Source organism: Malaclemys terrapin, chromosome 3 (assembly GCF_027887155.1).
Source record: "Malaclemys terrapin pileata isolate rMalTer1 chromosome 3, rMalTer1.hap1, whole genome shotgun sequence".
Taxonomy (NCBI): Eukaryota; Metazoa; Chordata; order Testudines; family Emydidae; genus Malaclemys; species Malaclemys terrapin.
This window is the reverse complement of record NC_071507.1, coordinates 39,091,219-39,379,576: the sequence shown is the minus strand read 5'-3', so window position 1 is coordinate 39,379,576 and position 288,358 is coordinate 39,091,219. Positions and strand designations below refer to the sequence as shown.

The window sequence follows — 288,358 nt, the reverse complement described above, 5'->3', positions numbered from 1 at the left end:
ATTCTGGAGCCTTCCCAATCATAAAAGAAATGTCGTATTACACAAATTAAAAACTAAATGGATGGCAATCTAAAGAACTGAACTCCCATGGACTTCCCACATAGGTGATGTTACACCATACTTAGCCAGCTGGTGACTTCCCCAGCTATAACAGTCCTTCCCACCCTTTGCTCTAACAATCGGAACTTTCATCTTTCTCCCTCCAGCACTTCCTTTTTAAAAATTTACCTTAAAATTCAGATGGTTATCCTTCATCAGGAGTGAGCCATCCCCAACCCACCTCCCTACACTTACTAGACCCCCTCCAGTGCCTCCTCATTGCAAGTAATCTGTTCCTTTCCTACTTAGATTTTACACTGTCACTACTATTATCTACTATATAAAAACAAAATTGTGTTGTATGCATTGAGGTCATAGTAAGTTGCAAGCCATTTCAATAAGTTCTGTGCTACAGTGATCCTTCATCATCCATCCTGAATTCTTCATCCCATGCCTATCTACCAATATGTATCTTTATTGGTTAATAAAAAATAAAGCTTTCACAGTAGATCGCTTTTAAAAAAATCACTTGCATTTTAAACCACTGCCACCCCTTGTGCACTGTATAGGGTTTTGATTAGGCTAGTAAGACATCCATGCTTACTATGAGTTACTGTGTAGCTGTTAAAGTTTTAAAGACACATCATGCACTCAGGTTTTCTTTTTTATTGCACGAATAGGAACATACATCAAAATATTTTCAAGTAATAAAGGACATTCAAACCTGACTTTCCCCTAGAATGACACTTAATCCAAGGTCATGGATCAGAAAAGTGGTGACAAAGTTACTCAATACTGACAAGCAAGCTTAATTTGCCTTAGCCTCTCTCCCCACTATTTTTTGTTTGTTTGTTTGGTTTTCTGTTATTGGAGTTAGTCAAGAATGTATCAAAGAACAAGGTCAGTGGTATTTTCACAGAGGAAAGAAAAACTAGGACTGGGAATTTAAGTGAGGCAGGGGATGAAACTGGGACAGGATGAGGGAAGGATGTGAGACTGATCTAATCAGGTGCACAGTGTGAAATGGAATAGCTGGGCAAAGACTGGATCAAGGAGCTGATAGAGGGAGATTGGAACTATGAACCAGTGAGAATGTTGACGTGCAGAAACGGTGCTGTGCAAAAATATATATATTTAATTACATATTCACATAGTATCATGAATATGTACAAGGGGAGTGAATTAAGGGTTCTCAACATCCAAACTGAATATAGTCTGATGTGGGCTGATTAGATCTTTCATACTGCAGCAATATCCAAAACACCTTCCAATACCCATAATTAAAAAGCAATAAAAACCATAATGTACTTAAAACAAAAGCCATTGAATTATGTCCACTTTTCAGCGTTACTCTCCATTTTCAACATTTTGCTATACAGTCAAAGAAAGTCTTTACAGCAGAGCTGCTGAAGCTTCCACTCTAGGACTTAGCCAAGGTGTTGGAGATGGTCAGTACATGGAGCTTTAGGATGAACTTTTGTCTCACTTGCCCACAGCCTCATGCTGTTTGCATTTTGTTATGCAAATAACAATGCAGATAAGAGTTTAGAATATTTCTTTAATACACCACACCACACAACACAACACAGAGAGAAACTCGCTCAAAGTGAATTAGATTGAGGGGGAAGGGAAGAAGATACATCACTCATAGTTTATGCTTGAAAAACAAATTAAGTTAAAGTGTTACAGAATGTGTTTTTAAAAAGAGGCATTTATGAATTCACTAACCCTTAACACCTATCATATAAACAATTGCTTACGCTGTAGAAAGAGAGCTTTGTTCCAGAGGCTGAGCATAAACTATTAACTGAGATTACATTTACATTCTGACAAGGCTAATGCATGTGCATTTTTAGACAGGATCTTTCCTAATTGCTGTTTGTTCATTTATCGTGCCAATGTCAATCAACAGCAAAAATTCTGAATACATTTGTCACAAATACAGGAATATCAAAATTAGTCTATACTAGGAAATGTTTACTGGTATAGAAAGGTCTCAAAAAAATGAACTTATTCCGCCCCCAACCTTGACATTGTTATACTGAAAAAAGTTTCTAGCGTAGACCTGGCCTAAAACTATGTGAAAGTAGTCCCACTATTGATCTCAAAGGTCACTCCATTTCCCTCCATTAACAATCTAAATGGAAAGTGGCCACAGAGCCCACATGTCCATTGTAACTGAAGGTACATGAGTGGCAGAAAGTCAGAAGTGTCTACAACTGACTGAGAACCAAAAGCAACATCTTTGCTATGATCTTTATGCTACTGGCACGATGAGCTGAGAAAAGGAAACCAGTTTTGCCCAACCATTCCTTAAGGCAGATTTCATTGTATGTACGACATTAAGGGCTTGTCTACACTGGCACTTTACAGCGCTGAAACTTTCTCACTCAGGGGTGTAAAAAAAAAAAAAATACACCCCTGAGCGCAGCAAGTTTCAGTGCTGTAAAGCACTAGTGTAAACAGCACACCAGCGCTTATGTCTCTCGTGGAGGTGGGGTTTTTTTTAAGAGCGCTGGGAGAGCGCTGGGAGAGCTCTCTCCCAGCACTCTGCCGTGACTACACAAGCCACGTTAAAGCGCTGCAGCAGTAGCGCGTTAGCGTTGCCAGTGTAGACTAGCCCTAAGTGTATTGTGTTAAAGCACTGTTCATGTTGCATATATCAGGGGTTCTCAACCTTTTTCCTTCTGAGCTCCCCCCCCCAAACTATAAAAACTCCAGGACATAGCAGGAAGGTGGGGGGTCTTGGAGCTCTGGACTCGAGCCGGGCCCTCAGGCAAAGGCATAGTTTTACTTCTATTTTGGTGGGCAGGGCCCAGAGGGGCTCAGGCCAACTCCACATGTCAGGCCCGGGGAGGGAGCGCCACCTCCACCCCCGACTCACCTCAGCAGATCACCCAGCCGACCACCCTGCCAATCTGAATTGTGGGGGAGGAAGGGTGCAACCAAAAATTATAGCTCAAATGGGGTAGGGGCAGGCTCAGTTCAAAAAGTTTGAGAACCGTTCAGGGTGCAGGCAGGCGGTAGGCCAGAGTGGTGTGCAAGCATGGGAACAGGGTGCAGGAACAGGAAGAGCTGGAAGCAGTGTGCCAGAAGGGCCCCCACCTGCGGCTGCTGCTCCCTGAGGGTTCTGCCAGCCCCAGAGCAGGATCCTCCCACCCAGGCAGCTCTTACAGGCTCCTGAGCAGTCAAAGAGGGCTGGGAGTGAGGAGCAGCTGCAATCACAGACATCAGCTGGCATTAGCCAGACAGCAGCTGCCGCTCCTCCCTGCCCCCCCTCCCCCCCCCCCCCATGCAGGGACACCAGGGCTTGGGGTTCTGGGTTTCAGCCCTGCAGCTTCAGGCTTTAGCCCCACTGAGGGTGCCAGGACTCAGGGCTCCAGCTGCAGGCCCCCTTAAATGGCTTGAGAACCGCTAGCATACCTGACTATGTTTCAGTAACATTAAAGTCCCAACATAATCTGACAAAGACCAAACAATTTTCAAATGCTAAAGATAAGTGAATTGTGATCAAACATTACAGTACTATTAGTGGAAGTATTTTTCAGTACATTCTAACTGGAATCCCACTGCCTCAAAAGTACTGAGGACATTGTGATGTTTTACAATGGAGCAGGCAGAACTGAGGCTCAGTCCAATATGCACCACAATCTAATTTTAAGGCTACCATCCTTGAGACACCCTTATAACTTGTACAACCAAGTTACCATAATACTAGTACCCTCCACTCTCCCTTCCCCATACAAGATTCCCTGCACCTTGATGATCCCTACCTACTGTGATAACTCCATGAGTTGACTATCTAGAGCAGGATGCTCTAACAAACGAAGGGAGGCTCCAGCACACAACCAGCCCAGAATCAGGAAAGTGCCAAAGTTGTCTTAATGGCACCTTTGTTCCCAATCTTCCATAGTTCTACACACTTACGCCATACCTGAGGATTGGGTCCTTTATAATCCAAGCTAAATACAGAAGCCTGTACTTCTTCACCAATACAATGCTATATTTGCAACAAACATATTATTGAAGGGAGACAACATTCATAAGACATCTTTTTATCCAAGTGTTCTACATAAAAAACATGGGAGCACTGAGCATATAAAATCCCATTTTTCAACTATATCCTCTGAAAAAACAGCTCTTGGTGATCTGAGTTGATTTTACACATCAAAAGGCTTCATATGATTTTTATGGGATTTTTAACACCCCAAAGAAAACCCAGCATATTCAGGAGAAAAGTTTCTCCCCCACCTGGGTATTTATTCCCTTCTCTCCCCCCCAAAAGAGATGTTAAACCCCAAATCTAGATTCTTTCCATGCAATAGTATCTGAAATTGTACAGGTTTGCAGAGACCCTTCTATTGATTGAAATACACAGGAATTTGTCTAGGTTAGAATTATAAAAGGGTTCAATTTTAAGAATTCTGTTCTAAAAATAAGATTACAGCAGGACATTAGTCTTGTATAGGGATATCTGCTGAATGTATGACTACCCTTAATACATACCTAAATGAACATTAGGGTCGGGTAACAGAGGAAATTCTATCTTTAACTCACATGTGTGTGTTTTTTGCCTCTGCCTTTGTATGAAGTAATAAATATTTAAGTTAAAAAATGTAGAATGGGAGTATTTACCAGCCCAACCAGTTGCACCAGAAATAAAATTCAGAAAGAGAGGTGCTCAGACTATAGTTTGGAGTAGGAAGTCAATTCTACAAGGAAAAATGTATTCAACTAAGAATGCTCAGGCTTGGCTTTAAATCATCTTCCCATTAGAAGGCTGTTAGACCTGGGAGATACTCAAATTTGGTTAGAGACTAGATCCATCATAAAGATGCCTGAGACACTCCTAGGGGCTGAGAGTGCAGTAGGAGCTGCTAGGGCAGGATCTACCTATTTCCTACTTTCATTTTCAAGTAGATGGACATTTCCCACTTTTTGGACTTGCCTATTAGGATGCAGGAGAGAGAGAGATCTTATTTGCAGGGCTTTAAAAATTAACCCTGCAACCACTTCCCCAGAACTGAATACACAATGCTCCACACCACACCCTCTCCCAAGCAACATCTGTTGTGAATGGTTTCTTAGTAGTCAAGTACCACTCATGGCTTGGGCCTGAAGAGCATACTAACTTGGTTGAACTTAGATACACCAATTAATGCCACACCAACCTCTCCTCCCTTCCACCACATACAAGGTGGCACACTTACATGGCCCTGTGTGGGTCCTCTCTTGCTCTCTCAATAGGGGATGAGCATGGGGACAAATACACTATGCCTGCAACAATGGAAGCAACACTGGGAGGAGCGGGGGGTGGATGTCTGCAGAATAAGGTCTGGTCTATACCAGAATCACACCCCTAACCAACAGAGCTATGCTGACAAAAGCCCTAGTGTAGACTTTAAGAGTTCTTTTGCTAGTGTAGTTTGTTTCGTATGGGAAACTAGTATAAACTACATCAGCAAAAGAACTTGTTTGATACAGTTATACTGGCAAGCTCTTCTTAGTGTAGAACTGGCTTTCTAGTGTAGAAAATCTCTTCTGGTGGAAGATTGATCACTGCAAAGTGGATAAAAAGATTTTTTTTTAAATCCATTTTTATTTAAATTAAATTTATTTAAAATTTAATTTTAAACAGCCTATGTTAAGGCCTAAAGCTATTGTAATCTACTAACAATTCAAATTAAATGCAAAAAATATTAAGCAGTACGTTTGCTCCCAAGGTCTAAATAGAGTCAAACTACTGAACTGGTGGAAGTCATTGGCTAATAACCTGGAACCAGGGTTTGTTGAAATGCTAAACCAATTTTTGACGGTAGTAAAGAATATTTTCTTCACTTCAGCTTAATCAACTAGTTCAGTTCAATGACTAGTTCATTCAGAGTTCTGAAAGCAATTGGGAATTGAAAAAAGCATGAAAGCGTGTTTAAGCACGAAAGTTTTTCCTTCTTCCATTCTATGAAGAAAAGCTAGGTGTGAGGGGATGATATCTACTAGTTCTAAAATCTTGAAGCACACATGATTAAATAGCATCAGTTCAATTCACTCACTAGAGATACCTTCTTTGTTTGAAAAATCAGTTTTAAAAGCAAAAGAAAATTTTTTTCCTTCTTGTATATCCAGAATATTTAAGGTAGTTTTATTTAATTGTTTAAAATTCTGTTTTGTGCATTGAATTTGAATTTCCATCCAAATACAGCTTGACACAAATTGCAAATAAAAAAAATATCAATCATCCAGTAAACTGGTAAACTATATAATTACTTAAACAAATGCATACAGATACAGTGCATCCTCCTTGTTAGCAAGAAGCACCAAGTTTAGCGTAAAGGCTACATATAGCAGGAAATCAAACATTTCCTGCTAATTGTTACCAACCAGTGAGACACTCTCGCTCTCTCTCTTTAGGAATATAAAGAAAGTACAAGTGCAAAACAATTAAAATTGATTATTTAAAATCAATGCTTCCTGCCTGCTGATTAAAATAGTGATTTTAATAAAACTTTGATTTAAATCAATTCACCATGCATCAATTTATGCTCAGCTCATAATAAAGAAAAAACTTTTCAATAACTATAAGCACAAGACGTATTGTTAAAAAAAAAAAAAACCACACACGCAGTTTTGCGGAAGTTGAGAACATTCACAGGAAATATTCATGCTTACCCAGGATGAGCAAGTTTTTCAAGCCCTGTTTATTTGTGATATGTTTGACTGTATATGCAAATCTGAATACAGTATCCACCAATACAGTGTAAATTAAGGGAAAGGGTAACATTTAACAAAAAAGTGACACTTCACGTGACATTAGCATATGGATTAGTCTTCCAAAATTGAGGGAACAAGGAATAGATGGATTAATGTACCAGGTTTTCAACCTAGACCTTTGATCTTATTGGATCCCAACCAAGTGAATGCTTACCATTCACTTGGCTGGGATACCAATTCAACCTTTGCTTTTATCTGAAAACATATCAGAGCTCTTCACTGTTAATAAAAAGCTTTGGAAGCTTGAAGCTGACAAATTATGGCATTGGGTTTGAAGAAGAGAGGCTAGTGAATATGCATACTTCGTTTAACTAAGGCTTTGTCTGCAGTTGGAAGTAGCATTATTTCAGTATTCAGAGTAGCAGCCGTGTTAGTCTGTATCCGCAAAAAGAACAGGAGTACTTGTGGCACCTTAGAGACTAACAAATTTATTAGAGCATAAGCTTTCGTGGACTACAGCCCACTAGTCAGTTGTCATAGAATATCAGAAGGTCATCTAGTCCAACCCCCTGCTCAAAGCAGGCCTAACCCCAAGGAAATCATCCCAGCCATGGCTTTCAACACTCCTTATCTGATTGTACAGACAAGGAAGGCCCAGGGCTCCCACTGAACTGTTATTAGCCACAGGTTTTCTAGGCTACATTTATGGACAAACTGTGGTAGGCACCAGTTTGGCTAACAGACGGTTGCAAGTTAGTTGCTGAAGCAGTGTTGTCCAATACAAACAAGGTCTGAAACTCTCCCTCGCTTGAGGGACAAACCAGCCCCATTTTACAGGAGGAGAATAAACGGAGCAGCAGGAGGGATGAGGTGACTTGCCCAAGGTCACACCGCAGGTCAGTGGCAGCGCCAGGAACCGGACCCGTAGAGAGCACCCTGAGGGCATCACCTCCCGCCACGCACGGAGGCACAAAGCCCGTCAGGCCAGGCCCCGAGGGAAGGACTCGCACTCTGTCCCCCTAGACATGGGCTCGGGCGCCACGTTAAGAGCCGCCTGCAGCAAAACAGCTCCGGGGCTGACCCGACAGGCGTGAAGGGGGCCGCGGCAGGGACTCGGGCCGCGCAGGAAGGTCACCCCCCGCCCCGCCCGCGGGCGCGAGGCAACCGACCCACAGCCACCCAGAGACCTCCCCGCCCGTCGCCTGAAGGTCACCGCGCCCCGCGTAACGGCCCGCAGCCCGTCTGCCGCGCCGCGCCGAGCGGATTCCCCCGCCCCAAGCCCCGCGGGGGCGGCACAGGGAGGACACTGAAGGACAACGACTCTGTGGCGCCGGCCACGCGCTCACCTGGGGGGCGTAGGCGGCGGACGCCACAGCCCCGACCAGCTTCTGGCTGAAGCCGCTGAATTTATAATACATGGCGCCGGCCTCTCCGCACACGCCGCGCGGCTTCCCCGCAGGCCCCTGGCCGGCCGCGACACGCGCCAAGGAAGGACCCTCCCCTCCCCGCTGCTTCCTCAGCCGGTAGGGCCCCGGCGCAGGAAGGCAGTTTTGTGGAGGGCTACGCCGAGTGCCGGGAGAACAAAGTCGGAAACCAGCCAAAAGCGCTGCCTACGAAACTTGAGTGATAACGGGGGGTCCTTCGTGGATTGCGGGAGCGTGAACTGCCCCCGGGTTCTGTAGCGAGCACTAAGTAGACGACAGTTTCCAATCAGGCAGCAGCTGGGCAGCCTAATACGCCTGCGCACTTGGACTCCGGACGCGGGATTTAGGCCCTCGCCGCTCAAGAGCCATCCAATCAGCTGCCGAGAGCTGTTGACACCCTGCCTCCTGCATAACAACTGTTGCTAGCTGGGGACGCTTTCTGTGCCACGTGTGTGCAGCCTGCAAGGGCAGAGAAGCTGTGGGCCGGGTGGGCCGGGCACGATCGCTGGGCAGGGCTCATGGGGCGGCTGCAGCTGAGTGGGGGCCCGGGCGGGGCGGCAGGGCAAAGTGCCAAGGGAGGGGCGTCCGGTGGGGTGAAAGGAGCTAACTGAGCGGGGAGGCGCCGTTCCCTGAACCCCAGCGGAGGAGGGGGCAGGCGAGGGGAATCTTCCACTAGGGCTGAGCGTCCCAGATTCTTCAGAGCTTCTCAGCAGGTTTCACCTGTGGAACCAGGGCTGGATTAACCTTTTGTTGGCCCGGTGCCAAACTTGTTTGTGGTCCCCCTTGCACCATGTACACTGCTCACTTTATATTATCATTTTTATTACAAATGTTTGTACTGTAAAAATGATAAAAGAAACAGTATTTTTCAAAAAGAACAGGAGTACTTGTGGCACCTTAGAGACTAACAAATTTATCCACGAAAGCTTATGCTCTAATAAATTTGTTAGTCTCTAAGGTGCCACAAGTACTCCTGTTCTTTTTTAGGATACAGACTAACACGGCTGCTACTCTGAAACCAGTATTTATCAAGTCACCTTATACAATACTGTAGTGCAATCTCTTTATCGTGAAAGTACAACTTATAAATGTAGATCTTTTTTTTGTTACATAACTGTGCTCAAAAACAAAACAATGCAAAACTTTAGAGCCTACAAGTCTACTCAGTCCTACTTCTTGTTCAGCCAATCAATAAGACAAACCAGTTTGTTTACATTTATGGAAGATAATTCCACCCACTTCTTATTTACATTGTCACCAGAAAGTGAGAACAGGTGTTCACATGAAACTTTTTTAGCCGACATTGCAAGGTATTTACGTGCCAGATTTGCTAAACATTTGTATGCCCCTTCATGATTTGGCCACCATACCAGAAGACATGCTTCCATGCTGATGATGCTTATTACAAAAAAATGTGTTAAATTTGTGACTGAACTCCTTGGGGGAAAACTGTATGTCTCTGGCTCTATTTTACCTGCATTCTGCCATATATTTCATGTTATAGTAGTCTTGGATGATGACTCAGCACATGTTCATTTTCAGAACACTTTCGCTGCAGATTTGAGAAAAGCCAAAGAAGGTACCAAGGTGAGACTTCTAAAGATAGTTACAGCACTCGACCCGAGGTTTAAGAATCTGAAGTGCCTTCCAAAATCTGAGCGGGACGAGATGTGGAGCATGCTTTCAGAAGTCTTAAAAGAGCAACACTCTGATGCAGAAACTACAGAACCCGAAACACCAAAAAAGAAAATCAACCTTCTACTGGTTGTATCTGACTCAGATGATGAAATGAACATGCGTCGGTCCGCACTGTTTTGGATTGTTATCAAGCAGAACTCATCATCAGCAAGAACGCATGTCCTCTGGAATGGTGGTTGAAGCGTGAAGGGACATATGAATCTTTAACGCATTTGGCACATAAATATCTTGCAACGCCAGCTACAACAGTGCCATGAGAACACCTGTTCTTACTTTCAGGTGACATGAACAAGAAGTAGGCAGCATTATCTCCTGCAAATGTAAACAAACTTGTTTGAGCAATTGGCTGAACAAAAAATAGGACTGAGTGGACTTGTTGGCTCTAAAGTTTCACATTGTTTTGTTTTTAATGCAGTTATTTTTTGTACATAATACTACATTTTTAAGTTCAACTTTCATGATAAAGAAATTGCACTAAAGTACTTGTATTAGGTGAATTGAAAAATACTATTTCTTTTGTTTTTTACAGTGCAAATATTTGTAATAAAAAATAAATATAAAGTGAGCACTGTACACTTTGTATTCTGTGTTATAATTGAAATCAATATCTTTGAAAATGTAGAAAACATCCAAAAATATTTAAATAAATGGTATTCTATTATTGTTTAACAGTGCGATTAATCATAATAAATTTTTTAATCATGCTATTAATCACAATTTTTTTAATCCCTTGACAGCCCTACTTTCTTGAGATGACAAGATGAGCATGATGAGATTTCTCTCTTTTGAGTGAATTTAATCCTCCTGAAAGCTGTGATAGCCTTCAAAAATGAAGTCCTCTGTATATTCACAGAGTGGGTACAGCGTAGTTAACAGCTGTACAAGCTTCCCCATACTATCCAAGAGCATGCCTCAGCCCTGATATAGAGGCCTTCTAAGGTTGACAGGGTAATTCAGCCTCCAGATCCATTCAGGGGCTGATCCAAAGTCCATTGAAGTCAATGGGAGTCTTTCCACTAACATGAATGGGCTTTAGATCAGGCACTCCGGTCCACAATCTCAAAGGTACTCAGAGGTGCCCAACTTCCATTGATTTCAATGGCTGTGAAGCACCTAAATACCTTTTGAGGGTCAAATGTGCCTGTGCTTTTGTTGACCTGCACACTTGCATAGTGGAGACTAAACTAACCCCCCTTAACTCTTATCATACAGTTAAAGATCACTGATAACTTACTGACCTGGATCAGATTCACTATGATTTTCTACAGGTGAAAGGCTCTCTATTTGATTATCAGTCTTGGGAGCCATCCAGTCACCCAATTTATGGTTTTCTGAAAGTTCTTTATGCAGACATGTTTGTTATAAAAATCCATAAAACATCTGATCACCATGTGTTGCCTAGCAATCATATGAAAAAACTTGTCTAACTCAAACAGAGAGAAATAATTCTATAGGAGATGCATTAGGAGACAAAGTGTGACCCATTTGTCAGAAGAGATGCAAATGATATGATTCCTCTATGCACCCATCTGTTGATCTCTATGGAATAACTAAAGTTATTTCATTGTGTTTGTGGCTCCATAATTTTGGGTATGATGGCAGGAATGGTGCAGGTTCATGGCACCTACAGGAATTTACTCTGCAATATAACACTGATTCTGTTAGCATAGAAAGCCCCTCTGCACACTGAACTCACCTTCCCCTTGGCAGGAGGATTTTGAGCTATATGCAGACATGGATCTATCTATGAGACCACAACTCCTGCCCATGCATGCTGTCAGGTGGCTGGGGGAGTGGTCCCCAGAGAGTAACTTCTCACCCCACGGTAGAATAAGCATGTGGTAACTCTACAAGTTGCAATGTTTTGACTTTGCATTAGGTAAAGTGACCAAAGTTGATGTGTAATCTGAACAACTAGGGAACTGTGTTTTCTAAATATTATAGAGATGGCTGTGAAATTGTAGTTTTCAAAGCTGTAGCATGAAATGAAACTGGATCTTGTGTCAGATGTGACTTTTTCTTACAATAGAGAGGAGATGATCATTGGCAACTTTAGTTATTTCAAAGAAAATTTAGGAAGAAATTATTTACAAATGTGTTGTTTTGATCACTCATTTGTATTTGTTAGTGACAAATTAGGAGGTGAGAAGAAATTTAAAATGTAGAATGGAAGTGAAGAAATAAAGCATATGGTCTTAAAGTGAAATTTTGCCCAAAGCCACAAATTATAGTTCAAATTTATCTAGTCTAGAAATATGTGGCCAAATCCTGCTCCTATTGAAGTCAGTAGAAGTAAATTACAAAGTACTTTGGGACTTGCATCATGTTTATTTATCTTAGAGTTTACGATAGCATCCATCACTACAGTATCTAAGTACTTGCCAGATGAATTAAGTTCGCATGGCAAGCTCTTACACCTTCCCTTACTAAGAATGCTTTGTCTGCTCTCTCACATTTCATCCTAGGCTTTGTGAACTGCATTGTCCCAGAGGAGAAGAGCAGTGTAGGCAGGTCATGGATGGAGATATGGTCACTGGAGAGACTTGATGGATTTGTAGATCAGGACCAAGTCCTTGAACTGACAATAGTATTAGAGTGGGAACCAAGGGAAAGATCAGAGCACAGGGATAACAACCTATGCCACTGTAGAGGCTGAGAAAAACACTTTCTGCTCAAGTTGAGACCATGCTTTGCATCCACCAGTAATGTTTGAGAGTAAATTGGGACATTTCCGAAATGAAAACTAGTCTTATGTCCTTCCTCTGTTCTGTTCAAGATTTTAGCCTCAAATAAATTGAAAAAATTGGGATTGTTTACCTTGGAAAGGAGACAAATAAGAGGCAACATGATAAAAGTATATAACATAATGAATGATAGAAGAGAGATCAGAATCTTCTGTTCTCCATCAGTTACAAAAAGAACAAGGGGACACTGAAATTGAAAGTGGCAAGTTCAAACCCGATAAAAGGCAATATTTTTTTCATAGAATTTGTAATTAGGCTATGGAACTCAATATCACAGGAATTCATTGAGGCCACAAATGTAGTAAGTTTCAATGCCGGATTGGATGTTTATATGTGGATAACAAGAATATCTACAGTTAGAGTAGTTAATGCAAACAGAACGTTTTAGAAAGGACAACAATCTCAGACCTCAAACCAGTCTTTTTTAGGGATAGGACAAGACATTCATGGGGACAGATTATCCCACATCTGCCTGCTATTTGGTACTGGCCCTTGTAGGAGACAGTATGCTAGACTAGATGGACCATAAGCCTGATCTAATATGGTCATTCCTCTGTTCCTGTATTTGCATTCATTTTGGTGTGATATAGAAAGAGCATTAGGATCATACTTTTTAAGATGAATCATCTTTTTCACTCATCCACATATGGCTACCCCTTCAGGTTGTGTCACATGTTTTTATAGTGCTGTGTCTGTTTTGATTTTTTAAAGGTAAAATAAAACAATTTTTAAAAGATCTTTTTTCTCTGTTGAACAAATTGCTTAATGAACCAAACCTTAACATGCCGAGCATTATTTCAGCACAGATGTCTGTAAGCCAAACCTTGTGAATCTGCCCATGCGGCTCTGTTCTTGAATCGCAGAGAACAAGTGAGTGGGTGGATTTAGAACATGAAATTGCTGTGTGCACTCATGTTTTGTTTATGCAGCAATCATTTCTAAAAGGTTTAAACTGGAACTTTTTAAATGTTTGCCTTTGTGTGTGTGTGTGTGTGTGTGTGCGTGTGCGTGTGCGGGGGGAGGAGCGGGGAGAGAGAGAGAGATGAACCATTCACACACATAATATCAACCAAACCAGAAGGTATTCTTTAAGGATATATTCTATAAATGTTAAACTGCAACATTAAAACATTCTACCAACACATTTATAGATTTAGTCAGAAGAAACAATTTAGCTCTGTGTACAGAACAGTCAGCCAAAGGACTAGCTGTTTTTAAAAAGTCCCCCTGAATTTACTAATGCTTTACTGCTATTATATGGAGAGCACAGGCACAGGTGATGAAGTGAGAAAAACGTTCTTCAGTCTGTGATTGTCAATGAGCAGGTTTCTGTTCAACAGACTTAGCACCATTAAAAGTGATGAAAAACCAGATACTGTCTTCAATCTTGAACTAGTTCAAAACACACAATTGATACAATTCTCATATTACTGGATTATATAAATTCAGCCAAAATGTATATTCTGTGTCTGATCCTGCCCCCAAAGTTTTTAGGTGGAGATTTTGGGGGAGCAGGATGGAGGTGGGTGGAGGAATAGCCATTTGTGTTCCTTTATATCCATTGAATGCATTCAGAATTATTTTTCTTTTGCTTATTGTCTGTATCCTGGACATTTTTCTTTTAACTCAGGTTCCTATGGTGCTGGGGCAGAATGACAGGTTTCAGGTGTTTTTAAATGTATTGCAGTGAATTTTGTTTGGGGGAATTGGTATTTTATAATCTATATTTAATATGTCATTCACATTTTTGGAATGAACCTGAAAAAGTAAATTAAAGAGCTAAGGATTTGATCATTTCATTATTCCCTGTTCTACTACTGGAATAATGTTTCTGGTACAATAAAGAATATGTTTTTAAAAGGTTATTTCTCTGTAATTATATTAATTGCTTAACAGAAAAGTTAAAATCTGTGAATATGTAGGTTACAATTAGCAATAAAATGTCACTTACTATTAAAGTTCCAGGTACCAACAGCACTACAGGAGCTTATAATAAATGGTGCATTTACTATTTTGGGGCTTCTGTAACTGCTTTGTGTTCTCTACATATTACTAAACTACAAAGTAGAGGTGGATTTTCATTTAATTTTATTTTCCCAACAATTAAACGTTGGTGTAAAGACTTGAATTGATTACCACACAGTTCAGTATATGTTACCTTTAAGAATTTCAACAGAAAACTAACATAATCCTGAAATCATTGAACACAATTTCATTTTAAAATATGATTGTCTCTCAAATGGCCACTTTGGAACTAGGGTACCAGAAAGCTTAATCTTGCTGCCTTTGAAGTCAATGGGAGTTGTGTCCTTGCCTTTAATGGGAGCAGAACTGGACCCAAAGTTTCTACACATTTCTGCACATTTGCACTGTGAAGTTTTGCCCCTCACATCCTTAAGGGGAAGCCAGGGATGAAAATACCATGCTCCTCATAGTATTTTCCCTATGTCATTCCATTGGTAATGTTGGATGAAGGACAACTATCCGGAACAAGAAGTGTTTATGAAATAAACATTGCAGCATTGTGCTTGTGTAGAGAACAGGGGACATTCAACTGATGAGTCTGTTTTCTTGCCCAGGCTGAGTGAAGCACAAATAATAAATAAGCAGCATAAACCATGAAAAGTAAATTATATAAGATTTAATCATCTAAGAAGTTATTTGAAATGGGAGGAAATTTGATTTTTAAATGTAAGGAGCAAAAATTGTATCCTCCTGGGAAGGCTTAAAGGGCTAACTAAAGCCACTTCTACACTACAGGGACTATAGCACTGGATTTATGCTGCCACAACCCCATAGTGCCGATGCAGCCTACAATCAGTAACAGAAAGAGTTTTTCTATTGTTGTAGGAACACCACATCCCTTAGCAATGGTAGCTAGGTCAACAGAAGCATTCTTCCATCTACCTAACTGCATCTACATTGGGAGTTGGGTCAGGATAGCTACTGGGGTGTGGATTTTTTGCTATGTTGACCTGAATTTTAAGTGTAGATCAGACCTAATTTTTCCTCCATGTGGGAGGTAGTAGACCTGAATTGATTCTCAGAATCTACAATCAGGAAGGGAGCTATAATTCCACACATGGTTGATTATGCCGCTGTTTTGGCCCACTTCTGGGATTTTGGTTGTGGGTGGGTCCTGTGCTGTACAACATATTCATAAGCGATCTGGAAAAAGGAGTATGCAGTGAGGTGGCAAAGTTTGCAGACCATACAAAATTACTCAGGATAGTTAAGTCCAAAACAAACTATGAAGAGTTACAAAAGTATCTCAAAAAACTGGGTGACAAAATGGCACATAAAATTCAATGCTGATAAGTGCAAAGTAATGTACACTGGAAAACATAATCCCTATGATACATACAAAATGATGGGGGTCTAAATTAGCTGTTACCACTCAAAAAAGAGATCTTGGAGTCATTGTTCTTTGAACACATCTGCTAAATGTGCAGTGGCAGTCAAAGAAGCTCAGAGAATGTTAGGAACCATTAGGAAAGGATAGATAATAAGACAGAAAATATCATAATGCCTCTGTATAAATCCATGGTACACCCACACCTTGAATACTGCATGCAGTTCTGGTTGCTGCACATCAACAAAGCTATATCAGCATTGGAAAAGGTATAGAGAAGGGCAAAAAAATTATTAGGAGTGTAGCACAGCTTCCATATGAGGAGAGATTAAAAAGACTGGGACTGTTCATCTTAGAAAAGAGATGACTAAGGGGAGATATGACAGAGGTTTATAAAATCATGAATGGTGTGGAGAAAGTGAATAAGGAAGTGTTATTTTTCTCTTCATATAACACAATAACCAGAGGTCACCCAATGAAATTAATAGGCAGCAGGTTTAAAACAAACACAAAGAAGTACTTCACACAATGTAGAGTCAACCTGTGGAACCTGTTGAAGACCAAAATTATTACTGGATTCAAAAAAAGAATTGGGTAAGTTTATGGAGGATAGATCCATCAGTGGCTATTACTCAAGATGGTCAGGGATGCAACCAGGTGTTCCTAAACCTCTCACTGCCAGAAGCGGGGACAGGACAACAGGGAATGGATCATTCGGTAATTGCCCTATTCATTCTCTCTGAAGCATCTGGCACTGGCCACTGTCAGAAGACAGGATAGATGGACCATTGGCTCTTCTTACGTTCTTAGAACACAGTGGAATTCAGAACACTGGCAGAGCTCTCATCAGGGTGAAGGCTATCATAGTATTTGCAGACAATATATCTTTGCTTCTAACCAGTGTTACTAGCCTATTGCTTTCATAAGGATCAAATTCACCCAGTTTAGCCAACAACAAACTTGAGGTTGGTTTCTATTTTGCTGAATTGAAAGAAAACAGGTCATATCTGAAGTCAGTAATGAAATTTCCACATTACGATAACAAACTGTCCTGCTATTCCACAAATGTTTCTCATAGCAAATTATATCTGCTATATGAATCATTTTGTATAACAGAAGTAACACTGACTTCCTGAGGAAACTACAATCCATCGGTGATCTTCCAGAAAACACCATCCTGGCCACTATGGACGTAGAAGCCCTCTACACCAATATTCCACACAAAGATGGACTACAAGCTATCAGGAACAGTATCCCTGATAATGTCACAGCTAACCTGGTGGCTGAACTTTGTGATTTTGTCCTCACCCACAACTATTTCACATTTGGGGACAATATATACCTTCAAGTCAGCGGCACTGCTATGGGTACCCGCATGGCCCCACAATATGCCAACATTTTTATGGCTGACTTAGAACAACGCTTCCTTAGCTCTCGTCCCCTAACGCCCCTACTCTACTTGCGCTACATTGATGACATCTTCATCATCTGGACCCATGGAAAAGAAGCCCTTGAGGAATTTCACCATGATTTCAATAATTTCCATCCCACCATCAACCTCAGCCTAGATCAATCCACACAAGCGGTCCATTTCCTGGACACTACTGTGCTAATAAGCGATGGTCACATCAATACCACCCTATACCGGAAACCTACTGACCGCTACACTTACCTACATGCCTCCAGCTTCCATCCAGGACACACCACACGATCCATTGTCTACAGCCAAGCTCTAAGATATAACCGCATTTGCTCCAATCCCTCGGATAGAGACAAGCACCTACAAGATCTCTATCAAGCATTCTTAAAACTACAATACCCACCTGCTGAAGTGAAAAAACAGATTGACAGAGCCAGACGAGTACCCAGAAGTCACCTCCTACAAGACAGGCCCAACAAAGAAAATAACAGAACACCACTAGCTGTCACCTTCAGCCCCCAACTAAAACCTCTCCAGCGCATCATCAGAGATCTACAACCTATCCTGAAAGATGATCCTTTACTCTCACAGATCTTGGGAGACAGACCTGTCCTCGCTTACAGACAACCCCCCAACCTAAAGCAAATACTCACCAGCAACCACACATCACTGAACAAAACCACTAACCCAGGAACCTATCCTTGTAACAAACCCCGATGCCAACTCTGTCCACATATCTATTCAAGTGACATCATCATAGGACCTAATCACATCAGCCATACCATCAGGGGCTCGTTCACCTGCACATCTACCAATGTGATCTATGCCATCATGTGCCAGCAATGCCCCTCTGCCATGTACATTGGCCAAACCGGACAGTCTCTACGCAAAAGAATTAATGGACACAAATCTGACATCAGGAATCAAAATACTCAAAAACCAGTGGGAGAACACTTTAACCTGTCTGGTCATTCAGTGACAGACCTGCGGGTGGCTATATTACAACAGAAAAACTTCAAAAACAGACTCCAAAGAGAGACTACAGAGCTAGAATTGATATGCAAACTAGACACAATCAACTCCGGTTTGAATAAGGACTGGGAATGGCTGAGCCATTACAAACGTTGACTATCTCCCCTTGTAAGTACTCTCACACTTCTTATCACACTGTCTGTACTCGGCTAGCTTGATTATCACTTCAAAAGTTTTTTTTTTTTTTTTTTTCTCTTAATTAATTGGCCTCTCAGAGTTGGTAAGACAACTCCCACCTGTTTATGCTCTCTGTATGTGTGTATATATATCTCCTCATTATATGTTCCATTCTATATGCATCCGAAGAAGTGGGCTGTAGTCCACGAAAGCTTATGCTCTAATAAATTTGTTAGTCTCTAAGGTGCCACAAGTACTCCTGTTCTTCTTATTACTATAATAAACTATTGGCATGAGATCAGTGTCTCCAGCTTCGAAAATAAATGCATAACTTTGCCTTCAAATTTATTCTTGATAAGGGTATTCCTCTAACACCAGGAGACAATTACCTTGAGATAACTCCCTTTGTAACTGACTTTATCTGCTAATTATCTTCTCTGCAGTGTGGCTTAGCCTCAATGACATCCCATACAGGATGTAATTATACTAGTTTATCCTGTTTACAGATGGGAAAACTCAGATGGTTTGGGTTGGATGAAGTTTTTGGAATTTCTTGCAAGATTCTGGATGCCTCACATCACTGAATGGAAAATAAATATCATTTATAGTGTGGCAAGAAAACTTTAATTCAAACAAGAACGGTCTCAGGCATCCAGGTTTTTGACGATTTGCTCATGCTTGGACTGGTTATCTTCACTTCATGGCTTTAGCTCTCTTATTGTGTCCTTGACCATCCTGTACTCCTCTGCCACCATCAAGTGCTTTCTCTGTTGCAACATGCCTGTGGCCTGTCTGCGCTACAAATAGTGCCCCTTATAGTGCAGCAGAGAGTATTCAGATGTCATGAATATAAAAGGATTCTTTTATTCTGGCTAGTGGGCATAGACAGACCCTGTAGTTCTCCTTGGTTCTCTATTGCCAGGACTTACTATTACAGACTGAGCTGCCTAGTGCTAATACATAGGTTCTCCCCAGAATTAAAAGTCACAGGATGGATTGCTGACTACACCACAGTATAGATGGGACATAACTGTGTTTTAATCATGTCCCTGAATCATGCAATAGTCTTGTCCAAGGCTCTAGAGGAGCAGAATTAAGAAGGATCTTGTGGGAAAATGAACTATGGGCCCATTGGTAGGGTTAAGGATTCAGTTGATTGGTGGTCATCCAACAGGATGACAGAATGGCTTACAGAGAAGTTACAGACCCCTTCAGGCAGGTCTGGCCACAAAGGGGTCAGAATCCTCCTCACTCACCTGAAAAAGGAATTCCCAAGGGCCCCTTTCTATCTCATGGGACCCACCTCTATGTCTGGGCTGGACTGGCGAGACAGTATCTTGGTGTGACAAACGTGAGACCTTGGAAGTGTGGAAACTTCAAAAGACTATTATATTGAGATGTGCCAGAGGCTATGGGCAAAGGGAATAGTCATAAAAACTTTGTATCTATAAATGTGATAGGTATATTTGTGAGCTAGGGATTGTATTCTAGCTCTATGGGAGAAGTTTACCGAGCTTCCCCCAGGAAATAAAATCAGTGGGGGATAATTATTCCAAATCCTGGGATAGGTAAACAGCTCCGGAGCAGTATCATCCCCCTGGGGGAGTTGCCTATACTATTCAGACCAAGGTCAAGAGGCCCAGAAGACAATGAAAGGGCTTTTGGCGTAAAGGGCCACCCTGAACTGACCGAGGGGCCCTCATTTGATCTTCAAACTGACATGAAACTGTAATCAAGAGGGCAACACCCAGCTGGAAGGGTTTGAAGGCCTGGAACCTACCTTCATGTGGAAGAAGGGTGACACCTGGTTAGCTTAGCATGAGTGTAGATTCTTTATTGGTTTATGTTTTCTCTATGATGCTTTTTCCCTAAATAAATGCACTGTGCTTTGTGAAAGCTGGCTGGTCACTGGTATACACTGTCAGAGCCCCTGGGAGAGAGCAGAACTGCAGGCATTGCACTAAGATCAGATCTGCTGGGATAAATACACTGACTTGTAAGGGGACTGCAACCCTAAATTTCTGATCTGGAGGGAGAGGAACACAGGTTCCTACCCATAGAGAGGAGGGACTATGGAGGGAGCAGAGGGGCAGTTAACCCTGGAACTGTGATGATATCCCCATTAGAAGAGAAAGAAGTTAATGTCTTCACCCTAGTGGGTAACAATGAGGGGGGGAACTGAGTCACATATATTCTTTCATAAAAAATAATTAAAAGTTTCTCAGTTCTCCGCACAGAGTTCTGTCTGCTGGCACTGGGCCTCAAGAATAGTAGAGCTCTCAGAACTTTTTGTTGTGCTTGAATGCTCTAGTAACACCACTAAGGTCATATTCTGGGCCTGAGGGACCTGGGGGAATGTGAGAAGGGAGCACGGGCACACTGATTATTTTGTTGTTTGCTTTATCAAATATTGATCTTTCCTCTATCCCCAACAGTGTTCCCCCTTAGTGTCTTGCAGTAGGTATTGTTATAATACAGATTATATCCTGACTGGCTCTTTAGCTCTTTTAGAGCACTGGGAATATTGGTCACTGACATTGGTCTAGAAGGCAGAGTGACACCCTCTGTATACACATCCTCAGGGGAGCTAGAGGCACTGCTCTGACACCATGAATTCTTTACACCAGATCCAGTTAACACCAGAGGACACTATAAACTAGGTCAGCAGCACCTCAACCCATAACCCTATGCCCCTTACATACATTGGCTAAGCGCCACTAGTCGAATAAGCATTATATTAGGATTCCGGAAGTTTAGTTATTTAAATTCATTTATTTCCTTCTCTTCTTTCTCCAGGTTGTTAAATTATAAAATCATGTATCTAGTGCTTCAGGCAGAAATGCATTAGGAATAAGATCCACAATCAACTGTTTCAAAGATGCTTGAGTCCCATATATAGATGGAACCACGGGAACCATATTCCCAATGCTATTAGAGAGCCATAGTTTAAGACCTTGTATATATTAAGTGTTCCCTAATAGTTGACATTGTTTCATGCATAAACAAAGTAGACTTATTCAAAATTACTCCTTGGATTTACCACTACTGTCTACCTTTTGGTGGGAGTACAACCCTAAAGGAGTTCATAACTGTGGACATAAACCAGAATTCATTAAATGCAATCTGCATGTTTGATGGAGAAGGAAAAAAAAACAAGATTTAACAGCGAGCGTGTGGCTTTTTCGTTTTTTTTTTAACTTCTGGTGAATAAATGAATTTTGTAACAATGGACTAATCTTGTTCCTCTCAACTCTGATTCTCTCAGAGTGAACAGTTTTCTTTTCTGTCAGTCGAAGACAGCAAATTCTTGGTTAAGTACTATAGGTTTATTTCCAAATCTTCAACACAATTCTTGGTGATTCGGCTGAGCTTCTCTTCTGTTCTGTTTTTCAGGGCAGCAGGAGTAGCACCCTAAGTAAACATAACCTATGTTCTGCATGAAAAGAATGGCAATACTTTGAGTATGGCAACAGGGGGCACATGGGTAAAGCAGTGGCATAGCCAGGTTCTAAGAGCAGGGGGAGTGAACACATAAAAAAAGGCGCCATCCATTGCGAAGCAGCGAAGGAAAAAAAAGAAAAACCCAAGTCTTGCCACCGAAGACTGAAGAACCCACTGCCGAATTACCCAACGCTGAATTGCCGCCGAAGACCCGAAGCGGCTGAAAAAACCTGCCACCGAAGTGAGTGCCTGAGTGCCGCTGAAGACCTGGACATGCTGGGAAGCACCCCTGAGTGAGTGCTCAGGGGAGTGGCAGTTCCCCCTGCTCCCCCCAGCTACGCTACTGGGGTAAAGGGACCTTTCACCCTGCCAGCGTTGGTTCATGACTTCTAAACATAAAGCTAGAGAGGCTGAGGCCTTGTGATCACTACTAATGTCACTGCGTTGCAACATGATTCTGACTAGTCGAGTTAGCGATTGTGTCATTAGTGACAGGTCATGTTCAGCATTGTGCCAGCTGGTCAAGGTTAAACCCTAGGGCAGGGATTTGCAACCATTTCTATACTGTGGTTCCATGTTACAACACAGAGTTTCTGAACCCTCCTCCCAACTAGCTGTAAAGAGAGGGAGGGAAGTAACATCCCCTTTGAGCCTGTCCCACAGGCCTTACTGAGCCAAAACTCCCATTTGCTTCAATGGGAATTTTTCCTCAGTAAGAACTACATCATCAGACCCTTAGTGTGCATGCAAAGAGCCTGATTCTGCACCGCCTTGCACTTTTACGTAGTCTGTGCACAAAGAATGGTGACTGGTGTAAAATGTTACCAAATCAAAATAGTAGCATTTTACAGCCATTGATACAGGGTCCAAAGTGCGATATTTATGCAGTCTACTGATCAGGAAAGGAACTGAAAAAACTTGAAGCAGTAGTACTAATCCCCCCAAAATTGTGAGAATGGCTTCGAAATCATGAGATTTTAAAAAAGAATATATGTTGAGTTCTTCTTATTTGCCAGCTGGTGTTTGAGCCTTTAAGGTTCCTGGTTTCCAGCTTTTTTTCACAATCATGAGTGTTAGAAACTTATTTTTTAAAGCTTCATTGTCACCAGGTGTCTAGACCCCATTCTATTACGGCCACGAAGGGGTTAACAGGTAGGCAAGATAGTTCCTCATCTGGAGCTAATTGCTGGGTCAGCAACAGCTGGGAGATAGGAAGGCTGCAGATCAAAGGAAAGGGTGGCTACTTGAGAGACGACCAAAATGGAATCTTAAGCAGTATAGTGGTGGGAACTATCTCAGTAAGTTGGACTTCCAGAGAGGGAGAATCAGAGAATGTGAGTCCGGAAAAGGCCTACAAGGAGATGAGTTAGTAAACAGAGAGGGATGTGAGGAGCTGGTCCCAGTGACTTAATGCTGGGTCCCTGGGCTGAAACCCAGAGGAGTGGGTCAGCCGGGGCTCCTCTACCATCCCCAGCAAAGGGACTAGTAAAATGTCTTGGAGCAAAAGTGTCAAGACACAGCATGGGACTGAGATTGTTGACCCTTTGTTAGGGTCACAGGACTCCTAGTCTATCAGACTCCCGACCTGGCTGGAGTCATAAGAGGACTCTGCCTTGCATAGGGCCAACCAGTTGTTGGGGGTGGGAGGATAAACTGAAGCAGAGTTACTGTGATGCTACCCATAGTCATGACAGGGCGTTGGCTGGTAAAGGCACCTCTGGGCACTCATCTTACCTGTGGACTCCAAGAGTTGGGACATTATGAAAATCACCAAATATAGTGAGGTATGTGATGATATCATGAGTGCTGGCAACACAAGATTAGGGTGGTGGGTAGCTACAAGGAAATAAGTGAGGAGGATGTTGGGTTGTAGCAACACGGGCCAATGTAATGTGCCATATGCTTGCCATTGGAGAGTCTGACATCACGGCTGGTGGGATAGGGGAGAGAGGTTGAAATAACCCTTTGCACAGTGTCAGAGAGAAGGGAGGAGAGAACCAAGGCGCAAAACAGGAAAACTGGGAGAAAGATACAGAATGGAGAGGTTGGAGACACAGACCCTGAGCCAGTATTGTGATGTCCACAACTACTACACTGGCACACAGCCCCTCTGATATCAGTGGTACTCTGTGCAGCCACAGCAGTCTGTTGGTGTGGATCACAATGCAGGATTGGGGCCATACAGAAAAGGGGGCAGAAAGGGGAAGGAAGACAAATGGAAAGAGAAGGAAGTGGAATTGAGAGAGCAGCAAAGGGAAAGGAGAAGGAGTAAAACACTAGACAGGGAAAGGGAGCAAAGGCAGAGAAAGGGAGATGGACTGAAAGGCACAGTAAAGTCTCATTGTATTTGTCACCAGGCAACTGCCTACATTTCATTTTCATGACTTTCTAGTAGTCACGCTCACAAAGTCTCTTGTCACTGTCTTAGTGCCTGTCACAAATGTGACTACTCAAGACTTGACTTTGTATTTAATTAGCATTTAATTTTTAAAGCCTTTTTTTCTCCTTTTCCCATGATAAATCTTCCATCTGCTCTCTCAAGGGTACTCTTTCAGTTCAGGTGTCAGATAAGTCACCAAGTGGGGGTCGGAGTGAAGCTTAATGCAATGGTTCTCCACATGGGTCCTAACCTAGGTAGCATAGACCTACACCACCTGAATTAAAGAATTATGTAGGCTATTAAATGGTAGCAGTAGTAGGATGTTAACTTGTAGTAGACCAGCCATCAAGGGTGGAGGTGCATTACCCATACTTTGCCAGATAAAATTAGTTGACTGTATTAAGCATTTAAGAATCAACTGAAAAGAAATCAGGTAGCCAATTCCTATTCAGTTATGTAACTTAATCTATCCCTTTGATGTGCTTACAAACCAAATTCTACCTTCAGATATTTGTGCAGAACTGCCCTAAAGTCAGTGGGAGCCAAGAGCAAAATATAGCCAACTGTTCCCTTCTTCTTAGACTCCTAAAAAATCTGATTGAACAAAGACTAAAACCAAGAAGAATTGGTTTTTGAGGAGCAATCCCGAGTCTTAGAACTAATTAAGCTGATTATTACTTATTTGTGATTGTGATAGGCAATGAGAGAGGAAAAATTAATCATTTGTGCTTCGCTGATGATATTGACCTGATTGGATCATTGCAAGAAGAGGGGCAAAAATTGCTAAATGGGAAGCAGAGTGGAAGTGGAGTGGTTAGGTCTAAGTATATCATATGAATCTACAAAGACAATGGTCTGAAAAGGCAAAGATATTCCTACCCAAATCTGAGGAGGCACTAGAGTACATTGAGCACTTGAAATATCTGAGTAGCATGACTCAAGGGACTCTAAACATCACTTAGGCATCTTCCACAGAATTGGACTAGTAACTGCTGCTCTAGTGCCATTTGGAGAAGCAAAGGTATTACAACGAAGTGTAAAGTGACACTGCTGCAGTCTCGTCCTCAGCATCTTTCTATATGCATGTAAGATACGGATGCTAAGGAAACAGATCATTAAAAGCTTTCTGCCTTCCAATTGAAATGTTACAAGCGATTGCTGCCCAGTGTTTGTGTGCAAGATATAGCTAATGAAGAAGCAAGCGTCTGAATTTACAGTATAACTGGAGTGATTCCTAATATCATCAAGACAATCAGATGAAGAAAACTTGAGCTTATGGAGTGAACGAGTGAAGGAAGATTGCCAAAGCAAGTTTCATGGGGACTGGTGCCAGGGGCAGAGAGTATGTAGCTGATGGGACGGGACATGGTACAGCGTGCTTCTCAATGCTGTGTGAAGACTACAAAATGTGGAGGAAGATTGTTGGTCAGTGACTCTCTGGTGTTTTCTCTTCATTATGTGACTCTATGGTGCTTGGCATTTTGAGAATAAATAAAAATAATATACAGCGATCAGAAACATTGCAAATTAATAATCAAAAGGATAGTTTAGGTAATTTGGGGACTGAGTCTGATATTGCATTTTCTGATTTATCACATTTTAATCGATCTGTTTAGTATCTGACTAGGATTACTGTGACATGAAGCATTATGTACATACTTTTTGAGACCTAAACAGCCTAGGGTTTTTTAGGCATATTAAGCACCCATAACTCCAGTTTAATGGGAGCTGTAGGTGTTCAGTGCCTCTAAAAAAGCTGGCACACTAAAGGTGTTCAAGCTTAATTCTCATTTCTTTCCTTCTTCTCCAGATACCTTGGAAGCTTTTAATGAGCCATTTACAAGATACACTGATATAACTATTTAGAAGTAGGGCTATCAAAAATTAATCACACATTTAAAAATATTGCAATTAATTGCACTGTTAAACAATAATGGAATACCATTTATTTAAATATTTTTGGATGTTTTCTACATTTTCAAATATATTGATTTCAATTACAACACATAATACAAAGTGTACAGTGCTCACTTTATATTTATTTTTGTTACAAATTTTGCACTGTAAAAAACAAAAGAAAGTATATTTCAATTCACCTAATACAAGTATTGTAGTGTAATCTCCTTATAATGAAAGTTGAACTTACAAATGTAGAATTATGTACAAAAAATAACTGCATTCAAAAATAAAACAAGGAAAAACTTTAGAACCTACAAGTCCACTCAGTCCTACTTCAGCCAATCGCTCAGACAAACAAGTTTGGTTACAGTTTGCAGGAGATAATGCTGCCCATGTCTTGTTTACAATGTCACCTGAAAGTGAGAACAGGCGTTCGCATGGCACTGTTGTAACCGGCATCGCAAGATATTTACGTGCAAGATGCACTAAAGATTTGTATGTCCCTTCATGCTTCAAGTACCATTCCAGAGGACATGCGTCCATGCTGATGACGGGTTCTGCTCGGTAACGATCCAAAGCTGAATGGACCGTCGCATGTTCATTTTCATCATCTGAGTCAGAGGCCCCCAGAAGAAGGTTGGTTTTCTTTTTTGGTGGTTTGGGTTGCTCTTTTAAGACATCTGAAAGCATTCTCCACATCTCGTCCCTCTCAGATTTTGGAAGGCACTTCAGACTCTTAAACCTTGGGTCTAGTGCTGTATCTATCCTTAGAAATCTCACATTGGTACCTTCTTTGCATTTTGTCAAATCTGCTGTGAAAGTGTTCTTAAAATGAACATGTGCTGGATCATCATCCGAGACTGCTATAACATGAAATATATGACAGAATGCGGGTAAAACAGAACAGGGGACATACAATTCTCCCTCAAGGAGTTCAGTCACAAATTTAATTAACACATTATTTTTTAACAAGTGTCATCAGCATGGAAGCATGTCCTCTGGAATGGTGGCAGAAGCATGAAGGGGCATATGAATGTTTAGCATATTGGCACATAAATATCTTGCAATGCCGGCTACAAAAGTGCCATGTGAGCGCCTGTTCTCACTTTTAGGTGACATTATAAATAAGAAGCAGTCAGCAGTATCTTCCGTAAATGTAAACAAACTTGTCTTAGCAATTGGCTGAACAAGAAGTAGGACTGAGTGGACTAGTACGCTCTAAAGTTTTACATTGTTTTGTATTGAATACAATTATGTAACCAAAAAAATCTACATTTGTAAGTTACACTTTCACGATAAAGAGACTGCATTACAGTACTTGTAAGAGGTGAATTGAAAAATAATTTTTCTTTTGTTTATCATTTTCAGTACAAATATAAAGTGAGCACTGTACACTTTGTATTCTGTGCTGTAATAGAAATCAATATATTTGAAAATGTAGAAAAACATCCCAAAATATTTAATAAATTTCAGTTGTTATTCTATTAACAGTGTGATTAATTGTGATTTTTTTAATCGAAGTACATTTTTTTGAGTTAATCGCATGAGTTAACTGTGATTAATCAACAGCCCTACTTAGAAGTCTTTTTGTTGTTTATTCACTGAACTGATAAATAAAATGGCAAAATATTATTTTCTAATCTATGTGTTGTTAATTTTTGTCACAATCCAATTGCTCTGACACCAAAAAATCAAAATTGATCTGATTTGAAGTCCAAATCATGAATTTTTAATTTCTTTTTAAAAAGAAACCTGAAGAACATTAGGTGTGATTATTTTTAGTTGAGATGGCTTCAGTGAAAGCATTGCCACAGTGTGTCTTGCATCCTTTTACCTTTCTCTCATAGTAACTATTGTAATAATATCAATCATCTCCACAGTAAATGTTGTACTAGATAATGTTTCAGTTGATTTGAAATTTCGGAACAAAGTCAGAGCTAAGTATAGGGTATTTTTTTAAGTGAAATACATTTCAATTAATTCAGTGGGGTTAAATCTGGCTTCCATCTGTTTTATAATTAATAATTAATGGAGATATCCCATCTCCTAGAACTGGAAGGGACCTTGAAAGGTCATCGAGTCCAGTCCCCTGCCTTCACTAGCAGGACCAAGTACTGATTTTGCCCCAGATTCCCAAGTGGCCCCCTCAAGGATTGAACTCACAACCCTGGGTTTAGCAGGCCAATGCTCAAACCACTGTGCTATCCCTCCCCCCCACCTGGGTTATGAGTTCATCAGAACCAGTCCAAGGGCTTACATATTTCCATTACATGGTGCTTTACTTATTATTCTGATTACTCTGTTCCCTGTTGCTGTAAAATATATCTAGCTCTTACTGTGAAAAGTGACTCTGTAAAAACAGCACCGTGGGGTTCATTATTTATTGTGTCTCAGTGACTTCCTGATCAAATGTAAGCACAATGGCTCATCTTAACTTCCAGACCTGAAACGCAGCCTGGGTTCTGAAACTCAAATTGTTCTGTCTGGGTCATGCCTTGTCTCTATTAATAAAAGATTATACAGGCCAAATTCTGTACACCAGTACACCCTCCTCCCCCGACCATTGTCTTCACTGAAGTTACCCAGGGGTATCTGAGGACAGAAATGGATCCTTTAAAATTATGTCAATGCTGAGCTAGATTAGAATTCAGCTCATTCTCTCACAACTTTACTGGCTCTGCAGTTCTAATGGGAGTTAAAAAGTTAAGGCCATGTCTACACTAGCGAGTTTACAGCAGCACAGTTGTACTGATGCATCTGCGCCACTGTAAGATCGCTTGTGTAGCTGCTCTAAGCCGATGGGAGAGAGCTCTCCTGTCGACCTAATAAAATCAGAGCAGCGGTAGCTTCTCCTGCCGATTTGGCACTGTACACACGGACGCTTCTGTCGGTATAACTTATGTCACTCAGGGGGGTGTTTTTTCACACCCCGGAGCAACATAAGTTATCCCAACAAAAGTGGTAGAATAGACATGGCCTAAGAAACACTTTTATTTTTTTGGGTCAGTACACCAAACAGATATGAATACCCACAGGGAATAGAACTGTTGCATAAGAAATGTATCAATTTTGCAAAGTCACTTTTCAAAACAATGCCATACCTTAAAATAAAAGAGAATAATGTAAGACTTCTATTTAAAAAGTCTGACAATTTTATTTTAGTGTTCTATCTTAAGCCTCGCACAGTGAAATACGCTAGTGAATCCAGTAGATTTATTTGGAGATCACATGCACGTAATACTGTATACAGGTGGTTAAGGAAGCAAAAATTTATTAACTCGTCAAATGTTATACAGAATTTTTTTACACATATGCAAACAATATAAAATCAATGTTCTATAAAAATTATTAATTACTGAATTTGCAAAGAACAAAGGATTCTAAAAAGCTGCAATCAACATTGTCACTTTAATCATTTGATCAAAGTTTATATTTAATCTCTGGCCCTTAAAATTTAGATTCAGAGCAGATGAACAATTTTACTGAACATACATATCAATTGCACAATATATTCTTCTTGAAGTTTAACCCGTGATACCATCCACAAAGGAGATTCTTTATTCCAAATTTTATTTCATAAACCATACATTATATTAGGTAGTTTTCAAGGCTTAATTATATGAACAGCAATTTATTGTCTCCTCCATGCCTGCTGGGGCAGATCCTCAGCTGGTGTAAACTGCCATAGCTTCAATAGGGCTCTCATTACTCTCTTTACTCCATTAACGTAAAGAGGAGCTATTTTTAAGCAGCAGGAAGAGAACAGAACCAGTAAAATGTAGACAAACATCATCCATTTCTAAATGTGAAAATTAATTTAAAAACAACGTATCTTTTGTTTCTTTGAGCCAGATTCCCTTTCAAGTCATGAAAACAATCTCTCTCTCTCTAAACCAACATGATCAATCTATTTCATTATGCGCAACCTTGGGCTATGATCCTACAGCTGCCTCCTTTAGAACGGACCCTGTGCCTAGATGGATGAAACTGCAGCATCTGGGCCTTTGTATACAGACAATACAAATTTCAAATGGCCAGAGCTTGATTGATAAGCTTACCATAGACCTCTTATGTGGGAAGAAATTATTGGTATAGTGTGAATGTTCAGGGCTTTATGCCTTCTCCTGGGCTGAAGTTCAGATCTGTTAAGGTGTTTGTGATTAAGATAACTGAAGTGGAAGAGGCTTCTGGTTTTGGAGCCACAAAGCCATCAGCTCTATCCCTGAAACGGCAGGATTCAGCTGAAGTCTGTGATACCGCCACAGATTGTTTACACAATGAAAATTCCCACTCACCACTCCTCCCTTACATAAATGTTAGTCAGGCCATGAATCTCATAAGAGGATTTTCATATTCACTAGGCTCTCTACAATGTTCATGAGGCTCAAAACATGCCCCTCTGACACAAGGATATTTTTTAACCTCAAAATTAATAATCAAGCCCTAGACAACCTGCACCCATCTAGACAAAGTTGTTGAAAACAGTCAACCATTGTGGGGTCTGGTCTCACCTGGGAGAGGGCACCATCTGATTTTTAGGATAAATGGCCAAAGATTACATTCCTCCTCTTGTGTGTGTCTTTAGAGGCATCAAGTATCCCAGCTGAAGCAACCCGATATCCAAAGAGATAGTAACTAATATTCCATAACTGGAGATTTTGGGGTGGGGTCTCTTTGTGCAGTACAGTAAGAGAAAAATAGACTCTGGGCCCAATTTGCTAAGCACCCTCCACTCCTACTGATTTCAGTGGGAACACAATAGGAACACAATTTTATTCTGGTGTGAAGGTTGGGGAAGTGGTTGAGAGTTAGCCAACTATCCTCTCTTAGTTTTTGAAATGCTGTATTAGGTGGAGAGAACACTACACCATAATGCTTGTATAAAACTGAAAAGAAAGCTCAGGTGCATTTTAATGGAGTAACTTAACCAGTTTAAAGAAATGCTTATCTTTATACGCATGTATAATTCAATATTTATAGAATATTTATTTATAGAAAGTTTCACTAGGAAAATCAATCTATAGAAAATAAGACAATAAGCATCACTATAAATCAGAATACCCTATCCCTTCACTATAAGGCTCTCTGTTTTAAGGCTACCTCTGATATAAGGCTACTTCAACTTGGTTTCTAAAAAGAGTAAAGGAAACCTCTTGTCAATACATTAATAACCATGCTACACTAAAATAAAGAAAAGAGTAAATATCTCTCCGTAGCTAGCTTATATTTAGGGCAAGTTTTTATGGACTAGACTCTTACTTCATATCCACTTAGCTATTCAAAATTATTCTACTGTAATGCAAATTTAAAATACATGAGGCATTTTTGTTCACGTTCTGCAATAAAAAATTGATCTAGAGCAATCTAAATGTTTGTATTTAAGATGATCTCCACTTTTCATAAACATACATTCCTTTACATAAGTATCTTAAGTAGGTGATTATATTCTTTGTATTCTATATGAATCTACATTTGGAAACCCTTTTTAAAATAGCACATTTTCTGTACTCTTATGTCAAACATATTCTAGACACTAGTTTGTCTTTGGAATGTCTAGTATTCAATTGCCTGTACAATACAAATCAGTACTTGAAAGTCATTGTGTGCATTAATTTATAACTGACTTCGCTTTTTTGCACATGAAGCTAAAAAACTGACCTTATATATACTGTAGTGATAAAAATACAAGTTAATTTTTTTCTGGAATTAAGTGCTACAACTTACTGTAAGTATATTTCATATTTGTATATGTTTAAAACTATGAGATGTACCCACTTGGCTCAAATTGTATATGGTATTTTGCATCCCAAATAGAGGGCATTAATCTGTTTAAATATAATCTGTGGACTGAAGGCACAGTAGACTTGAAAAAGTTACATGGAAACCAATTTCACCCAAGAGTTTCTAAATGTGTAGCGCTAGCTTTTTCAACACTAGTAGAAGAAGAAAATAATAGAAATTCAGTATTACACGGCTGGAAAATTTTCATTTTGTCAAAGCCAATTTTTTTGTAGAGAATTTTTTTTTCAAAAAAAAATGTTAATTTTTTATCAAAACATTAACTTTGGCTGAAATGTTTCAGTCTTCAATGGCTGGAAAATGAAACTCAAATTTCAGTTTCTTTTATAAAAAACTAACTTTAATTCTTGTGGGGAATTTTTTCTCTAATCAGCTCTATTATATATGCTAAGGCCCAGAATCTCAGCTGGTGTCAACTGGTATAGATCCTCTGAAGTTACTGGAAGCTGGCCAGCTTAAACCAGCTGAGAATCTCTCCCCAAAAGTGATTTCTCCCCCTTCCCTAGGAATATTCACCTCTCTGCAAGATACAGAGATTTCAAAGGTGTGGATGTGGCACTACACAATAATATATCCTCAAGAAACTATTGCAGAAAAAAGGAAAAGGAACTAAGCAAACTAGTTTTGGGAAATGCAAACTCATGGCTATTGCAATCGAGCAACTTTTCTTTCAGGTTACTTTACAACTTCTGGTAGTGAAACAATTTCCTTTCTCTCCTTGACTGGCTTTATCAGTACATATCCCTTTCCCCTAAAACCAACAGCATGCCATTTAACATGATCCATAACTTTTCTTAGGTCTTGAGCAGCAAAAATGGCAGTATATTTCTTTTTCAGCATATGGCCTTCAAGTACTAGCTATATACCCCACCTAATATTTTTAGTCTGAGTGATCAGTACCAAAGACTTCTGTTGCTAGGTCCCAGTCACTCTATTTCTAAAGCAGACAAATGTACACAAAACATCCAAAGGTGCTTCTACAATACAAACACAGTAAACATTTTACAATGACTTTCAGGCAAGCACACCAAATTCAAATAAACTGGTGATTCTGGTTAATAAAAATGTTTCCTGTTAATGGTGGGTGGCAAACAGTACTGGTTTAGCTGTGTCTAAATTTGTTTGAATGTTTAACAGCACATGGCAGCTTTTCAAAGTCATATTTAATAGTGCTACTAAGCAGTACTACACAAGAAATGTAGTGTATGAAACATGAGAACTTAACTTCATTCATCTTAATTCCATATTTGCAGGGGAGAATATATTACTTTGTGCCAAGCACAGGTTCCATCCAGCTAAAATGCTACTTTTCAGTATCATCTGGGCTGTTGTACAGTTGTTAAAATTTAAATTAACTATATCAATTCATAATAGATCCTTCAATAAGAATCATCATAGAATTTTGGAGATGGAAAAAGACCCACCTGGACATCTGTCCCAGCCCCGACATTGCAGGATTGTTCTCCTGTTTTCTAGTGCTTTGTCTAGAAAGTTTTTGAACCTCTCAAGTGACAGACTCATATCATGTTCCTTGGAATACAATTTCACTATGAGGTGATTATGGTTAATAAAATGGGGTGGTGGGAAATCAAGGCTTATAGGTAAATGTCTTCATGTTGATAGAGTTTAGCTGAGCACCTGAGTCAAATTTGGATATCTGCCTCCCACTGAGCTAGCAGTTGATATATTGATCGTATTATCGACAACTGAATTTTACTCTGATCTTTATAAAGTATGACATTAGTTGCTACTATAAATCTTACGCCCAGAGAAATGACAGTTGTGGTTAAGCATATGCCACAACATAGAGGGAGACAAACACTCCTCTTGGTTCCTCCAATAAAAATCTGGACTAACTCCATTGACCTCACTGTCGCTTTCACTGAGATCAGAATTGGGCTGTGAGACTCTCTCTGCCTTGTGTATTTATATTTTTTTTCCTCTTCCTTCAGTTGTAAGATCAGATTATTCCACCTGCTGCATGACTTGGAGGAATTAAAAGTAGCAGCAATTCTGCTCCAATGCCCTCAACTCTTCTGGAGCAGGCTTCATGTCAACAAGGTCTCTACGCCTCCAAGGGACCTTTAGATTTTAAATATTTGAATGACATCTGTTATATTTTCCTTGGAAGGCTCTGGGATATCAGTATGAGGAGTGGTGAGTACCTGCAACTCCCACTGAGTTGCAGGTCTTCATCTCTCTTGGTACCAAGCCCATGATTTGTGTGTGTAGTTGTCTGGATAGGTAGAGAGAAGTCCAGTCCCCATGATGTCTTGAGAACTTTCCAGTCCCATTGTTGTTCTAGAAGCTACCATTTTTTTCCTCTCAGATCTCAACATGCCCACCCACACTCCCTACCATGGGGTCCAAAGCAGGTAGTCATCCTTCAGGTGAGAATGGTGACTGACATCCTTCAGGGCTGATGACAATGCTGTTCCTTAGATCATCCAGCAAGATGGGTGTACACAGGGAGCAACCATCACCTCTTCCACCAAAGCTTAGCAAGTACTATTACAAAAAGCAGGAGCACTCATTAATTTAAGAATTCAGCAGAGAGGCTTCTGCTGTACCTAGCAGATCGGAACTTGACCTCATGATAACATTGCACAAAGCTATGATAGATGAAAGTAATAGGCAATGCTAATAAAACAATCCCACTAACCACACAAATTCCACCAAGAATCCTTCCAGGTACAGTGATGGGGCACATGTCACCATAACCAACCGTGGTCATCGAGATTATTACCCACCAACAGGCAGCAGGGATGCTGGAAAAATCCTTATTCTTTGTTCCCAAGTCCAGCCCATTTTCAAGGAGTTGTGAAAGTGCACTAAAAATTGCCATAGCAACACAAATAAAGACAAGAAGCATCACCATCTCTCTGTAACAACGCTTCAGAGTCAGACCAAGTGTTTGAAGACCAATGAAGTGACGGGCAAGTTTAATCACCCAAAAAATCCTCATCATTCTAAGAACCCTCAGAGTGACTCCAGCCCTTTGGAGCTGAGAATTTTCCCCTGTGAAAACTGTCATTAGCACAGAGATGTAGTAAGGAGTGATTGCCAGCAAATCAATGATGTTCAGGGGCCTCTTGACAAACTCACACTTGTTTTTGGAGATGATGAACCTCACAATGCACTCTGCAGTGAACCAGCCTATGCAGATAGCTTCAATGATCCTGTCAAAAGAAACAAAGTGGAGCATTTTAATTCTATATGAGCATTTTAATTAAGGTTTGTCTGTGGACATTACTAAATTGATATTAATTCAGAGCCTTAGTGGAGGGTTTGCCAAATGGTGAGCCACACTATCTTATTCTGAGCTTTTTTGTGTAAATATAATACCAAGCTACAGTGAGTACAACTCAGAACTGATTACTGATAAGGATTTGATTATATCTGCAATTCATTTAGTGAATGCTTTGTTGGAATTACAAATTGTTAACATTACCAATACGTGAGGATATTTCTGCAAAGTCAGGAACACTACAGGATAACGTCTAAAATAATGTAGACAGCTATTCATATCTAAAACTAAAACTCTAGGTCCCTATCCAGCTTAAGATCGCCATACTTCGCAAGCTATCAAACCTACCAAAAGCTATGGAGTGGCAGCTCATTAGCAGAACAACCTATTAAGGAGAAAGACATGTCTGCTGGCCTGGGCCACAAAAATTAAACCTCACAGTGAGCACTGAGAAGTTGAAATTTCTACTTTTAGGGAAAATAGCTCATGCAAGTTTGCTCTCAACCTCCTGTTTTACAAGTGGGGTCACCTCAATCTGCACTAGCTGAAATTTCTAAAGGGTTTAAAAATGTACAGTGCATTGCAATAATCTAATTTCACAGTAACCGAGTCAATGGTGAGGACCACATCTGAAAGAAAAGGGCACAACCTTCTTATCAAGTACAAACGGCCCAGATGCAGGGAAGTATCCCTGTCCAGAAAGGGTGCTTACGCATGGGCTTAACTTTAAGCATATGTTTAAGTCCCAATGAAGTCAGCGAGACTTAAGAACATGCTTAAATGCTTTACTGAATTGGGGCCAGCAGAAGGCACAAATAGCAACTGCTGTTTCTGGGTAGCCAGTAGCTGTTGGGGATCCAGTATGATATCCTGCAGGTGGAAACATGCCCTCTTATTAAATTAATCATGAGCATATCTTGTTAATTAAGAGGACTAATATAATATCTGCTATTTTCTCTCATGGCTTTCCCCATCTCGCAAGCACTTTCATCTATTGCCTTCAGAAACTCAAAACCCAATAAGACCAGTGCAGTCTCAGTACCATAAGAGGTCTAAAACCCAACTGATGGGAGTCAAAAAGACTTGAAAATTCTAGATTTACTGGAGTTGTTTCACCACCACTGGAGATCCAGAATGGAGCAATATTTGGAGAGATTGTCCATGCCAAACGATGGCTTATTAAGCAACTATTACTTTAAGAAAAGATAGTGCTTTATGGAAGCACTGGAAATCAGCTCTAACAATTGTGCCAACACCTCTGCATTGGCTTTAACCAGACAGGAAGAACAAACTGTAACTCAAAGATAACAGTCTGTATGTGCCCAAAAAATTTCAGAGCCCTAGCAAGCATTATAGGCTGAAATGCAACCACAGAAGATTTTGCCTGTTTTGCTAGAGAACCAGTTCTGTTGAGAGGCATAGCATGGAATCTAGCCCACATGCTGATGTTTCTCTTAACCACTACACTGGCAATTGAACAACAAAATTTTTGTCTTTCAGAGGTGTTAAACCGCCCCCTTCGCCCCCCAAAAGACAAAAGTTTTGCCACGACAAGTGACAGTATGAACAGCGCATTGTTGGCAGGAGCGCTCTCCTGCCAACAGAGCTAACCCCGCTCCTCGGGGGTGGACATTTTTTGTCGGCAGGAGAGCCGACAAACAGCGGCAACATTGCATGACTTTTAGCAGCACGGCTGTGGCCACACAGCCATGTCATTAAAAGCTGAGTAGTGTAGACAAAGTCTAAGACAGTGGTCTGTTAGAAAGATAATATTCTTCTTCAGAGCCTTCTGAAACTCATCCGTTCCATTAGCCACTGTGGATTGGTTTTCAATGCAGGTCCTTCTTCCCAACAAAAGAGAGACACCCCAGCCTCAAAAATGGAGGGGGTAGTAATGCTCAGGCAATAGCAAGGGAATAATTTCTGCCTTATAAACTAAATGCTACCATTAACAAGAGGTAAGTACCCATTCAGTCAGAGGCAGCCACTGAATCTGCATAGATAGCCAGGGAGGCCCATGAAGCATCTATGAGTTAGGGGCCTTTCTCTCAGATAAGGTCTATACGAATACATTGACTTAATTTATCTTAGAAAAGTTGAATGTCAGGGTCGTCCTTAGGCATATGCAGCTGCATAGGGCACCATGAAATTTGAGGCACCAAATTGCCCCAAATTTCATGGTACCCTAGGCAGCTGTGTGCTGCATACGCGGCAGCACCAGCCCCATCCCTCGGCCGCCCCCCATGTGGGCTGCACCCACTGCAAGGCGCAGGACCGTCCCTAGGGGAATGTGGGGCCCTGGACAACTCCCTCCGCCCTGCCTCTTACCCTTCCCCCCGCTCCGCCCCCGGCCCACCCCCATTCTACCTCTTCCCCCCGTGACCCTGCACTCACCGGCAGTGGCGGGAAGCAGAGCAACCCAGCGCCAGCCCGCTCTACTCCGCCAGCTCCCAGCTGCGGCACTCTGCTTTCCTCTGCTGGTGAGGTTGGGGAAAGGACGCCCCCCACACTCACCTACCGTGGGAAGCAGAGCAACTTGGCCCAAGTCCGCTCCGCATCCCTTCTCTTCCCTTGCCTCGGCCACAGCCATGTCGCTGTGGGGGAAGAGGGGGTTGGGGAAAGGTCCGTCGTCCCCCCCCGCCCCCCGCACTCACCAGTGGTGGGAAGCGGAGCACTGCAGCTGGGAGCTGGCAGAGTGGAGTGGGCTGGGGCCGGGCTGCTCCACTTCTGCCACTGCCGGTGAGTGCAGGGGAGGATCCCTTCCCCCAAGCCTCCTCCTCCCGAGCGACATGGCTGGGGACAGAGCGAGGGAAGCAAAGCAGGCTGCTCCGAGCCCGCCACTAATCCCCCTGGCCACTCTGGGCCCCCAAAAGTTCCCCCACCCACAGTTCCTGCCTCTCAGACCCTGGGGCGGGGGGGAGGTCTGGGGCCCCACACAGCTCCCCCATGGGGGGGCTGCTTAGGGCACCTAAATGGATAGGGACGGCCCTGTTTAATGTGTAGACCCACATAAATCAAAATGTTTTCTCTTAAGAATTATAGTCCAGTAAAGTAAAAGGACTTGTTGTCTAAATGATCTGAAGCTTCTGGTAATGTTAGTGTTTATTTAATAGTGACTGATTGCCTTAAACATAAGTTATAAGGATACCTTTTAGATATATCTACAAAATCTCCACTTTTAAAAACCTAGGTTTATAGCATCTGGCAGTTCAGTTCAGACCTCAGTGTTCTCTCAAAACAAAACACACAGAAATGCACAGATTATATGCAGCCATAAAGATATTATTGAACTTAGTTAATAGATTATGTATTTTCCTTTCCTGATTTAAAAAGTAGTATTTGTCGCTCATGATCTAATACCATGGAAAAAATAATCTATTATTTTGCTAGAAGAGAGCTGGCAAAGGAACACGGACTCCTTCAAAAATATTATATCATTTTATATCTCTCCCATGCTCCACACTAAAATGAAAAACTGTGTTTCTGGAATTTTCTGTGACCATTTCCTCTCTCCCTGAATAGCAAATGCAAACAAATACAAATCATCCTAATGCAGACTCTGACAGAGTCTGCACTTGCTTACAGGTTGTAAGCTGGCTGGGATCTTAATAAATAATAATAATAATAATACATTCCTAGCTGTGGATATAGAATTTATGTACATTATTAAGTGTGCCCAAAAATATTCTACATTTAAGGGGACTTCATTCCATTCCAATCCATTTTCTAGGATTTATTTTCCAGGATTTATGTTGTGGCTCTGACCCTTGGCAGTCAACATTTACGTGAAAGAGCATTTTTTTTTTTGGTACATCCAAAAAAGTTCCACTTGATAGCTCCTCCTGAGGCCATGCGCATGTTATGTTGATTCTTTCTTGTATAGAAGCTAGGCAGAGTCTCGCTGGGTCAATACTTGGATGTGGAACATCTAGGGAACGGTAGGTTCTAGTCTTGGTGGAATCTTCCCTGTGAGTTGGTATTGATCCAGTGACCCCATGTAGCTTTCGGGCAGGGTGGATAAAAATTGATGATTTTTTGGGGAAAAAAAGATTTTTTTCTAATTTAAATCAGATTTTTGTTATTTAAATTATAGTAAGTTTTTCTTTTTAAAAATAAACGTATTTAAAATGAAATCTGATTTTAATACAAACTATGGGAGGCCTAAACTCACTATAATCTCTCAAAAATTTAAATAAAAAATAAATATGCTGAGTCCATGAGCCTCTATCGAAACCTTTACATTACAGGCTGCTTTTCTATATAAAGAAAGAATCAGGGGAAAGAAATCTAACTTTTCAGGTCAAGCTTTATAAATAATTAAGGGCCTCAGTGTGTGGGAGACCCAGGGACTGTGCGCAAGAGTCTGGCACAAGAGACTGGCAGTCATCACAGGATTTGGCATATAGCTTCTTAATCCAGGAGACACCCTCATGTATCTCATCAAGATCATCCACTAAACCAGCCTAGATGGTCACATACTCTTATTTTATAGCTTCTCCCTATCTGAGCTCTGATTGGCTCATTTCTTAATGCAAAGAGTCACACCACTGAACTGGTGGAAGTCACTAGCTAAGCACCTGGAACCAGAGTTTGCTGAAGTGCTAAACCAGCTATTGACAGCAGTAGTCTCGTCTGCAGGAACAGAAGGAATATATTTTTCATTTGGACTAATTCATGGGAAATCAATTGGGAGTTGTAAAAGCAGGAAACATATCTTTCTCTTCCAGTCCAGGAATAATGAATGAGATGAGGTCTTTTCCACAGTGTAACTGCCTGAACAGGAATTTGGCCTGAAATGGCACCCCTGCAGAATGTACCAAGGGTTCTTTCATGACTACAATGTGGAAAAGAACTCTCTGCCTCCCATTTTCCATAACTTCCCATTCTTGTTCTGACAGCACCTATTGGGAACATGTCCCCTGCAGAATTTACCTCCTAGCTCTCTAAATGTTACACTACTAGGACGTGAATGACTGCCCTGTGTGTCGCACTTAGATGGGGAGTGTCAGGTTCTCTCTCCACTCTGAACTCTGGGATACAGATGTGGGGACCTGCATGAAAGACCCACTAAATTTATATTCCACCAGCTTAGGTTAAAACTTCCCCAAAGCACAAATTAATTTCCTTGTCCTTGAATGGTATTGCTGCCACCACCAAGTGATTTAAACAAACATTCAGGGAGGGGCCACTTGGGGTCCTATCCCCCCCCAAATATCCCCCCAAGCCCTTTCACCCCCTTTCCTGGGGAGGCTTGACAATAATATACCAACCAATTGCCTTTAATAAAAGTACAGACCAAACCCTTTATGTTTAAGACACTAAAATCAATCAGGTTCTTAAAAGAAGAACTTTATTATAAAGAAAAAAGTAAAAGAAGCACCTCTGTAAAATCGGGATGGAATGTAATTTTACAGGGTAATAAAAAGATTTAAAACACAGAGGATTCCCCTCTGGACTCAACTTCAAAGTTACAAAAACAGGAATAAACCTCCCTCTTAGCATAGGGAAAATTCACAAGCTAAAACAAAAGATAATCTAACGCATTTCCTTGCTATTATTTACAATTTCTGTAGTTTTAGATGTATCATTTCAGTAGGAGCAGGGTTACCTGCTTGATCTCTCTCTTTGCCCAAGAGGGAACAAAACAAAGAGCACAAACAAAACCTTCCCCCCCGCCCCCACATTCGAAAGTATTCTCTTTCCCCGTTGGTCCTTCTGGTCAGGTGCCAACTAGGTTAATTGAACTGATTAACCCCTTACAGGTAAGTGATTCTGTACCTCTCGCCAGGAGGGATTTGATATTACTGCATACATAAAGGTTGTTACCCTTCCCATATTTATGACAGGGAGATAGACTGGCTTTTGACTTTACCTAAAGGCAGCATCTTAATTCTTATTCTTCAACTTCACTGCCATTGTGTCAGCCAGTTGGGTTGACCCCATGGCTGCCATAAGTCATTACAGGATGCAACTTAGGCTCCATTGAGCCTTTCAATGTAAATTTATATGATCCCATTTGCTCTGCATGATGATCCTGTTTGGTGAAGTCCTAGGATAAGGTCAATTATAGTTGGCCAAGGAATGGTGAAGTAGTAGGGCTGTCGAGCGATTAAAAACATTAATTGTGATTAATCATGTGATTAAAATAATTAATCACGATTAATCGCACTGTTAAACAATAATAGAATGCCATTTATTTAAATATTTTTGGATGTTTTCCACATTTTCAAATCTATTGATTTCAATTACAACACAGAATACAAAGTGTACAGTGCTCACTTTATAATAATTTTATTATAAATATTTGCACTATAAAAATAAAAGAAATAGTATTATTAATACACTTAATACAAGTATTAAAGTGCAATCTCTTTATCATGAAAGTTGAACTTACAAATGTAGAATTATGCACAAAAAAATAACTGCATTCAAAAATAAAACAATGTCATACAAGTTCACTTAGTCCCACTTCTTGTTCAGCCAATCGCTCAGACAATAATGTTTGTTTACATGTGCAGGAGACAATGTTGCCTGCTTCTTGTTTACAATGTCACCTGAAAGTGAGAACAGGTGTTCGCATAGCATTGCTGTAGCCGGCGTTGCAAGATATTTATGTGCCAGATGTGCTAAAGATTAATATGTCCCTTCATGCTTCAACCACCATTCCAGAGGACATGTGGCCATGCTGATGACAGCTTCTGCTCAATAACGATCCAAAGCAGTGCAGACTGACTCATGTTCATTTTCATCATCTGAGTCAGATGCCACCAGCAGAAGGCTGATTTTCTTTTTTCGTGGTTTGGATTCTGTTGTTTCTGCATCGTAGTGTTGCTCTTTTAAGACTTCTGAAAGCATGCTTCACACCTCATCCCTCTCAGATTTTGGAAGGCACTTCAGATTCTTAAACCTTGAGTCGAGTGGTGTAGCTCTCTTTAGAAATCTCACATTGGTATCTTCTTTGCATTTTGTCAAATCTGCAGTGAAAGTGTTCTTAAAACGAACAACATGCTGGGTCATCATCCGAGACTGCTATAACATGAAATATATGGCAGAATGCAGGTAAAACACAGATCAGGAGACTCACAATTCTCTCCCAAGGAGTTCAGTCACAAATCTAATTAACACATTTTTTTTAACAAGCATCATCAGCGTGGAAGCATGTCCTACGGAATGGTGGCCAAAGCATGAAGGGGCATACAAATGTTTGGCATATCTGGCATGTAAATATCTTACAGTGCTGGCTACAAAAGTGCCATATGAATGCCTGTTCTCACTTTCAGGTAACATTGTAAATAAGAAGCAAGCAGCATTATCTCCCATAAATGTAAATAAACTTGTTTGTCTTAGCGATTGGCTGAACAAGAAGTAGGACTGAGCGGACTTGTAGACTCTAAAGTTTTACATTGTTTTGTTTTTGAGTGCAGCTATGTAACAAAAAAAATCTACATGTGTAAATTGCACTTTCACGATAAAGAGATTGCACTATAGTACTTGTATGAAAAAATACAATATCTTTTGTTTATCATTTTTACAGTGCAAATATTTGTAATAAAAATAATATAAAGTGAGCACTGTACAGTGTGTATTCTGTGTTATAATTGAAATCAGTATATTTGAAAAATTAGAAAAACTTCCAAAAATATGTAATACATTTCAATTGGTATTCTATTGTTTAACAGTGCGATTAAAACTGTGATCAATCGTGATCAATTTTTTTAATCGTGATTTTTTTTTAGTTAATTGTGTGAGTTAACTGTGATTAATCGACAGCCCTATGAAGTAGATATTACATATCCAGAAGCTAGGAGTGCTACTTCTCTGAATACAATGAGAAACTCCAAGATTGTGAAAGCCGGCTGGCTTGTGGAGCTCACTTGGAGCACAAGCGACAGAAACAGCTTTTTAGCTGCATAGGGAATCAGTGGTACTCCATCTTGAAAAACAGATTTTTTTATTACAGAATTGAACTGCAGAGCTATTGCTCCATACTGTGCTGGTTGTTTCACCTGATCTTATATTATAAGCATGGTGAAGTAAAATCAGGATATCATATTTTCTAGCTTTGACACTACCTCCAATCAATATGATAGCTTCAATCCAGGGCTCTGGAGCGGAGCCCGGAGCTGGGGCACGGAGCAGCTCCAGAGCAGTGGAGCTGCAGGTTTTTGCCTGGAGGTGGAGCGGAGCCGGAGCACAGCTCCAAAGCCCTGCTTCAATCATTCCATCTTACCTGCCCCTTCCCGCCTCCCGCCCCCATACATCCACACATTTCCTGGCTATTGAGAAGAAGAAGACTCCGTTCTTCTCTTTGTCCCTCTTCCCTTCCCCCATTTCCTGGTTATTGATAGGAAGGACGGGGTTCTTCTCTATGACCATTCTCTCCTCTCCTTCATAGATTAATTCCAATAGCTTTGTTCCATCCTGTCCCATCCTATCCCACATGTCTCACTGGGGACAGGTAGTTGGTGCTCCTGAAACCAGGAAGAATGCGATGATCAGACCTACCGCCTGTATGAGGACTCAGCAGAGCTACATATTAGCTCTGCAGCCTCAGATTGAGTAACTCTGCCTTAAATGATTCATTGTTTGTTACTTGTTATTTGTATCATTAATAGATAAATAGCATCAGTTAAGAAAACTGAGATTTAGCAACTAGCCTTTAATACGGCCTAATTATCTTTGACATTTAATATGAGATTAAAACCAACTAAGATGCATTCACTTGGAAGAATAAGGACACAGCATGTTCTTTATTCACTTTTCTTAAAATACTCTGGGATATTTTCTTATGCCAAATACCCTGCTTCTTTTTTAATGGAGGGGGAGACAGGGTGGAAGAGGATAAATAAAGCATATACATTTTAAAACTGTCTCACTATATGTTCACCTGATAGACTATATGTTATAGTCCATTGTTTAAATCACATGTAAGTTTTAAAAGTTTGAATACATATTTACAACACAGACTTTATGTTGATATCATTAGGCAAACCAGCATCTACTCCGTATGTTTCCAATCAAGATTTTTAGCAGGCTTTTCCCCTTCTTCATTTCAGTTTTAAAACAACCTACCATTAAAAATTGAGAAAATATTTTTTAAACAAACATAATGCTCCCTCAAAAATTCACAAAATCTGAGAAATTCAGAGAAAATGCTGAACCCTAATTTTTATTCAGTGGCTAGATATTCCAGCACAGATGGTATGTAAAATCTTCTATTGTGTCAACGACCCCTGCTTGTACCTAAACACAATGAAAATTTAGTTCTCATCAAAAACGCTAAATCTCTAGGTATTTATCAGTTTTCAAATAAGACCCTCAGCATTATTTTTAATGTGGTTCTTTGTCTGTGAAATGAAAATCAGTCCTCCGTAGCTCTTTTTCTAAACCAATCACTTCATTTAATTTTCTGTTCTGACTGATAATTCCCTAGCAGAATAACCTATTTTACATATAGACTGGCTTAGACTGCTTTGGAAATGCCTTTTTTAAAGTCACTAACAAGACTAGTAAAGTAATCATATTCTGAATTGTCACAAAGCATCCTTCAGTTGTGCATTCTTCTTCTTTTTTAAACTGGTAATTCTCTTTTTTTTATAACATTCTCCAAGAAATTAGCTGAAATCTCAAAAAAATAATTCACTGGAGTGGCTTTATCATCTATTAAACTTCCGAATAAAACATACACAGTCAACAGGACACATGAAGAAAACAGATGACAAGACAATATGTGATTAAAGTCCGTCAACATCCATTTGTGCCTAAATTGTTCCTAAAATCTTATTTCCACATAAAAGCAGCATTAAACTAGAAAAATGTCAGAGCATTGGTTCCAATGGTCAAGTCTTTGCTCAGGCAAACTCCAAGTGACTTCCACACATAATGTCTTCCGAGTTAATGGGAGTATTGCCTGAGCAAGTATTGTAGAATCAGGGCCAGAATCTGTAAAGTCGTTGGGAATTCTCGACTTACTGTGTTCTCAAAGCTTTCCTATCAACATCTTTCAATTCTGCATTTTGTCAGTGATAGTATATCTGAACGGGCTAGACTGTGTCATACATGATCACAGCCCCACACTAGGAGTGGTAACAATGGGTGCTGTCCTGAAGAAAGGCAAAATGCGTTCTTGAGCTCCCAGGGGTTCAGTTATTGTGCCTAAAGAAAGTACAGAGTGCACTTGCTCTGCAGTTGTCTTCTGACCTCTGCTGCTGGGGACGGGGAAACTCTAGCTCTTCACCATCCCTCCCTACCCACTTTGTAGAAGTTTACAGCACCTAGTCCTGAGCAGATCTTGCCAATGCCCATTGTGGCCAGCCCATGTGAGGAAGTAAGGGGACATGTCAGATCCTGGCACCCTCTCCTCTGGTGCACCCACACACAGGGCTAGCTACATTCTGTCCCTGTCTGAATGTACCTTTGTATGAATGTCTCATGGGACAAGTCAGTTATAACAGAGGCATTCATGTCCCTATATTTAAATTGATGTATGTAGTTCCATTACGCAGTCACAGCCCTCTATATATAAAGCAGTTTAGAATTTAGCTATAAAATGATGTTTGGGGCTAAAACATGACAAACTGGATCTTAGCCTGTCAAGGAGTTCTTCTTCTTTTTTATTAAATGTTGGAAACAAATGTGTTTGGTGTTCTGAAGTTCTGGGAGGGTAGGAGACTAAACACTAGTGGTTTCAAATGTATTTTCTGGGTTCCTGAGATTCAAACACAGCTTAAGTTTTTTAACTGAAATTTTGCAGAGATCTATTTTATAATGTGAACAAATGCCCTCTGGTAATTGATGATAGGTGGTGTTTAGAAAAGAAGCTATTTTTGTTTTACTGTGCTTAGGAAAGCAGAAGATATACATACTTACTAACTGGGGGTTTCATTCTACATATTCAACCATGATTTCAGTATGCGGAAAAGGTTGGGGGGGGGCATCTCTTCCTGGGGAAATAGTTCTGAGAATGAGCATGCACAACAGCTTACTGGCACAATAGGTTGTAATGGCTCTGTGATAGGGTACATTCCAAACAGGACTGGAAGAGGCAGGATTAAGGAGAGACAGAAAGCGCAATTAGTCCATTTTATGGCACTTGGAGGGGAGACAGGTAATTAAGAATTAGACCTAGCTGGAGAACCAGACTAAGTGATTCATACAGAGGAGGGACTGCAGGACACTAGGAAGAGGAGTCATATGTTAGAAGGTGTGAGTTTCTGCTCTGTGGGAAAAAGCTTATGCTGTGGGACTGTCCCTGAATGGAGAGGACAGCCGGGGAAAAGGAGACTCCTGAAGCTAGCCTGGGAGAAGAGAGACTCCGGGGAAGATACCCCAAGGATCAGTGGTTTAAGAGACACTGGTCCTCCAGAGAGAAAGCCCTAGAAGGAAAGGAGTGAGAAGAGATGTACAGAGTCTGGGAGAGGGGGAAGAGACTGTGGAGAACTGAGTCTGGGACACATGGAGAGTTTTCATTCCTTCAAGATGGGATACTGTTACCTTAGGAGGGGTCAGACTCTTAGTGTGACCTTAGTGGAGGGACAAGTCACTGCACAGACCACTGAAGCCTGGAGGAGAAGGGTAAGGCAGAGGGGCTGCAATGCTGAGTCTTGCTCCAGGATGGTGAGTCTATGACAGGCTCCAAATGACCTGCAATGGAAAGGCTTAGGAAGTCCCAAAAAGATTTTGCACAGCTCTCATTTCAGTGTCATACACAGGATCAGTTTATAGATGGGTCCACAAATCAAAAACTTTCAAGACCCTAACTACCCATCTGCTGTGTGACACAGGGGAACAAAGAGGAGGACTTTAAATCACCAAAAGCATCAGAAGGGGAGACTGGGGCTGCTGCTGTCTGCTCCCCAGTAGCCTGTGGAAGTCCTGGAACAATTCTTCTCCCTTGAAGAGTGGGACCTACCAGGTAGGAGGAGAGCAAGGTCACAAAATACATTGCTGTGCGAAATGTTTTCAGTAATAACTTCTGCTATGTACTTCTCAGGGCCGGCTCCAGGCATCAGCGGAGGAAGCACGTGCCTGGGGCGGCACAAGCTAAGGGGCGGCATTCCGTCCATTCTTGGGGCGGCACAGTCCGGGTGGCTTTTTTTTTTTTTTTGCTTGGGGCGGCAAAAATGGTAGAGCCGGCCCTGGTACTTCTACTCCCTCTTTCCTAGGAATAGCCCCATGGAGGGAAGCCTCTCTGCAAACCAGAAGCCCCATTCCTTGCAAATCTCTGGGATTGGCAGGATTTGGAATTCTCATACTCCATGCCTCTCCTTAAGAGAGGACCATTATGTGACTTTCCCTGAGTTTCCTAGGCCCTCTATCTCCCTCCCAGAAGTGAGAAGCTATGATATGGCTTTAACTTAAGGGAACCTGACTCCAAGGGATTGATAGAATACAGAGCTTTTTACTACTGGGTCACATATTGACCCAAATGATCATGACCAAAACTCATCTGATGGCTGTTCAGAGGACCACGTGAAAGGTTTGTTGATCTCAGTCCTTTTTCTTGTGAACGGGTGCTCACATCCGAACATGTACACAAAACTGGTGTCAGTTGGCACTAGTAGACATCACTCTTACTAACAGTCTCCATAAAGACAGAGGACTGAATAGGCTGTGGACTGAACTACTCTATCATTCTTAGTGGTATTGCCTAGAGAAGGGGGTCAAGGCTCATTGGTAGGGCTGTTTGAGGGAAGCTTGCCCGGCTTCTGTCCATACTTTACTTGCTCTGTAGATAACAATTCACTTGCCAGGATGACCAGTCTGGTGCTGTTTACGAGAAATAAATTATTTTTTTTAAATTGAAAAATAGCCTGGGAAAAATTGTAATGAAGCTTTGTGGTTTCCAATGAAAACAGAGTGCATCTCTTTGTTGTACTGTAGAATTACTTTATGCAGGCCAAATGTAACCATCATAACTTATTCTACTAATGTGTGAGAGTGGGTCTCTCTCTTACAATATTGATTCTAACCTGATGGTTTTATAAAAAGTTTATAGATGCCTAAATCAGGATGGGCACATTTTAAAATGAAACATTATAAATGTATAAGGAATGTGCAGGTAAAGAATTGGGAGGGGAATAGCAAGGTTCTGACACAAATGAGTGGGCACTAAAGTTAATTTCAATTATTGTATGTGTTAATTTATTTTTAAAAAGCAGTAAATTCTCTGGTAGTTAGCTATCTTGTTCATCTTCTTTTTAAGAGAGAGCCCCCAGAATGTAATGAAATATCCAAGGAGATAAACTACCTCCCACTCCCTGATTAATCTAGATATCCTAAATACTAGGGGCCTGATCCAAACCCAGTGAAAGTCCATGGGAGTCTTTCCACTTACTTCAGTTGGCCTTTCAATTAGATCTTAGGAGTGTTGCGCAAGATGATGCACTTAATAACATATTGGTGTAGAGACTGAAGTAATTAAGCATATAATTTATAAATATAATCATATGAACCTTAATTTACCTGTTGGTGGGTTGTCAGTAGTTGCCTAGGGGAAGACACTAATGGAAATGCTCTGAGAAAGACACAAACTGCAGCAAACAGGCTCTCTCCCAGACAAGAGATGGAGCTAACTGGGCTGAAAGGAATTTACTAAACTTCTAAGAAAAGATTAGGTGTACGTAAGGGGAACTATATATATAGATCTCTATTGTTTTTACCCTTTGCTCTGTGTGCTATGTACCTTTTGGATGGATGAATAATGATTCGTTTAGAAGTTTGTTTAATCAGTTTGCTGGTCACAGGTCCCCAGAGGAAAAGGGCTTATATAGGCCCCAAAACGCAGTTGGGGCTGTAGTTAATACTTGTAAAACAGGGGATTGCCACCCAAAGATCCAGTCCAACAGAGATGGGATCATAGGAAGAAAAGCTTGTCATCTGAGGAGTGCGCTTAATACACTGGAAAGAATCTAAAACACAGCTTGTCCTAAAACTGTGTCAATGGGTTTACTCCTGCGGACCTTCCTCAGCTAACTGAAATGGGAACTTTTTTCTGCAAAAGGACTGCAAGACTCATCCCTAAAAGTCCAGTAGAATTTCAGGAAATCCTAAAAGCTAATGAAAAGGTAATTTATAATAGATATTAAAAATAATTAAGCCTTTTTTAAACTTTACTGATGGAATTTAAAGTCTGAGGCAATTGATTTGCTGTGAAATCCTGGAGGAAAAAAAAGTTGTGCTAAATGCCAGTCATATGATAGACCTTAACTTTCACATGCCAATCTTGAGGACTTTTGCAGCCATCTGATCTTTTGCATTATGAAAATGGGGGGTGAGGGAGGGATGTTGCGCTCCCCTTCAGTACCCGGCCTGGACAATGATCCAACCAGTGGACCACATTCTGTGATGAATCTTGGTCATGTGCCACTTGAGGCACGTTGTGCATACACTAAGAAGATGAAAAGATTCTTATTTCTGAATTATTTAAATAACATCTCAATTTATTGTTGAAATATAATCACCAGCTCAGTGCTGTGAGAAAAATATAATATTGCTATTTCTTTGTCCCTCATACCAAATAAATTAATAGGAGTTTTTGTTCCACTGTGTTTTTTGTTCTTTGTTTTTTCTTTTTAAGAGGAGGAAGATCACTGATAAAAGGACGATAGTTTTTATTAACGAACAAACTCAAGACTAAAAACACAGCAGATACCTACATTTCAAAAAATACTGGATTTCATGGGAAAACTTTAGTGCTGAGCTCTTTTGAAAATCTGGCTCTAAATGTAAATAACGTTAAATTGTAACTATACCAGTGAAAGCAAGGAAATTCAAATGTAAGCAAGCAGGAAGGCAGTAAACCCAGATAACAGCTGTGCTGGGGCCTGATCCTGGAAATACATAAGTAATAAATACTGATGTGTTTGCAGGATTGGGCTCTGAGGGTGAGCTTCTCAACTGGTGCCAACTGTCACAAGCTTACTGAAGTCAACGTGCCTATGACGATTTACACTAGCTGCAATTCTGCCTTAAACTCACATTCTTCCAGCGCCTGAGTTTTTTAGTACTGAAGTGCATAATTATGATAGCCACTCTATGTAAGAACTATGCCACCTCAGCTAGTGTCCTATAAGTACGGTGGCAACCAGAGGAAGAACATGCACCCATTTGCAATGTGTTCAGTGTTAAACTATTACATCTGTGTAGCAATAATATATGAATAAAGGTATATCTCAAGTGAACCAAGTTACATCATTGGCTAGATAGTAAAGATTCCTGCAAGAGCAGCATAGGGATTGTTGAAGCACAACCCTGATTCCCTATCCTGTAGGCCAGTTCTTTGCAATTCCATGCACCAGCACAAATAGTTCTCAACCTACCACTGATACTGTTTTTTTCCAGTTATTTACAGACCACTCTTCAATATTTTTTCCCTTCTCTTCCCCAGGTACTGGCCACATTGTATGTTATTAGTATCTAGGGCCCACTCCTGCAAATACTTATACATGTGAGATGGTTACACTGGTGAGTAATGTTATATAATGCATTTTTGTGGAAGGGATACTAAGTTTTGTTTAGAAGTTAAGTATAAAGCCTGCAATGCTTAGCTGTAAATAAAAACTCATTTAGGTAAGTGCAACAACTTTACAGTTGACCTGCACACCATCAAGAATTATTGTGAATAAAGTCAATTGTGCCTAGGTGTGTCAGCACATATTTTTCTATCCGTTAGGTATCTACGTAAATGTTTGTTATATAAAAATCATAACTACTCTTTGGAGATATCTGAAATAATTTGGGACAATTTAAAGGCAAGGTTTTAAACCGCAGGAAACTTTCACATATATCAAGCTTAAATATAGATCTTTTCATTTTTACCCATGGTATTTGTATCTAACTAGGAGCCAACAGCTCAGTGCATCTCCACCCCCATTTGATCCTGCAGTGAGTTTTTGGCCCAGTTACAGTGAACTTGGAGCTGCACGCATATATCTAAGTCAATGGAAACCATGAACATACTTCCAAGGAATGAATTTGACTATTAGTGCAGAATATATCACATACCAATTAATTCTATGGCAACAGACTGATTTCATAATGACAAGATGACTTCACTATAGAGAAAAGCAGGATAGGCTGAACTGTGGAGGATGAAAACTTCTGCTGACACACAAATCAGCAAAGAGGAACAGAAAAAAATATATATATTTTTTGTATACGTCAACCTCCCTCAGATGAGTAATTCTTACCTAGGAGAGAGAGCCCATTAAAATCTGTGGGTTTCAGTCCTTTCTCCCACTGGTTTAAATCAGGAATAACTGACATCCATGGAGTTACAGCAGTTTAACACTGGTGTGAGATCAGAATCAAGCCCAATAAGGATTGCTCATATTTATAAGACTTGCAGGATTGAGCCCTAAAGCCACAATACCAATTCTGTATGTCTTTGTTTCACAACCTTAATGTTTTTAAGTATGTTTTGGCTAAGATCAAATGTAATGTATGGCATCAATTTAAACATCTGTTGGGACACTATATAATACACTTGTAAGGGGACAGAATCATTTCTCTAACAGATCTTCTCCATCTCTAACTTCTATGAGTCTATGTATAGAATCTGGTCCTGCCAGGATGCAGACCTGTAAAGTTACTCACATACTTAAGAACTTGCAGAAGCGGGGCATTTGTGTACAGTATATATTGGAGGACTGGCCCCTTGTAAGTATATTTATGGAATATATATTGCATTTAATTTTTTTAAACATTCAAAAATGGGCAAAATAAATCTATTTCTTAAAATTTAGGGTTTTAGTTTGCCTTTCTCCATTTAGGAGGACCAATCCTACACCCTTTCCTCACTTGAGTAATCCTTATTCATAAGAGTCCCACAGACTTAAAAAGGATTACTCCTATGGGTTATGATTATTGGTGGGCAAAAGGGTTGCAGGATCCACTCGAGACTAATACAACTATAAAGAGCATGGGCTATACTCTGATCTCAGCTGCTCTGGTATGGAGTTGTTCCATTTTTATTTCAGTGTAACTGAGATTAGAATCTGTCCCCCTCTTTCTAGGCTAAGAATAGCTACAAGGCTCCCCTGTGTTCCTTAGGAGGTTTCCACTATAATAAATGAAATTCAGAGCCGTCTAATTTACAGATGAGGGAATTGTCAATTACAGTGTCAGCTCATGGGTAGGGGGTCTTTTATTCGGGAGTTAGCATAGTGCCTAGTACAAGGAGGTTCGGATCCAAACCCTACCAGGGCAGGCGTTTCCCTCCCCGGGGAGTTTCAGGGCTGGTTCTTGTGTTGGGCTGTCAGTCCTGGGAGCTGAGGGTGGAGTATCCCGGTGCTACTGCTAACTAAGTGCTCAATAATTGATAGTCATTAACTGTCAGGATGAGCGGCAGGACACACTGGACTGGACACACCGGACTGGACAGTGGGAAAATAAGTGACTCGTCCTACCCGGAGGGCTCCCTCACTGAGTCTGCTGTGTACCTGCTCTGCTCCTCCACGCTGCGGTTCTCCGCCGCCCGCCACTCGGGCAGGGTGCTGGCGCACAGCACCACCATGGACACGATGACGAAGAGGATGGACACCGTGGCCAGGATCTGGGCGGCCACGGACGAGGTGGGCTCCTCGAAAGTCCGCCTCATCCTCTCCAGCCACTTCCTGCCCTCGGCTGCAGGCGGGGGCTCGGCCGGGGGCCGCGTGTCCTCGCCGCCGTCGCCGGCGGGGGGCTCGTCGCCCGAGTAGAAGGTGTAGGTGTCGGACATGCGGTCGTCCAGGCGGCGCTGGCAGCAGTAGTCCAGGTGCGAGCACTCGAGCCCCCAGTAGATCATCTCGTTGTAGAAGGAGAGCTCGCACATGTGCGGCGCGAAGCGCAGGTGGCCGTGCCGCACGTACAGCAGGATGAAGCCGAAGGCCTCCGAGTGGCGGTCGAAGAAGAACTCGTTGCGCTCCTGGTCGTAGTCGTCGCACACCTCCAGCACGTCCTGCTCCGAGAGGCAGCCGTGCAGCCGGCTCACCCGCCGCAGCGGGAAGTCCTTCAGCACCTCGCGGGAGAAGGAGTAGCGGGTGCCCCCCACGTTCAACACCACCGAGCGGCCCCGGCCAAAGTTCATGGCTTGCGCGGGGCGGAGGGGGGAGCGCAAGAGGCGGCGGCTGGCCTCGGCTCGGGGCCCCCGGCTGATGCCCCCCTCGGGCGGGGAGAGGAGGGTCCCCGCGCCCCTCCTGCGGTTCGACTCCCTGGGGCTGGGCGCGGCGAGAGGGCGTGCGCCCCCTCGGAGCCGGCGGCTGCCCGCGCCCCGGGGCGGAGGGAGAGTCAGGCAAGCCCCGGAGCTGGGCGCTGCCGCTTCAGTGGGGCGCGGAGGAAGAGCCCGGGAGCCCGCTGGGCGCGGCTCCGGGCGTCGGGGCTCCCTGTGCCCGGGTGCTGCTGCGGGCGGCCCGCGGAGGCGGCATGGTGCCGCCGCGGGGCCAGGGAGGAAGGGGAAAGCCCCGTCAAGTTGGAGAGCCCCGCTCCGCTGCCTCCTCCGCTCTCCCCGCTGCCGCCCGCTGTCTGCTCGGAGGCGAGCTGGAGACAGAGCGGCTCCTCGGAGCCAGGGAAGAGGCGGCGGGGAGGGGACACGCCTCCTCCTGCCTCCCTGGCACAGCGAGGGAGTGGAGCTGCCTCCCACCTTGACTCTGCCTCCGTCCCCAGCCGCCAGGGGGTGGCGGCCGCTCGGGGGGACTTCACCCAGCGGCCGCTTTCCTTCTCCTTCCCTTTCCCGCCCTCGGGCGCAGCCCCTCCCCGCTCGGCTCCCCCGGAATGAGGCCTCCCAGGGAATCACTGGTCATTTATTCTCCAGCCCCCCGGGATTCCCCCTGGCGCTTGCCTGCGAAATGGTTGCACTTCACTTGGCTAAAAGCTCCATTTCACGGGCGCATTAATATTTCACAAGAGCAGAACTTGCACTCGGCCCTAATAGCTTTAATACCATTTTCGCCTTCTTCCTCCGGCAGCGGAGCAGGGTGGAAAACAGAAGTGGGTGGATTTAGGGGGAGCCCGCGACTTTTGCAAAGGTGATGACTTGGGCTCCGTCAGACTCTGCACAGCAGCCTGCGGAGAGAGGGAGGTTGTAAACTCGGACCAAGAACACGTTTGTTTTCTGGCAGCTTTCTGCGTACAAAGACTTGGGAGAAGTTGCCTGCAAAGAGCTCTCTGTATTCAACAAAGTGACTAAAAATCCTTGGAGCAGAAACGTTTGATCACCACATTACCCACTGCTTGTTTAACACAGCTGGGAACCAGCGCTGTTTGTTTGCATCGTATCTTTACATTCATATTAGAGGTGATGTGCCTCGCTGGGGTGGGAATTGGGTGGGCAGAGCGCGCTCACACCTACACAGGTTTAAGGATTTGGGGTGGGGGGGGGATAACAATAGTTTGGATTCATTATTTCTGAATTCTGACGCGTTTGTTCTTTTTAAGGTGCCCGATGCACGTCATGGTTAGGAGCTTACATTCCTTCCCCATCCTTATCTTCTGTCTGTCCTCTTGCAGACCCACATGCATAATTTAGAAAACAGTGCAAACGCCTCAATTCTTTCTGGCCGTTTTATTTATAGCCACTTCGGAATAGTATTTATGCGCTGATTTTATTTATCTTCATTTTTCTTCCTTGTTTTTTGTTATACCAGTATAGAATATTTGTTTTTACTAAGACATGTCTTACTTAATTGCCCAGCCTTCAGTATGAGTTTGTCCATTTGAACATAATTTTAACATATTGTTACAGCACAATGATGATGATGAGCCTGTCCGAGTTTCTTGGTTTGGGATTTAGTACGGGGATCGTTATTTTTCCTCTCCCTTGATTTTTTCTAAGTGATGCACATATTCATCAGCATCTAAGCAGCTTGGAATAAGCTCATCCAAGGTATAACTCTGTCCATCTCGTTCAGTTTACACCAGGTATTACCGAATTTGGCTCCTTCTGTCCAAGAGGAAGGGCAAGTTTCTCTCTTCCGAACTGATGCCAAACCTGGGCAGGATCCAGTACTTCTAAAGGGAACAGCAGGAACAAAATACACAATTGGTTTACTATTGCATCTTTCCACTGCTGCTGATATATGTATTGGGTTTTATGGGATACTTTGTTTTGTTACTATCAGTTTACCTTGACAGCTGATGTTTGTAGAACACCTATAAAGATTAAAAAAAGAAGATGTGAATAGACCTACAGTAACAAAAGATTTCAAAGACAATGAGAACATGAAATAAATGCTATTGATTTTAATCAGTTTCTATCATCTTTCTACAATATGATAGGTGACAGATTAGATCAAATTTCCACATTACTACTGGGAAGAATTCTGTAATATCTTGTATTTAGTTGTGACACTGATTAAGTTTCCCAAACCTGAAGAAGAGCTCCGTGTAAGCTCAGAAGCTTGTCTCTCACCAACAGAAGTTGTACCAATAAAAGGGCTGGTCTACACGGGGTGGGGGAATCGATCCAAGATACGCAACTTCAGCTACGCGAATAGCGTAGCTGAAGTCGAAGTATCTTGGATTGAATTACCTGGGGTCCACACAGCGCGGGATCGACGGCCGCGGCTCCCCCTGTCGACTGCGCTACCACCGCTCACTCTGGTGGAGTTCTGGAGTTGACGGTGAGCACATTCGGGGATCGATATATCACGTCTTAATGAGACGCAATATATCGATCCCGGATAAATCGATTGCTACCTGCCGATACGGCAGGTAGTGAAGACGTACCCAAAGATATTACCTCACCCACCTTGTCTCTGTAAGGTAAGTCACTTTTATGCTTGATTGCATTTTGTCCACTAGAGGTCATAGTAAGAGCCAATTTTCTTTGTTAATTTGCAGAGTGAAAAAAAAAAGTAGTCAAGCATACAAATCAATGGATTGTCCCACAATAAATTCATTTTCTAGATTTCTTTGGGATAACAAACTCTAGTTTCTATTTTCATGTAGCTGGAAAGGTTTTTACTATCAAGTGCTGACTTTAGTTAAAGCTTCCTTGCTTGCAGTTTATTTGATAAGTAATAATCACTGTACTAACCTTCTTCACCTTTTCTTTAAGGTACATGCCTCTGTATTTCACACTTTCAGGAGCAACTGCTCAAGGTCTGGTTAAAAAATAGTTTCAAGAGCTGCAAATGATAGTAGTTAGCATATTCATGTTGATAATGATTTACCCAATAATTCCTAACTTTGTAATTTTAAATGCTGTTTCAATACATTGTTTAACTCCTTTAGCATTTTATCTGCTAATTCATAGAGCAGTATATAAATAATACGACTTTAAGACATGAGTACAGAGGAATGGCTAGGAATGTGAAGTCTAGAGACTATATCATGGAAAACATGGCTTTAGAATATGTTTTACAAACAAGATGTATTGCAGGAGCAGAAGGATGATTAGAGATTGGGAATACAAGAATCAAACTTCACTTTCCTCAGTGGATCACTTGATGACATGAGATGATATTTTAAAATCAATTAGTTATTTTTAATATGACACGTAATACAGAATTCTCCATAAGGACAATATTGCTGAACATTAGAAAGCAAACTAATCTGAAAACTGCAATTTCTTTAATCTGCAAAAGGGCCCAAAATGTGTTTTTCACTTTCTAGAAATTAATTTAAATTATTTAGTTCTTTTCAACAGAATGTACATTTGATTCTGCTAGCCAATATCATCAACAAATGTACAGTTGTAAATTAAGTAGCTGTCTTAACTGGAGCAGCAGGTAATGCAATCATTCAACTCTGTAACCAAATAGATAGAAGCTGTAACTGTCCAGTAAGTGATCTGATTTTTGGAAATTTGGAGCCAGATAAATCTGTAGTAACTTCATTGATTTCATTGTAGTAAATCCAGAGTAGTTTGACTGATTTCAGTGGAGTTACTCTGGATTTACAACAGATTAGAATCTGGTGCTGGGAGTCCAAACTTTTCCTCACTGAAGTTAATGGCAAAACTTCCAGTGATGTCAGTGAGAGCAGCCCCTTAGATTGTATCTCATGAGTGACAACTTCAGGAGATTTGAAAAGAAGGAGATTAGAACTTGGAAGATACATGAAATTCGTTAGTTTCAGGAAAGTCAGCAGAGAGTCTGAGAACTGTGAGGCTGTAAGTGAGATATCCAGCAAAATAAAAGAAGCAAGCGATTTAATAAAAAAAAAGCAAAGTTCAACACAGAACTGTGCATTGTGTAGTTAGCTGTGCTAGTTTGAAGGACTGTACTAATTCAAGTAAACAAGCAAGCCACTGCAGACAATGTAAGTGGGTCAGCATAGAAATTGGTAAATGGTACCAATCTTTTTCATCACAGATACAATATGGGTTTAAAATAAATCTTCAGTGCTACTGACCAAGGAGATTGGTCTAAAAAACATAATGAAAAGAGACTGCTTCAGTCAGACAGTTGAGTTTCTCGCTTATTCAGAAAATCATATTTAGCTCTGGACGTATTCAACGTGATGTTAAATCATGGAATGACCTTAATTTCCTGAGGTTACGTACTTGTAGCATTCACTGCCCAGGACCTTTGAATAGGCATTTTGTAAGGTGGTTTTCTTTATAACATAGCACCTCTTTTCACAGTTCTCGTTGTACCAATACATCATAAAGGTATTTCATATATTTGAAATCTTTTCTACAACTTCCAAAATCATGTTGGCTTTGTCCTGGGGCCACTGTTCTGTTTTGACTGTAATGCTATGTTTGTTCAATAAAAGGATTCCCAATTCATTTATGTGATCATATGGATCTAGTTACAGTGGTTGCCAATAATTATACATAATTTTGTGGTGGATTCTGCACCTGTTGAAGTCAATGGGTGTATCACTGTTGATATAAAGGAGTGTGGGATTAGCCTAACATGAGGTGACTTCTGCCAATACTATTTATTTGTATTTCTGCAGGACTAGGAGCCGTAACATGGATTGGATCCCATTGTGCTACCACTGTATAAACACAGAACACAAAGACAGTCCCTGCCCCAGAGAGCTTGCAATAAGTAAGATGACAGGTTGGAAAAGAACCCAGTTCCTTACTTTTTGGTATTAAGGTTATTACATATATTGCTTGGCCATGTTCATCTCAATTATGCCAAGAAGCAGTAAATGAAGAATAGATTGACTGCTTCAAGAGATTCAGCTTGCCCTGGTCAGCCACTAATGGACTAAAATATCCTTCTTCCTCTGTCACCTAGTTGTCCCCAAAATACTGCTGGTGGATTTTGCAATGTATTACCAGGGCTGCTCAGAACTGTTAAACTATACCAAATGAGCACACAAAATGGAGTGCCAGAATTGCCATTGTGGCCACTACAGCTGTTGCCTCATCTGCCATTGTGCATGCAGGAGAAAATGCCAATGAACAAATCAACAGCTTAAGCTTCCTATAATTTCCCTTGTTCCTAGTTGTAATAAAATGCAGTCAAACTGCTGAGAACAGTGTGACTTTTCCAACAACCTCGCCATCAGGCTGGAAACAAAATCCAACCAGGATTCAGCAGACAGGACACCAGAATTTCACATCTCCCTGCTCTTGCTGATAAAGAAGTCCTTCCCGGAAACAGTGACTGAGGAACAGATCCTCAGTGGAGAGTTGCCAAATTACAGCAGATTAGGATCTGGCTCTAAATGTACAGTAAATGGTTTAATTTGCCTAGCCAACTAATAGTTGTGTCTTTCAATTGCAGCAGTCAGAACACGACAGGTGTGATGGGGCATACAGACCACGAAGGGGTTAATGAGAGCCTGTTGGCCCAATCAGGCCCACCCTGTTACACCTGTGTTAGGTGTCAAGTGTGGAAGGAGGAGTTAAACAAGGAAGAACTCAGCTTACTAGTAGTTAACTGAGAGAGGACTTCTTGAGCTAGTCCTGCAAAGGAAGGACTGGCTGGGGTCAGAGTTCCTTGGAGCAGGTTGGCCTGGTATGGGACCTTTTGTTCCCCATAACTAATGTTTCCCTTTTTGGGGACATGTAGAAGAGTCAGTCTGGGAAGAGATGGTGAGATAGGCCCAGCTGCAGATAATGGTAGGAAGAAGCTCAGGGATACAGAAGAGTCTGCACAAACATATTATATCTGCTCCATTCAGTTCCTGGGCTGGAACCCAGGGTAGAGGTTGAGCCAAGGTCCACCTATTGGCTTTCCCAAGGTAGTGGGGTGAAGACCCCAGAGCTGGAAAGCTTCCAAAGCCTGAAGTTGGGTTAAAGCTCTGGCATGATGCTGCCAGACTATTGGTCTGTTGACTTGGTTTTCCCCGGAAGAGGCAGGACTAAAAGTAACCTGGTTGGAGGGTTGAGTCATAGGAAGAGGCGGACCATCGCAAGGACAGACTGGCTGTGAGCAGGGGGAGCTAAAGGAAAAGAGGGGTGTGTGCCTGTGGTGAGTGGACTTGCACAGTAGGTCACTAATTTCAAGCTCCAAATCAAATTTATCTCTGACCCATATAAGCCAGATGTTGTCTCCTTGCTTGTCCGTGCAAATTGTTGACATCTTCAATGTTGACGCTGAGGTTAAAGGAAACTCAGTGGATGGGATATAGAAAAGGAAATTTCAAGGTCCCTACTCCAATTTTAGGCTCAGTCAACCTTAAAACCGCCGGAGCTCAGGGAGTGTGAAAAATCTACACCCCTGAGTGCTGTGGCTGTGCAAACCTAACCCCCAGTGCAGATGCAGCTAGGTGGATGGAATAATGCTTCTGTTGACCTGCTACCATTGCTTGGCATTCCTACAGTGCTGGAAAAAACCCTTCTGTTGCTGTAGTTTTCATCTGTGCTACCGGGTTACAATGGCATATCTACAGCACCATAGATATGCCACTGTAGCACCCATAGCGAAGACGTGGCCTCCGTTAGGGTTGCTGTTGCACGTTAACAAATCCAGTATTTGCATCCGAAGAAGTGGGCTGTAGTCCACGAAAGCTTATGCTCTAATAAATTTGTTAGTCTCTAAGGTGCCACAAGTACTCCTGTTCTTCTTTTTGCGGATACAGACTAACACGGCTGTTACTCTGAAACTTGTCATTATGCAAGGCACTGCATTTAGCCGTATGGAATGGAAATCCATCAACCTCATGAAAAAACTCGTACAGTATGCATCCGAAGAAGTGGGCTGTAGTCCACGAAAGCTTATGCTCTAATAAATTTGTTAGTCTCTAAGGTGCCACAAGTACTCCTGTTCTTCTTTTAACAAATCCAGTATTACTTCTAGTGGTAAAAGGTTGGGAGCTACAGTAATAGCACAGAAGGTCTGCTTTCAAAAGGGCTTTTTCTTAGTGGAAAGTGTCTCTGCTTTTGTATATTCCACTATTATACAAGCTAATAGTGCTGTTTTTTAAATACTACAGATCTCAAGCTCACCTTACTGACCTAACATTACTCTTCATAAAGTTATCAGAGGATCAGTACATTTTTTTTCCCCATTAGATTGTGTATATGACTTTTTTTTTTTTTTTTTTTTAAGCAATTTCATCTTGAGACACTGGTGCTGCTGGGTAGACTTCAACAAAACGGAGAAGAGTCATCTTATACTTTCAGTGCCCTGTCTTCTTGTTAACATCCATATCTTTAATTAATTAAAGTACATCCATGGCTTTCTTTGCCCTTTTGTCTAACATTTTCTGATAGTTAAACTGGTTTCTTTTTAGGGTGACCAGATGTCCCGATTTTATAGGGACAGACCCGATTTTTGGGTGTTTTTCTTATATAGGCTCCTATTATCCCCCACCCCCTGTCCTGATTTTTCACCCTTGCTGTCTGGTCACCCTATTTCTTTTCCAAAAGGAAAAAATAATCCGAGATCTTTAGAGTTAAGAACTGGGAGGAAGCTCATTAGGTCTGTTTAACAAGTGCCTGTTTTGATGGATGAAACAGTAGAACAATTAGAACAAATGGCAGTGTAAACTTTCAACAGAAAGGGGAAAAAAGTCTTAACCAGTTTTTCACATACAGGCTCCCTGAAGAATATCTATTCTGGGCAGAATTGGCAGCTGCAAAGTGGCCTGAGTAATATATTTTGATGAGCCCACAAATGAGTAATATTTCCTTCCAGACAGACTTCCTTCTTAACACTTTAGTTCCAGCCCTTACCCCAGCTCTTCCTTCAAGTCCCAACACCAGCCCCCTCCTTTATTTCTTTTTTCCTCTCAGAGAGATGTTGTAGTGAGGACTCTCTCTCCATTTCAGCTCACACAATTCTATTGCAATTCTCCTTGATTTTCCAGTGTATATGATGAGCAATATTCTGTCTATCTTGGGTACTTTCATGGTCCCCATTACTGTTTGTTTGAATGCCTCTCAACCTCACTGTGAAGTAGGGCAGTGCTATTATCCCCATCCTACAGAAGGAGAACTGAGGCAATGAGATACTAAGTGATTTGCCTAAGGGCACACAGGACTAGAGCTTGCTGACGTGGGGAATAGGAGCGGGTGTTTCTGTTTACAAGACATTTTTGTCATGAGTATTTCCAAATTTGCTTTCATTCTGATTTGGAACAAAAGCAAATTTACTGAAACGACTCAGTGAATTGGAGAGCCCCAAAAATTTCATTTTTGGAAACACTGAAATATGGTGTTCCTGAAACAAAATATGTGAAATTGACGTTCTTGTCCCTTTTATGGCTGCTATTCACTGAAGCAGTTTGGTTTGTGGAGCAATCACTTTAGCTGTATGTTTCTGCCAAAATGCTCAGCAGTGAAGTAATAGAAAGTACTGACATTTTAATCATTGGCTTTAGGTTTCAGGGTTAACCCCACAGTGAGATGAATGAGGCTATTCACACCTCTCAGAACCACTGTTTCATGCTGTCTGCAAACACAGGATGACATCACTGCTTTATTAACATTATTTTATATTATAAATATACAAAGTTATTTATATATAGCTCCTTTCTTTACAATGGATATGCTATATCTCCCTTTTACAGAGGGGAAACCGAGGCACAGATGAAGTGGCTTTCAGAAGGTCACACTCAATTGACACTCTGTTCATATTTTCAAGGTTATTTTCACCAACATAAGAGCTAAAACCATTTTTTTTAAATGAAAGCTTAGATTCTGCAGTACAAATCTGCAGCAAGAAGTAGATTTCCAATTTACTTTGGGCACAATATTTGGTCTTTTATACCTAGAGTGATAAAATGTGAAAAAACGCCCCCCTGAGCGATGCAAGTTTCAGCGCTGTAAAATGGCAGTGTAGACAGTGCACCAGCACTGGGAGCTGTGCTCTCAACTCTGGTAGCTACTCCCCTCGTGGGGGTGTTTTTTTTACAGCACTGGGAACTACACAGCAGCGCTTAGACGTTGGCAGTGAAGACATACCCTTAGTGTATGTAATCTAAGAGTGGAATTTAAGACATCACTCAAGACTGTCAACATAACCGCTAGTAGTTTTACATAAGTGAATGACATAATTTGATGACTGTATCAAGAAGGATCAGAAGAAGTGAAGAAATCAATGCCATGTTCTTACCAAATTGTTACTATAATAATCATGGAAATAAAATACAGCTCTATATTCAAGTAAAGGAATAATGACAATTGGTTATTATATTCAGCTCAAAATTCACAATCTCAATACATAGGATGTCTGGAATCTGGTAATTGATTTTTGAGAGTTAATTTTCATCTGATAAGGATGATTGTGTGCCTGGTAGGATTGTCCCCCCACTCCTCTCTATAGATCTCTGGTAGTAAAATCTTGTGTTATAAAACAAGTATGTATCAGTATTATTCACCTTTGCAATAAATTGCCTTTAATTCCCAATTCATAACTCAAGCAGTCAAATGTGATTTCCATTATGCTGCCAAGTACTGAAAAAGGTTCATTCTGAACAATCTTTTGTGTGTCGGTAAGCAGTGCCTGTAATAGATGGTTTCTGGATTAACACCATGCAGGTGACCTGAATGGTAAAGATGCAGAGCCAGATTCACTCTGCCCAGCACAGAGAGCTGCAATTTGCACCTCTTTGCATCAGTGAGATCCCAAGCACTCAAGGGGAATTTACACTGGTAGGAGCTGCTGCTTGGGTGGGGGAGTGGGGGGCAGCTGTAGTTTCAGTCAGGGACTTTATAGGGGATCTGATGGAGAAGGCTTCCAAACAGATGCACTGATCCAATGCAGCCCCTGGCCTTCTGTGCTCCCCAGCTGATACCCAGAGTGGATGGTGTCTCTAAGCCCCCTCCTCCCAGCACAATGTTGTCTGTGGTAATTTTGTATGGCCAAGACCTCCCTATCTGGCATACTTTCTGCTTTGGGGTTCCATCCCTCCATTTATGTTGGTGGAAACTTACATAAGCCAGGGCGAATCTGTTTAACAAACAATGATCTTGCTGGGGCTAAGGGTCTGTGATCTTAATGGCGGATGGTTCTCAGTAGGCCCTGTTTTTGCAGCCTGTAGACAGGTCTGCAGAGTTGAAACCTCTCTATAGTTCTCTGCAGCAGACTGTCAATCAAATAGGCTGAACCTCTTTCCCACCAACCATTTGCCAAGTCAAGGAGACTCTGTGCATGCTTGGTACCTCCCCAGTTTCATTCCCAGATATCCAAGTGGTACAGAATCTCAGATTCTGCCCATGGGTGAGCAGCGGAGTTGGCACTTTAGGACTATCACTGGGAAGAGTTCTCACCATCGGGAAACATATCGCTTCTGTGACTTGACACCCTGACCCAGCAAAACTGCACAGGTCTAGTCAGGATCTTTGCTAAGAATGGAGCAGGATTTAGTTGTCTCTATTCTCAGTGGCCCTATAGAATACCAGTGGCATTGCTCTCTACTGCTCTCCTTTTCTTTCAAGTGCAACAATTTCACAGGCTTGATAAGATATGTAATATTGACAAACTTATCAAATTTGTGCGTGCATAAACAGGTTTCACAGTATTTTACTGCTTAACTCCTTGCACCAAGTTTCCAGTAGTTTAAGACATGGGTCTGAGAACTAGGATTCCCAGGTGAACAGCATTCAAAAGTGGACAAGGAGAAGAGTATGTAGAGTCATAGCTCCACCTTCTACCCCCGCTGGCAGATGATACTGACCAGCTATGGGGGCGGGAGTATGCTGCACCCCTTAAAGAGGTATAGCAGTATGCATTCTTCCCATTGCACTGGGGAGTTCTGGTTGGCATTTTGGCTCTCACCAATGCCTCCTATGACCCTCTTGGGGTTGAGCAGTTCTGCACTGGTCCCATTCCGGCTATGTACCTTAAAGGCACAATCGAGCCCCATAGCCTGAATTTATAATCACTGGACCAAATTCTGCTCAGTGCAAATCCAGAATAATTTAAACCAATAGAATTACTCTGGATTTACACCAGTATAACAGAGCAGAATATGGCATAGCATACTGCATAATGAGATTTTCCCAAATAGGTGTTAATTGCATGATAGTCTACCATATCAATGCTCATAGTAATTAAATATTGCTTTAGCATGCAGCTAGTTAATTCAGTAATTAATCTCCACTGCAGAAATTGTAGCTATATAGGCTATGGTAGGTGATGTACATATACTATAAGTTAGGATGATCATTTTAGGTGACAAATCTGAGGAACTGTCGCAGATTGAGGTGTCAGAGGAGGTTTTGGAACAAATTGATAAACTAAACAGTAATAAGTCACCAGGACTAGATGGTATTCACCCAAGAGTTCTGAAGGAATTCAAATGTGAAATTGCAGAACTACTAAGTGTAGTTTGTAACCTATCTTTTAAATCAGCTTCTGTATCAAATGAGTGGAGGATAGCTAATGTGACGTCAATTTTTAAAAAGGGCTCCAGAGCTGATCCTGGCAATTACAGGCTGGTAAGCCTGACTTCAGTACCGGGCAAACTGGTTGAAACTGTAGTAAAGAACAATATTGTCAGACACATAATTTGCTGGGGAAGAGTCAACATGTCCCTTTTGTAAAAGGAAATCATGCCTCACCAATCTACTAGAATTCTTTGAGGTGGTCAACAAGCATGTGGACAACATATTCACAAATGATCTGGAAAAAGGGGTAAACAGTGAAGTGGCAAAATTTGCAGATGATACAAAACTACTCAAAATAGTTAAGCAGACTGTGAAGAGCTACAAAATGATCTCACAAAACTGGGTGACTGGGCAAGAAAGTGGCAGATGTAATTCAATGTTGATAAATGCAAAGTACTGCACATTGGAAAACATAATCCCAACTATACATATAAAATGATGGGGTCTAAATTAGCTGTTACCACTCAAGAAAGTGTGGTCATTGTGAATAGTTATAGAAATACAGAACTGGAAGGGACCTTGAGAGGTCATCTAGTCCAGTCCCCTGCATTCATGGCAAGACTATGTTATCTAGACTATTCCTGACAGGTGTTTGTCTAACCTTCTCTTAAAAATCTCCAGTGATGGAGATTCCAAAACCTCCCTAGACAATTTATTCCAGTGCTTAACCACCTGGACAGTTAGGGGTTTTTCCCTAATGTCCAACCTAAACCTTCCTTGCTGCAATATAAGCCCATTGCTTCTTGTCCTATCCTCAGAGGTTAAGAAGAACAATTTTTGTCCCTCCTCCTTGTAACAACCTTTTACTTACTAGAAAACTGTTATCATGTCCCTCTCAGTCTTCTCTTCTCCAAACTAAACAAACATTTTTCAATCTTCCCTCATCATTCATATTTTTAATCTTTTTTTTTTTTTTTTTGGCTCTTCTCTGGACTTTCTCCAATTTGTCCACATCTTTCCTGAAATGTGGCACACAGAACTGGACACCATGCTCCAGTTGAGGTCTAATTAGTGTGGAGTAGAATGGAAGAATTACTTCTCATGTCTTACTTATAACACTCCCGCTAATACATCCCAGAATGATGTTTGCTTTTTTTTGCAACAGTGTCACACTGTTGACTCATATTTAGCTTATGGTCCACTATGACCCAGGGGCAGGGCAGAGGTAAACCCCTGGAATGCCTTGCTAAAATGCTGGCTAAGCTCTGCTTTCTGGTAGGGAAGCCAGGTGCGGGGCCTAGGCAGGCAGCAGAGAGCCCAGCTTTCCTCAGGGCTTTTATAGCCCTCCTCCTTCTCATCCCAACTGTCTCTACTTAATGCAACTCATAGCAGTAAGCCAGCCCTTGTTATTTATTCCTACAGGATATTGGGCTAGATGGACCTTTGGTCTGATCCAATATGGCTGTTCTTATGTTCTTAATCCTTCTGAAATGCCTCCGTCCCCACAAACATCCAGATACAGATATTTTGAATAACAGAAGCAACATTATAAACTAGTTGCTTTGCAAAAACTTTGAGATATTAGACTGTTTTTGAGTTATGCAGCCAAAAAAGACAAAACAAAACAAAAAACCACCACACTTTATACATTCACACAACTAGAAAAATAATTTATATCAAAAAAGAAAATAATTGCTCTTGGGTTCTTGAAACCTCCTAGGACAAATTTCAGCCCAGCATGAATGTTTACTGCCAAGTTATAAAATTTTGTAATAGAGGCTGATAATGGAAATAGTGATGGAGAAGTCTTTAGAGTTATGAATGGTGACACAATGGGACCTCTGTGCCCAGAAGTTCTGCACACAAAAGGCTGGCAGGATTGGAATCTATAAAATAGTATAACATTTTCTTTTTTCCTCATTCAAAACAGCAGCCTCTAGCACAAAGCTAATACTTGGATGTAATATTCCATTTGATAAAGAACATGAAGAATTGTAGTTTTCCGTCTGTCCCCCTTGCTGGTGAAACAATTTTGAATGGAATATAAGTAGTCTTCCTAATTAGCCAGTATTCAAAGATTAGCTATTTTCAATGAACACTGATGTTGCTGAACCACGCAATATTACCTTCAGAAACAGAAACCCATTGAAAATTAATTCAGTAGCAAATAATATTGGAGATATCCCATCTCCTAGAACTGGAAGGGACCTTGAAAGGTCATCAAGTCCAGCCCCCTGCCTTCACTAGCAGGACCAAGTACTGATTTTGCCCCACATCCCTAAGTGGCCCCCTCAAGGATTGAACTCACAACCCTGGGTTTAGCAGGCCAATGCTCAAACCACTGAGCTATCCCTCCCCCCTATATTTCTTCCAATCCTTAGAATACTTTTTATCCTCTGAATTTCGAGGTTGAAGAAGAACCTGGTCAATGGGGCAATTTCTCTCAAAAGAGAAGCTGAAATCATGACTAAATATTGTTAATTTTCACTTATACCTTTAAAGTGACTGTGACGTTGTGCAGTCTATATGGTTTTATAAAAACTTGATAAGTCAATATAATGTAACTGAGATAGTTTTAGAGAAAATACGGTAATAAGTGAATGTAAGTAACTGGGATATGCCTCATGCAAAAGGTCTCTTGTAAGGTATCATTACAAAGCTTATAATCTACTGAGTGTGATCATCTGATTTGTATAAATGTACCACTCTTGTATCTAAAACTAGAAATATAAAATGTAATTCTGAGGGCCTATTGTAATTGTGTAAAGTGTGGACCATTAATGATGGTTTGGAATCTTGATGACTCCCATTGTCTGCAGATGGCTGTATTTACCTGTGAGTCTTTCTGTATATGTGTGTGCTGGCAAGTGAGTAATGAAGTCTTGCAGTGACATGTGATCATGTCACCTGAACTGGAATCCATCTTTAACCTAGTGCTTTTCCAGTGAGGGGGGGGGGGTGGAAACCCAGAGAGACAAAGAGTTCCCGCCTTATGCAAAAGATATATAAAGGGGGGGAAGAGAACAGAGGGGGAGAAGCCATCATGAAGAATCCCCTAGCTATCACCTGAGCTGCAACAAGAGCTGCACCAGGGGAAAGAATTGTGCCCAGGCCTGGAAGGTGTCCAGTCTGAGAAAAACTTACTGAAGCATCTCTGAGGGTGAGATTATCTGTATTCAGTTTGATTAGGCATAGATTTGCGCATTTTATTTTATTTTGCTTGTGACTTACTTTGTTCTGTCTGTTACTACTTTGAACCACTTAAATCCTACTGTCTGTATTTAATAAAATCGCTTTCTATTTAGTAATTCACTCAGAGTATGTATTAATACCTGGGGGAGCAAACAACTGTGCATATCTCTCTATCAGTGTTATAGAGGGCGAACAATTTATGAGTTTGCCCTGCATAAACTTTATGCAGGGTAAAACGGATTTATCTGGGTTTAGACCCCATTGGGAGTTGGGCATCTGAGTGCTAAAGACAAGCACACTACTGCGAGCTGTTTTCAGGTAAACTTGCAGCTTTGGGACAGGAGATTCAGACCCTGGATCTGTGTCTGGAGCCAAACGGGAGTGTCTGGCTCAGCAAGACAGGGTGCTGGAGTCCTGAGCTGGCAGGGAAAACAGAAGCAGGGGTAGTCTTTGCACATCGGGTGGCAGCTCCCAAGGGGGTTTCTGTGATCCAACCCGTCACAGTGACATGTATGGCTGGGGAGGGAATACAAGAGTCAAAGCTCTATAAAAATGGCTGGTCACTTGTGAGTCATGGTGTCATTAAGCTGCCCAGGACAATAATTTACAGCAAGAGCCAAGACAAAATCCAGATGCTGCTACTTGAGCTAAAGGAGAATCTCTTTTAGTAATTAGAAATACAGAGTCTATGGCACCCAGCTGAGCAGTTCTGATTTCATCAAGTGGAGGACAACAGCATATATAAAACTGCCAACTCATTACAATATGATCAGTTCAGCTCTTATTATGTTTTCTAAACAGAAAAGTTGGCTATTGAGACCATCTTTGACTTACTTCCAGAACAGAATGTTTTTGGATAGGAACAGTCCAACACCCCTACTACCCTAACATGTAGGGCATTACTACTGAAAGCTTCATCAAAATGTCAACTTCTGACATTTTTCAACCAGCTCTGCTATTGAGTGTCTGTTAACATTTTTATAACGCTCATAACTTAATATTTCTGCCATTTCTCATGGAATTTGATGGTACTAGTCTCATCTGTAAGCAGAAAAGGATTTGGCCCTGAATTTGTGTATATGGGGCCCAATTCTGCAAGGTGCAAAGAGCCTTCTACTTCACACTATGTACAATTCCCTTGACTTCAGCTGACTTTCAATGGCATTCAGCACCTGGCAGAATTGGGCCCTAAATGACTGTGCTGGCTAGATAAGCACTACTGTTTGTTCACACACCCAGCCAGCCCTCAAAGAGCTATGGCCCCTCATTAGGAAAGGTGATGTGGCTCTGGAAGAAATTCTGAGAAAGGGTCATGGGTGTCTTTGTCTTCCTCACGCAGAGCATAAAATAATCAGCAACAAAAACAGGTGAACTATATTTCTGCTCTCTCTGAGCGATCATCTGCCAAGTTAAATGCAGTTCTTAAAATGAACTGGATGCCAGTTCATTTCCAGGTGAAATTCAAGCTACTAATTATAATCTATATAGCCCTGAATGGTTAAAGATCCAGTTTTCTCTAAGAGCTGGTCTATGCTTGGTTTTTGTACCACTCTAACTATTCCAGTTTCTAAACAGATAAAGCAGTAGAAGCTACTGGCATAGATGCAGTTTTACCAGTATAATTTATGCCAGTATAGCTTATTCCTGTATACTTATAAGCAATAAAAAAAAACCTGTGTAGACAAGCCTGAAGACAGTTTCCTTCTCCAGACCTTACACCTGGTTTTGCAGGAACATTCAAGCTATATGCGCAAAATCAGAACGTACGAACTAGCCACAAGGTGTTTTTAGGGGTACACTGCTGATCCACTGGATCAGGAAATCCACCTGATCCCAAAGACAATGGTGTAGAAGGCAACTCTTTGTTCAGATTCTTTAGTAACAGTAAGCATGGGAATTTCCCATAGCAATTCTCCTAGCTGATATTCCTTGTTTCAGGGTAGTTGACTTGATAGCCTTGGGGGAGGCAAGCATGCCTGCTAGCCTAAATTATATAAAGGGAATATAAATACCACTGTGAAACTTCTCAGAGCTTCCAGGGCTGTGAGTTATTACTTTCTTACCACCAGCCTCCAGCATGAGGAAGTCTTGCCTGTACTTGCTGGGTGTTAGCTCTTTAACATAATCAGTCTGTCAGAGACTTGAGCACTCTCCTCTGGGCTATACCAGCTCTATCTTTGCATTTCAGATATTTGCTCCCCAGCCTCTGAGTCTCTTCAAAATGTCTTCCTGATTATTCAATGTACATGGAAATCTTTAGATCCTCTGTTCCCAAAGCAACAGGTCCAGTGTGCTACAGTTTACCAGTTTTATCTTAGGCCACCGCTCCTGTGTTACGAACAATACTTGAGTTCAATTCAACAACAGAAGGAACCTTATTGAAGAAAACCTAGAGACTGAAACAAAAAATGATGTGAGATGGAAACAAATGGTTACATATAAACAAAATCATAACACGCATTCTCGAGCCTAAACTTAACTAACAAATTATCTTCCTGTCTAATGAAGTTTAGCTCACCCCAGGTTCTTCTCAGCATTTTCAGCCAGCCTGGCTGCGATCCCTTTTTCATGAAGTAAACCCATTGTCAGTTTACTTCCTAGGCAAAGGATGCCAGGGTGTCTAGAACTGACCCTTAGTGTGCACCTCAAAATAGGGTGTCTTCCCCGCCCCAGGTGTTTACCTCTTCCTGTTAATTTCCTTCTGAAATCTCTGCCAGTTCTTCATTAGCATTTGTCTTAAAATGGTAATAAACACATACTACACAACGGTCTACCATGGAGATAAGTGTCTCCGACCCTAGCTGGAGAAGCTGTCTCAAGAGAACATCATTTGCAGTAGATATACATAACTCCTCACATTTTCTGTACTTATATCTTACAATGTTTATGATGATCACTGTGATGTAGGCTTTTGGCAGAGATTTTACATGATGTGTTTTGGTGAACACGTGGGATCCTATACCTCTGTGTGCATCTTTGACCTCTGCGAGATGGCATCAAGAGGTCCTTGGGTTACAGCCACAGTGATGGGTGCCTTTGTAAATATGTTTAATATCATGGGACTAGGAATTTTGTTTACTATATTTGTACAGTGTGTAGCACAATTGGGCTCTGGTCCTTTTGACCTCTAGGTACTACTGCTATATAAATAGTAAATAATAGGAGCAACTCATATCACATGAAAAACCATAAAGAAATTACTCTCTTGATCTCCTGATAGATGACAATATTCTAGAGTATATTTGGGATACTTTGATAATCTTCAGAGGGGTAACCGTGTTAGTCTGGATGTGTAAAAGCAGCAAAGAGTCCTGTGGCACCTTATAGACTAACAGACGTATTGAGCATGAGCTTTCGTGGGTGAATACCCACTTCGTCGGTCTGAGGAAGTGGGTATTCACCCACAAAAGCTCACGCTCCAATACGTCTGTTAGTCTATAAGGTGCCGCGGGACTCTTCGCTGCTTTGATAATCTTAACGCTCAGTTTCCTTGCCTTTGTGGATGATTATCATTGTTGCGCCTTTGGCCCAAGAATTTAGGAAGATAAATTGACTATCAGAGTCAACTATATTCTTTGATGCAATTCTGTTTACAGAATGTACACAAAGTCCTCTTTCCCTGAACATAGTAGAAAGGAACAGTAGGCAGTTTCCTTGCTCATTCTCTAAGTCTGTACTTCCAGTCAGTTCTGTGTCTCAAGGAGTTCTGCGTCCTCACATTGTCATGACTGATTCTCTGCTGGCTTTCCTCTTGGTTTATGTTTCTGTCTCTAACACACATATAGTTTGTGAAACAATCCTCTAGTCCTTGCATTTGTAACTGCGGAACCCTCGGTCAATATGATTTCACTTCTGATCAGATCTTGTCATGTGTCCCATTGCCTTGGGGGATGGCTTCTATTGTCTCTACCTATCTTACTACATGAAGGGGCTTAATTGCTCCTTCCATTTAGTCAGAAAGAAGGGTGCTTACTACGGTGATTGGTTTTAACCAAGTCTGTGGTTGTCTACAGACAAAGACCTGGCTGATGTCAGACATTGACTGCTTCCAGCATGGCATCCCTATTTTCTCTTTGTGCATTCTCTTTTCCCCTCCATCCCTTTTGCACACTGACTTCTACAGCCAATCATCCAGCCAGAAAGTCTTTTAGCCCTTCAGAGTGGTAACTGCTTACACTAGTGATAAATTTGAACCTGAAATTCACCAAACCATTTCAGGACCAAGTTCTCTTACAGCAACAGAATAATGTGCTATTCTCAAATCACCAAACTGGCCTATAAAACAACTAGCTACATAATAAATAACTTTCATTAGGATTTTAATTTCTAAAACCTGGCTTAGAACCAAAGTGCACTCAGTGGAAACAGAAAGCAATGCTTGTAGGCAACAGGTGAAGAGCTGTATGCTCCCATTTAGTGATATAACAAGGTACTGGGATACTGGATATACATTTGATCAACGAATTACATTTCAATGTTCCCTTCCTGCAATCATTCAATCTGCAGAAAAAAAATGAAATGAACAGATGCTGAGTCCTTGAGTTAAATTAATTCTGTTCAATGAATGTACTGTACTTAAATATGTGTCATTAAGCACCTTTAACAGCTTTTTAGCAGATGTTGAGTAGGAAAATAGATCAGTTGGAGGGAAAAACAAGACAAAAGTAAAATCAATGTGGAGTGTTTGGATCCATATACAGTATAATTATATTTAAGCAAAAATGGCTTCATTTATCACTGCTGCAGGTGTGTCTCTGCACCATGACTGTGAGTCTCCCTGATTCTCAGTCTTGCATCAGAGATAACAAAAAAGAGGGTACAGAAATCTAATCCTGCTCCCCTTGAAGTCAATAGCAAAACCCCCATTGACTTCACTGGAAGCAGTATCTGGCCCTACATCTTCTATCCACCAGCAAATGAAAATGGCTGCAAGTCTGCACCCTAAAACCTCAGGCTGTACTGTTCTGGGCTGAAACTCTTATAGGAAGGGGATTGAAAATATCTTGGCAGGTGTAATGAAAGTTCTAGAGGACCAGACTGATAAAAGAAACATACAGATATTGTAATCCTTACAGCATAATCCTTAAACCTGAAGAGCTCTGTATAAAATCAAAAGCTTGTCTTTCTCTCTAACAGAAGTTGGTCCAATAAAAGATATTACCTCACGCACTTTGTCTCTATAATATCTTGGGAACGACACGGCTACAACAACACTACATATAGCGTAATCCTTACTCACACGAGGATTACTTATGTGAGTAAGGATTATTCATATGAAGAAAAAGCAGCTTTCTTGCACACTGAAAATTGAAAGTTAGGTAAATAACAAACAGTTTTTTCCCCTAATCTAAGGCAGGTGAATGAATGCCCATAGACTGTGGTTTTCATTAATGAAACTAATCAATGAAAGACAACATATGTGAGTGCAAGGAGTATAGTTCAATGCTAACAACCAGTCTGTGGGGCCAAATCCTGCTTGCCTTACACAAATATTCCCACTAACTTCAATGCAAGCACCTGCGTGAGTAAGGTGAACAAGATTTGGCCTCTGGTCAAAGGAGTGACCTGTACAGAAGATAGTTGGCAATATCCTATATAGATCACTGTTCAGTGATAATTACCAATTTTCTATATTTACAGAAACTGTCAATTCATAAAGATTGGCCTGCGTTGTTATCGACATAAGCACCAGTTTTCTATAAAATAAGAGACATATGGTGCCATTTTTACAGCATTCAACTTAAATGTGAAAATCTAAATATGGGCTAGTAATAATTCAATCATCACTGAACCACTGTTTCCATATTTTTAATGAAAATACCTATATTATATTTAGCCATGAGTCTTTTGAGATAGCTGACCCACAGATCGTAAAAAATATACATTATTGTTGATTGTCAACAAAAGATGCATTTCTTCTGTGGGAGTTTATTTACTGATTTCTAAAGAGGCCAGGCTATTTGTTACTGTCTTCTGAACCATGGTCATAAATAGGTAGGGCCCTACCAAATTCACGGCTATGAAAAACTCAACATGGACCGTGAAATCTGGTCTCCCCCCCGTGAAATCTGGTCTTTTGTATGCTTTTACCCTATACTATACAGATTTCACAGAGGAGACTAGCGTTTCTCAAACTGGGGAACCTGACCCAAAAGGGAGTTGCAGGTAGACAAAAGATTATTTTAGGGGGGTCACGGTATTGCCACCCTTACTTCTGCACTGCCTTCAGAGCTGGGCTGCCGAAGAGCAGCGGTTGTTGGCCGGGCGCCCAGCGCTGAAGGCAGTATAGAAGTAAGAGTGTCAATACCATACCATGCCACCCTTACTTCTATTCTGCTGCCTTCAGAACTGGGCAGCCCGATAGTGGTGGTGGCTGTCTGAGTGCTCAGCTCTGCAGGCAACAGCACAGAAGTAAGGGTGGCAATACCATGCCATGCCATCCTTACTTGTGCACTACTGCTGTAGGCAACTCTGCCTTCAGAGCTGGGGTCCCGGCCAGCAGCTGCCGCTGCTCTCCAGCTGCCCAGCTCTGAAGGTAGCACCACTGCCAGTGGCATTGCAGACGTAAGGGTTTCAGTACTGTAACCCCCCTTACAATAACCTTCCGACCCTCTGCCCCACAACTCCTTTTTGGGTCAAGACCCCTACAATTACAACACCCTGAAATTTCAGATTTAAATAGCTGAAATCATGAAATTTATGATTTTTAAAATCCTATGACTGTGAAATTGACCAAAATGGACTGTGAATTTGATAGGGCACTATAAATAGGTAAAGGATGCACAGATAGGTGTGGGATTTTCCTAGTCCAGGGTTTGTTTTTGTCTATGGCTCTGTTCTCTCACTTTCACTCCTAGCAGGTTCAGTAATACAGAGCAATTGCAAATTATAGGTACTGGATTCAAATCCACATGCGTATCTACTATTACAGAAAACTACAATATGAGTTATACAACACTGCCACTCCCGTGAGTAGAGGAGATGAGGATCCATCCAGTCCTTGGTTGAGGATGCGGAAAGTGGGAATGCTGTCTCCATGCTGCTCTCTCCCTCCCATCATCCAAACCTATAGAACAGGTTCCATAGGGCTTGGGACCAATCTACTGAAGGGGTTAAGCCAGAGGCGTCAGACCCTCTCTCGCATCAACTCACCTCTGTGTAGCTCCGTCAAATAAGTCAAACTTCTGTACCAGCATTCACTTACCTGTTTTCCCCAACACCCTCCTTCTGCCCAGGAAAGTCAATCTATGTTGCTGTGTCTAAGGAGGTCATGGTACCTGGAAAATAAGAGATCTTGAACACACAACATTTCCTGTTTAATCAGGGGAGCACCAATCAATTTAGGGGACCTTCTGTCTGGCTTTCCTGATTCATTAGTCTAGAATCACCTCACTTTGAAATCCACTCCTTTCATGCCAGAGCAAAGGGAAATTATGTCACTTTATTGTGTTAGACTTTGAATTCTTGTGGGTGGACAACTGTTTATCCCTTTATTCGCTTCTCAATAGATTAAACCTAGAGAAAACAAAAGATCTATCACTTCACGTTAAGTGGCTCATCTTAACTCTTTACTCAACCCTATGCTCCCCCATATTGATTAACATGATGTTAAATACAACTTTGCAGTCAGTGTAGAAAGGGTCAAACTGTGTTTTAATATTGTCATCTGGGATAGTTATCAAAATAAATCTTATTTGTGACTAGAGTTCATTGAACAATTTCAGATTTTTCAAAGAAAGATACAATTCTCACTAAACTATATATACAAAAGTTAATTTTTTTAATTAGCTAAATTTGCAAAAATTAGATGTATTTTTGGGAAAAAATCTTCATGAAACATGGTTTGTTTTTTTTCAACCGATTCTACTCATGACTAACTGATACAATGTTAAACACAATGGCTCTTAGATGGTGACCACTAAGTCTTGTTTTACATCATGTTGGCTAACATGACTCCTCAAGGTCATGTTCCAATACTACTTTATTTTCTAGGGCAAGCAAGCCCTAAGTGGCACAGAAAATCTTCAACCTTTTCTTCAACTTTAAAATTCAGGTTTCCAATCTCACAAGAAGTAACTCCGTATTGGGGGGGAGGGATAGCTCAGTGGTTTGCGCATTAGCCTGCTAAAACCACGTTTATGAGTTCAATCCTTGAGGGTGCCATTTGGGGATTTAGTTGTTCCTGCTTTGAGCAAGAGGTTGGACTAGATGACCTCCTGAGGTCCCTTCCAACCCTGAGAGTCTATGATTAAAGTGACAGAAACCTCTCCTTCCTAAAAGCTCATATCCCTAGTGATAGTTGGGTCTACAAATTTACTCTAATTGTGATCTTAACAGTAAAAAGTATGTGAAAGTTCATAGGTACTGACTTTTATTTTTCCCCAGGGGTGCTCCATCTCCCAGTCCACTCTGAGGCCCTGCCCTCACTCCACTTCCTCCCCAAGGCCTTGCCCTTTCCCCACCTCTTCCTGCCCCTTCCCAAGACCCCACCCTTGCTCCACCTCTTCCCACCCCTGCTTCACCCTCTTCCTGAGGCCCCCCACTCACTGCTTTCTAGCCTCCCCCAAGCCCCTCCCCCAGCAATCAGCAGTGCCTGGTGGATGCTGAGCACCCAATTTTTTTTTCCATAGGTGCTCCAGCTCCAAAGCACCCAGGGAGTAGGCGCCTATGAAAGTTCATAAGATATCACTTAACCTATAATAACAAATGTTGATGGGAAAAGGTATGAAAGGGAGGCAGAAAGACTAAATTAGACCAAAAAGGTCTAATGATATATACTCAAGGACTGTGTTAAAATCAAGTTTGTTAAACAAGAAAAGCGTGGAACCAAAAATTAGTGAACTAAAATTGGTATGTTGGAAACTAGGCCTAATTGATGATGGACAAAATAATGAGGGGATAGGCTTTTTTGTCCACCATTCCCTTTGTGAGTCCTTCAAGAAAGAGACTTTGAGGAGAGAGCATGCCTACTAGACAAGCTTCACCATCATGGCTGCAATCCACACCATCTCCTGGGACCCCGGACCGTCTTCATCCTTGTCCTGAGAAATGTCCTCACCAGATCAGGCCAGAGAGGGGGACCCAGATGACATTGCCACCTCTACCAGCTCCAGCTGAATCCCAAACACCACCTGGGATGAAAGAGGATCGAACTTTAGCAGCTGCAGCAAAAAACGATGCAGCCCATCTCAACTAACTTCTTCTTTTCTCCAAAAGGAAAGTTATTACCCTCTAAGAGACTTTCAGCCAGAGGGATTTTTCCTTTTAAAAACTCTCTCCAGCTAAAGGGAAAGATAAGAAGGGATGTTATTAAAATTAAAGCCTTAATACTTTACATTTCAAATGCTTTAAGTGTTTTCCTTTATCTTTAATAAAATGTTTAAATGATTTTTAATGATGTTTGCCATGGTATTATATGCGCTGAGGTCTCTATACGAAACACTGGACTTTGTCCAACATTAAACAATGTTAAACAATGACTGGGTTATAGTAACACCTTTGGCCTATTCATTCCATCTAAATTAATACAACACAATTTCTCTGTTGCAATCACTCAAGTGGGCACTGTGGCAGAAGTAAGCTCCCGACAGACCAGGACACACCAACTCAAAGTGGTACCAGACCTTGCTAGAACAATTGGTGGAGGCTCGTGCTGCCTCTCCTCTTTCACTGCCGCAACAATGAGTTCTCCTGGCAGGATCTGATTCTGCAAACAGCTGAGTACCTCTTGGAATGTATCCTTGTTCCTTACCAGTGAATTCCTACTCATGTAAAACTCTCACTGGAGTCAATGGATGTTTTAAGGAACCTTGACTGTGCACAGTGCTAAGCACATCTCAGTCAAGGTGCCAAACACCTCCCAGGAGGTGGTCAGCACCTTGCAGGGTTTGGGGCTCAAAGCTTCCATTCTCTTTAATAAGAATGGCATGAATGTAAGAAATTGCAAGGCCTTCAATATTATAAATTCACTCACATGGAGGACTTTTTTTTTTTTTTGTAGTTAAAAACTGCCCCAAATTATGTGGGATATGGCTAAGTTAACCATTTTTGAACATACACCTGAGAATATTTATAAACAAGACATCTAAAAAGCATTTTTAAGCCAGTGAATTGTGAGTCTGATCCTGCAATCCCTTACTCAAGTGCATAAATAAATGGGATCACTCATGTAAATATGGGCAAGGGTTTGCAGGTTCAAGACCTTATTGCTGATGAAAGGTGCTAGAGTGAGATTCCCTGGGGACTGAAGCTCTGTATTTAAAACAGAATGGAACACAGAGTGACAGCTGAAGTGAAAGTTCCCCTCTTTTCTCATGATAAAATACCTGACCACTTGTAAGGATGAAAGGATAGTTCAAGCCTTTTGAAACCTTAATCTCCCTTCTGAGATGGCAAAAAGGGTGGTGGTGGCAGTGGTTGTCTGTAATATGAATACTTTTCGGAACTGGCCTGAGCTCACCAAACTCATTTTATACAGGCCACTGAATGGCCAATGATTGGGAACTATATTTGGCCATTGCTAACCTGGGTTGGGCTTTAAGGCCGATACCTAGGGATAAAAGGCTCTATAGCACGTTATCAATCCCCTAAAACATCCAATCCCCCATGTGAAAAGAGATTTTTGAAAACTTTCTATTGAGAAATTCTAAAAGTGAGACTTTTTCCTTGGTAGAATATTATGCCTTTGTCAGCTACATTTCACTACTGCATTTAAAAAAAAAAAAAAAAAAAAAAAAAAAAGACCGAGTATTATGCTGCCCTGGTTAGCTTAACAGACACTTATTCCCTTTATACAATTTACTTCTGACATCACTGCTTTATTTACAGTGAAAGAGGCAACCAGGTGAGGCCTGAATGAGACAACAAACACATAGTGAATTTGCTCTTCTTGCAGAGATGGCTTCTTTTCTAGCCATTGTAAACAATACAATGAAAACTGCTTGTATGTCATCAATAAAATACACAGCTCTCTTTAAATGAAAAGAGTGGCAGAGTGGTTGATGCTGTGGTACGATTATTTTCACAAAATGTAGAATATATGGTATGACACTTTAGGGTTCATACCACACCAGTAAGGGGTTGTGTCACCACCTGCCCTGCAACTCTGGGTGCCTATGTTATGCCACTGTGGCTCACAGCCCTGACACCAACAGCCAGACTACAAGCATACAGGTCACACCCTGACTTCCACCGCTCAGTTGTTTTATGCAGGATGACTCCAACACCTCCCTAGTTATTAAGTTTATTGTTCCTTTAAAGAGACAATACACTGCAGCTCATTAGTTTAACAAGCGTTTAACAAACACTCTTATTTCAATAACAGCACTGAATTGGTTTATAGTTAGGGCCCTACCAAATTCACGGTCCATTTTGGTCAACTTCACAGTCATAGGATTTTTAAAATAGTAAATTTCATGATTTCAGCTATTTAAATCTGAAATTTCAGGGTGTTGTAATTGTAGGGGTCCTGACACAAAAAGGAGTTGTGGGGAGGGGGAGTCGCAAGGTTATTGTAGGGGGTGTATGTGGTACTGCTATCCTTAATGCTACAGGTGGTGGTGGCGCTGCCTTCAGAGCTGGACAACTGGAGAGCAGTGGCTGCTGGCTGGGAGCCCAGCTCTGAAGGCAGAGCTGCCACCGGCAGCAGCACAGAAGTAAGGATGGCATGGTATGGTATTGCTACCCTTACTTGTGTGCTGCTGCCTGCAGAGCTGGGCCCTCAGTCAGCAGCCGGCACTCTCTGGCTGCCCAACTATGAAGGTAGCACAGAAGTAAGGGTGGCAATACCATGATCTCCCCCAAAATAATCTTGCAACACCTGCCCCGCAACTTCCTTTTAGGTCAGGAGCTTCAATTTGAGAAATGCTAGTCTCCCCCGTAAAATCGGTATAGTATAGGGTAAAAGCACACAAAAGACCAGATTTCACGGGTGTAACGCCACACCCCATATTCTTCATAGAAATGCTGTTATGATATGAATATATGGCATAACAAAAATGTTTTATGCAAGATGGATCATGTAAGGTATCATTGGAAAGATTATGTTTTACTGAATATGATTATCCTATTTTTATAAGTGTATCATTTCTGTATCTGAAGTTAGGAATATTGACTATGTAACAATTACAACTGCAGTTACACCGAGGAAATGCCCATAAGACAGTATGCAATTAGCCTGGATGAGCCATTAGCAAAGATGGTGGGTCTTTGAAGATGTTGATCTCATACTCCTGGAATTCCTTCCTGTGGACATTACAAATAAACCTTGTCTCATGATTGCTTTAACACTGCACAGTCATGTGATGATGTCATCTGGTACGGAGTACCACTTTGGACACTCCTGGTATTTTTCCACTGGAAACAAAGGCTTCCTGCCTTATGTAAATTCTACTTAAAGCTGGGAAATGAGTCAAGCAGCGCTCTTTTCCACTGCCTCCCTGCCCAAGAAGGAAGACAGCTGAAAACACCTGAAGAAACAAAGAAACTAAGCTGGGGAAAAGCAAGGGCTGAGTCCAGGCTGAGATAGGGGTCTAGCCTGTGAAGAGAAATAACTGGAACTCTGCACTGCAGAAACTCTGCACCCTGCCTAAAACAACATTTAGGGTGAGAAATTACTATTTGTAACCTGTTTTTTTAGTGTATTAAGCTTAGTTTGCGTGTTTTGTTTTGTTTTATTTGCTCAGTAATCTGCTTTGTTCTGTTTGCTATCCCTTATAATCACTTAAAATTTACCTTTTGTAGTTAAGAAACTTATTTTTTGTTTATTCCAAAACTCAGTTTGTGCAATTCATATGGGGGAGAGGGGAAGCTGTGCATATCTCCCTCCACATTGAGGAAGGGGGCAATTTTTATGAGCTTGCACTATACAGATCTCTCTATACAGCAAAAGACTATATTATTTTGGGTTTACATGTGAGTGCTGGGTAAATCCCCAAGCTGAATCCTCCCACACAGAGCTGATTTTAGTCTGTATCTGCAGCTGGGTGTGGCCTTACCTGTGTGTGTGCTGCTGGAATGGTTGGGCTCAGTGGGACTCCAGTATATCAGGTGGCATCCTGGACGGGGGTGTCCAACCCATCACAACTGGGGGAGACCAGATTTCATGATGCATTCTTCCTGGCTGTGAATTTGGTAGGGCCCTATTTATAGTAAAAGTAAAACAAGTTTACTTAAAAGGGATAGAATTAAGTGATAGCAAGTATAAAGAATTAATATAGAAAGTGTCACAAGCAAACAAAAGTAAAAAATATGCTCCTAAGATTAAAAATTATTTTCAGCAAGTCACAATCTTTGCCTATGCATGTTTCTTAACTAAACTCAGTTCCCAGAGACTTCAACACCCCCTTTATTGAAGGATCCCATGTTCTGTAATTTCAAGTGCTCTCTAGGCCCTTGAATCCCTTAAGTGATGGTTACCAAAATGGCTTTCTGTTTCTGCTTATATCTCCCAAAGATCACCGACTCCGTTACAAGAGGCAGGAAGGCTTCCTGCTGTTCTTCTCTTCTGGTTGACTTCCCATCCTTCTACTGATTTGTATGTAAATGGGGCTCCCATTGTTTCAATTCCATAATGCTCAATTTACATTGGAGACAGATAGATAGCTGCCTTCCCTCCTGTCTGGGAGAAAACCTGTTTCTCCCTATGATGGGTCACAGACTTCAAAGCATAATATCAGTGAGTATCCATATTTCCTCACATAATGTTAATGCACACATTTAACAATAATATTAATCACCAGTGTGTCACAGGCTTTCAGAAAAGACCTTACTTGATACCCTTTTATAATACAGTAATATGATATACAATCAGTTGATTTAATTGCTTTTCATTTAAGGTTCAGACCCCCTTGTCTTTATAGACCCACAAACCTCTGAAATGTAGTCTCAGATGAAGTTATTTTTCTCCTGCTGGGATGTAGATGCCATGCTGTCCTCGCCTCTGATTGTTAGCTTGATAATTTTATCTTATATGTAAATGTACCTTCACTGTCTCTGCATGATGACAAGGCTGGTCAGACAAGCAAATACACATGTAATTTATGTACTTCAATATTATGTACTGAATATGTCTGCTACCCCTATTCCTTTATATAAGGCAGACCGTGCTTATGCATTGCTTGCCAAACACATTTTAAGAACATAATTCTAGCACATATTTATAACTTTTTGTACAGTTTGTACATACACCATGCAAAAATATTAATGACCAGTGAGTTATTAGTTCTCCAATGATATATTATGTGCCACCTTTTGGGTATATATCATGACAGTCATGTGTTAGGGGTAATGAGTATTTCAGGCCTGACAAGAGTTGCTGACACAGAACAGTTAACTACCCATGGGCCTCTGGGTCACAGATGGGCAGAGCCATGTATCTTCTGTTTCCTTTCTCCTTCAATGCCAGTGATAAAATATTCCCTGCTCTTTTCCATTTTAGTTATGGTAACTGGTTTAACCTGTTTTTGAATATGTCTTTATAGCTTTTACATGGGTTTACACTCTCCACTCAGTGCTCAGATTTTGTAACTGCTTGGTTTTTATTTTTTTTCACCAAAGCCTGTCTTTTTTTCAGACAAGTGAAATAAGTTTATAATTAATAGCTGAATAAAATTCATTATAGGATTAAGGCAGAGCATTTGCATGAGCCTTAATCACAGAAAATGGAAAAATACAGAAGGAAAACCAAGTTATATAAAGGATCTGGATTGCATTGTTATATTTTAGTTCAGAACCCAATGGAACATTCCCAGAGCTCATTTAAGTTTTGTGCTAGTGGATCTCATGGAAAAAGAGAACTGTATCACTGGATTTGCAGCCACTTCATACAGCTGAAATGTGTATGGAAACTCCTGCCTCTTAAAACACACACACAGGCTGTAAAACTGAGTATGTCTGCTACCCCTATTATGCCTCAGCTGTCTGGGGAGTTCCTTGAAGGTAGGATTTGCAACTCCCTTACACCTTGTTTAATCATTTACACATGTGTAAAGTGATGCTACAAAATCAGTATGGTATTTACCATTCATTTAGGACAGGTGTAAGTGACTACAGGTGTGAAGAAATAGAGAACCAGGTTCTGACTTCTGAGACTTAATATTGAAGTACATAAACTTTATTCATCACGCATGCTCTGTATGCTTTGTCACCCAGGAATTCCTGAAGTCTGGCCCTGACTAAAACCTGGGATGGGTTCTCTGGGCTAACCTCAGGACATTACACCTCCCATGTGCTTGAAGGAAAAAAAGTATATTCTTCAGCACATATAAATGTAAATCTTCAGTTCACCTTTCCTGCCCATGGAAGGAAAGCCCAGAGACCGACTCCTGAAAGACAATGTAAGAATGAAAGAGTGTGGGGAAGCAAGGGTGGGTGAGGTAATATTTCTTATTGCACCAACTTCAGTTGGTGAGAGAGACAAGTTTTGGAGCTTTTACATGTGTAAAACTCATCTAGTGTTGCAGTGCAAATTTGGACTGAGGAAAGGAGCTCAAAGGCACTTTTAAAGAGTGGTATTGACTGCATGGAACAAGCCTAATCAACCCTCTGAATTAATTGTTTCCTTGCTTGCAAACTTGCATTTTCTTGAACCTTTCATTTTATTGAATCTTTTGTATCATTCACTACTGGAAGTGTTAAGCAGTAGGATTCTTTTTTGAATTCCAGGTGAGGTGCCACTGTAGCATCAGACAGTTCAGAGAAACGTATGCTGAAGTATAGCTTCTGCTCTTGGAATACAGTTTCTGGGGGCATCCCTGGTCATCTTCCTGTGGGCAAGATAGATGAGGAATTCAGATTTCCCTTTCAAAATGTGGGGTTATTTTTTAAATGGCGGAGGGATGATAGGTGGCTCTTTAGATTTCATGCACTCATTTAATGTGTTGCAGCAGCAGTAACACGGAGTTGCTCTTGTTTTCCATTGGAATCAGTAACTCAGGAAATGAAAAGTGCACTGTTCAACAACATATGAGAAATCTTAACCTAATAGTCACAGGCTCATTTAATAAAAAATGATGTCGGCATGCGATTAGCTTAAATATGCACTGAAGACAAGAAAAACTCATATTTATTATGGCTAGTGATTCCTCTTTCCTAGCCCCCCCAGCAGCTTGAATTCTACGCTACATTTCCCTTTAGATCAGGGAAGAAATGAGATGCCAGCTTGAAAATGCTCAAGATACACAAACAGAAATTCTGGGATATGAAATGAATGGTATGTAAGAAAAAAACAGAAGTCTTTCTTTTAAAAGGCAACAGGCCAAACTAGAACCCAGCTGTTAAAATGGTTGTTTTTCATGTAATAAATTTCAAATAAGGGAGAAGTATATTTTTGTTACATAAATATCGATGTTGTGGAAACACTTCTGAATCAATTTGATTTGTAAACAATTCTTCAGCATTTATTGATTCTGAGATAAGCTGCTAGAAGTCTTTGTCTTTATATTAGCTTTTCTAGGCTATATTGTAGACTTTTCTGAATGCTTTTCACCAATGAGCGGGGTTACCAAAAACAGCACAAGAAGTTTCATATGCCACTAAATTTTGATTAATATGTTTAAGAGAAGCAAAGGAGATTATCGGTATAACAGAAGGACAGATTGTGTCCTGAATAGTGTCCTACAGCTAAACAAACAAGCAAACACACAAACCTAACATCAGGGAAAAACAAATGAGAAAAACTAACATGTTCCAGTGAATAAATAGGTAAGCAACTTCTTTTTGATGATTATAGCTACCCAATGGGAGAATTTATGTTTGATAATCACAATGGTCATTACAGTCACTCTCTCTGTATACCAAACAAGAGGTACAGTATGGAACTGAGACCCCAAACAAGAGATGTGAAAAAAACCCAGCATAGAATGCATTATTAGATAACATGAATTTAATTACTTTAAGTAGAAACTATGATCCAGTGGGACAAAGAACCAGGAAACTCTAATTAAGTCCTGACTCTGCTGCTGCCTGAGTTTGACCAAATCACGTAGACAAAAGTATGACCGGTTGTCTGTAAATGAGTATAGCAATAACTGGCATAATAGTTATAAAAATGGGTGTAACAAAGACAGTATTTGAAATGTTTGCAAAGTTGTTGGGGAATCATATGAAAGCTGCAAAGTATAATTGCTTTAGGATAAACATAATTATTGATTAGATCAGTTTTGTGATTCAATATTTTGATGGAAATAAAGTGAGAGGACACCAACTTTCATTGGAAAGTACTATAATTGTATCTAAATCAAGGGACAGTTGAAGTGTAACAATAACTATCTCAAAGGAAATGCTGGATTTAAACGCTTCAGAGAGGTGGCATACATACTGTTTGTGTACACAAATGCACATAGGGTGACCAGATGTCCCGATTTTATAGGGACAGTTCTGATATTTGGGACTTCTTTTTATATGGGCTCCTCTTACCCCCCCACCCCCATCCTGATTTTTCACATTTGCTATCTGGTCACCCTAAATGCGCATATGGTACAGATGCACAAACTCAGACACATCTAGGCATACAAGCTCACAGATACCCATGCATGAACACACACAAAAGAATATACACTCAGTCACATACACTGACCCATGTTGATGCACAGGTTCACCCCCCAAGCACAACTGTCACGCACAGACACATATTCCAATGCATCTGTGTACAGGTGCACATTGTCCAATGCACAAGCACACACACCCTCACTGCTGTCACACTTCTACACTCACCTGTGCTGCTCTGCGACTCACTTATATACAGAAACACACTCACATGGACTCCCATCCACCCACAGGCTCTCCTCTATACTTATGCCCACCCCCCCCTCCCCCATCCAGGGGCAGATTCCTACACAGAAACACACCCATAGTCATAGCCTCTTGCTCTGCCATTGCATATGCTAATACACTTACCCTCAGCATACAATGCACTTCCTGCCCCCAGCCCCAGCACACCCATGTACCAATGCCCCCCTGCCCCCGCCAATGCCCCCCAAGCAAACGGACTCCGTCCTCGCTTGTCCTTTTGGGGCCAGAACCACGAGGGAAACTTTTAACCCCTCCTCCCCCGATGCGCAGCGGGACACGGCGCTGGTGCAGCGTCCGCCCGGGCAGGGCTATCCGTGCGCTGGCGCCGCTCGCGTCCCCACACGGGCAACCCAGGAGGGCTCCGGGCCCGGCGGCTCTTTAACCCTTGCCCTGCCGCGCCCCGCGCCGGGCAGCTCCGGGGAGGGCCGCGGCGGCGGCGGCGGGGCCCGAGGCGGGGAGGGGGGGCAGAGCGAGCCGCTCCCTCCCGGCCCGGCCCAGGCGGCAGGAGGAGCAGGGCGCGGAGCGCAGACATGGCGGCCAACATGTACCGAGTGGGAGGTATGTGGGGTCCGGGGAGCGCCGGCCCTGCCGCCCGGGCTCTGCCCCCCGGGCCGGGCGTGCGCTGTGCGCAGCGTGCTGGGGAGGAGGGAGCCTGGCGCACACCCCAGCCCCCCCACGCCCAGCCCAGGGAGCAAGCGCCCCACGCCCCCGGGGGGCCCCCAGCGGGGCCTGGGGAGGGGAAGGAGCCCTCCCCGGAGACGAAGGAGCCCAGCCCTCTGCCTGTGCAGGGGGAATGGGCTCAGCCCCCCAGAACAGGACAGGGGCGGCAGCACCCTCGCGAGGGAAGGTGGGGAGCATCCTCTGCCCCCCCCGGGGGGGGGGAGAGGAGCCGCAGGCCCCTTCATTGGGGGAGGGAAAAGGGCAGGGCAGTGCCCCCAAAGGTCAATGGGAGCGGGCTCAGTAGGCTGCCTAAGAGGCGATCACATGTTGTCTGCAACCAGCCACCACCAGGGGATGCAACAGAGGCAGCATCTCCCAGAAGAAATGGGGAGATGGTCTCCCAGGAGGACAGGGAAGGAGGCCACTTCTCCCGCCCCAGGATGTGCTAAAGTTATCCAGTAGCAGCCCCCCGCCAGGAAGGAGGAAAGGGCCAGGCTCAAACCAACATTGCTCAGGCGTGATGGGAGTGGGCAACCTGTGTCCATCCAGAGGTTTCTGCAGCACAGAAACGTCTCACCTTGTTTATTATTGCCTAGTGTCTTTGGCTACCTGTAAGGAAAAGTTTCCATATACCCTCTCCCCATTCCTCCCCCCAAGTTAAGTAATAAGTCAAGTTAGGTTGCTGTTATCTTGCCACCCATCAGCTTGGCTCCTGTGGGAACCACTGTGTTAGGTGCAGGGTGCATTGGAACAGGAGAGATAGAGGCCAGTTAAAGACTAAAGGAGGCCGTGGAAAAACACAAGCAATAACAATTTTCCACTCCCCCACAATAAAATGCCCTGTGCAGTGTTTACAATTATATGATTGGTGCCAAAGGAAAAGCTGAAGTTAGCTTTTCCATACCATCTCACTGTTCAATAGCATTTCTCTCCCAATCACTCCCCAAACCAGCATCCTACAATGCGTATCAGGGATGAGACAAAGGACAAAGACTGGACAGGGCCCATGAGTGTCCTGGTTTTGTCAGATCACATGCTAACGAGGTCTGAATTAAAGATCGTAAAAGTGATGAAGGTGAAATCAATTCCATCCTGTCTGTCCCTCCCAAGAGGTCAACCGCACAAATACAGCATGGGAAATGATTGCTTAGGAAGGACTATGGCAGAAAAGGATCTGGGAGTTATAGTGGATAACAAACTAAATATGAGTCAACAATGTGGTACAGTTGCAAAAAAAGTTGTTATGGGATGTGTTAGCAGGAGTGTTATAGGAGAAGTAATTTTTCCTCTCTACTGAGCACCGATAAGCAGGGTGATCATATTTTCTCAAAGGAAAAATGGGACACCCCCGGGCCAGCCCGAGGCATAGTGCACACCCTATGTGTGCAGAGGGGAGCCCTCCGAGCCCTGCCTGTGTCTCGCCCATGCAGGGCTGTACTGAGTGTGGGGCTGGCCCAAGCCCCAGCGCAGCCTGCTCACAAGCACCCTTCTCCCCACACATGGGATTGTTCCTCTGAGCCCCGCTGCCCACCCATGCGTGGAGCCGCCTGAGGCCTCCCCCTGAACACGGGGCAGGATGGCTGGCCCGAGCCGATCTCCTTAGCCCTCACTCCAGCACAGGGCTGCAGTTACCACTGGCCCACACTTCCCCCACATGTTCCTTCATACCCCGTTAGGGGTCCTACCCCACTTTTTTGACAAAACTGCATTTTTCCCGTTTGCTTGCTAACAGATGATCAAGAGCAAATGGGACAAATGTTAAAACAGTCGGGACGGCTGGGACAGGGCCTAAAAAAGGGACTGCCCCTGCCAAAATGGGATGTATGGTCACCCTTCTGATAAGACGTCAACTGGAATACTGTTTCCAGTTCTGAGCACCACACTTTGTGAAAGATGTGGACGAATTGCAGAAAGACCAGAGGAGAGCAACAAAAATGATTAAAGGTCTAGAAAACATGAGCTATCAGGAAAGATTGAAAAAAATTGATGTTTTTTAGTCTGAAGAAGAGAAGACTGGGGGCGGCATGTGTAAAAAGTTGTTATAAAGAGGATGATGATGCATTTTTCTCGTTATGCACTGAGGACAGGACAAGAAGTAATGGGCTTAAATTACAGCAAAGGAGATTTAGAAATTGCGGGAGCTTGTGGAATCTTAATCATTTGAGGTTTTTAAGAACAGGGTTAGTCAAACATCTGTCAGGGATGGGCTAGATAATATTTAGTCCTGCCTCAGTGCAGATAATTGGCCGGGATGACCTATTGAGATCTCTTCCAATCTTACATTTCTGTGATTCTGTGATGTAGTTATAGCAACAAGCCCTCTTTCTCCAAGAGGGAATTTAGGTTGTGAGCCTGTGCACCCTTATTCATGTGAGTTATCCTTACAAGAAAAGTCCTAGTGAAGTCTGGGCAAGGATTTGCATAGTCTGGCCCCTGGTGCTTAGATTTTGGATTCTCACCCTTAGGGGAACATGAAAACATTTCAGGAAGTAGCAACCACCCTCTCATTATAACTAAATGAGAAGGGGTCCCGGAATGTTTTTCTGCTGTAACAGGGCATCACAGTATGAGAAAGGTTGAGAACCACTAGCTTAGACCTGCTAAACCATCCCCTCTCCCACTACATGTAACACACAATGATTACATATATATTTTTGATGAATTAACCGTACATTCCTTTTCTAACTCCCATCCCCCTTCTCATTTTTCCCCCTTTTATTGAAGCTAGTATTGGAGATGTAAGATTATTGGGCAGGTTAACCTCTGTATGTTCACTATTTTTCCATGCGTTAATTCTACCATGTTTCCATAGTGGTAAATTCATACATTAGTGCAGGATGTAAATAAGATTCATTCAGATATAAATGCAAAGTATTATTTGAATTTTGTGGAGCATCTTCTGTGAGACTCTCCAAGAAAAATAGGTTTTGAGAGACTGGATTGAGGGAAACATGTTATTTTTGTTCATCATTATGGGTGATCTATAAACTTTTGGCCATGTGAAGCTGAAGAGTCTTCCTTGTCCCTTTTGAAAATATTTTTGTAGTTATGAAACTAGCTGTCATATTCAAGTACAGAAGAATCTCACTAATGAACATTAGTGACTGGGAGATTTATTGCCAATTACTGTGTTTTGCAAATTATTTACTGAACTGGGATGTCAGCAAAAGCAAGTATGATGCATCACAAAAGTACTTTGTTCATTTATCTGGACTACTGTACTTATTAATACTTCCAAATTGGCTAGTCAATGTACAGTAGCATATTTTCTAAAAATAGCAATGTCTCAGTAATACCAAACCGCACTATACAGTACACCGAGGGTAAATTGTTTGCTAAGAGGTTGTGGGAGACTGCCAGTTTTTAAAGCGGATTTATAAAGTACGTGGATTAGTGAAGTGCATTGTAGGCTTTGATCCTACAAAGATTTATGCACATACTTAACTTTACAATCATTGGGAATGTTCATAGTGTGTAAAGTTAAACACATGTATTTTTGCAGAATCAGGGCCTTAATGAGGTTCTGTTTAGTTAATCCCAAGAGTTATGAGATTATTGATTCAAAACTCAACAAATATTCAAAATGTTGAAATAATCGAAATATACATCTGGCATTGAATATGATTGAAGCACCTGCTTTTTACAAACCTCTAGAGTTAGGGGAATTATGCATTGACAAAAACAATATTCTACAAATACTGCTTTTGAAATAATTAAATATCTCTCTGCCTTTTGTTACAGATTACGTTTATTTTGAAAACTCCTCGAGCAATCCATATCTGATCAGGCGAATAGAAGAACTTAACAAGGTACATGAATATGTAAAAATCCTATACACTACTTTATAAAACCTGATGTAACTCCCAGACTAGTGCAAATGTGTAGTTCTTAAAACCCAAACAGTATTTTCCCAGCTCTTGAATGATTTCCATAAACATGCTGTGTTGTTTTGGAGATTTGTGTGTACTTTATACTGAAATATTACTATGTGATCTCTTATAATTTTGCACTATGTGGAAAAACAGCCAGTACATCGTGATAAGGATGATTCTACTTTTTAAAAATCCAAAACCAAACCTTCCACAAGGCTATGGGCCTGTATGCTCAGGAGATTGGTAGTGGCATGAATTATTTCACCTTTCTGATGATCTAGCCCAGGATGGTAATTACCATAATTTCTCACCATTTAATGTTCAGTGGCATATGAGAAATGACTTGGGATTCTCAGACAGTTCCCAATCGATAGATGTCCAGATAATAAAAACTGCAACGCCACTGAAGTTGTTTGCACCCTTTGTTGGCAGTCTTTGAATAAGCACCAGAGATTTGAATGGCCATGGAGACTCAACTCTCTACTTTCATCCTTAGGGAAAGTTTTCCCATGGCAGGATTGAGGCTGTTTGAGGTGGCAGTATGGGGAAGCATGAAGGCCCTGTCGTGAAGTCTCATGTTACGGAGACTATATTATTTTTATAAAACATTTGGCAGTTTATTTACTAGTGTGCTATAAAGAACTATTAGCAACACTTATAAGTAAATTTCTCATATCAAAATAAATGACGAAACTAAAGTATATTTTGTAGTGTCAAAATATAAATTAAAAAAAAATGTTTTTTAAAACCTATTTGTAATTCACAACATTTGGTAATCGGCAAGGGGTCTTCCTGTTGTTCTTTCCTCTGTATTAATTTTTAGAGCGATCTGAGACCACTGCCACTCAGCTAATACTTTCACCTCACACATTTTATAATCAGTTTGGACTTCTATTGGAATACAGTAGGTTTTCTTTGCTGTAAATGAAGTGATTCCAATAATGTTCTAAAAGTAATGTTTATTACCTTTAAACTGGATTGCCATAATGTAATCTTGTTGGTGGGATGTAGGGCACAGTCATTTATTGATTTTTAAAACAGAGTGGTTTCTAGGATTTAGTCCAGATTCCTAATGGGGAAGTATGTATCTTTCAGGTGTTAAGGGCATCAAATTAAGAAGAAAGAAAACTGAAAAAACATGTTTTTATTTTGTTTATTAGTCATTATACCTACATATCTTTTAAAAAAACAACAAGTAAAACATGGCGAAACTCTCAACTGTCGCATGAATCTATTTTAAAGAGAGTATGTAAACGGTTGGAACACTGCTAATTTTTAATATACATAGTGAACTATTGCACTGGATTTTGACTCTTATTCCCATAGCATGAAAACATGGGGTGTGAACTATGGGCTCATGATTTTGAATAGTTGAAGTTGTTCATGGGCGATGGAAGTCACACAAAAAATTACTGGCATGTCTTTTACAAGATTATTACTACATATGAGCATTTTTCACCGTGAATGAGGCTGCTGCCTATAGGGGCCCTTCTTTGTTCACTGCAGAAATTGTAAATGAAACAGGAGGATGAGACAGTGAATAGTGTATAAGGAATAAGACAGAAGGATGCAGGAGGAGAGAGATGTTAAAAATTCTTTAAGTGTTAGCAGAATATTGCCAGCCAGAGCTAAGCCCCAGTAGTAAGAATCCTGCAAGATAATATCCTCAAAGGAGAATTGTAAGGTAAGTAATTTTTCCATCTAGTTAACTGAAGTAAGCGAATTTGTCAAATAAACTTTAATGGGTTATATTGAACATAGTTTAAATGAAATTGACATAGTAATTTGAAATGCACATTTGCTTACAAAAAAGGAATTAAAAAGAAATGTTAAATAAGCTTTTAATATATATAGGTTTTCTAAAGAATTCTTACCTTAAAATGAAATTGTCATTAGTCCTAGTTACAAAATAATACTATAAGTAATTTTTTGCAGTCAGTATAAATGCTTAGATGAAGTGAGCTGTAGTTAGTATGGGCTTGCTCCTGGAAACCCTTACTTATGTGAGTACTCACCTGGATAGTTCTAAATCACACAAGCAGTCATGATGTAGTCAATGTGATTAAATCCTGGAGGATTGGGTACATATGATTCTAACAATTCAGTAGAGTGAGGACAGACCCTGACTTGACTAATTTATTTTATTTTCTAGACTGCTAATGGCAATGTGGAAGCAAAAGTTGTGTGCTTTTACAGACGACGAGACATTTCCAACAGCCTTATAATGCTTGCAGATAAACATGCTAGTAAGTTGATTGTATGTTGTTTTTGATTTTTAACATTAATTGCACATATTCAGCAGTTATAAATTGCAGTTACTATGTTGGCCATAGGCATGTTTGTTTTCCTTTTAGGTGTCAACTAACATAATTTGTGCGATACAGCGATCCTGCAGGCTGCTCCATCTAGGCAGACCCCATAACCTATACAGAGCAACTTACAGGATCAAGAGCTTTGCAGGATGCCTCATTTGTTAGTTAACTGGTCATGATGCAGGAAGTCAAAATAGAAACATTTGCTAGCTATACCTGATCAAACATCTGCATGATGTATTCACTCTTATGCATTTGAATGGTTGTATTCTTCATGAGTTTTAATTTACTAAGGAAAATAATCTTAAACTGATTTAAAATTTTCTTTCAAACAATATTTTTATTTTTTGGTCCAGAAAATATATTCGTATTTTCTTTTTACATCAAAAATAAAGATTAAGAGTCAGATTTATCCCAGGTATAAGTCCATTGAAGCTAAGAAACTTTCATAAGAGATTAATTGGATCCATTGGCTCTTGTGCCATGGCCAAATTATTTTTGTGGGTAAGGCACAAACATAATTGTAGAGCTGGCATACTACTTAGTGGCATGTTGGCTGGAGTAAATGTGTTGCAGATGACTGTGAAAATTGTGCATGGACATGAAATATTTCCTCATCTGTCGAATGGCATTTACTTATGCAACTGGGATAAGTGTAGGTCTCTAGCTAGTAAAATATTAATAAGTGTTCATCTTACTGTGCTTTCAGAAGAACAAAATAATTGTGGTAGAAATGAGAGGTGCTTTTTGAATGGACACCTGCTGTTCCTTGTAGCTGCTATTCATTCGTCTCTCAATATCATTCCTTGCCCTAATTTCTTGCAACAAAAGTGTAATTTTTAAGAAAGAGAAAAATCATAATGAAAGAGTTTCAGATGGGGGACTGTCTGAGAAATTGGTTGTTTGTAAAACATTACATTACTCTTGTAAATACACTATGAGTGGAATTTTCAAAATTGCCTAAGTGAATTAGAAAGATGAGCAGGATTTGGCTCTTGGGTTTTTCTGCTATAGCTAAGTTGAGGTGCTATGTTAATCATAAACCTTGATTTTCAGGCTTGGATATGACATTTGAAATTGCATTGTATTGCAAAATGCAGTATATCACTTTTTAGAGCAAGCACAAATAGCTTAAATTTGTAATTTTACATATTTCTAATTGTATCCCAGTAAAACAATTCAAGCTCTTTACAACACTATTCCCTGAATATCGAAATGTTTCAAAAATGTCAAGACAAAACCTTTATGGTTTTCAAAATTTTTTGCAACTTTGGAAATTTTATATTTCAACCTTTCTTCCAGACTTGGGAAAAAAAATGAAAGGGGACAGGGGACAGAAATTCTGATTTTCACTCATTGGTACTCTTCGGTTTCTCCACTCTTTTTTGCTGGTAGAATCCTGTAAACATAAGATCTGGTTGAAATTTTTCAGGTGAATTGTTTTTTTCTCTACGGATAGATCTTTCTATTTTTTTTTTTTTTTTTAAGCGTGTGTAGGATGTAAATAACTGACTAAAAAGTTTTTTCGGTTTTGTGATTTTTTTTTTTTTTTAACTTTTTATCAATGATTTTTATGGGAATTGCTAACATTTTTCTATTGGAAAAACCCCCACAGTTTTCGATTAAACAGAAAGTTCCAGTAACTTTTGATCAAAACTAAACATTTAAAATTTTGAAAAAATGGATTCATTTTGAACACCACAAAATGGAAACAATTTCAAAATTTTTGTGAAATTAAAAAACAAACAAAAAACCCCAGGTCTAAGACACTTTGGAGAACAGAATTTTTATTTTTTTAAAAACAATAATCCTTTAAAGAAAATTTCAGGACACACATACTATTTAAAAAGTGCTTTATTACATAACTGACATTTTTGCAATTAAAAAAAAAATAAATTTAAAACTATCCCCTTAAGTCTGAAACACTTGAAAATGGTCTGAAGGGAGGGAATTGAATTTCCTGTCTTTTTCCTTGTATTTCTGTTGGAAGTGAATTAATATGGCATTTTTATTTGTCCACCAGTATCATGGATGATGTCAGTTTAGCTTTGTGAATAGTTTTATTAGCTAACTACAGCGTAGGGTTACCATATGTCTGGATTTTCCCGGACATGTCTGGCTTTTTGGGCCTCAAATCCCTGTCCGGGAGGAAATCCCAAAAAGCCAGATATGTCCGGGAAAATAGGGAGGCCGGAGCCAGGGGTGCTCGGCCGGCGGTGCGGGGTCAGGGGCCGGCGGGACTGGCGGTGCGGGGCCGGCGGTGCGGGGCCGGGGGCTGGCGGTGCTCGGTGGTGCGGGGCCGGCGGTGCTGGGCCGGGGGCCGGCGGTGCTCGGCTGGGGGCCAGTGCCCCAGGGCCCGAGCCGGGTGGGAGATGCCAGGGCCAGAGCCTCTTGGCCTGAGCCGGCTGCCGGAGGAAGCCACTGGGCCGTGCCGCCCCTTGCCCCAGCTTACTTGCTGCCTCCCTGTTTCAGGCTTCCCGCAAACATTTGATTCGCGGGAAGCAGGGGAGGGGAAGGAGCAGGGGGCGGAGCGTTCAGGGGAGGGGGCAGAGTTGGGGCGGGGACTTTGGGAAAGGGGCGGGGAAGGGGCGGAGTTGGGGCGGGGCCGGGCCCGTGGAGTGTCCTCCTTTTTTAAAATTAAAATATGGTAACCCTACTACAGCGGCAGAGCTAGAGGGGAAAGCTATCAATGCTAATACTGTTTTTTTTCCCTTAATTTCTGGTATTTAAAAAAAAAAAACACATAGAATCCAATATGACATTCTCCGTTCTGCCAGAATATACAGTAGCAGCTTAAGGTGTTGTTTACATTTAATTTGCAGCAAACTGGGGTGTAAATCTACCCCATAGTAGCCTGCCGTGCATTAATTGTCCATGTGGACCCTGTGTTTCAAAGTGGAGTAGATCAACGCATATGAAGGAGTTGTTAGTGCATGTCAGCGGGGTCCATGGGAAAGTTAATGTGCAGCAGTGCTGGGTAGAGTCACACCCCAGTTTGCTGCAAACTAAATGCTTGAGTAGACAATCCTTAAGAGTGTGTCACTTTTGAGTCTGAACTGCTTTACAAAGTACCTTGTAAAGTTGTATTGTCAAAGTTGACTTGTTAAGAATTTAATTGTGTCCTAATCTCTCAGCAATTTAGAGAGTTGCAACACAGATAAAATCCATGCTGGGCAGCCTTCCAACAATGAACTTTTTGTGTGCTTCTGCAAAAACACCAAGCATTCTTATCACACTATTCTGTCTTTCTATTGGAGTGTTAGTGTTGTGAGCAGGCAGGGTATAGAGAGCAAGATTATTCTAAATGTCAATTGTTCAGAGAGTATGATCCACATATATTTCAATACTCCATTGCAAGAAAGGTACAAACGTTGTCCATGTGCAGTGGCTGTTTGGCACTGTAATAATAAAAAAGACATGTAACATAACAAAGTGTCTAGGTTAAGACCAAAGTCTAAAAAAAATTGGCGTCTAAATTTATGGTTCCTGAGACCATATGTAAGCCCCTAAGTAAAATGGCCTGATTTTTCAAAAATGGTAAGCATCCAGCTTCTCTTAATGAGTACAGTAATCAGTGAAATTATCTTGGGTTTTATAAATTTCACTGTGCCCAGTTCAGTCCTTTTCAGCTTTCAGCTGAGTTAAGGCAGGGTCCAGTGAAGAACATGGAGAGAGAGGAAATAAAACAAGCAAGGAGACAGAAAACAGAAGTGGATGGGCAACAAACAAAGAAGAAGGGGAGTGGCCGAAATACACACAGAGCTCAATAGAGAGGGAGAAGCAGACAAAATGGAGGATAAATGACAAAGGGAGGGAAAAGCATGTCCCCCATATTAGCAGTTTGGTGTTGTGGGTTGAAATAAATTGCTACTCACCATTATTTAGGAGGAAACAGGTGCTTAACATTTAACTGACCTGTAGGAGCAACCACGAATGATATGAAAGTTCTGGGCTGAAGCCCTAATACCAAGGGATAGGAATACACTGGGTTTATACCAGGATTATGCTCTTGGGTGCAAAGGAGAGGGCTCATTTTTGAAGCCTAGTAAGATGATCTGAATAGGTTTAGTGGGTGTCTGATCAAACTCTGCCATTCTCTACAGTCCCTTACCTTTTACCTTCTTTCTTTCCCAATGAGCTGCTGTTGCAGTACTTTAACTCTGCATGCTCTGCTGTTGTAACGCCTCAAACAGCTCTTGACTTGTTGACCAGCTAGTAAGGATATTAAAAAGTTCCACAATCAGAGACCATTTCCTTCCACTTTATTGAGTTTGACATCAACCTGATGTGGTCAATCTCTGACTGAATGTCCAAAATTGTTCTGAAAGTCTTTTTTTTTTTAATGTGGTGATGGGCCAAATACTACATTTAGTTTTTGTTGTTAACACTTTAGTTTTGAAGATTTCACCCTGTTTTTTATTAATATCTGTGTTTATTGAATTTTGATATTTGGCGTTTGATTAAGCCTTACATTGGTGCTCTAGGATTTAGGTACCCAGCCTCTTTGAAAATTAAACTTGGGCTTAATAGTTTTGGTAACTGGAGAGATCAGCAGTGGGACAGAAAAGGGTTTATAAAAGACAAAAGCTTTAGTCTATCTTAGCTTTCTTTGTCTTTTAGTGCCATGTACATTTTTTTTGAGTTGGCCTGTTATCTTTATTTCTCCAAGTTTTACCTGCTTTTTACAATTTTTTTCAAGTGATGCACTATAACAGACTTCAATTTTTAACAGCTCTTGATCATTCAAGTTTCATGTGCTACTATAGTGGATGATGATTTAAAACATTATTCTGATTCTCTCCTGCAATGTTGAGAAGAGGGAATTGTGGGAACAAAAAGCCGAAATTACTGTCTATTGTTTAGAGTTGGGAGTTTGGGTTTTCTACTCAGCTCTGATGCTGACTGATGCTGTGATCATAGGCAAGTCATGTATTCTCTCTTTGCCTAGGTTTCTCCATCTCTAGAATGATAACAATACTTACTAACCTTAAATGGGTGTTGTGGAGAATAGTTATCATTTGTTAAGTGCTTTGAGATTTTTTAATGAAAGGTGTATATACTAGAAGTGAGATGCTAGGGTTATTAATTTATATGGCAGTATCCAGAATGCTCTAACAGCTCTGCTTTTGAATTCTGGGAGTAAACCAAAAGCTATGTGGTAGCTGGTATACTAGTATGCTTCTCATTCACTTTACAGTGCACTTTTACCACTTTTAGCATCTCTTACCTTTATTTAAGGCTGTTTTTGAGAAATACTGAGGTTATTTTGAATATTGTCATTGTACATTAGATACATGATGGTTGCCAAATGTTTCAGGTACATCTTACAGAAATGCAGCTGCTAATAGTTAACTATTTAAAAGGTACAGGATACTGGAGCAGCAGTAGCTGGTGGCATAGAAACTCACCAGCAAAGGTTAACTGGATAAATGATGTTTATTTTTTAAAAAAATATTTAATTATAAGACAAATTGTGTGTTGATACTCCCTGTAGCTACACAAGGCTGAAGATGGATTCTTTTCATACTTCTCACCAAACTATTGAGTAGCTCATTACTACTACTAAAGTTTCTTAACATCCATTTATTGAGGGAAAAGTGAGACTATTTTCTACTGCATCTCAAAACTTCGAAGAACGTGATTTGGAAAGTTGAGTGTATAATTTTCCAAAAGTATATGAAAGAAAAATGAATCCGAGACAGAGGCAGGTTTATATCTTCAGACTGTGTTTAAAAAACATAAAACAAAAAAACAAAAACAACCTTCCCAACAACTCCTGCCTCTTAAACCCCCACTCCCCCCAAACTGCAGAACACATAGCATACAGGACTTTAACCTAGCACCCTTAAATATCTAAATCTTTTCTTTGTTTCCAGTTCAATATTTTAATCCCCCTCTGGCACAATTTGACTCAGCATAATTCAAAATATGAACAATCCACAAAAGGAAATAGATTTTTTTTATTCTGTTCCTCTGGCCAGATAATACAGCCAAAAATTTGATCGGGGGTCCTCTTAGAGATATTTGTGATCTTAAAATAATTTCTTAGAGATATTTGTGAGCCTAAAACAGTATGGTGTCAGAAGGGGTCATAATATCTTGTCTTTGTCTCTAATTAATATCCTAATGACCTTTTATTAGAAAAGTCATAATTTTTAGTTGAGGGACTCTTTACTGCTTCATTTAAAGCATGTAACAATATCTTTGAACCAGCTGTTTTTTATGAAGCCTAAAAGTTGATTCCTTTGTCCAATTAGCCCCCCTGAGGATACCTTCTATTATTGTTTCAATAGCTAATAGTTTAGTTACAGAGGCCCTTGTGAGTGATTGAAAACATAAAAGGGAAATATCTATTCTTGCATGACCTATAATCCATTTTAGACATTTTGTTCTTCTTAGATATCAAACCAGAAGGTAGGAATGAACAAAATAATTCAGAAGTTGATTTTTTTTATACCTGGAGAATACTTGTATTGTTGCATCCTCAATGCAAATCTGCAGGGGTTTATCAAGGATAATGTATGACAGTTAATGCCATTTTATTCATAGCAGAAGTAGAAAATGACACACTATAATCTAGAAAATGATGTTTGGAGACATTCAACACTTTCAGTTCAGATGTTTTTTCATAGGAAATAAAGCCTAGTAGGGTTGCCAATTAAGCAGACTGTTCTTTGAGCAAAAGATTATAATCTCCTTTCAAAAACCAAAACCTTTCAAATCTTATTCAGATTCTAATGGACAAAAAATCCCAACAACATAGGAGTAGGATAATGCAACCAATTCACCCCTTTGATAGCGACATCAGAGTGTCTTATCCAATTAATTTATTGGTCATCAGAGTGTCTTCCATCAACGTGCAGTAGCTGTTTCAACTTCACTAATAAAGCATGAGCTCCTCCTTTCCTAGAATCAAGAAAACATAAACCCATTGATTGTTATCCTATGACAATGTACCATTCCTCTGGGAGTAAGGGTGGCAAGATGGTGGGTGGGTCAGAAAATCCTACAGTTCCACACTAGGATGGCAAGGGTTGTAAGTTCATTCCTTGAGGGGGCAAAAATCTGTCTGGGAATTGGTCCTGCTTTGAGCAGGGGGTTGGACTAGATGAGCTCCTGATATTCTGTGATTCTATGAGAAGGGACAGGAAGCAGCTGGAGCTTGTTAACCTTCTGGGAGCATTTATAAGGAAAAGGAAGTCAGAGGTTGCTGGGAGTGGGTGAGCAGTCCTGTGTGTCCGGACCCTGGCAGAGGTTTGCTTCTGACCAAGGAGATGCCACCAACCTGATTTCAAGTCTACTATATGTTTAATGCTGTTTGCTTGCAGTTTGACTTTATTTTTTATTATTATTGTTTTGCTCTGAGGATAAAAGAGCAAAGGGCTGTTAGTGCCCTGACCTCTTTTGTTTGGGAAAAGGGAAGATTTCCAAAGGACTTGGGCTGCAGGAAAACTAGCAGAGAATTTACTGTCTTATACTTTGGCTTTGAAAAGGCAGTAGAAGGAAGTCTTGGGAAGCCAGGAATGTTTGGGAGAATTAAATGCAATGGCTGCCTGGACTGAGACTGGGGGTATGACTACACTACGGGATGAATCCGAATTTATATAATTCGAATTTTGGAAACAGATTGTATAAAGTCGAATGTATGCGGCCACACTAAGCACATTAATTCGGCGGTGTGCGTCCATGTACCGGGGCTAGCGTCCATTTCCGGAGCGTTGCACTGTGGGTAGCTATCCCATAGTTCCCGCAGTCTCCTCCACCCATTGGAATTCTGGGTTGAGATCCCAATGCCTGATGGGGCCAAAAACATTGTCGCGGGTGGTTCTGGGTACATCCTCCCCCCTCTCTAGGGAAGCAACGGCAGACAACCGTTTCACGCCTTTTTCCTGGGTGAACAGTGCAGACGGCATACCACGGCAAGCATGGAGCCCACTCAGCTCAAGACAGATGTAAGATGTAAACATCTCGCGCGTTATCGTGCAGTTTATGCTGAACCAGAACCTGCAAAACCAGGCGGCGAGGAGTAGGCTATGGCAGTGCGGCGCCGAGAGTGATGAGGACATGGACATGGAATTCTATCAAACTGCGGGCCCCGGTGCTTTGGAGATCATGCTGTTAATGGGGCAGGTTATAGCCGTGGAACGCCGATTCTGGGCCCGGGAAACAAGCACAGACTGGTGGGACGGCATAGTGTTGCAGGTGTGGGACGATTCCCAGTGGCTGCGAAACTTTCGCATGCGTAAGGGCACTTTCATGGAACTTTGTGACTTGCTTTCCCCTGCCCCGAAGAGCCAGAATACCAGGATGAGAGCAGCCCTCACAGTTGAGAAGCGAGTGGCGATAGCCCTGTGGAAGCTTGCAACGCCGGACAGCTACCGGTCAGTCGGGAATCAATTTGGAGTGGGCATATCTACTGTGGGGGCTGCTGTGATGCAAGTAGCCAAAGCAATCACTGAGCTGCTGCTACGAAAGGTAGTGACTCTGGGAAATGTGCAGGTCATAGTGGATGGCTTTGCTGCAGTGGGAGTCCCTAACTGTGGTGGGGCGATAGATGGAACCCATATCCCTATCTTGGCACCAGAGCACCAGGGTACCCAGTACATAAACCGCAAGGGGTACTTTTCAATGGTGCTGCAAGCACTTGTGGATCACCAGGGACGTTTCACCAACATCAACGTGGGCTGGCCGGGAAGGGTTCATGACGCTCGCGTCTTCAGGAACACTGCTCTGTTTAAACGGCTGCAGCAAGGGACTTACTTCCCGGACCAGAAAATAACCGTTGGGGATGTTGAAATGCCTATAGTTATCCTTGGGGACCCAGCCTACCCCTTAATGCCATGGCTCATGAAGCCATACACAGGCAGCCTGGACAGGAGTCAGGAGCTGTTCAACTACAGGCTGAGCAAGTGCAGAATGGTGGTAGAATGTGCATTTGGCCGTTTAAAAGGTCGCTGGCGCTCGTTACTGTCTCGGTCAGACCTCAGCCAAACCAATATTCCCATTGTTATTGCTGCTTGCTGTGTGCTCCACAATCTCTGTGAGAGTAAGGGGGAGACCTTTATGGTGGGGTGGGAGGCTGAGACAAATCGCCTGGCTGCTGATTATGCGCAGCCAGACACCAGGGCGATTAGAAGATCACACCAGGAAGCGCTGCGCATCGGAGAAGCTTTGAAAACCAGTTTCATGACTGGCCAGGCTACGGTGTGAAAGTTGTGTTTGTTGAAAACCCGCCCCCTTAATTGACTCATTCCCTGTAAGCAAACCACCCTCCCCTCTTAAATCATAGCTTGCTTTTAAAGGAAATAAAGTCACTATTGTTTAAAAGTCATGTATTCTTTATTAATTGATTATAAACATAGGGAGAGAACTGACAAGGTAACCCGGATGAGGTTTGGGAGGAGGATAGGAGGGAAGTAAAAGGCCACTGAAAAAATTCAATATAATGACAGCCTTTTGGTTGGGCTGTCCACTGGGGTGGAGTGGGAGGGTGCACGGAGCCTCCCTCCCCGCGTTCTTACATGTCTGGGTGAGGAGGCTATGGAACATGGTTAGCGGGGAGGGAGGTTATACAGCGGCTGCAGCGGCACTCTGTTATCCTGCTGCCGTTCCTGAAGCTCCACCAGACGCCGGAGGGTGTCCGTTTGATCACGCAGCAGCCCCAGCGTTGCAGCCTGCCACCTCTCATCTCGAGCGTCCCTCATGACCTCACGTTCGCTGGCATCTTGCCTGTACTTAGATACTGTGTCCTTCCGCTCATTCAAATGAGCTCTTTCATTGCGGGTGCATTCCATTATTTCCGAGAACATCTTGTCTCGAGTCCTCTTTCTCCGCCGCCTTATCTGAGAGGCTTGAAAAATTTGCAGCTGCTGGAGGGATGGAAAAAAGGAGAGAAGTTTTTAAAAAGATACATTTTACAGAACAATGCTTATATTCTTTCACAGTGAAAAACACTATTCACATTATATAGCACATGTGATTTCAGTACAAGGTCGCATTTTCCATCTTAATATTGAGTGCCTGTGGCTTTGGTGTTAGAGATCACAGACGCAGGTCTGGGCAACAGAATTCGGCTTGCATGTGGCCATGGTAAGCCATTGTCTTTCGGCTTCTGTGCCCTCCTTTCCCACATACCAAGCAAAGCCTGTTGACTGCTGTGGTTTTCTTGTTAACCTTCAGCAGCAGAAAACAAACTAACCCTCCCCCCGAATCCAATTCTCTGGGATGATTGCTTTATCCTTCCCCCCACCGCGTGGCTGGTATCAGGGAAGATCCCTGCAGAACCAAACTAACCCCCCTCCCCCTCCCACCATGAATTATCTGGGATGATCGCTGTACCCCTCCCCCCACCGCGTGGCTGGTATCAGGGAAGGTCCCTGCTAGCCAAAGGCGAAAAGCTCAGCGCCAATTCTCCCCCCTCCCACCCTCCCCGCTCGCTTGGCTAACTGCAGGGAAGGATTTCTTTTCAGCCACAGACAAACAGCCCAGTAGGAACGGCCACCTCTGTCTCCTTAATTAAATTCCCATATTTCAACCAGGTTACCATGAGCAATATCACTCTCCTGAGGATGACACAGCGAGATAAAGAACAGATGTTGCTTGAATGCCAGCAAACACTGGGACCATACGCTGGCAGGCTTTGTCATGCAATGATACCAGATTACTTGTTACTAGCATGGCATAGTCAAGTGTCCTACCATGGAGGACGGAATAAGGCTGCACTGCCCAGAATCCTTCTGCAAAGGCTTTTGGAGTACCTCCAGGAGAGCTTCATGGAGATGTCCCTGGAGGATTTCCGCTCCATCCCCAGACATGTTAACAGACTTTTCCAGTAGCTGTACTGGCCGCGAATGCATCCCAAGTCCTCAGGGCAAATTAATCATTAAAAAACGCTTGCTTTTAAACCATGTTTTATATTTTAAAGGGTAAACTCACCTGAGGTCCCTTCCATGGGGTCATGGTCTTGGGTACTGGCTTGGGAGGATACTTCAGTCAGGCTGAGAAAAAGATCCTGGCTGTTGGGGAGAACAGAGTGCTGTGTGCTCTCCGCAAGCTCGTCGTCGTCCTCCTCCTCCTCCTCCTCTTCCCCGTCCACAGAATCCTCAGGTGTGGCTGATGAGATTACCCCGCCTCGGAATCCACGGTCAGAGGTGGGGTAGTAGTGGCGGCCCCCCCCAGAATTGCATGCAGCTCAGCGTAGAAGCGGCATGTCTGCGGCTCTGACCCGGAGCAACCGTTTGGCTCCTTGGTTTTCTGATAGGCTTGTCTGAGCTCCTTGACTTTCACGCGGCACTGCTCTGAGTCCCTATTTGTGGCCTCTCTCCATCATGCCCTTGGAGATTTTTTCAAAAGTTTTGGCATTTCGTCTTTTTGAACGAAGTTCTGCTAGCACTGAATCCTCTCCCCATATAGTGATCAGATCCAGTACCTCCCGTACGGTCCATGCTGGTGCTCTTTTTCGATTATCGGCCTGCATGGTTATCTGTGCTGATGAGCTCTCTGTGGTCACCTATGCTCTCCTGTGCTGGGCAAACAGGAAATGAAATTCAAATGTTTGCGGGGCTTTTCCTGTCTACCTGGCCAGTGCATCCGAGTTCAGATTGCTGTCCAGAGCGGTCACAATGGTGCACTGTGGGATAGCTCCCGGAGGCCAATACCATCAAATTGTGGCCACACTAACCCTAATTCGAAATGAGAATATTGATTTTGGGCGCTACTCCAGTTGTCAGGGAGGAGTACAGAAATCGATTTTAAGAGCCCTTTATTTTGAAATAAATGGCTTCGTTGTGTGGACGGGTGCAGGGTTAATTCGATTTAACGCTGCTAAATTCGAATTAAACTCATAGTGTAGACCAGGCCTGGGATTCCAGGAAGTAGGGATGATTGGGAAACCCTGTCTCTCCTCATGCTCTTCCATGTACAAATCCCATATGGGATCCATCAGCAGTATATGGGATTTGTACAACATCCATATGGAAAACCTCATCATCACTAGCAACATTATTTATCCAAAGCTGCTTTATATGTTTTCCTGGTTTCATGTATCCTGGAGTCTCTGATGTGGATGACTGCTCCTACAGGAGACCAGTTACCCTGAAATTAGCCATGGTGAAAATTGGAAAGATCCTAAGATGTCCCAGAAGATTCTCTGACCAGGGGCAAAGAAAGGGTTCTATGCCAATTCCAAATTGGTGTTGGTAGCTCTGATGAGGTTTAGTGCTGTATTACTTGAGCAATGACTCTTTATGGTCAGTAGGGAAAAGTATGGTGTTTTTTTTTTTTCTGGAGCTGAGGAACACAGCTGTACTTTGCTTTCTTTTAGAGAATAGCTTCAGCTATCATTTGCGGGAGAGGGAAGCAAAACATCTCATTTCCCAAACCTTCTGGAAAAGAGAGCCTTGTCCAAAATCCTGTCTTTGTGTGATGAAGCAGGATTTTTTTGTAATAATTTTATGAATCCTGTTTGTGCCTCAGTGTCCCCTGTGTACTGCATTGTTACCCAGTGGGTGGAAGGGGACTGCTTTTAGAGAAGACCTGGACACATAGGTGTGGGGGTTGCCTAGCTGTATCTGGGCCTTAGTCTCAGTCGAGTATCTGAGAAGACAATGGGAAATCCATTCACCAGGACGTTGACACCTAGCAACCAATGATAAGGGATATGGACTTCTCTGCCTCTCCTTAGGAAAGCTGAACAATAATCCCAACTCAAGATCAAAGGACTGAAGTTGAGGGATAGGAGCTGGCTGCTGGAAGGTGTCAGTGCTGTCACCGGGAGTCTAACCAAGGAGGTCAGATTGGAAGAGACCGACAGTGCTTGAACCAAAAGGTTCACTACAGCTTGGCTGGGCTTTGGGCTAAACCAGAGTGGACTATGCTTTAACCTTCAGTTCCCTATACTACCCTAAGGACTTCCTATGCTGTGTTCCAGTTAATGAATAAACCCTAGTATTTTGACAATGCTGAGTGAGTTTCACTGCAATTGCTGGGTGAGGTGCATTTATTCCTGAAAAGTGTACAAATCTTCATCAGGAGTCTGGCTCAATTGGATTCGCTGAATAGAGTCCACGGTGTGAAGCAGGAGTGCAGAAGGCCCCGAGGTCCATGTAATGAGGCCATGTGGCTTACCCTGGAGGAAGAGTGAGACCCCTAGGGGGTCTGGCACCATGAAGGGGTTCCTTCTAGAGACTGCTCCAAAGCTGAGTCTCTAGCAGCCCTTGATTGTGTGGGTCTGTGACATCTTGTAGCAAAGGGGAAGCTTATGCCAAGGCTCTAAGGGTGCCTTGGGGGAATCATAGAAATAGCGTGTTTTGCTCAATTTGTTTTTATTCAGGAATGATGTACTGCTGTATTTCCTCTGGGAGTAGAGCAATAAAGAAACAGTAATAAGGAGCTTCTGCTCTTGACATAATATGAGAGTCTTCCTTTTGTGAATGACATTGTATAATTACTAATTCACTGTAGTGTGTGTGTGGCTGTGTCGTTAACCAGATTACTGTCAGCTCTAAGTACTTTCTGGAATTATTACCTGCCATGGACATACAGTAAATTTATTTGGTGGAGAATTTCTTATTGATATGTTATCATGATTGTTAATGTTCTTCTTTTAAATGGAATAAATGGGTTCTAATCTACAGGTCATATCTTCTAAGGGACCTCAGCTCTATTTCCAAATTTGCATGCATAAAATTGTGTACCTGGACTTTTGTGGACTAACTTTTAGGTGCCTAGGATTTCACACATGCAAAAATAGTGGCTGTATTCAATGCATTTGTACAATTTTGTTTGTATACCTACATCTGAATGTTTGCATGTGAAGAATCCTAGGTGCCCTGTATTGAACACACACAAAAGTAGACGTGTGGTTTCAGGCACACAGATTTGGAGATTGCTTCTTTACTATACCAAAAATCTTATAATATTTAAACAGAGTACCACAAAAATGGATACTTATTAAATTTCTCTTTTAAAAAACAACCAACTTGGTTGGTTTCCTGACTGTCAGGCTGACTGTATCCAACTGGATGTGTTAAGCAGAGGTTGCAGAAAATTAATTTCTTTAGTTCACTTTTGTGAGATCAATGATCTTAGAACTTAGTAGAGAGTTTACTAAAGTTCAGCTGCTTCCTTTAATAACTTAAATTCCCAGTAAAGCAAACGGGTCAAATTGGGAAACTAAAATGTGGTAGTACTCTTCTGATCTCTGCCCATGAGAGTCATCAGAGTGAGATGCCATTCACAGTAGATTGTGCAGATGTATAAAATATTGTTGTGCAGGTTTCTGAGCTTTGGCTTGATGGGGTTTGAATATGTCCATGGGCTCTGGTAGGCTTCGTGGGCTTGGCTCCTTCTTGATTAGGGAAAATAAGTGGGGGCATCTTCCAAATTGCTCAAAATCAGACACCACTTGCAGTAAATTGTGCAGATCTGTGGTCCTCCCTCTCCTTTCTTACACGATCACTGAAATAGTATAAAGGTCAGCATTGTTAACTATCATCACTGAGATGAATGTGGTAGTTCACAGCTGTAAGCAATTTTCCAGGCTCTCTGCAGACTCCCAAAGGGTATGTATGCATAGCAAAAGCTGTGCATAGGCTAGCCTACTCGAGCTATCTTGAATCCAGATAGTGCTGGAAACAGTAGCAGTGAAGACTACGCAATGCAAGCTTCAGAGTGGGCTAGCCAGCAGTGTGTGTACCCAGGGTCCACGCTGGGATTTGGGTTCGTTGAACCTGTCTCTACATTAATCCTGAGTCTCTAATACATCCTGAGTCTCATTTTTGAGGTTTACTTCAACCATAACAGGTGGAGACTGAGTTACAGCTGAATTTCTGGAGAACAAAATAGTAGTTTCAGAGAGGTGCCGCTGCACAGCAGCTGAGTCCGAACCCTGCTGGCAATTGATTCTGCATGTGGGATCCCTGCCCCATTCAGAGCCATTTGCCAGACTGCCGCCTAAATCATTATATCGTAGACGTACGGATGTGTGCTTTTACTGTCTATACTTGAGATTAAGCATTTATTAAGAAATGGCAAAACCAAACTGAGACTTCATCTATTGTGACATACTCCATTATTGGTGATTTGTATTTTCTACTGTTAGGGCTTGTCTGCATGAAAGATTTTTGTACCAGTGTAGCAACACTGAGGTAGTAGTTACACCCAATGCAGCCTCCTAACATAGTTGTGATTGTGACGGGGCCCCCAGGGTGCAACCCGGACTGTGGGACCGCTGAGCCCTCTGTCCCACCAACCTGGGGTATCCCTCTCACTCTGTGATGCCATGTCTAGCCACGAACCTCTGGCAGGTACTGTAATTACACAGACATCCACAGGCAGGGACACACCCCACTGAGTTACATAAATTCTTTCCCCAGCTGCTCATGAATCAACAATAGGCTCCAGCCAATTCCCACCCCCCAGTTCCCCAGGCTTGCACCCCAGAACTGTACTGTTTTGCACTGGTCAGAAGCCTGGATAGAAGATAGATTTTAAGTGATTATAAGTAGCAGACATGGAAATCAGAATTAGTTACTTTAGAAACAAAAATAAATTTGCAGTCTGAGTTCTACAAACTAAACAGGATTTGAATCAAGCAACGTCTCAGCCTGACAAATGGTATGAACAAGTCACAGATCCTCAATACACTGGCTGGAATTCTTTCCAGGCCTGGACCACCCTCTCCCAGTTCAAAGTCTTTGTCCTCCAGAGTCCAGACTGATTCCGGTGTTGAGTTGTGGGAGAAGTGAGGCCAAGTGATGTCACTTCCTCTCTTTTATAGTTTCTTCCAGCTTGCTTGAAAGACCTTTTGCTGTGATGTGGGGGTCTGCCCCATTCGTCAAATAGTCTCCATTATCTACATGTTCTCTCAGAGAAGTCTCCATTGTATATAGTTCCTGGGATAGTGGGTTCTTTTCTTGATGGGTGTTGATGAGCCATTAACCGCTGTCTGGCTATTCCATTGTTGTATCTGAAAGGCTGTATCTGGTTGTGGGTGTGTGACAGGGTCCCTGGGGGCAACTTGGATTGTGGGACTACTGAGCCTTCTGTCCGAGCAACCTGGGGTATCCCGCTCTCTCTCCATGATGCCGTGTCAAGTCACAAACCTTGGGCTGGTTCTGTACTTCCACAGACATCCACAGGCAGGGACACACCCAACTGAGTTGCATGAATGCCTTCTTAGCCACTCATGAACTAACAATAACGAGGTTTCAGCCAGTTCCCCCCAGCTCTCCAGCCTTGCACCCCAGAACTGTTCCGTCTTGCCCTGGTCAGAAGCCTGACCAGTGTAAGTTTATTACCCAGTCTGTTCTTCCCTCAGTATGGAGAGGACACATACATGCCTTTGTAAACAGAGCTGAGATTTCCAAAACACTTCACGCAAAATACAAAACAGAATTATTAACTACAGAAAGATAGAGTTTAAGTGATTATAAGTGGTAGGCACAAAAGGTCAGAGATAGTTACCAAAGAAAATAAAAGGTAAGCGGACAGTCTAAATCTTAAACCTTATTACACAAGGCAGTATTTGGATCAAGCAGTTCTTCTCATCCCACTGGATGCTCATCCCACTGGATGTGTATAGTTCTTAATACACAGGCTTCCCCGTTAGACCAGTCTCCTCAATTCAAGTCTTTATCTTCCCAGTGTTCTTGTTGCTTCCAGCGTAGGTGGGGGAAGAAAAAGACCAAGTGATGATGTCACTTCGCCTCTTCTATAGTTTCTTCCATCTTGCTGGAAAGACCTATGCTTGTGACATGGGGATCTGCCCGCGTTGGTCAAGCAGCCTCCATTGTCTACATGCTCTCTGTGAGAAGTCTTCTGTTATGGTGTTTGGGAGTATGGATTCCATTTAATGGGCCATCAGCGTGTCTGGCTACTCCATTGTGTACCTGAAAGGCTGGTTGTGGGTGTTCCCAACCTCACAACATATTTCAGTAATACACACATAGCAAAACTTCATAACGTCACATACACCTCTACCCCGATATAACACGACCCGATATAATATGAATTCAGATATAATGTGGTAAAGCAGTGCTCCGGGGGGGCAGGGCTGTGCACTCCGGTGGATCAAAGCAAGTTCGATATAATGTGGTTTCACCTATAACGCGGTAAGATTTTTTGGCTCCTGAGGACAGCGTTATATCGAGGTAGAGGTGTACAATGATAGCACGTACAATCCAACAGGATATTAATGTACAACAGATCAAGACTTATAAACTGATACCTCACAAGCCATACTTTGTACAAAACATATCATAATTATATGATGGTGAATATGGGGGTTTCAGGGTGCTGCTTTGAGGTACAGTGTCAGAGTGATACACTGGTGTAAAGGGTGGCTTTCGTTGTTTGAACAAGTGAAAAGAACAGGAGTACTTGTGGCACCTTAGAGACTAACAAATTTATTAGAGCATAAGCTTTTGTGGGCTACAGCCCACTTCTTCGGATGCATATAGAGTGGAACATATATTGAGGATATATATATATATATATATATATACACACACACACACACAGAGAGCATGAACAGGTGGGAGTTGTCTTACCAACTCTGAGAGGCCAATTAAGTAAGAGAAAAAAACCTTTGAAGTGATAATCAAGCTAGCCCAGTACAGAGAGTTTGATGATAAGTGTGAGAATACTTACAAGGGGAGATAGATTCAACGTTTGTGATGGCTCAGCCATTCCCAGTCCTTTTTCAATGAACAAGTGAAGAAATTCCTAATGTTGACGGGAGGCTCTTTGTTGCAAAATACTATGCTAGAATAAGAATTGTGATGTAAGAACAGCTGTAGATTTATTTTGTATACAATAACTTTGAAATGATGGTTAGATCAATATGCCTTTGCAACTGTTCATTCTTTCTTTCTTTCTTTCTTTCTTTCATTCAACAGCAGGTATCTGTAAAGTCACTATTCAACACTTATACAGTATTTATTTCACTACAATGGTACAGATGTTTTAATATGCTGATTATAAATTAATTTGGAACTGAATGCTGCTGACTTTGAAGTCTTTACTTAATTGCTGTAACATAAATATATAAAGCTCTTAATGCAAGTAGAGAAGGACTGAGAGAGAATCTCTCTTGAAAGTCTGTAATGGACTATTAATGGTTATCTAATGATTGGATGTAGGCTGTTAACCAAAACTTTATTACTTCTGATCTGACATGTTCACTTCTGGTGTTATTTATTATAAGTACAATTTACAGTAAAACTTTATTATAATCTCATTCATCATTGCATGAAAAGTGACGTTGTATCATTTTGAAATTACTATAATGTATTTCAGAATAATAGCTTCTGTTGATGCATTCCTGTCAGATCCCTCATATTGAATGCCAGAATTACATGCATGATTCTCTATGAATAAAGAAAAATCAAAGATCAGAAAGGAAATGGTATAACGTGGCTGTTTTCTTTTGTATGATGTCTCCATCAGCATTCTAAGCAAGTAAAACCTCTATTCATTCAACTGAATAAAGGGTGAGGACTTGTATATGAGAATATATTAATAAATGGCATTTATAAACAAGGGTCATAGGCAGTAACAAAATTTTATTGTATTTTCATGGATTTCATGGATTAACTTCCAACATATATTTAAAAAAAAAAACCCCGAAAACAAAACTGCCCGCCCCCAAATAGGATACACCTTACTGGATTTGTCCAGGCTTCGTATTTAAAGGGAAGCAGTCATTTTGAAATCTAGTTAGATAAATGAATTCAGAAAGTTTAAGTAGTTTCAATTACTACATCTGCTTCTTAATATTACTGCCAAGATTTGTAATTCTGAAATAATATTTTTACCTTTCAAAATATACTTTCCTCTCCCCTGTTGCAAGTGAATTAAAGCTAATTTTTAAGAGGATCTAAACATGAAGTGTTCAGTGGCATGGGAATTTCTCCTCGAAGAATGGAAAGTAGAGTAGTCAGGTAAATTTTACAAAGTGACATTTTTTAATGATAAAAGTCCACAGAGGATTAGACTGCATGTGCTCTGGGAGTTTGCCATTTATGAGACTGCTTCTGAAATTTTATTGCTTTTAATTTGGTATGCTTTCATGAAAAAATAGCCTCTTTCTTAATACTGTATTTTAGAAAAGCTCATACAAAAGAAATATGTATGTTACTAGAAAATATTATGTGCAAAACAAAATCATAAGAGTAGCATCAGACTTCTAAAATACTAATTGATTTCTTTTCCACAGTGTTTCACATTTTGATTTAAAAAGCAAACCTACAGTAGATCAGTGTAGAAGTATAAAAGTCATATTAGGATAGCTATTATAATGAAAATGTGATGTTTTGTATTGACAGCTGAATTAATAGTTTAAAAGGTTTTAATGATTTTTGGACTCTGTTCTTTTGGGTGTGCACATACACATATATAACTCTCACTAATGCTAATAGGATTGATGTACATGCATCAAGGAAAGAATACACTCCAGAGATGAATCCTGTAAACACATCTCAAGAATGGGAAAACTTCTCTTTTAAATCCCACACAGCCACAATAGTAGCATGAAAAATGTCCCTGAAAATACTTGGAAGATATGAAAGCAAACCATATTGACTGGATTTTTTGGCTTGAACTGCAGTTGTACAAATACTCTTTAATGTAGACAGAAAATTGATTGATGGGTGACTACTCAGGCCTCCTGTGTGAAATAAAATAATTATAGAGTCGTCATATGCACATTCATATACCACATAATTTAATGGAGAATTAATATGATAGTCTACCTTCTTCTGGATGAAGAGACATAGTAGCTACTTTGCTTTCCTTATCAGTGGAATGGGTTAAAAACTTCAGCAGTTTCAGGATTTATGTAAAGAACCCTTATCAGTTTTCTGATGAGGTTTCTCATATCCAAGGCACCTGTGGCATTTCTTGTCCCAAATTTCCTGTCTATGCATGGTTTCTGTTTCTTAGAGTAGACTTTTGTGATTATGATTTAGGACTCTAAAGAGGAAAGTTTTGTGGTGTTAATTCCAAACATTGCTCAGTTGCTTCATGATTTTATCAAAAAACATGTGAAGCAAGGGTTGCCAACTTTCTCACTGCAGAAAACCAAACATCCCTGCCCCACCCCCTTCCCCGCCCTTCCTCGAGGCCCAACCCCCCGCACCACCATTTCTATGAGACCCCGCCCCACTCACTCGATCCTCCCTCCCTCTGTCGCTTGCTGTTCCCTTGCTCATTTTTCAGGGCTGGGGCAGGGATTGGGTTATGGGAGGGGATGAGGGTTCCGGCTGAGAGTGCGAGCTCTGGTGTGGGTCCGGGGATGAGGGTTTTCGGGTGCATGAAGGGGTTTTGGGCTTGTTCGTGGGGCCCAGGAGTTCAGAGTGTGGGAGTTGGCTACACGCTGGGGCAGGGGGTTGGGGTGTTGAATGGGGTGAGGGCTCTGGATGGGGGTACGAGCTCTGGGGTGGGGCCAAAGTGAGGGGGTGGGGTGCAGGAGAGGCTCTAGGTGGGACAGAGGGGTTTGGAATTTGGGAGAGGACTCTGAGCTGAGGCAGGGGGTTTGGGATGTGGGCGCCAGGCAGCGCTGACCTCATGCAGCTCCCGTGAAGCAGCACCATGTCCCTTCAGCTCCTAGGCGGATTGCAGCCAGGGGGCTCAGTGTGCTGCCCCCACCCACAGGCGCTGCCCCCACAGCTCCCATTGGCTGTGTTTCCCGGCCAATGGGAACTGTGGAGCATGGGCAGGGGCAGTGTGTGAAGCCTCCCTGACTGCCCATCCTCCTAGGAGCCGGACCTGCCAGCCACTTCCTGGGAGCCATGTGGAGCTAGGTAGGGAGCCAGCCAGGACCTGCTGCTCCGCTAACCTGTCTTTTAACGGCCTGGTCACCAATGCTGACCGGAGCCTCCAGGGTCCCTTTTCGATTGAGTGTTTCGGTCGAAAACCAGACACCTGACAACCCTATATTAATCTAAGTCTGCGGCTTAGTGAACTCGTTTCCCTCTCCCCTTTCCGGTTTTCAGTTTATAAAATAAAAGCTTCTTTAGAATGTTGATAACAAGTATAACATCATTTGGATTATGTGGTCGCCATTTTCGAAACATAGATATGGTGCTTTGCTGAGACTTACCTGAGTTTGTTCAAGAAACAAACAACCCCCAGAAAGCTTCAGCCAGGCTTTGCATTTATATGTGCTCAACAGACACATCTCCCCATCTCCTTCGACACCACCCCAAGGAAATAGCCTCTACTTGAAGTGACTGGAGCTTTGTTGACATTAGAGACGATAAATCACTCATATTCAGGAAGTAAAATAATGGATCATATGCCATTCTGAGGGAAAAAATGTTTGTACAACATGTCCTTTTCTCTTTCTGCCAACAGATTTTGAAAGGCTGTTTCCTTGCTTATTGATATGAGTGGTTGGAAAATCAACTTAGGTTTGCCTAAATTTCTCTGTTGTAATCATTAGCACAGTGAATGGAAATGCCAATGTAGAATCTGTTAGTAGACTATGGAATCATACTGAAAAATTGAATTTTAGGTGCTCTCAGTTCTTAAGTATGCAGAGTTTTAAATTTTTACATGTAAATTATTCAAGAGTTTGGAACTATGAATCCTGTCCCTAAACTATACAGAGATTAAAAAAAAAAGTATTATTTTCTCTGCCCTAGAATGGCCTTTTATAGATAGATGCCTATCACAATAGGAAAGACTATTCTTTAACAAGCTTTTATGTCTAGGTAGAGCTGTGTGGAAAATATTTGTTATCACATGCTTGTTTTTTGCTGGTTCCACTTTCTGGTATTTTCCAGGGTGTTTTTTGTTTTGTTTATTATTTTTTGCAGTACAAAAAGTAGTTTTCACTCTAGAAATAGCATTTCCTGACTACCAATAGTGGAAAAATATGCAAGGCCTCAGTTCAAAAAGAAAGCTGGGGAAGAGCAATGTGATACCTCCCGAAGAAGTTTTTATGTGTGTGTATTTTCTTTGGGTAAAAAATCTCTTGTAGTTAAATCTCTGGCAGGATAAACATTATTTTCAGAATTTTATCATTTTTTCTGGGGTTTACCCAACAAATGGTGTCCTGGTCCAGGACTATAGTAATACAAATAGTAATTTAAGGTCCGATCCTGCAAATGCTTGTGCAATTTTTGCATATGGTTAGTCCGCTTCATACATGTAAAGCACATGTGTATATATATTTGCAGGATCTGGGCCTCATTAAGTATCAAATGAAATATAGCTGGATACTAATAGAGCAGCTATGTTATCTATTGATTAGAAGGCGGAGCTGGAAGGCCACAGATTCCCACTGAAATATCTACATATTACCCTGTGAGCTCTAAACCAATCCTCTGATTAAAGACTGGACGCCTGAAAGTATGGATTACAGATAATAAAATCTCACACAGAACCCTACTCTCATCCATCTTCCAACCAGAGGTGGGATACACCACTTTGCCCTGTTCACCTTTTCTAAATTGGTCAGAGACACAGAAGTCCAGATACAAGCTGCAGAGCAACTTTTTCTGTATCTTCCTGGAACATACTAGTTACAGACCCACTCACAACTATAAAATGGAAGCCTCTGGTATCTGGTGTGGCAAGAGGTTGGGTGCGAGTTATATCACTCTACAACAATATACTGTATTGCTGTATTTTGAATAATCAACAAAGCGCTTAATTTATTTTGTGTGGCAGCTAGCAGTATTCTCATATCAGAAAGGAGAGGATAAATGGGCATAATTTTTTATTGTTTTTGGGACCATAACTGTGAAATCCAAACAATCTAACATAAAGATTTTTTTTTTTTTAGGGCTGTCAAGAGATTAAAAAAATTAATCGCAATTAATCATGTGATTAATCACGCTTTTAAACAATAATTGAATACCAGTTATTTAAATATTTTTGGATGTTTTCTATATTTTCAAATATATTGATTTCAATTACAACACTGAATACAAAGTGTTTATATTTATTTTTGATTGCAAATATTTGCACTGTAAAAACCAAAAGAAATAGTATTTTTCAATTCACCTAATACAAGTACTGTAGTGCAGTCTCTTTATCATGAAAGTTGAACTTACAAATGTAGATTTATGTACAAAAAACAACTGCATTCAAAAATAAAACGATGTAAAACTTTAGCGCCTTCGAGTCTACTCAGTCCTACTTCTTGTTCAGCCAATCTCTCAGACAAACAAATTTGTTTACATTTGAGGAGATAATGCTGCCCACTTCTTCTTTACAATGTAACCTGAAAGTGAGAACAGGCATTTGCATGGCACTGTTATAGCCAGCGTTGCAAGATATTTATGTGCCACATATGCCAAACATTCATATGTCCCTTCATGCTTCAATCACCATTCCAGAAGACATGTGTCCATGCTGATGATGGGTTCTGCTCGATAACAATCCAGAGCTGAGCAGACAGACGCATGTTCCTTTTCATCATCTGAGTCAGATGCCACCAGCAGAAGGTTGGTTTTCTTTTTTGGTGTTTCGGATTCTGTAGTTTCTGCATCTGAGTGTTGCTCTTTTAAGACTTCTGAAAGCATGCTCCACATCTTGTCCCTCTCAGATTTTGGAAGTCACTTCAGATTCTTAAACCTTGGGTTGAGTGATGTAGCTATCTTTAGAAATCTCCCATTGGTACCTTTTTTGCGTTTTGTCAAATCTGTAGTGAAAGTGTTCTTTAAACGAACAACATGTGCTGGGTCATCATCTGAGACTACTATAACATGAAATATATGGCAGAATGAGGGTAAAACAGAGCAGAAGATATACAATTCTCCCTCAGGGAATTGAGTCACAATTTAACTAACATGTTAATTTTTTAACGAGCATCATCAGCATGAAAGCATGTCCTCTGGAATGGTGGTTGAAGCATGAAGGGACATATGAATGTTTGACATACATGGCACATAAACACCTTGCAATGCCGGCTACAAAAGTGCCATGTGAATGCCTGTTCTCACATTCTGGTGGCATTGTAAATAAGAAGCGGGCAGCATTATCTCCCGTAAATGTAAACAAACTTGTTTGTTTTAGTGATTGGCTGAACAAGAAGTAGGCCTGAGTGGACTGTAGGCACTAAAGTCTTACATTGTTTTGTTTTTGAATGCAGATATGTAACATAAAAAACCCCTCTACATTTGTAAGTTGTACTTTCACGATAAAGAAATTTCACTACATGTGCTGGGTGAGGTGAATTGAAAAATATTTTTGTTTATAATTTTTATAGTGCAAATATTTGTAATAAAAAATAAATATAATGTGAGCATTGTCCACTTTGTACTCTGTGTTTTAATTGAAATCAATATATTTGAAAATGTAGAATAGCATCCAAAATATTTAATAAATTTCCATTGGTATTTTATTGTTTAACAGTGCGATTAAAACTGCGATTAATTGCAATTAATTTTTTTGAGTTAATCGCGATTAATCGACAGCCCTATTTTTTTAAAAAAACGATGTTCTAATTTCCTGATTAACAATCATCTGTTTTATCATTAAATCTGAGTTCCTGACTTTTAAGCTTTTTTAATAACTACAGTACACTATTTGACTAGTGTTGTTTTAAATTAAAATGTATGGTACCTACAACCTGCTCCAAATATGCTACGCACTTTATAGACGTATAACAAGACATTTCCCTTCCAGAGAGTTTACAATCTGAATAGATAACACACAAACACAAGGGGAGGAGAGGAAATAGAAAGAGATCTCTGATCAAAAGTTGCAACACATCAGTTCAGCTCCTTGTTCCCCACCTTTGACCCACTAATGTGTGCTCAACATCGTTTCCACATTTCCATGAGACCTTTATTTACTCAATCAACAGACTTTGTAATGCCATAAAAATAGTTTCCAATGGTGAAGAATCTAATATATGTACCACTGTGTCTGTAACTAGTTTACAGGAATACTCAGAATATATTATTTTTCCTTTAGAGGAAATAAATGTATCATGGTAATTTTTTCCCCCAGAAGTAGTATTCATTTTTATTTGAAACCCCTCCTCCCTTTTCTTCCCTCTCCCTTCCTCCCCCCCAGTTTCTAAACTGGGATAATTTTTTACCAAATATTTTTGCTACAGTGTTATGATAAACATGAGATAAAGTCAATTATAATTGATATTGTAACTGTAACTTTAACACCATTTAGTAGCACAAAGCACTTGCAGATAATTTAAAAAAAAAATCCGTATATTACTTGTGAATCAGTATGGATTACTGGTTTTTAATGGTTATTAAAGGTAACTGTTACTGAAGTTTCTGAAGCTTATTTAAAAACAATGAGTCTTTAAAGTCAGAAAAGCTAAGGCCTGGTCTACACTAGGCGTTTATGTCGAAGTTAGCGCCGTTACATCGAATTAACCCTGCACCCGTCCACACCGCGAAGGTATTTAGTTCGACATAGAGGTCTCTTTAATTCGACTTCTGTACTCCTCCCCGACGAGGGGAGTAGCGCTAAATTCGACATGGCCATGTCGAATTAGGCTAGGTGTGGATGGAAATCGACGCTAATAGCTCCGGGAGCTATCCCACAGTGCACCACTCTGTTGACGCTCTGGACAGCAGTACGAGCTCGGATGCTCTGAACTGCCACACAGGAAAAGCCCCGGGAAAATTTGAATTTGAATTCCTTTTCCTGTCTGGCCAGTTTGAATCTCATTTCCTGTCTGGACATCGTGGCGAGCTCAGCAGCACTGGCAACGATGCAGAGCTCTCCAGCAGTGATGGCCGTGCAATCTCAGAATAGAAAGAGGGCCCCAGCATGGACTGATCGGGAAGTCTTGGATCTCATCGCTGTGTGGGGCGATGAGTCCGTGCTTTCCGAGCTGCGATCCAAAAGACGGAATGCAAAGATCTACGAGAAGATCTCTAAAGACATGGCAGAGAGAGGATACAGCCGGGATGTAACGCAGTGCCGCGTGAAAATCAAGGAGCTGAGACAAGGCTACCAGAAGACCAAAGAGGCAAACGGACGCTCCGGATCCCATCCCCAGACATCCCGTTTCTACGAGGCACTGCATTCCATCCTCGGTGCGGCCGCCACCACTACCCCACCAGTGACCGTGGACTCTGAGGATGGGATAGTGTCCACGGCTGGATCCTCGGACATGTTAGCGGACGGGGAAGATGAGGAAGGAGATGAGGAGGACGAGGCAGTCGACAGCGCTCACAACGCTGATTTCCCCGACAGCCAGGATCTCTTCATCACCCTTACAGAGATCCCCTACCAACCGTCCCCAGCCGTTACCCCGGACACAGAATCTGGGGAAGGATCAGCCAGTAAGTGTTGTAAAAATCTAAACATTTATTTGTAACAGAACAGGAATATTAACAATTTAAAAAATGGGTTTCTCATGATTAGTTTGATTAGCTTAACGGTTCAGTCATGGGCAGTGCAACTATTGAAAAAAAATCTAGCAATGTCCGGTTTTGCATGATTGTCCTGCCCAAGCCGCTCTACTGGTTAGTCACTGCTACAGCAGCTACAGTAAAATGCGGTCTATATGTCCGGGGATGGAGCCGAAATCCTCCTGTGACATCTCGAGGAAGCTCTCCTGGAGGTAATTGGAAATCCGCTGCATTAGGTTCTTGGGGAGAGCGGCCTTATTGGGTCCTCCGTAGTAGGACACGTTGCCACGCCACGAGACTATCAAGTACTCTGGAATCATTGCTCTGCACAGCATGGCGGCATACGGCCCTGGTCTTTGGAGGCTTTCCCGGAGCATTCGCTCTTTCTCGCTGTCAGAGATCCTCATGAGGGTGATGTCGCTCATGATGACCTGCTTTGAATGAGGTAGGGGAATGTTAGTGTTGGGACTGCTTTGCCGTTCCTTTACAGAACTGTAACCGCTGGTTTGCAGCCACGCGGTGGAGGCGGGAGAGGGGCAGCCGAAAGGGATCGTTCCCGGGGACAGCCGCGAGGGTGTGGGACAGGAGCAGACTTCCTGCTTGCCGAATTGCTGGCAGCAGGGACCGACATTGATTTCAATGTGAAATGAGGCCATTGCTAATATTAAAGTTTTAAGCTGCCACAAGTCTACGGCTTACCATGTCTGCCTGCAACAGAAATTCCGTTCTCCTGAGAGGCTTCTCAAATGTGCTGTAGAAGACCCCAGGCACTGAATGCGAAGGCCGAGAATTCGACCTTGTGCTGAGTGCGCATGTGATAGGTGCTGTGCATGGTCTTGTTCACAGAGAAAGACTATGTTCTTTGTTCACAACTACATTTATCTTTCTGAGGAATTCACTCCCTTTTTCCCATTCCCACAGCCCCATCTGCGACTGTCTCACAACCTAGCCTGTCATCACACTCCCAGAGGCTAGCGCGGATTAGGCATAAGAAGAAGAGGACACGGGAGGACATGTTCTCGGAGCTTATAGCCTGCTCCAGAGCCCAGGCAGCACAGCAGACCCAGTGGCGGGAGAACTTGACCCGAATGCACCAAGCCAACATGGATCGGGAGGAGAGGTGGCGTCAGGAAGACCAGCAGGCGACTCAAACCCTGCTTGGACTAATGAGGGAGCAAACGGACACGCTCCGGCGCCTTGTGGATGTTCTGCAGGAACGGAGGCAGGAGGACAGAGCCCCGCTGCAGTCCATCTCTAACCGCCCTCCCCCGCCACCAAGTCCCATACTCCCCTCACCCAAAGTGCACAGAAGGAGAGGCGGCAGAGTCCCTGCTAACTCTCACTCCACCCCTGCAGAGAGCTCGAGCAGCAGAAGGCTCTCATTCCCCAAAATTTGACAAGTTCTTTCCTTCCCGCCTGACACAAGCCCCCGTCCAAGTTTCACTTTCCCAGTTCCATGTTTGGTTGATAATAAAAAATACGTTTCTGTTAACTACTGTTTCCATCATGTTCTTTTGCAGGAGGGGGGGATAGGGGGTTGGTAATTCGACAGGACAGTCACCTTTGGCAGGGTATATAGTCGGGGGCAGGCACAGCAGCAGGGCACATACATAGTGCAGTGATGCAGTGACTAGTTACCCTGGTTAGTCTGGGAGGTTGTTTTCATGTTATGTGGTGGGGGGTGGGTTGCTCTGTGACTTTGTGGCAGGGGAGGGCAGTTACAGATCTTAAGCGGCGGTCCTTAGGCAGGATCACAGAGCCACACAGCAGGGGATCTGTAACTGTCCTCCCCCTGCCACAAAGTCACATAGACCCCCCCATACACACAGTCCCTATCAGGAGGGGTGACAGGCTCCGTTGAAACAACCATCCCACCGCAGCGGAGCCTGTCAATCCTTGAGTTTAGAAGCTGCATTCGCGCCACTACAGTACACCCGCTCCGCACCACAGTCTGCGTCCCAGTTTTAAAAAATTCCCGCGAATACAGTATTAAAGAAAACGGTGTGCTTTAACAAAGTAGAACTATTTTTATTTTGAAACGTGTGTTGGAAGTGGGGTGAAGGGGGTATGTAACTGGATAGGATAGTCAACATTAACTGGGTAAAGAAACGGGGGCAGGTTTAGCTTCTCAATACACAAACTTTAAAGTCACAGGTTACCCTGCTCACTCAGGAACTTTGCTTTCAAAGCCTTCCGGATGCACAGCGCTTCCCGCTGGTCTCTTCTAATCGCCCGGCTGTCTGGCTGTGAGTAATCAGCAGCCAGGCTATTTTCCTCAACCTCCCACCCCGCCATAAAGGTCTCCCCCTTGCTCTCACAGAGATTGTGGAGCACACAGCAAGCTGCAATAACAATGGGGATATTGGTTTCGCTGAGATCACAGCGAGTCAGTAAGCTTCTCCATCTCCCCTTGAGACGTCCAAAAGCACACTCCACCACCATTCTGCACTTGCTCAGCCGGTAGTTGAAGAGTTCTTTTTCAGTGTCCAGGGCGCCAGTATAGGGCTTCATGAGCCAGGGCATTAGCGGGTAGGCTGGGTCCCCGAGGATGACTATAGGCATCTCCACATCCCCAAGAGTTATTTTGTGGTCCGGGAAGTAAATACCTTGCTGCAGCCGTCTAAACAGACCAGAGTTCCTGAAAACACGAGCGTCATGAACCTTGCCCGGCCATCCCACGTAGATGTTGGTAAAACGTCCCCTGTGGTCCACCAGTGCTTGCAGCACCATGGAAAAGTATCCCTTTCTGTTAATGTACTGGCTGGCCTGGTGTTCCGGTGCCAGGATAGGGATGTGAGTTCCATCTATGGCCCCACCGCAGTTTGGGAATCCCATCGCAGCGAAGCCATCTATGATCGCCTCCACGTTTCCCAGGGTCACTACCTTTGGCAGCAGTACATCAACGATTGCCTTGGCTACTTGCATCACAACAACCCCCACGGTAGATTTGCCCACCCCAAACTGGTTCGCGACTGACCGGTAGCTGTCTGGCGTTGCAAGCTTCCACAGGGCTATGGCCACTCGCTTCTGGACAGTCAGGGCTGCTCGCATCCGGGTGTCATTGCGCTTCAGGGCAGGGGACAGCAACTCACAAAGTTCCAGGAAAGTTCCCTTCCGCATGCGAAAGTTTCGCAGCCACTGGGATTCATCCCAGACCTGCAGCACTATGCGGTCCCACCACTCAGTGCTTGTTTCCCGTGCCCAGAATCGCCGTTCCACGGCATCAACATGACCCATTGCCACCGTGATGTTCTCGGCGCTGGGTCCCCTGCTTTCTGAGAGGTCTGTGCTACTCTCAGACTTCAGGCCATCACCGCGTTGACGTAGCCTCCTCGCCTGACTTTTCTGCATCTGCCTCAGGGAAAGGTGTATGATAAGTTGCGAGGCGTTGAGAGCGGCCACAACTGCAGTGATGGTTGCAGCAGGCTCCATGCTTGCAGTGCTGTGGCGTCCGCGCTGTCACTGACTAGAAAAGTGCGCGAACTGATTTCCCGCCGGCGCTTTCAGGGAGGGAGGGCGGGAGTGATGGACGGATGACGACAGTTACCCAAAAGCACCCTGGACACCTTTTTTTTACCCAGAAGGCATTTGCGGCTCCACCCAGAATTCCAATGGGCAGCGGGGACTCCGGGAACTGTGGGATAGCTGACCACAGTGCACCACTTCCAATGTCGACGCTTTCCCCGTTAGTGTGGACTCACAAAGTCGAATTACTGTCCTTAGTGTGGACACACACGTTCGACTTTGCAATATCGATTCCAAAAATTCGATTTAAGTAAAATCGAACTACTCTCGTAGTGTAGACAAGGCCTAAGATATGAGGGAGTAAATCCTCATTTAAACAAAAATAACTGTAATGTTGTAAGAACTCTGGTGAAAATTTGTGAAAGGCATATTTAAGTCTGTAATATCTAAAACAGTTCTATAGTACAAATGAATTTTACTTTAGATTTTCAGTGCTACCTGATAGTACACCCCTACCCCGATATAACGCTGTCCTCAGGAGCCAAAAAATCTTACCGTGTTACAGGTGAAACTGCGTTATATCCAAATTCGTGTTATATCGGGTCGCGTTATATCGGAGTAGAGGTGTAGTATGTATGTATGTAACCCACACAATGATGTGTTGTGTTAGAACATTTTTAGTCAGTCTGAACAAACTATATGATACATGTGACCTAAACTGGCATAAGCAGAGAGGGCTAGGTTGTGGAGCCCTTACTCATGTGAGTAAATGCTCACCAATGTGAGTTTTCTCAATGATTTTGAATAATCTATCCCAGAGTTGGTTAAGCAACTTAATTATACTGCAAAGGGTTAAATATTACAACCATTTCAGTTCAATACAGCACCTGGCAACAATCTTCATATACTCTAGGCAAATTGACCAGCTGTCCACTTGAGAGAGCTTTTTATCTGCAGCGTGGACAATATTGCTCATATATTTATATTTAAAATTTCCTTCTTTGTATTTGTTTTGACCGTAAACAAAGCAATACAGTGTAGTTATTTATCTTTAGCAACCTAGCTGCAAACGCAAACTTGTTGTCATTGGTGCTGCCATTGCTAAACTGAAAAGAAACCCATGCACAGTTGTCTTTTCTTTGATCTTTTCAGTTAACTCGTTATTACTTAGTCATAGTATTTTCATATTCTTTTAGCTGTAGGTTCTGTGTCATGTTGGTCACACACAAAGCACGTTGTTTTTAAGTATTAAGGCATAGTTTAGAATAAAGAAGTATATGAGAAAGGAGAGGATTTAGTAACAATTATTGAATGTAAAGTTTATTCCTTTGGGCTGGTCTAAACATGAAGTTGCCCATGTTTAACTCAGCCGATTTAAACTGATGCAACTTTGTGTGTAGATGCTGTTTTATTGGTTTAAACCTTGCTTTCTAAAACGGATACAAGCCTGATGCAAGGCATACTGTGATAAGCCATATTTAAACCAATATGTATCCACTAAGGGATTTATACTGGTTTAACAAAATTGATTTTTAAACTATTTTAAGTTAAATGGGTGCAATTTCTGTATAAAGACTAGCCCTCAGTCTGTTCCTTTATTAATGCTAAAAGTAAGTAGCTTTTTAAGCATAAAAAGGGAACGAGAACGGCTCAAAACATAGAATACAGAATAATATAAGTAACAGACTATAATTACTGCATAGTGCTTTCCAACTTGTTAACAAAGGCCACCATATTCTGACAGTATGAGTTGCAGTTGGAACAGCAGGGAGCCCTCATCAGCCTTCTCCTTCAGTGCAAACTGTTGTTGAAGGGGGTGAACCTTCTGAGAAAGCCAGGTACAACCTACAATACAAAATTATAGTTTAACTTTAAAGCTAAATTGAAAACTGAATTACTCAAATGCACAACCTTTACTCCAGCCTCACACTTCTTCATGGACAAATAACTCTATAGACTTGATCAGTATACACACACCTATAGTTGGATTTATATTTGTGTAGTTGAGGTTTTACATTTGAATGTGATTTAGAGGAATTGGGTTGTGTGCTTTTGTAGTTAATTATATGTTTCAAGTGCAAGGGAGTTGTGGGAAAGAGGAGTCTGGACATGTCTACACACACAAGTTATACTGGTTTATCTTAAATTAGTGTAGTAAAACTGGTGCAATTTTTTGTGTGCAGACTCATTGAATTTAAAACTGCTTCTGTCAGTTTATTTTGTGCCTGCAAATTCACCAGTGGAAGATAAACAGATATAAGTCAGAGTTAAAACTGATATAAGAGTCAGGTTTCAGAGTGGTAGCTGTGTTAGTCTTTGCTGATATAAGAGTGTCCACATGCAAACGTGTACTGGTTTAAATTTGTATAAAATCACACTTTTAATCCTGTACAACTAATCCAGGTCAAAGAAAGCAATAATATGGGTAATATGATGTTATGGCATGTAAATAAAGATTCTCTTAACTGATGAGAAATAAACTAAATCAACCTCAACTCTAAGTTAGGCAAGTTTTTTGTGTGGGAATATACAGTATGCTAAGGCATTGAAATTAACCCTATATATACTGTACCTTATAAATGCTGCATGCTATATTTATGCAATATGGCCAAGTTGTGGTTGTTGTGGGATTCACAACTATGAATGTCCTTACTTCTGTGCATGTAAAACCTCAAGAAAAACATTGTAGTACCATTTCTTTTGCATTTATAACTACTAGTTGGTCATGATTTTGTTGATTGATTGTGTTGCCTTTGTTTTGCTACATATATTTTATCATTTTGACCCATGATTCAATAAAGCTTTTACTGAAATAATTACTTGCTCGCGTCTACATTTTCCTAATATATAGTCTTTTTTTTTTTTTGGGGGGGGGGGGGGGGGGCTGGCAAGATGGGTATAATGGTACTGGACTTTGTAAGAGCTTTTAGTCCCTGCATAAATTCCTTAAATTATGCATTCAGACTGGCTGGTAAACTTAAACAGAGAATTAAAATTTCTCTGCTGTTTTTCAGACTGTGGATGAAATAAAAATACCCAAAGAATGCCAAGAGCTAGGACTTGTAAACAGAAGGATCTCTAAATAAATAAATAAACAAATAGAAAGGTTGACATTTTTATATTTGAAGAGGAAAAGACTGATGTTTTGAACTTCATTGTATATTTTGCTGTTAGGATTTGTTAGCTGAAACAAATATAGCTTCTAACAGTGATTCACCTTCACTGTAGTTGTCAAACCCATTGTGTGTTTGAAAGGTTAACCTTTAACATTTTTTCCCATTGTTGTTTTTCATCTTTAATTCCTAACTTCATAAAGACGACGCATAATAAAGATTTGTATCTGAAGCAGCCCAAGTTAGGAGTTAGTATTATGATGAGCCCTTAATTGCCATGTAAGAAATTTAACAGTGTGTAACAGACACGAACACTTTTATAACATCATTTGAATAGTGCAGTGTCTCCTGTACAATAGGTAGACTTTTGCTTTTTCTCCCTCTTGACTGACACATTTTTATCTTTACAATCCTTCGTTCCCTTTCCTATTTAATTCTTTTCAGTAGCGTAGAAATCTCTACAAGTGTAAACTTTTAAGCTGACTTGATCTCTGGTACATTGTCTGAACAGTAAGATTCTACACAAGTTAAATGAAGGAAGTAATTACCATAGTAGTAGTAGTACCGTGTCATCAGCTCTACCTGCTGCTATCAAGGTACCCCATGTGCGCTCAGTGGCAGCTTGGCTCTGTTATATTAGCTAGACCCCGTGAAAGGGTTGTAGTCTTAACATTGGCATATGAGGCATTGTGTGTGTTAGAGTGCCAGTGTCAGAACTGAGACACCTGCAGGTTCAGGTTCTTTGGGAGAAATTTGCTTTTAATTGCTTAATTTTTGTCATTTGTAAGTAGGGGTGGGTGATTTACCTCTGTAACCTCACCAAAAAGGGTCTCTGTGGGGGGGGGGGGGGGTGGCTATAGGGAGTGATCTGTTTTCTCTCACTTCCCTGCATATGCAGCCCATCCAATAGAGCAGACAGGTGGGTAGGTGGGGGGACTGGGATTCAACGGAGCTAGAGTCACTTCAGGGAGTATTCTCCCCTGACATTATGAGAAGAGCCATTAGGGAGCCAGAAGGGGATGAGGAGCAGATGTAGTAGGATAGTAATCTTGAATTTGGAGAGGGTCATGATTCTACAGTGAAAGAACACGCAGGTTTAAGTGTTTAGCATTAGTACTACATGGGTTGTTTGTAAAATATCTGTGCTCCTTAGAAGAATAGATAAGATGGCCTCAGTATTTCCTTTAATTAACTATAGTGAACACCTGGGGAACCCTGCCAATACAGAGGCAGTGTTGATGAGTATTCCCAGGCAAGTTTTATAGCAGTAATTTAGGATTAGAGCGCTGCTTTGTACTATTTTTAATCCCACAACCATCCTGCAATACCTACTCCCACTCCCCCCAGTGGGATTTACCATGTGTCAAGCTGGTTCCAAAGTATTTTAGATTTGTATCGGTTCAAAATATGGAGCAAACTGACAAAATTCTTCATAAAGGCCTCTGCTTTTAAAGATTAAAAGATTAAAAACTTTTATAAGATGTGTGCCCTTTTAGTTAGTGTTATATCAGTACTTATTATTGTTTTAATAAAACTAATTATTTTGATATTTAAAATTATGCCCTTTTTTCTTCTGTTCTATTAGAGCAGGGGTCGGCAACCTTTGGCATGTGGCCCATCAGGGTAATCCACTGGCGGGCTGCGAGACATTTTGTTTAAGTTGACAGTCCACAGGCACGGCCCCCCGCAGCTCCCAGTGGCTGCGGTTCGCTGTTCCTGGACAATGGGAGCTGTGGGAAGCGGCGGCCAGCACGTCCTGCAGCTCCCATTGGCCGGGAACGGCGAACCGTGGCCACTGGGAGCTGCGGGGGGCTGTGCCTGCGGATGGTCAACATCAGAAAAATGTCTCGCGGCCCGCCAGCGGATTACCCTGAATGGGCCGTGTGCTGAAGATTGCCAACCCCTGTATTAGAGGGCTACTGTCAACTTTTAAAACACAGTGTCACCTGAAAATAGTGTTAGATTATTATAGCTGAATTCAATTAGGGGTTTTAAATTTTTTCTCTGTGCAGTTTGTTTACATTGTGCATTTGACCGTACTTTGTTTATAGGCAGTTTTGCTATTTTGTTGACTGCATGCTCCTCCCCAGGCCCTGCTATGGTTTTACCAGTAGCAGCAGAGCTGAAGCTGAACAGTAGCGACAGTGGGCAGCAGTGTGCACAAAGAGGAAAAGAAGGGGAAGGGAGGTGAAAGAGGAGTGATAGTGTTGCTCTTGTGGCCATCTGAACAACTCCTCAGGACAAATAAAGGAACAGAAAACATCTTTTTTAAAGGAATTAAATAACACATATAACAGTCGCTCTCAAACTTTTTTACTGGTGACCCCTTTCACACATCAAGCCTCTGAGTGCGACCCACCCCCCCGTATATTAAAAACCCTTTTTAATATATTTAACACTATTATAAATGCTGGAGGCAAAATGGGGTTTGGGGTGGAGGTTGACAGCTCGCGACCCCCCCATGTAATAACCTCGTGACCCCCCTGAGGGGTCCCAACCCCCAGTTTGAGAACCCCTGACATACAATATTTAAAAGCTTTCATCCCTAGTTATTAGAATGCATAAAATGCAACCTGTTTTACAACAATTGATGAAGAACTTTCTTTAGACTATCCAGGCAGGTTGCCTAGAGGGTTTTAAAAAAAAGTGAATGTCCACAACTGTATTACATAGCAAAGCTAATTTCATCCTGTCTTCTATCCTTGTGCAGAAGAAGTTGAAGAAGAGTCTGAAACTACGAATGAGGCCGATTTGACTGATAAACAGAAACATCAGTTGAAACACAGAGAGCTCTTTCTTTCTCGCCAGTATGAGTCTCTTCCTGCAACACATATCAGGTAAGAAACTTTAAGAAAGCTTATTTTTTTGGTGGTTGCAATGGGTTGCCCACTCTACTCCACCCAGCGCAGCCGCAGCCAGTTTGGAGCTCTAGACTTATATGGCCGGGATTACAACCCTGAGCTGTTTGTGAGAGGACACAGACATTTCAAAAGAAATTTACTCCAACCTGTTTGTTACTAAACCTAAAAGACACAGTAGGTGGATTTGGCTAAATGTTGCAAGAGCATTTTTGCCATCATATCCTTGGAGATCTTTTATATTTAAACAACCTTAAAACTTGTAACTTGGGGTTTTAATTTGGCATGTTATCATGCTTCTACCCGTACCTCCGTTCATTTTTAAATTGCTCTGACACTACTGCTGAGTAAAGCAGAAAAGAGTTGTAGTTGATTTCATACTGGAAAATGCTATGAGCATAGGTGCCCCCCCGCTGATGAAGGGAGCTCTTTGTGTTTGTTGGGAGAGAGGATCTAAAAACTAGAAGGGATGCAGTGATAAAGAGACAACGAGCAAAGGCAAATGGAAGAGAAGGGTACAACTGTAGGCTGGTAATGCAAGGGAATTTTAGCTCTCACAGTACATCCAGCCCAGTCCATCGCTTGAGAAGTCATCAGTAGCTGGAAGCTCGTCCTCACTGGTCAAAGAAAGTACTTTCCATTGCTTAAGAGAGGGTGTTTGTGGCCTAGTGGATAGGACAGAGGACTGGCAGTTGAGTAGAACAAAAATCTTTCCCAGCTCTGTCACAGACTCACTGTACGATTTGATTAAGTCACTTAACCTCTGTACCTCAGTTTCTACATCTATGCGTTGTTTACACAGGAAGTTACACAGCACAGCAAGCTAGTAAAAGTACCTTTGTGCATTATAGCTTCATACACTGTAAAGTGGACTAAGATAAACCACCAATGGCACTTTTAGTGCACGGTAAGCGTGTCCACACATGGAGTTACTGTGGAGTAGGTAGTGCGCTGTAAATTCACACCTAACTTGCTGCACCACAACTCCCCCTGTAGACAAGCCCTATAAAATGGAGGTGATAATGCTTACTCAACTTTTCATCTAACTTTGAAATCTGTACATTAAAGTCACTCTTAAGTATTATTTATTACAAGAGACCTCCTGCTCTAGTAGAACAATGACCTTTGTTCACCTGCTGCAGTGCAAAGATTGCTATAACATGAGGCGTAAGTAGAGTAGAACCTCACTAGCACACACTTCACTAGTCACCCCGTAAAAATACTACAGTATGCTGTAGCAATTACACAATATAGCACACACGTGCATAAAATGGTGAGTGCACTCTCATCTTACCAAACCTTAATTACTTTTAGCAGATACCTTCCTGAACAATTGCGTGTGCTGTAATGAATTTTCAAAATGAAACTACATTTGTCCAAATAAATGGACATAGTATTGCATTATCCTTGCTTTGAATTGTGCTTGTTAATTTACACAGTTCAAATTCCCAAGAGGGAAAAAAATTGGTGGGGAAGTAGAAGACCCCTCTTCTTTGTCTCCCTCCCACCCCAGTAGCACTCAAACGAAGAGCCAGAGTCTCAGGTAGTAAAAATTGTCCTAGCTCCATTGAATGGAGCTATGCTGATTTAAACCACAAGAGGTTCTGGCCCTTCAAATGGGAGAGACATGTAGTACTGATGGGAGAGGAGAAATGATGCAATGAAATAAAGGTGGTAAATTCAGACAGAAGTTGGCAGGAGAAAGAAGATGAGACCTACCCCCTTTGGAAGAAGAAAGAGGAGAAAGTTAGAAGTGAGTAACTTAATTTTATTGGTGGATTTGCCTTTCTGAGTTGCTTTAGGTTCCCAGTCCTAATGCAGAGCTTGAAAATTTCCCAACACCTTCTCCCATGATGAAAACTGTCTGTGTTACTTTTCTTCCTTTAAATTACGAGCATAGCATTTCACAATGTTGAGCATGTACTATCTTTAATTGATTTACATTGGAAAAACAACTTTCTAGTTAAAAACTTTTAAATAATGTAAATGACTCCACTTCTCTTGCTTTTGTTACACCCTTTTACCCTGCTTAGCTTCATTCTGTTTTGTTCCTTCATGGTGTAACATTTTTATTCTTAAATCACTGAAATGTGCTTTCTGCCTTAACTCTATTTTAACATTTTTTTTTTGTTTTGGAATATAAATTATGTTTAATTTTCTTGAAATGTAAATTTGGGGAATGCTCTTGGAAGATTACAGACTTCGGGCCTGATTCTCATTTGCACTAAGCCCCCTTTATGCCCTGGTGGTAGCCTTAAAGTGGGTGTAACTTGAAGACTTTTGTCAGTTTGAAGTTAATGGAGTTACAGCAGTATAAAACTATTGTAAGTGAAAGGAGGCATGCAGAGTTCAAAACTTGGATTTTTTATTATCTCTATATTTGTCTGATTACAGATTAATTCAGACCATTTTTCTAAAGCAAAATAAAATAAATGATAACTGATCCCCCCCCATTTTAATTTTTTTTTAAAGTTAGAACGGTTCAGTCATATAGACATGACAGACCCAAAGAGCCATGTTTTACAAAGGGCTAGCCGTTTAGTTGGGGCATGTCTCCACTGCAGTTAGACATCCAAGGCTGGCCCATGCCAGCTGGCCCAGGATAAGGGGCTATTTAATTGTGGTGTAGACGTTTGGGCTCAGGCTGCAGCCTGAAATCTGGGATCCTCCCACTTCTCAGTCCTAGAGCCCAGGTTCCAGCGTGAGCTCAAATGTCTATATTGTAGGTAAACATGCATGGGCCAGCCACAAGTGTCTAATTGCAGTGGCTGGCCCAGTTACATACCATTAGTTACATTAAAGAAGACATACTGAGGGCTAACTTGGCCCTCCTTTTCTCACTGCAGTTCTAAACTCTAGTTTGATTTTGGTATTTATATAAATCCAAGAATGTTGAAGGGGAGGGGTAAATCATGCCTAACTGCATGTTGGTTAATTTGACCAGATAACCATAACAAGTTATTTATTTGTCAAGCACTAGGCACACGGTATAAAAATAATGTCTAAATTTCTAACCCTTTTCTAACAGGGCTGTTTTTAAGATACCAACTTTATGCCGTATGATTATGTCTTTTAGGAATGTGAAATGTTTTGGCTCAAATTAATTTTTCTGTAAACAGAATCAATTCTCTTTTCAGTTTAAAACTATTATATGTCTGAGAGTTTAATATGGTAAACTATAGCTATTATATTACATTAGGTTTCTTTATTAACTTATAGGAAGCTTAATACCACAGCATCTGTGGTTTTCTTTACCATAATTTGGTCTGGTCAACCATGACATTTAAATTGGTCTTTCTGCTGGAATTGCTACCTAAGCACACATACTAGAAAATAATGTGTGTGTGTGCATTGACTTCAGTAAAATATGATGGCTACAATGTTTATTGAATAAACGGAGTGTATTCTTCTGTTTTGTTCCTTCATGTGGTGTTTCTAACTTTCATTTCTTTATTTTATGTGATGTTCCTATACTTAAGTGTAACTTGTATGAAAAGGTTCAAATGGTTGACTATGTTTGCAGGTTAATTAACTATTTCGTATGATGCACAGGATTTACTTGCCTCTTGCTTGAAAATTTTTTTTTTATTATTTTTTTTTATGGTCCCAAGAGTTAAGAGGAAATTGGGGAAGCCTGTATATGCTTAGGCTGTCTCAGGGGATTGAATTAATCTCTGAAACCATTTATAATTGCTCTCCAAACCTAAGTACTTAAAAATATTCCTTCACAACTATTTGAAGGAACATTGTTATTGCTATTAACTTATTCAGCAGTATGTATAATACCTTTTTCATGGTCTTTGTTTGATTTGTACCTGCTAATAAATGTTCTGTTTCAGTTATAATTTCTTGCTGAAATGTTTGTTTGGCTTTTGTGTACCTCGTCTCCTCAGAAGTCCCAGTTAAAATAAGGTTAGCATCTCTCAGGCTGCCCGGTACAACAAAAACAAAAAAATATCTTATAAGATGTAATGCAGCAAGAGTGGTGTGGAGCCAAACAGGCTGCATATGGTTTGGGAATAGAAAAATGTTTTAAAACCAATGGGTGTTTGTGAGAACAAGATTTCAAACAAGCAGGCTTGCTGATCTAAATTTAATTAATGTTAAATATCTTTTATTGGAAAATGTTAGTTAATTGACTGATAAATACAATTGTGTGTTTTTGTGTGGAGAAATCAATTTGGACAGAAGGGTAATAATGATAATTCTCTTAATCACAGCTACATGAGACACAATTACCATGACAGTATTAGAAAGAAATCTGACCAGTTATTTACTGATCAATATTCTTCTAAGTCAATTCAGTGGTAGTTTTTATCTTTCTCCCACCCAGGCCCAAAACCAGTTGCTGTTTCTTGCTATGATCCACAAGGCAGAATTTCATAGATTTTTAAGGCCACAAGGGACCATTTTGATTATGTTGTCCCATCTGTTACCTAACAGGCCACAGAATTTCATGCAGCAGTTCTTGGATCAGTCCCAGCAACTTGTGATTGATTGAGAGTCAGATCTTTTAGTGAGATATCCAGTCTTGATTTAAAGACTCTGAGGAATGGTGAACCACATCCTTTGATAACCTGTTCCAGTGCAGTCTCTTGTCACAGCAATAAACTAATTTTTTTTTCTGGATTTTGGGGATCTTAGTAAGGGAATGCTTGGGTATTCCTGTCCCCAGCTCACATTGTGCGCTGGCCTGGGGGAGAGAGATTGTTTGAAGATGCTGCAGAATTGGCTGAGCACTGTGTTAGAGCTCTGAAATCAACATAGCTGCCAAGTATTATGCAGCTCCACGTGTAACCTTTTATGCAAATTATTTAATGAACAAGTCTGCATATTTGCCAATAATTAACATATAACTAAATTTCATCTTACATTTTTTTCATTGCATTAGTGCTGGTTAAAGGCATTAGAAAATTAATTATTAATGTAATTGCAGTTCTGTCCCATTTTGCACGTGCATTATGATAAAGTCTCTAATTATGTGATCACATACAATTTTTCTCATTTATGTGATCTACAGAATTTGAACCCAGGCTCTTCAAACTCACAGCACAGACCTCTTACGCTTGAACTGAAGAATCAGTTGATAGCAGAAGACTGTGTTCTATATGGACCAGCCCTTTAGACAGGGTGCATACTTTGTCAGAAGGGTGAAACAACTATTTGTGAGACAGCAATGAAACCTTGAGTACCAGGATTCTTGGTTTCTATTCCTGATGGTGGTAGTTAGAGAAAAGGTTACAGATAGGATTTTTAAGCACATAGATATTCTACCTTCATTCTGAAAGATAATGTTGATGAGATGTAATTCTGTCATATTAGAGGCTCTGTCATATTATTCAGCTCTGTCTGAAGTGATATTGTGCAACCTCTCAGGTATCTTATTTGTGACTAGGTAGGCGTATGAGCCCTTGATCAATAGAGCTTTGAGCTTCACAGAAATATCAGCAGCACTCAGGGAAAGAAAGCAGACAAGAACTCTTAGTTCCCAACTTGGTGTGCCATCACCAGACCAAAGGGTATTTTGAGGAGGAGAATCTCTCCACCCTTTCTCCTCTTCCCCCCCCCCCCTTCCCCCCAATGTATGTGAGTTTTATCCAAGATTCAGGCAGTCATGGCAGTGTTGCCAAATGGGTGAATGTCACATTAGGTCCATGACACTTGGCAAGTCTGTGTCAGGCAACTACCTTCAGAGCAATTGGGAGCAGGGCATGATGTAAAAGGAGGAATCGCAGAGGGATGATGCATGATAAGAGCAGTGGTAGGTGTTTGAGGAGGGAGTAACCTAATTGTTCCTGTAAGATACTAGTGGCTGTAAATTGTACTGATCTTTGTTTGTCTTGCTCACTGGGGTATGCACAAGTAGTACTCTTTAAATGAGTATAGGTGCTAGTGTATCCCCATTGGAGGCACTAGGTGAGGGTTGAGGCTCTTTGGCTGAGAAGTGCAGAGATGAATGAGGAAGCTAGCGCTGCTACTTACTTTCCTGTCGACAAAGAACTTCATGTGCCAAGGCTGGCAATCTTTTATGGAAGTGTACTTCACTTATAAGTGCTTTGTTTTTTAAGAGTTGATTAAGAAGATGAGGGAAGTTTAATATGTTTACAAAATATTTGTAAACTTTAACCTAGTGCGACATGGGGAAAAAATTGCAAAGAATCTAACCGCTGAGATAGTTCAGTTCTTATTTTTTATTCAAAGTTTTTGCGCAAAAACCAAGTACACTGAATTCGTTATAGTTTAGTTCTGAAATTATGTTTACACTTAAAGTTTTCATTTTCAGCCTCTAATGTTTTCTTATCCTCTGTCTCAACTCTGTTCAGCCCTGCAGTTCAGGCAGAGTTCCCCAAATTCCTCAGGAATTGTACTTATAAGCACATTGTGCCTTGTTTTATTAGACTTTTTGTCTCCTGGGCAGACAATAACATTGGTTAGTGCCACTCGAGGCTTGTCAGACAATGCACTGTCTATAGCTATGTACATACAAACACATGTAGGGGTTATAAATTACAGAGAGGTACATGCTAAATTTTAGATATCCTAAATTAATTTGTCACATGTTTGATTATGTCATGTTTTCTGTGCAGTATCCATCTCCTCAGGAGTTACACCAGCATTCAGACCCTGAGAGTTGTTTCCATCAACTTGCAGAGAAACGTTCTTCCTAAATGTGGAATTTCCTCCCCCCATTTAAAAACTTTGGCCTGAGACCCAGGACAGGCAAGACAGAGGGTATACTGCAGATAGCAAAAATGTGGTTTTAAAGTCACAACATCTTGTGATCTACAGTATAATCTTGTGATTGCCAATCTTGGCACTCACATTTAGCCCTCGAAGGGTTCAGTGTAGAGGTTAAAGCTGTGACATTTTTAGGTATAGAAAAGTTATTTTAGGTCACTTTTAGAAGTCTTTGAACCATGATTTTGGGCTGTTCCAGGGGACCGGATGGTTCCTGGTACAATGTCAACAGCTCTCAGGGGCTCTCTAAGTTACATCAGCCTGTCCCTAGCCTACGGTTGTCTTCTTCAGTACCTGTTTGTGCTGCTCCAACCCCTTTACCTGATGTAAAAGGGCTGGAGCGAGGGTGAGAATCTTATGTATTGTAACGGAGGTACCTGACTCAATTTCCAGGCAGAGGGATATGAAAAATAGTCTTTAAAAAAATCTCTGACATTTAAAATATTTTTTCTTCAACACATGCGTCATAACTATAAAGGGAAGGGTAACAGCTCTCCTGTGTACAGTACTATAAAATCCCTCCTGGCCAGAGACTCCAAAATCCTTTTACCTGTAAAGGGTGAAGAAGCTCAGGTAACCTGGCTGACATCTGACCCAAATGACCAATAAGGGGACAAGATACTTTCAAATCTTGGCGGGGGGGGGGGGGGGGGGGGGAAAGGCTTTTGTTTGTGCTCTTTGTTTGGGAAGTTGTTCGCTCTTGGGACTGAGAGGGACCAAACATCAATCCAGGTTCTCCAAATCTTTCTGAACAAGTCTCTCATATTTCAGACTTGTATGTAAACAGCCAGGCAAGGCGTGTTAGTTTATCTTTGTTTTCTCAACTTGTAAATGTACCTTTTGCTAGAGTGTTTATCTCTGTTTGCTGTACTTTGAACCTAAGGCTAGAGGGGGGGTCCTCTGAGCACTTTAAGTTTGATTACCCTGTAAAGTTATTTTTCCATCCTGATTTTACAGAGGATTTTTACCTTTTTCTTTAATTAAAAGCCTTCTTTTTAAGAACCTGATTGATTTTTCCTTGTTTTTAGATCCAAGGGGGTTGGATCTTGATCCACCAGGAGTTGGTGGGAGGAAGGAGGGGGATCGTTAATTTTTCCTTGTTTTAAGATCCAAGGGGTTTGGATCTGTATTCACCGGGGAATTGGTGGAGAGTCTCTCAAGGCTACCCAGGGAAGGGAATTATTTTTGGGAGTGGTGACAGCGGACCAGATCTAAGCTGGTAATTAAGCTTAGAAGTTTTCATGCAGGCCTCCGCATTTGTACCCTAAAGTTCAAAGTGGGGAAGCAGCCTTGACAACATGTGACACGTACACAAAACATGAAGGTTTGATGTGGTATCAAGTTTTTATTGGCACTTACATGGGATGATGTGCATTACTTATAAGTGGCTTAGCCATCCGAAGATCAAACTGATAAATCCTTTATACCACACCCCTCATGTATTTGAGATATATATGTGTGTGTATTTATATTGCTTGCTGAATGGTAGCAATTTCAGGGTTTGGAATGGGTCACTTGCGGGGCTATATACAAATAATTCAACTTGTAGAAACTCTAGCCAATCACACCACTGTATCCAGCTCCCAAAAAGAGTTTCCTTCTGTAAACCTGGGTATGTCTATCCTTAGCTCTCTGTTCACTGTTCCTCAGTCCTGCCTGTTCGCTGAACCTCACCTGGTAAACTTACAGCAAACAGCTAAGATCCAGTTTACATTACAAACTGGAACTATACTATAACCAGTACAGGAGACAATGGTGTTAATACATGGTTGCACAAGCCTATATGGTGGTTTGAAATTAGAACATGTGACTTCTGATCTTCTAATTTAGTGAGCACTTCACTAGACCCTTTTGTCTGCTAGTGTATCTAAATTATTATTTAGAGTGACAGATGAAGTTAGAGGTGCTGAACTGAATTGTTGGGACAAAGAAAGCAGTGGTTTGCATATGCAAGCAAAGTAAACTATTATTGAGTAATGCAAGGTCTTTTTTATCTGTAGCTTTTAAAGGTAACTTGCAGGACTAAGGTCCTTCCACCCGGGGAATATTTTACCTTCATCTAAACTGTGTATGGTGCCCCTCCTTGCTACACTGATGGGAGTCATGTAAATGCTAACAACATATAAAATGAATGGTATGGGCCAAATTCTGCCCTGGGATAGCTTGCACAACTCGCTTTGAGTACACAATGGCCACAGTAAAGAATTTGGTCTTTACTGTATCCTTCTGTAACATGGAGATTTTTTGGTATCATGCCCTTCTTGACTATTTTCTAATCTGAAACCAGACCAGTTCTACATAAGACTGAGCCTTTGATTTTTCAAAGTGAAGGCTGGAGAGAGCGAGAGAAGCTGGAAAATCCATATCTTCTTGTATACATATTCTCAGATACTTGCACTTACTAGTTCATTTGGACATACATAATTTGATTCCCTGTGCATTCTATTTTTAAAATTCTTTTGATCAAAAATAAATTAATTAGATAGTCCCCAGTTTACTCATCTTATTTTGGTCCCAGACATAGCTCACACTTACACAATTTTGCACCCGGGCTTTGATATGCATGTCTAGACAGTGATTGTTGAGTTTCTGTGGATACACAAATCCCAATAGTATTCAGCCATCAAGTGTGAGAGACTTATTCTGCAATATTTCAGGCAGCAGAATAAACTACTGTTGTTTTAATTACTATCCAGCCAAATATAAACCAATTACAGTGCAAATCATCGCACCATCACTTTTGAGTGTCAGTTGAAATTTAAAAATTTAGCGTTCACTAATGATTCTGTTATATTAGCTAAGAAAAATCATAATATTTGCAACACAGTGGCAGTTGGGAACAGTTGGCAACTGTTTTGGGTATTGTATGTATTTTTTTTCTCTTTGCTTTTACATTTTAATTGAATAATGGTTTGTGCTCCAAATGCAAATATGCCTTCTATCTGTAGCTCCCCATTATTTGTAATATGGCCTCTGGCATGTGTCTCCAACAATAAGCGGTAGCCCAAGCCCCTTAAACTGGGTTTGAAATAATGATGCATAAGCATGTTTGCCATTGGTTTCCCTGTAATTATTGATCCAGCATCATGTGACCTATGGGTGCTCTGCAGACACCACTGTCTTCACAGATTGGGAATCACTTTTGCAGTTGGCTGATAAATGAAGGGCTGTTTGAAAGGGATAAGGACTAGTTCAAAGTGCATTATTGCCAAAGAGCTTAAGTGAGTCAAACTCCTCAGAAGTGATGTCAAATCCCATCCAGTCCTCTGCCAGACATGGTTAAGAACATAAGAACAGCCGTACTGGGTCAGACCAAAGGTCCATCCAGCCCAGTATCCTGTCTACCGACAGTGGCCAATGCCAGGTGCCCCAGAGGGAGAGAACCTAACAGGTAATGATCAAGTGATCTCTCTCCTGCAGTCCATCACTACTCTCTGACAAACAGAGCCACTCCCATATGGATACTGCTGAGGAAAAACTTCCGGAACTGGTGCATGTGGCAAGCACACACACCTAATGTGGAATCGACATGAGCAAGCACTCGAAGAAGAACTCCTGCTTCTGTCAGCATACGTGTGTGGGTGTGGGTGTATGCCAACATAGGATCTCTAGTATAGACATAGCCTAAGTGTGGTCACACTAATCATTCTATTCCTGGTATTTTCTGATCCCAAAGGGCAAGGGTGGTCTGCGTCTCATCCTGGACCTGTGAGACCTCAACAGATACCTAACGAAACTAAAGTTTCGCATGGCCTCCTTGGCCTCCATTATCCCCTCCCTGGATCTGGGAGACTGGTATGCTGCCCTCGACCTGAAAGACGCATACTTTCACGTAGCGACCTTCCCAGCACACAGACGCTTGCTCCATTTTACGGTTGGTTCGTCCCACTACCAGATTGCGGACCTTCCATTTGGCCTGGCACCAAGGGTGTTTACCAAGTGCATGGCAGTAGTCGTGACCTACCTCCGGCGTCGAGGTATCCAGATTTACCTGTACCTTGACGACTGGCTGGTCAAAGACAACTCCAAGGCTCAGGTGCAACGCGATGTCACTATGCTACAAGCTACGTGCTGCTTCTTGGGACTACTGGTCAACCACAAAAAGTCCATGTTAGTGCCAGTTCAAAGGATAGAGTTTATCGGGGCCGTGCCATTAGACAGGTTTCAGGCCCTGATATACCGCATCGCGGAAGTCTCCGCATTTCTCCTGACAATGGCCAGGGTGTGCCTGCGCCTGCTAGGCCACATAGCAGCTTGCACATACGTGGTCCACCATGCCAGGCTTCGTATGCGGTCCCTGCAGCAATGGCTGGCGTCAACCTGTTCCCAATCCAGGGACCACCTGGAAAAGATTGTAACCATTCCTCCGGTGGTTCTCATCTCGCTGCACTGGTGGACTGATCCCGAGAAGATCCTGGAAGGAGTCCTGTTTGATAGTGTCACTTCATCTGTCAAGCTAGTGTCGGACACTTCGGACTTTGGTTGGGGGGCACACCTCTGACATCTCCGGATCCAGGGGATGTGGACCCCAGAGGAGACAACGGTACACATAAATGCCAAGGAGCTCAGAGTGGTCTGGCTGTCCTGCGCGGTCCTCCTGCCGCACCTGTCGGGCAAAGTGGTGAGAGTCCTGGCGGATAATACGGCCTCTACATCAACGGGCAAGGAAGAGCATGCTCGTCAGCTATCTGCCAAAAGACTCTCCGTCTCTGGGACTTCTGCATCGGCCACAGCATCCATCTGGAAGCTGGTCACCTCCCCGGCATCAGGAATGCCCCAGAAGATCACCTTAGCAGGAACTTCTCCTCTCACCACGAGTGGTTGCTCCGCCTGGAGATGACCTGCATGATCTTCCAGAGATGGGGAGCTCCCCAAGTAGATCTGTTTGCCACCAGGCAAAACAGAAAGTGCCATGGGTTTTTCTCCTGGTAGGGTCTGAGCAAGGGCTTCCTCTCTGATGCCTTCCTCCTGTCGTGGGCCAAGGGTCTAATGTACGCGTTCCCTCCGATCCCTCTGGTCAGCCGGGTCTTAGTAAAGATCAAGAGGGACAAGGCACAGGTTATCGTGATTGCCCCTGCATGACCTCGCCAGCACTGGTTCGGCACGCTCATGAACATGGCAGTGGCCCTTCCCTGGCCCCTTCCTTACTGTCTGGACCTGCTGTCACAGGATCACGGTCGGCTCCTACACCCCAACCTCGAGTCTCTACACCTCTTGGCGTGGATGCTCTGTGGTTGAACCTATAGGAATGTACCTGCTCGGAGGACGTTCAGCAGGTCCTCCTGGGAAGTAGGAAGCCATCCACAATACTAACTTACCTGGCCAAGTGGATGAGGTTTTCCCACTGGGTGTCGGAGTGCGGCATTTCTCCCTCGCGTTCTTCAGTGCAGTCCATCTTGGACTGCTTACTGCAGCTTGTGAACTAGGGTCTGGCGCATTCTTCCATCAGAGTTCACCTTGCAGCCATCTCCACGTCCCACCAGCCGATCCAAGGTCAGACATACTTTTCTCATGATATGACTGTCGGGTTCCTGAGGGGCCTCGAGGGGCTTTACCCACAGGTACGGGCCTCTGTCCCATAGTAGGACCTTAACCTGGTCCTCTCCAGGCTCACCGGCCCGCCTTTCAAGCCACTGGGCTCCTGCTCCCTTTCCTACTTGTCCTGGGAGGTCGCTTTCCTGGTGGCGGTGACGTCGGTGAGACGAGTCTCAGAGATAAAGGCCTTGACTTCAGAACTGCCTTACACAGTGTTTTATAGGGACACGGTCCTGCTGCGGCTCCACCCAGCCTTCCTGCCAAAACTGGTATCTTCCTTCCACATGAGCCAGGATGTATTCCTGCCAGTGTTCTGTCCCAAGCCGCACAAGACTGCTGAGGAGAGGCATCTGCACACGCTGGACGTCCGGAAGGCCTTGGCTTTTTACTTGGAGCGTACCAAGGCTTTCCGTAAATCGATCCAGCTCTTCATCTCTATGGTGGATAGGATGAAGGGCCTTCCGGTTTCTTTGCAGAGGATTTCCAACTGGATAACCCCTTGCATAAAGACCTGTTACGAGCTAGCAAAGGTCCCACCGCTGCCAATCATCAGGGCCCATTCGACTGGAGCGCAGGCATCTTTGGTGGCTTTCCTGGCACACACCCCGATCCCGGACATCTGTCGAGCCGCGACATGGTCCTCGGTCCACACGTTCACATCTCATTATGCCGTCACTCAGCAGGCCAGAGACGACGCTGGGTTTGGCAGAGCTGTATTGCAATCTGCGTAGCCGTGAACTCCTATCCACTTCCACAGGAACTGCTGGAAATCACCTAATGTGGAATGGACATGAGCAAGCACTCGAAGAAGAAAAGACAGTTACCTGTTCCATAACCGGTATTCTTTGAGATGTGTTGCTCATGTCCATTCCACGACCCGCCCTCCTTCCCCACTGTCAGAATTTCCGGCAGGAAGGGACTGGGGGGGGGGGGGAAGCCGGTGGCGCCCCTTATACCATGCCATGCGAGAACCACTCCAAAGGCGCCAGAGCTGCTCCCCTACGGATACTGCTGAGGGAAAAACTTGTGGCACCGGTGCATGTGGCGAGCACACACACCTAATGTGGAATGGACATGACCAGTTACGGAATAGGTAACTCTCTTTTCTGCTGGTATAGGAACACGACCTCCCTGAATGACATTAGCTATGTGCACAGAAGCCACCGTCTGTTGACATAGCAGCCCCTACACTGGGGTTTTTGTTGGCATACTTATATTGCTGTGGGGAAGGGAATAGCATTTTTCCCCCTTGACTGACACAGCTATATCAGTATAAATTTTAAGTGTAGACGGGGCACAAAATGCAGACATGCTGGATTAGTGCCCCAACTCCTCACCTCTCATCCTTTTGTTGGCAGTTGAAATAACAGTATCAAACAGAAAGCTCAAACTAAGTTTCGTCATCAAACAGGGCCCTTCCTAAGGTTTCTTCCCATTACCTTTCAATCCTAGAACCTGGTTCCTTCAGCCTAGAGACCCACTGCAATCTCCCTTATGTCCAGAGTGGGGTTGTCTTGCTAAATCAGCAACAATCAGTCATCATTCCCATGCACGGTCCCAATACGTACTGACAAGGTGGGTGGATAGGAAACTCTGCCACCTTGTTACAATTGAATTTAGCTAAATCATTGCATAACAATGTGGAGGATCTTGAATTCGGTGAACACAACAGCATTTGAGTTCCCATCTATGATTTATCTGGATAGGACGTTTTACTGGTTGTTGAAATCTGTGTTCTCATTCATGCATAGGATTTATAATGTGTATCCAACTGACAGATACATTACAAGTTTAATTGATTTGATGGGAATGCAGTTTTTATTGGACCAAAAGGGGCAATGAACTCTGAAAATCTTTAAATTCATATTGTTCTTATCCAGAATATATCCAAATTGTGTTAGGAAGCTCATGTGGAAGGGTATAGCACCCAGGACTGCCTTTTCAATTCTTATGATTTGATTGATATTGTTTTGTTTCTTTTGTAATTTCTTGCTGTAATTTTTGTTTATGTACCTGCTGTTTCGTGAGATCCTCGTTAAAAGAAGATTCACATCCCATGGGCTGTTTTACTTATCAACTTAAAAAAAAAAAATAGTTTGTAAGGAGTAATAAAACAGGATTTGACTGGAGCCTTCTAGGAAGACATGGTTTTAAAAGTAAAGGGCTCTGAAACAAGAAGGGATTTTAAAAGAAAAGGGTTGTTAATGTGGATTTCATTTAAATCAAGCATTTTTTATTTTAAAAAGCTATGGTCTCATGGATGTATTGGTTTTTGTGGAATGTTTGACAAAAGTACATTATTGATTGTTGTAAGAAACAAGTTAAGAGATGGTTACCAAGATAATGGCAAATTAAATTTCTACTCATGTAGTGATTAATTTCCTACTAAATCAGTAAAACATTTTTGAATAGAATGTTTTATCAGGATGAAACATGGTGGTAGAACATTTTCACCGAATATTTGTAAACTGTACATTTTACTATATTTTGATTAGTTATCAACCTGTCTTACTTGGTTAAAATAGTTCCCACTTACTATCAGAATAGTGGTTGTACCACCATCAGTAATACTAAACACGGCTTCCAAAAAGTCTCTGGATCCTATCAGTGTAATAAAACATTTGACCATTTAAATGATCCAACTGGTATGTCCATGTTTAATTTATTTTTAAAAGCAATTTGGGCAGAATTTTCAGTGGCTCATAGGAAACAGGGGACAATATTTGATCTACAGAAGCACTCCAAATGTTTATACCCTTAGAGTGGTTGTGTTTCTCTCTGTTCTTCTTTTGGTCTTCAAAGGCTTTACAGATGCATAGTTTCTGCCATTTGGGGGTATACTTAGGTTATGATTTTGCCTTGATGGTAGCTTTTGTTGGATGTGCTTTTAGGTGAATTAAGGAACTTTATACCCATGACCAGTGTGAATATTAACTGGTTCTTAATGCTCATTTCTGTTCTTAAGAGAGAACTTCGTTTTCATGAAAATTAAATTGTAAATCGACGTAAAAGTTAACTTCATCACCAGTATTGAGAGCGGGCCTGAAGGTTTCATTTGCACATCTTTTGAGAGACTAGAGAGTCTTCCTTCTCTTTTTTTCATATAACAAGATTTGCCTGATTCTTCTGGTGTTAAAAACAAATCTGACAACGTCCTATGTTGATTAAATAGGTAAAAGCCTTCCAAGGCTGAAATTTTTCTTAAAATTAAGTTTTCTTAAAACAGAGGGGCCATCTCATGCTATTTGTTTTAATCAGATCCTCCCACTGAAATCAGTCAAACTGATGAAGTTGTATAGTCAAGGATTACAGCTAGATTATGGTAGAAGGGAGACAGCCTCACATCTGAATACTGGTCAGACAATACTGCTTTTGTTAGCAATTAAACTTTGCCCACAGCTTCTCACTGTATTTGGAATGTTCTTCATAAATTTGAGCATTCAAGTTGTCTAACTTGTTCTTTAAATGTAAAATGCTTCTGATTATAAATAATTATTTCCATTTTGATTTTATTTGTCATTTGAAACTTCTGTACTTGACAAATTAGTTGTAACAGAGGAAACTAACATGCATAATAGATTTGAGATTTGGATCAAATTAAAGTTATATTGGAAGTATTGGAGAGAAATGTGAAAATACAATTAGGTTAAATGAGTCTCTTGCCTTATCTTCGTTTCTTCATTTAATTCCAGTTCTGTTTTTTTAAAGTTTTATTTTGAAGTTAAAATGAATTGATACCATTATCTGGGATTTGAATTGCTCTGTCTTCCCTATTACCAAGCAACAGATGCTATACAGTTCCCTTTGGAACTTGATGCATTGAAGTCAGTAGGATGGACTCAGCATCTTGCAGCAATAGGTTAAGTAGACTTGATAATAGAGACTGGTGCTGCACACTTTAAAATCAATGGGAGAAGGATAAGACCTATGGAGACTAGAAACTTCATTTTGGAGTCTGAGGTCATGTATGTGCTTGAAGTTTTGAAAGCAATTTGTAGCAGTTACATCAGCTTGTGTTTGTTATAGAATGACTGGTGATGGCGGCAGAGAGAGAAACCACACACCCCTGTATGGTTTGATAGACCGCAATGCAAACTTAATTGGAAAAATCAGTAATTAGGTTTTGGTGCCCTTTGAAATCATTGCAGTTACTAAATGTTAGCGTAAATGTAACCATAACAGCATAATAGAGAATTTAATTAAATCATCCAGTCTCAGTGGTTGCCCCATTCTTTTCTCCTACAGACTTGCAGCTGGGTTGTGAGGTTTTTTTCTCAGCCTTGTGGCAGAATGCACCATCCTAATGGTCTTGTATTAAAGGGGAAAAGAAAGTATGTTCTATATCAACTAGTCTTCGAACTGCTGAAATGGGGGGACAGGCATAGGTCACAAATTTCAGAAGCGAGTTAAGGAATCAGAAAAGTAAAAAAAAATCCCATGTATTTGTTTGTTTGTAGTTTTGTTCATTGGTCTCAAAGGTTCAGCGAGTTCACATAAGAATCCAAGCTTCAGGATGCTTAACTGAACAGAGTCTCCAAATATTTTTGAGCTGCTTCTGGTGCTATAAAAAAATTAGATTTAAAGAATATTGTAGGTGTGAGAGAAAGGATGTATATCTTGTGGGAGGTGGTGAGGTGAGCTAATAAGTGTTTGGCTCTGAAGAAGGTTTACTTTGTGCTTCCTACTCAAGGCTGCACTGGAGTAGTCTCTCTGCCAGGTTCTGTGTTGTGAATCTTTCCCTGTGCCCTGCTCTGTTACATTTTTTTATTTAATTATATTATTGTAGGCTCCATCCACAGCCTTAAGCCAATGCAATTAGCTCTTCCCTTTTAGCCCTCAAGGAGTTCCTTTTTTGGGGAAGCAATGTTTTGGTTCCTTACTGGGCATATGGCATGGCACCTCCGTTTCCGTGCGTTATTCATGCCGCTAGAGCATATTTTAAAAAGCCTCATGTTCTGACGTATCCATTGTGGACCATGTTCTAATAAAAAAACCTAAATCTTAGGAAGAATTAGGGAGGTACTATCATTTCGGTCCTTACTAATATTTTTATCATGGCATGTGAAGAAAATTTTCTGTTTGCTTAGATTTTTAGATGTAATTCTTGTTTAAACTAGGAGATAAAGTTTCATGTAGACTGGTCTTTCAGGGTGGAATAGGTGTGTAAGTGTGTGTTGGAAAAGCAGTTTCCTGGTAACCCCTGCACAAATCTAACAATCATATAATGTTCCTCCAACTAAAACTTCACTATGGTGGCATAGGCGCTGACTCCGTGGGTGCTTCGTGGCTGGAGCACCCAGGGGGAAAAATTGGTGGGTGCAAAGCACCCAACAGCAGCTCCCTGCCCTGCCCCCTGCTTTAACTCCACCTCCGACTCCTTTCCTGAGCACGCCGCTGCGTCCTGTTTCTCCCCCTCCCTCCCAGCGCTTGCGCCATGAAACAGCTGTTTCGCATGGCAAGCCTGAGAGGTAGAGGAGGAGGCGAGGGAACACAGTGCGCCGGGGGGAGGAGGTGGGGCTGGGGTGGGGATTTGGGGAGGGGTCCAGTAGGGGCATGGAGGGGTGGAGTTAGGGTGGGGACTTTGGGGCAGGGGTGGAGTTGGGGCGGGGCCAGAGACCTGAGCACCCACCGGCTCAGAAAAAAGTTGGCGCCTGTGTATGGATGGGTGCTTCTGGGTGAGCACTATCCTAAAGGCACCTATTAGCTGACCCATATAACATATTTTACTTCATAAAGCTGAGTAGGTATTAATTGGTGTGAAATATTGTATTGCAAAAAGGTGAGGAAGCATGAAGAGAGTAACTCAGAACTAATTTTAGAAAGCTCTTCCTGGTTTAGCCTGATTTATGTAGCATCACAGTAAACATTTTCTTTTGTAGTACCTAGAGATACAGATGTAGTAGTAGCAGCAACAGGTGGAAGTTCCAGTAGTATTCTGTTGTTAACGGCACATCACTGGCATTTTGCTAAGGACCCTAGTATGTGTATTTACATTCTGTTAGCTTCCCTTTGCTGTGTAGGAAAATTGAAGTTACCAAAGCATATATCAAACACTTGAATATATTATTTAAAAAACCCTGAATTTATTTTCTGTTGGTGTGTTTTCTGCAGTTATTCTGGAATTGAGCAGGGATTCAGTAACTAAAATACAAATTCGATTTATGATAAGAGAGGAAGCCCTCTGAAAAATCTTGGAATTTGATAACTCATCATAAAATGAAGTTCAAACAAACATACTTTGAATTGGCTTTAAGCAAATCCTGTGAAAACATGAATCTTTCAAAGTGCTTCACAAAATTGGTGGAGTTACAGTATGAATTTTGACCTACCTTTGTTAATTTTCCTTAACTGTTAACCCACCTTTCCATTTTTGCATATAAAGTAATTAGTCTGTCATGTGTTTGCATTTCAGTTGAATTTATGTTTATTTCGTTGTATTTACTGTTCACTTTGGGGTTTGTTTTTCTGTCATTGCTCTTCTATGATTCGACTAAAGCTTTGATCCCACATCTTGTAGACTATTGCTTATATACACTTTTGAGTGCTTAGATCAGCATAAACTGTTCAGTTTGTTCCTTTTATACTCATTTTTGTTTAAAAATGTGTCAATATACATTTTTATTATATTTTCAAACTAAAAACGGAAACCTTAACTGTCTAATGTATTTTCTTGAAAATTGTGTACCTTTTATATATATATATCTTAAAAAAATTATTAGCTTTAAAAAAAATTTACCAGTTCTTTTTTGTTTGTATAGGGGAAAATGCAGTGTTGCACTTCTGAATGAGACCGAATCTGTGTTGTCATATCTTGATAAAGAGGTAACACACATCACATTTACTTAGACTCCATAGATTTCAATATTTATTTTTTGATATTTATAGTAGGATTTTAGTAAATGCATACAATTAAAAAAATTCAGTATTGAATGTCTTGTTAGAGATTGGTGAAAATACCTCTTGGCTTTATAAATATTATGGATTAAAGTCATTTAATACATTGTATCTTCTCTCTTTTTATTATTATAGTCAACTAAATAGTTATTGTCACCTGGACATAAAAATTAAAATATACACTTCCTTCAGATATGTTAGGTGCTTTTTTAAAAAGTAGCTTTAAAAATATTTTATAAAACGTTGAACATAAAAATGCCTTTTTTAATGGTTTTAGTTATTTTAATATTGGGCAAACACATTTTTGGTTTGAAATCAGTATGAGTTCATTTTCATAGTTGTGTACCAGCACCATTAATGGTTTGTAAGCATGGCTCTAAAAATAGTGCTTAGCTGTTACTCCAGTCAGCAGAAGTAAAGGGCACACCGGTGCTTTTTTGTGTAGGTCTTATTCAAAATTTAATGGTGTTTTGGGCTTAGTTGTAATTTGTGAAAATCTTTGAGATTAAGGAGGGAAAAAGTAAAATTCAGAAAATAGATTGCATCAGACATACCAAATTTGGAGGATAAGTAGCTGATCATTGTACCTTTAACATTGCACATACACTCTTATGAAATGTCTTCCAAACAATTTTATTCATTATAAGAGACTCTGTGCAAGCCATTTAAACAGGGAGACAATATTAATTTTACTTAAATCTGTATTCACTAAAATGGAGATAAATATATTTTGTAGGCTTTCTATTTGCCTGTCTTACGCCCTAAAAGGGAGCTCGGAAGGTCAGTACAAGTGAATATGATATTGAAAGAGTAGAGTTTCTTTTTTGTATTTGTAATTTTTAAATGAAAGAAGTTGGTAGGTTTAAAGTAAAATGAAACAGTTAAATGAATTAATATTATTGCAAATATCTTTTCCTTTTTAGGATACTTTTTTTTATTCGCTGGTATATGATCCATCACTGAAAACACTTTTAGCAGACAAAGGAGAAATCAGAGTGGGACCTAGATATCAAGCAGATGTACCAGACATGCTTGCTGAAGGTAAATATTTTTTGGCCTTTGAATGTTAAAGTAAAAAAAATCAACATATCACATTATTATTTCTATTGACTTGCAAAGGTAAGATAGGCACCTTCCAAAACAGAAATATCTTGGTTCCCTATTGTGAGGAACAGAAAAACTACATTCGATATAATGGGGCACCAAAAGAGGGTTCATTGGGTAACCAATGAATGGACTTTATGACCCGGTGAGGTTTTGTGCGTCATAATAGAATTAAGAAGATTTTTTTTTTTTAATTGACCGTTTGTTTGGTTCAGTTGGCTAGTTTCAGGTAGGCCTCACAGGAAAATGTGTCTTAAGGACACACATTATAGACCCTATAAAGCAGCAACAATACAAAAGAAAAATGTGTGCTCTCCTACAAAGGCTTTGCATGCTGAACACATGACCTCCCCTTGTTAATTATCAACTTACATCAAGATTAAGGTGTTTTTACTATTTCCTTTCTGTTTTGTAGCAGGGTTGAAATAAAAATTTCTTCCCCCTAGAACATCTTGAAAATCATAGGCCCTCCTACCTTGTTCATGTAGTTGGAATTTTTAAGATTTCTCTTAATCTTTTGTTACACATAAACTTTATTTTTTGTTTTTATATGACTTTTACATATGGTATATATTTAAAGCAGATTTGTACTGTGACGGGTGTGAACTGTTTGCCATCTATTTTTAGTGCACATATATTGGCTTTGGAAAATTTCTGAACAGTCTTTGTTACCGAGTTTTATGTTCTGATTAGAGTGGTAATAAAGGAAGCAGTTTTCTTGAGGAATGGCTAAGATATAAGTATTATTTCCTCACAATCTTGGGTGGTGTTTATTTCTTAATAAGGGAAGCACTTTTATGAAATTCATACCAGTAGCACAAAGTCAATGGGAGTTCCGAGTGCACATGAAATACAGGACTGCACCCTTAATGGAATGTTAAAGTGCTCTTTTATTCCTGTCAAGTGTGCTGCTTGTTTTGTTTGTTTTAAAAACTAGTATGGTTCAAAGTTTGTCTAATGAACTGTATAATGGAAGAATGATTTTTTTCAGTAAGAGAGGTAGACTGATTTCTTATAGATGCAATGTGGCAGATGACTGCATTATTATTCTGATTATGTTATTTATTAGCTACTTGACAAGGTAAGGTAGTCACGGAAAAACGTATTCAGTGTTGCTTGTGAAGAATATAGGCTTGCTACAAACATGACTGGAATACGATACAATGTACCTGATTCTAGGGAACCAAATAATTTGTTTATTATATAAAGATTCATATGATGAAAGAGAATGTTTACTAAGGATGTAAATAGAGAGTGACTGTGACATTTTTGGGTACAGGGTGAATCACTACCACTTCTTACAGCATGAGAGAACCTTATTTATGCTCACGGGGGGGAAACTTTCCCAAAACTACTGGCTGCTGGCAATATCAGTGCCCCATTCCAGGTTTCACAAGCCCAGTTCTTTCCCTCTGCAGGCTAGTAGTTTGCACAGCCCAGCCCTTAGGCTTCCTAAATGAGTCTTTGGGGTAGAGCAGAGATTACCTGTGGCAAAATCAGTGGAGATAGTTAGCCCCAGAGTTATGCTCTGGCCCTGGGGCATAGGCCTCTCCAACCTGTCTGGACACTCTACTTTCTTATACTTGAGCCCCTTGACTGCTGGGCACTTGCAGTGCAAGCAGATTTGCTGCCTCTGGAATTAGTGTGCTCAGTTCACTAGCTTCACCTCAGCTCAACACTCTTCTTAGCCCACAGCACTTAGGGCTTGTCTACACATACAGCGCTGCAGTGGTGCAGTTGCAGTGCTTAGTGACTGAAGATGCTGTCTACTCCAACAAGAGAGCTACTCCCGTCAGTGTAGGTAGTCCACCTCATCAAGAGGCAGTAGCTGTGTCGATAGGAGAAGCCCTCCTGTTGACATAGAACTGTCTACACTAGGAGTTTGGTTGGTATAAGTGCATCACTCATGGGTGTGGATTTATGTGATGTAGTTGTACCAACATAAATCTGTAGTGTAGACCAAGTGTCTGTGTAGTAAAACCAAACAGAAGTCTGTTTGACAAAGCTTAAGATAAAAATCCAAATAGAAGCGCCTATAAGGACTGGAAACATATGGTTACAGATCAAAGGAGAATATAAAATGCAATCTAGAGCCCATACTTATTAACAAATTCCTTTTCTGTCTAATAAGGTATTACTTGCACAATGGTCAGTCAATACCGCACTTGTCCAGTTGACAACTTCATGGTTTGACTTTACAACTGTAAAAGAGTTCTTTTAACATAGGTTTTTGTATGGCACTGATATCTGGGGCCCTACCAAATTCACGGCCATGAAAAACACATCACGGACTGTGAAATGTGGTCTCCCCCCATGAAATCTGGTCTTGTGTGCTTTTTACAGATTTCACAGGGGAAACCAGCGTTTCTCAAATTGGGAGTCCCGACCCAAAAGGGAGTTGCACGGGGGTCGCAGTATTGCCACCTTTACTTCTGTGCTGCCTTCAGAGCTGGGTGGTTGGAAAACAGTGGCTGTTGGCTGGGCACCCAGCTCTGAAGGCAGCGCTGCCATCAGCAGCCATGCAGAAGTAAGGGTGGCAATACCATACCCTGCCACCCTTACTTCTGTGCTGCTGCCTTCAGAGCTCGACATCTGAAGAGTGGCAGCTGCTGACTGAGAGCCCAGCTCTGCAGGCAGCAGCGCAGAATTAAGGGTGACAATACCATACCAGGCCATCCTTACTTCTGCGTTGCTGCTGGCGGCGGCTCTGTCTTCAGAGCTGGGCTCCCAGCCAGCAGTCACTGCTCTCCAGCTACCCAACTCTGAAGGCAGCGCCACCACAACCAGCAGCGCAGAAGTACGGATAGCCGTACTGCAACCTCCCCCTACAATGACCTTGTGACTCCCCCACAATCTCCTTGTGGGTCAGGACCCTATAATTACAACACTTTGAAATTTCAGATTTAAATTGCCAAAATAATTAAATTTACTATTTTAAAAATCCTATGACTGTGAAATTGACCAAAATGGACCGTGAATTTGGTAGGGCCCTACTTATATCTATTGTTGCGAATTGAAATTAAAAAAAAAAAAAGAAGAGTGTTGACGTGCCATTGTCAGAATTTAAAATATGTATTTGCACCCATTAATTTTAAAAAAAGCTTAGAGACTTTATGGTTAGGGGAGTACATAGAATGTATGTACAAGGAAGTATTGAAGCAAGGGGGGAAAATGTGCTATAATGGTCACCTAGTAGTGACCATTAAAGTTTCTTTGTGACTTTGGTTATAAATATATTTTCATGTATACATAACTTTCTAAACAGTTCCTCTTTTGGGTTAAAAATATTTATTCTTAGTCTCATCTCAAGGGAATTTCCCCTCCCCCCCAATTTTGAGCAAACTCTGTTCACCAACTATACAGCTGTATTAGGTGGACAAATATAATTTTGAACAGTAAAATAACAAACTAAATCTTCAAGAGCCTTTGTTCACATTAATTTGATACGTGGGGTTTCAAAATTCAAAATTTCTAGGTGGCTAGTCCTCACTAAGAACTTATTATTGCTAATTTCAAAAGATCACTAGATCAGAGATGGATTGTTTACAGTATACTCATTTTAAATCTTTTGTAATATGCATTTTCTCTAGAATTTTTGCTGACATTAGGAGCCAGGATATTGTCTGCTGGACAATAGGTATGTTCCAGTTGAAGTCTGTTGGAGTTTTGCCATTGAGATTAGTAGGAGTTGGATTGGATCCTAAAATAGTATAGTAGATAATATCTATTTAGTAGATTAAAGCCTATGTAGTAACTTTTCTTCCTACAGAAGCTTTCTTTAGAGCTGAAGGTTTTTCTAAAATTAAATTCCTTAACATTAAAAAAGCTTCTGTGGTGCTTATAAGCTCTATGGGTCAAACTCTGGCTCCACTGCAATTCCCATTGAGTTCCTTGGAGCCAGGATTTCACTGTGTGTTACAAGCCTTGCTCTTGCAGAGCTTGTTAATCCCAGAAGAGTAGTGGATGATGAGATCTTCAGGCTGTCATGTAGACAAGAATTAGTCCATCAATATTCCTGGAGGACAAGGGGGCCAAATATATCAGCCTGATTCTTTGTGCCAACCTCCAAGTGGCATAAGAACACATCTCAGTTGTCAGACTGCCTCTGCATGTGACCTGGCACCATTTTCTGAATTATAGCAAAATTGATCCCTATGGAGTAGGAGCTAGAGGACTGGATTGGGATTCAGGAAATCTGGGTTTTATTCCTAGTTGTGCCACGGGCCTACTGGGTGATATTGAACAAGTCATTTCACCGCCCTGTGCCTCAGTTTCCTCATCTGTATAATGGGGATAATGCTACTGACTTCCTTTTGTAAGGCTCTTTGGAATCTACTGATGAAAAATGCTATGTATGAGCTAGGGTTATTTTAACAACTAGGATTCTCATTCACAGAATGGAATCTAAAAAAAAGCGGGTTAAATAGAGTTTATGGAATAAAATAGTAAGTCTTGTAAAGATAGGATCTTGTGAAAACTTGTGAGTCTTGAAATAGAGATTTAGGCCTACATTTTCAAACGTGTCTAATTTTTGAGTGCCTAATTTATGACACTTTAAAAGAGCCTGATTTTTCAGAAAGTCCTGAGCACCCACCCTTTAAAAATCAAGTCTCTTTAAAGTGTCAAGTTGGACACCCAAAAATTGAAGCATCAAAAAAAAGTGGTCACTTTTGAAAAATGTAGGCCTTAGATAATCTAATCATACTATGCAATAAGTTCAGAATGTTAGTAACTTCATACAGATCCAGTATGCAGGGGGCAGTTCAGAATAAAAGTAGAGGAAAAAGATCTTCTTCAGAAGTTGCCAGTAGACAGAACTTTTAAGAAATCCTCCCATACCTTATATTAAGAAAAGAAAAATATTAGTGACATGCACCATCAGTTTGTTTTGAATGGTTACTGTCATAAAAATCTGAACGAAAGCACTGAAAGCATGCTAATTCAGATTAGCTTTCAGAAGGCTGGTCACAAAGTGGATGTTAAATGGAAAAGTTCTTTGAATTGTGAAATATCTAAGCATATTCTGTAAGATCCAAATTATTTTGCTATAAACATAATGATGGCTTCTATTAGGTTTGTAAACTGAAAATTCTGATTTTTATTATACCAAATGAAGATTTACATTGTGTCTGCCTCCAGTGTTTTACATTTTTCAGTGGCCTATTCAGGCACAAAAAATGAGTTGGTGCCTGTCTCTGTACTATGGATATTGATTTTGTTTCCCTTGAAATTAACTTTTTTTCTTCCCCAGATAATATAAATCAGCAAAATCCAGAAACACTTTAAATAGCACACAAACCAAAGATCTGATTGTACTTCCTAGACTTTCTTTTACAGTTAAATGAGATTCACTTGTATTTCATTTTAATTTTTGTGGTGAAAAACATAGTTTGCTTTTAAAAAATAAAAAAGGTTTAATAAAACCTAAAAAAACCCACATAAAATGAGGCTATTGTAGATTTGGCTGGTGTTTGTCTTCTAAAGCAGTATGGTAAATTATTTTTAGATAGTGGTCCTTGTGTTAATAATTTATTTAATAGTTATGAACACATAAGAACATATAGCCATTCGGTAGGAAAACAACTTGTACTGTCTTAGCACAGCTTCCAGAAGTACTGAGCTTGCTGCTTATGTAGAGCTGCAGGCCCTTGTCAGGTTGTGTGTCATCTACAGCTGGATGTTATTTCTCTTCTCTGATGAGTAAGGCTAAGATTATGTCACGGAGGTCGTGGAAGTGATGGAATCCATGACTTCCAGTGACCTCCGTGACATTGGGGGGCACGCAGCTGACCAGCTGCTGCTGGCATTGGGGGACCCCGCCGGAACCCAGTTGCCACAAGCAACAAGGGCCCCCCCTGCAGCTCCCAGGGACCCTGGAGCTGCTCAGTGGGCGGGGGGAGGACCTGCAGCTGCTGCTGCTGGCAGACCCCCTCCTGCAGCTGCTCAGCCCTGGCGAGCAGCCGTCCTCCCCCTCCTGCAGCTCCCAGCCTACGGCAGCAGAGAGACCCTGGAGCTGCTCAGTGTTGGCAGGGGGGCCCCCACAGCTCCCCTGCCACCGTGGGTGGTGGGGGGACCCCCCGCAGCTCCCAGCCCTTCAGGGCAGCAGGGGGATTCCTCCCAGCCACTGGGTAATGGATTCCCTGCAGCTCCCAGCTACTGGGGGGGGGGGGGGGGGGGGGGCAGAGGGCAGGGTGCTGGACCCCATTTTGTCATGGATGTTTTCAGTAAAAGTCAGGGACAGGTCACGGCTTCTGTGATTTTCTGTTTATTGCCCGTGACTTGTCCCTGACTTTTACTAAAAATATCCATGACAAAAACGTAGTCTTACTGATGAGTAATAGGCATTCCTTGTCTGGAGATACCCATCCGCTTCAGTGCATCCACTGCAAAAACCAAGGTATGTGTACATGTTGTCAGGAAATAAAACCCCAACTTGTTTCCAGATTCCAAACGGTTACTATTATAAAAAGTATAACGTTTATTTTTATAATTGTGAAAAGAAAATAAACTTCCCCTGTGCCCTGTAAGGGTAAGTTTACACGGCAGCTGGAGGTGTCGTTTCCCACTTGGCTACACATACACATGCTAGTTCTGATCAAGCTAGTGTGCTAAAAATAGTAGTGTGGCCCAGCGAATTGGTCTAGCAACCCAAATATGTACCTCAGACTAACCCCTGACTAGCCGGAGCTGGTGCTCATACTGCTGCAGCCACACTGCTATTTTTATTGGGCTAGCTTGGTCAGAACTAGTGCATGTACATCTGCCTAAGCAGAGAATTACATTCCCAGCTGCAGTGTAGACATACACATAGTTTCACATTAAGGACCAGATCCTGAGTTGAGAAACGCAGGAGTTCTGGTCCTGTGACTGTTGGATTCTTACTGTAGGATTGAGGCAGAGGTCGACTGAGAAATCACTGCTCCTTTAGTATTTATTATTCATATATCCCCAAGTGCTTTCCTCTAATAAAACTTCAATAAAATGCTTAATGTTAGAAAGAGTCTTAACTGGTGAATGATTTCCCCTGGGTTCCCAGCTAGACAAGAATTACAGTAGTCTTGTTGGTAGAGCGAAAACATCACCTAGTTGACTTTTGACATCGGCACACAGAAGAATAGGTTTGACTCTGCTAATAACATTTTTTTGTGGGGAATTACTGGGAAAATTTGGTAATGTTCCACTGCAACTCCTTCTAACTCACTGTTCTCCAAACTTTTCACGGTCGCACCTCCTCCTTCCCCCCTGAGCTAGGACCAGGAGCAGGGCTGTGGTTCCTGGGGGAAGTGGAGGGGCACGGACAGGGGGCTGGGGCTGCAGCTGGGGGCGGGGCTGGGGCTGGGAGCAGAGCCGGGACAGGGGGCGGGGCTGAGGCAGAGGCCAGGAGCGGAAGCTGTGGTCGGGCCATGATTGATGGCCAAGGCTGGGGGTGAGGCTGGAGCAGAGCCAGGGGTGGGGCTGGAGTGGTGCTGGGAGTGGAACAGGGCTGGGTAGCGCTCCGTCGCTGTCCCCCATAGGGGCTGTCCAGGGCCCTGCTCCACCCCCCCAACTGTTCCTCCACACCCCCCTAGGGGGGTGCGCTCCACAGTTTGGGGACCATTGTTCTAACTACATGTCTGGATTCTTTTTCTGGTATCAAGTATCAGAGGGGTAGCTGTCTGGATCTGTAAAAAACGACAGAGTCCTGTGGCACCTTATAGACTAAAAGATGTATTGGAGCATAAGCTTTCTTGGGTGGAGATTATGTGGAGAAAATGATGGGAGCTAGTGGGACAAGAGTAGGTCTGGAAACCATTGGGGCACGGGGAAGGATGTGGGAGACAGATCTGACAAGCAACTGGATAAGGTGACTGGGGACAAGGAGCCGGGGGTGGGTAGGAAAGCGGGTTGGGCAAAGAGACTAGGGTGGAGAAGCTGGAAGTGTGTTGGGGAGAGTTCGAAGTGGACAGGACAGAAAGAGTCAAACTTGGGGAATGGACAGAAGAGTCTGGGCACAGCTGAGCAGACTCAACTGCAGAGGCTGGAATGGAAACCATCGTTTCTGAGGCCTTGGCTACGCTGGCAATTCACAGCGCTGCACTTGCTGCGCTCAGAGGTGTGAAAAAACACCCCCCCTGAGCGCAGCGAGTGCAGCGCTGTAAAGCGCCAGTGTAATCAGCGCCTGCAGCGCTGCACGCTCGCTCGCAGCGCTGCAAGCTACTCCCCTCAGAGAAGTAGAGTACTTGCAGCGCTGTGAGAGAGCTCTCGCAGCGCTGGCGGCGCGACTACACTCGCTGCCGCCGCAGCGCTGTGAATCTGCGAGTATAGCCAAGGCCACAGTCTCACCGTTCCTCTGCTGTCAGCACATACTTGTGAAGGGCAGTGGCAAAGGGTGTCATTCCCCTCTGGTGCTGGTCGAAACAAAGGATGATAACCTATTGCTGCTATCAGCTACTTTTTATCTCAAGTGGGATAGGTTTGTGCGATGGATCCACCCTTGCTGATTATCCTTGTGGGCGTCAATAGGATGCCACGTGGTGGAATTTCTGATTTTTCAGTCTGCTTTTAAAAAAAAAAAAAAAAAAAAGCGAAGGAATTATACACAAAAAACTATGTTAAAAAACATTATTATTAACGTTGCAATGTCAAGCACTGAAATGTTAGAAAATGCCAAAATTAAGGTTGCTTGTGCATGTGCAGTATAATGCAGTCTTTCATTACATGATCCCATACTTTTTTTTTTTTACACAATACCCCTGCCTCATTCAGTGCACAAGATGGACCTGCTCTGGGGATAAATCTGGTTTCTGTACAGGACCCCTGCTTCATTTGTTGCAGAAATTGGAAGCTGTCTAGTGAATGAGGCGGGGGACTGCACGAAGAAAAGGGAAGGTCTCATGGTGAAAACAATTAAATGCTGCCCTGGAGAACTGGATTCTATTCCTGCCTGCCACAGAGTTCCTATGCAATGCTAGTTAAGCAACTAGTCAAACTTTTCACGGGTTGTTGCTAATTATGTATTCCTCGTTTTCTGGGTGCTTGACTTGAGAGCCTGGGGTCTGATTTGCAGATGTTCAGAGTACTCATAGCTGCAACTGAAGCTGGGAACTGTTCTTTGATAATATAAAATGCGATATAAGGTTAAATACAGTGAAAAATCAGGTTCTAGATGTCTTGAATTGGAGGTCCAGAGTTAGTGGATACTTTTGACCGTAACCTCACTGTGCCTGAGTTGCCAGTCTGTAAAATGGTGATAATATGGGTCCCTCATCTAAGAGGAGTGTTGTTAAAATATATGTATTAATACGTATGAAGCACTCACGTCTATAAGTGATGAGCGCCATAAAAAAGCTCATGAGGAAATAATGCTGTATTCAGAGCAAAGTTTGAATAGTGTGCCGTAAATAAAGCTTGGGCCACTCATTGGACAAGGGGAAACAAAACAATGAATAGCTGCTCATTAAGCAAGCACTGTCCATTCTGTAGACTAAATGAGGCCGGAGCCTTATAGAATAAATACATAGTCTGTGGAAAAAATATGTAGTCATGTAATTAAAGACTGTATCGTAAAGGAGACACACAAGAAGGCTGAATTAAGACTGAACAGGCAATCTTAATTATTGCATTTCCTTGATTTTTTCCAACAATAGCATTCTTTTAATTTTTTTGTGTTTGTGTGCAATATAAATTTAGCTTAAGTCGGTTCCTTACTGAATTAAGCTAAACTAATATAAACCAGGTTTAAGTCCAATTAAAAGTGTCTACACTGATTTTTGCACTGGTTTAGCTAAATCAATTTGAAATAACACCTTTAGTTTAACAAGTGTTATTTTGGATCTTGACTACTCCTCAATTAAGCCTTTCTTTCAACAGCATCTTACAATTTAGGCTATGAACTAAGCCTGCTTTGGAGTGAAGCTACTATCCATTTTGTCAGAAGGGGATGTTGCAGTATCAGTGTGAAGCAGACCTTCCCTTTCCCCCAGAGCTGACTGTCACATTCAGTGCTCCCAACTCACTGTGGTCTGGGACCGAGAGACTGACCTTTTAAACTCTAAGCCAGGGATCAGCAACCTTTCGGATGTGATGTGCCGAGTCTTCATTTATTCACTCTAATTTAAGGTTTCGCGTGCCAGTAATACATTTTAACATTTTTAGAAGGTCTCTTTCTATAAGTCTCCATATATAACTAAACTATTGTTGTATGAACAGAGGTTCTCAACTGCGGGATGGGATGGGGGAGGGTGTGCCTGACTTTCTGGGAGGATGTGGTGAGCCATCTGATAGTTTGGTGGTTAGGGTGGGAGGAGGTAAGTGCCAGGCTGCAGCACCACTTGTTCAGGTTTGGCCCAGCTGCCCTTCCATCATGACACGGAGGTAGGGTGACCAGATGTCCCGATTTTATAGGGACAGTCCCGATTTTTGAGTCTTTTTCTTATATAGGCTCCACTCCCGTTCCGATTTTTCACAATTGCTGTCTGGTCACCCTACACGGAGGTGGCAGAGCGAGTGAGTGGCATTCTTTTCTGGTGTGTAGGGTTGCAGTGCCACTCTTTCCCCCTCCCCCCCCCCCACTGGTCCCTGTGCAAGTGTACTGAGTGCATATTGGTTAATCCAAGCCTGCCTGTTAGGAGCACCATTGCTAAGTTAATTTGAAAAGTACCCCAGTTAGACAGACAGCTGCAGGAGTTATGTTATCCAGTATTTAAAGGTTAGGGTTTCATTCTCCTTTCAAATCAGTTTTATACCAATGTATTTTCATTGATTTCAGTGTAGTTACTCCTAATTTAATTTTGGTCCTTTGTTTTACTGTATGTTTAAACATTTGTAAAGTGTTAAAAGAAATACAGAAAAATACAAAATCATTAGTGGTGGAGCTGAAGATAGATAATATAGTTAATATGTGCTGTTATAGTTAGGCTTGTAAGGATTAGATTTTTATAGGTAAATGTCTATTTTCCCAGGCATGCATAAACTGAAAATATATTTCCATTGATAATTCACAGAGAGGCAAAGTAAGAAAAATGGTGCTTGAGAACTTATTAGATCTGATTTCAGGATATTTATTTTGTATACTTTGACATGTGATGTTGACAATGTGTTTTAACATTGTCCAATAAAGGGTTAACTTTTTGAATATCAGTGTCTGCTGTCATTAAATAATTGTCTGATCCCACAAAATAATTACACAACTGTGAAAATAAAAAAGTTTAAAAATAAACACCAATATTATCTATCAAAATTATAAAAAATAAAAATTGATTTCTGCCAAGCTTAGTTATAGTGAAACATATACATACAGGTTAGAATTAAAATCAATAAAAAATATTGCTCCCTTTAACTCTACCCATTGCATAAATTGGAGTCAATAATCATGCCAACTTGTTGTGTTCTGACATTGGCAGTGTATGAGTATTGAGCCTGTTAACAGAATAAGTAATCTGTAGAGAATAAAAATCAATAGGTATGTTTTGTTAACCTACCAACAAATATGTTCTATTTGTCTGAATTCAGCTTGATGAAATAGTAGGTGTCCAAGATTGCACCTTGAACCAGCAAAAATAAATATTCAAGAGTATACTGTGCATTAGATGGTTGACTTAGGTGTGTTGTACTGTTTGCAAAGCACTTTGAGATCCTTGGTGAAAGAAACAACATAGGACAAAGTAATAATAATGAATTCTCAACTTTGCCTTCCTGTTTTGACCTCCCACCCCCTTTTTAGATATTTTTAATTTTTCATTAAGGTAACTTAAGCACATTTGTAAGTTTATGTAAGTGAATAGTTCCACTGACTTAATGGTACCATTCATGTGCTTAAATTTACAAACGTGCTTAAGTACATCTCTGAATTGGAGCCTGTAATTCTTAGACCAACTGATAACTTCCTGACTACCAGCCAAATGCCTAAATATGAAGGGGCATGCAGGTGTCCTTGGTACTAAAACTTTTAATCAGTTAAATCACAAGATTTGAGAGTTTATGGCAATAGTATTGTCTAATGACCCAAATAAATTTTCAGCAACAAGTATTTCATCAAGATCTTTTTAATACATTTAGGTAAAATCAGTGGGAGTTTTACAATTGACATCAAGGGAGCCAAGATTTCACACTTTATTTAGCTGCTAAAGGAGCTTTTTACCATGAGCTCGCCTGTTCCTATGGATGATGTTCATAGACCCAACTACTTAAACAAAGGAAATGGTTAAAATTTATTGCTTCTCTTTCTGCCAGCTGGCCACAGTGTAAGACTAACAGCCTTCATTGATTCATTGGCATAGAAGGCTGTAGATCATTGTGGTTGGAAAGATCTGTTCATTAATAATGGCTAGAGTCCTGTCTGAGATTAATTTACAGGAATGAACACACTCAGGGCTTAGACAGTCTTCTGTGCTTGATTATGATTGTATGGTCAAATTGTTACATACTTATTCTACAAAGTAATGTACTGCAGTGAACATTCACTAACTGGCTTTCAAACCACATCTCAGAGGTTAATTATCTTTTATATATTTTTCTACTCCAATAACTGCATAGATGGGCTCATTGTAAGTTCAGTTTTCAGTTTGCTTGTTTGTTTCTTTTTGACAGTTTTCTGATGTTTAATTTTCTTTTTAAGTTACTGCATAGCTGTGGAAAAACAGATTACCAGATGTGAACGAGATATACCTTTACACCTGAATAATTCAAAATCTGCTTCATTTTACAGAAAAAATTGTCATGTTGATTTATGCATTTAATTAACTTTATTTAAGGGAGTAGTCCCATTGGCTTCATAGACCCATAGTCAATGAGACTGTTCACATCTGAAAAGTTAAGCATGTGCTTAAGCCTTTGCAGGATCAGGGCCTTAGTTTAATTTTTTTTTTTTAAAGAGAAAACATTTCCATAGCTTGTGGTATTAAACTTTCAAAAATGGCTATATAATACACTGAGTAACTGCTTTCTGTAGGGAAGGTTGATAGGCATCTTTTCATGACACTTTCCCGGAAATGCCCTACCACCTCATGCTTTTTCATTTCAAGTATTATGTTAAATCTATTACAGTTTCTCTATATTCAGATTATAATTGTAAAAATCTTAAGAAGCCCAGTAGAGAACAAAGAAATAAATACAAAGTTGAACTTGAATTTAGGCAAACCTGTTTATTAAAAACAGTAGTTCTCAAACTTTTGTACTGGTGACCCCTTTCACAGAGGAAGCGTCTGAGTGCAACCCCCCCTCCCCTTATACATTAAAAACACTTTTTATATATTTAACACCATTATAAATGCTGGAGGCAAAGGGGAGTTTGGGGTGAAGACTGACAGCTCTTGACCTCCCATGTAATAACCTTGTGACCCCCTGAGGGGTCCCAACCCCTGTTTGAGAACCCCTGATTAAAAATGTACTACTTACTGTGATTTGCCTTAAGAGTGACTAGTTTAGATAAGTATCTAAATACAAAAGCACCAGAAAAACATTTTAATACCAAGTCTAGAAATGAGAAAATTTTCACTTGGGATAGTGTTACTTTAAAACCACTATACAGTACAAAAATACAAACTCAATGGGGGCAGTGGGAACCCACAGTGCAAGTAACTAGTTAGGGATCTTGTGGTGAAGATAAGGTGTGGAGAGTGCTATCTCCAGAGTGTTGTGCTCCTATTTTCCCTGCATTGTGGAAGCTCCTTCTTGGATGCACAACAGTGATCAGACTCTGCAGGGTTGGGAGTCAGAAGGGGTTGCGCTCTGATGTTCTGCTCTCATCTGGCATTGGCCCCTCTGAATATAGGTTATTACTACTTGAGGCAGCATGATGGAGGCATTGGTCAAGACCACATGGTTACAGTTCAGACCATTCTAAGCCCTATTGGCAGATTCAAACTCTATCTCTTAGGTGGAGTAACTATTTCAACTAGAGCATGAAAATAATTTTTTTCTAGGAATTTGGAAAGTGATGATTAAAGCTGAGTATTTGCTACTTATATATATATATATTAAAAAAACACTACCTATTTTAAATTCTCTCCCATTGCTTTACTCGCAGTTGGTGCGTTTTCAGAATTCCAAGATTCACATACTAATATAGCTAATTAGGATGTTGGGAATGGGGCAGTTTTAATCCCTAAGTGATTTTTTGAGGAAAGGATTATTGGGAATCTTAACCTTTATGGACTAGAGCCGTAGAATATAGACAGTGATCAGACTAGACAGGTTTCAGCAGCAGTATAAAGATATCTGACTCGCTGTAAGCAAGTGCTGTACTTGTGTCAATTGACAGCTTTTACCGACTGGTTGGCTTAATTCATATGCATTCCATTCATATATGCACCTTAATTTAGGGTTTATGTAACTGAAAAACTCATTTATATACTAACTGAATAACTGTTATTTACACTCTTACACCTGGAAGAGACCCATCCTTATGTATCTTTATTATGTTAGTTAAGGATAGGGATTATTCTGCAATTAAGTGATAAACATACTACATTCCCCTTCTTCTGCCCTTCCCCCTCCTTAGGCGTTATTTGCACATAACACAATTTTATTTTTTTGTAGAGTCAGATGTAAAACCTTTGAATTCTGGGCAATTTCTGGTTTATATTTTCGGTAGTTTGATCACAAAAGCAAATAAAGTGGAAAGCCACATCCTGCCTCCAGATTCTTTATAATGAAAAAAGTTCTAAGCTCCAGCCATTAAAGCCTACAAAGGATCACCATATTAGTGTGGTTTATGCAGAGCACTGTTTGAATACCTTAAGTACCAGTAGAATGACATGCAAATTTAATCTGAAAGGTTCATTTGCTCCAACCTCAGTGGGGCTTTCCTTGTCATTGGGTACTAGTTTAAGAGACATTCCATGCGCTACTTTCAATATTGTGTAGTGGATGCACATGAACACACACACATGTACACTCTTACTTAGTTATTTTAGAAAAATAGTTGTATAATATTTAATAATCACCGCTGCCTTGTATAGTTATTTTTGTATAAAGAGAGAGAAAATAGGCATATTACCTGTTTTAAAGTAAGACTGGAAGTTGTATTATTAAATGAATTATTCATCAGACCATAGCAGAAAGGTGAGACTTTATTCTAGATAGTGCAGTTTAGTACCTGGGATCTTTTTTTATCTTCATTGCTAGCCAGACGACTGAGAGAGTTGAAAGAGTGATGCTGCTTTATATTTTCGGTAAAATAAATAACTAAAAACAAGGCTTGCATACAATCAGTCCAACAACAAATATGACAGTAAGATTCGTAAATTGGGAACAGATATACAGTAGTTAACTACCTGTTTTCCAGGGTGTTGTGTGGCAGATTAAAACTATATTCAAGAAAGAAATTTAGGATTAGTTGAAAGCAGTATGCTGCTTGACACTTGTGATATCTCTGATCGGAGGGAAGTATCTGTTAACAAATTAACAATGAAATCAGAGTCTGTATTTCACTTTGACCTTTTTTTTTTTTGCACTCACAATAATAGTATTAGAGTACTTTATCCTCACAATTCTCCTGTGACTAAAAGTTATATACTTCATGCTATTTTTAATCAGGCATATAATCGGTTGAAGTGTCAAAAAAGAGAGCAGAGTTGGTGATTTTTCTGCTAAGAATTGTAAGCCAATATCTTCTGGATGTATTTTCTATATTTTCCTCATATTCGTAATCATTTAGTTTCTAGCTTCCTAAAAGGATAACTCTTCAAACATTACTCGTATAAATATGTCGTCATAAAATGGGACAACTGTAACTCAGTTCAGCAAAATCATGTAGATTGAAATTTAAGTTTGCTTTGTTTTAGTTGGTCTTTTCTGCATATCTGTACTTTGAGGGTCTCTTGCCCCTCTTAAGCCCCAATCCTGTGGGCAGTGCTCAGTACCTCGCATGAGGTACATAGCATCACACAGGATCCAGTGCATTAGCAGGAATAGAATTCTGTTGCGATACTCAGTTGTACCAGTCTAAGGTGAGGTCTAGAGAGTTGATGTTGAGTAACTGCATTATTTCATTTCCTTTAATTTATCTTACTGGAATCCAGGCTTCAACTGCATTTGATCTTCATTCCTTTCTTTTTGTACTCTTCTATTTGAAAATTGGTATTGTGGTGGCAGTTATTTTTTCATCTGTTTGTCTAAAGTTACTAACAGAAAAACAGATCTTAACTTCTCATGTAAAAAAATAATTTGTGCATAATAAAGAAAAACACTAGAAATAAGGCACTGAATCATTGGTAATGGGAAAATAATTCAGGCACCAGTCATATTTATAACCATATATTAATATAATCCAGCAAACTAGTTTTCAGGATGAGCCTGACACAATATAGTCCTGAGTGCAGAATCTTTAGTACCTTAGTACACTGCCCTTGTGAGGGAAGATCAGAACTTAGAACAAATGCCTCCTAAAATATAAAGTCTAGAATTCCGTTTATGTCCAGGAATCTCCAGTTTTAGGCTATGTCTATACTACGCAGCTTTTAGCGACAGGGCTGTGTCACTACAGCCCTGTCACTAAAAGGCGCGCAGTGTAGTTGCTGTTTGTTGGCTCTCCTGCCAACAAAAAACTTCCTCCCCCGACAGGCGGTGTCAGCGTTGTTGGCAGGAGACCACTCCCAGTGACAAAGAGCTGTTAACACCAGCGCTTGTCCTCTGCAAAACTTTTGTCTTTCGGGTGGGGGTGTGTGTTTTTTTAGCACCTCTGAAAGACAAAAGTTTTGTCATTCAGTTGACAATGTAGACATAGGCTTAATAATGTAAGTGTATACCATCAAGCTTTGATCAGGTAATCCTGTTCAACCTGTGTATCTTCCAGTTAAAACAAATTAAAATTTCTCTGAAGTAAAAGCTGTTAACAAATATATGTGTTCAATTTTACCCTTGATAGGATACCCTGCCAAATTTAAAGACACGCAATACAGTGTAGGGCTAGTAACCCTTAATCAGATTCTACCACAGAGGAACCTGGCTCCACTGAAGTCAATGAGAGTTTCGCCATTGACTCGAATGGACCCAGAACTTAATACCCAGTGTTATATTTTTATTGGGTTATTCTACTGTTTTCAGATTATTCAAAGTTTAAAAGTAAAAGCATATACTTCAGTTACGTTATGTTTATGGTATGTTGGGTGAATGCATCCATTTTTTTGTCCAAGAAACCCTCTCTTTGCTGTTGATTGGAGGCTAATTCAAGGACCTTTTAAAAAATTCATATCTATCTAAAAATGGCATGATTCTTCTCATAATGTAAGTTCATCAAGAGTAAAACCACAGTTCATCCTTCCTCTTTCCATACTGAGTTTGTCTCCTGATTACTATGCAGTATGTTCCACCTCCGTACAAGGGGAAACCTTCCACATTTAACTCCAAATTCTCCTGGCAGCCATTTTCTCAAAAAACCTGTGGTGTACTTTCATCCTCTTTCCTCCAGTAAGTAAATTGTGTAGCCTTTGTCTTGACTTTTCAGTAGTTCTTAACATCTGCAACAATACTAATCTGTGATTTCACAGGATTTGTGTGTTGCTCTAATTTGTCCATTTATTTAGCTATCCATTTTCCTCTCTGAGGAATCTACTACACAGCTCTCTCACTCTGCTAGACTCTTGCAGTGCCAAAGGGCTGGTAGTACTTTAAAATCAAGTTTAGCAGGATAGTTAAGTGTTTAATTGGTTCTGTTATCTCTTTTCCAGCTTGCATGCCTTTGTCGTAGGCTTATGATGAATTGCAAAGAAAAAAAAGTGAGGTTGCACTTATGAGCTCTGCTCTCTTATGATGCCCCAGAATGCATATTTTCCACAGCATTTGCACACCAGAATGTATAAAACAAAATAATTAAAGAGATCAAGACATTTGGAAACCATGCCATATATGGAAAACATGAAAGTTGCCAGAGCCCTGTGGGTCATCTCCATGGTCCAGCAGAGGTTTTTTTTGTTGCATTGATATAGAATGAGTAATTCTGGGTCGTAACGGCGTTAAGTTGGTCTGGACCATTTTGAAGGATCTACAAAGTTTTCTATTATTTGTTATGTGCTGGAGGCCTCTCCTCTTCCAGTTAGTTCAGTGAATGGAATTTTTATTTCTAACTTTGCCTACCTTCACGTATGTTCAATTTTCATTTCCCCCTTTTCTGATATAAATGTTTGGCTTAACATACTACCTTCTTATCAGAAAATCAGGAATGGAAATAAGTTCATATGTGCAGTTTGGCAGAGGTTAACATTGCTATTGAAAAACTTACCTTTCTACATTTCCTGAATTTAATCTTTGTATTAGCATGTTTTTTACATTGTGTACGTTTGTACATGTGTCTCATTTCTCATTTCCTATTTGTGACTATTACAATCACAGATAGCATGAAGCTGAGAAATATTGCGATTACATACCTTTGCCAACATACAAAGCAGCATTTTGTAGTTACAGATGTAGAGTTTTGTTCCCTTTCATTGAAGTGAGAGGCATATGTATTACAAAGTTGGATTTTTGGGATGTGGAATGTCTGGTATGGAAACCCAGAGTGTGACATGATTTTCACTTCATGGAGAGTCATACCACATATCAGTATATGTTATATCTTTTTCTCACATTTCCATACAGTTGCCATGTCTAGTTGGCAGCCGGTTTCAAGCGGAGTCGATCCTGGGGCCGGTTTTGTTTAATATCTTTATTAATGATCTGGAGGATGGTGTGGACTGCACTCTCAGCAACTTTGCAGATGACACTAAACTGGGAGGCATGGTAGATACACTGGAGGGTAGGGATCGGATACAGAGGGACCTAGACAAATTAGAGGATTGGGCCAAAAAAAACCCAGATGAGGTTCAACAAGGACAAGTGCAGAGTCCTGCACTTAGGATGGAAGAATCCTATGCACTGCTACACACTAAGGACCGAATGGCTAGGTAGCAGTTCTGCAGAAAAGGACCTGGGGTCACAGTGGACGAGAAGCTGCATATGAGTCAACAGTGTGCCCTTGTTGCCAAGAAGGCTAACGGCATTTTGGGCTGTATAAGTAGGGGCATTGCCAGCAGATAGAGGAACGTGATCGTTCCCCTTTATTCGACATTGGTGAGGCCTCATGTGGAGTACTGTGTCCGGTTTTGGGCCCCACACTACAAGAAGGATGTGGAAAAATTGGAAAGAGTCCAGCAGAGGGCAACAAAAATGATTAGGGGTCTGGCGCACATGACTTATGAGGAGAGGCTGAGGGAACTGGGATTGTTTAGTCTGCAGAAGAGAAGAATTAGGGGGGATTTGATAGCTGCTTTCAACTACCTGAAGGGGGGTTCCAAAGAGGATGGAGCTCGGCTGTTCTCAGTAGTGGCAGATGACAGAACAAGGAGCAATGGTCTCAAGTTGCAGTGGGGGAGGTCTAGGTTGGATATTAAGAAACACTATTTCACTAGGAGGGTGGTGAAGCACTGGAATGCATTACCTAGGGAGGTGGTGGAATCTCCTTCCTTGGAGGTTTTTAAGGCCCGGCTTGACAAAGCCCTGGCTGGGATGATTTAGTTGGGAATTGGTCCTGCTTTGAGCAGGGGGTTGGACTAGATGACCTCCTGAGGTCCCTTCCAACCCTGATATTCTATGATTCTATTATTTTCCAGGATGTGGTGTTCAGTTAAACACAATGAAAGATATTTTTAAAAATATGTTAACAGTTTGTAATGATGTACTCTTCGATTACTTACGTATAATGTTTCCCAGTATATATCTGTCAGAAATAGAAAAGTTTGACTGTTTAGACAAGCGTATAACCATTCATAAGTTTACAGACACAAAATCCCACCAGAGAATGTTAGAAATCCACAATATGTCTGTCAGTGCTGGATTTTACATTTGAATGTGAATTAGATTTCTTAAAATGTGTAAAATCACATGAGGTAGACCACTCTCTATTGACTGTTTATCAGAGGAGGCCCATTTACCTTTTTTGTTCTCAGTACATGAAATATATCGTGCTTGTAAAATGTGCTCCTGATATGTTAGATTCAGACAGTAGGATGCAAATAACTGGTGTATTTGGTAAGATTAATACCATGCTACCATTTTCATTCTAATTGAGAACGGACATATTAGCAAAGCATGTCCTGCATAATATGCTTTTTGGAAGGGCAGTAGAATTCCAAGAACAATAGTTTTGTTTACAGCCTGGTTCTAGCCTTTGAAAAACACAGGTTATTTCACCTTTTGATGATGCTATGCATGTTAACATTTGCAATCAGATGCCTTGTAAATCTTGGTGATTTTTGGTTTTGATTCAGATTTATAGATTCAAATCTTCTTGTGAGAGTTTTGTGTTCTCTATCTTTTTGCACAGTTTTGTAAAGGACTGTGGTGGGTTAAAGACTAGTTCTGTTTTACCCAAACAGATGCCCACAGAGCTCTTGTTGAAGTCAAGGCAAATGGAATGGGCATATTTGAGGACATTAATGTATTCTTGAAGTATAACATAAAAGTGAACCATAAGTAATAGGGGCCCTACTGATTAAAATGGCTTGGCACATGTGTTCACTGGGGGGAGAAGATGTTTCCAAGCAGGGAAGCACCAAAGGATCCAGCCCATACACGTTAAAGCACACCACAGGGAGTCTGGTTGGATGGGTGTGTTCTGGGGGAGAGAGGAGAGTTTATCCATGGCATGTGGCCAGGGATTCCAAGTAGTTCCACACACCATGGATAACCTCCCCAACCCCAAAGAATGCAGATCACCCATACAATTGGGCTGCCTGTGGTGGGCCTCACCGTTGCGCAGTGGAGTACCCTGGTTCTGCTGCATTTTGGGACTTTTGAACCCATGAATGAGGTGGGATGGGCAAGGTTTAGGCTTAACTCTGTATTCTCCATAGCAGTATGCTTACCCATTGCTTCTCTACTTTGCTGTACAAATAACACATTGAGCTTGTCCTTGCACCCATTGTGAAAAATGTCTGAAAGCGCAGGCATTGTTTCAGCCTCATGCAGAGCTGTCATGTTCTGGGTTGCAGTCCAGACCAGTGAGGGGTTGTCATCACCTGCTTTATAACTCTGGGTGCCTCAAATGTTCTGCTGCTATGGCTCAGACCCTGGGTGTCAACAGCCAGTAGATTAGCATGGAGTATCCTGAGTGTTTGCGTTCTGTGCCACCCTGGTTCTGCACTCTTGCCCCAGCAGCCTGCCTACAACGCAATAGCCCCACTCTAGTCACTATCACCCAGTTATCGTATGCAGGGGTGACCCCAACACACTCTCAGTCCTCAAGTTCTCCAGATCTGTCAACCCTGAAGTGTCTAGGCCTCTTGTGGAACATTCAGAGAAATAATAAGGTTTGTTTGCTCTTCTAAAGAGACAAAATACACAGTTTATCACTTTAACACAAATCAGCACTGGCATGGTTTAGATTTAAAGTAAGACAAGTTTATTAACAAGAGAAGATAGGATTTTAAGTGAGTTCAAGTGAAAAGGATAGAGTTAGAAATGATTACAAGCAAATAAAAATTAAAAATGCTTTCTAGAAGAGACTAAAACTTAACAAAACTACAGTCTTGATACAAGAGAAGAATTTTTTCACAGTAGCCATATTAAAATAGTGCTTGTAGCTATGCTTGACTCAAATGAGTTTAATTGGGAAATTAATATGACTTTTTGTGTGCCATCAACTTATTTATTAAATTGCAAGAACTATAACTGGTTAACAGAGAATAAGAGTCATTGTTTTAATAGTATGAACAAAGTGGTTGCTCTGAGTAAAAAGTGGGGCCAGAAATAATTTAATAAAGATTTTCCAAAATCATGTCAATGGGCTGAGAGTAGTCTGCAGAGTTTTCTATTTTGAGGCATATTCAAAATAGAAAAATAACATAAGAGCATTTAATTGCTGAATTTGTTTGAGTGTAACATTAATTTTTGCTGTGGTTGGGAAGCAATTTTAAAAAATACAATGGACAGTGGAACCATTTTATCAAGTTTTATTAAGCTCCTTTATTCTATACTTTGTGTTGATACTTTCTCTAAGCTAGTTAAAATGCTAATTTTAGGCTAGATCTTTCTTTGTGATATTGCAATATTAAATTTTAAATGATAACTGCTGATTAATTAACTCTTATTATATTTAAAGTACAGTATATTATTTAAGCATGGTTTAAGAAGTGCACAAAGAGCAACCTTGTAAATACATGTTTTATCCCATTTACCTTTTTGACAGGAGAATTAGATGACAGAGAGCAGGCAAAGCTGGAAGTAAAAGTATGGGATCCAGATAGCCCCCTTACTGATCGTCAGATTGACCAGTTTTTAGTTGTAGCACGGTAAGCTTGAAATCCTCTAATCCCAGAAAAATACTTTTTTCTCCTATAAACCCTGTAGACCATTGACTGCTTATTCCCCTATCTGTTGTTCCACAACTTGTTTAACGTTCTATGTTTATCTTGCAGTTAGGTAAGAGAAAACCATTAGAATGGAACATGATGCATATCTATTTTAAAGTAAATTATATAGGAAAGGAATATATTTCTGAATTGCTTCCAGACTTCATACTTTTGCAGATCTTGGCAGAGTTCGATGTTCTTAAAATTCTTAAAATTTTAATGTTGATATTCTTTTCCAACTCCACTTTCTTAAAATTCTTAAAACTTTAATGTTGATATTCTTTTCCAACTCCACTTTCTCCTCAGAATAAATGAAGCAGGATTTCAGCACTACCTTTTTAGTCTGGTACTGTAATATTTGAAATTGCTGAATGTAACAAAGATTAAGATTATAATTCAAGCAAATGTAAACAAATGGCATGTAATCCAACTGTCACATACACTGCAATTATTTTCAGTGAATAGCAGAAGATTTTGAAGTATACCACAATAATTCATTACTATGTCCTAGTCTTCATTAGGTAAAAACTCTGGTTGGGTAGTATCATAAACTAGCATACTCTTAGGATATGTCTATACTGCAGCTGGGAGCGTGCCTCTCAGGCTGAGTACAGAGGCTGTATTTGAATTACAGTGCTAAAAATAGCACTCTGAATGTTATGGCAGGGGCAGCAGCACAGGATAGCCGTCAGAGTACAAACTCACCTGATCTCCTGGGTTCATACTGAGGTGGCCAGCCTGAGTTGCCACGTCCACACTGCTATTTTTAGCATGTTAGTTCAAGAAGAGCTAGCGCATGTCTTTCTGCTTGGTCTAGGAGGCTCTCTCCCAGGTGCAGTGTAGACATATCCTCGGAGGCCTGTGACAGAGCCCTGCTGAAGTTCAGATATGCCCTTTTTCAAACATTTTTAGATAGATTTCTGAAACTTCTACTCTTTCAAAAACAGTGACGTTTTCCATTGAAAGAGTAAAACCATTACTCTCATACAGTCTCTTTTCCCTGTTCTATAATAAATGCTTACAGTAAACCTTATTGCTCCACCTACTACAAACTAAGGAAGCAGAGGACTACTTGTCAATGATAGTGTAAAGGCACCAGCCTGCCTTCTTCCCTCTCAGTAATTTTGCTTCTCTATTCTGAAAGCAGAGTGCAGCCCTATATCTTTTTAGTCTAAGAACCTTAATTTCTCTTCTTCCCAGCTCTTGTTCTTTCTTATCTTCTTTCTGGACAACATGTGTCTGGAGAAAGAAAATCAGAGGGAGAGGAAGGCAGAGAGGAGCTCTGCTTTCAATTCCATAGCCTGTGCCATGTAGGGAAATGGGCTTGTGGGTCACACCTCCCTCTGATCTCAGATGCTAGCTCATCTAAGATCAGTCCTCCTCTGATCAGTAAATGTATAGTGTTCCTTTGACACATCTCTCCTCCATGTATTGCTTCTTGCTTGCACAGCAGCATATTGCTCTTGCCAGCAAGTAGATCCACTAGCAAGCTGGAGAGATGGAAGTTTGAAGCTGAATCCCTTCAGAAGATCATGCTGCCTTATCTCCGCTGAGCAGACCCCCTTGGGGAAGCCGAAGAGATGCAAGGCGGAGTCTGAGCAACTTCAGAAGGGCATGCTACTGTACTTCCCTGCACCTCGTGCACTTCTTGGGAGATTACAGAGTTGCTGGGTCAGAACTTGACCCCATTCACTTAGGAGTTGGTAAGTCCCTGTGTGGGAGGTTTCCATTGTGGTGGGGGTGTCTTTTGGGGATGCCAGTTTTTCTCATCTATTTAAGGTCTTTTAGGCTGCTATCTCCATTGGTCTCCCAATGGGAAATGGATTCCCCCTGACTATTAGGGAAGTCTTCTCTGCTTTAGCATTTAGACATTTGATCTTTGTCTGATCCGAAGAGATTTTCTTCTGTTTTACTTTAGAAGATCATCTTTCCAGTCAAAAGAGACTAGATGTGCGAGTGCCAATTAATAGCAGTGAGTCAGCTTGAGTATTTCCCCACAGGAGAAGATTGCTGTCTCACTGACAATTTCCTCTGTTAGCAGAGCTCATCTTAGGGGAGCACATTAGTTCCCTAGAGAGATACCTTTCTCTGTCCTATAGTGCACACAGTAATAAGCAGTAGAAGATTTTCCTTTACTTTACCATAAGCTGGAGTCAGTTTCAATTACATTACATTACGTTTTCAGATGCTGGAGCTTTTAATCTCCGCTGTCTCTAATAGGCTAGCCCAGAGGTTCTCAACTTGGGGGGTCATGGATACCTTGCATTTCCTATACTCTTAAATGGTACAGAGGTCCTGACTAAATCCAGCAAAATGGGAGTGGGGGTTCCAGTATGGACAAAGGTTGAGAACCACAGGGCTGACTTATATGATCAGATCTATTCACTTTCACTTTGTGGTAGTTCAGTTTAGATTTCATCCCTTGCATATTAAGAGTTCTAGTTTTTTTTTTTTTTTTTTTTTAACACATTTGCCTTTTTGGTACATTCCACTTTTGTAAATATATTTTGGGGTGCAGTAAAACTGCAAGTCACCAGGGACCCCCAGGACTTATGAGTCTTTCTCCCTTCATCCAGCAAGGATTGGTCAATCTTTCAAGAGAGCCATTCTGTCAGCCGTGTGATCGGTCCAGCCATTTGTAGTCTCCTCTTTCTCATCTCCAACTAAAAGAGGGTTTTGAAGATTAGTTAAGGTACTCTTTATGCAGCATCGGTATTTTAGTGGCTCTCTGCCTCAACTCTATTCTCCAGTTCCTGTTAAATGAAAATTTCATACTTACCATTGCTTAGTTCTGTTTCCCATAAGGCAAATTCACCTCATCTGTGTTTTCTTATTATTTGTTACATCCATTTAAAAGTTAGAATGGGGAAAGAGTGGAAAATTACGTACCAGTATTCTATTTATTTTAGTTCTCTTCTTTCCTTCTGCGTCGTTTCCACCTACTTTCTGCATTTTGTTCTTAGACACTTCTACCTCAGACAAAAAACAAAACTAAATAAGAGAAAATGGAATTTTTCACCTTCTAAAAGGAGATATAATGCCAACTGTATGGATTTGTCTTACGATGAGAGATTAAGTGTTGCTTCATCAACTATGAACGTTCCATTTATCATCTTCAAAAAAGAAATCCATATATTCAGTAAAATATAATGAAGTACAATATTTAAAATGTGCGGTTAAGTAGTGGTGGTAATTGCTACTATTGAACATAGCCAGAGCTCTGTTCTTGCAGGGTAATTAAATATACATACTTCTATACTGTGTGTGGGTTTTCTGCTGAATATAGTCAATAGGAATACACGTGACTCCCAATGTTGTTGTTTAGAAAATTGCCTGTTCAGTACAATTAATACTGGTATAGTTTTGGATTCTATTCAGATAGGGAAAATCAGAGGAATTGACGAGGAAATTAAACTATTGGCAGAGATGCGGGGTAAAATTGTATAACTGTGGTGGGTTCTCTAGGGGGGGAAGATTGTGAGGACCAATCCAGTGTCCCCCAAAACAAGAAGGTGTTTGTCATAAGGATGAGTAAGAGTACCTAGTGACAGCCACATGGTTTGGAAATAAGAGAAATGGGTTCACTGCAAGTTCTATAATCTATCAGTAATTCTGTTTCTTCTGCCCACCCACTGTATCTGACATTAACGCTGTTCTGTCTTTGTAGATTTTACAGCGCTGGATATCATCTTGGCTAAAAAATGACTAATTTGCATATGTAGACTGAATTTACACCCTCTTTGTGCACCTCCCCTACAGAATTTGACCCATTGCCTAAATTTAATTCCTTCCTTCCTTCCTTCACTGTAACGTCTAGTGCAGAGATTCTTTCCTCCTTTTCATTGAAATTAGAGAAGAGGGTGGGGCCATAATAGTGTTTTAAGTGATGTCTTATGAATTTAAGCCATTTCCATTTTTCAGATATTTTCCCCTCTTTAAATGAAAGTGATTCAGATTTACCATATGTCCCCTATTCATTTTCCTAGCAAAACTGCTGAGACTGCAACGTGATATGTATCAGATATTCCATATAATACTTCGCTTTTCTTTGTTCCAAAGACCCCAGCCCATTCCTCTTCCCGGCGAAGAATAACAGTGGACAACTTTCCTTCTGTTCAGCAGTCATTTCCCGAGCACTTTAAACTTTTGGAGGTTGAAAAAAGTGTCAGGAAGTGGGTGTAATGAAGCACAGCTCTGTACCTACAGTTAGTTGCTTTAGAAATGACAAGAAAAATTAATCTTCTGGAAAAGCAGCATTTTATTATCAATATACTCTGTATGTCACATTCTGCTCTATCCAATAGTTGAAAGACTCTGGGGCCTTTGTCCAACTTTAATTATCATTGTGCTGGTAGCATATGTCTGCATTAAAAAGTATTCTAAGACTTAAATAAATTGAAACTCCCTGGAATTAAGGAAAGGAGCATGGATCTTAACTGGCTGCTTATAGACTGGTTGTATAGGCAAAGATAAAAGATGCCCTTCTATAGGTTCATTTGTGACTCTTGGGAAATGGGGTATTGACATAATAAGGCAAACAAAAGAACAAACACTTCCTTAATGACTGGGCACTGTCTAAGAAGCTAAGGTGGGTTGAACCCCATAACTATGCTTAGATCCTTTGGCCCAAAGGCTGGGCCTGGGGTATGTTTCATACATGTATAAATGTATTTTGAGAACTACTGTGAGCTCTCAGACAACCTTGTATAGGCCTGAAAGATGACATGTTTTAACTGGGCTTGGCGGAATTCGATTTTTATTTTTGTATAATTGCTACAGATAAATCAGTGTTTCTTTTTAAGCTTTTTTTTTAATCCATTTAAATTTTCACCATTATGCAAAAGTATCCGCTTTTAAGCATTTTTTCTCCAATTTTTATCAATGTAAATTTTCACAGTTCCAGGAAATTATGCGCGGGTCAGACAATAATTAAATAATGACATTAGAGGTTGAAATTCAGAGAGTTAAAGCTTTATAACCGTTAAAACACAAATTGTCAACATCACATGTCAAAATATACATAATAAATATCCTTAAATCAAACTCTAATACGTTCTCAGGCAGCATTTTTCTTACTTTGCCTATCTGTAAATCCTGATTATCAATGGAAATATTTTATCATCTGTTTGTGTACAGTGAAATCAACATTTACCAATAAAAATATATAATCCTTCCAAGCCTAGTTTTAATTAAACCTATCAGGATGATTGTAGAAGAAAGCAGTTAATCTTTACCTCAAGACTCTGAAGAGAGGAGGGGGAAGGATTGAGCGCTCTGAGAAATATAAACTCGGAACAGAGCAGGTCATGAACTCCATCTCACCTGGACTGATGAGACTAAAATTCCTGAGGCAAAACGGGGACCAATTATACTGATCTGAGATCCAGAACTTGCTATATAAAATTCTGGGCCCATGCCAAAACACCAGTGCTGTCTGAGGGGCTAGTGACCATTTTAGGATTTTAATACCTTGCAAACCACCTGGGTTAAAAATGATTGTTGTACACCCATAGTAAATCCAGCTAATGTTGGTAACACATGAACTATTGTACCTTAAAATTGCATCATTCTGTTATCACCTTGCTTTTTATTTTTTAACCTCATTCTCCTCAAATCTGACCTAGTTTTTATTTGAGAACTGGTAAAGCAAGGACCAGGGTTAGCGAGTGCTGTACACAAATTGAAAACTTGGAGACCCTAGAGTTAATTTCTGATTCTTGTGTGAATGTTAGCTTCTAAATATTATGCTGTAGTAGAAGTGACTGGAGGGAGGGAAAGAAAACTGTATTTGGAATAACTACAATTGCCCAGGGGCCCAATTAAATTAAATTTTGATTTTTTTTTCTCCGTTTACTTTATTTTTTTCTTGTCATCCACTATTTTTTCCTCTTGGCTTAATTGTATAGTGGCGCCTCTCGAACATGAAAGACGACATCTATTCATGACATCATCAGCCCCATGAGACTCACGTGGCCACTCAGCTTTGTGGTGTGAGGAACCTAAACCACTATAACTTTTTTTTTTTTTTTAACTTGGAAATCACACTTCTCCCTGAATTGTTTTCATCTACAATTGTTTTCCAAGTAGCAGCTACAATTACTATAACAAAAATATTTGAGAAATGATTTTGCATTTGACAGCACTTTTGTAATCAATTTCATTGTTTCCTCTTAATAGTGAGTCTCTCCTTTTATTTTGTTGGCCATTCACACAGCAACAGGGAAGAGGAAGCCACGTTAAAAATAGGAAAACCTGATTATAAAATCCCAAATTGGTAGGGGAACTCTGGGAGAGAAAATTGACAAAATATGACATGAATTTCCCCTTCCCTTCCTACAGCTCTTTCTTCCTTCTCCCCTGTCACAGATATAGAAAAAAACCCATGGTTCCTCCAACTACTACTTCATCATCCTTTTTCCTTTCACATCTAAGCTCATTGAACTTTTTGTTTACAATAGCTGTCTGAAGTTTCTCTCTTCCAATTCCATCCTCAAGCCTCACCAATTTGGGTTCCACCCTTCGCACTGAACTGAAACCTCTCTTGCCAAAGTCTCTAATGACCTCTTCCTAGCCAAAGCTCAGAATCAGTACTCCATCCTGATCGTCCTTAACCTGTCAGCTGCCTTGAACACCATCAACCTTTCTCTTCTTGAAATCTTGTCCTCCCTTGACTTCCATAACTCTGTCCTCTCCTTGTTCTCCTACCTCTCAAATGGTTCCTTCAGCTTGTCCTTTGGAAGATCCTCCTGATGCCCCTCCCCCTTCAACTTTCTGTGGGGTTTCCTTTATTCGCATCTCTTCTCCGTCTTCACCTAATCTCTGGATAATTTCATCCACAAACACAAATTAAACTTTATCCTACCTCCTTCTGTTCAAACTAAAATCTTAGCCTGTCTCTCTGACATCCTCTCGCAGATATCTAGCTGTCAGCTCAAGATCAACATGGCTAAAACAGACCTCTTAATCTCCTCCTCACCCTCAAGCCTTCTCCCCATCTCTGTTTTCTGTCACCGTAGACAACACCACCATTCTGCCTGTCATTCAGGCTCATAATCTGGGTTTCATCTTTGACTCAGACCTCTATACATCCTTATCGCCAAGATATGTCTAAATCTTACTGAAGTTGTATGCACTGTAGTTGTAGCCGGGTCAGTTCCAGGATATTAGAGAGCCAAGATGGGTGAGGTAATATCTTTTATTGGACCACGTCTGTTGGTGAGAGAGACAAGCTTCCAAGCCACACAGAGCTTTTGTAAGCTTTTGAAAGAGTTCTGTGTGGCTTGGAAGCTTGTCTCCATCACCAACAGAAGTTGGTCCAATAAAAGATATTACCTCACTCACCTTGTCACTCTTATATCCTGGGATTGACACACTCTACAACTTCACTGCATGCAACAATGGAAGATACTGAATTTAGCTGTCTGAAATGGAAACTCCGCAATGAGAAAAAAGAAACAAAAACTTAACAGTGACGACTACTTCCTGAGCAAATGCAAGAAACAATACATCATCCTTAGGGGTCTCACCGTCTATAATGGACTTCAGAGAAACGGAGGAACCACTTACTGCACCTCACATACCTCGGAAAGGACTACCTCAAACAGGAAATCACCACCTGCTCCCCACACACTGGAAGAAAAAAACCCAGGAAAGTTACCTGGAAGTGATGAAAGAAATCTAAAACAACTATCAAAAAAACCTGACAACAGCCATCCAACACCAAAAACAAAAAGTGGAACCAATTACAGCTACTCCACAGAACACCACCTCCAGGAGAAACCATGGCACCGGTACCCCCCACATGGCACCCAAACATCATCAATTTATCAACACTACCCCGCACTGGGGATGAATTATCTGTACTCTCTAAGGCAGTGTTTTTCAAAGTACGGTTCGTGACCTAGTACTGGGTCGCAGAATGTCAGGCACTGGGTCGCCTTGCTGATTCAAATTATAGTGATCTTTGCCGCACAGCAGCTCTAAAGGGCCACGCAGCAGGGACCTCGAGAGAAGTAGGGGGTGGGCTGGAACTGGAGAGGGGAGCAAGTTGGGGCTTGCAGGGCTGCTGTGGGCCTCTTCCCCGGCCTCGGAGCTCGCTGCTGCCAGTGGGGAGAGAGGGACCCTTCCCCTGGAGCTCCATGCTGCTTGCTGGCAGGGAGAGATAGGGGCCCCTCCCCTGGAGCTAGCTGCTGCCGACGGGAGAGGGCTGGGTGGAGTCCTCTGGCCCCAGCTCTGGGGCAGCCTGCTTGCACCCCAAACTCCTCATCCCTGGCCCCGCCCCAGAGCCTGCACCCCCTGCCAGAGCCCTCACCTCCCCGCATTCCAACCCTCTGCCGCAGCCCTGAGCCCCCTCCTGCATCCTGAACTCCTCATCCCCAGATCCACCCTAGAGCCCTCACCCCCAGACAGAGCCCTCACCCCCACATCCCGCCCTCTGCCCTACCCTGGGCCACTTCCCACACTCCGAAGCCCTCAGCCCCGCCGCATTAATTTTGTTATGTGCACCAATATAGAGGTGATTTGTCACACATCACCTCTATATTGGTCCACATAACAAGATTCATTCCACACATGAGTGGGAAAAATTAGAGGGAACACTGATTATAACATCATTAGAATAACATTACAATTATACATGCATAACATCATGTTTCTGGTATTTGCATAGAGTTGCATCTTACACCTACTGTGTTTTACGCACTACTCACGTGGACAATACAGTTTGAGTATAATCCCCTACTTCGCTTTTCCGATCCGCCCCCTGCTGTGTGGAGACTCAGATTTTTGCATGATTTTTGATAAACCCCCCAAAAGTTGGAAAATATGGATAATTTTGTAATAAGAAAAAGAAGTTTGGAAACACAACCATCAAATCCATCAACATCTGCAAGGGGAAGTGTAAGTACGTCATGCAGAACAGAAAATTCTAGCAGTAAAAATGAACAGGCTGCTTCCACCTCATCTGAACAGCCAACTAAAAAGAAAAAATCATGGCCGAAGCAGTACAGTGCTAAAGCAAACCAAGAATTAAAGCCCCACTATGTTGTTTGCACCGAAGTGCTTGCAAACAAGAGTCTAAAGCCATCAAAGTTGAGGAGAAATTTAGAAACAAAACATACGGGACTCATGGATAAACCATTGGACTATTTTCAAAGGAAGCAATGGGAACTTAACTTATCAGGTCAGGTTCTCAGCTGGTCAACCACCTTGAACGATAAAGCACAACTGGCATTGTATTTGGTTGCATATTGTGTGGCAAAAGCGAAAATGGCCTATACAGTTGCTGAAAAAGTTATTCTTCCAGCATCTGTGGATATGGTGTGGACACTTTTGATGAGAAGTCTGCTGAAAAATGGAAAAGTATTCCTCTCAGTGATAACACAGTGTCTCGGTGAATACATGATATTGCAGAGAAGTTGGAAGCTCAACTTGTAGCGCTGTTACAGTCAGTCGGGGATTTTGCTATACAACTTGACAAAAGTACTGATATTTCGGATTGCGCAACGCTGTTAATTTATGTGACGTACGTATGGCAAGATGATTTTAAGGAGGATTTGCTGTGTTGTCTGACCCTACCAACAAATACAATGAGGGCACAGATATTTGACTGCATAGGTGGAAAATACAAACTGAAATGGGGTAACTGCAAAGGAATAACTAGTGACGGTGCAGCAAATATGACCGGAAAGAACAGTGGAGTTGTGAAAAAAATCTGTGAGGCAGCTGGCAATGACATTGTTTGGAATCATTGTTTCATTCACTGCGAAGCTTTGGCATCCAGGGGTATTCCTCCTGATCTTATGACAGTACTGAAAAAAGCAGTCAAAATCGTAAACTTCATTAAAGGGGGCTCACTTAACAGCAGGCTTTTAGAAGCGCTATGCTCAGACATGGGAGAACACATGCATTTATGTTTTCACACTGAAGCAAGGTGGCTGTCGCGGGGCAGAGTGCTTACCTTGGTGTATGAACTCAGGAACAAGATTCATGTTTTTGTGGTGGTGAAAGAGTCTAACTTTGTTTGACAATGACAGTTGGTTAATAAAGTCATACCTTGCTGCCATTTTCTCGATTTTTAAATTAACTAAACTTGATGTTACAAAGAAGATGCAATGATTTTTTTCAACATTGTGAAGAGATACAAATAATTCAAAAGTCATTGGCACTGTGGCAAGCATGTCTGAAAAGTAATTGGCCCAGCTACTACATGTTCCCAACACTGTTACAACACATTGAGGAAAATAACACCAGTGAGGAAAAAGTGAATGAAATGAAAACTATCATACAGTTACATCTTGCTGCTCTGTCTGTCTGTTTTAGTCGCTATTTCCCAATAAACAAGTTTGAATATTTGAATGAAAAACTCTGGGTGAAAGATCCTTTTGCTTTCAAAAACCCTGAGGCAACAATGGAGCTAAATCTGGGGCCTAGCAAGAGAATGAACTGCTGCATCTCACCTGTGATAATTCTCTGAGAACACGGCACAAGTCAATACACTTGTCATCATTATGGATCAGTGTTCCAAAGAATATCCACTGCTAAGTAAAGTATGTGTGCTCTTGTTGCTGCCTTTCACAACAACCTACATGTGTGAAGTGGGATTTTCAGCTATGACAAGATTAAAAAACAAAGAAAGAAACCGAATGAACAGTGGACCTGATATGCAGGTAGCCCTTTCATCCTGTGATCCTGATCCTCTAGTCAAAAGATATAATTATGTTGGGTCACGGGCATCAACAATTTTCTTCAACTGGGTCATGAGAAAAGAAGTTTGAAAACCACTGCTCTAAGCGACTGAACTCCTGATACCATACTAAAGTTGAGAAACAGAAGAATTTTTCCACCATCTACACCTCAAAGAATTCTTTCACAACAATGACACCATCACTCACAATTACCACATCCCTACAGACAATCATAAGAAAAAAGAATCCTCTGACTGGATACCATGGAGCTACTTGTCTTCACTTTCATGGCCTTTCATGGTGTGCATATTCCCACCCTACATCTCTCTCATTCACTATCAAAATGTCAACTCCTGCCTCTCATTCGCCAACAATACCTGCCTCCATCACCCCTTTGATAGATTTTCAAACAAGATTGGAAGCTCTCTGAGGCAGGGGACCATCTTTTTGTCCTTTGTTTGCACAGTGCCTAGCACAGTGGGGTCCTGGTCCATGATGAGGGCTGCTAGGCACGACATTAATCCAAATAATAAATGTATTTGAAACTAACTTATTTTTTTAAAACTGTCTAATTTCAAGTTGACTGTTTTACTTTTAGTTTTGTGAAATGATTGGGAAGTAATGCATAGTTAATATTAAATAATGAATAATTAATTAGTAAATTATTTGATGACACTTACATTATAAAGTCCAATATTTCATGATCTGCCACACTAGAAATATTTTGGCAGACTAGTTCTTCTAAGAACTAGTCCTGGATCAGTAATCAGAAAGAAAACTTCAATCCCTGCAGTGCTGTGAATAACCCCTCTCTAGCAATGGATATTTTTAAGTTTTGCTGAGTTTTCACTATCTTTATCAAACAAAATACAATCTTTTGAATAGCAGAAACATGCCTAAATCCTAGACTGTGACACCATCGTATCTTAAACTGTTTCTTGTCCTGCTGCTGCAATCTCTTTTTAAGTGTCCTAGAGAATGCCTTCTCCGTTCAAAATACATCAAATAAACAAAGCAAGAAAAAACTATTTAAAGTATTCCTGATCCTTTGGTCCAGCACAGAAAGCTCTCACACTTATTTAGCAAAGTATGGTATTTGTATGAAGAATTACCCCCCGCACTCCTCCCTTTTTGGGGGGAGGGAGGGTGCGGCTATTATATGCTATCCAATCAGGGGTAGTTACCCTATTTTTTAATCTAAAATCACAGTACACTTGAATTACTCTGAGCAGCTAATCTGCTTTATTGGTTTATCATTAATATGGTTTCGCATATATTGTTTTTCTTTCACGGTTTCTTTATTGTTTTGATATTTTGCATTGGGCATATTGCTGTTAAATGCTACATTTATAGTTCCCTTGAAGTTATCTCTGAGACAAGACACTGTTGGGGCGGGGTGGGTGGGAAGCATGTTAATTAGGGATGTACTTGTTCTGACTTCACTGGCAGAACAGTGAGGAGAGCATTTGAAACCCAAGCCTAGAGCACGGGGAAGCCATTATAACACTGCAAGCCAATGCAGGGATATGGTATTATCACAGTGCATCATTTGTTTTCCCATAGGTATTCAGGCTATTTAATGGGTGTGTTCCGAATGAAGACAGTACCTGACTTACTCTGCCTACCACTGAAATACTGCTATCTTTGGGTTCATGTTAGTTGTTTGAGTGCACAGCAACATTACAAAATAATTTAGAATAGAAAATGAAGAAGAATGTGCATACAGTTGAAACTACAAGGGAAAATTAGGTGGAGTGTGAACACCACAGTTGGAATTTGTCGTGGATACTTGGGCTGTCCCCATTACTTTAAAGAAGTACTTTAAAGACCTGGAAGATCGTTTCTGCAGTGCCCCATAACACCTTGCTGTCGCATTAATTCAGTACTGATGAAAAGGAAGAGTGCTACATACTTAATGAGCAACACTGCTTCTACACTCCCTGGGTATTTACTGTAGCCCTAGTATTCAAGCAAAAACATACATTTTCTTCTTGTTTTACGTCTGTGACTCCACGGTTAATGCATATGTAGGCTGGGGTGAATTTCAAAATGAATTTCAGCAGCATTCAACACTGCTACCAATTTTGTATCTTATTTTTTATTTCTCTTGCAGCAAGGTAAAGAGATTTTGAGTCATGTTGGTTGGTGGCATTATAGAATTAATTTCAAATGTTTATGGTGTTAAATGCACTTTTTGGTCATATTGTAGAAAAGTACAAGCAAACTCATAAAAGTGAACATTTATGAATTTTATGTTCACCATCTCTGCATTTTTTTAAATGGAAAATATAAAAATTAAATGACACCACTGAATTGTCAGGAGTCATTAGCTAAGCACCTGGAACTGGAGTTTGTTAAAGTGCTAAACCAGTTTTTGACAGCAGTAGCCTCTTCTGCAAGCACAGAAAGAATATTGTTTTGAAGCTGAAAGATTGATTGGGAGTTGTCTTCCAGTCTAATAATTAAAAATGAGGAGGAAGGCGTTGATCAGTTTTAAAAATCTGAAGGACAACCTAAGTAACTTAGAAAAGACTCAGGTGAGTAAGAACTTTAGTTCCAATCACTTTCATATAGGCATATTTGAAAATGTTCCCAGGCTGACCTGAAATGCTCCACCAGCACTGTGCTCTTCACAGCACCATTCTCCATTTCCAGTGCTGCGGAAGAAGCATAAGAATAATAGCACTGAAAGAGGATGCTCTTCAGCGCCGAACAGGGACAAGCGGGGAATGACCAGCATAGTGAGACCTGTGCGGGAACACTCATCCTCCCCAGAGCCACTGTTGGCTCCGGTGACTCTGCCTAGAGTACCAAGTCCAGTCCGAGACCTGCCTCCAACTCCTGGGAGTGGCCGTGGGACCACATGCCAGCGGACCCCTTCAACCTCGGAGGCTTTCCAGGTAACAAAGGACCTGACCTCCCTCTTGATCCTGCCGATCCCTCACGGCCCACTGCCAGCAAGGTGACCAGGGATCGAAGGGAACAAGGGGTGGGGAGCTCCACAGCAGTACCGTCCAGGGGCAAGCTGCCATGGTCCCGATATAACGATCTCTGGCCTGTCGCTGGTCCCTTGTTCCCCAAGCAAGTTCTGTGCAGCCATGGTCTTCGAGGGAAGAATCCTCTTTGGAGTCCAAAGGAGAATCATTAGCTTCACCTAAGACCTACTGGTACACAGCCTATACACCAGACTTCGGTATCGGCCCCCTGGCCAACACATGGCCACCGGGCCACTGGCCAATGCAGTGATGGTATTGAAACCCATGGGGGTTTGCCCTGGTACTGGGTCTCCCTTCTCACAGCTCATACTTGATGCTGTCTGAGAGGCGAACCACTGTTTTATCCCATCCAGCACCAGACTGTGACTCCAGTACTGACCCTGGTGCCAATGTCTAAGAAATGGCCCCAATGGACATGGTGCAGGTGGAGGAAGAGGAGGCAGCCCTTGTCATCCACGGACGAGGCAGTCGCAGGCCCTAGGGTATGTCTACACTACAGGATTAATCCGAATGTACAGAATTCGAATTTTGGAAACAGATTGTATAAAGTCGAATGTATGCGGCCACACTAAGCACATTAATTCGGCGGTGTGCGTCCATGTACCGGGGCTAGCGTCGATTTCCGGAGCATTGCACTGTGGGTAGTTATCCCATAGCTATCCCATAGTTCCTGCAGTCTCCCCCCGCCCATTGGAATTCTGGGTTGAGATCCCAGTGCCTGATGGGGCAAAAAACAATGTCGCAGGTGGTTCTGGGTACAGCTTCACCCCTCCCTCCATGAAAGCAACGGCAGAAAACCGTTGCACGCCTTTTTTCCTGGGTGAACACAGCAGATGCCATACCACGGCAAGCATGGAGCCCGCTCATTTCAAGACAGCAGTCATGAACATTGTAAACACCTCGCGCATTATCATGCAGTTTATGCTAAACGAGGACCAGAAAAACGAGGCAAGGAGGAGGCGGCGACGGTAGCGTGGTGACGAGAATGATGAGGACATGGACACGGACACAGAATTCTCTCAAACCACGGGTCCTGGCACTTTGGAGATCATGTTGTTGATGGGGCAGGTTCTATCCGTGGAACGCTGATTCTGGGCTCGGGAAACAAGCACAGACTGGTGGGACCGCATAGTATTGCAGGTGTAGGACGATTCCCAGTGGCTGCGAAACTTTTGCATGCATAAGGGCACTTTCATGGAACTTTGTAACTTGCTTTCCCCTGCCCTGAAGTGCCAGAATACCAGGATGAGAGCAGCCCTCACAGTTGAGAAGCGAGTGGCGATAGCCCTGTGGAAGCTTGCAACGCCAGACAGCTACCGGTCAGTCGGGAATCAATTTGGAGTGGGCAAATCTACTGTGGGGGCTGCTGCCATGCAAGTAGCCAAAGCAATCATTGAGCTGCTGCTACGAAAGGTAGTGACTCTGGGAAATGTGCAGGCCATAGTGGATGGCTTTGCTGCAATGGGATTCCCTAACTGTGGTGGGACGATAGATGGAACCCATATCCCTATCTTGGCACCGGAGCACCAGGGTACCCAGTACATAAACCGCAAGGGGTACTTTTCAATGGTGTTGCAAGCACTTGTGGATCACAAGGGACATGTCACCAACATCAATGTGGGCTGGCCGGGAAGGGTTCATGACGCTCGCGTCTTCAGGAACACTAATCTGTTTAAACGGCTGCAGCAAGGGATTTACTTCCCGGACCAGAAAATAACCGTTGGGGATGTTGAAATGCCTATAGTTATCCTTGGGGACCCAGCCTACCCCTTAATGCCATGGCTCATGAAGCCATGGACAGGAGTCAGGAGCTGGTCAACTACAGGTTGAGCAAGTGCAGAATGGTGGTGGAATGTGCATTTGGCCATTTAAAATTTCGCTGGCGCACTTTACTGACTCACTCAGACCTCAGCCAAACCAATATTCCCATTGTTATTGCTGCTTGCTGTGTGCTCCACAATCTCTGTGAGAGTAAGGGGGAGACCTTTATGGCGGGGTGGGAGGCTGAGGCAAATCGCCTGGCTGCTGATTACGCGCAGCCAGACACCAGGGCGATTAGAAGAGCACACCAGGAAGCGCGGCGCATCAGAGAAGCTTTGAAAACCAGTTTCATGACTGGCCAGGCTATGGTGTGAAAGTTTTGTTTGTTTCTCCTTGATGAAAACCCGCCCCCTTTATTGACTCATTCTCTGTAGGCAACCCACCCTCCCCCTTCGATCACAGCTTGCTTTCAAAGTAAATAAAGTCACTATCGTTTAAAAATCATGTATTCTTTATTAATTGATTATAAAAAGAGGGAGAGAACTGACAAGGTAGCCTGGGTGGGATTTGGGAGGAGGATCGGAGGGAAGGAAAAGGCCACTAAAAAAAGGTTAAAATAATGACAGCCTTTTGCTTCGGCTGTCCACTGGGGTGGAATGGGAGGGTGCACGGAGCCTCCCCCCTCCCCCCCCCCACGTTCTTACACGTCTGGGTGAGGAGGCTGTGGAACATGGTGAAAGGAGAGGGGGGTTATACAGGGGCTGTAGCGCCAGTCTGTGATCCTGCTGCCGTTCCTGAAGCTCCACCAGACGCTGGAGCATGTCTGTTTGCTCACGCAGCAGCCCCAGCATTGCATCCTGCCTCCTCTGATCTTCCTGCCGCTACCTCTCATCTCGAGCGTCTCTCGTCTCCTCACGTTGGTCCCTTCTGTCCTTACATTGGTCCCTCCTGTCCTCACGTTCACTGGCATCTTTCCTATACTGTGAAACCATGTCCTTCCAGTCATTCAGATGAGCTCTTTCATTGTGGGTGGATTCCATGATTTCCACGAACATCTCATCTCGCCTCCTCTTTTTCCGACGCCTTATCTGAGATAGCCTTCGAAATGGAGGAGGGAGGCTTGAAAAATTTGCAGCTGCTGGAGGGAGGTAAAAAAGGAGAGATTTTTTTTAAAAGATTATAGAACAATGCTTATACTCTTTCATGGTGAACAACACTATTCACATTACATAGCACATGTGATTTCTGTGCAAGGTCGCATTTTGCCTTTTAATATTGAGTGCCTGTGGCTTTGCTGCTAGAGATCACAGACGCAGGTCCGGGCAACAGAATTCGGCTTGCATGCGGCCATGGTAAGCCATTGTCTTTTGGCTTCTGCGTCCTTCTTTCCCACATACCAAGCAAAGCCCGTTGAGTGCTGCGGTTTTCCTGTTAACCTTCAGCAGCAGAAAACAAACTAACCCCCTCCCCCTTCCAATTCTCTGGGATGATCGCTTTATCCCTCCCCCCACCGCGTGGCTGGTATCAGAGAAGATCCCTGCTAGCCACACGTGAAAAGCTCAGCGCCAACCCCCCCGCGCACTTGGCTTACTACAGGGAAGGATTTCTTTTCAGCCACAGGCAAACAGCCCAGTAGGAAGGGCCACCTCTGTCCCCTTAACTAAATTCCCGTATTTCAACCAATGAGCGATATCACTCTCCTGAGGATTACACAGCGAGATAAAGAACAGATGTTGCTTGAATTCCAACAAACACCGGGACCATACGCTGCCAGGCTTTGTCAAGCAATGATACCAGATTACTTGCTACTAGCATGGCGTGGTCAAGTGTGCTACCATGGAGGACGGAATAAGGCTGCACTGCCCAGAAACCTTCTGCAAAGGCTTTTGGAATACCTTCAGGAGAGCTCCATGGAGATGTCCCTGGAGGATTTCCGCTCCATCCCCAGACACGTTAACAGACATTTCCAGTAGCTGTACTGGCCGCGAATGCATCCCAAGTCCTCAGGGCAAATTAATCATTAAAAAACGCTTGCTTTTAAACCGTGTTTTATATTTTAAAAGGTAAACTCACCTGAGGTCCCTTCCATGGGGTCATGGTCTTGGGTACTGGCTTGGGAGGATACTTCAGTCAGGCTGAGAAAAAGATCCTGGCTGTTGGGGAGAACAGAGTGCTGTGTGCTCTCCGCAAGCTCGTCGTCCTCCTCCTCCTCTTCCCCGTCCGCAGAATCCTCAGGTGTGGCTGATTAGATTACCCCCGCCTCGGAATCCACGGTCAGAGGTGGGGTAGTGGCGGCGGTCCCCCCTAGAATTGCATGCAGCTCAGTGTAGAAGCGGCATGTCTGCGGCTCTGACCCGGAGCGACCATTTGCCTCCTTTGTTTTCTGATAGGCTTGTCTGAGCTCCTTGACTTTCACGCGGCACTGCTCTGAGTCCCTATTGTGGCCTCTCTCCATCATGCCCTTGGAGATTTTTTCAAAAGTTTTGGCATTTCGTCTTTTTGAACGAAGTTCTGCTAGCACTGAATCCTCTCCCCATATAGCGATCCGATCCAGTGCCTCCCGTACGGTCCATGCTGGTGCTCTTTTTCGATTATCGGCCTGCATGGTTACTGATGAGCTCTCTGTGGTCACCTGTGCTCTCCTGTGCTGGGCAAACAGGAAATGAAATTCAAATGTTCGCGGGGCTTTTCCTGTCTTCCTGGCCAGTGCATCCGAGTTCAGATTGCTGTCCAGACCAGTCACAATGGTGCACTGTGGTATAGCTCCCGGAGGCCAATACCATCAAATTGCGGCCACACTAACCCTAATTCGAAATGACAATATCGATTTTGGCGCTACTCCGCTCGTTGGGGAGGAGTACATAAATCGATTTTAAGAGCCCTTTATTTCGAAATAAATGGCTTCATTGTGTGAACAGGTGAAGGGTTAATTCGATTTAATGCTGCTAAATTCGAATTAAACTCATAGTGTAGACCAGGCCCTAGTAATCTACTCCCACCAGATGATTCATGGCCCACCAAGAACTCCTGAAAAGGGTTGCCGCAAACTTGGGACTGGAAGTCAAGGAACTCATGGAGTCTTCACACAACTTAATTGACATTCTGGCTGCAGTGACTTCCTCCAGAGTGGTCCTGCCCATTAACAAGGCGGTAATGGGACCTGTCAGGGTACTATGGCAGATTCCTTCTTCTCTGCGCACCCCTCCCCAACCTCAAAAAGGACTGAGAAGAAGTATTATGTCCCAGCCAGTGGGTTTAAGTACTTTTACTCACACCACCCCCTTCGGAGTCCCTGGTAGCATTGGTAGCGAATGAGTGGGACAGAAGGGGCAGTTGAGTGCTACCCCTAAAAATAAAGAGGCCAAGAGACTGGACCTGTTCAGATGCAAGGCTTATTCAGTGAGCAGCCTCCAGTTGCATATCTCCAATCAGCAGGCTGTATTGTGGAGGTACAATTTTAACCTGTGGGACTCATTGTCCAAATTTAAGAATTCCCTGCTACAGGAGCCAAGGCAGGAGTTCACAGCCATTCTAGAGGAGGTCAGGCAATGGCCAGAACATCCCTCCAGGCGGCTCTGGACGCAGCTGGCTCAGCAGCCAGGACTATGATATCAGCGATCACCATGAGGTGCTGTTTGTGGTGCCATTCATCGGGCCTCCTGTACAAAGTGCAGCAGTTCATCTAGGACCTCTCCTTTGAGGGTACCTCGCTGTTCTCTGGGGGGGGGGGGGTTAGGGTGGGAGAGGAGGTCTACAGCCCATCCTGGACCTGCATTGCCTCAACAAATATCTCAAGAAACTGAGGGTCTGCATAGTCTCCCTGGCCTCCCTAATTCTGTGTTCCCAGGAGACTGGTACGCCCCCTCTGTTTAAAGGATATGTATTTCCACATCTCCATCTTCCACGGTCACAGGAGCTTTCTCTGGTTTGTAGTGGGGCAACTACTTGCCTCCTTTTGGCCTGTTGGAATCCCCATGGGTCTTCCCGAAGTGTATGACAGTGGTAGCTGCCTCCCTCAGATATCGAGGCGTGCAAGTCTACCCATACCTTGATGACTGGTTGATCAAAGGTTGCTCACTGGCTCAGGTCCAGCACAGCATTGATACAGTAAGGGCCACCTTTGAAGCACTGGGTCTGGTAATGAGCGAGAATAAATCAACTCTGGTCCAGGTTCAGAGAATAGAGTTTATAGATGCAGTGCTCGACTTGACCCAGGCCAAGGCCTACTTATTGGAGGCCAGATTCCAACCCATGTCTGACCTGGTCACAACCCACCCACTAACGACTGCTCGGTTCTGCCTCAAAGTGTTGGGTCACATGGTGGAATGTACCAATGTGTTGCAGTATGCACAAGTACTCCTCAGACCCCTACAGATGTGGCTGGCATCAGTCTACTCCCCAAGCAGACACCACTTCGACTCGATACTCATTATTCCGCCTCTGGTCCTCGCTTCGCTGACCTGGTGGATAGACCCAGGATCCATAATGAACGGGTACCTTTTGCTGCCCCTCATCCATCAGTAACCTTAGTCTCGGATGCATCAGACCTGGGGTGGGGAGCCCACCTCAACAGTATCAGAACTCAGGGCCTCTTGTCCCAGGTAGAACTCTCCGTGCATATAAATGTCAGGGACCTTAGGGCGATACTCTTTGCTTGCCAGGTATTCCTTCCCCACATCTTAGGCAAAATGGTGCAGGTCTTGAGGGACAGCACTGCATCAGTGTTTTACATTAAGAAGCAGGGATGGGCTCGATCTTCAGCCTTGTACCAGGAGGTTCCCTTCGTTTGACCCTTTGACCGCACTCCTGTCCCTGTTATTTTAGTTGTTCCCTGGAATCAATTGGCTTCCAGGTCCTGTGGATCCTCCCCTTAGGCTGATGGGAGGTCCTTTAGCAGTGGGCGGGCTTCTGCCCGCCCACTTCCTGGATCCCAGTAGGCTGTGGGACTTCTGCAAGAAACATGTTATTCACCTTGAGGTGCCACATGTCCCGAGGGCCCAAGATGCACTGGTGGATCGCATCAGCAGATCCTTTTCCTCTCACCATGAGTGGTTTCTTCACCTGGTGGTTGTCAGTGTCATCTTCCAGAAGTGGGGGCCTCCCCAGGTTGGACCTCTTCACCACTAGACAGAAAGACAGAACAGGAAATGCCATCAGTTCTGTTTGCAGCATGGGCACAACATGGACTCCCTCTCCGATGCCTTCCTGCTCTCATGGACAGACCGCCTAGTATACACCTTCCCACCAATCCCCTTGGTTCACAAGGTCCTCCCAAAAATCAAACAGGACAAGGCAGAGGTTATCCTGATAGCTCCTGCGTGACCATGCCAGCATTGGCTTGGTATGCTTCTGGACCTCTAAGGGCAGCTCCACTCGTGCTCCCACTCCACTTGGAATTGATTTCATAAGACTACGGACAGTTGCTTCACCCAAATCTCACCTCCTTGCACTTGACGACATTGAGAGGGAAGGGATTCCTGTGTGGCTGAACCCTGAAGAGTAGGCGTGCTTGGAACAGGTTTGAAAATTCTTATTTGGTAGCAGAAAGCCTTCCACCAGGGCTACCGTCTTGGTAATGTGGAAACATTTCACTTCTTGGGCCTCCGAACGGAATCTCTCTCCATCCAGATCTTCTCTGCACTTTATCTTGGACTGTCCGCTCTACCTAATGTATCAAGGTCTAGCTTTCTTATCTGTTAAGGTGCACTTGGCAGCCATCTCTGCCTTCCACTCTTCAGACATCTGCAGAGCTGCAACATGGTCATCGGTTCATACCTTCACGTCCTACTATGCTATCACCTAATAGGCCCGTGACAGTGCCTGTTTCGGGAGAGCGGTATTGTACCTCTGGAGGTACTGCTTGTGAATCATGTTAGGAGTGCTAGTGCCAATGTAGGATTCAGGCCTGTATTTTCGCCTGAGATAGTATTCTGAGATTTGCTTAACCTGTTTGATTTTTTTTTTTGATACACCTACGTTCTTACTAATATGTGTGAACAAAAGGGTCCTTACTAATATGTGTAAACAAAAGACAAAGACATTGTGTATGTTGCTTCTGCCTAGCCAGATGGGTTTGTTAGTATAATGGGAACAGATAAGAGCAGTTAAAGTGTTACTGGGCATGGTGGGAGTATAATATATGAGCACTCACTTGAAGACTGCCTCAACTCCTATCTCAAGACAAGGTCAAGCAACCAGTCGGGAGGAGAAAGTGGGGTGGTGGTGGTTGGGAGGAAGGTAAAACACTAAAAGGCCAGAGAAATGCCTGCCCCTAACCGTAGCACAACCTCACTCCTTACCCCTCCCCTGGGGTTCAAAAGAGGTGGGACAAAGACCCAAGGCTCACGACCCCACAAAATGGAACATGATTGTAAGTTTTAAGGGGTGGGACTGTGGTTGTTCATTTCAGGTATAATTATGCTTGCTGAGGAGGAGGGGACGAGACACTGGGAAACAAGGTTCTTCAGCATCAGAGTCATGGTATATATCAGGGGTCTCAAACACGCGGCCCCGCGGAGCTCTTCCCTGTGGCCCTGCTCCCCAATGTTTGGGGCCAGGTCTCTCCCCCGGCCCCACATGCCGCCCCCATGCACCTCCCCCGAGCATCCCCCGGCCTCACTTGCTGCCTCCTCACTGCCCCGGAGCCTGCAGCTCATGCTGACTCAGCTCCGCTCTGCCGGCTTCCGGCATCACCTGCTGCCACAGGGTCCTAGTGCCCCCCTCCACTATGGCCAGGGCAGGCTGCCCTAGTTCTGAGCCCCTCCAATGCCCCGAGCCCCTCCAATGCCCCAAACCCCTCATCCTCAGCCCCACAGCCCTCACCCCTGCACCCTCTCCTATCCCAAAACTCCATCCCAAAGCCTGCAGCCCCTGCCCCAGCCTGGAGCCTGCACCCAGCACTCAAACTCCATCCCAGAGTCTGCACCCCAGACTCCCTTCCCCACCCAAACTCCCTCCCAGAGCCTTAGGCAGGTGGGGGCGGAGTTTGGGGGAGGGCAGGTTCTGGACACCACCAAAATTTCTACAAACCTGCCACCCCTGGAAGAGGCAGAGCAGGAGTGGAGTGGTGGTGCAGCCCAGTGCAGGGGAGGCTTTACTGAGTGTATATATTTTATTAAAACCGCTTGGAAATGATTTCGTCGAAAAAAAGAACACTCATGGAAGAAAAGAGAGTTTTTCAAGACAAATGGGAGAATTTATATTTTTTCACAGAGGTAAAAGATAAAATTCAATGCCTTATTTGTCAGCAAACGATTGCTATTCCCAAGGAGTATAACTTGCGTCTGCACTACAACACGATGCACCATGAAAAATATGATGCATTCACTAGAAAAATCCGAGAGGAAAAAGTTCAGCAACTTAAAGCAGCATTTGCCAAGCAAAGAAATTTCTTTTCGGGGATTAACAAGTCTAGCGAAGATTCAGTAAGAGCAAGTTTTGTGATAAGCGAAATGATAGCTAAATCATCACGACCTTTTACAGAAGGCTTATTCATAAAAGAATGTCTTATGAAGGCCAGTGAAATTTTATGTCCTGATAGGAAGAAAGTTTTTGAAGGCATAAGCTTGTCTGCCAATACAGTTGCCTGCAGGATAACGGATTTAGCTGATAATGTGCAAAAACAATTGATTCAAATGGCAAAAGACTTTGAAGCATTTTCAATTGTTCTTGATGAGAGTACAGATGTATCAGATACCGCACAGTGTGTAGTGTTCATTAGAGGTGTGGATTGCAATTTGATTATAACTGAAGAATTGCTAGACTTAATGCCACTGAAGGGTACCACAATGGGATGTGACATATTTCAAGGACTGGAAGAGTGCATTGGAAAAGCTGCGCTGCCATGGAACAAACTCGTATCTTTGGCTACGGATGGTGCGCCATCAGTGTGCTCTGGAAACGGTGTGGTTGGATTATTGAAGACCAAACTGAACAGCCTCAATATACCAGGAATTAGCTTCACCAGTATACGTTGTATTTTGCACCAAGAAGCCCTGTGCAGTAAAAGTCTACAAATGAAGGAAGTTATGGATGTAGTTGTTAAAACTGTTAATTTTATACGTGCATGAGGGCTGAATCACAGACAGTTCACTTCTTTTCTAGGAAGTATGGACAGCGAATATGGGGAACTTCTGTATCACACTCAAGTTAGATGGCTGAGTCATGGGAAATGTTTTGAAGTGTTTTTTTGCACTTAGAGAGGAGATTGATTCCTTCATGAAAATGAAAAACAAGGAGGTTCCACAGCTTGATGATTCCACTTTTATCTGCAACCTTGCTTTTCTAACAGATGTAACTGATCACCTGAATGCACTGAACTTGAAACTTCAGGATAGAAAACAGGTGATAACACAGATGTATGACAGTGTTAAGTCATTCAAAGTCAAGCTTACTTTGTGGGGGAAATAGCTGACTGCTGGCAAATTGGTTCATTTCTTGACTCTGAATTCCTTAGGAAAAGTTGAACCCAAATCCTTGAAAGAATATACAGAGATCATTTCTAACTTACACAAACAGTTTGATGTGTGGTTTAAAGATTTCAAGGCACTTGAACCACATTTTCAACTTTTTTCCTCACCGTTTGCTGTTGAAATTGACTATGTTGCAGAGGAAATGCAGATGGAGTTAGCGGAGCTTCAGTGTGACACCATTTTGAAGCAGAAGTATACAGATGTTGGAATTCCGGAATTCTACAGGTTTCTTTCACAAGAAAGATTTCCCATGTTATTCTCTGCTTCCGCAAAGATAATGGCAATGTTTGGAAGTACATATATATGTAAACAGTTTTTCTCTTCCATGAAGATTAACAAATCTGTGTTAAGGTCAAGGCTCACTGATTAACATTTGAAAGCAACACTGAGATGGGTTTCGTCTCAGGATATCAAACCTAATATTGATGCTCTGGTTGATGCAAAACGCTGCCAGCTAAGTGGCCAAAAATGAAACGACTGTCAAAATTAGCACTGACTTTTCACATTACAGTTAAAGAAGTTAATAAAAAAGTTAATAAATTGACTTTTAATAGCATACTATATTTTAATACTATACTACTATATTACTCTTCTTTTTTCTTCTGCCTACCTCCAGGCGCTTCCCACTGCCAAGCTGCCAAACAGCTGTTGGTGGCACTTAGCACTTTCCAGGAGGGAGGGGGGAGGAGCGGGGAGCCATGCGCTCAGGGGAGGAGGTGGAGAAGAGACGGGGCAGGGGTGGGGCCTCATGGAAGGGGTGGAGTAGGGGCGGGGCCGGGGCAGCGAGGGGGGGGTGTCAGTGATGCGGCTCTCGGGCCAATGCACTAGTCCTCATGTGGCTCTCGTGGTCATTTGAGTTTGAGACCCCTGGTATACATACTTGCTGGAAACTAACCCAATAAACATCGTATTGCCTGCACTTCGGACTTCTGGTCTTCTGCTTTCTATCTGTGTGACAAGAACCAGGGGAGAGGGTGAATGGACATGAGCAGGCACCCGAATAAGAAAAAACAGTTACTATTATTATTGTAACTATTATTCTTCAAGATTTGTTGCTCAAGATTCCATGACCCACCTAACTTCTGTTGGTGAGAGAGACATGTTTTACAGCTACATGGATCTCTTCCTCAGGTCTGTGAAAGGTACTCGGAGTGTCACAGCTAAATACAAGGTGGAACAGATAGTTTAGTTTAAGTAGTTAGCAGATATTGTAAGGGACCATTCAAGGTGAAGTGATACTCTATACCTGACGTATCAGTTCTCATCCTCAAAGGAAGCCTGCTCAACACTTTCAAAAGATGAGCCTAAGAGCTAGAGATGTAAAATGTTAACCAGTAAGCATAGTCTTAACGGTGAACCCGCCTTAACCTTTAACCCCCAGGCCAGCCGGCCCCAGCAGCCCCGTGCCGGCTGACTGGCCAACCCCAGCAGCTCAGTGCCAGCCGGCCAGCCTGCCAACCCCAGTGGCCCCACGCTGGCCAGAGCAGCGCCGGCCGGAGCGGCCCCAGCCCCAGCCATGCTGGCCAGCCAGCCCTTTAATTGGTTAACTGTTTAAATGAAATATTTTTAATTGTTTAAATGGTTAACTTTTTTAATGGTATTTACATCCCTACTAGGAGCTTAAATTCATAACTTTGATCGACACTAAAAATCATGGTCGTAATAAAAACCCTGGATTTATGGCTTATTACAACAGTCTAACACACTAATCCCCCTTTTTGTCCTATGACTACAGGGGTGTTAACAGGCTACTTCACCTTGAATGGTTTTACAGGGAAAATAATAAACCATAAGGCTTATCTAAATCTTTTTAAAGCCTTATCTCTAGCAACATACCAAACAGCTTGAAAAAAAAAACAACAACACATTTTTTCAAAGTTAAAATTCATAATGCCTAATAAAAGCTTAATTTTAAACAGGAAATCTTCCCCTAGTATGTTTGATTATACTAATCAATGAAAAACCATTTCAGAGGTCTAGCAGTAACAGTAAAAATGTAATTGATAAATACTCCCACAACAAACTAGCATACCAGATATATTTTGAACATAAATATTTTGCAATTCATAAGTAAGTGATCTACCCAAAACCCAAATTTCTGGCAATAATCTAAATTATCATTTCCTAGCATAGTAAGATGTGGTCGGCAGTCCATAAGGATGGTGCAAAAATAAGTTTACTAACCAGTTGAACACGATTGTTCAGATATGTCCACATCATCATCTTGAAAGGCATTGCTTTCTGAAGAGCATTTTTCATAATGTTTCATTCTGACAACCAAGTCCTGTATCTCTTTGCTGTACTGTTTACATTTGCCATGTGTTCCTTTTTCATTGAGGATTATAGGAATATTCCCAAATAGGGTCTTATTTACAGCCTGCAGCCAAGGCAGGTTTTTTTGTCCAGTTCCCAGATGTTGAAGTCAACACTAGAGGCTGCACTCTGAAGAATGTTGCCCCTTCTTCCCACAGCGTCCTGCTTTCACACCAATGTTGCTTGTTTCCAGTTGCACACTCTGCTCGTTCTCCTTTATTATTTAATTCCCCACTCCTACCTCCAGGAAAACAAAAGAACTAGAAGTCTTGGACGGTTAGTTGTGTAACCCACATGCTTTTTGCACTACAGTGCTTTATTTGTTTAGAGATAGAGAAGGAGGCAGTTGAGAAATTAATGGATTTCTCTTTGTATTTTTGTCTGTGTACACGTGCAAGGAGAAGATCAGGGTCATTTACTTGAAGTGCCCAGACCCATCCAAAACAAGGGCAGGTAGTTACTGGGAAAATCAATGTTTTTCCATGAGCTGGAGAGTAAAAGTTTCCATAATGGCTGGAGTCATAAATATTCATAATTTGAGAACTGAGCCAATCAGAGCCTAGATAGGGAGAAGCTATGAAATTAGGAGTATGAGATGATCTAGGTGGGCTGAGTTCATGTCCTGATGAGATACATGATGTTGTCTCCTGGATCAGAGACTGGGTCCCAGTACCTGTGATGACATTGCCAATCTCTTGCACTAAGTTGAGCAGCCCCTAAGTCCCCTACATGTTAGATGCTAGATGTTTCCCCCTGATTCTTTCTTTATATAGAGAAGTAGCTTTTAATGCCAAGTTTTTGATAGAGGCTTGTGAATTTAGTATATTTATTTGTTGTTTAAATGTTTTAAGAGATTATATTAACGGTAAGCTTTCCCATATTTTGCATTAAATTCAGATTTCATTTTAAATAGGTTTATTTTTAAAAAGGAAAACTTCTTATAAATAACAACATTAAAAAATATAATTTAAATAATTGTTTTTTATCCACCCTGCCCAAAAGACTTGTGTAGAACTTTTTCACACTTACTGAAATGGAAAATCCTGGTATAACCTGAACAGTGGTAGATGTGAGTGTCGCAGTCCATTCGTTACCATCTTCTTTCCTGCCCATGGCCCCTCCAACCCTACTAGGGCATGGAGGGCTGATGATGAGAGCAGAGCTGTTAGCTGAGTGGCAGTGACATGTTAGAAGAAGCCTTCCTTTCTACGCTCTCAGGTGACCCTGTCATGCCCTCCTTTTCACCACATCTTCCTCAAAAACAAGGGGAATTTAGTGCTCAGCACCGTTAATGGAGAATAAGAGCTCATACTCTGTCGGAGCGTCAAATGTATTGTACTTAAATCTGTAAAAACAGAAAATACAGAGTTAAAGTACACGCCAGCCCTGGCCTGCAACCTTAACCCTGCCCTCTTTCATTGATGCCCCCATACCCTGTTGTATTGTGATATAACCAGTCCTTGACCCTTGTGCTAAGGATTTCTTCTGGAATATCACATGCACTTACCTTTACCCTGTCGTGCACTGTCAGGCATGCTTAAATTCTGTCCATGTGAACAATGCTGAAAGCTTCCATTAGTCAGGCTAAGAGGGGCATTCAGCTTATTATCTAAAATCTTGGGTGAAAAATATAGATTTTAGGTGGCTGCAAGCTGATGGCCCCTTGTTGCCTATCTAATGGAAGCATTAAGCACATATTACTAAAGTGGATGAAATGTTAATTTCCTTTTGCATCTTACCTGTGAGATGACTGTAAAACCATCTGAGTAGCACTGTGACATTTCATCCTGTGATATTTGCTTACTTGTCTAGCACTGTTTAGAGTTTGATTAAAAAAAAAAAAGTAATTAAAAAAATCCAAGCTAACCAGGGCCCGTGAGTTGACAGTAATGAGGAAATCAGCACATTGGAACAGTTGTGGATTTTGTCTGATTGCCCTTAAATAAGATTATCTTTAGTTCTCATACTATTAAAATGGTGAATTGTTTTTGTACTTAGTACACTATTGTTTGAAACAGAAATCTACTTAGAAACTTGTTTGAAACAGAAATCATGACTTTGCTGTCTTTCATTATTAAAGGTCGGAAAAATGTTTAAAATTGTAATCTCAGTGCTACAGAATGTCTTTTATTTTGCAAGTGATTAATTTATGTGCTGATAAATCATCTTTTAATAAAATAATAAATAAATGTGTTAATTTAATTTATCCATCTTTTTTCTTTTTTCTCCCCCAGTGCGGTTGGTACATTTGCTCGAGCTTTGGACTGTAGTAGTTCTGTCAGGCAACCTAGTTTACACATGAGTGCAGCTGCTGCTTCCCGAGACATCACACTGGTAAGAGGTTTGCTAAAAATGCTATAATTGTACTGTTTTGCAGATGGTAGGAATTCAGCAAACCATAGTGCTTCAGGTCTGCTTTCCAGCAGATAAGTGGTCACAAGATATCTGATATAGTAAGGAGTAAACTCATGCAGATACTGTACATAATTAAGACCCTGCTGTTCCTCACACTGAAGTTAGTAGTACAGTGCCAACTGGCTTCAGTGGGAGCAGGATCAGACCCTAAAAGTACATTCTTACCACATTTGTTATTTGTAGATTTTAAACTATCCAGTTACTTTTTAAAATCATATCAATGTTTGTGTCTGATAAATATGAATGAGAATCGGTAAAATTCAAGCTGTGTGTTTTTATCACCTTGTACAAACCAAAAGCAGTGAGAGAGAAAAAACAGCTTTAGGCTAATTAGCTCACCAAAACCCTTGTGACATAAAGAGAGATTGCTTTTTTTACCACATTGCCTCTTGCTTTCAGAAAAATAATTGAGGTGAGTGTTTCACTTGATACTATTATTACATTTTTGTTTAAAAAGGTTAAGATTGAATGTGTGTTTCAATAGAGTCTGTGTAGCCCCCAAAACATTATATTTCCAAAATATCGACTCCCTTAAAAAATAAAAATTATGGCTGTGAACAGCTACGGCATGCTTTAGGCACTCATTATTATCCCATCTCATTTAGAGCCCTACCCAGCATGCTTTTTGCCAGTTCCTACTCCTTCTCTATGACCCTCAGTGCCTTTTGTCCCCAGACTCCATAATCCATCATTCTCTAGCACCATGCCAGTATGCACCCCTTTCCTGCTGTCTCCAGAGCCTCACACGTTTTGAGACAGTGGAACACAGCTCCAAGCTACCTCTCCAGGTGTCCTCATTTCCCCAAATATTATAAGAAATGGGCATGGAAGTGATGGATCAATTTAAATGCTCTAATTGGGAGAACTTTGGAAAAGGAAATCTATTTAGCTATATGGATGTTTGTTTATATATATGTAGGTAGGTAGTTAGATATACTCATCACATACATGCACACATATTATAAAAGTACCTTTAAATTATTCCTGTTGACTACGGTAAGGAGAGAAGCTTTCAGAGATGATACATTGTGAAGGTGGAGCCATCAGCTGTAAGTCTTGCTGTTCTATACCATTTCCCTTTACATGTTTTTTCTTCCTATTTTGCTAGTAAAGTAAGACTTTTTAACCTACACAGCACAGAGGTGTGTTGTGAGGATTAATTCGTTAATGCTTGTATAATGCTTTGCAGATGAAAAGCACTGTATATGTACTAAGCAATACTAATAGTATGTTTGACTATTTTGACAGCCAGTTCTTTTCTATCTTCTTGTCTAGATAAAAGACAAAACAGCTACTTTTTAAAGGGATGTTTAATAAATTGGCTTTGATAACATGATCATTTCAATGGAGGGACATTACAAATACATATTTTCATTAATACAACATGGCTCAATTCAACACGTATTGCAAATTTATTGATTTCAGCCATGTTGTATTAATGGAAATATTTTAACGCCACAAAGTTGTTTTTGTATTTGTTTTTTAGTTCTCATCTCTAATGTTCCCAATGAGTAACTCCCACCAGCATAGATCACCTACTTGCTCAACTGGAATACGTGATTGTTCTTAAAGCACTTTCCCTTGCATTTTCTTTCAAATTTGGTTGTCACTTCATATTTTCTCAATCTCTGTTTGTGATCTGACTGTTTTTCTCATACATTTTCTTATTTCATATTAACTGTGACTTATCGACTTCACCCGATTTCTCTCCTTTGCGCTCCCTGAAGCTCCCTGAAATTCAGTCCTCCCACCTCTTGGGTAGTGAATTGCATTGGACCAGTGCAGTCATGGAGGTCAAGGGATTGGCTTTGCCCCATAGTATATCATCGTAAAATCCAACAGTATGTTATTAAATATATAGTCTGGTAAATGTGAGAACTTGAACTGCAGAGTGGATAACGTACACTCGAAAACATGCAAAAGAAGACTCACAGTTATGAAATCTGTCAAGTAATAGTAATTTCATTTACACTGTACTAGAAGCTAATTGAACTTTATAAAAATAATACACTACTGATCATATTGTCCTTTCTTGTATACCTTATACTTATGTGGTATTCTAATAGACATCAAAACCAAACACAAATGAAATTTGGAAGCATTTTATTCCACAGGTAAACATTTTACTTAGGAAATTCCACATATTAACAATTCTATAAGAGTCTATATCTTAAATATAATACTCAAAAAACTTACTGTATAGACACAGCTACTACTACAATGCTACATGCCCCTGTATGTGCATACTGCTTGAGGGGATCGGGAACAGTAGCATAAATAACAATATAATGAAAGTGTACTGAGACAGCAATTCTAGTTATTTGGCTAAAATAAGATAACATTTATATCCCAAAGTCACTAATGGGGGGTTCATTATTGTAAATACTTGATTTAGATCAACTGTATTGGTTGTAATTTGAAAAATGTTTCACCATACTCAGTTCTCAGATATTATGATCAATTAAAAAGGAAATTATCTGAGTCTAGACTACTGTAACATAGTAAAGGAAATTGTAGTGTTCTAAGATATTATTTAATATCTTGAGTAATACTTATGCTGTAAATAACTCTTAAAGATACTGTCTTATCTTTTTGTTTCACACTTTCTGAAGTTACTTCAGTGACATATTCCATTCACTTTACATTATTTACACTATATTTTCCTATGGAATAATTTACTAGTTTGGTGTTTGTACTCATTTTATTAATTTTTTATCTTTAACATTTTATTGGATTGAGAATTTTCTGTAAGTCCCACAGAATGTAGATCTTTCTTACTATACAGTTCAGTGGTTAATGCTGTAAATTGTTCCCTACAATAATTCTGTTTATAGTTTAAAAGTACATATTGCAATCATGCCACTAAATGGATAGATTTAGTGTTCAAGTGGTGGTATGAAAGTTTGTGCCTTAGGAATGATCCATTAACTTCCATTACACATAATATAAGATGTGTCTTATAATAAGACACCAGAGGAGCTACGATATTATTTGTTCGTTTTCACTGTCTGCTCTCTTAGCATTTTTAAATCCTTCTCCTTTTCTCCTTGTCAGTGCACATGCTTTTTTCCCTCCTAAATTAGGAAAAGACACATTCCTCCTCATAATATCATTTCTGTCACATTCCATTGTTAATTGGTGAACATGTTTTGAGCAGCACTTAAAGTTGATACATTCATTAGCAAAGGTTGTGGTGTATTTCATTATCACTTGGAAGTGATGTGATGTGAGTATATAATCCTTTGTACATTGCACTGAATGTGTTCTTAATAGCAGTTAGTCACTGCACCTCAAGTTTAATTAACGGTGATATAGCAGTGCCTTAAGCTCCCATGTGTTTGCTGTATTCCTAATTGGTTGTGTTGCTAGGCAGTGATTTAAAGAAGATTTCTGTAAACAAGAGCAAGGGTTATAATTTTGGGTGGATTGTGAGTGATTGGACAAGGTGCCGAGGTCCTACCAGATTATGGGCAAGTCAGGGTTATCTTCACACTTCCCCATCTAAACGCACAGGGGTTAGTAAAGAGGCAAGGTTGGAAACTGCAGATTGATTAGACTCCACTTCTAGAAGACAGGAAATTATATGGTTAACAGCTAGGATGCTGGAAGGGGAGGATGCCTTAGAGCCAGGGGGATTACACACCCTGTCACTGCAGGCTTGAGATGTGTGGCTGAGAGAGAGACCAGTTAATTTTGTTTTTTCGGTTGTAAATATTGCAATCTGAGGAGTAAAAGCTTTGAGGAAGAAGATGGGAAACCCAAAAGGCTTTTTTGTTGTTTTTTTTCCCCCTGCCTGATAACTCTTGTACAGTGCTTAGCTAGATGGAGATAGGCATTTTAGTGAAACCTAAGCTAGGTAGACAGAATTGCTCTGCTGGCTTCTGATGGTGGAATTATCTCCAAAGCATCTGTGTTACTTTAGTAAATCAGAAGACAAAATATATTCTAAGATGTTTCTTGAAAGTAACAAAGAATAAAGAGAGTTACTGCCCTTGAATTTTACATGTGAAGTGTCTCATTTTGTGAGCTGGGGGCTGGAGCATATCGGGCCCTAAGACTTTTAAGATACTATTAAATTACAGCTGGAAGATACTATCACCATCTTCCTGGAGAGAGGTGTTCCCCCTCTGCCCCCCAGACCTGAGGTTCCTATCTGGGGGAGGTCCCAAATTCTTCTTTCCATCTGATTGGCCTTCATCTATGGTGAATCCCAGCATGGGTGTTTCTCCCTCTGGTCCCCAGACTGCTCAGATCCTTGGAGAAAGCAGACGAAAACAGATGTGATCTTTCCCTCTTTTGGTGGTCTTAGGCCTACTGCAGCCTTTTCAGGCTGCTTCTGCCCTTGCTAACCCCACCCACCTACCATAATATAGGAGTCTACTTGAGCAGGGGGTGGGGCTATAGGAAAAAAAGCAAAGGCATTACTCGTGGAGCTTGCCTCAGCATCCAGTAATTGCTTCAGAGCAGCTGAGTGAAGAATGCAGTTATTTCTTCAGTTGCTTCAAAGTACCTTTGTAACCGATATATAAATACAACAAACAAATCAGTGGTTAGGTAGCTAAATATGACCAAACCTTTTCCTGAAAATTAACATTAAAAGAACAAGATCAAGACTACCATTTGCTCACTCAGTTGTCACTCATCAGTGAGATGGATTCTGATTGAGCAGCTGCTTGGCAGAAGTGCAATCTGTGCTTTCCACGAGTGTTGAAATTTAAATCTGAACAGGTAGATCAGCCTTCCACAGCATTACATATGCTGTTAGTTTCAATCTTTCAGGTTGCTTGTTTTATTCTTTGTCAGGATGAATAAGTAATAAGGCAGTAGTTTAACTCCAAAATTCTTTGCTTTGACTGATCGGATTACTATGTGTCTTAAGATAGCACAATACTAATTTTATCCATTACAGTGACTTCTCAAGGCAATTTGTAGTCAGGGCGAATGTAAGTTCAGCGCTAAATAATAAAGTACGCTGTAGAAGAAAGTGAATCAAAGGAACGCATTGCTTTTTGCAGGTTAAATTAATCAAGCAGTTCCTGCCACCAGTAGTACTTGAAGAGGCCTCTTCCCAAAGCATACTGAAAGTCCGGGAAAGAACTCTACTGTTCATAAGAAGTAGCAAAGTATTTGTGGTATTTATATTGCAGTAGCACTTGGAAGCCTCAGCTGAGAATGGTGTCCCATTGTAGTAAGTGCTGTACAAACATACTTATAGGAGGGTAAACTGAGACCCAAAGAGGTCAAATTACTCACACAAGGTCAGATAGCAGGCCAGTGGCACAGCTGGGAATAGAACCTAAGCCGTCTGTGTCCCAGTTCAGTGCCCTACCCACTAGATCACATTGCTGCCTAAAGATGTCATCCTTCAGTTGTAAGCTAAGAATTATACCAGTTCTAATACAGAGTTGTCTAGAAAGAAGCATTTGTGAGGGGAAGATGGTCAGGGCAATTGATAAGCATACATCTCGCTTTCAGCTAAGAACCTTTACAAAAAAATTAAAAATGTTTTGAAAAAATGTGAATCTTGTTTGATGTAGATAAATAACTGAAAATAGTTTAAATAGTCAATGATCTCTATTGTTTTCAGAATTGTTGCCGATTTAAAATCCAACCAATTCATTCCAGCCTGTTATGGAAACTTCCAAGGAGATAAGCTTTGAGGTTACATAGAAGAAGATGAAAAAGATATTCATTTCAACCTCCCTCCTTCATAGCAGTGAGGTCCAAGCAATGACTTTTGCATTAACAAATTCGCATTAGTATGTAAGCACACCAGTCTGTTCTGCTTCAAACACTCAAGCTCTCACTGGTGCATTCCCTGAGATGACTACCAGTTTAAGTGCTGAGGTCCATGATGGCTGCAGTGTGGTCCTTAGACACTACTACAGAACTAATGCTGCTCTGCTGTGTTTATATTTAGCAGTCTTTTCTCTTGAAAGAGGAAATATTCTTCACTTTTATTTTAATAAATCTGGCCCCTTCATTCCTTCTTTAGGTTCTGCCTGGCAAGCTTGCCCTAAGAAATAGCAGCTGTGGTTTTCAGAGTGAGTCTTTACTCCTTCAGCACCTGTACTGCTGCCTCCACAGCAATGGGTTTAAGGTCCTGGAGATCATGTATATATGGGACTCTGAGTCAGAAAGACTATTGATTGCACATGTTCTGTGAAGAGGATCTGTGGCGCATTTGTTATTTCTTTACTCATCTTCCCCATCACTTATTAGTGATGTCATGATACAACAATTTTTTGAGACCATCTGAGTGAAGATTGCAGTTATCTATTCAGTTGCCTCCGTATTCTTCTTTTTACTAACAAAAGCCCTCACAATGTTTAGTGCAACCCTGCATAATTTTTCATTAACAGTGTCAGATACCAGAGACAAAATCTTCTCCTACACTTCACTATGATGGTGATAATGAAAAAAACTAATGATAATTTCCTCACCTGTCCAAAAAAAGTGAGACTGTTGGGCAAGGAGAAGTTTGCATCTCTGGTTTAGCATTATATATAATCTTTGGTCACTGAAAACAAAAGTGTCAGATCCTCAGTGGAACTGTTGAAGAATGTGTGCTAATTTATAGGCAATTTATTAAATACTGTAGCTTTTAACAAATATTATAGCATTTCCTTGCCCATATCAAGTACAGTGCAGATATTCTTCTGTCAGACAACACTTAACAGGGTAAACTCTAAATTTATTATAAGTTAAGGCATGTTTCCCAGCATATAGAATATAATACTTTTATTAGTTGTGATCCTGGTTGACAATGCTTTAATTCACCAATTTAATTATTTTTCTTTCTTTCTTTCTTAGTTCCATGCAATGGATACATTACATAAGCACAACTATGATCTGAGCAGTGCCATTAGTGTTCTGGTACCACTTGGAGGACCAGTTCTATGCAGAGATGAAATGGAAGAATGGTCAGCTTCGGAAGCTAGTTTATTTGAAGAGGCTTTGGAAAAATATGGTAAAGACTTCAATGACATACGACAAGACTTTGTAAGTACAGAACTAATGCACTTTTATCTTCCCATGTTTAAATGTGTTTTGGCCGTGAAAGCTGTAATTGTTTTCCATTGATCTGGAAGCTTAAGAAGGAGGTGCTTTTGTACTGCCAAATGGATAAATATGTTGTCAGGATAAAAAAATAGTATTTTCTTGTTTAGTGACCTATCTTGGAAAGCTAAATTCTAATGTATTTTGACTGGGATTTTCTCAGGCTCCTGTAAGAAAGTTGGGTGCACAGATTCCACTGAAATTCAGTGGCAGTCCTAAATCCCCTAAGTGCGTTGAAAATCCCAGTCTTTCCTTCCATGTTTAGCAGTGAGGGAAATCCTTATTCAGCTTTTAAAAATGCTCCATATTAAGCTATTATGTTACATTAGGCATTTGGTACTTGTGAAGGTGAAGGAAACACTCATCACTCCCAACTCTGCTATGTTTGCTTCTGAAGTATTGCAGTTTTGGACAGCAAAGCTTTCATTTGCTGTGTCCTAATGCAGTGTAATGGGGTGGAGTTGATACCAGTCACTGACTGCCTGAGTGATTGATAATTTGCTTGCAACTCTTTCCTTTTTTGGGCGGGGGGGGATAGACCCTCATCTACCACAGGTTAGTCATGTTGGATTGTGGCTGCGAAAAGGTTAAGATACACGCAAAACAAAGGAATTTAGTAGGGCTGTTGACTAATCGCAGTTAACTCATGCGATTAACTAAAAAAAAATTAATCGCAATTAAAAAACTTAATTGCAATTAATCACAGTTTTAATCACACTGTAAAACAATAGAATACCAATTGAATTTTATTAAATATTTTGGATGTTTTTCTACATTTTCATATATATTGTATTCTGTGTTGTAATTCAAATCAAAGAGTATATTATTTTTATTACACATTTTTGCATTGTAAAAATGATAAACAAAAGAAATAATGTTTTTCAGTTCACCTCATACAAGTACTGTAGTGCAATCTCATTGTCATGAAAGTGCAACTTACAAATGTAGATTTTTTTTTTTTTTTTGTTACATAACTGCACTTAAAAACAAAACAAGCTAGCTGGTGGGGGCTTGGAACCAGGGTGAACCGGCAGCCCCCCTATTAGCTCCCCCTATCAGCTCCCTGCTCTCCTAAGTTCGGTGTGCAGCAGCTGCCCAGCAGGCTATCAATTGCAGCTCTCCCTCCCTCCACTGCCATGTGCTACTCCTGCCCTCTACCTTGGAGCAGCTCCCAGAGATTCCTGCTTGCTGTGCGCGGGGAGGGGAGAAAAAGGGGGGCTAATGTCAGGGTGTCCCCCTCCCCCTGCTCCTGCACCCCACTTACCCCATCTTCCATAGAGCAGGGGGGACACATGACAGAGGGAGCTTCCAGGCAGCAGCAGCTGTGGTCTCATCAAGCTGATCTAATTAACAAGGCAGTGTACTTAAAGTGGAAATGCGCATCTCTCTCTCACACACACAGTGTGTGTCTCTGTCTGCGATGCTCTCTCCCCTCCCTCCAGTCCTGCTGCCTTGTAGACTGTGACAGTTAACCCTTGAGGGCTCAGCCAATTTCTAGTTCATCATTTAGCAGTAAGGCATTCCCTGGAAAATATCCCACCCTCTGACTCCTCCACCTCAACCAAGCTTCACAATCATCATCACTGTGTACCAGTATTAAATTGTTTGTTTAAAACTTATACTGTGTGTGTGTGTGTATATATATATATAGATATATAGATATATATAGATATATATATAAAATAAATAATATGTCTTCTATCTGGTGAAAAAAAATTCCCTGGAACCTAACCCCCTTTACATTAATTCTTATGGGGAAATTGGATTCATTTAACATTGTTTCGCTTAAAGTTGCATTTTTCAGGAACATAACTACAATGTTAAGTGAGGAGTTACTGTATTAGATGAACTGAAAAATACTATTTCTTTTGGTTTTTTTACAATGCAAATACTTGCAATCAAAAATAAATATATAGGTGAGCACTGTACACTTTGTATTCTGTGTTGTAATTGAAATCAATATATTTGAAAATGTAGAAAACATCCAATAACACTGCTCTACAGCCAAAATGCTTCTGAAATAAATGTAGTCAAACTTTACTAATTCTGGGTCACAGAGAATGAAAATGATGCTTAAAATTGTTGATTGGCTCTAGTTTTCAAGATATGCTATTAGGTCAGTATATACGACCCTTGATTTGGGAATGGCGGAGGATAAGTGAGTTATAAAGGGAAGGGATCTCAATTTAAACCAGAAATGACTAAAATACATCTTTGACTGGATCTATGAATAAATCTATGACTGGGTTTGGACAATACTTGCTTTTTAGGCAAAACAATGAATGATGCAATCTGAAGCTGGTATTGCATCATAGATGATATGAATTGCATCATGTTATTCCTAGAAGTCATGGATGATGCAATCATAACGAAGCTTACGTCACTCTGCTGAACAAATTGCCCTATATCAGCTCTAGAAATCATACAGTGTCGTGCTCTCTTATTTGTCAGTGTTTGATTTTGCAAAGGGACACATTTCTGTTTAGCCAAAGTGAGCAGAGATGCCTCGTACTTGTGTGAACAGTGCAGATAACTTCTGCTATGTTTGTGGTGAAGTGACTCTTGCATCACAAAAGCGCAGTATAACCACTATAGTTAAGAAAGCCTATCACCTTTATTTTGGCTGCAAAATTGGAGATCAGGACAAGAAGTGGGCCCCACACATATGTTGCAACACTTGTGCAACAAATCTTCACTAGTGGTTGAACAGGAAAAGGAAATCTATGCCTTTTGCAGTGCCAATGATTTGGAGAGAGCCAATAGATCATAGCAGCAATTGTTACTTCTGCATGGTGCCTTCAGTTGGGAAAGGTGTGTCAAAGAAGAAAAAGTGGACTGTGCATTATCCAAACATTCCATCAGCTATACACCCAGTACCCCAGGGAGAAGGACTGCCGGTTCCTGATGCACCAGAATCATTCTCACTTGAGTCAGACGAGGAAGAGGATGAAACTTCTGGTCCTGAACCATCAATGTCACAGGACCCACATTTTCTCCCATCCTCCTCCTCTGAGCCACATCTCATAACACAAGGTGAACTGAATGACCTTGTCAGGGATTTGGAACTACCCAAGAGTAAGGCAGAGCTGTTGGGCTCCAGACTACAGCAGTGGAATCTCCTGATAGGTGATGTTAGGGTTTCCATGTTCCGTGACTGTCAAAAGGATCTTGTCCCATTCTTCTTCATGGAAGGTGATCTTGTAGCCTGCAACAACATCGTGTGATGGCAGCCCTCAACATCGTTCACGATCCAGATGAGTGGAGACTGTTAATTGATTCATCAAAGATGAGTCTTAAAGCTGTTTTACTGCATAATGGCAATGTTTTGCCATGAATTCCAGTTGGTCATGCAGTCCATATGAAGGAAACCTATGACAACATGAAAACTTTTGAGGTGCATAAACTATGACCAACATCAGTGGCAGCTTTGTGGTGATTTGAAGGTTGTTGCTCTCTTGCTTGGTCTGCAGACTGGATACACAAAGTACTGCTGTTTTCTCTGCGAATGGGATAGTCGTGCAAGAGATTCCCACTACATCAAGAAAGATTGGCCACTCCGACAGTCATTGGAGCCTGGGAGGAAAAGTGTTCAGCATCCACCACTTGTTGAATCAAGGAAGATTTTGTTACCACACTTATACATCAAGCTGGGTCTGATGAAGAACTTTGTCAAGGCCATTGACAAAACACAAGCAGCTTTCAAGTACCTCCGTGGAAAATTTCCAAGGTTAAGTCAAGCTAAGATAAAGGAAGGTGTCTTTGTTGGTCCTCAGATTCGTGAACTTCTTTGAGATGATGCATTTGACCATGCACTGCGTGGCAAGGAAAAGACGGCATGGAAAGCCTTCCACTTAGTGGCAATAAATATTCTCGGAAACAACAAGGCAGACAACTACAGGTTGTTGGTGGAAAACCTCCTCAAGGCATACAAAAGCCTTGGTTGCAACATGTCACTAAAGATACATTTTTTGCACTCTCATCTAGATTTTTTTGCCCCGAACTGCGGAGTAGTGAGCGACGAGCACGGCGAGCGATTTCACCAGGATATTGCAACAATGGAGAAACGCTATCAGGGCAAATGGAGCCCATCAATGCTTGCAGACTATTGCTGGACAGTGACAAGAGATGCTCCATTTAATGAATACAAGAGACAAGCCAAGAAGTGCCGAGTAGACACTGAATAGGACTAAACTATGTACATAATAGTTTTTTGCCTTTTGTTTCATAATAAATTTAATTTATATAACCCTTTTGCTGATTTTTAAAGTGTTACATAAACAGGACAGGTGAAATATTATCATGTAAAGCAACCATAAACACATGAAAAGACCTAGGTTTACAATTTATGATTAAAACTCTATCTACACAATATACATAGACATAAAATATAAAAACTTAAATATCTTAGAAACAGTAGCCAATCAGTTGTTTTAATTGTCATATTTGAATTCAGCACATCAAAATACATAATAAATAGCACATTTTATCTCTGAAGCAGACGACTTCTCAAAAATTGTATACCAGTGTAATTAAATAAATGGTATTCTATTATTGTAAAACAGTATGATTAATCGCGATTAATGTTTTTAATTGCTTGACAGCCCTATAATTTAGTTATAACTGAAGCATATGAATAAGCTGCCTTTGCCCATGCAGGTTTCACTGTCCTTAAGTCTCCGTTATGAGATCTCAGTTCATTCAGTTCTTTGCTCCCCCATCATATTTTTTACCAGCTTGAACCTTTATAAGCAGTCTCTTCAAGGAGACCAAGTATTAAGTGTACATGATGTTTGAGTTAGATCTGGGCAATTTTTTTCGAATAGCTTATTAGCCCAAAATGGTTCGTGAATTCAGGTTGAATTTGGCAAGTATTTTTGACTGGGAAAAAAGTGGGGGGAAAAATTCCCAAAAAGCTGAAACATTTTTGACTCTTTGTTTTGAAATGACATTTCATTTTGAAATTTAGCTTTCCCTTTAAAAAAAAAAAAAGTGATGGGGAAGGAAGGAAGATAAAAAACACCCAAAAATGAAATGTTTAATTTTGTATCAAATAAAATGTATTTCTCACCCAAACACAACTTTTTTTCTGGTTTGGCCACCAAACCGAAAAATCAGTTATTTATCCAGCTCTGCTTGAAGCCCCTCCAAAACAGGCATGTGGGGTGGTGTGAGGAAGCTTGTACTTCCACTTCCAGTGCTGTACATGGAAAGAAGACTTCAGTGTTGTCAGGTCACTTTCACAGTTCTAAAATAAATATAAGTGACTATTGACAAGAAGAAAAGAATATTGTGTCTCTGAAGAGCTGCCTTTTGAACAAATGTGAATGTGTTGCTACATGATTTTTGATGTTCTCAGGGAAGAAAATGTCCACTGGATTCAGCTCGTACTCCTGCAGAAAATTACATTATATAAGAAGCAGTTCTGTTAATAAGTTAAAATTAATTACATTTAAGAAAATTATTGTGATACTGGCAATGAAAAATACGTGGTTACACTTTGTATTAAGTTTCCATTTCTAAAGAGTTAATAAATGGTTAATAGATGTGTTAATACATGGTTCCTCAGTTGTTATAGAGTTCAGCTCAATAGGCTGCTTATTACAGTCTATAACACCTGCGGATGTGCTTACCAACCATCTGTGACGCTACTACTCATAGCTCAAACATCTATTAACATAGATTCATAGATTCATAGATTCTAGGACTGGAAGGGACCTCGAGAGGTCATCGAGTCCAGTCCCCTGCCCGCATGGCAGGACCAAATACTGTCTAGACCATCCCTGATAAATGTCTATCTAACCTACTCTTAAATATCTCCAGAGATGGAGATTCCACAACCTCCCTAGGCAATTTATTCCAGTGTTTAACCACCCTGACAGTTAGGAACTTTTTCCTAATGTCCAACCTAGACCTCCCTTGCTGCAGTTTAAACCCATTGCTTCTGGTTCTATCCTTAGAGGCTAAGGTGAGCAAGTTATCTCCCTCCTCCTTATGACACCCTTTTAGATACCTGAAAACTGCTATCATGTCCCCTCTCAGTCTTCTCTTTTTCAAACTAAACAAACCCAGTTCTTTCAGTCTTCCTTCATAGGTCATGTTCTCAAGACCTTTAATCATTCTTGTTGCTCTTCTTTGGACCCTTTCCAATTTCTCCACATCTTTTTTTAAAATGCGGTGCCCAGAACTGGACACAATACTCCAGCTGAGGCCTAACCAGAGCAGAGTAGAGCGGAAGAATGACTTCTCGTGTCTTGCTCACAACACACCTGTTAATACAGGCCAGAATCATGTTTGCTTTTTTTGCAACAGCATCACACTGTTGACTCATATTTAGCTTGTGGTCCACTATAACCCCTAGATCCCTTTCTGCCGTACTCCTTCCTAGACAGTCTCTTCCCATTCTGTATGTGTGAAACTGATTTTTTCTTCCTAAGTGGAGCACTTTGCATTTGTCTTTGTTAAACTTCATCCTGTTTACCTCAGACCATTTCTCCAATTTGTCCAGATCATTTTGAATTATGACCCTGTCCTCCAAAGCAGTATTAACCCTTTATAAATAGAACCTTAATGTAAACTGTATTACATTATATGTAATAAATGTAAATGTAAATAAATGTAAACTTTATTGTTAGGGTTTCCTACATTATTCTTTTATTCTCTATGTTCATTTAGGCTTGGCAGAATTTGATTTTTAATTTTTATTATTTTGACATATAATATCACTATTTATTTGTAAGCATCTTTTTACTTATATTAATTTATATTTTCACAGTTGCGGGAAATTATGGGTCAGACAATGATTATTCTATGGCAGTAGACATTGAGATTCAGAAAGTAAAACACAAATTGTCAACATCACATGTCAAAATATACAAAGGATATATCCTGAAATCAAACGCTGATAAGTTCTCAAGAAGCATTTTTCTTACTTTATCTGTAAGTTTTGATTATCATTGATGAAAATAATTTTTAGTCAGTTTCTGTGTGTACAGTGAAATCAGTTTTTACCATCATTTACCTTTAAAATCTAATCCTTCCAAGTCTAATTATATGGCGTTAAATTCTGTTTTTATCCAGATAATTGACCAGTCCCATTAATGCATTAGAACATTGCAGAAATCACTTCTGATCCATAATGCACAAAATGCTGGAAATTTAAAACAGCCTACTGAAAACTTTTAAAAATGCTTCAGAGGGACCAAAGAATGAAAAATGGCAAAAGAGACATTGTTCTTGTTTAAATGAGGCTAAATAGAGAATGAAAATCATTGTTGGGCTCAGCTGAAGGCATATTAATACTGACTCAGAGAATAAAACCTGGCAGGAGCACAGATCAGTTATATGTTCTGAAGTTAGAGTGGGATTACCTCCTACCCTCTGTCACGTTCTCTACTTTTAGAAAAGCAGCCTGTCACCTTAGAGTATCCTTAGAAGAGCACATCTTTCACATAGCTATTCGTGTAGCATTAGTCAGTTAGATTTATAATGAGAATTATGTTTAACACCTAATATTTCCAGGCTTTCAGTCATTTAAAGTCTTCTGACATTCAGTGGGCTCTGACTTTTGTTTTTATATGAAGATATAGGAACTGATTTCATAAGTTTTTCCAAAGTTATTCATATACACTGTCTTCAGAAGTTAAAAACAAGAAAAATATATAAAAATATTATAAACTGTACTTACTTATTTCCTGGACAGCTTTTGTAAATTAATGGGCTTACTAGAAAAATTCCTTAAATACCTATTAACCACAGGAGAGCTAGAGGTAAGCAATGAAAACCGTAGACAAAAATGTTTACACTAGTAAGTTTAGAAGTGCTGAATGTTTCCATCAAACCTTGAACCCACTCAGTCTCAAGCTTGATGTGTTCATGAACATCATTCCCTGGTCTCAAAGTTTATGGACTCTGGGTAAGGTTTTTCACATAGCTGCATCCTACAAACCCCTACCAGCCACTCCCTGAAAGTGTAGTCAGACTGGCTGTTTTTTTAACAGTATAATCTTAAAAAAGGGAGAGAGATCTTTTTAAAAAACAAACAAAACTCGAGTTAGAAATAAAGACGTCCTCTTCTAAAAGAATCTGTTGCAAGACTTAATCCTTAATGTTAAATAAAGTACACCTCTACCCCGATATAATGCGACCCGATATAACATGAATTCAGATATAACGTGGTAAAGCAGCGCTCTGGGGGGTCGGGGCTGCGCATTCTGGTGGATCAAAGCAAGTTCGATAATGTGGTTTCACCTATAACGCGGTAAGATTTTTTGGCTCCTGAGGACAGCATTATATCAGGGTAGAGGTTGTAATACTTATCTGATGAACTGTGGCTAGGAATCCCTGTGTGCTTATATATTTTGACTCAAAGGTGTTGTAATAAAGGTACATTAATATCAAAGGAAAATCTGGAGCTCTGTTCTAAGAAGTCATCTTAGAGATGCTGATCATATGGTATAGGTAATTCTTGATTACCCGGTGTGACAAAAAGTGATTGGTTGTGACACTCAAAAAGCATCATAATTAACGTAGGCCTTGGCTACACTCGGGAATTCACAGCGCTGCTGCGGCACGCGGTGTAGTCGTGCCGCCAGCGCTGCGAGAGAGCTCTCATAGCGCTGTATGTACTCCACCTCTCTGAGGGGAGTAGCTTGCAGTGCTGCGAGCGAGTGTGCAGCACTGCAGGCTCTGATTACACTGGCGCTTTACAGCGCTGCACTCGCTGTGGTCTGGGGGGGGGGAGGGAAGGGGAGGGCATTTTCACACCCCTGAGTGCAGCAAGTTGCAGCGCTGTATAGCACCAGTGTAGCCAAGGCCGTAATGACCTCTTGAGTCATTACATCTTGAAAGTATACTGCTTTCAGAATAGTTCTGGATTTGCATCACTTGGCAGCTGCAATTGCCACTCTTATACTGTGTGGCTCTTTAGAGGCAATGCATTTTGCAACCTTATTTACTGTTCAGTAGTTAGTAATAATTAGCATTGCATAGTGCTTGACATATTCAAAGTGTACAAGAACTAATATTGCACTAAACTTGATGCATCTGAAGAAGTGAGGTTTTTACCCATGAAAGCTTATGCCCAAATAAATCTGTTAGTCTTTAAGGTGCCACCGGACTCCTTGTTGTTTTTGAAGAACTAATATTAGTAAGTAAGTTCATGAGGGTAAATTAATTAGAGTAAAGGAATTTGCCTTACCTTTTTAACAGACCATGAAATCTCAATTGTATACTATTTAATTTTTCTTTTCCTGATACTTTTATAGCATTCCAATATAGGCTTTGAATAGTAATTTGTCAGGCTGCTATTTTCTCATCAATTTCTCATCAAGACCTCATTTCTTGATGTTCTCCTGTTTTCCTGAGAACCTTTAACTTATAATGAACATAAATGTACTGGATTGAATGTACATTTGAATTTCTTCACACCTCAAGATAGTACAATGGAAAGAGAACAGAGCCTTGTGTTCCCCAAAAGATGACTGTTTCCCTGGTCCGAGAGTTAAGACACTCGTTGTGGTGATTTCCCTAGTGCTGTTATAATTTAAGGGTCTGTTGTCATTTTCACTGTAAACCCTATTTTTTTCCCAGAGATTTATAACTCTTGCTTCTCAAATGTCTTGCTGGGTGAAAGTAAAAGCGGTTTAAAAAAGAATGTAAAGGTTCTAAATCATTAACAGTATGGACCTGTGACTTGAGGTTTAAAAATGCATGTACATTTCCAAGATAAATATTTAAAAATCAAATTTAGCGTTTTCAAGCTTAACAAGGGTTCTATCTTTACCCTGTGGCAGCTGGTGAAATCGCAGATCAACTCTACATGTCCTTGTGTCATTGCTGCCTCACTGCCAATCTACCTCTTACATAAACATCACACATCTGTTTGCAGATGGTAATTTTTCTTTCCTGAGATCAATGCATAATAAAATTTGGTAATGAAAATATACAGTTCTGTAGCTGTTTACAACTTCTGTGGCAGACGCAGCCACTGAAAAATACATTTATCTTGCCTCCCTAATTGTTTTCCGTAAGTGGTTACACTCTTCTGGACAAACAGTGAGTCCTCGTCACCTGTCAGTTGGGCATGTGGGTAGCCAATTGGAATACAGGGTTTTCACACTCAGCATGCCAGGCAGGCTTCCTCAGTTGAGAATAAGAGCTGTAAAAAAGGTATGGCTTCCTATGTTATCCTGTGAACCCAGTTGCCCACTGGGGTGCTCTGAATGGCTGTCCATACTGGTGTTGCAACATCATGGAAAAATATTAGTAAGGTTTATGGAAATGTACTTTTTGTTGATGTGAATGCCACCAGTATCAACAAATGGGTGCAACTAGCAGAGACCATACTCAGGGAACGAATAACAGTGAGAAGCTAGGATTGGCTACACTAAAGTAATAGGAAGATAGGGCTGATCAACATTTACTGGAGTGAGTGCATCTCCCCTCTCCCTTTGGGACTACTGTGGTGTAGAACCCCTCTGAGAATCCATCGCCTGATGGCTGCATCATGTAATATGTGTAAATTCTGTCAGTAATGTCTCAAGAAGGTATGGACCCAAGTACTGGATGGTGGCTCAGCAGAGCTGGTCCGATAAGGTCAATCTGTACACCTTCCTGGATTGCTTGGAGTTCTCTCAAAACAGCATTTTTTAAATTTATTTTCTTTTATTTTTTTATTTACTAGAGAAGCTGGAAGAATGTCGAAAAGAGAAACGTGTATTTATACATACACACAAAATATTAATTGCAAAATAATTTATGCTTTGTTTCATTATCTGATATGTATAAAAATATGGCCAACATTGGAAGACTGTTGGTCAAAATGGGCAGTGGAATTAGGAGAGGTAGGAGATGAAAATTTTACCATCTGATGCTTACTGTTGAATTGAAACAGTACTAAGATTTCATTATGTATTATAACCTCTTACTTAACCTCTTATACACAAGTCAGTTTTTAAAGGGGGATTTAATCTTTATGCCAACATTGTAAAATGGCAAAGGGCACTTAAGAAAATAAACCTTGCATTGCTGGGACACCCTCCACCTCCCACCCACCCACAGCCAGCCCAAGGCCTCTTTAACCCCCGAGCACTGGAGTTTTGGGCCTGGAGCCATGGAAGGGCAGGACTTTGGGCACCCTGGCTGAGGGATCCTACCATACGCCGGGCTCCAGCTGCTGGTCCTGGCCAAGCTGGTGAGGGACTGGACTTCTTCCCCTGCAGGGGCCACTCCCAGGGCCAGCTCAGACCCACTTCCAGGAATCTCTCCTGGCTGCAGGACTTTCTGTGGCTGCTGGCATGGTATTGCCACCTTTACTTCTGTGCTGCTGCTGGCTGCGGCGCTGTCTTCAGTGCTGGGTGGCCAACCAGCATCCACCACTCTCCAGCTGTCCAGCTCTGAAGGCAGCGCAGAAGTAAAGGTGGCAATACTGCAACCCCCCCCCCCAATAGTCTTACGTCCCCCCACAATCTGCTTTTGGGTTGGGACCCGCAGTTTGAGAAACATTAGTCTCCCCCTTGAAATCTGTATACTGTAGGGTGTAGGGTAAAAGTACACAAAAGAACAGATTTCATAGGGGAGACCAGATTTCATGGTCCGTGATGCATTTTTCACAGCCCTGGTTTCAGGCAGAAATTGGGGAAGGTCATGGCATGACAGCCCACCCCTATCATTAGCACTGGCATTACTACCAATAGTGGGGCAGGCAACCTCTGTGATATTGTCATTGAGCTAATATTCTGGCTGGTATATTTTTCACATGTGAAGTTCCTGTGAGACTCTCAGTCAGTCCTGAGAAGGTGATTTGTTCTAATTGTTATGTTATTCTCTACCTGTCCGATAAAAAAGTGAGAGAAATGTACTGCCTCTGTGGTATTACACTGGATTCTGCATTGCCCGTATAGAACCAATGGTTTAGGCATGTAGTTTAAAAATAGTCATCCCCATATATGTTTTACTTTGTTTAACATTTTTGTTTCCATTAATTCCAAATCTTTATAACATACAAAGAACATTTGCTTCATCCTTTTCTAAATAAGATATGGATATTTAAATTTCCTGACACACTTTGATTTTATTTAATCCATGCCAAATGTTTTTCAGCTTCCTTGGAAGTCGCTGACTAGCATAGTTGAATATTATTACATGTGGAAAACTACTGACAGATACGTACAACAGGTAATTGTATGGCTATTTCAGTCTGAATGGACCTGTAATATTCTGTAATCCTCTTAAAACAATGGACTTGTACAAAAATTATTTACAAATAGTATTTTCTAGACACTTGCATATTCCTTTACCTTTTTAAAAAGACCTGTTCTAAAACTATTTCTGAGATTGGGGGTTTTAAAATACCGAAGTTGGTTTGATCTGGTTTTGCTGCAGTTTCATTTCCCCAGATTTAGTTATCAGTCTAAAAGGTGTTTAACAGGGTTAAACAGTTGCATGTTTAAAATAAAGTGCTTTGTGCCCAGAGTAGAGAGATTGTACATTTTTTAAAAAAGAGAAAATTCTAAACTGATTGAATTTTTGATAATATGCATTATCCTTTGAGACTTTTATTTTAAATGGCTGAATGAGCCATTTTACAGAGTGAAGTCATGTAAGGCAACACTGAAGAGGAGGGAGAAGGCTATCTACAGTACTCTGCTTTAGTTCATCTGACAAGTCTCATGAAGTGCAATTATTTCGCCTTCCATAGCAGTTGTTGTGGGTGTTGTTTTGTAGTTTTGATTTTTATATGTTGATGAGAAAGGACGTAAGTTCTAGTATCAAAACTGAAGCCACGTCTTTCAGTCATGGTTTGTCTTTACAGCACAGAAATAACAGCAAAGAATATACATGAGGCCAAATTCTGAGCGAGTCAGAGCTTTCATTAAAGAGCTTTTGTACTGCTTAGACAGGTTGCAGGTCCGAAGGATGGAATCTTCAATATGTTTAGTTTTCTGCATTACTGAGCTGTGGCTTCTGCTCCGGAGCATGGGGCTTTCTTTGGTTCTGTGTTTTTGTCCCAGTGGTCCTGTGGTGTTTACCAGATGAACTGGCCACCCCCTGCAACACAGTGGTCCTGTGTTGTTTACCAGATGAACTGGCCACCCCCTGGTCCTTCACATTCCATGAAGAGCTCAGTGGCATACAATGGATGTAGTGACCTCCTGCCTGAATTCTTTGCTGACTATGCAACAGAAGTATATTAATGCTGCTTTTTTTAATCCTACCTTGTGTACCTGCATTGGGATGTTGGATATAGGGTTACTGCAGGATTCGCCTCATTGTGTATTTACATACTGTATTCTTTGGTTTGTCTGCTCCAAAATATTATAAAATATTCTCTTTTGATTTGTGATTTTACAATTCAATTATTTAAATCCATAATTTAATCCCTTAACATTAGTAATGATATTGCATACAGATGCTGAAAATAAAACTGTTGTTGTTATTAGATAGGTCTGTGCAGCGTTACCAAAATCCATTGCAGAGTATTAAAGAGACTGTTGCTCTAGCCTAAATTCTAGTTTGTTGATGGTATGGCTGCATCTTCCAGTTATTAGAATATGGCAGTTAGCGGAGGGAGGTGTGTCATCATTTGCTGTGCTACTACAGCATGTATGTTCGGATTGTTTGAGATTTATCATCCTTTCATCTGTTTCTTTGCCCCACAAGTTTTTATCGTGGAAAGGTTTTGCCAGTTGGGAAGTTGAGGCTGTAAATATGCCTCAAACTAAAAGTTACCCCAGCCATTCGTCATTAAATGGGCAAGCCAGATGTGTAGAATTTCAAATTTCTTCGTCCTCAGCTGGGCATTGATGGATCTGGAATGATCAGAAAGGTGAAAGTATAAATAAAACTTGATGCTTTGCTGGAATCAGGTACCGATAAGAAGTTTGGGAGCTAAAATGAGTGCATCAGAGGATTTATTTCTATTGAAAACAGTTACTTAAAAATAAATATTTTAAAGTAAGGATGAATCACAATGAAAATTGAATCAACATCAACATTATTAGGTTGGTCAAGTGATTGATTACCATTGCTAGAAAACTTGGATGGAAATATTTGTTCTACGGTGTTTGAGAAAGATGCTATGTTGCAGAATTTTCCTGAAGTTCACTGGGATTAGGTTAACAGATCCTGCCTGCCACAAATATCAATTAGAGTGTGCCATTTATTGAGTGTGTGTGCTTCTACACAATTCACTATTTCAAAAGTGCAGCTCTAACTCTGAAAAGTGATTGTATAAAAATGGCATTATAGGGTTCTGGTTTTATGGTCCCTTGATGACACCCAGAACCAATTTGTTAAATTAATTAGTCAAAAGATATGTCTTCTAACTCCCAATCCTGCACTCTCATCCTGGAAGCTGATAGTCAAGATGTCTTCTTTCAGGGTCATGCATCATCATCAATAATAGAAATGCTATGTGCCAAATGCTTCTCTGTTACATCTGTGACTGCACTGTATCTCATTTCTATCCTCCTTTAAGTCTCTGCAACCCCAATGGAGGCCATAAGATGAGAGAGATGTGAGTGAGTTCAGAACTTGGTCCTGCCATTGAGTTGGCTTTGCAGTGCTTAAAGGAATAAAATTTAGTAAAAACATATTTTTGAATCACCAGAGTAAACAGCAGGAACTGAATACGCACCTGGAGAAAATTTGTTCAGCAAGAAAGTGCTATTTTTGCATAGTCATTTTCAGAGAAGAGCCATACTTCAAAACATTCTTTTCAGCGGGGGAGGAAAGCCCAGGGGACTTGGAATGGGTCAGGTTGAGATATATGGATCCTTTCAGCTTTAGAAGGCTGGTTCTCATCTGAAAACTTTACTATTCAATGACTGTTTATTCACCTGTGTGAATTGGCTAGGTCATCTCAGTCCAGAGGGGAGGTCTCCACATGACAGTTCCACTACAATAGAACCTCAGAGTTACGCACACCTCTGGAATGGAGGTTGTTCGTAACTCTGAAATGTTCGTAACACTAAACAAAATGTTATGGTTGTTCTTTCAAAAGTTTACAACTGAACATTGACTTAATACAGCTTTGAAACTTTACTATGAAAAAGCAAAATGCTGCTTTCCCTTGATTGTTTTAGTCGTTTATACTTAACACAGTACTGTATTTGGGGGTTTTTTTGGTCTCTGCTGCTACCTGATTGCATAGTTCTAGTTCCAAATGAGGTATGTGGTGGACTGGTCAGTTTGTAACTCTGGTGTTTGTAACTCGAAGGTTCTACTGTGATTGATAATCTTGCTTGGCAGCTAAAGGCAATGATTTGATGTGCATGGAGACTCTTCTGCCACCTCATCTCCAGAGGGTGGTCCTGCCAAGTCAAGGTGAAGGGAAATAGGTAAGGCAAGCTTTGCTGCCTGTACTGAACCTGTTAAGTAGATAAATCTAGCACTTCAATTACTGTTGCTGTCAGTCTGGCATTTTTCATGAATACTACCTGATAGAGCAGTTTTAAAACTGAATGATGCCAAGGGACTCAGTCACTGTAGGTCCATTCTCTGATTTTTCCCATTTGTTTTTTCTCTTAAATTTCTGGTTCATGTGTAAGGAGGCATCATGACTAAGCCTTAAGCAGAAAAGATGCTGCACAAATGACCTAAGGGCATGTCTCTGCCGCCCTGCAGTTCAGATTACTGGGGTGTGAATAGTAGTGCGCACCGAAGTGCTGCGCTGGAACTCCTCTGGGTGAATGTTGTGTATGCGAACCTAAAGGTTCCTACTTCGCATGAATGTCCTATTTGAAGAGGACTGCATTACGGCGCACTAGGAACCTCTTTAGTTCACAGCCACAGCATCCACATGGGAGAGTTACAGAGCAGCACTTCATTGTGCACTGCTATTCACACCCCCTGAGGTCCAAACTTCATAGCAGTGTAGACATGCCCTTAGGCCTATAATGTTCTTTCTGCAAAACTAAACATTTTATTTACTGTAGAGAATGTTTGACCTACAGAAATTGCTAATTTATTATGTTAAACGAGACAGGCATATAATCTGTTGTTTTATTTCTTGTTTTGTTAAAAACTGGGTATTGCTACACATTTACTTAAATTGTGGGACAGCACATTCCTTAGAGAAGTGATGTTCAGAACATATGCTTCTGGGAAGGGATGACATTTATTTATCAAGAGTAAAAGATTGTGGGTGAAATCTTTACCCCATTAAAGTCTGTTCTCAGCAGGGGCGGCTCTAGCTTTTTTGCAAGGGATGGGGGGAACTTGTAGCAGGCATCAGAAACTCATGTCCATGGCTCTTTGAGCCTCAGCCTGTTCTCCAGCCTACCCAACGTTTTGGCTCCCACTGCCCTGTGGCTGCAAGGTGGACTTCAGCCATGCTTCACCAAACTCCTGCTGCCTGTCTCCGTAGACCAGTGCAGGGAATAGACATTGCAATCCAATTAACTTGGTTTTGTAGGGAAAGCTGGAAAGCAAGAGGCAGCTGATGGGTGGAAACGGTTGGACTGCGAGATATGAAACAAAATGTTGTATGTTTGACTGCAGGAAAACGGCAAAAATGCTGGATTATCTGGTATCTTAGAAAAATGCCAAATACCACAGTTGTGGAATCCAGATGGCCCTGACTAAGATGAATGGGGCAGTTCACACCTTCAGAGCTATTTTTCCAGGCTGTGCCAACCTAGGCAGTTATACTGTGCTTACATTATGCAGATTATTTCAGGCACCATAAGGAATGAGCATTTATTTAATGAAAGACATGATTTTAGGAGTGTAATTCTGCAGCAAGGACTGAATGCTGCAAAATTGTGGAATACATGAGCCCTGTTTATAGGCTCCCTCTGAACAGTAGTTCGCAGTGACAATGAAGATACTTTGTTTATTGAAAGATTTTCCCAGTTACCGCTCAAGGCCACTCATTTACCTGTCGATTGTCACTGCTGGAGGCCTTTTCCATGGTTCCCATATGTTGGGTCCCCATTTCATCACAGCACATTAACTTACTGCCACATCAGCTGGAAAGTTAGACTATAAGTATTGTTGGGTAAGGATCCATTTTTGCAAGGTGCACCCCAAGTATGAAACTGGGCTGCTGCTCCTCGGCTCTGGCACAGGTATGTCAGGTCTAGCTTTTGCTAAGCACTTTGCTCCTAGTACATCCCTTCTTCTCTGCAGCCTACACGCTTTCTGCAAGCTACATCTGTGTTACAGTACTTAGTAGGGTCCTGGCTGAAGTGCAGTACCTTAGTGATTGAGGCAGTTCCTTCAGAATCATACCAAACACTGCCGCATCTATAAAATAAGCTGGTGCCAATGGTGTCAGGGCCTTTGTGTACAGCCTGCCTCTTGAAACCTTTCTCCTGAGAAGTGACTCCAAAAGAAGACCCTCCTTTCCCCCAAACTTATCTAGGAAGACATTGGCCAGTCTAATATGGGTGTCAGGGCCAAGGCAGAGATCTGTAGAAGAACACAATAAGGTATGAGGGAGGAGGGAGTCCCCACCCCCAGGCCAGCTTCACCCTGCTCTTTCCTAACCCCTTACCTGGTATGGGGAGAGTACTTTTTCTCTCCCCCAGAAGCCACAGGGTTTCATGGTTGAGCAACAGAGCTTGTACGTCCTTTCACCACAAGAGATCTTTCAGGTAGATGGGGCCCAATTCCTGCTACCCCCCTTCCCTGGGCACAGCGAGGTCTTCCTCCTGGTAGGATATCCCAGGGCACTGCCTTGGGTGTCTCAGTGCCTTCCACAGTCCGGGAGAGCTAGGAGTAGGAGGAGTGCTTCCTTGAGGGGGGAAGGCCCTCCCCAATTGCAAGAGCAAGTCAGTGTGTTTGCAAATGAGATCTCTGGCCTGAGGAAGAGGCTGTTTCAGTCTCCATAGAACCCCTCCTCCAAAGTTTGTTTCCCACTCCATGAGGACCTTGCAGAAGTAGTGTGGAAGTGAGCCACAGGGCACACCTGGTATCAGCAGTCAGGGCCGGATTTAGGAGCGGGCAACTCAAGCAACCACCTGGAGTGGAGGGCGCCAAGCTTCTGTTCAGTTTGTGAAGGCAAAGGCGAGAAAAGAGACCTTTTGAACTAAAGAACTAAGGTTAAGGTTCTAAGTCTGTCACCTACTGTAACGCTATTTAATATTGGTCCACCCAGTGTTGGTGCACAGTTCAATTTCTTGATATCCGTACATTTCAGTTATTCTTAAAATTAAAAAGTTTCTATAAACTTAGAGGAATTTTTTTTTTTTTTGCTTCTATATCGCATGAATATATTGCATGTAGATCTTGGTGTGCAAATTTATCATCTTATATGACCGAGGTAAATTGTGCATCAAAGTCATGAAATGGGCTACAAATGCAATAAAAAAATAAGATATTCAAAAGCTTAACAAGTGGAGGGGAGGGGCCAAAGATGCCTGGAGTGCCATTTGGTCTAGGGCCGGCCCTGTCAGCAGTGCCCTGTTTTGTACTGGGTTTTCAAATGCCGTTATGACAGAGATCCCTCCTGCACTTAGTAATCTAGGCAGTCAAGAAGATCAACTTTTCGGATGGGAGGGGCAGTCTCCTCAAGGAGCCCTTTATAGAAAATTGGAATCATGGTCCTTTGTTCAAATTACAGAACGGATTTGCTCGGCTGGCATGATTTTTGCAAAGCTCAAGTAGACACACTGCTTCTTTAATGACCACTTTTTTGGCTCCTTATAAAGAGCTTTTGCAAATGTTGTCATTTTTTTGCCATCTCCTGTAGAAATTTAATTGGCAGTTTTAAAAAGAAACAGACTCTCTTCTTTTATAAACTTGTTTTTTATAGATGTTGTAGGAGCAACTAGGTCAGGGGTGGGCAAACTATAGCTCGAGGGTCACATCCGGCCCTCCAGACATTTTAATCCAGCCCTCAAGCTCCCGCTGGGGAGAGGGGTCAGGGGCTTGCCCCGCTCCATGCGGCTCCCGGAAGGAGCAGCATGTCCCCCCTCCAGCTCCTATGCAGAGGGGCAGCCAGGGGGCTCCGCATGCTGCCCCCGCAGCGCCCATTGGCTGGGAACCGCAGCCATTGAGAGCTGCAGGGGTGGTGCCTGCGGACAGGGCAATGCGCAGAGCTGCCTGGCCGCATCTCCACGTAGGAACTGGAGGGGGGCCATGCCACTGCTTCTGGGAGCTGCTTGAGGTAAGCGCCGCCCCGAGCCTGCACTCCTGACCCTCTCCTGTGTCCCAACCCCCTGCTCCATCCCTGATCCCCCTCTCGCCTTCCAAACCCCTCGTCCCAGCCTGGAGCACTCTCCTGCACCCCAACCCCTCATCCCCAGCCCAACCCCAGAGCCCGCACACCCAGCCAGAGCCCTCACCTGCTCCCGCACCCCAACTCCCAATTTCGTGAGCATTCATGGCCCACCATACAATTTCCATACCCAGATGTGGCCCTCGGGGAAAAAAGTTTGCCCACCCCCGAGCTAAGTATTTTTTATATGTTTGAATCTCTGATATTAAATGTATATGTGTAATATATGTAGACAAAGGATTTCATTGAATCCTTTCAGTGACATAGTGCAAGTCACTGGATACTTCAACTGCAGGCTAGGGTACTGCAATAATTACTCTTTCATCCTACCATTTCGAAAACTGCTATTTCTCACAGTACCTGGGATGTTTCCCTTGTGAACTTTATTTACTCTAAAAACACCAGTTGGCTGCTATTGTGATTGGTGTCCTGTGTGTTTTTTTGCACAGTTGTATGCATGTGCATTTATATCTTGATTGATCAAAAAATAGAGACCATTATGGTACCAAAGGGTTTAGTACTTGTCACATTCACAATTTTATATCAGGTATTGCATTATGATGTCACGTGCAATGTTTTGTTTGCATGTATTATGAGGAACAAAGCCAAAGTCTTAAACCTCCCCATATATGGTGATATCACACAGTAAAAACAAGGCAGATGAAATCCCTCATTGAAGTCAATGTCAAAACTCTCATTGCTGTGAAGCCAGAATTTCACCCAATATGTAGTGTAATTTAATTGGTGATTTCCAAAATATGCTCTTTTAGCAGAGTGGAAAAACAAAGTATTTTTTGTTAACTTCCAAGATTCCATGCCTTAGTTGTGCTGTCTTGTATCATAATATTGTGGAATTTTCAGTAATAAATCATATTATTTTCTGGGGTTTCTTTTACAATATAAATCTCATAGCATCAGAGATTATTTATTTTCCAACATGCCCCATGAACAGCTTTTGTGTTGGCTGTATGTCTATGAAGATAAGCAAAATAGTCCTAAAAAAATGATGACTGCTAGTTTGAGTATACAACACATTCCTAAGTTTAAGAGAGTTATGTTGGTAGCAAATATAAACAAAATCATAACCAAGTAAATTCAACAGAATATTTTAGCAGTAACAAAGTTGCCATGCTGCTGTTATGTTCTTGGGCTGGAGTATTCAAAAGAGTCTAAAGAAGTTAGCTGCTTAACTCCCACAGGCTTAATTGAAAATCGTAGCCTTGGCCTTGATTGAACACACACATGCTCAATCAAAAATACTGTAGATGTGTAGTTTCATCATGCATTCATCATTATTTTCCATTTCCTGTACTCTTCTGTACTTCTCTTAGGCTTGGTCTGTACTTTAAAAGTTAGGTCGAATTACTACGTCAGCCAGGGCATGAAAAACACACACTCCAGACCAACATATCTATGCTGATCTAACCCCCAGCATAGACACAGCTTTGTCGACAGAAAAATGCTTCCGTTGACGTAGGTACCATTGTTCGGGGAAGGGGTCTTCCTGCACCAATGGAAAAGCCCCTTCTGTCAGTGTAGGCTGCGTCTATGCTATATAGGGTTATGCCGGCATAGCTATGGTGATGTAGCTATGCTGATATTGTCTCTGTAGTGTAGTCATACCCATATTCTCCTACTAAGGTGAGCTAGAATGATGTATTTTATAAAGTGAATGCTAACTCCTGGCTGTTGCGTGCGTGCACGCACTCTCTCGCTCTCTTTTCAGTATTGTAAAATTAGATGTGCTGTAATACTTTTGTTGGTGTTTGTGAATTTTTTATTGAGTGGACTATACTATGCATTAAAACTAGTAAAGAATTGCAGTGATGTTTGTTTTGAGTTATTAGGGTCTACAATTAATTTCAAGGCCTTTGTGATCTCACAAAAGCTAAGTGGAAGTTGTCTTTAAATATTTTGTTTGCAGTGATCAAAAATTAATAGTGTATTAAAAATGCATTGTCTTTTCAATTAGAAACGTCTGAAGGCAGCTGAAGCAGAAAGTAAATTGAAACAAGTGTACATCCCAACCTAGTAAGTATAGCAAATGTTTATACTTTGTCACTTTGATTGAAGAGACATAATGTATAGATAAAAAATGCACATCCCATTGTCAGAACACCAGTAAAAATGAACGACAATGGACCTGACTTGATAATGCTCTGTATATATGTAAGATGTGCTAGATAAAACAAATATATTACAGTAACTTGATAGATACTAAGATTTTGATCCTCCTGTGGCTGCTTATTAACATGATTTTGATTGTGGATCCCTGTAACACACCCAGCATGATTAAGGCAAGGACTGATGATGATGCTCTCTTTGTGAGGCCCTTGTATTTAATTCATCCCTTTGTTCTTGTCCACCATTTTCCTTGAATAAGATAACTAGAAGTAAAACCAAAGAGAACTAGGCTGGTTAAAATGCAGTGTGGATTGGTAATATACATAATGTGCCCTTGTTGCCATTTATAAAGCAGATTTTGCCAAGTAATCTCTTTAGAATCTCTCTGGAGTGCAGTTATATATGTGAATAAATGCAACATTTCCAAGTCTAAGCAATTGTTTGTTAAACCAGATACTTTTACCTTACAATTATAGTTTACAGTATATTCTTAAACCAGTTAGGTGATATGAGAAGAAACACATTATGACCTTAAATGATAAGGCTATGGTTTATTTTTGTGGTTTGTCCTCGTAATGTTTTTAGTTATTTAGCTTTGGGGATTTAAATGTAATGCTAAAGATCTTATTTTGTAAACATGTGGTTTATGGGAATGAGCAATAATCCATGTCTTTCACATTAATGATTTCCTCAGGGTTATGGGACTAGCAAGGATTAGGGGCAAAATTCTCCTTTAAGCTCTGCACCACTATGTTCTACTTTCCATATGTGTATGGATTTCCTATTGACATAAATGGTAATTCTGCACATGTGCAGAGAACAGAATACCAGAAAAAAATGTGACCTATGTAGAGTCCTGTGTAAACTACATACAATACAATTTCATTTTATATAGTGTCTTTCATGCAAACTCTCTTCCCAGACAGATTTAATAGTAGAAGGCAGTGGATAGACTACAATAGATTTTAGCTTTTAATGAATCCAACCTTTTGAAAACGTCTCAGTGAGTGTTATTTAAAGCCCAAACCAGTACTAATAAAATAAAAATTTTAAAAATGATGTTAATAATTTTGGATGATGAATAATTTGTGACATCCTAAAGTCAGAACAGTATTCTGGGAATAATCATATGAGTGTGCAATCATCAACAGTTAGTATTCTTAGCGCAATTATTTTACCTATGTGGTGATTGTGGCAGATAAATAATAAAAATAATAATTAGCACTTACATAATGCTTTCACATTCAACATCCTTGCAGCATGTTTACTGAAGTCAATACAGAGAGGTGTAGGTTGCACCTTGTATGTGTGGCTTTGAGCCCTTTTGCACTGCGGGTGAGTATTGACCCTAAGGGAAAGTAGGCAGTGTTCCCACATGGGAACTGTCATACTGGATCAGACATAGGATTGGTTTAGTCCAATATCCCGTTTCTGACAGTGGCCAGTAACCAGTGCATCAGAGGAAGCTAGAGGAACACCAAAGTGGATAAATATGAGATAGCTGTAGTACTGTTGCCTGGTTTGTGAGATATGCTGATCCCGTATAGCTCTCCTAGTACATGAGAGGTTGTTGCCAGATCCCACCACTCTAAGCTCTTTCCAGTGACTTCAGTAGTAGTTTGGTGCTGAGAGGGTGTGAGAGATCCAACACACTAATACTGGTTTATGGCCTAATCCTTCAGTCTTTACTCAGGAAAAGCATGTGTTGAAATCAATGGGAATATTGCTTGAACTAAGAACTACTAAACCAGGCCCTAAATTTCGTTGCATAATTCCGTTAATCTCAGCGAATTTACTTTAAACTAATAAAAGGTTGGATTTTTTTGCTCCTCCCAACAAATGTAGTTAAGGGCAGAATCTTCCCTTTGACTTAATTGGTATAAGCTCATGTAATGACACTTTCACTCCAGAAGAAATGTACTTCCTGATTAGAATACCATCCTTTTTATTTCAGACAAGATGGGGAGGTAATATTTTTTATTGGACCAACTTCTGTTGCTGAAAGAGACAAGCTTTTGAGCTACACAGAGCTCTTCTCCAGGTCCGGGGAAAGTAATCAGAATGTCACAACTAAATACAAGGTGGAATCAGCGACTCGTGGGAGATACACAAAGGGGGTACCAGTTAAAGGGGGGGTCATGTGACCTCCCCACATGACCCCCACACATGACTCCTCCCCACCCCACTCCCAGCCCGGGCCCTCTGCAATCTCCCTGTCCCCTCCCCATCCCAAGTTACCCCGGGGGGGCGGGGGGAGAGAGGGAGGCGCTCTCTCCTCCCGCTGGGCTGGCTCTCCCGGTGTGTTTGGCGGCGGCTCCGGAGCCTCTCCTGAATGCTGCTCGCTGCAGCTGCCTGGGAAAGCGCCTGGTTGCGGCCCGCCCAGGCTCAGCTTCTGGGGACACCGGCCGAGCAAGCCGGAGACCTCCCTGCCCTCCCTGGCATGCTCAGAGTTGGCTCCTGTCCCCAGAAACTGAGCCTGGGCAGAGGGCACCCTGCTGCTGCCGCAGCCAGGCACTCTTCCAGTCAGCCACTGCGCTGCACTGGGCATCGTCCCAGGTAGCATGGCTGGAAGAGGCTCTGGCCCCACCTCTTCCCTTCCGGCTCTGGCCCCGCTCCTTCCTCTCCCCACCTGGTCTGGCTGCTGGAGGGGCACTTGACCCTTTGTGCCCTACCCATGAGTCGCCCCTTTTGCCGTCATAGGACAAAGGAGGGTTAGTGAGTTACAGATTGTTGTTTTGAGACATAAAACCAGTGTCTCTGTTGAGTCCAGGATTTTAAGAGTTTAGCAAAGTAATGAATTTAAGCCCCTAGGGTTGTCTTTTGAAAGTGCTGTGCAGGTTCCTTTGAGAATGAGGGCTGAGAGGTCAGATATGGAGTAATCGTTTTGCGACTCTTTCCATCTGGTGTTCAACTGTGACACTGGGAGTATCTTTCCCAGACCTGAAGAAGAGCTCTGTGTAGCTCGGAAGCTTGTCTCTCTTTACGAACAGAAGTTGGTTCAATAAAAGGTATTACCTCACCCATCTTATCTCTCTCATAACTTGGAACTAGCAGAGCTATACCCTACAAACAATAGCTTTCAATTTTCCTTATTTTGAGTTTAGCATTTGGTGTATGCATTAATATTTTTTTCTGTGTGAATGTTTTGTACCTTTTCTTAGTACAATAATACGTTGAATAAGAGAGAGAATTTTATTTCTGCTTTGGCAACCGTAGGTCTGTGCCAGGCTATCCATTTACATGCAAATTTTCTCATGTAAAAATGAAAGCTGGGCAGACTGGTTTAATAATAATAATGCAACCTAGTTCTTATATACTACCTTTTCATCAACAAAATAATAACAGATCCCCATCTGCTCTTATGTAAATTAGTTTGGTAAATTGGTCTTCTCCAAACAAGCCCATGTTTACTTCCCTCCCCACTCCACATCCCAAAATTATTTTACACAGACCAGTCATTTTTGGACCCTGTCTATTAGAATCCACTTTTTAAACTTGGTATTGCTTTAGGGTTTCCTCTGTATATTCAAATGTTGTGCTTTCTGGTGCTTTAGAGGTCCACTGTGCACTCGAGACTACAGTTATTGGGAAGTCCCCAAGCATCACAAGGTTTAAAGAAAAGAGCAAAGGTACTCAGCAAAGAACCTTCTGCTACTGGAAGAAAGAAAAGGTCCGTCTCTACCATCCCCTGCTCCTTTGGCTCCTACAGCCAGTTGGGAGAGCAAGTTAGATCATCAAAGATATTGAGAGCCAATGTCTCTTTCATTGCTAGCAAAAACAGATTTTTGCTGATAATTCAGGAATGCAGTCATGTGAAATGTATCACCGTTGCAGGTTATAAATCTTCACACATTTATCCCAGTGGAGAATTCACCATTTTTTTCAGTACAGCCTTGTCTTGATGTGTGAAGATTGATTTTGGTTTTCTAGAAAAACATCTTTGTTTTCTGTGCAGTGGGATATCTCCAAAGCATCATGTGATGGGGGGAGGCTGAATGTACTGTGTAAAACTCAGTGATGACCTGTGTTCCAGCATTTTACATTTAGACCTTAGTCTTGCAAAGCCTTTCATCAGCTGTTTATATAAACTTATTTTTGTCTGTAAGCTAAACAATTTATTCGAGAAACATAGAAATAAATTTTGTTACTCAGAAGAATTTGTTACAGATGGTGCAGTTTATGAAACAGAAACACAGAATGAAATCTTGCTCATGTTAATTAACTGGTTATTAAAATATTTTCTGAGAGATTACTTTTTATTTTATTTAAAGCAACAAACCAAATCCCAATCAACTATCCAGCAACAACGGGAAACCAGGAGCAGTGAATGGAGCTATGGGAGCATCTTATCAGACACAGACCTCATTAATAGGCCGGGCTTGTGAAAGTTGCTATGGTAAGTAAGATTTTTTTTTGTGTGAGTGTTAAGAGTGCAGATGTCATTTGAACATTTGTGGGGCAGTTTTTTGCCAGTGCACCCTCTGATAAAACAGATGTATTTGTTGAATCTGTTACCACATTCCAAGCAAAGTGTCGGTTGATTTCTTTTTGAAAGTTAGAATTGAGAAATGCTGCATATTTAACTCTTAAATCAGAACCACACCACTGTAATAGATTAACTTCAATATTTTAGGCCAAGTTTATGACCTATTTAAAAACTGTAATAGTTGGATGGATGGGGAGCTGGAATCAAGGTAATGTGCTGGAGTTCGTACAGTGATCTTTTATCTTTGGAGCTCTGTATTCAAATCCTGACTTTGGTCACAAGTGCGAATGCATTTTGTGAATTTAGGAAGGTCCCTAGTGGACTTTTCTACATAGCAAACCTCACCACAGGACTTGGCACAAATGAGAGAGAATATGACCAAATTTGGCACAGATGGTGGTCTCAGCTCAAAAGAGGTTGAGGACTTAAAAAGAGATGAGATATATCTTTAGAGTTGTGACTAAGCTTATATAAAAAGTGCCCTCGCTGTTCACCTCTCTATCATGAACACCAAATGCAATTTTAACAATATTTCATACAGAAAGCAAAATTAAATATATGGTTGACTGTCTTCCAGTTGGGAGATTCCTCTGTGCAAAGCTCTTCATTTAGGCCAGTTTTAGGTCTACTCAAAAGTAGACTTAATGGGGGCTGGGATCAGGTCCATAAACAGTAATTTTGTATGATACATAAAAAAAACAAAAGTTTTGACTTCTTCTGGGTTCAGGGGCATTGTTTTCTATTACTTCATTGAAAACATAAGAAATAAATTAGTCTTTTCCTAACGTTTAGGGATCCCAAGTTCAAAACTGATAGGGAAATGTATTTATTTTTCCATAAAAAAAAATTAAAATTGTTTTATACGACCTCTAAATCACCTTAAAATAAGTTCTGTTTTTCACTCTGATAAATTTGTAGTACTTCTTTTAATAATGCTTTTGAGGAATAGTAATAGCATATAGTGTTTTTGAATTTATTATATGTAATGCAACATACATCAATTCAGCTGTATTTTTTTTTCTCATCCTTAGCCACCCAGTCTCATCAGTGGTATTCTTGGGGTCCCCCTAATATGCAGTGTAGATTGTGTGCATCTTGCTGGATTTATTGGAAGAAATATGGTGGCCTGAAAATGCCAACTCAGACAGAAGAAGAGAAACTATCTCCCTGTCAGACCACAGAGGTAGGATTATGTAGGCAAATGTTTCTGATATAAGTGTGACATATTTCTCAGTAGTTACTGTGATTTAAAATGTGGCATGTAATGTTTCTTGAGCCTCTGCTGAGAAACTGAACATTTTATACTTTTTGTGGTATTGAGTTATTAATATTTATTTCAGGTTTGACTGTGCTCAGTGCTTTATAAAGCATAGAGTGAGATATAGTGTTTTACTGGCCCATATGTTTTACAGTCTAAAGGACCAGGGCAGCAAACATTTACTCCTTTGTATAAAGTTACTCCCTTGCAAAATCCATCCCACTGTACTCAGTGGAACCTGAGTGAAAGTCACATCTCAGCAGAGATCCAGCACAAGATTTATGCATTACTGAAGTCTAATTTTGAAGTCTTTAATGAGTGGTGCATAGGCCCTGAGCTGTCTTTCTGCAGAGGTGAATTTCACCCTTCAACTTTCCTCGTGACAGGGGTCCTAAATAAAAAAATGTCCTTCATGCATTTCTGGTGGGTGACCAGTATCACCTCATCAATCAAATGGTGTTGGTATCTATAAAATGCCAAAACTCAAATCTTTTTATATGGCATTATATATTCCTATGGTTAGTCCTCTGGACTTCTCCAAACTTTGGGTGAATTCTGCGTGGTTATTTCTGATGCGTAAATTTAAGGGAAATGACCTACAATGTTTCTTCTTCAATTGTATAGGAAAATATGCTAATTTCTTCATTTCTCTTTCAATTTCGGTCATTTTACTAAAGAATTTTAGATGTCTTTTGTTATAGTTCACCATTGGTAATGGGATTTTTGGTAGCTGTTTGAGACTGTTGTGGTTGTTTTTGTTGCATTTTAGTTGTATGTATTTTATGATTTTTTACAGGATCCCCGTATTAGAACTCATATGTCACGCCAGGCTACGCAGGGTACTCCAGTCCGTAACACTGGTAGTCCAAAGTCTGCGGTGAAAACGCGCCAAGCTTTCTTCCTTCACACGACGTGTTTGACAAAACTTGCCCGTCAGGTCTGCAAAAATACCCTCCGGTTGCGGCAGGCAGCAAGACGTCCCTTTGTCCCTATTAACTGTGCTGCCATTAGGGCAGAATGTAAGATGTTTTTAAATTCCTAGCTTAATGTGCTGTGCTTCCAACCATTTTCTGTCTTTCATTTTATTTTCTTTTTCAATAAACATTTCTTGTCTACAACTCTTTTGTTTTATTTTTTCCCCCCAAGATCTAAGTTTACATTTGTCCAGTGTATCACCAACAAATTTAGACAAAGGCTATCTGTTGAGGAAAGATTTCAAGCCAGTTTTATGAATGAAATGGGAATTGAAGAGGGGGTATGGAAAATGGATTAAGAAAGAGCATCATCTTCTCATCCACCTATATCACATACTGTCATAAACGTTTTTGCTAGTATCAGCAAATCTTATGGGAAACTGGTGTTCATGTTCTGTAACACACAAGCCATATTTCCTACAAGGTACGGTGAAATATGAGTTTGCTTTTAAAGCATTTATTTTTTGTTTTTCACAACTAAAGATACAGAGCTAGATTCTGCTACTCTTACACAATTTGATTTCAATAGGACTATTAAAGGAGTAAGGTTCTGCTCATCGTATAAATAAGGATGGCAGAATCTGTGCCTTTTATGTCCACTTCATATTTTTAAACTCTAAAGATCATGATGGCCACACTTACGGTTTCACTAAAGTTTTACTTCTTTCATCCATTCTTAAATTTTAGTTTTACACATTTCCATTCTGTTTTTGTGCTTTTGCTGTGTTCTTGTAAAACAAAAACATAAAGAACCTTCTGCATTAGTAACTTAATGAAAGCCTTTTTAGCCAGAATGAACTTAAATAGCTTTTTGGAGGTGAAGATGTGAGAAATGGCTGAGAAATGTTACAAATGAAAAGGTAGTAAATTAATGGCTTTTGTATGCTCCTGTGTGTTTAGAGCCCAATCCAACATCCACTGAAGTTATTGGATACTTCACTGGGCTTTTGATCATGTCCTAAATGTATAATTTAACGCAGATACCACATGGCTAACTTTCTCAACTTCCATGGGACAGTATCTTCAACGCTTGCATTCCGTGCACCAGTATGGAATGCATTACCACATCATCTCACATAACATCAGATCTAGCAGAGAAAGAGTTAACAAGATTAGGTCAGCCATGCTGGGACATTGTTACTTATGTTATTATTGAAGATAAAATTTTTGAGAATTAGAACTGATTTTATAAGTATAGTTACTGGTTTAAGGCAAAAGTAAGCAATAATTTTCCCCTAGGGTTTTACATAGGGATGTTAATGTATTACTCTTCATGATAAAGAAATCATGGGTTTAAATCAATTCTTGGATTATTTTCACTTCCTCTCTGTTGCCCACACTCCAACAGGAGCCAACCGTGCAAACATCCAAAACTTGATAAGACTCTGCTCATGGGAGTAAAGTTACTCACCTGGATAAGTGTTTGCATGATTGAGCCTAAGCAACAAATTCTGTTTGCTTTACTCATGCAAGTCTCATGGGCCTGATTCTCCTTTTCCTTAAACTGGCGTAAATAAGGAGCCACTCCACTAAAGTCAATGGAGTTAAAAACATTGTAAGAGGAGAAGCATGCATCCATTGTGTAAGTAAAGCAAGAGTGATTTAGCTCTGTGCTTCAATTTTGGTAGGAGAGGCAAATGAAGGCTGAAATGTGTTTAGTTATTTATCCTTAATACAGATTACAGCAAATCACTTGAAAGATTCAAGACCAGTAGAATAACAACTCATTGATGAGAGGAAAATATGTCTTTCTTAAAATTGGTGTAAAGTGGCACCAATTTCTAAAGAAAGCCTGGGGGGGGGGGGAATTAGCTGTAGAATTGGATTCACTTTTGATAGAGAATCTTGAACCTTTATCCCTCCTTGTTCTGATTTTATCCCCTAGTTTGTGGATTTAAGAGGAGCTTCTCGGTTCTCTGTGAGCTGAGGTGTGAAAACATTTCTTCTTGTTTGAAGAAACAAAACAAAATGGTTCATCTGACTGTTAATTCATCATCCTAGAAGGGATGTTACTTTATACACAATTCAAATTTTTAAAACAAAGGAAATGAAAAGCAGAACTTTTGAAAAGGAAATAGTCATTCTTCCATCAGACTAACAGTGCCTTGAGTGCTTTCTCTTTGTTCTTTTGACTGAAAAAGTGTCATTACAAATTAAAATCATGACTTGAATAATCTTTTTTGTCAACACTGACATTTAGTTTTTGTTTTTACCTGAAGGAAAAATTGCATCTACATTCTGTCCGTTGTATTCTGCCACCCCGATTGGCCCTGAAACAGATTAAAAATCTCCACAGTAACTGATTGTTTTTGAAAAAAGATTAAAAAAACCATCAAATAATTTGATATAGTGGGACTCAGAGTGTGTGTGTAATATTGTTTTTATATTGTATTTCTCCAGCAATATCTTCTGTGCATAAAAGAGCATCCTCATCCCTGGATTGCTTGTCCATGGAACTGTCTTGCACATCATTAAATCTAATCTAATAACAAATAGGCCACATAATTTTAAGTTGCTGTAAAATCTGAGTTTCTTGCAGTTGTTTGTTCCTCTTTCCAGTGACTTATATGTGTTTCTCTGTTATAGTGCACTTACTTGATTCTTATTTTACAATTTAACGCCCTCTGTTCCTGAGCCTTTGTTTCATCCTTTTTGAAAGAAACCATAATGTCATTCACTTTTATGTGGGAGCATAGATACATTGATTAACAACAGTTAATGTCTATGCTGATCACAAATGAGTCACCAGCTATAATATTGAATAACACCCTTGAGCGGTACTGCAGCTGTTGTGATCTTCTGAAGTACTCAAGCTAATAGCCTACTGGCCAAAGTGTCAGGTTGCTGGTGGAAAGACATGAAACAGCTGAGGGGTCCTGGCTCTGGAATTTGCCTTTTCATCTTGGTTTGCCAAAGCTTGGATGTAATGACCCTTCTGACGCTCTGCAAGACTCACCTGTTCATGTGATTTTATTTTTATTTGTATTGTAGTAGTGTATTGTAGTCTAGAAATTGCAACGAGGACGCACTTGCTAGGCACTGTACAGACACACATTAAAAAGCTTACAGTCTAAACAGACAAGGGTGGAGGGCAAACAAACGTGAAATGATTTGCCCAGGGTCATACAGCAAGCCAGGTACAAAGGTAGATTGCCTGACTCCCAGTTCCGTGAACTGTCCACTTAACTGTACTGTTCTCTCAGGGTTTCTTTTCAGGCAGGGTGGGAGTAGGCTGTGTGTGAATGGTGAGGTGAGTTTTTGCTGAGAGCTGTAAAAGAAGCCATATTTTCTTAAGGATAGCATCTGTGTAGGATCTTCACTCCTAAGTCTTGGTTTATTGGCACAGGATAGGCAGAACTCCTCGGTCTCTAGTGAGGATTTTTTTTTGCCCCTAAAGGCAGAAATAGTTGTCAGGTTCACAATTCAAACTCTTCCCTTCTGGTGGTCAAGAAGGTTTCGTGTGTTAGTGTGTGAAGTGTAGTGAATGTATTTTTAATTTTTTTGTTGAGTTTTGTCTTTGGAATTGTTTGGAATATCCATAGAATTTAGATATGCGTTCCTGTGAGAAATTAAACTAGAGAAACGTATGCATTGCACAAGGGTGATCCTTAAAGGCTTCTACCTATGAAGTGGGGAGGTTGACCAGCACCTTTCAGGATCAGTTTCTAAATCAACAACTTTAAATATTAATATTCTGTCCCAGGGCTGCATTTGTCTTTTGGAGCGATTGTCCCCTCAACTCTGCTTTCTCTCTGAGGCATTTCAGCAGCTCATGCCCCTGCAGGCTTCAGGGACTGAGGTAGGCCAAGAGAAGCCAGAGGCCTTTATCTCCTGCCCCCCCTACCATCGAGCTTCTCATTGAGGATCTTGGCCAGCTCTGTGAGCAGAGGGCACTTCACCCTCACAGCCAAGAGTGAACTTGTCTCCTCCTTCCCTTCTCCTGGGTAGGAAAGAAGCCAAGCAGGATTGTAAAGATTGGCTCCAGTAGGCTATCACCACCAGGTGCTACAACAGGTCATCGTACCCTGGTGTCCAGGATCTTGTTCCCAGCTTCCGCTACAGGTTGCCATGCTCTCCCCCCGACCTCCACCTCCTGTACCCAAGAGCTGGGACAGCAGCTCAGATTTGGAAGAACAAACAGGCAGTAAAAGGCCTCGTGACTCACCATTTTATTCTTTCTATCCCTCCAGGCTTCGATTTTATGAAGCCAGAAGGTGTCTCAGTAAGCATCAATCCAAATTCATCCTGGTGTCACTGCCATAGGTAAATGTAGCTATTTGTGGGTAAGAACTCAATATTACTACCTGGGAGAGACTTTTACTTCAAAGAATGGCCTCCTTGCTATCCAGACCCTTCACAGACAGTCACAACCAGGCAGGCATCCCCTCAGTCCCTCCTTTTGATGTCAGAGCTCTCAGGTGGCATCAGGCCAACAAGAAAAAATAAATTAATAAGTGTCAAACTGACGCCCAAAGTGCTTCTGCATGCTTCCACAAGCAGTGCTAATGTGGGTAGACACTATTGCAAGTATAGCCCCTTTCAGTTTAAAAATCCCTTCATGTAAGGTCATCTCCCTGAAAAAGCCAGTGAGATACAAATCTGTTTCGTGCAAATATGTGGGGCTTTGGACCTTGAGATCAGATGCTCAAGCAAATGAGTTCTCTTAGGGCTACCTGGGAAATTTTATGGAAAGTTGAAGCTATTCAAAGGCATTGGAAAAGTTGATTTACAATCCTGGCTCCTGCCAGATGCTATAGAAAGGAATATAGGTCATGTGACATAGATTTTGATGACAGATGGGACCATTAGATATGGCCAGTTGAAGCAATACAACAGGAGAAAACACCTCTTTGCAAGTGGTAGCTAGAACAAGTGGCGAGGTATGTAGACAAGGTGAGGTCTCATCTGCCCTTATTTTCCTCAGAGCTATCTGCATAACTCCCAACTAGCCTTACCTGGAGTTAGACCCCTGGTTGGTGCCAGGCTCTTTCCATTTGGGAGCAAATGGCGATCTATAACTTTGATCAAAATGAGGTCACTGGACATTGTCCAGAGGGGGTACCCTATGTAGCTGTGAATGAATCACAGGAACAGCTTTGGCTCATTCCCAATTTCAAGCAACCCATGGAAATGCCAGGGTATGAATGAAATCATCCATAACCTACTTCAGAACAGAGCAATGCAACCTGTTTCCCATCCTGTTTCTAGCCTCAGAGTATCAGGAACAAACAGAGCAGGGCTGTGTCTGAAACATCTGAATAAGTTCCTAAAGGAGGCTTATCTGCACATTTCCATGTTACCATCTCATGGACATCTAAGTTTTGCATATAAATAGAAGCTTCTTCCCACCCCAACATCAATCATTACTGGTTCAGATCATTTGATCTGAAAATGCCCCCTGGATCTCCTCCAGGGTCATGGCAATATTAATATTGGCTTTATAAAAGAAGGAAATTCACTTTTATTTCTTGCCAGGCAATTTTTCTGATCAGTGATGTGGACAGAGAGAAAGCTTCAAAAAACATACAGAGTTGTATGGTTTCTGTACTATCTTGGATTCATGATGCATATAGACATTGGTTCCAGGGAAGTCAGATATAGACCTGGGCTGGGGCTGAATGTCGTCAGTTACAAGTTCTCCATCTCAGAAGAATGTTAACATAAAGATGAAGACCCCCATAAAGGAAAATAAGTGGTGTCACAGAAACAAAAATTCAGGTCTTACTGGATTAATGATTGCATTAATGAACGAGGCAGAGCAATCCTTATGTCAAATGCCAACTGGGAATAAAAGAATGGGTTCATTCAGGTCCCAATTCAACTCAGGAAATGGGTACCAGAAAGAGTGCAGCATCCATCAGGTAGAACATAATGATTCACTGAAGTCTTGGAGCATTGTTCCTGCCAGGGATAATAGAATAGTGCTGGTCATGACAATCAATTTGTCTGATGAGATTTTCATAAATAAACTAGGGAGAACACAATCAGTTCCACCCCAGTGTAAGATGGAGGATATATAATATACCTCATTCTTCTTTGAGTGCTTGCTCATGTCTATTCCATGCGAGGTGTGTGCACGTGCCGCATGCACCGTTGCTGCAGATTTTTCCCTTCATTGTATCCATTGGGCCGGCTCTAGTGCCCTCTGGAGCCCACGGGCCACACACTGTCTCAGTTCCTTCTTACCGCCCATGACGGTTGCTGAAACGATCCTTCTTGCTTCAGCAAGGCTTCTTCCCAGTGGTCTTCGGACTTTTTCTACATTCATAGTTATCCTATGTAGTGTATATAGTTAGTTAGTTCCTGTCATAGAGGGACTTCTTTGCCCTGGTCCCCGGGCTTCAAGTCTTGTGCCTCCTGTGGCATGCCTATGCCCATGAGTGACCTGCACTCCAGCTGCTTAAAGCGCCTGGGTGAAACTCACGTGAAGGACAAGTGTCTGATCTGTCCAGACTTCAGACTCCATGCTAAAAAGCACTGTCGACTCTGCGAAGGGCCTTGATTCCAGTGTAGGACCCTCCGCCGACACTAGGAAGTTAACGCAGTGCGAGGGGACTGACAGTACCATCAACCCTGGAGGCTTTTCAGGCATCTAGGGACTTTCTCTTTTTTCCAGTCCTGCCAATTCCATTGGGGCATCCACCAGCTCCAGCGTCCAGAAGCAGGAGGGAACAGGGTGCATCAGGCGCTTTCCCGGCACCAGGTCCCCCAGCAAGCACCACCTCATCCCAGTGTCCTGATCTCCAGCACATCGCCAGTCCCTGGAACCTTGGCACCATATGGCAGCAGAAGTGGGTACCGCTCCATGGTGGTTGCCAAGAGAAGAATCCTCCTCAGAGTCTGAAGGTGAACCTTATGTACCGCCAAAAGCCCACCATCAGTACCCAGCCTACATGCCACCAAGCTTCAGCGATGGTTCTACGGTGGGCACCTGTCCTATGTGGCCCTTCTGAAACCCCTGGAGGTTTCCCTCAGTACCTGATCTGTCCTCCCATCACTCCTACTTGGTGGTCTCCAAAAGACAGGCAACAGCTCCTTTCCACTCAGCACTGACCCGAACTCCAGTACCAACATCCAGGAGATGCCTCCAGTGGACATAGTCGAGGAAGAGGAAGGAGCTCCTCCTCGTCCTCCCCAGACAAGGCTGTTGCAGGTCCCAGCAGCCTGCTTCCATATGATGATTTCAGGGCCCATTAGGACCTTCTGAAGCAAGTCACTACTGACCTGGAAACTGAGGAGCTCAAAGAGACATCTCACAGCCTTATTGATATCCTGGTTGCTGCAGTGCCATCCAAGGTGGCCTTGCCCATGAATGAGATGGTGTTGGGACCAATCAAGGCCCTGTGGCAAACTCCTTTTCTGGCCCCCACTTCAAAGAGGGCAGAGTAGAAATAGTGGGTTCGAATATTTACACACACACATACACACACACACTCTCTCCCTCTCTCTCTGTCCCTGGTGGTGTCTGCAGTGAAAGAAAGGGCCAGTCAAGTGCTACCTGAAACACAAAGAGACTAGACCTTTTCGGAAGAAAGGTTTATTCCATGAATATCCTTCAACTATGCATCTCCAACCAGCAAGCTTTGCTGGGGAGATACGATTTTAATCGGTGGGACTCCCTGAATAATTTCAAAGACTCACTGTCCCAAGAGTCAAGATAGGAGTTCGCGGCCCTCTTGGAAGAGGGTAAGAATGTGGCCAGGACCTCTCTCCAGGCGGCTCTGGCCGCTGCCAACTCGGTGGCCTGGACAGTGGCCTCTGCGATCACCACGAGGTCCTGTTCCTGGCTCCTGTCCTCCAGCCTTCCTCACGAGGTCTAACAGTCCATCCAGGACCTCCCCTTTGAAGGCTCCTCCTTTTTCTCAGAGCAGATGGACACGAGACTTCATGGATTGAAGGACTCAAGGGCCACTCTGTGATCCTTAGGCCCATATGCTCTGTCTGCTTCCAGAAAGCACTTCAGGCCCCAGGCAGCCTTCTCTGTTCTCAGCGCCTCCAAGACAAGAGCCCTACAAAAGAAAAGGGAGGGGTTATAAATGGCGCCAACCTCTTCTGCCCACCTCAGCCTCCAAGTCGGGGTCTTAGAGATATTCCGGTGTGCCCAGGCAGGCCTTTAGAAGGTGCACTCGAGGGCGCTGTACCAGTCACCGTTTCAAATCAGCCTCCCCTCTCATTTTTGGACCATTTGTTGCTCTTCAGCCTGGCATGATCATTCATATCATCGGACCTTTGGGTCCTGAACACAGTGACAGCCAGTTATACCCTGCAGTTTCATAACTCTTGTTCTGTGAGCTGTGTTGCTCGTGTCTATTCCGTGACCCACCCTCCTACCTCTGTCTGAGTTACCAGCAAGAAAGAACTGAGAGGATGTGTGGCAGGTGGCGCCACCTAAACTGGCACATAAACATGCAACTCCAGAGGGCACTAGAGCCAGCCCAATGGATACCACTGAGGGAAAAATCTCCAGCAACAGGACACACGGCGTGCACACACCTCGCATGGAATGGACACGAGCAACACATCTCAAAGAATAACAGTTACGAAGCGTTAATAACTGATTTTTTGGGGATATCCATATTTAAAGGATGTTCCTGCTTCCCACCCTGAAAGCCCACTGCTGTGAAAATCCCATTGTAGTAGATCTGTAGACCTTAGCATGATGAAGAAAGGAACACTTATTTGTGCTTACCTGAAAAATGTCTTTCTTTTGAGCAATAAGGTTCTCAGACCTACCCTGACAAATATCATCCAGAATAGAGACAGAAACTGACATCCCAGGATCTGGGTTGGTTTCATTAATTTCTCAAGCTCTGTAGTATGAGAAATTGCTGAGCTTTTTCCTCAATGCATATTTAACACTATCTGTGGCTTAGGAAAGTAGAACTGAATTGTCTTGACTGGAAGAAATTTAAGGGGGTGCAGCATTCCCCTGCTACCAGTGACTGACAAGTCTGGTTTTGCCACAAGCATGCCAAAGTACCCATTGTAATGGATCTGTGGATCTTATCACTGGGAGAAAAGAGATTTTTCCTATTCTGCTCACATTTATAGCAATGTAAATCGGGAATAACTCACCAGAGGACAATGTAGTTATGCTGGATTTACACAACTGAGAGCAGAATTTATGCAATTTGGCAATAAATCTGGATAGTTGTCTCTAAATGTTATCAACATTTAATTGCCAGATATACAGCTTTAAATAACAAAAGATCTGAACCTGGTACTTCATGTTGTGGACTGCTTCAATAACAAAAAGATGTACATTCTGCTTCATTTTTATTTCTATAGATCAAGTCCTAATATTGATTTGCCTACCTTTCTGAGTGGCTAAAGCATATACTGTACATTTACCAAACTATTGCTTATTAATTCACATGAGGTGCTTGTATCAAGAATTTAGATTTTCTACCAATGACCTTACTGGCTAAATCTAGTCTGAAAATATTTTTTACCAGTAGTTTTTTTTAATGTATTACATTTTTATGCTGCCTTAAAGTATGACATATCAAAGCCAGAAAATGATTATTTTTTTTTATGTATAGAACACATTTTTGCCATAGTGGCCAGGCACTTACAGTTAAAGAATATTAAAATTCCATAAAACTGCTTTTAAAAAAGGCAAATAAGTATATCTGATATCACACCCAGAGTCTTACTAGGGATCAAGAGGATTTAATCCCAAATGAGACAGCCCTGTGTCTGGGCCCGGAGATTTTCAACCCCAGGAGGAGCTGACAGCAAAAGCCTTGCAGGAGATCAGCTCCGAGGACAAACACTCAAGATTGCACAGTTCCAAAAGTGTGTGTATGTCCATCTCCAGACTCCTTACAAGACCAGTAAGGAGTGATATTGGTTGACATGACATCTAGGAAGAAACCAGTAATATGCAGAGCAGTTTCATCAGAGAGGCTACCACATTTTCCTGTTTGCCTTTCGAGCCACCATAACCTGCATTATCAGTTACAGGGCCTTTCCATTGTGATTACATCAGGCCCTGGCTTTAGTTAAAGCTATGAAGAAAGGACACGAAGAACCAAATCCATCTTGAGGATTTGCTCTTCTTCGTCTCTTTAGTATATGATAAATCAGATGGAATAATGCATTTCTCCTCTTGTTCCCCCCTATGATTGATGGCCTCCAAGCATTCACATTTGGCCTTTGTCACTGGACGTAGATTTCATACCCCCTGATCCATGCTTCATTTACCAGCATCAGGTGTTTTGTTGGGACCCTGAACATGGAGGTCAGAGAGCACTGTTCTGGGCAAACTCCAACTGTTCAGTCAAGAGGCAGAATCAGTAGTTTATACCCAGGCATAGCTTTCCCTGAGGAAGGCTTGTTCCTTTCAGAGTCAAAGGCTACTACCATTCCTGAGTGCTGCATTTCCAAGCAAGCCAGCCTCCTCTACTTCTTGTCATAAGCAACAGTGTTATCCTGCCAGCCAAGATAGGTTGCAGCCCAGTTGGGTGTAGTTTTGATTTTTTCCCCTTAAGTCCTGGAGTAACTTGTGAGCCATAAAAGGAGTCATAACCCCTTAAGAAAACCATAGCTAGATGTTGTACATAAGCATTTAAGGTAAAGAGTATTGTGAATGTAGGATTGAGGGTACCGAAAGGACGGAAGAAGCAGCAAATTTGCAACTGAGGAGAAAAAGCAAAGAGCAGCTTGCAAGAAGAGAAGCATGTCTACATGGGATTTAAGAACTACTCATCCGTCACTCTCTCCAGACAGGAATAGGGATGAGCAGCTGGCTTAAGAATCTGAACAGTTGTAGTGGTGGACTGTCATTAGCATGTGGATGATTGGAAGAGACAAAGCATAAAAGGAATCCAGAGGGTGGTAAGTCTTTGGTATATAATATACAGTGTCAAAAACCTTTAGTGGTCAACTAATAACTGGGTTCCAAAGTATGTTCAGGAGAAGTCAGAGTATGGAGGCAAAATAATGATCACAAAAGGGAAGGGATGTGGACAAAATTACTTTGCTTGTTTTAGAGCAAAAGTTTAAATGAATTGGAAAGGGCAGGATTTGATCTGTAAGAGTCTGAACCATTTACTTGCAGCTCTGTGACCCGTCACTACATGGTCAGGAGGCTTTTCTCATCTGATCAGAAGGCTTAGGAGTCAAGGCCACTATGTGTGATGGTTAGAGTGACTGTTGTTGCCATTTTCATTGTTTTCTTGGTATTGGGTGAAAATTCAAGGGAATTCAACTGGACACTGATTAGGCAGCTCTCTGAGTTTGTGTTTTGGGGCAAGAAGAGGGGCACACTCAAAAAGATATGTTCTACATCTGGATTCACTTGACCTGAGAACGCCAGTCTCCATTTTTTAATGTAAATTTCAACTCAGGATAGTCTTTTTTTTAATTCCTGCCTCAACTGTTGTGTGTTGTTACTAAGCTCTGTAAAATAGCTGCTGGGTTCCAACCCAAAGGTGGTTGCATGTCAGTGGTGGGTGAAGTGTAGTTTGTGTATTACTTTAAATTTGTGAATTTTGGAATCCTCTTCTTGTTTCAGGTGATTTTGGTAACCTTCATTGGCATGTTGGTTTTCCTTGAATTTTATAATGTGTGGAGGAGTCTGTTACTAGAGATGATTGGTTTTCCTGACCCACAAGAATTTTCCAGATTTTGAACATTTTTTCTGTCCCAGATTGGGAGGAAGAGTTGAAATCTTGAAAAATTTCACAAACCAATAATCCAAAAAATTGTGTGAATCTGGTCAATCAAAAAGTTTTGTTGCAGTTTTCAACCTTTTATTGTTTTTAACCTTTTAAAAAAGTATAAATAAACTGACATTTTGAAGCGCAAAGTTATTTAAAATGAAAAACCAGAATGTTTTGTTTGGATGTTTTCTAAAGAGGACACTTCAACAATTTACAGAGTAGCAGCCGTGTTAGTCTGTATCCGCAGAAAGAACAGGAGTACTTGTGGCACCCTAGAGACTAACAAATTTATTTGAGCATAAGTTTTCGTGGGCTACAGCCCACTTCTTTGGATGCATAGAATGGAACATATAGCAAGGAGATATATATACACACAGAGAACATGAAAAGGTGGGGGTTGTCCTACGCACTCTAAGAGGCTAATTAATTAAGATGAGCTATAATCAGCAGGAGAAAAAAAACTTTTGAAGTGATAATCAAGATGGCCTATTTCAGACACTTTGACAAGAAGGTGTGAGGATACTTAACATAGGAAAATAGATTTAATGTGTGTAATGGCTCAGCCATTCCCAGAAACTATTTTTTCAAATGTTTTTGAATTGTGAGTTTTGCCAAAACAGACTCTCTCCCACAGATCGTTTTGGTTTCAAAGCATAGGCATTTTCTAATGACAAAAATGTTTCGTTGGAGAATTCCTGACGTGCTCTATTTGTTATGTACTATGGGAGTTTTGCTGTTATCCTCAGTGGGGTCAGGACTTCACCCCTTACATCAGCAGATGCCTTTCTGAAGATGGTATTAAACATTAAGTAGCACAGTGAGATCCTGATCGCAGGATATCTAGATGCTACTGTAATACAAATAATTAATAATAAAATAACTGAGAGAAGACTAGAGGTTTAGATTGATGCCTTTCCTCATAGATCTAATACTGAAAGTTCAGTCAAAAGATGGTCGGAAACCACTCAACCAGACAACATGCAGTGCTAAGAACTGAGATTAGGAGAGCTAGCTAGTGTTTGGGTAGGAAACCACATTTCCTGTATAGAAAGCTCAAGAGAGTGGAGAACAGTGCTAAGCGAAAAGCATAAAGGACGGAGGATTAAAAGAAACCTTACTTCACAGAAAACGTGTCAGATCCCAGCCTTCTGGTGGGCAAAGATTCAATGTCACTAATCAGAATAGAAGAAAATCACAAGAGTAAATCTGTTCTTACTCTGGCTGGAAATAAAAATCATGCACTGTATATCATCTTAGTTGGAACTAGAACTTAGATGTTGATGCCCTTTGAAAATTTTCAGCTGAAACCTGTTATCTTTACATCTTTTCATACCTTTATCTTATGCAAACACTGGCTGCTGAGCTAGAGCTGGTGCCATTGTGAGGTGTTCATTCTTTAAGGAAAAAGACTGTTTATGTTGATGCTTGGGAGATTCACAAGACTAGGTGTTTCTGACAATAGACGAGGTCAGTCATAATATAATCTTAACATATAGGCAATAGCTATGCCTTCTCAATTTGTGAGCTTGGCGAGTCTCGTAAATTAGCAGATTGACCTTGGTCAGTGCTTGAATGGGAGGCCTCTCGGAAAACCGAAGAAGTAGGTTGGTAATTCAAGTTGATGGCACTCTTCTTTGAATCTGAGTTGAACCTGCGGCCCAGCATGATTCATGTCAGCAGGATTGGGAGCAGACTGCTGCTGGAGATGCTGTTTTTCAGATGACATATAAAACCAAAATCTTGACCATTTCTTACTGTGAAACATCCTGTGACACTTTTCACAAGAGTAGGGGTGGCTGCTCTGGTACCTGGCCAATTTCCAATGTGAATAACAATTGCATTCTATCTATTTAAGGCTTTATCACCACTGTCGACTTTGTCACTGGTGCCCACTGGAATCGCTGGTGTTCAAATGTTATGGGTGTCTGACCAGTGCAAGGATTAAAGTTAATATTATGGCCAAAATGTTCAAATCCTGGTATTCTAAATCCATAACGAGCCACCTGAATAAAAGTGCCCTGATGTTTCACTGGGGGAAATTCAGGTGCCTAACTTTAGACATTTTTGAAAAATTTGATTTTTATTTATTTTAAAGATAGAGGGCCCTATTCTCATTTACACGATTGCCTCTTTGTAGTGTTCTGCAGTACAAAAGAGGATTTAATGTAAATGAGAAGCATCCCCCTACTTTTTTTAGTTTTCTGTACATCTCTTATTTTGCAGTACTCTACTATTTTATTTTATTTTTTTATAAAAGCTGATAGTTTATAAACACAATAATAAGTTATACTTCTTTTACATGGAAGTTAAAGGCCACTGCTTTTTAAGTGCTTTTGGATGAAAGAAGAAATCTCCTTGCTTAACATGACCACTTCTTGAATATTTCATTCTTTGAAATGGCAGTAAGGATGTGGAACAAACACAGTATTTTCCAACTCCGTTTAAATGAGCAGATCGGTTTGGTCAACAATTTGACCTACCTTATTTTTTTTTACATTTCTTTGTGAAGTCCGTGTATTTCTTTGAGTCTCCAAAAAGTCCATAAACCCTAAACGATCTTTTTCCTTAAAGAATGAACACCTCACAATGGCTCCAGCTCAGCAGCCAGTGTTTGCATAAGATAAAGGTATGAGAAGATGTAAAGATAACAGGTTTCAGCTGAAAATTTTCAAAGGAATTTTTGTAACAGTGAATGGAATGGATTGAAAAGTGTGTTTTGAGGAAATTTAACATAAGAATCGAAGCAAACATTGTCGTTGCATATTGAGAAGCCTATTTCCTGGATAATACGACTGTATTCATTTAGAAGATGTGGTAGCTGCTGCATTTGCCCTGGAAAGTGGATTCCATTGAATCACAAACATTTTTCTTGTAGACTACCTTACAGATGAGTGGGTTAGTTTAAAAAGATTTTCTGAAGGCTGTTGTTAGCATGAGAAGGCTGAATCTGAATGAGACACAAATGAGAACCTTTTGCATTATTCTAACAACTTCCCTTGTGCAGAGTGAGGTTAGACTTGTAACCGCAAAGGTGGTGTAGATATGAGATTCTGTAGCTAGTAATGAGGGGGTTTTATTCTTAATTTGACAGAGCCTTACATAACAGTTATCATGAAATATTTGTTACCAGGATTTGTGGTTTAGTTTTATTTTTAATATTCTAATTCAACGAATGTATTTTAATAGGTTTTCACCAAACCTTAAAAGAACACCTGGCTCTAGGGGGACTTTAATGTTAATCCTATTGAAACATCAATCTGTCTGTCTTCCAGTAGGAAAGACAGGACTATTACCATAAATAGCGATACAAACTCCTACAAACCTAGACCCCAATCCAGCAAAGACTTATGCACATGCTTAACAGGGTAGGGGTGAAATTCTGGCCCCAGTGTGAGATTCCCATTGGCTTCATTGGGGCCAGGATTTCACGGTAGTAATAATCCCAGTTACTTCTCTGAGACCACTACTAAGGCTTGATCATGCACCAGTGACGTCAAATGGGAGTTCTGCAATTAACTACAATGGGAACAGGATCAGTCCCCCCGTTGGTAAAGTTAAGCGCATGTTACAGGATCAACCTCCCTTGTAAACTTCAAAAGGCCAAATGTACCATTAAAAGATCGACTGATTTCTCTGACAACCCCAGGAGCCCCCTTCCTGGATCCTGCCCAACTTCTTGACAAGGAACAGGTAGGCATTTTTGAAAGATGAGCGTTAAACATGTCAGCAATAAATGCCTCTTATAAACTGTTGGCTTTTGAGTTTAGTATTTTACACAGCTTTTACACAGAAATCCATGGTTCAGGAACAGAGCAGCAGGCAATCAGCAGCATATGCCTATACTGTGAGAGGTAACTATAGAATACTGTTTTAAAAACGATTTTGACTGTTTTAGGAAAAGGCTGTTCTGCTGCACCCACTGCCTCTCTGTGGTGGTCAAGCAGTATGACAGCAGTACTATAGTTGGGGTGTGTTTCAGACCCGCGTCCACTATCTGGCACATGACTTCCTTACCCGGATTCGATGACATTTTACAGACAATGTGAAGTTTATCTCACAGATTACTTCACAGTGTCTGCTTCCCCTCCCCAAAGTAGCTGTAAAAATATCTACTGTGTTTATCCTACTAAGGGAGTTAATGGAGAAACCTCTTTCTCTTCTCTCATTTAAAATATCTGAAGTGTAACAGTTTTAAGTTACTTAATAATGTTGGCTGAGTTAGTCCTAATGCATTTTTTCACTGAGAAGAGCATTTGTAGTTTAATATAAAGTACTCTATGTACTTGGCTTTTAGAGTATTTGAGATCTTGAGCCTTTGAGCTTCCCAGATATCAGCTGTCTAATGAAACTTGCAGTAGGAGCACAGAGCATATAATCATTTCATTTCTCCATGTATGCTGCTTAATATATTTTAACCATTATGAAGATTTGATAGCCTATTTGTTTAAAAATGGTTGTGAACTTACCTTTATGAAAAATCCAAGTTTGAAAATAAATGCTGCAGCTGTTATTGATCTCCTGGCAAAGCACCATGCGAATTTTTCGTAGGATTGCATGGAATTTGCATATGAAATTACAAATTTCTGGAAGGTGCAATTTCATCTTTATTTTTCTCAAATATAAATTGACCCATATGGTACTCCTGGCCACAAGGGTGTTTGTGTGTGTTGATCGTTTTGTGCTGGGATAAAATGAATAGGAAGGAATTCTTTATTTAAAAACTAGACACAAGGCAGAGGCAAAGTAGAGACTGGATAAATGGTTGAGTTTTGGAGTCAGATGCTCGAATCCTTATTTTTAGCAGATTGGATCACACACATGTTGGTGTATGGACCTGCATATAATATGTGTTTGTGTAAGAAGCAGTGGGAGTTTGGGATGTGCAAAGTATGCAGAAATGAGCCTATACCTTTATGTGGGGCACACTGAAAGCACCATATGATTATTCCTAGTGCTACTGGAAAAGAGACCAATCAGTCTTTCCAACTATTTTTAAAAAACGATGTATTTGGCTTCCATTCATTCAAGTCAATGGTAAAACTGTTCATCTGTATTCTTGTCAAATTTAAATGACAACAAGACTCGAGAAAGTTAACAAAGATAAAAAAGAATCTCTGATATACTATTGGCCCCATAACTGATTCTTTTGTTGAAAAGCTGATGAGTTTTGAATCCCATTCCTCATCCTGTGACAGCTAATTATGCAACACTTGGGATATTTGTGCTGAGTACTTTATTTTTTTCTCTGCCTGAAACTTCTTACAGTAGGTTATGAGCAGTCTGATGAGTACTTTTATGAGCTAATAAACCTCCTGCATGATTCTGTTCTGACTGATGGATGAAGTCCTCTGTCTGGAACGAGGTAAATTCAAACATCCCATCTAATGACTTTGATATAGGGTACACAAAAATGCAGAATATAATGAATAAAGCTGAAGGACCTTCTCAAAAGTGCAAACTGAGGTAAAAATATGTAATATAATAATGATGAAATCCTGGCCTGATTGAAGTCAATGGCAAAATTCCCATTGACTTCTTTGGGGCCAGGATTTAACCCATAGTTTCTATTTATGAAAGATACATTTTTCTGTTGATAAATATCATTATTGGTAACTTGTTATAGCAGGTTTCTTTTAAGCTTATCCTTGTAATAATCACCTACAGTGTTACATTTTACTTACTAAGAACGATATATAACACCACATTACCAGGGTAGCATAGGCGGAGTATTTAGCAAGTTCCAAATCTTAAATAATAATAGTTTCTCACAGTGAAGTTAATTCACAATTTCAGAGCCAGACAAGCCTGTTAAAAACTAATGCAATGAGGCTTTCTGTTTAATTAGACTATTAGCCATGTCTGTTAATGCCCAAGACTGTTTTTGTTATTTTTATTCATTTTTTTAAAAATCACTTTTTCATCTTCATGATGTTTTCTTTTGCATCGAGTTGGTCATTTTCCAAAAGGTTTTGTAGCCACCCTGTGTACTAAAAATAGGTTCTCACAAATATTATCTTTTCATGTTTACATACATGAGCATATGTCCTGATTTTGCATCCTAGTCTTTAGTATGTGTGCATCAGAGGAATACAAGATAAAAAGAAATTATTTTTCTTTTAGTCAGTAATATGTCATACTAAGAATATGTAGAGAAAATGTACAGATGTACCATAATTATTTATGTAATTTGTGAACTAGCCTGTTAAAATTAAATTATTTTATTTTAAACTCTCTAAATTTTTTTATCCTCAGATGCAGACCGACATTGTGAAATAGTTGGAAGTCCTCTGAAGATCAAAAGCACTAGAAAACCGCTGTCTTGTATCATCGGATATTTAGGTGAGTATTTTCCCTTTGAGGAAAGTGAGATGTCAATACTTTAACAGTATTTAAAAATCGTACTCACCAATAAGGGAATTCATAACAACATGGCAACAGTATGAATAAGAAAATACATTATTAGAACCTCAGATGTGCTATTCTAATTGTTTGAGGTTGCACTATTTAGTTAGAATGCCTTTAGTCATCGGTGTAAAATGGCATATTTAGCATGTGAAAAATAATCTGGCAATCTGATTTTTTTTTTAAATAATTTTTACCTCAATGGTAATGAGTTGTCCGTTGGCACCTTAAAAAATAATAGATTTATTTGGGCATAAGCTTTCAGAGGTAAAACCACTTCTTCAGATGCATGGAGTGAAAATTACAGATACAGGCATAAATATATTGGCACATGAAGAGAAGGGAGTTCCTTACAAGTGGAGAACCAGTGATGACAAGACCAGATCAGTCAGGGTGGATGTGGTCCATTCCCAATAACTGATGAAGAGGTGTCAATACCAAGAGAGGGAAAATTGCTTTTGTAGTGAGCCAGCCACTCCCAGTCCCTATTCAAGCCCAAATTAATGGTGTTAAATTTGCATATGAATTATAGCTCAGTTTTTGAAGTTTTTGTTGTTGAAGAATGGCTACTTCTAAATCTGTTATTGAATGTCCAGGGAGATTGAAGTGTTCTCCTACTGACTTTTGTATGTTATCATTCCTGATGTCTGATTTGTGTCCATTTATTCTTTTACATAGAGACTGTCCGGTTTGGCCAATGTACATGGCAGAGGGGCATTGCTGGCATATGATGGTATATATCACATGAGTAGATGCGCAGGTGAATGAGCCCCTGATGGTGATGTGGTTGGGTCCTATGATGGTGTCGCTAGAGTAGATATGGGGACAGAGTAGAGTAGGGTTTGTTACAGAGATTGGTTCCTGGGGTGGTGTGGTGTGTAGTTGCTGGTCAGTATTTGCTTCAGGTTGGGGGCTTCAGGTTTGGGGGGGGCAGAGTTCAAAGAGAAACTGCTGAGCTACAATTCATTTGCAAACTTAAAACCATTAATTTGGGTTTGACTAGGGACTGGGAGTGGCTGGCTCACTTACAAAAGCAATTTTCCCTCTCTTGGTATTGACACCTTCTCATCAATTATTGTGAGTGGACCACATCCACCCTGACTGAATTGGCCTTGTCATCACTGGTTCTCCACTTGTAAGGTAACTCCCTTCTCTTCATGTGCCAATATATTTACGCTTTTATCTGTAATTTTCACTCCATGCATCTGAAGAAGTGGGTTTTTACCCACGAAAGCTTATGCCCAAATAAATCTGTTGGTCTTTAAGGTGCCACCAGACTCCTCGTTGTTTTTGGGGATACAGACTAACATGGCTGCCACTCTGATATCAATGGTGACATTTTCAAAAGCATTCGATGGTGGTCTTCAAAAGGGAGCAGAGTTAGACCAATGCTGAGCACTTTTCAGAATTCCATTCTAAGATGTTACCAATTTTTTCTAATCTACAAACCTGCTTAGAAAGATGTGATGTTATCCGGTGCAAAACCAGGAAAGAGACTATATCAGCATGTTATGACATATTTGGATCACAGCTCCTAGGAAGAAAAAGTGGAAGAAGGGGGTACTGGAGAGAAGGGGATAAAGGAGATTCCAGTATTTTTAGCTCAATATTAATAAATCAAAAACTGCCATCTTAAAAAGGGGCCACTGATGGCAATTAAATATTTATGCATTCACTACAGAGATAGGGAAAGTGCTTTAAGCTATACTATTCCATATAAAGATGTCAGTCTAATTCTTAGAGGCACAAGGAAGTAGAGATAAGCATTAAGAATAAGCAGAGCAACAAAAAGTGAGCCAAATATTACCCCCATGTAATGCTATCTGAAGTAATGCTATGAAGCCAATGGTGTTACAATCGATTTACACAGATGTAACTGACAGTGGAAATCAACCCACAGTATTCACTGAAATTCCCATTGAAATCTATCTATCTATCTATCCACACAGAATAAATAATAAAAGTCTCAGGATTTTTCCCAGTATTAATAAACTGAAGTCTAAAACTGACAAATAGGAACTTTTAGAAAGAGTCCTGGGCAGATGTTATTTATTAATCTGGACATCTTTTGGCCTCAGAAGTCCAAAAACATATATTCTTGCCCCTCAGTAGTGGCCTTATGCTTATCAAGGGAAAAACACAGCTGCTTGTTCCCTAAATAGCTGCAAATTCAACCTTAAGCAATCTAGTTTCTTATGCTGAGTTGAATTACCTGGGCCAATTTGGGAAAACAGAGAACAACATATTCCCATGAAGTATTATCTCCCTGAAAGTGGGCCTGCAGAGTGAAAATGATGAAATTTATTATGAAAAGATAAATGATGACAATATTTGCTCTGTTTCACTTTTGCCAATTTGTTTGTTTCGATTACTAATCTGAACAATACAACAGATGAGATAGCTCCACAGAAGGTGGCTAGTCGGTGGCTTTTAGTGTTGCTTAGTGTGCGTATTTGAATAAAATAAAGTCTGACCTTATACAATCTGTAGGATATTATTTTGCTTCTAAAATTCATCCCATGCCATATCTGAGGTCTGCTTTTCATTTTTCCATACCGTTCCATCAAATATTTGTTAGAACACATTTAGTTATGCCTCATAGGAGATCATTTTTTCTCTTCATTCCGTGAAAGAATGTCAAAAGAGCTTCCACCTACCCACTCATTCTGAATCATGGCTTTCCATTATCCCTTTTCTGCTTCTTGAGGAGCGCATTGCACAGCAGGACTAAGCATTAAAGATTGCCTAATCTAATCCAAGGCCCCTCCTTGGAGAGATTGGGATTCCTTCCTGTGCAATCAATTTAGCTTTCACTGTGTGTAGTGAACAAAAATCCCTGAAGTGAATCTTGCTTACTTGAGTGTCTTATATTGCCCGTTAGTGCATAGCTGCTTTTCCACTTGGCAGACCTAAGTCAACATTTGCACCTGTGGTAGTTGAGAAGCAATGAGTTGGAGTGACAGGTGCTCGGTACCTCTGAAAATTAGGTCACTTATTTAGGTTCCTAACTTGAGTCAACTTAAAAAAAAATTGTCCCTAATTTATTTTCATTTTTGGTATTTTGATTGCCTTAGTAGTGTTACCTGAGATAGATAACCCCTTTGAGGGTAAGGATTGTAATTTACTATAGCCCGGATCCTCAAAGTTATTAGGCACTTAACTGTCACTGAAGTCAATGGCAATTAGGCACCCTAAATACTTTTGAGGATCTGAACCTATATGTTTATACAGTGTCTAGCACAATATCCAACCTGGCTGGCTTCAAAGCATTAGCACAGTATAAATGTTAATAATAAGTGCTTGAAGTATTAATTTGCCTTACTTTTGATTACTGAAATGGAAATATAAAATGAGTCATGCTTAGTGGTTATGTGTTGTACTGCTATGCAAGTGACCTAAATGAGATCCCTAGGATGTGACCCAAGATTGATTTTCCAGGCAATCTTAATTCGGGCATTTCCTAACTTTTGCTTGGTTGACTTTATAACCTGAGTAATGTTCTTTTCACATAGTTTTTGTTGTGTGTAATTTCCTAGTTTTTTAAAAAGGAAACTGGAAAAAAACAGAAATTCTATCATATGGTATAATATTGTCACCCACGTGGGTCGTCAGCAGGGTTAGAACCTTTAGATCCATCACGCAGGCCTCTGCCACTTGAGCTAATGGATTAACTGATAGTAATAATGGGTTGCTGTCCTCTATGGACCAGCACTAGAGGAGCATGGGACACTTTGCCAGAAGGTTTCACAGATATTTGCTGACGGCAGAGGAACTCTGAGACTCAGGAATCTTGGGTTCCATTTCAGGCTCTGGAGAGGAATGTACAGTGGTGGATTAGCTACTGGGCCAATAGGGCCCGTGCCCAGTGGCCCCGGCAAAAATCTGCTGCCAGGTGGCAGAAGCCCGGAGTCCCAGCTGCTGGGCAGGCGGGGGAAGCCCCCGTCCCCAGCAGAAGCCGCAGGATGGGAGAAGCCCCTGTGCCCCCCACCCCAACCCTGTCCCCGTCAGAAGCTGCCAGACAGGGGAAGCCCCAGCAGCCCCCCTGACACCGTCCCCAGCAAAAGCTGCGGGATGGGGGAAGACCCAATGCCCGCCTCCCCCGAACCCCATCCCCAGCAGAAGGCCGGGGATGGCAGGGGAAGCCCCCACACCCAACCCCGCTCTCTGGCAGAAGCACGAGGCAGGAGAAGCCCCAGTGCCCTGACCCTGGTCCCCCGCAGAAGTGCAGGGAGTGGTGGGGGAAGCTCCAACACCCGGACCCCCGCTGGGGCCCTGGGACTAGAGGAGCTCTCAGTTCCCACTGCTGCCCTGGCATGGCGCAGGGACAGAGCTTCTCCCATCTTGGGGGCACAGTGGGGAGGGGCAGAAAGGAGAAAACGGGTTGGGGGCCGCAGTGCGGCAGAATGGAGGGGATCCTGGGTGGAGCAGGGGTAGGATTGCAAGGCGTCTGGTTTTCGACCAGAACCCTGGGTCGAAAAGGAACCCTGGCAGTTCCTGACAAGACAGCTGACCAGGCCACTAAAAGTCTGGTTGGCAGCAGCGCCAGTTTGGCAGGCAGGCTCCGTGTCTGGCTCTACGCATCTCCCAGGAAGCAGCCAGCATGCCCCTCTGGCTTTTAAGTGGAGGGGCGGCCAGGGGAGTTCTGGCTTCATATGCTGCCCCCCCACCCACAGGCCCCACACCGAGCGCCGGCTCCACAGCTCCCATTGGCTGGGAACTGCGGGCAGCACCTGTGGGTGGGGGCAGCACACAGAGCCCCGTGGCAGCCCCTCCACCTAGGAGCCAGAAAGACATGCTGGCTGCTTCCCGGGAGCTACCTGAGGTCAACGCCACCTGGAGCCCGCATCCTGAAACCCCTCCCATGCCCCAACCCCTTGCCCCAGCTTGGAATCCACTCCTGCACACAAACTCACTCCTGGAGCCCGTACCCCACACCCCAACCCCTCGGCCCCAGCCCAGAGCCGCCTCCTGCTTTCCAAACTTCTCATCCCCAGCTCCACCCCAGAGCCTGCACCCCCAGCTGGAGCCCTCACCCACCCCCCGCACTCCAACCCCCTACCCCATCTCAGAGCCCCCTCCCGCACCCTGAACCCCTCATTTCTGGCCCCACCCCAGTTCTTCTGGCCCAAGACCCAAGAAGCCTTAATTTGCCTCTGGGAGTGTATCTCTAGTGGGGAGATTCTGCCGCCTGTTCCCCGTAAGCATGACTCTTTCTGCACCATTCCCTCCAAACTGCCCTTGTCCTGCTCCTGTCTCTAGCCCACCCTGGCTCCTCATCCAGCTAGTCCCAGTCTCCAGTCCTCCTCAGGCTTCTCATCCCAGTCCCAGTCTCCTTTCCCAGCAAATCCTGGCCTCGCCCTTCTGTAGTTCCTGTCTCAGTCCCCGCCCAATCCCTGTGCCAATCTTCTTCTTGAGCCATTCCCACATCCCAGCTCTTCCCACGTCCCCATCTCTATTTCCAACCAGTCTCTGCCCCACCTCCAGCTCTTCATCCAATCTCTCTCTCCCTCTTCTCAGGCTCAAGTCATGCCCTGCCCTCCAGCTCAGGTTTTCCTTTTCCACACTCCTCATCCAATCTATGTCTGCCCTCCTCATCCCAGTCTCCTTGCTCAGCCAGTCCCAGGCTTCCCCTATCCCAACTCTTAGTCCCAATTTCCATTTCTCCACCCTGCCAGCCTCTAGTCCTCCCTCTCCAGGCTCCTTATCCCCTTCAGCTTGTCTCCCTTCACTGACTCCGTCAGTCTGGCTTTTGTCATTCCAATCAGGAAGCTTCCCCTCCATTCTGTCTGGGTGCAGCAGGAGGAGTCATTACGAGCACAGGAGAGAGAGCGTCTGCCTGCTCTAAGTTCAGGTACCCTACCTTGGCCCGCAGCTGTAATTGCAGGGAAAGTGCAGCTGTGCCCCAGTTGGAGCATGCTCAGTGTGAACAGACACTTCAAAAAATGTGTCAAATTTTGACAAGTCTCTGCTGAACATGTATCAACTGCAGTTTTTCAAAGGCTTATAACTTGGCAAATGTGTGCAGATTTTCATGGGGAAACAAAAGGCATATTCCTGACACATTGCCATGCCCCTCCCCCATGCTGACACATTTTAAGACTCTGCTGCAAAGCATGGGGGCAATTGAGCTTTTTCAAGAAAAGTTCATCCAAATTTTAACGTGGGGAAGACAATGTAATTTCCTTTCGCTTCTCTCTCAGAAAGAGCTGAACCGTTTTGGCTGAAATTACCCCTCACCCATCATCCCCAAAAATAGATCTGCCTGAGGCAGACACTCAGCATGGAAAATTTCAGTCCAAATGACTAAAGTTTGGCAAAGTTATAAGCAACTAAAAGCAGGGTCTTATAATGGGAGGTGTTGGGCAACTTTAATAATATGCACTGTTACTAGACCCAACTGTAATATAATATACACACCCAAACATACTATAAGGGTTTTACCTGAGTAAATGTTATAAGCTCGTTTGCCCTAATGTGAGGGTCAAATGTGATTTTTGTCCAGCACAAAACTTCAAAGGAATTTGCTAAGGTGTCTTTTTCCCTACCTACTGAACACACACAGTTAAGCAATCAAGGTAGTTACCTCAGGCAGCCCTGAATGAACCAGATGTGTTTCACCTTAGGGAGAGCCATGATAACAAAGACTTGAGATTGAGTCATTATGTAAAAGTTTGGAAACACGCTAGGCCTGGAAACATCCTAGGCCTGGAAAATTGACTTTGAGTTCATTGGAAAATTAAATGTACTTTTAATAGATAAAATGAGTAGATAAAATATTTTAAAATTAAATATTTACAATCTCCTCCCCCCTCAACTCCAACAGAGATTCATCCTGCAATGAAACCTAATGTAGTTAGGTCAATGCCAAGCCTTCAAACCCCAGCTGCGAAACGAATGCTCGCAACCCCTAATCATTCATCCCGAAGTATTTTGGGGAAAAGAAACTACAGCCATCACAATGGACTTGAGGGTACGTAAAGGATTTTGTATGAGGGATTTTTAAAAAAATGATATGAATCTTTTTATGTGAACTAACAAGTATTGCTTCTGTGAACTGAGAAAACTGAAATGTTGGATATTCAGTTAAGTATAAGATACACTAGTAGTATATTACAGTACATTAAGGAATGGATCACAAATTTCTAAATAAAGCAACAGACTACAAGCATAATAATTTTCCTAAGGATGCAACTTTATGAATGTTCCTGCACGTGTAATTAGCACATTTTTGATAGTAATAGTTTTTAAAACTCACTGGGAAGAATAGAATCTGTTCGTTCACTGCTCCGCTTTGAAGATAGATCAGAGTTGTACATTCGTACCAAAATTTGTGCTAGATATATTTAGCATATTTGTGTTGTCAGTTTTAAATGTCATGACTGTGGTGCGTAATGCATTGGAACTGGCTGTAGATTTTAAGCTCTATCTCAACAGATTACTTTGGTTTTGCAGTCCTCAAACTGATATTATTTTCTGCATTGTTTCCTAGTAATCTGCCCTGTTTGCGTAAGAGATCAGGAAAAGAATAAAAATAAGAGGAACAAGTGTAGCAATGGAGACTCTTTGCACTGTTGTTGAAAAAATATTTTTCAGTGATGTCCTTGATTGAATTTTGCCACATTGTATTTATTTATGTACGGCTAGAAGAGTTGATTACTCTTCCTGCTGGTTTACAAACACTTTTGTAATTATTGTATGCATACAGTGTATATAACCTGGTTGAAATATTTGGCTGAAATTCTCAGAGTTGCATTTGGTAGGGAAGAGGGAAAGATAACTTCTAGCCATCCTGTGACCCATGATTCTGGGGCTTAGGACCAGTCCAGTTCCTTCCTTCTGTAAATTAAAACAGTTTATGCCTTGTGGGCCTTTGAGCCCAGTTTCCAGCTGCTTTGCTTCATGGTGTAGTGCAAAGCAGTCAGAGTGGACATGAAAATTGGACAAACATATTGAAAAGGTTTGTGAGTAATTATGAAGGTGACTCAAAACTATTTTAAAGGATTCTTGTACTCTGAAAAGTGACTCTGCTATGGTATCTTTCTGGTGTTTGCATCACCATCATAAACATAAAGATTCTGCAATTGAAACTTAATGAACCATTTTATCTGATGTGCAAGTCAGAATAGAATCCAGCTCATTCTTCTTTAGTTGGGTTGGCTCTGTTTAGCTAGCAGGACTGAAAAGTGAGAGAGCACATTATATTCAGTAAAATAAGCAGATCTGACTGAATAGAAATGGAGAACAGATCAGTGGAATAAAAAAATTCCTCTTTAGTCCTCTTTCAGTGTAGAATTCCACCGAATACTTTTGAACTAACATACATAGATTACTGGCTAGTTGATATTAAAGTTCATTCTGCAATGAAACTGGGAAGCTTAAATTCTGCCCTCTCCGATATTATGAATCCTCATTTTGGTTTCTCTGAGCAAGGCAGTGAGGAGGTAATATGGAACTGGATTTATGGAATCACAAATGGAAAAAAATATGAAAACACTTTGTGATTTTTTTTTTTTTCGCCTCTAAAGTGGCACTTTAGAGGCGAGGGAATCGTCTCTTCATAGAGAGTGTAGATATTAGACCTGGAAAGAGATGTTAGACCATTAAGTCCGCCCCCCCCCCCCCCCGCCATCATAGAAGTAATTGAAGAAGTATTTTATGGTCTATTTGACAGTTTGTATTCTAACCTGGAGAGCCATTCCAACTCCTATTAATCTGGGCCAATCCTGTTCCCCCATCTTTGACTACATATATTGCTTGATCCACACCACCTGATAGCCAGTAACATCCTGAAAACAAGTTCTAGAGGGAGCTATGTACTTATTTTGTCTTCCTGTGTGTTAATCATTTAAAAGCCCTTAAGAAATAGATGTTGTTAGAAGGCTGGTACACTCTGTTCATATGCGTAAACATAGGATTTCCTCCTGAACATGCACTAAAGAGGATTACAATATTTACCAAAGTCTCTCTTTGCTAAACATTAATTATGTACATTATAATATTTGCACTCTAAGTGAATATGGTGTTGCATAGCAGTTTGATAGTACCAAAACGGTCCCTGTCTCAAAAATTCTACAGTCCAAAACAGATAGAATTTACACAGAGATGGATGTGGCCATTAGAGTTTGATTGTTTCATAGTATAGATGTTTCCTTAGATTTTATTTGGGAGTTTGGCATAAGTTAGCAGGGAGGCTGCTCTGGAAATATGGGCTGGCGTAATGAACATCATGAGTTTTTCTTATTACAGTGACATTTGCTAAGTCACAACATTTTATCTATGTTCTAGTGAAAATTTCATCCTATTTTTTATCCACACTTACAAAGCACTGTCTTAAAAAAATGGATGATGGATAAAATATTCTGGTTAATTTATCTGCAGCAATTATACATAAACGAGAAGTATTTGGACCTTAATTCAGTGTGCAAAGAGTCAAATTACACCACTACACAGTAAGCAGATAACCTAACTGCTAAAACGTGCCATCCAAAGGGGCAGGGCCACTACTGTGTGAATCTTATTAGTATAAAGAGCATTATGGATTAAAGTGAAGTGCACTGCACAGGCCAAATGCAATCTGAGGTAGGAAATGATGGTCTTGTTGTAAGGCACCTGATTGTCTCAGGAGACCTGGATTATATTCCTGAGTCAGTCATAGATTCCCTGTTGGACTGTGAGCAAGAATTTATCATGCTTGCCTCAGTTCCCCATCTGTAAAATGAGAATAATGTTACTTCCCTAAAGCACAGGAATGCTGTGCAGTAAATTCATTAATGTTTGTGGGGGACTCGGCTATTCCAGTGATGGTGTCCATAGAAGGACCTACATAAATAGCAAGACCATTTCAAAATATGTTTTGTTTCTTTTACTAAAACAGTCTCAATATTCTCTTCAAAGTAAACTTCCTCAGAAAAATAACTACAAGAGAGCACCATCCATTCTGATGAGCTTGTTTGATTGACAAAGTGCCAACATGGCTAATTGTGCTAGCGTGTCCTTCGTGGGACTATACTTAATTGGTAATCAGGACTTTAGTGGAAAGATTTATTCTACATTTTAAAACAACTCTCAAATTTTAAATTGTCATTTCCTTGAATTATTTTTTGATGGGGAGTAGATCATTTCAAGGAGAACAGATATTTCTAGGTTACAGTGACCATCTGTAGTCTGTAGAGTTCTGTTAAGATAACTATCTTAATGCCTGTTCTGACATACTCTTTAATTAGATCTCTGCATGCCATTGTCCATGAAGTCTGTGGAATAGCTACTGGGGCATCTGACGATATACAAAAGCCCCAAATGTAGTGACAGAAAACCAATTTCCACAAGGGATTAGTGTACACAGAATCCATTTTTTTTTCTTTTGATGGACAGCCTAAAAGGCATTTTCTAAGTAACAGGATGTAAAACTTCACAAACTCAGTACCCAGGATAACCTTCCTTTTTACCTTCTTTATAACACTCCAAACTGTTCTGGCTCTTCTAACAGTTTGCAGCAGGTTTGCTTAAATAATACTCATTTACTTAGGGGAGGAAGCAGTGGTGTGAAGAAACCTGATTTCCTCAAGTGGATTGTATCAGACAAATTGTTTTCAATAAAAAGGTTCCTTGATTATATAGTTTATTATAGATTAATCAGATTAATTGAATTGCACCAAGTTAGGCAACTGGACAGATTCTGGCATACATAACATGTTACTGGCACACTAGAAGGGACAAGATATATAGACCTGAATCAAGAGTATTGCTGTTTGTTTTGGAGAGTCACGGTGTCATACCATGGCTACTTTGGGTTGGATTTTTCTACCATATTATCATTATTACTATGCAACCTAGAGATGTGCTAGTGCCTTACAGAGACTGAGATAGAACCCTGGCAAGGAAGGTTTACAATCTAAAATCTATAGATAGCCTTCTTGCAGTGTTCCAGGTATTTCACAGATCTTGCATTTGACATATTTTCCATTCCAGTGTCTTTCACTGGTTCCTGACTGGTAGGTTTTAATGACAGAAGGGACCATTATTATCATTTAGTCTGACTTCTTGCATAACACAGATTTTACCCAGGAATTACTGCATCAAGCTCATAACTTCTGTTAGAACTATAGCATAACTTTCAGAAAGAGATCATCCAGTCTTCATTTAAGACTTCATGTGATTTAGAATCAATCACATCCCTAAGTAAGTTATTCCAATTGTTAATTACTCTCACCATGATAGAAATAAATGTGCTATTTATTTCTGGTCTGAATTTGTCTAGCTTCCAACCATTGAATCTCATTATGCATTCTTCTGCTAGATTAAAGAGCCCTCTACTATCAGAAGTCTCTTCCCCTCTAGGTACTGGTATTCTGTGATCAAGTCGCCTCTTAACCTTCTCTTGGATAAATTAAATACATTGAGCTTCTTAAGTCTCTCATATATAAGGCACATTTCTTGGATCCAGGATAATAAGCCTTATGAATGGGGGAAGCGGTAGATGTGGTATATCTTCATTTTAGTAAGGGATACTGTCTCACATGACCTTCTCATAAACAAACTAGGGAAATGCAACCTAGATGGAGTTACTATAAGGTTGATGCATAACTGGTTGGAAAACCATTCCCAGAGAGTAGTAATCAGTGGTTCACAGTCAAGCTGGAAGGGCATATCGAGTGGGGTCCTAAAGGGATCATTTCTGGGTCCAGCTCTTTTCAATATCTTCATTGATGATTTAGATAATGGCATAGATAGTAAACTTCTAAAGTTTGCAGATGATACCACGCTGGGAAGGCTTACAAGTGCTTTCATAGAATCATAGAATATCAGGGTTGGCAGGGACCTCAGGAGGTCATCTAGTCCAACCCCTTGCTCAGAGCAGGACCAATCCCCAGACAGATTTTTGCCCCAGATCCCTAAATGGCTCCCTCAAGGATTGAACTCACAACCCTGGGTTTAGCAGGCCAATGCTCAAACCACTGAGCTATAAGGATAGGATTAAAATTCAAAATGATCTGGACAAATGGGAGAAATGATCTGAAGTAAGTAGGATAAAATTCAATAAGGGCAAATGCGAAGTACTCCACTTAGGAAGGAACAGTCAGGTGCACACATAGAAAATAGGAAATGACTGCCTAGGAAAGAGTACTGCAGAAAGGGATCTGGGGGTCAAAGTGTATCACAAGCTAAATATACTAGATAGGTAGGATATGAATTAGCGAATTCTCACCCTAAGTGATAAACAGGCTGGCAGATTCTTGAGGCACTAGCTGCCTTTGCTTTGCAGGTTGAGTTTTCCAGGTTTTCATATACAGGCTGGAAATCCCTTTAGCCTGGGACCATCGCTTTCCCCAGGTCACTCTTTGTTCCTCGGGTGTTTCCAGGTGTGGTGTTGTAGGGAGAGTGAGGTACCATCATGATGTCCTTTCCCTCTTTTATGTCTTCTTCCTACTTGCTGGAAAGCTCTTTTGCTGTGACCTGGGTCAAACCATTCCCATTGTGTAGTGCTATCTTGGAGAGGTTTCTATTGTATACAGTTCCTGGGGTAATCCTTGTGCTTATGTGCATTTTCTCAGTAAGCCATGAACATTGTTTGGCCTTTTTACTGTTGTACCTGAAAGGCTGCTTGTGGGTGTTTTCAACCTCACAACATGTTTCAGTAACGCGTACATAGCCAAACTTCATACCTTCACATACGGTGATTGCACATACAAACCAACAAGTTATTAATGTCTAGCAGATCAAGACTTTTAGACTGATTCCTCACAAGGCATACTTTGTGCAAAATGTATCCTAATTATAGGACGGGGGTGTCAGGGAGTCGTGGGGTGGTTTAGATTGAACATTGAACATTCCTAACTGTCAGGGTGGTTAAGCACTGGAATAAATTGCCCGGGGAGATTATGGAATCTCCATCACTGGAGATTTTTAAGAGCAGGTTAGACAAATACCTGTCATGGATGGTCTAGATAATACTTAGTCCTGCGTGAGTGCAGGCAACTGGACTAGAAGACCTCTCGAGGTCCCTTCCAGCCCTACGATTCTATGCGTCTATATTTTCCAGACCTCAAATCATTGTAGTAGCTCTTTTCTGAACCCTTTCCAATTTTTCAAGATTCTTATTAAAGTGTGGACTCCAGAACTGAACACAGAATCCAGTAATGGTCTCACTAATACTGTCAGAGCCACCTCCCTACTGCTGCTTGATATTTCCCTGGGATACATCCAAGGACTTAGCAATGGCATCTTAGCAATGGCATCACATTGGGAACTTGTGTTCAGCTAGTGATTTATCATTACCCCTAAATCCTTTTCAATGTCATTGCATTCCGGGATACGACCCCTCATCTTGTAAGTGAGACCTTATGTTTGTTCCTAGAAATGTGACTTGCATTTGGCTATGACAAAATGCATGTTGTTCAAACAAGCCCACTTTAACAAGTGATCTGGGTCTGTCTGTATAACTGGCCTCTCGTTATTACTTAGTTAGCTAGTAACATTATTATTTTCCGCTCCACCAATTTTTGCACCATCTGCAAATTTTGCCAGCAATAGTTTTACATTTTCTTCCAGATCATTGATAAAGACATTGAAAAATATTGAGCCAAGAACAGACCCCTGTGGGACCCTATTAGAAACATCCTCCTTGGATGACTATTCCTCATTTGCAATTACCATATATATTCGTTCAAAAGCTGAATTTTTTTAGTAAAAAAGGGAAGCACGAGAAGCGGGTCTGCTTATGAACAGGTATAAAGAGAGAGAGGTAGGACCCAGCCCCTCCTCCCAACAGAGGCAGCAGAGACAGAAGGGAAGAGGAACTAGTGACAGAGGATGAGGAAAAAGCTAATGTACTCAATGCTTTTTTTGACTCTGTCTTCACGAATAAGATAAGCTCCCAGACTGCTGCATTGGGCAGCACAGTATGGGGAGGAGGTGACCAGCTCTCTGTGGAGAAAGAAGTGGTTCAGGACTATTTAGAAAAGCTGGGCGAGCACAAGTCCAATGGGTCGGATGCATTGCATCCGAGGGTGCTAAAGGAGTTGGCGGATGTGATTACAGAGCCATTGGCCAATATCTTTGAAATTTTATGGTGATTGGGGGAGGTCCCACATGACTGGAAAAAGGCTAATGTAGTGCCCATCTTTAAAAAAGGGAAAAAGGAGGGTCCGGGAAACGATAGGCCAGTCAGCCTCACCTCAGTCCCTGGAAAAATCATGTAGCAGGTCCTCAAGGAGTCAATTTTGAAGCACTTAGAGGAGAGGAAAGTGATCAGGAACAGTCAGCATGGATTCACCAAGGGCAAGTCATGCTAACCTAATTGCCTTCTATGTTGAGATAGCTGGCTCTGTGGATGAGGGGAAAGCAGTGGACATGTTATTCCTTGACTTTAGCAAAGCTTTTGATACGGTCTCCCACAGTATTCTTGCCAGCAAGTTAAAGAAGTATGGGCTAGATGAATGGACTATAAGGTGGATAGAAAGCAGGATAGATCATCAGGCTCAACGGGTAGTGATCAATGGCTCCATGTCTAGTGGGCAGCTGGTATCAAGTGGAGTGCCCCAGGGTTGGTCCTGGGGCCGGTTTTGTTCAATATCTTCATTAATGATTTGGAGGATGGTGTGGATTGCACCCTCAGCAAGTTTGCAGATGATACTAAACTGGGAGGAGTGGTAGATACTCTGGAGGGTAGGGATAGGATACAGAGGGACCTCAACAGATTAGAGGATTGGGCCAAAAGAAATCTGATGAGGTTCAACAAGGACAAGTGCAGAGTCCTGCACTTAGGATGGAAGAATCCCAGGCACTGCTACAGACTAGGGACCGAGTGGCTAGGTAGCAGTTCTGCAGAAAAGGACCTAAGGGTTACAGTGGACGAGACGCTGGATAGGAGTCAACAGTGTGCCCTTGTTGCCAAGAAGGCTAATGGCATTTTGGGCTGTATAAGTAGGAGCATTGCCAGCAGATCGAGGGACGTGATCATTCCCCTCTATTTGGCATTGGTGAGGCCTCATCTGGAGTACTGTGTCCAGTTTTGGGTCCCGCACAACAAGAAGGATGTTGGAAAAATTGGAACGAGTCCAGCGGAGGGCAACAAAAATGATTAGGGGTCTGGAGCACATGACTTATGAGGAGAGGCTGAGGGAACTGGGATTATTTAGTCTGCAGAAGAGAAGAATGAGGAGGGATTTGATAGCTGCTTTCAACTACCTGAAAGGGGGTTCCAAAGAGGATTGATCTAGACTGTTCTCAGTGGTAGCAGATGACAGAACAAGGAGTAATGGTCTCAAGTTGCAGTGGGGGAGGTTTAAGTTGGATATTAGAAAAAAAATTGTTCACTAGGAGGGTGGTGAAGCACTGGAATGGGTTACCTAGGGAGGTGGTGGAATCTCCTTCCTTAGAGGTTTTTAAGATCAGGCTTGACAAAGCCCTGGCTGGGATGATTTAGTTGGGGATTGATCCTGCTTTGAACAGGGGGTTGGACTAGATGACCTCCTGAGGTCCCTTCCAACCCTGATATTCTATGATTCTGTCATTCTTGTGTGCAGGTAGAAGTTGGTCTTTAACATTCTCCCAGGTTACTGATGGAATAGAAAATATTTCCTAGTCACTGTAAGATATGAGTACACCATCCTGCTTCTTTTCAAATACAGATCAGTAATAAGGTGCAAAATTAGAGAAGCTTGGGAAGTGTGTCTGATTTTTGTGTAGTTGCCGCTACCATATTATGCTATTTTAATAAAATATTAGTTTTAATACAGTAGGTAATATACTATACAATATCTTTGATTACAAAAGACTATTTAGTTTTGTTAGTGTTATTGTGTGGCACCCACTAACAACAGCCAGGAAATATACAGCTGAGAGGTTGATATATTCTGTTTTTTAACTTACACTTTAGTGAAACTAGCAAACAAAAATGGGCATAGGTGCATACACTGAAGTCTTATCTTTTAATATCCTGCCATTTGCCATTTTCATATCCTTAACATTACTGAATAAAGGGAAATGTCTGAATTTCCAGGTGTGCTTTTGTCATTACTATTAGAAAAAATGTTTAAAGGAAGCCAGAAAAACACGTTTACTCAAGATATAGAGCAATTTACGGCTCTGAAGTAAACACCACTTAGGCTTATGTAAATACATATTTAGGTCTGACATGTTTTAAGGCATTGCTTTTCACATGGGTAAGCCCGCAAGCTGTTTTTGGGGAGTTCTTATTATTTAGCTAATAATGGATGTATGGTGCAAATATGAAATTAGGCTCATTTTTAAAAAGCTATTTTGGAGTTCTAGGACCTACACCCCTCCCACCACTTAACATCTAGAGCCTTTACTTCTTTTGGCTTGGGAGTGAGGGAAGGATAGTGAGGGGGAAATTGTTGGTACTTAATTTTTTTTTTTTAAATGTAATGCTTATAAAAGTTGCTGGCCTGACATTCCTCAAGACTGAGACCCTTTATTCAGTTGAGTCTGTAATACTGGCAGATACCATAAAAGCTTCTCTACACAGCCCTGGCATAAGGCATTAACCCTTTCTAGAGCGGTTCTCTGTAGAGGTGGAAATGTAGTTCAATCCTTGGGCAATTTTTGGTCTCTCTGCTGAGACTGCTAAGAAGGGGAGCAGTTAGTGTCATTTGAGGTGGCGGTGTTTGTGATGAGGACACTTGCTCAGTAGGAACTGGACTGAGGCCATCAAACCCATTGTGTGTGGGCCACTAACAGCTGAGCTATGTTATATTTGTCATGTATCTGATCCAGATTTGAGCCATTAACCTAGGCTCCGTATCCTGTATAAAATGTAACTAGATTGGCAGAAACAGCAGCATTGTAATGTTAAAAAAGTCAGGACGAAAACAGTTACTTTAAGTACTGCGCTAGGATGATAGTAATTAAAAAAGAAAAATACCTGTTCGATCATTGAATCCATCTGTGACGGGTTTCCCCCAGGATGCCACCTGGAACTGGGGTACCACTGAGCCCGCCTGACTCACCAGCCTGGGCTCCCTTCACACTGTACTGCTGTGACAGGCCCTCAAGCCCCCTCCAGCACACACATAGGTGGGAACACACCCAGCTGCAGCTCACACAGATGCTGAGATCAGCTCTGCATGGGAAGGCTCAGCTAAGGAACTGCTCAGTTACTCAAGTGTGGAGGGTAAACCCAAAATTATACCGTCTTGCACTGCAGACTGTACAGTCTAAGCTCATGAAATTTGCCCCCTCCCTTAGTATGGAGAGGAATATACACAGCTTTCTACCCCAAGTTATGATTTCCACACACTGGTTTTAGACAAAACAAGATTATTAACTACAAAAGATAGATTTTAAGTAGGGCTGTCAATTAATCACAGTTAACTCAAACAATTAACTCAAAAAAATTCATCGCAGTTTTAATTGCACTGTTAAATGATAGAATACCAATTGAAATTTATAAAATATTTTGGATGTTTTTCTACATTTTCATATATATTGTATTCTGTGTTGTAATTGAAATCAAAGTGTATATTATTTTTATTATAAATATTTGCACTATAAAAATGATAAAAGAAATAGTATTTTTCAGTTCACCTCATACAAGTACTATAGTGCAATCTCTTTGTCGTGAAAGTGCAACTTACAAATGTAGCTTTGTTTTTGTTACATAACTGCACTTAAAAACAAAACAATGTAAAACTTCAGAGCCTACAAGTCCACTCAGTCCTACTTCTTGTTCAGCCAGTTGCTAAGACAAACAAGTTTGTTTACATTTACAGGAGATAATGCTGCCCTCTTCTTATTTACAGTGTCACCAGAAAGTGAGAACAGGCGTTCGCATGGCACTTTTGTAGTTGGCACTGCAAGGTATTTACGTGCCAGATATGCTAAACATTCATATGCCCCTTCGTGCTTCGGCCACCATTCCAGAGGATGATGGTCGTTAAAAAAAATAATGCATTAATTAAATTTGTGACTGAACTCCTTGGGGGAGAATTGTATGTCCCTTGCTCTGTTTTACTCACATTCTGCCATATATTTCATGTTATAGCAGTCTCGGATGATGACTCAGTATGTGTTATTCATTTAAAAAACACTTTCACTGCAGATTTGACAAAACACAAGAAGGTACCAATGTGAGATTTCTAAAGATAGCTACAGCACTCAACCCAAGGTTTAAGAATCTGAAGCGCCTTCCAAAATCTGAGAGGGATGAGGTGTGGAGCATGCTTTCAGAAGTCTTAAAAGAGCAGTACTCCGATGCAGAAACTACAGAACCCAAATCACCAAAAAAGAAAATCCACCTTCTGCTGGTGGCATCTGGCTCAGACAGGGCCGGCTCTAGGCACCAGCGTTCCAAGCCTGTGCTTGGGGCGGCGGCACTTCTGAAGGGGCGGCATTCCGGCCCTTTGGGGGCGGCTCTTTTCAAGGGGAGCACTCCGGTTTTTGTTGTTCTTTTGTTTTTGTTTTTGTTTTTTTGCTTCGGCAGCAGCATTCCGGCTTTGCACTGCTTTGGACTGTTATCAAGCAGAACCCGTCATCAGCATGGATGCATGTCCCCTGGAATGGTGGTTGAAGCATGAAGGGACATATGAATCTTTAGCGCATCTGGCATGTGTATATCTTCCAATGCTGACTACAACAGTGCCATGAGAATGCCTGTTCTCACTTACAGGTGACATTGTAAACAAGAAGTGGGCAGCATTATCTCCTGTAAATGTGAACAAACTTGTTTGTCTGAGCAATTCGCTGAACAAGAAGTAGGACTGAGTGGACTTGCAGGCTCTAAAATTTTACATTGTTTCATTTTTTAATGCAGTTTTTTTTGTACATAATTCTACTTTTGTAAGTTCAACTTTCATGACAAAGAGATTGCACTATAGTGCTTGTATTAGGTGAACTGAAAAATACTATTTCTTTTGGTTTTTTACAATGCAAATACTTGTAATCAAAAATAAATATAAAGTGAGCACTGTACAGTTTGTATTCTGTGTTTGTAATTGAAATCAGTATATTTGAAAATGTAGAAAACATCCAAAAATATTTAAATAAATGGTATTCTATTATTTTTAACAGTGTGATTAATCGCGATTAATTTTTTTAATCACTTGACAGCCCTAATTTTAAGTAATTATAAGGGATAGCAAACAGATCAAAGCAGATTACCTAGCAAATAAACAAAAACGTGATCTAAGCTTAATATACTAAAGAGATTGGATATGAGTAGCAAATTCTCATCTTAATTGTTGATTTAGCAAGTTTGCAGAAAGAGATTCTTGAGAGCAAGCTGCACTTGCTTGCAGCTGAAAACTCCAGGTATTCCTTACACAGGCTAGAAATCTCTCTAGCCTGGGTTCAGCCCTTCTCCCCCAGTCCAGTCCTTGTTCCTCAGGTGTTTCCAAGTGTCTCCTTTGGGCGGGGAGTCAGTGAAGAACCACGATGATGTCACTCTCCTGCCTTAAACAGTTTTTGCATATGGTGGGAACCCTTTGTCTCCCCTCTTGGTTCCTACACCCCGTCAGTGGAAAAAACCTGGTATTCGAAGATGGAGTCCAGTATCAGGTAACTTGGTCACCTGCCCCGTAGGGACACAGCAGCCATGACTCAGAGGCTGTTTGTAGCATCCTCAGGAAGGCTCCCCAGTGGGAGATTAGCATCTACTAAGACCTATTGTTCTCCCAAAAGGCCCGTCCCAGCCAGCCATCTAGATTGGTTGCATTCTGTCTAGTGGGCGTTCCCACTAGACAGATGCAGAGACAATATTCCTAACTTCAGGTACCAAAATGATACATGCATAGAAATAGGATAATCATATTCAGTGAATCATAACCTTTTCAATGATATCTTACATGACCTATTTTGTGTAGAATTCATCATAGCTATGCCATAATCATATCATCATAATATTACTGTGGAGAATATGGGGCGTAATGCCACACTGTCTCCTTGCAAGTGAAGGATATTGTAGCTAGATAAAGAATGTATGTTTCTTTTCTGTACAAAATATTACTTCTATGGCTTTCTGAATAGACTTTAAAAGGTTTTGTTTTGATGTGTATTTTTTTCTTTCATTTTTATCATTTTCATGCATGATAGTGGCTCTTTCCACAAACCAGAGAAGTAGTAATTGAGTTGGTGTGGGCACAGTTCTCCTAAAGTTTTTCATGTCTTCTCAGCTGCCCTAATAATCTGGCAGCTCCTCTCTCGTACAGGAACCAGCAGATTATCTAAGAAACAGGCAAGACAGAGCAGTCAAGCCCAGCTGTGGCCTTGTAGAAATGACCAATGGAACGGGGGAATTCAGAAGATTGGATATTATGACAGATGCACTGTTTTCCCATGGGAGACTAACCTCCTGAAGGCAACTGTCCCAATTTCAGGTCCCCAACTACTGTCGGTACTTTCAATTGGAAAAGGCTGGGAGCCAGTGGCTTGGAAGAACTGCAAGAAAACACAATGAGCAGGAATCCAAATTTTAGGTTGAGAACTTGGAACTTCGAAAAAGAATGTTCCAAAGACAAAACTATATTCTTCCATAGATTTCTGTGTTTCTAAAGCCAATTCTCAGACTTGTAAACAATAATACCATAGTGATTTCAAAGGAGTCCATGTGTCTTAAATTTATTTGAAATAACACTGTACACATTTGATATGAAACACTTAAAGCTTTAAGCTGGCTTTATATAATTGCATGCACTTATCATTTCTTTGTGGAAAGTCTTTTAATTCTTCTGGAGGAGGGCATTGACTTCCCGTATCCTGGCCAAAAATGTTTCTGATTTATGTAATGCATTCTGCAGGATTACTTTTATTGCAAACTTCACTGTATATAATTACAGGGAAATTTAAACTTTTCACCTTCTTAGAGAAAATAATCAACTTCATGTACATAATCTTCATTCACCCCAATTCTTCATTCTGTACATACTCATTGGATTTCAAAAAACCCTGTCATAATATTTTCCAGAAAGATTACAGACCTTTTGGAGTCTTCCTCCAGACACATGCTGCTGCTTTTATCTACTCTGGGAGATGCAATCGCTTTCCTTCGGTTGCTACTGCTGCAAAAGCCCAAACAACTTAGATTAATTAAAACATTCCTTGGTAGCTCAGAAGAGCAGTCCCACCCAAAAAGTAGAATTCTCTCTGCAGAAGGTCATAAGTCCTGCAATATGCTTTGTCAATCCTGATCAATGAAATGAGGATGATGCCAAGAAGATTCAGGTGTGTAACAAGACTCTGGCGACTGTTCTCTCCTGTGGTTACTATAAAAAAGACTCACTACATATTTTGAATCTAACAATATTTCTTTTCATGCTACAGGATTCCAAATCATTTTTAGCAATCCCTTCACCCACCAGCTTCTTAACTCTGAGCAACAACAGTAGTTCAGGTTCACTGTAGGCTGTGAACCCCCCCCCTCCCCCTCCCCGCCCCATGGTAGTGGTGGTTTAGTGATTACTGCTAATTATGTGTATGATTTTTTTTTTAACTAAGATCTTTTGCATTTTTCCCCATCTACTGGCAGGAACTTCTCCACTTTGACATGGAACAGAGCCAGAGTGTCCCTGGGACATCTGGGATGTTAATGACAACAAACCAAGAAAATCACTCTGTACCTGATGGACTTTGCATCATTTATCTTGGCTTATGGGTAGAGAGAGAAAGTAGCAATGCCAATTTTCCAAACCACACCAGAATTTAACCACCAATCCTGACCCTAATTCTCTCTCCCTTTTCCAGAACGTTCATGCTGTATTTCAGACTGAGATGTCCTCTTTCCTTCCTCCCAATCAAGAGTTGCCTCAGCTCCTGGAGGAACAAATATTGAGGTGTACAGCTGAGAATAAGGACTATACTAAGCTGTTTCCTGCTGCATTTGACTAGGACCCCAAGTACAGCCAGGTGGGGAGGTGACATGAGCAGTTGACAAAGCAAGAAAAGGACAAACCTCCAAACAATCTATCTCCAGTTTTTGATGACAGTCTAATCTCTCTCTCTCTCTCTCTCTCTCCCTCCATATCATTGCCTATTCAGGAGTAAGACTCAGATGGGGTATGAGTGGGGAAGAAACAGTCCTTTCATTGCTCCCACTTTTTCTGTTGGAAGCTTGCAACTCTGTATGCCAAGCACAGGAAAATGTAAATAGTATCTCTCATTGGCGAAGTATTGAGAGACTGGACACTTTCTTGTTCGAGTCTTTCTTGCTTCATGGAGAAACAGTAAAAGTTGCATGTATCTGCTTCATCCTGACTCATCAGATATGTAATCATATGTGAAAATATGTATACAGGAAAGGTTTTTTCACAGTATGATTGAATTTCTTGTTTAGAAATGTACTCGTGTATTCTATCTTGTGGTGCAATCTCTCTGTCTTTTTTGTTTGGAGATATCAGACTCTCAGTTTTGTTTCTCAATAGGGATTTCAGACATTCTCCTGAGATGGCATTATCTCATGTAGAATGTATATCAGGAGCAACCGTGTAAAATTATTATTAATTTGAAGCTTAATTTGCTAGTGTGTGTATATTGTTGTTGATATGAGTATTTTATTGGTTTTGTACATAACTTAGTATTGTTCTACTTTAGTTATTACAAACATCATTTTTTTTTACCTGTCAACTGGGCACATTTGATATGTAAATGATTAAGACTCAATAAACAAGGAACCCCACAATACCATTTTTGTCATCAATTTCACAGTAGAACCAGACTGTAAACCTGCCTGTGATCAACTTTAACTTCTGCACCAATCTTCCTCAAAAGTGTGAAACAGAACTTGTATGTCGCATGCTCTTTGGCTAGTTTCTCCCCCTTAAAACTTGTTTTTGGACACGCTCATTCCATCTTCCTCACTTCTGCGGCGTGCCTAGCTAAGCGCCAAAATGTTTGGGGATATATTTCTATTCGTTATATGTGCACATCTCCCATTGATGTGAATAGAGATGTGTGTTCATGGAGAGCAGAAAACAGATCTCTTGGAGTGAGGATATCATTGTGTAACTTAAGTAATGCAACTGCTTCACTGTTTAAAAAAAACAAATTACACAACATTTGGAGCTATATATGCCCTTGGTCTAGGCCAGAGGTGGGCAAACTATGGCCCACGGGCCACATCCAGCCCGTGGGACCCTCCTGCCCGGCCCCTGAGCTCCTGGCCTGGAAGGCTAGCCTCCGGCCCCTCCCCTGCTGTCCCCCCTCTGGGCGGCAATGCTCTGGGCGGCGCGGCTGCAAGCTCCTGCCGGGCAGCTTCAGAGCCGCGGCCTGACCCAGTGCTCTGTGCTGTGCGGTGGCTTGGCTGGCTCCAGCCGGGCGGCGCAGCTTCCTGTCCTGGTGCTCTGGGAGGCACGGCTGTAGTGCCGCCAGCCACCGGTGCTCCAGGCAGCGCGGTAAGGGGACAGGGAGCGGGGGGGTTGGATAGAGGGCAGGGGGAGGGCAGGGGGCAGGGGTGTGGATAGGGGGAGGGGTGCTCAGAGGGCGGGGAATAGGGGGGTTGAATGGGGGCAGGGATCCCAGGGGGCAGTCAGGAAGGAGAGGGGGGATTGGAAGGGGCGGCGGGGGGGAGTCAGGGGCAGGAGTTTCGGGGGCGGTCAGGGAGAAGAGGTGTTTGGATGGGGCAGAGGTCCCGGGGGGGCAGTCAGGAATGAGAGGAGGGGTTGGATGGGGCAGCGGGGGGCAGTCAGGGGTGGAGGATCCGGAGGCGGTCAGGGTACATGGAGCAGGGTGGGGTGGATGGGGCAGGAGTCCCAGGGGGGCCGTCAGGGGGCGAGAAGCAAGGGGGTCGGATAGGGGGCGGTGGCTAGGCCACGTCTGGCTGTTTGGGGAGGCACAGCCTCCCCTAACCGGCCCTCCATACAATTTCAGAAACCCGATGTGGCCCTCAGTCCAAAAAGTTTGCCCGCCCCGGTCTAGAGAAAATGATCCCCTTAAATCAATGGTTTGCAACCAGGGGTACTTGTATTCCTGGGAGTACGCAGAGGTCTTCCAGGGGGTACATGAACTCATCTAGATATTTGCCTGGTTTTACAACAGGTTACATAAAAAGCCCTATCAAAGTCAGTACAAACTAAAATTTCATACAGACAATGACTTCTTTATACTGCTCTATACGCTGAAATGTAAGTACAATATTTATATTCCAGTTGATTTATTTTATAGTTGGTAAAAATGGGAAATGGTAAAAATGAGAAAGTCAGCACTTTTATATTTTCATGTCGGATTTTGTAAACAAGTAGTTTTTAAGTAAGGTGTAACTTGAAGGAATGCAAGACAAATCAGACTCCTGAAAGGGGTACAGTAGTCTGGAAAGGTCGAGAGCCACTGCCTTAAATTATGCTGTTCTAAGTTTTCCATACAGTTTTTTACTCTTCCTATTGCTTCAGTCCGGGACAAATGCCATAGGTTGCTCCAGGTCTGCATCTGCAACATCTTGATTTACAAGCAGTTCCCTCTCTAAGGGTATGTCTACACTACGGGATTAATCCGAATTTAGATAATTCGGATTTGAGAAACAGGTTGTATAAAGTCGAAATGAGTGCGGCCACACTAGCACAGTAATTCGGTGGTGTGCGTCCAAGTACCGGGGCTAGCGTCGATTTCTGCACCGTTGCACTGTGGGTAGCAATTCCATAGCTATCCCATAGTTCCCGCAGTCTCCCGCGCCCATTGGGATTGTGGGTTAAGATCCCAGTGCCTGATGGGACAAAAAACATCGTCGCAGGTGGTTCTGGGTACAGCCTCACTTCCTCCCTCCCTCCCTCCCTGCATGAAAGCAACGGACGGCAGACAACCATTTTCGCGCCTTTTTTCCTGGGTGGGTGAACACTGCAGACTCCATACCACGGCAAGCATGGAGCCCGCTGAGGTCAAGACAGCACTCATGAATATTGCAAACACCTCGCGCGTTCTCGTGGAGTTTATGTTCAGCCAGGACCAGAAAAACGAGGCGAGGAGGCAGCGGCGGCGGCAGCGCAGCGACAAGCATGATGAGGACATGGACACGGACACGGACACAGAATTCAGTGAAACCACAGGCCCTGGTGCTTTGGAGATCATGTTGTTAATGGGGCAGATTCTATCCATGGAACGCCGATTCTGGGCAAGGGAAACAAGCACAGACTGGTGGGACCGCATAGTGTTGCAGGTCTGGGACGATTCCCAGTGGCTGCGGAACTTTCGCATGCGTAAGGGCACTTTCATGGAACTTTGTGACTTGCTGTCTCCTGCCCTGAAACGCCAGAATACCAAGATGAGAGCAGCCCTCACAGTTGAGAAGCGCGTGGCGATAGCCCTGTGGAAGCTTGCAACGCCAGACAGCTACCGGTCAGTCGGGAATCAATTTGGAGTGGGCAAATCTACTGTGGGGGCTGCTGTGATGCAAGTAGCCAAAGCAATCACTCAGGTGCTGCTACGAAAGTTAGTGACTCTGGGAAATGTGCAGGCTATAGTGGATGGTTTTGCTGCAATGGGATTCCCTAACTGTGGTGGGGCAATAGACGGAACCCATATCCCTATCTTGGCACCGGAGCACCAAGCCACCGAGTACATAAACCGCAAGGGGTACTTTTCAATGGTGCTGCAAGCACTTGTGGATCACAAGGGACGTTTCACCAACATCAACGCGGGCTGGGCGGGAAGGGTTCATGACGCTCGCGTCTTCAGGAACACTACTCTGTTTAAAGGGCTGCAGCAAGGGACTTACTTTCCGGACCAGAAAATAACCGTTGGGGATGTTGAAATGCCCATAGTTATTCTTGGGGACCCAGCCTACCCCTTAATGCCATGGCTTATGAAGCCATACACAGGCAGCCTGGACAGGAGTCAGGAGCTGTTTAACTACAGGCTAAGCAAGTGCAGAATGGTGGTAGAATGTGCATTTGGCCGTTTAAAAGGTCGCTGGCGTTCATTATTGACTCGCTCTGACCTCAGCCAAAGAAATCTCCCCATTGTTATTTCTGCTTGCTGTGTGCTCCACAATCTCTGTGAAAGTAAGGGGGAGACCTTTATGGCGGGGTGGGAGGCTGAGGCAAATCGCCTGGCTGCTGATTACGCGCAGCCAGACACCAGGGCGATTAGAAGATCACACCATGAAGCGCTGTGCATCAGAGAAGCTTTGAAAACCAGTTTCATGGCTGGCCAGGCTACCGTGTGAAATATCTGTTTGTTTCTCCTTCATGAAAACCCTCCCCCTTTACTGACTGATTTTCTGTAAGGAACCCACCCTGCCCCTTCCCCCATCTTTCTTTCAAACCAAATAAAGTCACTATCATTTAAAAATCATTTATTCTTTATTAATAGATTAGAAAAAGAGGGAGGGAACCCGGGTGGTATTTGGGAGGAGGATTGCTGGGAAGGAGAAAGCCACAAAGAAAAGGTTAAAAAAATGACAGCCTTTTGCTTGGGCTGTCTACTGGGGTGGAATGGGAAGGTGTACGGAGCCTCCCCCCCCGCGTTCTTACACGTCTGGGTGAGGAGGATACGGAACATGGGGAGGGGGGAGGGTGGAACAGGGGCTGAAGCGGCAGTCTGTTTTCCAGCAGCCGTTCCTGAACCTCCACCAGACGCCGGAGCAGCCCCAGCGTTGCATCCTTCATCCTCTGGTCTTCCTGCCGCCATCTCTCATCTCGATCGTCTCTCCTCTCCTCACGTTGGTCCCTCCTCTCCTCACGTTGGTCCCTCCTCTCCTCACGTTCACTGACTTCTTTCCTATACTTTGAAACTGTTTCCTTCCACTCATTCAGATGAGCTCTGTCACTCCTGCTGGATTGCATAATTTCAGAAAACATGTCCTCCCGCGTCTTCTTCTTACGACGCCTTATCTGTGATAACGTTCGGGATGGAGGAGGGAGGCTTGAGGAATTTGCAGCTGCTGTAGGGAGGGGAAAAAAGAGAGAATTGTTTTAAAAGCTACATTTTGCAGAACAATGCTTATACTCTTTCACGGTGACCAACACTGTTCACATTACATAGCACATGTGATTTCTGTGCAAGGTCGCATTTTGCCTCTTAATGCTGAGTGCTTGTGGCTTTGCTGCTAGAGATCACAGGTCTGGGCAACAGAATTCGGCTTGCATGCGGCCATGGTAAGCCATTGTTTTACAGCTTCTGCACCCTCCTTTCCCACATACCAAGCATAGCCTGTAGAGTGCTGCAGAAGCCTGGCCAATCTCAGCCAGTTGGGGGGGGGGCAGTGTGGGGGGGCTTGTCTGGGCCCCTTCAGGCAAGTAGAGTGCTGCGGTTTTTCTGTTAACATTCAGCAGCACCAGAAAACAAACTAACCCCCCCCCCCCCCCGCCATGAATTCTCTGGGATGATCACGGTGCCCCTCCCCCCACCGCATGGCTGGTATCAGGGAAGATCCCTGCAGGCACCAAACTACCCCCCCCCGCCGCTGACCCCCCCCCTCGCCATGAATTCTCTGGGATGATCACGGTACCCCTCCCCCCACCTCATGGCTGGTATCAGGGAAGATCCCTGCAGGCACCAAACTACCCCCCCCCGCCACCGACCCCCCCCCTCGCCATGAATTCTCTGGGATGATCACGGTACCCTCCCCCCACCGCGTGGCTGGTAACAGGGAAGATCCCTGCTAGCCAAACGCGGAAAACTTCAGGGCCAATTTCCCATCTGCGCTTGGCTAACTGCAGGGAAGGATTTATTTTCCGCCACAGGCAAACAGCCCAGTAGGAACGGCCACCTCTGTCCCCTTAATTAAGTTCCCGTATTTCAACCAGGTTACCAGGAGTGATATCACTCTCCTGAGGATTACACAACAAGATAAAGAACGGATGTTGCTTGAATGCCAGCAAACACCGGGACCATACGCTGCCAGGCTTTGTCAGGCAATGATACCAGATTACTTGCTGCAAGCATGGCGTGGTCAAGTGTCCTACCATGGAGGAGGGAATAAGGATGCACTGCCCAGAAACCTTCTGGCAAGGCTTTCGGAGTACCTCCAGGAGAGCTTCATGGAGATGTCCCTGGAGGATTTCCGCTCCATCCCCAGACACGTTAACAGACTTTTCCAGTAGCTACAGACTTTTCCAGTAGCTGAACTGACCGCGAATGCAAAGTCAGGCAAAGTAATCATTAAAAACCGTTTGCTTTTAAAACAAGTTTTATATTTTAAAAGGTAAACTCACCTGAGGTCCCTTCCATGGGGTCAGAGTCTTGGGTACTGGCTTGGGAGGGTACTTCAGTCAGGGTGATAAAAAGATCCTGGCTGTTGGGGAGAATGGAGTGCTGTGTGCTCTCTGCAAGCTCATCCTCCTCCTCCTCCTCCTCCTCCTCCTCTACCCCATCGGCAGAATCCTCAGGCGTCGAGACTATCCCCGACCCAGAATCCACGAACAAAGGTGGGGTAGTGGTGGCAGCCCCCCCTAGAATTGCATGCAGCTCGGCGTAGTAGCGGCATGTCCGCGGCTCTGACCCGGAGCGACCGTTTGCCTCCTTTGTTTTTTGATAGGCTTGTCTGAGCTCCTTGACCTTCACGCGGCACTGCTCAGAGTCCCTATTGTGGCCTCTCTCCATCATGCCCTTGGAAATTTTTTCAAAAGTTTTTGCATTTCGTCTTTTAGAACGAAGTTCTGCAAGCACTGAATCCTCTCCCCATACAGCGATCAGATCCAGTACCTCCCTCACGGTCCATGCTGGTGCTCTTTTTCGATTATCAGCCTGCATGGTTACCTGTGCTGATGAGGTATCTGTGGTCACCTGTGCTCTCCACGCTGGGCAAACAGGAAATGAAGTTCAAATGTTCGCGGGGCTTTTCCTGTCTACCTGGCCAGTGCATCCGAGTTCGGATTGCTGTCCAGAGCGGTCACAATGATGCACTGTGGGATAGCTCCTGGAGGCCAATACCATCGAATTGCGGCCACACTAACCCTAATTCGAATTGCTAAAATCGATTTTGGCGCTACTCCGCTCGTTGGGGTGGAGTACAGAAATCGATTTAAAGGGCCCTTTACATCGAATTAAATGGCGTCGTTGTGTGGACGGTTACAGGGTTAATTCGAATTAAAGCTGATAAATCCGAATTAAAGTCGTAGTGTAGACCAGGCCTAATAGTTGCCCCTGGTGATCAAGTTCAACAAAATCAGTCCAGTCCCTACCTCCCAGTGTGCTAAGGACATTATCTTCCCTATCCACTTTGCCTCAGGTTCTAGCAGCTGACAAAGAAGTTGCTTTCACATTTTGGTCAGCACATTCTGGAAAAACTGTTGAGCATATCAAGAGTGGGTGTAAAACTTCCAATACTTTTCCAATCAAATATCTGAGTTAAAGTTGTTGAAGAGGTGGACTTCCCAGACTACTTCACATTATGGTAGGCTCTATGTAAACACAAACAACTGAGATCTTATAGTCTAAAAAGTTTTAACATTTGCTGCTATATGAGGTGGAACTTGGCGTAGTAACAGTATATTTTAATACCTTTCCAGTGTCCCAATTTGAAAGGGATAGCTTAAATATTAGTAGAGAAAAGGAAAATACCCTGAAGCTTTGAGTACAACATTTAGCCTATACTCTCTCATTTTCATTGCCATAAGGGAGGACCCCTGATATCACAGTTCAGTGCCCAAATTATCTACTTAAGAGACAAAGTTCAACTATGCAACCTTGAGTCACCCCAGTGTATCATCTCTGACATCTTTTCTAAACCCATGCTGCCTTGTGGAAAATCTTGGCAGCATTCTATAGTTGTTCTATTATATCTCATATTTTTCTATATTTGTCTTGAGACATTTTTCTCACTACATCAGGGTTGCATGAAAACATGATCTTTTCCCCACAGAGTTAATTTACTCTGTTTGCTTATTCCCACTCACCACCTCCATTCCTCCAACCCTGATGTTAGGAGTAGCATTACTACTTCAGGTGGAAAATAATCAGCAAGAACCAAGATCCTGTTTTCATATTTCATCCCTAGTAATAAAGACAAAAAGAACCAAAAAGATATGAAGGTAAAATGCTTTTCCTAATTTCCCCATAGGCATTAGCTTCTCTTACTTATAGAATTTTAGAGTTGAAAAATTAATTTTAGCTGATAACAAGGATTTTTGTAGGCACTTGTAATGTTCATAAATTCAGACTAGTTGATGTAAGGATGTAGGTTGTCTGCATTGAAATGTGCAGCCAGCTTTTCCCTGAGTCTAATCATTGATAACTATCAGTTATTTACGTACTCACAGACTTTATAGGGGTATTTTGATTACCAGGAAAATCTTGTCTTCTCTGACTTTTTTATGTAAAGAATGCTCCCAATACAGAGTGTATTCTCAAGAGATTCAATTAAGCAGTACATTTGTTTCCAGGGATGACTAGACATTAGAAGCATGAGGACAAGCGGTTAGATCTTGCAAGCCCTTAGCCATGTGAGTTGCCCTTAAGTAAATAAGGATCATTCCCTAGCATTGTTCTAGCATATTACTTTAATTTTAGAGTATAATGGTGGTTGCTATCTCTTTTCGTTTTAGCCAATCTGTTTTTCAGATATTTATTTTATCTTCTGGAATGGGAGCTATTCCCATGCATTCTGACATTCTCTATTAATAATGTTAATACATCTGCCAAGTGAGAAAGATGCTTAACTATGTGCTTTCCTGTGGCTTTTATTAGAAAACTATGTCTTTGGACGTCTGAGATATTCCCTGCTTTCTGAATTAAATACCAGCATACACAGGACTTGAATTGCAATACTGCGTGTGGTATGGTGCACTAGAGAATAGTGCTGTGGTTTGTTGAGCCATCATGCCGTCCATTTACAGGCAAAAATACTACAGGACAGAGTTAGGAAATTGGCAGATTGGCAGGTCTCATTCTCAAATAGAAACTTGAACATTTTATTTTTGTAATGCACGTCTGTGACATGAAATGCAAATATGTGAAGTGTAAATATTATTTTATGCTGCAAATGTGACTCTTGCAGATTGATCACCAGAGGTCGAAAGACAGAGAGCCATGGGTGGATGATGGGGTTTCTAGATGTAACGTGGTGATGACATCTTACAGCAAAAATGTGGTTTAAACTTTAATATTATTATTGCTTCTACTACTGAGAAAATGAATCTTAATACAAATAAATATTGTGCTACAATACTCTGCTCTGCTTTATAACTGGTGAAATAAATCATTTCTCAATCCAATATACAGTAATAAACACTACAACCAATTTATTTTCCATAACAAATTGCTGATAACCAGAGCCTCATTCCTGGAATAGCTGCTTTCAATTGGTATTACTTTCAGGAAATAAAGTTCCAGGACATGTAACCTCAGTTGTTAGACAGTAGCCTCAGTAGCATAGTACTCCTGGGTTATGTTTTCTGGATTCCAGTTCTGGAGTTCCTGCTTGCAGTAGTTGCTTGGGTGATTAGGTTGTCAACTGAGCTGGATTATTTCTTCTAAACCACATTACCTGTTAATTATCTCTTAACTATTTCATTACTTGCTAAAAGTAACACTACCTTCAAAAACAAAATCAGGCTGTGTAACTGGGGAGTACCTAGTCTAGTCTGATGTTGAATTAATTGAATCAAATATTCCATGGGAAATGCTGAGAGATCACATTTTGTTTGTGTATGTGCTTATGCATTTTGGATTTTTGCCAGTCCAGTTTGTTACCGGTGTCATAATATTTATGGGATTTAGATTGTGCCCCTTACAAAGTCAAATTTATTCCTGTTAATATGGTTATCAGATTGGTGTAATACTTTAAAAGTAACACTGAAGAGCACTTGCTGTTCTGCTCTACAGACTCCTAAGGTGTATTGACTTTTCCAGGGATTGAAATATTCATACAGCTCCCGTTGAGAGAGAGTATGGGCTTGTCTACACTTGCAGCGCTGCAGTTGCACTGGTGCAGCTATGCGCTGTAGCACTTAGCGAAGATGCTACTCAGACCTACAGAAGAGCTTCTCCCATTGGCAAAGGTACTCCACCTCCCCGAGAGGCGAGAGCGATGTTGATGGGAGAAGCCCTAACATTGACTTAGTGCTGTCTACACTGGGGTTTAGGTCTGTATAACTATGCCGCTCAGGGGTGTGGAAAATCTACATCCCTGATGGCCATATTAATATCAATATAAATTCCTAATGTAGACCGAGCCTAAGAAAGAAACAGTAAATGAAATAGTTTTACTTTCTCTTTGGCTCCATTTCTTAGGAATTCTTTTATATAATCAGTGGCAAGGTCCTATGTAGAATCACACTCTGGGGCTGTGCTACGTGGATAGTTACTAAGATTGAATATCTCTGCTCCAGGAAATGCCAGACTTGGTTTTTGCATTCTGATATTAATGGAGCATTTGGTTCTCTCAGAGTTTATGTAGATGTTAATAAGATCACCAGTTTTTGTGGTGGGTTTAAAGTATCATTTTCTAAATAATCTCCCAGGTAAATGTTTTTGAAGAAAACACGGGCTTTTTTTCTTGTGTCCATGTTCCAGTGATCAGAATGACATTCATTTAGGAAAGACCCAGCAAATTACTAAGGAGATGCACATTTTGCCCCAGCTGTTTTGAGAATTGTGAAGAAAATGTGGCTAATTTGCTGGGAGGCAATACATTTCTGGAAATTATGTAAGATTTGAAATTATTCTTTAGCTAACCCCAGAAGTATTTTCCCCATTTAGCACTGGGTGGTTTTACATCTCTGATTATGTAGCCCTTGTTTTGTATGTACATAGGGTCAGATATTTGATTTATCACTCTAGTTTCAAAACCAGATTATTCTAAAGGAGCAGGACTTCAGTGTACAGCTTCTTTGTCAGCTCTATGGGGTCAAAGCTATGCATCTCTAAGAAGAATTAGAATACATCAGGAAACTGGGCAGCTCCCATTTATGCCTCAAGTATTCCAAGATAATAAAACAATTTTATTTATAAATTGTTGGCAGTACTGAAGTCACATCTGCAGCAAGTTATTTTGCTTGTCTGCTGGGAATGAAGTGTGCAGTTCTGGTACCAGGGGATCAGTTTATGTGCATGCACGGCTAGTTGTAAATCACAGACCACATGGGGACAGAGAGTCATCTCCCGGTTTCTTTTTGTGCTTTAAAAGATTGGGGCTTTTTAATGTCAGTTGCTGCCATTCTTTCAATGCCCATTCTGGAAGTCTGCTGAAGTTAGATTTCAGGTAAGGTTGAGATTATTTTAAAATTTCTCCAAATCCCAGCATTTCCAGAGTTTCAAGCCTACTCAACCCAATCAAATGTTCTTTCAGAATCAGAAAATAAACTTAAAACTCTTGGTTTTAAGACTAGGCTAAGCTGTAAGAAATGCACATTAAAAGGGTTCTTATCTGCAGAAATAAGGATCACAGATGAACCCATCCAATCTCCATGCATGATTTTTATTAGCAGTTTATCCAGCCTGGTGGTAAGAATCCTTGACAGCATTTTTTACTTTTATTTTTAAAAAAAGAAAACACATGAAAAGAAGCACATTCATTTTCAACAAGGAGTCTGGTGGCACCTTAAAGACTTAACAAATTTATTTGGGCATAAGCTTTTGTGGGTAAAAACCCCACTTCTTCTTACCGGGCTCCTTGTTGTTTTTGTGGATACAGACTAACACGGCTACCCCCTGATACTTGACAATCATTTTCAAGTTTGCTCTCGTTGTGAATTGAGGCCATAGTTGCTCTTTACATAAAATTTGGTAAAACCCCTTGCTTGTGGGTTTATCTAAGCATTCTGGTTAAAAGTGAAGTAACATATTTCACTAGCATGTTATAAACATTAGTAGAGAAGTCGTCAGACCTGGGAACTGTATTAGGCTCTTGCCCTACATTGAGAACTACATGGGTGGACAACTGCACCTGTGCAAAGCCCAGTTGCCGTTAAAGGGCTCTGCATAGGCTAAGAGGCTCCTGATGAAGTTATCAGTACAGCATTAAGGCCTTGCCATTTAAATTCTCAAAAACTCCCAAACTTCTGTTAATGAAACTAGAAGTTCTAACCTATTTTATTAACCTCCAAAGATTTGGTAAGATTTATAGCTTTCAAATAAACTCTGTTCTTCTCAAGTTCCCCTGGTTTGGCGGTTAAAGATTTGTGTGGATCACATGTAAGATGTCGGCCTTTTTGAATGCTGCCGTTTAAGTGAGGGCTCTTTGTCTTAATTGTCTAGCTTAATTGCCTTATTTCCTCTAGTGAAAATCTTGCTTTTAGCTAAACTGATGAGAGATTGAAGTTAATGCATGAACTCACTTAAAGTCCTGCCAAAGAGGATGTGGGGACAGGGCTGGCTCCAGGCACCAGCCAAGCAAGCTCGTGCTTGGGGCGGCAGATTCTATGGGGCAGTATTCCATCCAATCTTAGGGCGGCGCGGCTGCCCTTTATTTTTGCTTTGCCTCCGGGTCCGGCCGCCCTGCGCCCAAGGTTTTTTTTGTTTTTTGTTTTTTTGCTTTGCCTCCGGGTCTGGCTGCCCTGCACCAAGGGTTTTGGGGTTTTTTTTGCTTTGCCTCCGGGTCTGGCCGCCCTGCACCCTGGGGTTTATTTATTTATTTATTTATTTTGTTTTGCCTCTGGGTCCAGCCGCCCTGCACCAAGGGTTTTGGGGTTTTTTTTGCTTTGCCTCCAGGTCCAGCCGCCCTGCGCCCTGGGGTTGGTTGGTTTATTTATTTATTTATTTTATTTTTTGCTTTGCCTCTGGGTCCACCCACCCTGCACCAAGGGCTTTGGGGGTTTTTTTGCTTTGCCTCCGGGTCTGGCCGCCCTGCGTCCAGGGTTTTTTTGGGTTCTTTTGGTTTTTTGTTTTTGGCTTTGCCTCCTGGTCCGGCCGTCCTGTGCCCAGGTTTTTTTTGTTTTTTGGGGTTTTTTTGTTTTTGGCTTTGCCTCCAGGTCTGGCCGCCCTGCACCCAGGGTTCTTGTATTTTTTTGCTGTGCCTCCGGGTCCAGCCACCCTGCACCCAGGGTTTTTTTTTTGCTTTGCCTCTGGGTCCGGCCGCCCTGCATCCAGGGTTTTTTTGTTGTTTTGTTTTTGGCTTTGCCTCCGGATCTGGCCGCCCTGCGCCCTGGGTTGTTGTTTGTTTTGTTTTTTTGCTTTGCATCTGGGTCCAGCCGCCCTGTGCCCAGGGTTTTTTGGGGTTTTTTGTTGTTGTTGTTGTTTGTTTTTGTTTTTGGCTTTGCCTCCGGGTCTGGCCACCCTGCGCCCTGTGTGGGGAACATCTACGTCTCCCCTTATTCTAAAATCTCATTTCTGTTTTGCAATTTTTTTTCTTAATAAACAGCTTTTGCTGTATCCCAGAATCTGTTAGATACTTCTACACTATCCCTATTTGTTGAATAGTTCCGTCCTTTGCTTTTTATTTTATCTATATACTTTAACTCTGGTTATGTTTCAGTATCTTTAGCAATCAAAACACAAGGAAACAAACAAGTGGAGAACATATGAGAAATAAGCTGAGACAGAAAAAAACAGGCACATAGTACATGGTACAAA

The 288,358-nt window shown here is 41.5% G+C and overlaps 3 protein-coding genes across 5 annotated transcripts in view; 1 reads left to right on the top strand and 2 right to left on the bottom strand.

Moving 5' to 3' along the window:
- LOC128833956 (cytochrome c oxidase subunit 7A-related protein, mitochondrial) overlaps positions 1–8,268 on the bottom strand; it is a 12,143-nt gene extending 3,875 nt beyond the window's left edge. The window contains exon 1 of the mRNA XM_054022278.1: positions 8,094–8,268. Coding sequence (XP_053878253.1) covers positions 8,094–8,165 — 72 coding nt within the window. The 5' untranslated portion in view covers positions 8,166–8,268. The remainder of the gene's footprint in view (positions 1–8,093) is intronic.
- A 21,185-nt stretch (positions 8,269–29,453) lies between these two features.
- KCNG3 (potassium voltage-gated channel modifier subfamily G member 3) lies at positions 29,454–53,781 on the bottom strand. Of its 2 annotated transcripts, none has more exons than XM_054022276.1 (2): positions 52,709–53,781; positions 29,454–35,232 (listed from the first exon to the last, which is right to left on the bottom strand). In XM_054022276.1, exons 1-2 carry the CDS (start codon positions 53,365–53,367, stop codon positions 34,587–34,589), a joined length of 1,305 nt encoding a protein of 434 aa, XP_053878251.1. In that variant the 5' UTR covers positions 53,368–53,781; the 3' UTR covers positions 29,454–34,586. The 2 variants fall into 2 exon arrangements, with proteins under 2 accessions (XP_053878251.1, XP_053878252.1); XM_054022277.1 differs by having other exon boundaries at positions 52,742–53,781.
- Positions 53,782–86,224: 32,443 nt separating this feature from the next.
- On the top strand, positions 86,225–275,597 carry MTA3 (metastasis associated 1 family member 3). Of its 2 annotated transcripts, none has more exons than XM_054023618.1 (17): positions 86,225–86,499; positions 90,343–90,410; positions 92,626–92,719; positions 128,413–128,539; positions 147,592–147,655; positions 148,651–148,768; positions 170,973–171,075; positions 199,596–199,695; positions 206,590–206,778; positions 218,935–219,009; positions 228,030–228,088; positions 232,453–232,577; positions 233,699–233,850; positions 234,722–234,944; positions 252,818–252,904; positions 259,791–259,937; positions 274,664–275,597. In XM_054023618.1, exons 1-17 carry the CDS (start codon positions 86,472–86,474, stop codon positions 274,687–274,689), a joined length of 1,785 nt encoding a protein of 594 aa, XP_053879593.1. In that variant the 5' UTR covers positions 86,225–86,471; the 3' UTR covers positions 274,690–275,597. The 2 variants fall into 2 exon arrangements, with proteins under 2 accessions (XP_053879593.1, XP_053879594.1); XM_054023619.1 differs by having other exon boundaries at positions 274,449–275,597.
- Positions 275,598–288,358: the final 12,761 nt, after the last annotated feature.

Coding starts and splice junctions, on each gene's coding strand:
- KCNG3 (XM_054022276.1), bottom strand. CDS start 53,367: ATGAACTTTGGCCGGGGCCGCTCGGTGGTGTTGAACGTGGGGGGCACC. Junction 35,233..52,708: donor TCAGTGAGGGAGCCCTCCGG/GTAGGACGAGTC, acceptor TTCTTTTGACAG/GATCATTGAAGCTATCTGCA.
- MTA3 (XM_054023618.1), top strand. CDS start 86,472: ATGGCGGCCAACATGTACCGAGTGGGAG. Junction 92,720..128,412: donor GCTTGCAGATAAACATGCTA/GTAAGTTGATTG, acceptor ATCCTTGTGCAG/AAGAAGTTGAAGAAGAGTCT. Junction 259,938..274,663: donor CCATCACAATGGACTTGAGG/GTACGTAAAGGA, acceptor TCCCTTTTCCAG/AACGTTCATGCTGTATTTCA.